This window comes from Pelobates fuscus, chromosome 3 (assembly GCF_036172605.1).
Source record: "Pelobates fuscus isolate aPelFus1 chromosome 3, aPelFus1.pri, whole genome shotgun sequence".
NCBI classification, from domain to species: Eukaryota; Metazoa; Chordata; class Amphibia; order Anura; family Pelobatidae; genus Pelobates; species Pelobates fuscus.
Genome location: NC_086319.1, coordinates 195,738,125 through 196,026,482, shown reverse-complemented (window position 1 = coordinate 196,026,482; position 288,358 = coordinate 195,738,125). Strand labels below are relative to the sequence as shown.

The 288,358-nt window shown below is 43.7% G+C and overlaps 4 protein-coding genes across 4 annotated transcripts; 1 reads left to right on the top strand and 3 right to left on the bottom strand.

Moving 5' to 3' along the window:
* Window positions 1-17,813: 17,813 nt before the first annotated feature.
* LOC134601707 (zona pellucida sperm-binding protein 4-like) lies at window positions 17,814-25,139 on the bottom strand. Its single transcript, XM_063446220.1, has 12 exons — window positions 24,966-25,139; window positions 23,706-23,827; window positions 23,295-23,388; window positions 22,225-22,380; window positions 19,770-19,960; window positions 19,515-19,612; window positions 19,253-19,380; window positions 18,988-19,177; window positions 18,762-18,912; window positions 18,401-18,479; window positions 18,082-18,186; window positions 17,814-17,950 (listed from the first exon to the last, which is right to left on the bottom strand). The coding sequence occupies exons 1-12, from the start codon at window positions 25,129-25,131 to the stop codon at window positions 17,814-17,816; spliced, it is 1,617 nt and encodes a 538-aa protein (XP_063302290.1). The 5' UTR covers window positions 25,132-25,139.
* Window positions 25,140-101,790: 76,651 nt separating this feature from the next.
* On the bottom strand, window positions 101,791-114,595 carry LOC134601706 (zona pellucida sperm-binding protein 4-like). The gene is made up of 12 exons (XM_063446219.1): window positions 114,407-114,595; window positions 111,840-111,961; window positions 110,436-110,529; window positions 108,349-108,504; window positions 107,399-107,583; window positions 106,420-106,517; window positions 106,204-106,331; window positions 105,878-106,067; window positions 105,315-105,465; window positions 104,089-104,167; window positions 103,055-103,459; window positions 101,791-101,936 (listed from the first exon to the last, which is right to left on the bottom strand). The coding sequence occupies exons 1-12, from the start codon at window positions 114,588-114,590 to the stop codon at window positions 101,791-101,793; spliced, it is 1,938 nt and encodes a 645-aa protein (XP_063302289.1). The 5' UTR covers window positions 114,591-114,595.
* A 21,862-nt stretch (window positions 114,596-136,457) lies between these two features.
* LOC134602708 (platelet-derived growth factor receptor-like protein) lies at window positions 136,458-186,404 on the top strand. Its single transcript, XM_063447865.1, has 6 exons — window positions 136,458-136,615; window positions 167,521-167,845; window positions 178,910-179,061; window positions 180,803-181,096; window positions 182,752-182,891; window positions 183,954-186,404. The coding sequence occupies exons 1-6, from the start codon at window positions 136,567-136,569 to the stop codon at window positions 184,161-184,163; spliced, it is 1,170 nt and encodes a 389-aa protein (XP_063303935.1). The 5' UTR covers window positions 136,458-136,566; the 3' UTR covers window positions 184,164-186,404.
* A 4,539-nt stretch (window positions 186,405-190,943) lies between these two features.
* CCDC69 (coiled-coil domain containing 69) lies at window positions 190,944-283,887 on the bottom strand. Its single transcript, XM_063447866.1, has 9 exons — window positions 283,686-283,887; window positions 257,426-257,480; window positions 247,947-248,101; window positions 236,390-236,477; window positions 233,712-233,785; window positions 230,310-230,411; window positions 221,935-222,054; window positions 220,903-221,000; window positions 190,944-191,865 (listed from the first exon to the last, which is right to left on the bottom strand). Exons 1-9 carry the CDS (start codon window positions 283,731-283,733, stop codon window positions 191,691-191,693), a joined length of 915 nt encoding a protein of 304 aa, XP_063303936.1. The 5' UTR covers window positions 283,734-283,887; the 3' UTR covers window positions 190,944-191,690.
* Between the last annotated feature and the right edge of the window lie 4,471 nt (window positions 283,888-288,358).

Genomic DNA, 288,358 nt, shown 5'->3' with positions numbered 1-288,358 from the left:
CAGATGTTTTTGTTTTAACCTGTATAGCTGCTTTACTTATAGTTGCCCCCGGTGGTATTATATAAGCCGAACCAGATGTTTAAATGCTTAAATACCGCAATTTAGCAGTTGCTGTGACACAGGATTTCTTTTCTTTTTCTCTCACTTGTAATACCAAGGCTATTTGTTTTCTATGTTTTATTTCCTACTCAGTGGCATAATAGCATGTTGTTTTTTTGTTTTTTTTTGCCCTATGTACCTATACAAGGTGTAACCTTGACCAGCAGCTACACATGTTTTGACCTAACATTAATAATCATACTTACCCAACATGCTTCCCACTTGCAAAGCGATATATATGTGCAATAGTGTTGTCGCGAACCCGAAATTTTCGGTTCGCGAACGGCGAACGCGAACTTCTGCAAATGTTCGCGAACCGGCGAACCGCCATTGACTTCAATGGGCAGGCGAATTTTAAAACCAACAGGGACTCTTTCTGGCCACAAAAGTGATGGAAAAGTTGTTTCAAGGGGACTAACACCTGGACTGTGGCATGCCGGAGGGGGATCCATGGCAAAACTCCCATGGAAAATTACATAGTTGATGCTGGTTTTAATCCATAAAGGGCAGAAATCACCTAACATTGACACCTGTCCTCAAAGCCCCTGATACACACTGACACAGAGCAGAATAGAGACTGTTCCCCGTCCTCAGAGACCATGATACACACTGACACAGAGCAGAATAGAGACTGTTACCCCTACATAGGGTCACTTGGCAGATATGGCGGGGTCGTGGGAGGGGGAGGATGACTTTCACCTCTTCCCCTGTTAGATTCCCGTTGTGCTGTGACATCACCCTTATATGCTGTGTAAAGCATACTATTTCATTTGATCAGCATGGCCACTTGAGTTTTTATAGTTTTCACGCTGCTTGTAGTTTATATATGGTTCACAAAAATCAAACAAACGATAAAGTAAACATGTAAGGATTCAGAATATTCTTTCAAACCCTTACACATTGTGTGTACGTATTTTTTGTCTTAAGTTTGTGGCTTTAAAGAGGTTCACGTTGTTTCTATGATGTGCATAACATGTTCTTTTAAATGTTTGTTAAATTTTTCCTGGAATTGTAATTTTTCAATCTGAATAAAGATAGTCAAATCCCTGATACACACTGACACAGAGCAGAATAGGGACTGTTCCTCCTACATAGGGTCACTTGGCAGATATGGATTGACACCTGTCCTCAAAGCCCCTGATACACACTGACACAGAGCAGAATAGGGACTGTTCCCCCTACATAGGGTCACTTGGCAGATATGGATTGACACCTGTCCTCAAAGCCCCTGATACACACTGACACAGAGCAGAATAGGGACTGTTCCCCCTACATAGGGTCACTTGGCAGATATGGATTGACACCTGTCCTCAAAACCCCTGATACACACTGACACAGAGCAGAATAGAGACTGTTCCCTGTCCACAGAGACCATGATACACACTGACACAGAGCAGAATAGAGACTGTTCCCCGTCCACAGAGACCATGATACACACTGACACAGAGCAGAATAGAGACTGTCCCCCCTACATAGGGTCACTTGGCAGGTATGGATTGACACCTGTCCTCAAAGCCCCTGATACACACTGACACAGAGCAGAATAGAGACTGTTCCCTGTCCACAGAGACCATGATACACACTGACACAGAGCAGAATAGAGACTGTTCACCGTCCACAGAGACCATGATACACACTGACACAGAGCAGAATAGAGACTGTTCCCCGTCCACAGAGACCATGATAAACACTGACACAGAGCAGAATAGGGACTGTTCCCCCTACATAGGGTCACTTGGCAGGTATGGATTGACACCTGTCCTCAAAGCCCCTGATACACACTGACACAGAGCAGAATAGAGACTGTTCCCTGTCCACAGAGTCCATGATACACACTGACACAGAGCAGAATAGAGACTGTTCCCCGTCCACAGAGACCATGATACACACTGACACAGAGCAGAATAGAGACTGTTCCCTGTCCACAGAGTCCATGATACACACTGACACAGAGCAGAATAGGGACTGTTCCCCGTCCACAGAGACCATGATACACACTGACACAGAGCAGAATAGGGACTGTTCCCCGTCCACAGAGACCATGATACACACTGACACAGAGCAGAATAGGGACTGTTCCCCCTACATAGGGTCACTTGGCAGGTATGGATTGACACCTGTCCTCAAAGCCCATGATACACACTGGGGGGAGCTACTGTCCTCCCCAACCCATGCGCGGTGGGTGGGGGCCATAAATCACAATGGGGGACCTACTGTCCTACCCCCTCGGCCCCCACCCCTGCGCGGTGGGTGGGGGCCATAAATCACAATGGGGGGCCTACTTTCCTCCCCCCGGCCCCCATCCCTGCGCGGTGGGTGGGGGGCATAAATCACAATGGGACGGACCTACTGATAGGAGTGGAGTATTGTTCATATCAGTTTAATACCTTCCGCGTCTCCTATCAGTGGACGTGTATATGGCAGCCATTTTAGGAACCGCACACCTGGGACCCGAGCAAGGTCACCTCGTTCAAGCTGCTCTGGTTCCTTGATGAGCCAGCTGCCCGTGAGTTAACATGTCCCGTGGAGAAGCACTCTGTCCTGTAAAGCCTCACCACAAAAAAATTAAATAAATAACAGCACTCGGAGTGGTGAGTTTAGTAAATGTTCATATCAGTTTAATACCTTCCGCGTCTCCTATCAGTGGACATGTATATGGCAGCCATTTTAGGAACCGCACACCTGGGACCCGAGCAAGGTCACCTCTTTCAACAGGCGACATGATTTGGCCCTGTAAAACTATCCTGGATATTCTCTACAATTTCTATGGATAGGGCATTGATTTATGTAACAGGGAGATGGAAGAAGATGCTTGGTCGGTCCTCTTACTTCATATTTGGGGCACTGCGCGGGCAAGCTAATGTGCCACCAGATAGGAGTGGTGAGTTTAGTATTGTTCATATCAGTTTAATACCTTCCGCGTCTCCTATCAGAGGACATGTATATGGCAGCCATTTTAGGAACCGCACACCTGGGACCCGAGCAAGGTCACCTCTTTCAACAGGCGACATGATTTGGCCCTGTAAAACTATCCTGGATATTCTCTACAATTTCTATGGATATGGCATTGATTTATGTAACAGGGAGATGGAAGAAGATGCTTGGTCGGTCCTCTTACTTGAAATTTGGGGCACTGCGCGGGCAAGCTAATGTGCCACCAGATAGGAGTGGTGAGTTTAGTATTGTTCATATCAGTTTAATACCTTCCGCGTCTCCTATCAGTGGACGTGTAAATGGCAGAGAATTTTAATTGTTGAATCACCTCCCCTTTTTAGGCCAAGGTGGGAAGATGCTTAGACCACTGGTATATTGGTGCCATCTTGGAGGATTTTTTTTGGGTTTGTTTTTTGAAGCCACAGTGCTGCACCAGTGGGCCTAAAAATTAGGCATGTACACATGCCTGAAAAATTTGGTATTGTTGCAGCCGCTGCTGTAGCAGCGGCCAGAAAAATTGATGTTTGTTTCACAGGCAGAAAGTGCCCTAAAACATGGCGGCTTGAACCCTAGTTGGTGGCGGATAAGTCACGCAAGTCAAACGTCATTCAGAGCTAAAATACAGCAGCGTGTGGACCATTTTTAGCCCAAGGCAGCTCATCTCATCAGGCCTTTTTTAATCGAATGTATCGCCCAGTGTCAGTCCCTTTGGGATCCATCCCTCATTCATCTTAATAAAGGTGAGGTAATCTAGACTTTTTTGACCTAGGCGACTTCTCTTCTCAGTGACAATACCTCCTGCTGCACTGAAGGTCCTTTCTGACAGGACACTTGAAGCGGGGCAGGCCAGAAGTTCTATCGCAAATTGGGATAGCTCAGGCCACAGGTCAAGCCTGCACACCCAGTAGTCAAGGGGTTCATCGCTCCTCAGAGTGTCGATATCTGCAGTTAAGGCGAGGTAGTCTGCTACCTGTCGGTCGAGTCGCTCTCTGAGGGTGGATCCCGAAGGGCTGTGGCGATGCATAGGACTTAAAAAGGTCTGCATGTCCTCCATCAACAACACGTCTTTAATGCCGTCGTGGGAGGAGGAGGAGGATGACTTCCACCTCTCCCCCTGTTATATTCCCGTTGTGCTGTGACATCACCCTTATACGCTGTGTAAAGCATACTTTTTAATTTATTTTGCAAATGCTGCATCCTTTCCTACTTGTTGTAATTCGGTAACATTTCCGCCACTTTCTGCTTATACCGGGGGTCTAGTAGCGTGGACACCCAGTACAGGTCGTTCTCCTTCAGCCTTTTTATACGAGGGTCCCTCAACAGGCAGGACAGCATGAAAGACCCCATTTGCACAAGGTTGGATGTCGAGCTACTCATTTCCCGTTCCTCCTCCTCACTGATGTCATTGAAGGTATGTTCTTCCCCCCAGCCACGTACAACACCACGGGTACCAGATAGGTGACAACGAGCACCCTGGGATGCCTGTTGTGTTTGGTCTTGCTCCTCCTTCTCCTCCTCAAAGCTACAATCCTCCTCTGACTCCTCTTCCTCACAATCCTCTTCCAGCGTTGCCGCAGGTCCAGCAAGCGATGCTGATAAGGCTGTTTCTGGTGGTGATGGTGACCACAACTCTTCCTCTTCACGCTCATCTACAGCCTGATCCAGCACTCTTCGCAGGGCACGCTGCAGGAAGAAAACAAATGGCTGATGGTGCCTTCGTTGCGACTGACTAGGTTTGTCACCTCCTCAAAAGGACGCATGAGCCTACACGCATGAGCGTCCAGTAACGTGGCAAAAAAATTCCCAGCTCCCCAGAGGCTGTCCTAGCACCCCGGTCATACAAATATTCATTAACAGCTTTTTCTTGTTGGAGCAGTCGGTCGAACATTAGGAGTTTTGAATTCCAACGTGTAGGGCTGTCGCAAATCAAGCGCCTCACTGGCATGTTGTTTCGCCTCTGGATATCGGCAAAGTGAGCCATGGCCATGTAGGAACGCCTGAAATGGCCACACACCTTCCTGGCCTGCTTCAGGACGTCCTGTAAGCCTGTGTACTTATGCACAAAGCGTTGTACGATCAGATTACACACATGTGCCATGCACGGCACATGTGTCAACTTGCCCAACTTCAATGCCGCTATCAAATTTTTTCCGTTGTCACACACCACTTTGCCGATATCCAGTTGCTGCGGAGTCAGCCACTTTTCCACCTGTGCGTTCAGGGCGGACAGGAGTGCTTGTCCGGTGTGACTCTCTGCTTTCAAGCAAGTCAAACCCAAGACGGCGTGACACTGCCGTATCCGGGATGTGGAATAGTACCTGGGGAGCTGGGGGGGTGCCGTTGATGTGGAGCAAGACGCAGCAGCACAAGAGGACTCAGCCGAGGAGGTTATGGAAGAGGATGGAGTAGGAGGAGTAGAGGAGGTGGCAGCAGGACTGCCTGCAATTCGTGGCGGTGTCTCCAACTCCTCTGCAATGCCACGCATTCCTTGCTTGTCAGCCGTCAGCAGGTTTACCCAATGCGCAGTGTAGGTGATATACCTGCCCTGACCATGCTTTGCAGACCAGGTATAAGTGGTCAGATGGACCCTTGCCCCAACACTGTGTGCCAGACATGCCATGACTTCCTTTTGCACAATCGAGTACAAGTTGGGGATTGCCTTTTGTGAAAATAAATTCCGGCCGGGTACCTTCCACTGCGGTGTCCCAATAGCTACAAATTTTTTGAACGCCTCAGACTCAACTAGATTGTATGGTAAAAGCTGGCGGGCTAATAGTTCGGACAAGCCAGCTGTCAGACGCTGGGCAAGGGGGTGACTTGGTGACATTGGCTTCTTACGCTCAAACATGTCCTTGACAGACACATGACTGTGGGCAGATGAGCGGTAACTGCTCAAGGCGGGAGACGGAGTGGCGGATGGTTGAGAGGGGGCAAGAAGGACAGCAGTGGTTGACGTGGCTGAAGATGCTAGACCAGGAGGAGGATGGCGGCTTAGAGTAGGCGTGCTGCTTGTACTCATGTGTTGATCCCATAGGCGTTTGTGATGTGAGATCATGTGCCTACGCAAAGCAGTTGTACCTAGGTGGGTGTTGGACCTCCCACGACTCAGTTTCCTTTGGCACAGGTTGCAAATGGCATCGCTGTTGTCAGAGGCAGACACACAAAAAAAATGCCACACTGCTGAGCTCTGCAATGACGGCATTCTGGTGGTGGACACAGCATGCGTTGATTGGCGTGCTGTCGGGCTGACCCCGGGTGCCAATGCATGCTGTCTGACTGTGCAACTAGCTCCTTGCGACGACCCCCCCCTGCTTCCAACTCGTCTCCTCCTCCTCTCTGTCTCCCCATCTGAACTTTCGCCCTGTTCTTCTTCTTGCCGAGCGGGCACCCACGTGACATCCATGGACGCATCGTCATCATCAACCGCTTCGCTTGTATCTGACAACTCAGAAAAGGAAGCAGCAGTGGGTACAACATCATCATCATCACACCGTACCTCCATGTGTTTAATGCTGCCTGCCTGAGACATATCCCTGTTATCTACATCCTCTAGCAATAATGGTTGCGCATCACTCATTTCTTCAAACGGGTGTGTGAATAACTCCTCTGACATACCAAGTAAAGCGGCTGTGGTGCTAGTTTTGGTGGTGGCGGCAGGCGGGTGAGTGGTATCTTGAGAGGTGCCTGAAGCTAAGCTGGAGGAGGATGGTGCGTCAAGGTTCCGAGCGGAGGCTGTACAAGATTGGGTGTCCTGTGTTAGCCAGTCAACTATGTCCTCAGAACTTTTCAAGTTCAGGGTACGTGGCTTCTGAAAACTGGGCATTATTCTAGGGCAAAAGGGAATCACAGCACCACGACCATGACGGCCCCTGCGGGGTGGCCTGCCTCTGCCTGTCATTTTTTGGGGGATTAGTGGTACTATGCGTGCAAGCTACTGTGAGACCAGATATGATTGGTGTATTAGCTTACACTGGAAACCCTTTTTCTTTGTAAAAGCACGCTATAGAGACACCAGATATGATTGGCAATGTGCACTGGAACAGTTCTGGAGAGCACACGCTGAAGGAAGGACTGACAGAGCCGCTTGAAGGACACTGACTGGCTGCTATTAGCTTACACTGGAAACCTTTTTTCTTTGTAAAAGCACGCTATAGAGACACCAGATATGATTGGCAATGTGCACTTGAACAGTTCTGCAGAGCACACACTGTAGGCCTGACACACCCGCTTGAAGACAAGTAACTGCTATTCAATCTATAACAGTGGAAAACTAATTTTGATTTTAAAAGCACGCTATAGAGACACCAGATATGATTGGCAATGTGCACTGGAACAGTTCTGGATAGCACACGCTGAAGGAAGGACTGACAGAGCCGCTTGAAGGACACTGACTGGCTGCTATTAGCTTACACTGGAAACCTTTTTTCTTTGTAAAAGCACGCTATAGAGACACCAGATATGATTGGCAATGTGCACTTGAACAGTTCTGCAGAGCACACACTGTAGGCCTGACACACCCGCTTGAAGACAAGTAACTGCTATTCAATCTATAACAGTGAAAAACAAATTTTGGTTTTAAAAGCACGCTATAGAGACACCAGATATGATTGGCAATGTGCACTGGAACAGTTCTGGAGAGCACACGCTGTAGGAAGGACTGACAGAGCCGCTTGAAGGACACTGACTGGCTGCTATTAGCTTACACTGGAAACCTTTTTTCTTTGTAAAAGCACGCTATAGAGACACCAGATATGATTGGCAATGTGCACTTGAACAGTTCTGCAGAGCACACACTGTAGGCCTGACACACCCGCTTGAAGACAAGTAACTGCTATTCAATCTATAACAGTGAAAAACTAATTTTGATTTTAAAAGCACGCTATAGAGACACCAGATATGATTGGCAATGTGCACTGGAACAGTTCTGGATAGCACACGCTGAAGGAAGGACTGACAGAGCCGCTTGAAGGACACTGACTGGCTGCTATTAGCTTACACTGGAAACCTTTTTTCTTTGTAAAAGCACGCTAAAGAGACACAGATATGATTGGCAACTGTCAAAGCACGCTGGCACAGGTCTGCAGAGCACACGCTGAAGTAGGCCTGACACCCAGACGCTTGCAGACAACTAACTGCTCTTCTATTACAGTGAAAAAAAATTATTTATTTTAAATCTAAAGCTTAAGCTATTGTAAAAACAGATATGAGTGGTGGCACTCGGCAAGAGGGCACAGTATCCACTGTGCACCTCACACAGAAGCTGGCAGGCAGGCAACTGCTCTTCTATTACAGTGGAAACAAAATTTTGGTTTTAAAAGCATGCTATAGAGACACCAGATATGATTGGCAACTGTCAAAGTACGCTGGCAGGGTTGTGCATTGCACACGCTGAAGGAAGGCCTGACAGAGCCGCTTGAAGGACACTGACTGGCTGCTATTAGCTTACACTGGAAACCTTTTTTCTTTGTAAAAGCATGCTATAGAGACACCAGATATGATTGGCAACTGTCAAAGCACGCTGGCAGTGTTGTGCAGGGCACACGCTGAAGGAAGGCCTGACAGAGCCGCTTGAAGGACACTGACTGGCTGCTATTAGCTTACACTGGAAACCTTTTTTCTTTGTAAAAGCACGCTAAAGAGACACCAGATATGATTGGCAACTGTCAAAGCACGCTGGCAGTGTTGTGCAGGGCACACGCTGAAGGAAGGCCTGACAGAGACGCTTGAAGGACACTGACTGGCTGCTATTAGCTTACACTGGAAACCTTTTTTCTTTGTAAAAGCATGCTATAGAGACACCAGATATGATTGGCAACTGTCAAAGCATGCTGGCAGTGTTGTGCAGGGCACACGCTGAAGGAAGGCCTGACAGAGACGCTTGAAGGACACTGACTGGCTGCTATTAGCTTACACTGGAAACCTTTTTTCTTTGTAAAAGCATGCTATAGAGACACCAGATATGATTGGCAACTGTCAAAGCACGCTGGCAGTGTTGTGCAGGGCACACGCTGAAGGAAGGCCTGACAGAGCCGCTTGAAGGACACTGACTGGCTGCTATTAGCTTACACTGGAAACCTTTTTTCTTTGTAAAAGCACGCTAAAGAGACACCAGATATGATTTGCAACTGTCAAAGCACGCTGGCAGTGTTGTGCAGGGCACACGCTGAAGGAAGGCCTGACAGAGCCGCTTGAAGGACACTGACTGGCTGCTATTAGCTTACACTGGAAACCTTTTTTCTTTGTAAAAGCACGCTAAAGAGACACCAGATATGATTGGCAACTGTCAAAGCACGCTGGCAGGGTTGTGCAGGGCACACGCTGAAGGAAGGCCTGACAGAGCCGCTTGAAGGACACTGACTGGCTGCTATTAGCTTACACTGGAAACCTTTTTTCTTTGTAAAAGCACGCTATAGAGACACCAGATATGAGTGGCAACTGTCAAAGTACGCTGGCAGGGTTGTGCAGGGCACACGCTGAAGGAAGGCCTGACAGAGCCGCTTGAAGGACACTGACTGGCTGCTATTAGCTTACACTGGAAACCTTTTTTCTTTGTAAAAGCACGCTAAAGAGACACCAGATATGATTGGCAACTGTCAAAGCATGCTGGCAGTGTTGTGCAGGGCACACGCTGAAGGAAGGCCTGACAGAGCCGCTTGAAGGACAATGACTGGCTGCTATTAGCTTACACTGGAAACCTTTTTTCTTTGTAAAAGCACGCTAAAGAGACACCAGATATGATTGGCAACTGTCAAAGCACGCTGGCACAGGTCTGCAGAGCACACGCTGAAGTAGGCCTGACACCCAGACGCTTGCAGACAACTAACTGCTCTTCTATTACAGTGAAAAAAAATTATTTATTTTAAATCTAAAGCTTAAGTATTGTAAAAACAGATATGAGTGGTGGCACTGGGCAAGAGGGCACAGTATCCACTGTGAACCTCACACAGAAGCTGGCAGGCAGGCAACTGCTCTTCTATTACAGTGGAAACAAAATTTTGGTTTTAAAAGCACGCTATAGAGACACCAGATATGATTGGCAACTGTCAAAGTACGCTGGCAGGGTTGTGCAGGGCACACGCTGAAGGAAGGCCTGACAGAGCCGCTTGAAGGACACTGACTGGCTGCTATTAGCTTACACTGGAAACCTTTTTTCTTTGTAAAAGCACGCTATAGAGACACCAGATATGAGTGGCAACTGTCAAAGTACGCTGGCAGGGTTGTGCAGGGCACACGCTGAAGGAAGGCCTGACAGAGCCGCTTGAAGGACACTGACTGGCTGCTATTAGCTTATACTGGAAACCTTTTTTCTTTGTAAAAGCACGCTAAATAGACACCAGATATGATTGCCAACTGTCAAAGCACGCTGGCACAGGTCTGCAGAGCACACGCTGAAGTAGGCCTGACACCCAGACGCTTGCAGACAACTAACTGCTCTTCTATTACAGTGAAAAAAAATTATTTATTTTAAATCTAAAGCTTAAGCTATTGTAAAAACAGATATGAGTGGTGGCACTGGGCAAGTGGGCACAGTATCCAATGTAAACCTCACACAGAAGCTGGCAGGCAGGCAACTGCTCTTCTATTACAGTGGAAAAAAATTATTTCTTTTAAATCTAAAGCTTAACCTATTGTAAAAACAGACATGAGTGGTGGCACTGACTGTGCAAATGGGCAAGGCATCCAACCTGACACAGAAGCTGGCAGGCAGGCAACTGCTCTTCTATTACAGTGAAAAACATTATTTCTTTTAAATCTAAAGCTTAACCTATTGTAAAAACAGATATGAGTGGTGGCACTGACTGTGCAAATGGGCAAGGCATCCAACCTGACACAGAAGCTGGCAGGCAGGCAACTGCTCTTCTATTACAGTGAAAAAAAATTATTTCTTTTAAATCTAAAGCTTAACCTATTGTAAAAACAGATATGAGTGGTGGCACTGACTGTGCAAATGGGCAAGGCATCCAACCTGACACAGAAGCTGGCAGGCAGGCAACTGCTCTTCTATTACAGTGAAAAAAATATATTTCTTTTAAATCTAAAGCTTAACCTATTGTAAAAACAGATATGAGTGGTGGCACTGACTGTGCAAATGGGCAAGGCATCCAACCTGACACAGAAGCTGGCAGGCAGGCAACTGCTCTTCTATTACAGTGAAAAAAGATTATTTCTTTTAAATCTAAAGCTTAACCTATTATAAAAACAGATATGAGTGGTGGCACTGACTGTGCAAATGGGCAAGGCATCCAACCTGACACAGAAGCTGGCAGGCAGGCAACTGCTCTTCTATTACAGTGAAAAAAAAAATATTAACCTATTAAAAAAGCTTAACCTATTGTGACCCCAGATATGAGTGGTGGCACTGGGCAAGTGGGCACAGTATCCAATGTGAACCTCACACAGAAGCTGGCAGGCAGGCAGGCACCTGCAATTACATTACACAGGAAAAAAAAAAAAGCAGCCTGATGTTCTAGCCCTAAAAAGGGCTTTTTGGGGTGCTGTCCTTACAGCAGAGATCAAATGAGTCCTTCAGGATTGTAGTGGACACTGAATACCCTAGCCTAGCTATCAATTTCCCTATCTAATCAGCAGCAGCTAAACTTTCCCTCCTCTCACTAAGCATGCATCTTCCGAATGAATCGAAAGTGGATGCTGGGAGGGAGGTTGGAGGGTGTGGAAGGGAGGGAGTGCTGCTGATTGGCTGGAATGTGTCTGCTGACCGAGAGGCACAGGGTCAAAGTTTGCCCAATGATGACGAATAGGGGGCGGATCGAACTGCGCATGTGTCCGCCCACCGCGGCGAACGCGAACACGCTAAGTTCGCCAGGAACTGTTCGCCGGCGGACAGTTCGGTACATCACCAATGTGCAAATTGCCTGAACGTTTCACTGTCTCTATCTACAATCTCATGCTAACAAATAAGTCAATCAGAAGCTGCTTATACCTGTGACGCATACTATTACCGGTATTCTCTTATTATTTTACTATTATCCTACTTTAAATTTAAAAAGTGCCAGTTTACATAACCTGGCATGACTTGCATTTTCCTGTTTACTTATTTTAGAAATTGTGCAGTTCAATCCTATGTCTTGATACTGAATGCCTTGATATGCCTGTTACGGCTATCGTGACACTGATGCTTGTTTGTAAACCTTTTTGCACAACAAAAATAAAGAATATAAAAATATATATATATACATATATATATATATATATTAAATCATTTGAAAATTGTATTCAACTATATTAAATTGAGACTTCTCTTTTATTTAAACATTGTGAAAAATCGACTCTTCTTGAGACAGCAGAGGAGGCATAGACCAGCAAAGAGCATAGGATATTGCTATATGTGCATAGTAATGGACAGGTCTCAAAAGCTTGTGGATGATGTTTGGAGGAGACTTCATGAGATGCTGCAAGTATTCAATGGTGAGGTATAAAGGCAACTCTAAAATAAGTAAGAGAAAATAAGAAGGAAGCATAAGACTAAATGAAAGAAGAGAATATATACAAGGTAAGACATGTGCATATCAATGGGGCAACAACGCACAGTGAAGCTAGCAGGGCCCATAGGGGCTGCCACAAATCTTTAAATTTCCTAACAAATCCCAAGAAGCAAAACACAGAAATAAACGGTCAGAATAATGTTGCCAATGCTCCAAAGGGAGCATCATTCAAAACAAGAGATCATGCATGGAAACATGCTTAAAAATGTGTTTATGACTAACTAAAGAATAATTAGAATAATAGACCCAACACAAACAAAACTATACAGACCTGAATGAGCCATTTGCTCTTTTTTCTTTCTGGGTTTTTTTTTTTTGTTCTCTGTTTTACTCTTGTTGGGGAGTCGTTTGGTTTACTCTTTTTTTTTTTTTTTTTTTTTTTTTTTTTTTTTTTTTTTGAAAGATGGATCTTTCAATTTTAAATTGTAGACAAAACAAACGAGCTGGTTAATAGAAATGCCCTGCCTCTCATTTAATCAAGCTGTAGACCACAGGTAGCATTCGAATTCGAACTAGCAAATGAACCAGAACAAATGGCAACAGTCCCAGGTAATCATTGTCAAAGAAAAAACAAAAGCAAAACTAAGACTAGCAGAATATTTAACAGGGTGTCCCTGGTTTAGTGGTATTTCTATGGGTGGGGTAGATGCTTGCCATTAATGACCATTAGTGTGGAGTGTAGCTTGGAGGGAGAAAAAAAAATAAAAAATGTAGAGTGAAAAGTTGACAGTGTAGAGAAAGCAGCTGCCAAGATCTTAGGAGTTTCATGCCTTTGATTGGAGATCAGGTGGATCAGTAGCTTGGATGAGAATCCCCAGGGTATGTTGTGGTTTCACAGGCATATTGTTACCGTGACATATTTGCTGTGCTTCACCATTGTGCTGGTGGGTACTGCTAAATGGTTGTAAAGGCTAGGGAAGGCCTTCAATTTTTATGCAGCCTGCATAATTAATGTAAGCATACGGTTGCATCTTTTGGAACAGAGTCAACCAGACATTTCAGTACATTCACAACACCTTTTTAGGTGTTCCAGTACCCTTTATCTCAGTACACTAGCTCCTCTTCTTCGTGCTCAATTCTACTAGGGGTTATCCTCCTTTATTTTTAGTGTACTTCAGTAAGCTGTATTCAATTTGTTTTTTATTTGGTCATAAGTACCTCCCCATGTTCAAAGAAACATCTATTGGTAATATCACATGGTCTGACCATGCCCGATCTTCCTGACTATAGCCTTGCACGGAGACAAACATAACTCGCACTGGCACTTGAATGAGACCCTTCTGGATGATCCAAGTGTAATGGAAGACTTACGCATGACACTATTACTTTAAGGATAACACTACAGAGGATGTCACTGATCCCTGGGTGTGGGAAGCCCACAAGGGGGTCATTAGGGGCACCCTGATTAAATGGGGTTCTAGAATAAAAAAAAATGCACGAACAGGCTGTCAACAAGCACATAAATTCAAGTGGATGAGCTCTGGGCTTACTTAGGGATACACCTAACTACAAAACTCTCAGGCCTATATCAATTAAATTACACTCCTCTCATAGAAAACTTTAGGCGAGACCTTAAAAATGGGACCTGCCCCATTTCTCTTTGATGGGTTGAGTCAGTATCTAGATGATCTTACCTAGAGTATTGTACATATTTGCAAGCCCTACCTATCCCCCTCCCTACCCCCACCCCCTGCATGTCTATATGGCCCAAGGAGCAACCATAAATGTCCACTGTCTAAAATATAGAAACATAGAATGTGACGGCAGATAAGAACCATTCGGCCCATCTAGTCTGCCCAGTTTTCTAAATACTTTCATTAGTCCCTGGCCTTATCTTATAGTTAGGATAGCCTTATGCCTATCCCACGCATGCTTAAACTCCTTTACTGTGTTAACCTCTACCACTTCTGCTGGAAGGCTATTCCATGCATCCACTACCCTCTCAGTAAAGTAATACTTCCTGATATTATTTTTAAACCTTTGTCCCTCTAATTTAAGACTGTCCTCTTGTTGTGGTAGTTTTTCTTCTTTTAAATATAGTCTCCTCCTTTACTGTGTTGATTCCCTTTATGTATTTAAATGTTTCTATCATATCCCCCTTGTCTCGTCTTTCATCCATGCTATACATGTTAAGATCCTTTAACCTTTCCTGGTAAGTTTTATCCTGCAATCCATGAACCAGTTTAGTAGCCCTTCTTTGAACTCTCTCTAAGGTATCAATATCCTTCTGAAGATATGGTCTCCAGTACTGTGTACAGTACTCCAAGTGAGGTCTCACCAGTGTTCTGTACAATGGCATGAGCACTTCCCTCTTTCTACTGCTAATACCTCTCCCTATACAACCAAGCATTCTGCTAGCATTTCCTGCTGCTCTATTACATTGTCTGCCTACCTTAAAGTCATCAGAAATAATCACCCCTAAATCCCATTTCTCAGATGTTGGGGTTAGGACTCTATCAAATATTCTGTACTCTGCCCTTGGGTTTTTACGTCCAAGATGCATTATCTTGCACTTATCCACATTAAATGTCAGTTGCCACAACTCTGACCATTTTTCTAGTTTACCTAAATCAGCCATTTGGCTTATCCCTCCTGGAACATCAACCCTGTTACATCTCTTAGTATCATGCGCAAAAAGACACACCTTACCATCAAGACCTTCTGCAATATCACTAATAAAAATATTAAAAATAGAAAATATACCATATACTTTAAGCAGCTTTGGGAGGGGAATGAACAGGAAGTTTCAAACAAATGGATGAGAAGTTTACACATTCACATGTCCAATAAGGACTGGGCAAACATCATTGAAACAGGAATAAAAACCCCAGTCAGCATTGCCCGCAAGGAGACCTTCTACAAGAGGGTCACCAGATGGTACAGGACCCCGGTCGAGCTCCATACATACTGGTCCACAGTCAGCGACAAACACTGGAGATCTAGAGAGAAGCAGGGATATGAAGCACATCTGGTGCTCGTGCAAAGACATCAACCTGTATTGGCGACATACTAGCAGATTTTGTAAGGATTAGGTCTCTGAACCCAATTGACCCTGTCCCAGGTATTGCTAGACTGGCCTTGTTCTTTTAGAGAGAAACAGCCAGCAATTAGTGAACCTATTGTTAGAAGCCAATGCTCTCATCCCAATGTATAGGCGACAAACACAAACCAAAGAGCAATGGGTGTAGAGATAGTTGGAAGAGACAAACTTGTCAGTGCTAGGGAAGAGAAACAAATACTTAATATGGGAACCCTGGATTAAAATTTTGGAGAGCTACCCCCTAAACGCCTGTGCCCTGGAAGATAAGGCCCGGAACCATCCTTTTAGGGTGTTCACAACCACATTTGAGGCTCTACTGCTCTGAGAATTCTGAGTTGTGTGATAACAGGCAGGATTCCTTCTTACCCTTTTATTGTAAGGCATGCCTGGTTTTAGGAGTATCACAGGATAGACACTCCCACACGAAACCTAAATATGCAGTACTGAGGTTACCCCCCAAACCAGTGGAACCCATCCAGCTGGGTAACGGTTTTCAATACATTTCAGAGTACGTGGTTTAACCTGTGGAGATTGTAATGCCTGTGGCTCAGGTAGATACTTTGAATGTAGCAAAGTCAGGAAGAATACCAATACTGTATATGGTATACCTATAACCATTCCAGATAAAAATGGTATTGTATGTACCCCATAACCTTGACTAACTGAAAATAAAGCAGCATGAAAAATGATGCAAAGTTATAAATATCAAAGGGATAATCTTTTGCAAGTTTAGGCATTACCAACTCCCCTGGCACACCCTTAAGGGTTAAATCATCCATGAAAGGTTCATCTCCAAAGTCCAGTATCCAGCACCCAAACACTTTGCCCCTTGTCCCCATGCTGCTCAGAATCTTGAGCGAAAGCCCCAGAGATGGTGCGGATTGGCTCAGAGCATCAGCTGCCACTTAGCAGCTCCCCATTTACAACAGTTTTTAATTTCCTTTCAGGCTGGGAATGGGTAACTTGAGGGAAAGTTGCTAAACCGCAATGCCCCACCTGACAGGGGGCAGAGCTCTTGGCTGCTGCATACTGGATATCAAGCTTAAACCATTAGTGAATGGTTTAACCAGCACCATAACAAGTTTGTTACAATAACTTGTTTGTGCGGAGTGTATGCAGATATTTTGCAGTACCTTCAATTGTTGACCCAATTTATGGTAAAAATGCTCAAGAATGAACACCAGACGAAGCAATATAACAAAATATGTACATGGGTTTTACTGTTCCCATTGCTCACTTAATCTGGATAACATTTTTATTGACTGTTTGCTAGCCATCATGTCTTCTCGCCCTCCCCCCTTCCCCTCCCCCCTCCAATTAGGTTCAGCATTGTGTGATGCTGTTAACCAATTTTGAAGCAAAAATTTACACATTAATTGTGGACTAATGACCCCAAATTGCAGTCCAATTTGAAACAAATCACCTGTAAAGTATTGTTTCGTGTGTCACTTCAGTGTACCTATACCCATCTGTACACGGTTTAAGAGCCTCTAAGGGTTACCCATTAACTGTTCCACTGATCTACAAACTATGATGATATACAATTTAGGCCTAGAGTGCCCCCACCTTGTCAGGTCTAAATCCAGTAGGTCTGTCCATAAAGTGTCTGACACTCCCTGGTGTAACTATACTGCATCTCAAGTTCCTGCAGACCTACAATGTTTAGGTCTGCTAAATGTGTTGGGAATTAATGGTATTAGAGGGTCTCCCCTCCAGTGTTCTTACATACAGTTTCAGATTCTCCCAGGTGTACCAATATACCCTTTTTCCCCACTGCCTGGTGTTTACCAGAACCACTACTGCTTGTAGTAAACTTTGTGTCTAGCATGTCCCCGTAGACATGCCAAAGTAATTGCTGCCTATGCAGAGTGAAGTGTTATTCACATCTCTAGTGCCAGTCACTCAGATGGCCATGAGGCGCTTCCTGCTATGCATGGATATGTTGAACACTCCCCATAGAAATCTATAGGTTCTATGAATCTCTAAGGGGAGATGCTGATGGTGCAGCATGGTGTTCTGCTGCATGTGTGCAGTAGTCTACCAATGCTTCTCTATAGCAAAGCATAGGATTGCCTGTGAAGGCTTGATCTCAACCTTGGTGGGCTCAACTGCCTAGAATGAGAAGTTTACATTTTTTAGAACTCCAGTCTGAGGGCCAGACACCCAAGTGATCAGAAACCAGACAAACACCTTGAGAAAGTTAAATATTTGTTTAATAGAACCATGATTGTTACAAATTAAGTTTCTACAGTGTAGGCTTTGGGAGCATTTTTTCTATGGTAAATCCAGATGCTAGTTACAACAGTTATAGTCAGAATTACAGATGCAGTTGCTGCCCCTCCAGCCAGTGTCAAACCAGAGTTTGAGTCATTATCTGAAGAAAAAAAAAAAAAAAAAAATTAGGGAAGCACCATACAATTACCAGTTTATCCAATTTGGACACATGGTCTAAATCTAATTTCATAAGCCAACATTGTAATGCAGTATTAGAATAAGACATCCTACCTTCCATTTTAATGGAATCAGGTTTTGCAGCGATGAAGTTTACTGGTCCATCAGAGGAGATTATCTTCATAGCTTCTTCTGGATTTAGCTTCTCAATCATTCTCCCTGAATGCAGAGATCAGGAAAAAAAAATAAGGACAGTTCTAGCATCAAGATTAAACCCTCCCCTCAACTGAGTGCATAAGATTTCATTCAACAAGGAGACTAGAAGCACTTATTTTAGCCTCCATGGCAGTGTCCCAATGATACTTTAGTGTAGCTAGAAGACCTGTTGAAATGTGTTGTGTATGTTTAGTGTAACACGAGTCAAAATACACACTCTTTCTGGGCACACAAGAAGTCATGCAGGAGTCTGATGCAGATGGGACACACACCGAGGCACTGCAGTGAAAATACACCTGTAACATAAAGTATTATTAGACATCACAGCCAACTCAGATATTCTATTACTTAGCAGCATTAGCCATGTTCCACAGTTAAATGAATAAGCATATGAAAGCTTTATTTAAATAAAAATAAGATTCTAATGCTTCTGGGTTTTGTTTTAACCTTTGCACACAAGAGGGGATATATGTGTCCCTTAACATGGGCTGAAGATTGAATTGGATTTATTTTTTTATTTTTTTTATTTTGTGCTTGCAAAGTTAAGGTTCTTTCCATGTTGCATCCAAGAAACTCACCAGTCCTCTAAGTGCAAGCTGGGTTCTTCCATCCACAAATGTGAAGGTGCTGATTGAAAAGTGGTTGTAATGGGTTGGGAATGGAATTGCCCGAGATGAAGCGCCAAGAGGAATAAGCTGTGTGAGGTAGTTGTCGCCAGGAAAGGGGCAGCTGGAAACACATTTAACAATTAAGTCAGGAAATGCAGTTCAGCTCAAGCATCATACCACCCAGAGGAACACCTACCTTTTCACAAAGATGGGCCACTGAGGCTGTTGTGTCTCGTCAGGAGAGGGATTAGCCCAGCAGTCATTCAAGATCAGAACCAGATTAGGATCAGTCCTTTGAAGAATGCGGACTTCCAAGTAGACTGGATCTCGGAGCACTCTCGTTACAGGGTAGTCACCAGCAACATAATATGAAGAGTACTGTTGGTCTACAAAAGAACAGGGTTAATCTTACCACCATTGATCTCTGTAAACGCATGTGATAATAGAGCTAGCTTTGTTACCTCGGGCAATCCTCATTTCCAGGAGAAGGGGTCCAGTAGTGGAGACTGGAAGAGGTGGTGGAAGAGTGAATACCTGAACTTGCAGTGGTGCAACACCTGTTCTGGAATAGGTGCAGCGCACAGTGACCCTGAAGAATAGAAGCAGGACATAAGGAAGGAGAGTGTTGTACTCCTACATTAATCTGGTTCAGAAAATATGCACAATGTTATAGCCTGGTAGAACAAGCTACTCTAATCAAATATATTTCAAGACATGCCATACCTCATAGTACTGTCCCTTGTAATAGAAGCTGCACCCCAGGTCCTTATGTCTCGTGTTGCCTCAATTGTGTTCTCATATTGAATTGTGCTCCCAGGTACCTGTGAAGAAAGTCAATAGCTAGCTTTGCCCAGAATAGAACTTAGCCTGATAGTTACATATAGGTTGTTAATCATAAGCCTTTGGCTATTGCCCAAAGGAAGTGGTATATTTGCCATGCTTTTGTATTAAAAGGTCAAAGTTCCTTTCCAGTCTTACCCGATTCATGGACCCACAAGACAGTGGAAAGCTGAAAGCTATGAATGCGTTGCTCTTCATTGTCTGCAATCCAGGGCAAGATGTTTGATTCACATTGAGAACATGAACCGAACCAAAGATCAGTGATGGCGTGGTCAGCTCAGTGGAAATTGCTACTGTAACACTGCTGTTAGCTGTGCATTGAGCAGTCACTAAAAAAAAAATATATATATATATAAAATAAAACAAACTTACAGCAGCATTTACAAATAAATGAAGGTGTACCAATTATCACAAATATAAAGTTGCTGGTGGATTCCTCAAGGATATTGTTTTAGCCTTTTTAGGCACCCTCCTGCATATTATATATAGAGCTTGGGATAGCTCTAAATCCTGGGATGTATGTATGGACAGATCAATATAGATACACACTTTGCACTGTTATGTTATTTGTGTTTTTTAGATTGATCCCGAATTGTCATTTCATTTACTGCTGCAGTATTTATTCTATTGTTTTATTACAGCAGAATTTACATGGTAGGAAATTAAAACATCTAAAGTAATTCAGTTGTGTAACACTGCTATTACAGACTAGCAAGCTATTAACAGAGCAGGAGATAAATGCAAATTTAGACAGACTGCAACAGAGGGTAAACATTTCATGTCTAAACTGCAAATCACATGCAGTGAAGAAAGTTCTTGTAAAGTTGACTAGGGATATATAAACAAAGTTATTTAGCCCCTAAGTGGCAGACCAGTGACACTGCAGGGGCATGATCTATACACCAAAACATTAATGCATTGGGCCAGAGTTCTTTTGGTGTCCATCATGCCACACCACCCCTGCCTGTGACGCAGCATGCATAAAATGGGTTTATTTTCCAGTCAGATGTTTAACCCCCCCCCCAAATAAAAGCTAGAGTTTGTCTGTTCAACCATATATTTTATATCTTTCATATAAAGTGTACCCTCAAATTATATATACACACACCAGTAATCTAATTTTGTTCAGGAGAAAGGGTTTTATTTCACATTGAATATTTCACACAAACTGACCAGTCACAGAAGTTATGGTGTTAAAAACCAGAAGAGTTCTCATTGAAGTCTCCCAACTACTACAGTGTCATCACCCTCCCCCCCCCCCCTCCCCATATTTAGGTTCTCAGAAGAATTTGAGAAGCCAGCGTTGGTACCCATGTCCGATTTGATGTCGGAGATGAGGCCGGGATGTTCAAGAAGAGCATGCCTGCCACTTCTGTTACAGGAGCTAGTTGAAGGATGCTGCAAACCTCCCTGGCTGTTAGATACTATAAACTCAACTCTAGTTTTAATTTTATTTAATTTTATTTAAATCATGCCTCTCCATTTTACTATAAAAAGTTAAGCAACTTGAAATAAGTGTCAAACTACAAAATGCTAAAAAATAAAACCCTATAGTTTAGCAGTGACACTAGCTGAAGTGATTTTGGTGTATAGATTGTGACATGCTCCTTCCCACTACCCCTGGAGTACTGTGGAAGCTGGGCTTCTGACCACCAACTATGGTCCAGGTTGGAGACACAGTTTGGGAGTTCTCCTGTCCAGCCATTAGCAGCTTTCAGTATGCGCCTTCCCTTCATTCAAATGAAACTGAATGCTAGCTCCCTGTTTCGTGGTACTTTTATGTATGGCTCTTATTCCTGGGAGGCTAATTCAATTATCTCCTGAAAATATATTTAATGTAGGATTTCATGTTTCTAATAGGAGTTAGTTTAAAATTAAATTTAAATTTAATTTCCATTGTACAGCATTATGGAGTGTGATGGTGCTATATAAATAAAATTTCAAACCACTTCCAGACATAAGACTGATTTGCCCTGCTAGGAATCTTGTATTACAGGCTCATTGTATCACAACATATGTTTTTTGTCCAGATAACTATGCATGAAGGCCTGTTGAGATTAACCTTTGACCCAGCATTGCAAGCCAGGCTGTATTAGAAAGTCTTTCTAAAGTAATTCAACCATGCATAAAGAACAGACTTTGTTTAAATATTTTACCACCTAAAAACAGTGTATGGCTTTAATCATAGATTGGACAGAATCACTAAGCCACCACAAAAGTCAGAGTTTGGCTTATTAAAAAAAAAATCGGTTGTACTCCCAGAGGAGGTGAGAGAGCAAATCACAGCTCAGTCCTTGTTCCAGCAGGGAGAGTCCTTGCAAGGACTGTTGTCCAGTCCCTGGGAGGGAATAGAGCTAGTCACCTATCCTGTTCCAGGAGGACCCCAGTCAAGTGACTGGAGCACTGAGGTTTTTCCTGCTTCCAACTAGGAAGTGATCCTTGGCAGAGGTATAGTTAACTCTGCTACATAGATTAAGTGCCAAGACAGCTTTAGGAGCATGGAGTGACCCTTTAAACCATGAGTACCTAGACAAATGGGGGGCTGAAATGTTTAAATACCTACAGAGGAGTGATTAACTTTAAGACTACTCACATGGTTTTCCAAAGTAGCAGGGCATTGCAGAATCACCAGGAGTAAAACAGCAACCAAGGCCTTCACAGACATCCCTTGACACACTTTGTTGAGCACAGGACAGCCTATCTTGTCTTGCCACAGCAGCACACATGCTGGGTGCAGGAGCATCCATAGCTATGATACAGATAAAGTCATACATGAACACTTTTCTTAAACCATAAAGTTAAAAATACTAGCTGTAGGAAAAGTATCAGAGTCCATCAGACAGACCAAGGGATGCATCATCATTAGTCAGATGGCACATTGAGCAGATTTGGCAGACCTGCTAGGACAAGTTATGAGTTTTGCACCACTATGTAAAACTGACAAGCATACATTACGGGATTTACAGAAGATTCACTTTGACTGTTTTTTTTTTTTTGCTCAAATTCCATCAAAGTCAGGAGTTCCTTGGTTCTCGCCTAAAGGGTAGCACTCCTCTCCTCCAGCTCTGCTTCACTCCACCTTGTTTGATTGCTTCCTCCTGTCCTGTTGAGTTTTACACCCCACCTCCTATAGACTAAGCTTGTTTGAGCATGGCCGTCTTCAACCTTTTGTTACTGTAAGTTTGTGATTGTCTATTGTTAAATCTTCCCCTTTGTATAACGCTTTACAATATTATCAAATACCGGTAAATAGTTCAATAGACTGCAAAAACAGAGTATGCACCAAATACTTATGGTTATAAGTTTACTCTTTGCATTAGGAAACCGTAACAATAGCCCATGTAGGTCTGAATTGGTCATGTTGGTTGGTATCCAGTAAAGGACCTGCTGCACCTACACTTTAACAAAAAAAAGTTTTCGGGTGTGTGGCCATTCTGATAAACGGCAGGTTACTTACATTCTACTAAGTTACACACCGATTTCTAAACAAAGTGGTTTAGAGACATTAAAGAGTTGTGCTCTGTTAGAGAACCAACAGAAAGGAGTTCCTAGAAAAGTGAGATATATTCGGATAAGAGGCACAGAAGGTTTGGTACCAAGATAGGGATACTTGGAAAGTGTTGTCCTGAACTGGCCTTCACAATATGGATAATCACTGCATACCTGACATGATGGGACACTTAATATCCTTTTTATTGTGTTGAGTTTTTCCATTAACAGCTTCTTCCAGGATTATAGTCATCACATGGTCTCCATTCTACAAATACATAATGTGACAGAGGATTGAACATAAAAAACAGCCAGTTTGCCAGAGACACTAGGTGGTTTGAGCCAGATCTACATTGTAGAGAAAGTGTAAATGATAACCAAGCAGTCGGTGTTGCTCACTTAGTGTAGGAAAAAAAAAAAAAAAAAAAAAAAAAAAAAAAACACAAAACAAACACCCACACAATGTCAGCCATGTACCAGGAAGATACAAAAAGTTGAATATAGGACTAGATGGTTTATTTAAGCAAATGTTACTTAAAACATTACACAGGGAGTTGCAGAAGTGATGCTTTATTTATAGCTTACCATTTCTTTTACATAGCACCCATCATAAGTTGCTCCAACCTTAACAGAACTACCTGGTTGCTGGGTCACCCAAACACCACATGCTGAGTTGTTGCGGAGAATACGAGCCTTTCCTTTGTGGTCTGGAAGTGGAAAGGTTTAAAAGTTAATATATTCTAGGCTAAACACCCAACATACCAGGCCAGCCATTACTACCTCCACTAACATTAGGCGTGGTATTAGATTAGGGTTTTAAGTTAAACAGCTGTAAATCAGTACAGTGATCACCCAAAGGGTAAGGGCATTTTGGTTGCTTGGTGGACTCTACAGTGATTAAGCAGGCATTGATACGATTTAACAGTGCAGCCAAGTACCCATCACGGGGTATTGCTTCTATCCAGCACATGTGTAATTGATTTAAATCCTATTGTAGGATTAAAACATTCTATGCAGAGAATACCAGTTTTTTTTGTGTCATTTTTTTTTTTAGATAACTTGTTCAATAAACCAGTCTAAATAACAGCAATAAATATCCAAGGGTTATGATTAGTTATTGTAGTGATTTTTTTTAGAGCAACAAGAAAGACAGTTAAAGGGACACTATAGTCACCTGAACAAGTTTAGCTTAGTGAAGCAGTTTTGGTGTATAGAACATGCCCCTGCAGCCTCACTGCTCAATCCTCTGCCATTTAGGAGTTAAATCCCTTTGTTTATGAACCCTAGTCACACCTCCCTGCATGTGACTTGCACAGCCTTCCATAAACACTTCCTGTAAAGAGAGCCCTATTTAGGCTTTTATTGCAAGTTCTGTTTAATTAAGATTTTCTTATCCCCTGCTATGTTGATAGCGTGCTAGACCACGCAAGAGCCTCCTGTATGTGATTCAAGTTCAATTTAGAGATTCAGATACAATTATTTAAGGTAAATTACATCTGTTTGAAAGTGAAACCAGTTTTAATTAATGCAGGCTCTGTCAATCATAGCCAGGGAAGGTGTGGCTAGGGTTGCATAAACAGAAACAAAGTAATTTAACTCCTAAATGACAGTGAATTGAGCAGTGAAATCGCAGGGGAATGATCTATACACTAAAACTGCTTTATTTAGCTGAAGTAATTTAGGTGACTAAGATAAGAGGGATTAACCCACTTACATGACTCAATAAAGGGATGGCAGATTTCACTGCATATCAAATGAAGATTTTTGCCCTGTAGAAGTGGTAGCTGATAAATCAGATTACCAACTTAAAGTGCATTTAGGAACAGTATTATAATTATTACTTACCTAGAGCCCTCAGAACAAAATGAGTATCTTTTGAAGGAAAGGAAATCTTTAAGTTTGTGGATCCACATTCCAAATTGGGCAGCTCATCCCAAAATCCATGTGCCTTACAAACTAAAGTAAAACAGCAAACAGCAACTATAACAGCCACACCACTAGACCACCCCATTCTGGCAAGACAAGTCAGTAATGAGAAGAAATGTAAGACTGCAGACTTTTATATGATTGATAGTAAGTACCATGTGATGGTAAATTAAACATCAGTCCATCTTAAGGTGCTTCTTATTAGAGCTTTGTAGGAGAACACCTGTGACAATTAGCAATTAGTCAGTTCATAATATGAACTGGGAAAAGTGCTTTGCTTGATGGCCCTTATTCAGAGATAGCGTTACTTTCTATGCAATTCAAATAAAATTTAGTTTTTAACTGTGTGTCTATGTCACATTTTAATTACATGTTAAAATAATTAAAATTGGTTGTTTAAACAGCAACAAAAACTCAACCAACAGCAACAAGGCTTAACCCCTTAAGGACCAAACTTCTGGAATAAAAGGGAATCATGACATGTCACACATGTCATGTGTCCTTAAGGGGTTAACCATTCAGGTCAAAATAGCTGAACTGGAAATATTCTCAAAGTCAGCTATGCTTTCAGTTTGGCTACTTTGGCCTTAGATTTAAATATTTGAAATGTATTTAGAATTCCCACTTCAGTAAATAACTGTATTTGACCACTTTAAATTCCCAACAATTCAGTAAATAGCCCTGTCAATGACATGATTTCTACTCTGCATTGTGTGTATTCTACACATTGCAGGGCAGCACTTTCCATGTGCTGTAGAATAATATGTGAAGGTGAAATTTGTCCAGAAAAATATTTTTAAGGGAAATCTTTGTGCAGAATATGGATACCAGTAGCCCATCACTTCTGCCCATTGATTGGACTTGAGGATTTTCATAAACATGAGTATTTCTAAATTTTATTAATACAAAGAGGTTCGTTCACTAAACACTAAACTGTAGCAAATTGAAACTGAATTGCAAAATTTAGAGCTGAAAATTAAATTTTTTAAAAATTCTAGATCTCAGCTATAGATGTAGCTTGACTGATTAGATAAAGGCTGTGATTTACTAAGCACATCATTGTCTTCAGTTTGACATGAGTCTGTAAAAAATACTGGATTTTTACTGGATTTGGATGTGATTCTCATATTTACCAAAACCAAATATGGTGAAAATGTTGTTATGCTGACTGAAAAAACACAATTCACACCATCCATATGGTCCATACAGTGTATGGTTTAAATTCATTGCTTTTTTAATCCAAATCCTATAAAAAAGTATTAGATCTATCCGGTACCAAATTCAAACCAAGTTTTGACTGAATGTATTAGACATGTGCAATTCGTTTCGGTCCGAATGTATATTCGGACGAATTTCGGCAATTCGGACATTCGGATGCTTACGAATGTCCGAAGTGCTGAAGTTCCGAAGTGCTGATATCCCGAATGTCTGAAGTTGTCGAAGAGCCGAAGTGCCGAAGTTCCGAAGTGTCGAAGTGCCGAAGTGTCAAAAGAAAACAACCCTGCTTGAGAAATGCAGAAAGATTGCTGGCCACTTCCACCGTAGCGTGAAGAAAAGCCAGCTCCTGAGTAAAAGAAGGCAGGCATTGACCAGCATCGTCTCAAGCAAGATATAGGGAATAGGTGGAACTCCACTTTGGAAATGCTGGAGCGCATCCTGGAGCAGCAGAAAGCAATCAATGCCATGTCCTACGAGCATTACATCGGGATCGATAGCTCCTTAGTCAGGGAGGATTGGTTAATGATTGGACAGCTAGTAGCAGTCCTTAGGTCAAGTAATTCCCTTGTTCACCCACCTCTCAAATAAGCTGAGTCGCTTAATTTCTAAAAAAGGAAGTGGTACCTGGTGGTCAACTACTTGGTGATGTTGCTGCACTTGTTAGGAGGCTCGAGGAGCAACTAACACGTAGGTTCAATGAGCGCATGGAGTCCTGCCAAGAGTTGATGCTTGCGTGCACGTGTGACCCAAGAATAAAGGGCAAGATGGCACTCCACATGAATTCCCTGACCGCTTGGAGGGATACATTGATTGACAGGGTGCGTGATGTGCAAAGAAAGAGGTTAAGGTTGTTTGAGGATGAAGAGCTGGAGGAGCCTGATAGTGTAGCACCATCATCTACCAGTGTAAGCAGCACTGCTCAATCCACTGGAGCAGCTGTGTTTTGGGCTGAAGCCCTGGATACTTTTGTTGGACCCACTACGGTTCCCTCAAGAAAAGGAAGTAGTGCTGAAGAGATGGTGAAGGCTTTCCTTGGTGAACCACCTATACCCCCTACTACAGATCCTTTGAGTTTTTGGGATGAGAAAAGGGATGTGTGGCCTGCTCTCTCTCTGTTAGCCCAGGAGCTCCTTTCTTGTCCCCCAACCACTATCCAGAGTGAATGTGTGTTTTCTGTTACGGGAAACATACTTTGCCCTCAGCGGTCCCAACTGGCACCGCGGCTCATGGAGCAAATGGCTTTCCTAAAAGTCAATCTGCCCAAGTTGGGTTACCCCACTCTTAGCTTTGACACAGATTAAACTACTTTGTCCATACCCTCCATCTGTTTTTCTCTCTTTTGTCATTATTCTATACTTCTACGTTAAGCCCGGCCACTCTAAGGACCGGTAATACGTTTACTATCTTTCCTTAGTAGATATCTGTGTCTCAGGTTTGCGTGTTGGAATATACCTTCCTTGACAGTGTTTTCTCTTCTGTTTAATCGTTCACTCAAGCCCATTTTATGACGTACTCCTTATTGATTGGCCACACTACACGTGGCTAATCTATTATGCACCCAACGACTACTATGATTGGTGCAAGTATTGTTCTATCTACACACGGGCTCCTATTTAAATCATTCTAGGATTCAGTCACTTGTTTCTCCTGAGGAAGGCACCATGTTAGCGCTGAAACGCGCTTTGGGTTTTGGGCTTCAAGTTCTTTTTCTTTTTTTTTTTACTCACGTAACTCACTATGGAACGGGTTTTTGTTGTTTGTTTACCTTAATTTATTGATTTATTTAGTTTTTTTATGTATCCTACTAGCTAGTTGTTTAAAAATAAAAAGCATTCAGAGAGGCAGTATCCAATTCATACCACACCCACTACTTTATAATACAAAATTTATGTTTTTCTTCTTCTGAGTTCTGAACAAAATTGCAAATATCATTGCTCTTAATTTGTTGAATTGATCTAAAGAAATAGTGTGCTGGGTTGTGTAATAGTTTGCCAACTCCTCGTAGATGTGTTCTGGATGGAACAGCTCCGTACTCGCTTGAAATATGAGATTTGGCTTCTGAAGATGGACAACTCACGGAGGTGCCATAACAGCCATTGCCGTGGACTTTTTTCCGACTTGGATATGACTCTGCTTTGTGACCTAAACGAGAGACAGGAGGATTCCCTGACCGATGCTTGGTTGGTAAGTAATGGTATGTCAACACGTCAGGCAATGACATTCCATCACCTGCACTCTTAACACTCCCATCACTACTCACATGCAGTAACACACCCAGTAAGCTTGATCCCAAACACACCTGTGCAATTCACCATTGCTGTGGATAAGGTATAACACAATTCTAACACTAAATAAGTTATGCATGAACACAGTAGCCACAACTTTTATACTTTTATGTCCAATATCCATGCTGCACTGCTTCTTGCTTTTACTTGTGCACGACCTGCCCTGGGTTTAGTGCACTGCTCACACACAAATTAAGCTTTCACTGAACTGCTTCCAATCGCTATAAAGTTGGAGAGGCAAGTGTACTTCACATTCACACTATAAACTGACATGACAATCCTCTGCACTCTTCCCATATGTATATTCACAACAATTCATATCTCCAACAGGTTACACAAGATATGGATTCAAGGCCTGGCTGCTCACTTGTCACACAGCATCTTTGTCTTGCTGAGCAAGCCTACAATGAGACCTGGTCCATAATTAACCGAACCTTTAGATCACACTTGCGTGGCCGTGCTATACTCTCCTCAAAAGGTCGCTGGCATTGTCATTGACTGTTGTTGCCAACATATTTTGGTTCTCCCGAAAGCGTTTCATTAATAAAAAAGGTATTACAAGATACAAATTGTATCTTTTTTACATCTACATCACTGGACTAATACGGCTACAATCTCTACTTTAATACTTAAAAAGACACGATAGTCACCAGAACAACTACAGCTTAATGTAGTTGTTATGGTGAGCATAATAGCTCCCTTCAGGCATTTTCATGCAAACACTGCCTTTTCAGAGAAAAGGCAGTGTTTACGTTGCCCTTAGGGACACCTCCAATTGTCAGATGGCCACTGGAGGTGCTTCCTGGCTCAGTGCTGCACAGTAGAAAGCAGTGCCATTCAGCATCTCCACGCTCTGCATGGGAACACTGAATTTTTCTTATAGAGGTGCATTGATTGAATGCATCTCTATGAGGAGGTGCTGATTGGCCAAAACAGGGCGTTTGGCCATGCCGATTTTAGCCAATCCAAAACTTTCCCATGGATTGGCTAAACATTGTCAATTTTTATGTCACCAAGGGGGCGGGGCAGCACCGTCTGACCCATGGAGAGCTGGAAATAAGGTGAGTTTTACATTTTTATAAGGGGGCAAGCCACCTAAATGGTGGGTTTAACACTATATGGTCAGGAATACATGTTTGTGTTCCTGACCCTATAGTGTTCCTTTAACCATATAAGTTATGAATTGAAAAGAAGAAACCACAATAATCAATAAATTAAATATGCTTTATTATACAATGAAACTATATATATATAAAGTTAAGAAGGAAATAAAATATATATCATATACAATCAAAATTTTTTGTATATACACACACACACACATCGAAAAATCGAATTCACAATTTAAAAAATGTACATTGTGCATTGAAAAGCTGTTCCCTTTCAATATATGTTTATTTTACATATACACATGAGCCGTTATTCACATGAGCCGTTATAATAAATAAATATATATTTTGTGAAGTGCACTTTAGGAATGAAAACGTTGCTCAGTAGTGTTGTTGCGAACCCGAAATTTTCGGTTCGCGAACGGCGAACGCGAACTTCCGCAAATGTTCGCGAACCGCGCGAACCGCCATTGACTTCAATGGGCAGGCGAATTTTAAAACCAACAGGGACTCTTTCTGGCCACAAAAGTGATGGAAAAGTTGTTTCAAGGCGACTAACACCTGGACTGTGGCATGCCGGAGGGGGATCCATGGCAAAACTCCCATGGAAAATTACACAGTTGATGCAGAGTCTGGTTTTACTCCATAAAGGGCAGAAATCACCTAACATTGACACCTGTCCTCAAAGCCCCTGATACACACTGACACAGAGCAGAATAGAGACTGTACCCCGTCCTCAGAGACCCTGATACACACTGACACAGAGCAGAATAGAGACCGGGGGTCTAGTAGCGTGGACACCCAGCACAGGTCGTTCTCCGTCAGCCTTTTTATACGAGGGTCCCTCAACAGGCACAACAGCATGAAAGACCCCATTTGCACAAGGTTGGATGCCGAGCTACTCATTTTCAGTTCCTCCTCCTCACACAGAGGAGAATAGAGACTGTTCCCCTACATAGGGTCACTTGGCAGATATGGATTGACACCTGTCCTCAAAACCCCTGATACACACTGACACAGAGCAGAATAGGGACTGTTCCTCCTACATAGGGTCACTTGGCAGATATGGATTGACACCTGTCCTCAAAGCCCCTGATACACACTGACAAAGAGCATAATAGAGACTGTTCCCCCTACATAGGGTCACTTGGCAGATATGGATTGACACCTGTCCTCAAAGACCCTGATACACACTGACAAAGAGCATAATAGAGACTGTTCCCCCTACATAGGGTCACTTGGCAGGTATGGATTGACACCTGTCCTCAAAGCCCCTGATACACACTGACACAGAGCAGAATAGAGACTGTTCCCCGTCCTCAGAGACCATGATACACACTGACACAGAGCAGAATAGAGACCGGGGGTCTAGTAGCGTGGACACCCAGCACAGGTCGTTCTCCTTCAGCCTTTTTATACGAGGGTCCCTCAACAGGCACGACAGCATGAAAGACCCCATTTGCACAAGGTTGGATGCCGAGCTACTCATTTCCCGTTCCTCTTTCTCACACAGAGCAGAATAGGGACTGTTCCTCCTACAGAGGGTCACTTGGCAGATATGGATTGACACCTGTCCTCAAAGCCCCTGATACACACTGACACAGAGCAGAATAGAGACCGGGGGTCTAGTAGCGTGGACACCCAGCACAGGTTGTTCTCCTTCAGCCTTTTTATACGAGGGTCCCTCAACAGGCACGACAGCATGAAAGACCCCATTTGCACAAGGTTGGATGCCGAGCTACTCATTTCCCGTTCCTCCTCCTCACACAGAGCAGAATAGGGACTGTTCCCCCTACATAGGGTTACTTGGCAGATATGGATTGACACCTGTCCTCAAAACCCCTGATACACACTGACACAGAGCAGAATAGGGACTGTTCCTCCTACATAGGGTCACTTGGCAGATATGGATTGACACCTGTCCTCAAAACCCCTGATACACACTGACAAAGAGGATAATAGAGACTGTTCCCCCTACATAGGGTCACTTGGCAGATATGGATTGACACCTGTCCTCAAAACCCCTGATACACACTGACACAGAGCAGAATAGAGACTGTTCCCGGTCCACAGAGACCATGATACACACTGACACAGAGCAGCATAGAGACTGTTCCCCCTACATAGGGTCACTTGGCAGATATGGATTGACACCTGTCCTCAAAACCCCTGATACACACTGACACAGAGCAGAATAGAGACTGTTCCCCGTCCACAGAGACCATGATACACACTGACACAGAGCAGAATAGAGACTGTTCCCCCTACATAGGGTCACTTGGCAGATATGGATTGACACCTGTCCTCAAAGCCCATGATACACACTGACAAAGAGCATAATAGAGACTGTTCCCCCTACATAGGGTCACTTGGCAGGTATGGATTGACACCTGTCCTCAAAGCCCCTGATACACACTGACACAGAGCAGGATAGAGACTGTTCCCCCTACATAGGGTCACTTGGCAGATATGGATTGACACCTGTCCACAGAGACCATGATACACACTGACACAGAGCAGAATAGAGACTGTTCCTCCTACATAGGGTCACTTGGCAGATATGGATTGACACCTGTCCTCAAAACCCCTGATACACACTGACACAGAGCAGAGTAGAGACTGTTCCCCGTCCACAGAGACCATGATACACACTGACACAGAGCAGAATAGAGACTGTTCCCCCTACATAGGGTCACTTGGCAGATATGGATTGAAACCTGTCCTCAAAGCCCATGATACACACTGGGGGGAGCTACTGTCCTCCCCAACCCCTGCGCGGTGGGTGGGGGCCATAAATCACAATGGGGGGGAGCTACTGTCCTCCCCCCCTCGGCCCCCACCCCTGCGCGGTGGGTGGGGGCCATCAATCACAATGGGGGGCCTACTTTCCTCCCCCCCGGCCCCCATCCCTGCGCGGTGGGTGGGGGGCATAAATCACAATGGGGGGACCTACTGATAGGAGTGTACATGTATATGGCAGCCATTTTAGGAACCGCACACCTGGGACCCGAGCAAGGTCACCTCGTTCAAGCTGCTCTGGTTCCTTGATGAGCCAGCTGCCCGTGAGTTAACATGTCCCGTGGAGAAGCACTCTGTCCTGTAAATCCTCACCACAAAAAAATTTAATAAATAACAGCACTCGGAGTGGTGAGTTTAGTAAATGTTCATATCAGTATAATACCTTCCGCGTCTCCTATCAGTGGACGTGTATATGGCAGCCATTTTAGGAACCGCACACCTGGGACCCGAGCAAGGTCACCTCTTTCAACAGGCGACAAGATTTGGCCCTGTAAAACTCTCCTGGATATTATGTACAATTTCTATGGATATGGCATTGATTTATGTAACAGGGAGATGGAAGAAGATGCTTGGTCGGTCCTCTTACTTGAAATTTGGGGCACTGCGCGGGCAAGCTAATGTGCCACCAGATAGGAGTGGTGAGTTTAGTATTGTTCTGATCAGTTTAATACCTTCCGCGTCTCCTATCAGTGGATGTGTATATGGCAGCGATTTTTAATTGTGGAATCACCTCCCCTTTTTAGGCCAAGGTGGGAAGATAAGTAATAACAGAAAAAACGTGCTTTTAGGCGCTTCGAATGTAATGTGGTGAAGAACCTGTTTCTGTTAAGCAGCTCACACACGTGTAGGTACCTCCAAACCTTAACACAATAGCATGCAAAAAAGTGGGGTAATGAAAATGAGACAGAAAAGTCACAACAAACAGAACCCAGTGGAGCGCTAATTAAATGAACTAAACTCACCCTTAAAATAAAGGGATATGCCAGTTGAGAGAATCTAGAAGGAAAAATATAAATGGGAACAATGGTGCAGTATATCTGGACTGGATAATCTTAACAAAGAGCTGTATATATAACAAACTCACATGGTATAGAGCCAGGCAAAGATAGGCTCAGGTCATAAAAGCTGGGGTATTTTAAAGCAAATACCAGGCTTCTTCAATAGTTGAATGGTGGTCCTCAGAGAAAAGGAGAGAAAGGGAACAGTGGACCAGAGTCCTAGTGTATTATCCTCACCCAATATGGCAGAAAAACAAATACAGATACTTGCTCACCTTTCGGAGAGCCAATGTAAACTGGGCTCTCAGTGTGATGGATATTGTGCCTTTAAGAGGGCACTGCTCTTCTTTGTTAAGCAGGAAATTAGAGGCAGGACGTAGGCTCATGTAGACAGTATAAAATTTATTGTAGTAAAACACTTACATAAAATGTAAAATAAAAAGTCCCATAAAATATGGTGAGTCCTCGTCCGAGACGCGTTTCGCCTTATGGAAAGGCTTTTTCAATCGGTATCCTGCTCAAAAAATCCCGCCGGTTTAAATAGCCCAAACGTCTTTCCTATTGGTGCTTGTCGCCTTCCGAATCAACCAATAGAAGGAGAGGTGTGTTCGTCATGTGTTGTGCATGTTCGTGATTGCGGAAGTGACGTATCATGCTTACCGCAACGTCACTTCCGTTTTTCCCGTAGCCGCCATTTTGGTCATTGGCAATTTACACATTTATATGCCCATTGTTCAATGCGTAATGTGGACATAGAAACGGAGAATAAAAGAGAAAGGAGGAATCAAACATGATGTATTAGCTTCATGGGCATTAGAAATTAAAATAAAGAAATGAAAAGGAAAATCGGAGAAGAGACAAAAAGGGTTCATTTCAAGATATGTCATAAACGAATTTATATATTTGCTTTCTTTGAACAACAATATTTACTATATAGGGCGATTTGCCTTGTTGCCCCCTTGTGTTGGGTACATGAATATACATAAGTATAATTATTATCGTTTTTTCTTAAAGGGATACACATCAAATCTTTGTATTTGCAAAGTCTAAAATAAACTCAGATATAGAAATTAACCACATTGGCCCTGTATATAGGGTACATAGGTTTGGGAATGAATATTTATTATACTAGTTGTTTATGAAGGGGTGCACTGCCCATTTGTTACATAAATGGATTAATTCGCAGATATTTTATTGTATTTATTTTATTGGAGACATGTGCAAAGGCTGAGAGGAAAAAATAATAAAATAAAAAATAAAAATAAAATTAAAAAATATATATATAAAAAAAAATAAAAATAAAAATAAAAATAAAAAATGGAATTAAACTAAAAATAAAATTATAAAAAATGACAAAGTTCGAAGTCACAATTGAGACCTCTAGGATGTAGAGTGTCTAATTGAAAAATCCATTTCATCTCAGCCTTGCCCATTTTTTTCACCAAATCGTCACCCCTCCAATCTGTGACAACTTTTTGGATGCCCATAAATGACATCCCTTTTGGGTCACTATTGTGAACATTTTTAAAATGGAGTGATACATTATGCTTCACAAATCCATTTTTTATATTTCTGACATGCTCCTGTATCCTCACCTGTAGGGGGCGTATGGTCCGCCCAATATATTCCTGTACCATACGCCCCCTACAGGTGAGGATACAGGAGCATGTCAGAAATATAAAAAATGGATTTGTGAAGCATAATGTATCACTCCATTTTAAAAATGTTCACAATAGTGACCCAAAAGGGATGTCATTTATGGGCATCCAAAAAGTTGTCACAGATTGGAGGGGTGACGATTTGGTGAAAAAAATGGGCAAGGCTGAGATGAAATGGATTTTTCAATTAGACACTCTACATCCTAGAGGTCTCAATTGTGACTTCGAACTTTGTCATTTTTTATAATTTTATTTTTAGTTTAATTCCATTTTTTATTTTTATTTTTATTTTTATATTTTTTTATATATATATTTTTTAATTTTATTTTTATTTTTTATTTTATTATTTTTTCCTCTCAGCCTTTGCACATGTCTCCAATAAAATAAATACAATAAAATATCTGCGAATTAATCCATTTATGTAACAAATGGGCAGTGCACCCCTTCATAAACAACTAGTATAATAAATATTCATTCCCAAACCTATGTACCCTATATACAGGGCCAATGTGGTTAATTTCTATATCTGAGTTTATTTTAGACTTTGCAAATACAAAGATTTGATGTGTATCCCTTTAAGAAAAAACGATAATAATTATACTTATGTATATTCATGTACCCAACACAAGGGGGCAACAAGGCAAATCGCCCTATATAGTAAATATTGTTGTTCAAAGAAAGCAAATATATAAATTCGTTTATGACATATCTTGAAATGAACCCTTTTTGTCTCTTCTCCGATTTTCCTTTTCATTTCTTTATTTTAATTTCTAATGCCCATGAAGCTAATACATCATGTTTGATTCCTCCTTTCTCTTTTATTCTCCGTTTCTATGTCCACATTACGCATTGAACAATGGGCATATAAATGTGTAAATTGCCAATGACCAAAATGGCGGCTACGGGAAAAACGGAAGTGACGTTGCGGTAAGCATGATACGTCACTTCCGCAATCACGAACATGCACAACACATGACGAACACACCTCTCCTTCTATTGGTTGATTCGGAAGGCGACAAGCACCAATAGGAAAGACGTTTGGGCTATTTAAACCGGCGGGATTTTTTGAGCAGGATACCGATTGAAAAAGCCTTTCCATAAGGCGAAACGCGTCTCGGACGAGGACTCACCATATTTTATGGGACTTTTTATTTTACATTTTATGTAAGTGTTTTACTACAATAAATTTTATACTGTCTACATGAGCCTACGTCCTGCATCTAATTTCCTGCTTAACAAAGAAGAGCAGTGCCCTCTTAAAGGCACAATATCCATCACACTGAGAGCCCAGTTTACATTGGCTCTCCGAAAGGTGAGCAAGTATCTGTATTTGTTTTTCTGCCATATTGGGTGAGGATAATACACTAGGACTCTGGTCCACTGTTCCCTTTCTCTCCTTTTCTCTGAGGACCACCATTCAACTATTGAAGAAGCCTGGTATTTGCTTTAAAATACCCCAGCTTTTATGACCTGAGCCTATCTTTGCCTGGCTCTATACCATGTGAGTTTGTTATATATACAGCTCTTTGTTAAGATTATCCAGTCCAGATATACTGCACCATTGTTCCCATTTATATTTTTCCTTCTAGATTCTCTCAACTGGCATATCCCTTTATTTTAAGGGTGAGTTTAGTTCATTTAATTAGCGCTCCACTGGGTTCTGTTTGTTGTGACTTTTCTGTCTCATTTTCATTACCCCACTTTTTTGCAAGGTGGGAAGATGCTTAGACCACTGGTATATTGGTGCCATCTTGGAGGATTTTTTTTGGTTTGGTTTTTGAAGAGACAGTGCTGCACCAGTGGGCCTAAAAATTAGGCATGTACACATGTCTGAAAAATTTGGTATTGTTGCAGCCGCTGCTGTTGCAGCCGCTGCTGTAGCAGCGGCCAGAAAAATTGATGTTTGTTTCACAGGCAGAAAGTGCCCTAAAACATGGCGGCTTGAACCCTAGTTGGTGGCGGATAAGTCACGCAAGTCAAACGTCATTCAGAGCTAAAATACAGCATTTTTAGCCCAAGGCAGCTCATCTCATCAGGCCTTTTTTAATCGAATGTATCGCCCAGTGTCAGTCCCTTCGGGATCCATCCCTCATTCATCTTAATAAAGGTGAGGTAATCTAGACTTTTTTGACCTAGGCGACTTCTCTTCTCAGTGATAATACCTCCTGCTGCACTGAAGGTCCTTTCTGACAGGACACTTGAAGCGGGGCAGGCCAGAAGTTCTATCGCAAATTGGGATAGCTCAGGCCACAGGTCAAGCCTGCACACCCAGTAGTCAAGGGGTTCATCGCTCCTCAGAGTGTCGATATCTGCAGTTAAGGCAAGGTAGTCTGCTACCTGTCGGTCGAGTCGCTCTCTGAGGGTGGATCCCGAAGGGCTGTGGCGATGCATAGGACTTAAAAAGGTCCGCATGTCCTCCATCAACAACACGTCTTTAAAGCGTCCTGTCCTTGCCGGCGTGGTCGTGGGAGGAGGAGGATGACTTCCACCTCTCCCCCTGTTAGATTCCCGTTGTGCTGTGACATCACCCTTATACGCTGTGTAAAGCATACTTTTTAATTTATTTTGCAAATGCTGCATCCTTTCCGACTTGTTGTAATTCGGTAACATTTCCGCCACTTTCTGCTTATACCGGGGGTCTAGTAGCGTGGACACCCAGTACAGGTCGTTCTCCTTCAGCCTTTTTATACGAGGGTCCCTCAACAGGCAGGACAGCATGAAAGACCCCATTTGCACAAGGTTGGATGCCGAGCTACTCATTTCCCGTTCCTCCTCCTCACTGATGTCATTGAAGGTATGTTCTTCCCCCCAGCCACGTACAACACCACGGGTACCAGATAGGTGACAACGAGCACCCTGGGATGCCTGTTGTGTTTGGTCTTGCTCCTCCTCCTCCTCAAAGCCACATTCCTCCTCTGACTCCTCTTCCTCACAATCCTCTTCCAGCGTTGCCGCAGGTCCAGCAAGCGATGCTGATAAGGCTGTTTCTGGTGGTGATGGTGACCACAACTCTTCCTCTTCCTCTTCACGCTCATCTACGGCCTGATTCAGCACTCTTCGCAGGGCACGCTCCAGGAAGAAAACAAATGGTATGATGTCGCTGATGGTGCCTTCGGTGCGACTGACTAGGTTTGTCACCTCCTCAAAAGGACGCATGAGCCTACAGGCATTGCGCATGAGCGTCCAGTAACGTGGCAAAAAAATTCCCAGCTCCCCAGAGGCTGTCCTAGCACCCCGGTCATACAAATATTCATTAACAGCTTTTTCTTGTTGGAGCAGGCGGTCGAACATAAGAAGTGTTGAATTCCAACGTGTAGGGCTGTCGCAAATCAAGCGCCTCACTGGCATGTTGTTTCGCCGCTGGATATCGGCAAAGTGAGCCATGGCCGTGTAGGAACGCCTGAAATGGCCACACACCTTCCTGGCCTGCTTCAGGACGTCCTGTAAGCCTGTGTACTTATGCACAAAGCGTTGTACGATCAGATTACACACATGTGCCATGCACGGCACATGTGTCAACTTGCCCAACTTCAATGCCGCTATCAAATTTTTTCCGTTGTCACACACCACTTTGCCGATATCCAGTTGCTGCGGAGTCAGCCACTTTTCCACCTGTGCGTTCAGGGCGGACAGGAGTGCTTGTCCGGTGTGACTCTCTGCTTTCAAGCAAGTCAAACCCAAGACGGCGTGACACTGCCGTATCCGGGATGTGGAATAGTACCTGGGGAGCTGGGGGGGTGCCGTTGATGTGGAGCAAGACGCAGCAGCACAAGAGGACTCAGCCGAGGAGGTTATGGAAGAGGATGGAGCAGGAGGAGTAGAGGAGGTGGCAGCAGGACTGCCTGCAATTCGTGGCGGTGTCACCAACTCCTCTGCAATGCCACGCATTCCTTGCTTGTCAGCCGTCAGCAGGTTTACCCAATGCGCAGTGTAGGTGATATACCTGCCCTGACCATGCTTTGCAGACCAGGTATCAGTGGTCAGATGGACCCTTGCCCCAACACTGTGTGCCAGACATGCCATGACTTCCTTTTGCACAATCGAGTACAGGTTGGTGATTGCCTTTTGTGAAAAGAAATTCCGGCCGGGTACCTTCCACTGCGGTGTCCCAATAGCTACAAATTTTTTGAACGCCTCAGACTCAACCAGATTGTATGGTAAAAGCTGGCGGGCTAATAGTTCGGACAAGACAGCTGTCAGACGCTGGGCAAGGGGGTGACTTGGTGACATTGGCTTCTTACGCTCAAACATGTCCTTGACAGACACATGACTGTGGGCAGATGAGCGGGAACTGCTCAAGGCGGGAGACGGTGTGGCGGATGGTTGAGAGGGGGCAAGGGGGACAGCAGTGGTTGACGTGGCTGAAGATGCTGATGGCGGCTTAGAGTAGGCGTGCTGCTTGTACTCATGTGTCGATCCCATAGGCGTTTGTGATGTGAGATCATGTGCCTACGCAAAGCAGTTGTACCTAGGTGGGTGTTGGACCTCCCACGACTCAGTTTCCTTTGGCACAGGTTGCAAATGGCATCGCTGTTGTCAGAGGCAGACACACAAAAAAAATGCCACACTGCTGAGCGTGACTCACGTGGCGCGCCATATATATTTTTCACATGTTAAAAACATAGTTGTATAGCTTCGTTTTTTATTCTATTTTATCTATTATGATTATAACATGTATAGGATATACAAAAAAATTTCTTATTTACTATTTTATTTTTTATTGTAAGTTTTACTCTTATAAGTTTAATGCATTGTTCTGATTGGCTGTCAATTAATGATGTAATTTTGGCACCATTTTTAAAGCAACAATGCTCCTATATAAACTGTATATTTGCCAGGTTTAAAATTATTCCATTTTGATAAAACCCTTGTGGTGAAACGCGTCAATGATTTTAAATATTGTGTATTTTGTATAATAAATTATTTTGGCTATATTACTGTGCCACTATATATATATTTTTTATACACATATTTAATTTATTTTATTCATCTTTTTCCTGGCATTTTATCTACTTATCCTGAGGTGGGGATTATACCACCAACGCTATATCCAGAGTGCAGCATTATCTGCACTCCACTTGTGAGTATATTTTATCTCATCTTTTATTATTCCATCGTTTTATCAGAGAACACTATTTGCTGTTTTTATTTTCCCCCCTTCTTCTGAGAACTGGACATCATCATCTTTCCGGAAAGCACACCCACATATCCTGTAAGCGGGGATCAATACGCTGCATGCCTGTCATACCTGAGCTGGCTATAGCTCATTAAAATGTGAGTGTGATATTTATCATTTATTGATTATTATTCAGCCTTTTACACTCCACACGATTGGTCCTCTCTTCTTGTGTCTTTCATGTCACGAGACGATCAGAACTACTAGGAACAGAGAATATATCCTACCAGTGGAATTTGTGGAAAAGTCATCCCACCTTCGGAGACATATTGGGACAATTAACTCTTATTTGTACTTTTGTTTATAATTTCTTGGCGCAGCCTTTTTCTCTCTTTTTTGTTGTGCATTCCTATCAGAGAGGGTTAGAGGGTATCCCTCTCTAAGGCCGCTGCCTATCTTTTGTATTATTAGTGCTAACCAATTTCTTTTATTTCTCCTGGAGCTTACAATGGAAACCTTTTTTCTTTGTAAAAGCACGCTATAGAGACAACAGATATGAGTGGCAATGTGCACTGTAACAGTTCTGCAGAGCACACACTGTAGGCCTGACACACCCGCTTGAAGACAAGTAACTGCTATTCAATCTATAACAGTGAAAAACAAATTTTGATTTTAAAAGCACGCTATAGAGACACCAGATATGATTGGCAATCTGCACTGGAACAGTTCTGCAGAGCACACACACTGTAGGCCAGACAGAGCCGCTTGAAGGACACTGACTGGCTGCTATTAGCTTACACTGGAAACCTTTTTTCTTTGTAAAAGCACGCTATAGAGACACCAGATATGAGTGGCAACTGTCAAAGTACGCTGGCACAGGTCTGCAGAGCACACGCTGAAGGAGGCCTGACACCCAGACGCTTGCAGACAACTAACTGCTCTTCTATTACAGTGAAAAAAAATATTTTTTTTAAATCTAAAGCTTAAGCTATTGTAAAAACAGATATGAGTGGTGGCACTGGGCAAGAGGGCACAGTATCCACTGTGAACCTCACACAGAAGCTGGCAGGCAGGCAACTGCTCTTCTATTACAGTGGAAAAAAAAATGATTTTAAAAGCACGCTATAGAGACACCAAATATGATTGGCAATCTGCACTGGAACAGTTCTGCAGAGCACACACACTGTAGGCCTGACAGAGCCGCTTGAAGGACACTGACTGGCTGCTATTAGCTTACACTGGAAACCTTTTTTCTTTGTAAAAGCACGCTATAGAGATACCAGATATGATTGGCAATCTGCACTGTAACAGTTCTGCAGAGCACACACTGTAGGCCTGACAGAGCCGCTTGAAGGACACTGACTGGCTGCTATTAGCTTACACTGGAAACCTTTTTTCTTTGTAAAAGCACGCTATAGAGACACCATATATGATTGGCAATCTGCACTGTAACAGTTCTGCAGAGCACACACTGTAGGCCTGACAGAGCCGCTTGAAGGACACTGACTGGCTGCTATTAGCTTACACTGGAAACCTTTTTTCTTTGTAAAAGCACGCTATAGAGACACCAGATATGAGTGGCAACTGTCAAAGTACGCTGGCACAGGTCTGCAGAGCACACGCTGAAGGAGGCCTGACACCCAGACGCTTGCAGACAACTAACTGCTCTTCTATTACAGTGAAAAAAAATATTTTTTTTAAATCTAAAGCTTAAGCTATTGTAAAAACAGATATGAGTGGTGGCACTGGGCAAGAGGGCACAGTATCCACTGTGAACCTCACACAGAAGCTGGCAGGCAGGCAACTGCTCTTCTATTACAGTGGAAAAAAAAATGATTTTAAAAGCACGCTATAGAGACACCAAATATGATTGGCAATCTGCACTGGAACAGTTCTGCAGAGCACACACACTGTAGGCCTGACAGAGCCGCTTGAAGTACACTGACTGGCTGCTATTAGCTTACACTGGAAACCTTTTTTCTTTGTAAAAGCACGCTATAGAGATACCAGATATGATTGGCAATCTGCACTGTAACAGTTCTGCAGAGCACACACTGTAGGCCTGACAGAGCCGCTTGAAGGACACTGACTGGCTGCTATTAGCTTACACTGGAAACCTTTTTTCTTTGTAAAAGCACGCTATAGAGACACCATATATGATTGGCAATCTGCACTGTAACAGTTCTGCAGAGCACACACTGTAGGCCTGACAGAGCCGCTTGAAGGACACTGACTGGCTGCTATTAGCTTACACTGGAAACCTTTTTTCTTTGTAAAAGCACGCTACAGAGATACCAGATATGATTGGCAATCTGCACTGGAACAGTTCTGCAGAGCACACACTGTAGGCCTGACAGAGCCGCTTGAAGGACACTGACTGGCTGCTATTAGCTTACACTGGAAACCTTTTTTCTTTGTAAAAGCACGCTACAGAGACACCAGATATGATTGGCAATCTGCACTGGAACAGTTCTGCAGAGCACACACTGTAGGCCTGACAGAGCCGCTTGAAGGACACTGACTGGCTGCTATTAGCTTACACTGGAAACCTTTTTTCTTTGTAAAAGCACGCTATAGAGACACCAGATATGAGTGGCAACTGACAAAGTACGCTGGCACAGGTCTGCAGAGCACACGCTGAAGGAGGCCTGACACCCAGACGCTTGCAGACAACTAACTGCTCTTCTATTACAGTGAAAAAAAAATATTTTTTTTAAATCTAAAGCTTAAGCTATTGTAAAAACAGATATGAGTGGTGGCACTGGGCAAGAGGGCACAGTATCCACTGTGAACCTCACACAGAAGCTGGCAGGCAGGCAACTGCTCTTCTATTACAGTGGAAACATTTTTTTTTTTTTTTTTTTTTAATTCTTTATTTTTGCACTGATAGATATGCAATAAAGTGACACATGTGGATTACAGAATGTTTAGAAAACAAAATGGAAAATGAATACAATTGTAATAAAGACAAGCTGTGTCATTATTACAGTAGGAATCATACATGTAATGAGCGACAATTGTTTGCAATGTCATCAGGGTTTTTCTGAGTTTTCTGATCTACATTAACTATTTACAGTGGCAGCGATTCGAGGATCTGTCTGCGTTAGCTAGTTATATTTAACAACCGTAGGCTTGAAGAAAGGTGTTTACACAGTTACCAGTGATTACGGTACATTCCTTCGTTACATAACAATTACACCAGCTCTTGTATGGAGCCTTTACTAGCTTAGGACAGTTAGCAGTATCTATTTGTTTATGTTGGCTGGATTCCTGCCAGTCCCCTCCTCCTGCCGGGGTGCAAGTCTAGAGTGCTTGCGAGAAGAAAGGACAGAATATCAGAAAGAGAAAAATGAAGAAGAGGTATATGGTCTCTTGGTTTGCTAGTTCCAGGATCGTATCAATCTTCCAGTGGGTCTTGGTGGTCAGAGTCCCCTGAGTGTCGCATTGCACCCTAAGGACCTACATCCAATTGGTTGGCAGATGGGGCCTACAGATCTCGAGTGCAATTTGCAACAGATGTAACTTGAATAAGCGTGCGGTGGCTGCCTGTCGTGGGGCCACTGCCTTTCCCCCTGTACCATGTGTTTTAGTCTTATCTGATCTATCAGGCCTATGTAGCTGCATAGTGTCAGAATTTAGCTAGGCAGGTAGAGATAGGAAGATAACAGTGTTGCATAAAGGGATAGGAAAGATGGATCCGGTGGTACTAGGAGAAAGAGAAAGAGGGGGGGGGGGAAGCAAGGAGGGGGGCGCAGAGGAGTATTGTCCGGTTAAGCCCTTGAACCATGGTCCCCAGGACTGCTAAATGATTGATCCCCAGGGGCTATCTTCCCAGGGGGCCCATATTTTCTGGAACCTTTTTTGGGTGCCCCTGACTCTTGCTGTCAGATCGTCCATCAGGTGTACTTCCCTGATTCTGCTGATGACCCACGCAATCGGTGGAATAGTTGGTTTAATCCAGTCCGCTGCCACTGCCCTCCTGGCTGCTCGAGTTATGTTATGCAGGAGTTTTTGTTCGTGTCTAGTCCACCCATCTATTGTTCTGCTAAGTAGGTATACCCACGGGTCCAGGGGGGTGCCCTGGTCAGTACCTGGGTCAGGAGGTCTTTAATTTGTTGCCAAAAACTCGCTATCAGGGGGCATTCCCACCACATGTGGATATACGTCCCTTTTATACCACACCCTCTCCAGCATACGTCAGTGGTGCTCTTTTTCATTTGGTATAATTTCACCGGGGTTGTGTACCAGCGGAGCATTGTCTTGATTGCTTGCTCTTGGAGCGTTAAGCATACTGAGGATTTGTGGTTGGCCTCCCATATCTCCTGCCACTCTATCCCTTCTAGCTGCTCCCCTAGGTCCCTCTCCCAGTGGTTCATGTAAATCAGCTCTCCTCCGTCACTTGTGACCGAGCAGAGGTGGGCGTACAGTCGCGTTATCAGTCCCCTAGGTATATGGTCCTGACTGCAGATTTGTTCGAAGAATGTCATGGGCTTTAAGGCCGCTGTTCGGACCCACGTCTGCTTTCCAAAATCTTTAATTTGTAAGTAGCGGAAGAAATCCGCAGGGGTGAGGTGTCCCCTTTGCTGCAAGGTGTCAAAAGTCACTACCCCTGCGCCCTGCACCAGCTGGTGTATGCGCTGTAGACCTATTCTCTCTAGGTTTCTAAAGTTGCGTGCTGCCATGCCCGGAGGGAACGCTCTGTTTTGTAGGTAGGGCATTAGGGGTGACGGTGCCGAAGCCAGCCCGTATTGCTTTTGTGCTCTGTCCCAAACATGTATAGAGTTCAGGATAGCTGGGCAAGTCGATCTAATGATCGGTCTGAGGTCGTTGGGGACCCAGATGAGCAGCTGTGGTATGTCAGCCCCCACCATCAATGCCTCCAAGTCCACCCATTTCCTCTCTCCGGGTGGGGAATGCCATAGGGCTACCTGCGATAGTTGTGTCGCCATATAGTATCCAAACAGGTTGGGCAAGCCCAGTCCGCCTCTGTTTTTTGGCCTATGTAATAATTGTCTTGATATCCTGTGGCGTTTGTTTTGCCACACGAAATTGCCTATGGCTTGTTGCAAAGGTGCTAGATGTGTCTTGGAGATGTGAACGGGCAGAGACTGGAAATAAAACAGTATCCTAGGCAGGATATTCATTTTGACAGCATGGATCCTCCCTATCCAGGAGATGGGCCTGTCACTCCAAGTCTCTAGGTCCCTGATGAGCTGTCTCAGGAGCGGCGTATAGTTCTGGGAGTACAGGTGGTCGGGTGATGCTGTCAGTTTAATGCCCAGATATTTGATCGCCTGGCGTTCAATACTTATATGGTGCGCCCTTCGGAGCACGGCCAGCTCCCCTTCTGGGATCTCTATGGGGAGGGCGCTGGATTTGGTCATGTTGACTCTGTATCCTGAGACAGCTCCATAGGCCTCCAGGACTCCCTGCAGGGCCCTCATTGAGTTGACGGGGTCAGTGAGAGCCAGGAGCACATCATCCACGTACGCCGACACCAGGAATTCCCTGCCTCCCACACGCACCCCCCGGATGTCTGGGTGACGTCTAAGGGCTTGGAGAAGGGGCTCCAGGGAGAGTACAAAAAGGAGCGGGGACAGCGGGCACCCCTGTCTGGTGCCATTGAATAGTTTGAACGGCTGTGGTGGGGCGCCTGAAATTTTGACCTGTGCTCTAACGTTGGTGTACATGGCTTTGATCAGTGTTATGGCCTGCTCGGGGAATCCCATGTGGGACAGGAGTGTGAACAGGTACGTCCATGTGACCCTATCGAACGCTTTTTCAGCGTCTAAGGATACCAGTAGGGTCTGGACGTGTGTAGTTTGCTGTTTCCAAATTATGTCAATGTTCTGTCGGGTGTTCTCGAATAGTTGTCTGCCCTGCACGAACCCCACCTGGTCTGCATCCACCAGCGTGGCTAAAAATGGGTTTAGTCTGGTCGCCTGGATTTTAGCCAGGATTTTCATGTCATGATTAATCAGTGAGATTGGTCTATAACTGCTAGGGGTGCTTAGGTCTTTGTCCGGTTTGGGCAGCAAGACTATGGTTGCTAGTGCCATGTCCCGTTCTGGGGTGCCCCCTGTTCTAAACTCGTTAAATAGGGTAGCTAGTTGGGGCGCTAGTTCGTCTCTGAATTCTTTATAGTAGCTTCCATCGAAGCCATCTGGTCCGGGAGCTTTATTCCCCTTCAGGGCCGCTATGGCCTGCGCTACCTCTTCCGGTGTGATTTCTGCCCCTAGTGCCTCCACCCCCTCCTGCGCTAGCTTGGGCAGCCCCAAGTCTGCCAGGAACTGTTTTGCCAGTGCCTCATCCTCTGCCGTTCTCAACTCTGAGCCCGGTGTGTGGTTGTAAAGGGATTTGTAGTAGTCTGTGAAGACCTCCGCTATATCGCGGGGACTAGTTTTGGTCGTTCCATCGCTGTGTTTAATGGATGTGATGTGGCCCCCTCTCTGTCTGGGTTTTAGAACTCTCGCTAAGAGTGTGTCCATTTTGTTTGCGTGTTCGTACCACCTGATAGATTTGGCAGTGTCGTCGAGTAGTTGCCGACGTATTGCCAGCCTCAGCTCCTTCAGTCGTCCCTCATTTAGGTAATTTGGGCTGCTCTGGTGTTGCTGTTCTGCCCGCTTCAGGTCGGTCAGTAGTACCTCTAGTTCCCTGAACTTTAGTTTCTTTTTGGCTGTTGCTAATTTTATGAGGGTGCCTCTAATGACTGTCTTGTGGGCCGCCCAGACTGTCGCTAATGTCACGTCTGGGGTGAGATTGGTCTTAAAGAAGCTGGTGAGCTCTGTTCTGATCTGGGATGCTATATTCTGGTCTTTTAAGAGGGAGGCATTAAGTCTCCACGTCCACGGGGTCGCCTCGCTCAATCTCCCCAGTGTCATTGAGATGTCTGCATGATCTGACCACGAGATGGATCCAATGTCCGTATTAGTTATCCTTGGTAGGCTCCTACTGTTTACCAGGAACATGTCTATTCTAGAGTAAGATCCGTGCGGGGCGGAAAAGAATGTGTAGTCCCTTGTACCCGGATGATGTGTTTTCCAAATGTCCACCAACCCCGCCTCCTTCATGAACCGTTGTAGCTGTGTATCCTGGCTCTCCCTCCCCTGGGACCGCTGTATGCCGCTGCTTGCCCGCCTGTCTACCGCCGGGCTGGGCGTAGCATTCATATCTCCCCCCACGATGATCATACCGTGGTGTAGGGCCTGGATTTTGGTCCGCAGCTTCTCCCAGAAAGCTGCGTCTGGGTGGTTTGGTGCGTAGAGGTTGATTAAATGGATGTGATGGGACAGTAAGGTGCCCGACACTATAACGTATCTCCCCTCTGGGTCTGATTCGGTGGACAGGACTCTAACGGGGCAGCTGTTCCTTATAAGGGTCGCTACCCCGTTGCGTTTGCGCAACGTCCTAGCCTCGTATGTTGAGCTGTAGGAGTGGTCTTTTAGTTTAAATTTAGCCTGTCTCGGTAAGTGCGTTTCTTGAATAAAAGCTATGTCAGTTCCCATCCGTTTGAGTTCTCTAAATAGTAGGCGCCTTTTATTCGGGGAGTTCAGGCCCTTTACATTCAGTGATGTGAGTTTAACAGTCATTAGTCCTCTCAGTTCTATCTGCTATAGTCCACGCCCACTCGCGCGTCCGACGCGCCACTCTCCTCCGTTTCCCCCCGCCGCCCCCTGGGGATGTGTTAATGAGCAAGAAGGGAAGGTAGGGGAAGGAGGGGAGAGAAAGAAAGAAAAGAAAAAGTGAAAGAAAGTAGAGAAGACGTGGAGCGCTTCCCGCGCTCCACCTACAGCGTCTGGTCTTACCCTCCGCCAGACTGTCATTGGGGTCAAGCCCCCGCCTCTCGTCCGCGTCCAGCGCTTGGAAGAGAAACAGGTTCATGAGCCCTCCCCTGTACGCGCTGTTGCGCTTAAGGTGACGGCTGTTAGACATCTCCAACCTGGAGTCTGTTGACATACATATACGGAGGTAAACACCAATGCTCAGGCTAACAGTAAATATGCTGGGAAATCATTTAACAACATAGTATACAAGAATAACATCATCCTAACTTTGCGGTACCTCTAGCCCATGTGTAAGGGTTTGTTTTGCACGGGGGCATCTGTTGTACTTCTCTCCCGTCTGCCTCCCCTGAACCTGAGCCGCCCTCCCCTATCCGCCCCTCCCGCCTGGGGGTGCTATGTTTCATTCCGTTTGCGGGGAGGAGAATCATGGAGTTATGTGTCTCTTCTTGCGAGGCCTAACCTTGGTGTGACCCCTCTAGTGAGTGCCAGGTCAGCGGTGCGTTAAAGTACGTGGTGGCAGGGGTCTCTCATGGTTTGGTGAACAGTGTTGCGCATGGACCTCTGTCAGGTGTGGAGATGTGTGGTGTGTGCACTGACCATTTTGTGGTGGCAGTCTGTACTTACTTGTCCACATCTATAGTATTGTTTCCTTTTTTTTTTTAAGTTTTTATACGTTATTTTTTGTTTTTTTCCCCTTTTTTTTTTTTTTAATTTCGTTATAACTGTGAGGTCATGAGTGGTGGTAGTGTTTTTTAGTATTCTTTTAAGAATTGTTTGTTATGATTCCCCCCCCCCTCTGTTTTTTTTTTTTTTTGAAAATCCCTAATTGTAGTGTATGTAGCTTACCCCCCCCCCCCCCCCTTTTGAGTAATAAATGTCTGGTGGCGGTCACCCCCTTGACGCAGGGCTAGCTGTAGAAGCTGCCTTCCCCCCACTAGCTGAGTGCCCGCTCCCTCTTTGGGAACACTGTATGGGTGCCTCCCATCTTGGCCGGCTCATCAAGCACCGTTTTTGGGGCGCCCAGGGTCCCGCTCCGGTAATCCTCGTGTACCCGCCCATAACCCCACACTCATAGGAATAGATGTCTCAATGGAAGTCAGTCGGGAAGTCTGTAGTGTTCCCCGTGGGGTCCACGTGTGTGGCCAGAGGCCTGCAAGTCGCATATGAAACGTAGCATACAATAGAGAGAACATAAAAAAAAATGCAATAGACATATAAACTTTAACTGGTTGGGTGCTCGGAGCTCTCAAATACCCCCGTGCCCTCCGGCCACTGTCCCTCTCCCGCTTCTGCCCCCTGTGAGTGGAAGGCATGTCGTCGTGCGCCTTCCCGCCAAGGAAGTAACAAGATGGCCGGGAAGCCAGTCCATGTCCCCACTGTGTCCCTTCCATTTGCCGATGGCGGGGCCCCCGATACCCCCTCCCAATAGACCTGGAGGACCCCCCCTCGGTAAGGCTTAGCCGCTATGGCAATAACAGTGGTGGCCACCCAAAGCTGTCCCGGTTCCCCCCTGGAAGGGCTTGTGTCCCCAAACACCCCGTACAATACCCTGCTCCGAGGTCAGCGCCGGTGTGCTCCCACCTCCTGCCACTCGGTCGGGAGAGTTTCCAGATCGTGGGTTGTCGGCCGTGTCGCCGGCAGGTTGCCGCTAGGGTTGATGCCCAGGGTCTCCAGGAAGCTCTTCGGTTCTCCGCTGAGGGTGAGGGTGTGGGTTTTCCCTCCCCGGAACGCCATCAATCGAAAGGGAAAGCCCCAGGCGTACGGGACATTCGCCTTGCGTAGGGCCTCCGTGACAGGCCTCATCTCCCGCCGTCGCTGGAGAGTGCTTGGGGCCAGGTCTTGGTAAATTTGAATTTCTTTCCCCTCGTGCTCCATTCTGGCCTCCCTGCTCTTCCTCATCAAGGCCTCTTTGGTTTGATAATATAAAAATCTTACGATGACATCTCTGGGGGGGTTCGCCTCGGGTCTTCTGGCTCGCAGGGCTCTGTGCGCCCTTTCCATGTGCCATCTTTCCTCAGGGAGGTCCGGCAGCAGGGGCTTGAATATAGCCATTAACACGGCCGGTAGTGTGCCCTCCTTCTCCCCCTCCGGTAAGCCGCGTATGCGGAGATTATTTCGCCGTGACCTGTTGGCCATGTCTTCAATGGCAAGTTCCGCCTCCGCCACGCGGGCCGCCAGCCCGTTGATAGTGGTAACTGCCATGTTGTGGGCCGTAGTTGTGGTTTCCAGCCGCTCTTCAAGGCGGGCCGTTCGCGTGCCCAGCGCGGCAATTTCGTTCCGGAGGAGCGTTGTGGAGTTGTCAATTTTGCCTGCGAGGTAAGTTTGCACCTCAGCCAGGCGCTCCAATATGCGTGTGGTCTCCCCCTTACGGCACTCTCTCCCTTGGGCCTCGTGTGGTGAAGGGGGCCGAGATGAAGGGCTCCGTCCGGCGCCATCTTGGGGCTCAGCAGGCCCGATCTTGTGGGCCGTCATGAGGTCCAGGACCGTTGTTCCCCCCTCGTCCCCCTCTTGGGTTGTTTCTTGGGGTTCCGTTTCTCCATGGTCGGTGTTTGGTTGGTGTGCAAGTCTGTAATTGCCGTTTTTAAAGCTAAAGTATGCAGTAATCAGCGCGTTGGGGCCGGAGCTCTACTCAGGCACGTCCAGCTCGGTCTCTGGTCAGGCCACGCCCACCAAAAATTTGATTTTAAAAGCACGCTATAGAGACACCAGATATGAGTGGCAACTGTCAAAGTACGCTGGCACAGGTCTGCAGAGCACACGCTGAAGGAGGCCTGACACCAAGACGCTTGCAGACAACTAACTGCTCTTCTATTACAGTGAAAAAAAAATATTTTTTTTTAAATCTAAAGCTTAAGCTTAGCTATTGTAAAAAACAGATATGAGTGGTGGCACTGACTGTGCAAATGGGCAAGGCATCCAGCCTGACACAGAAGCTGGCAGGCAGGCAACTGCTCTTCTATTACAGTGAAAAAAAATATATTTTTTTTAATCTAAAGCTTAAGCTATTGTAAAAACAGATATGAGTGGTGGCACTGACTGTGCAAATGGGCAAGGCATCCAGCCTGACACAGAAGCTGGCAGGCAGGCAACTGCTCTTCTATTACAGTGAAAAAATATATATTTTTTTAAATCTAAAGCTTAAGCTATTGTAAAAACAGATATGAGTGGTGGCACTGACTGTGCAAATGGGCAAGGCATCCAACCTGACACAGAAGCTGGCAGGCAGGCAACTGCTCTTCTATTACAGTGAAAAAAATATATATTTTTTAAACCTAAAGCTTAACCTATTGTAAAAACAGATATGAGTGGTGGCACTGGGCAAGTGGGCACAGTATCCAATGTGAACTTCACACAGAAGCTGGCAGGCAGGCACCTGCAATTACATTACACAGAAAAAAAAGCAGCCTGATGTTCTAGCCCTAAAAAGGGCTATTTGGGGTGCTGTCCTTACAGCAGAGATCAGATGAGTCCTTCAGGATTGTAGTGGACACTGAATACCCTAGCCTAGCTATCAATTTCCCTATCTAATCAGCAGCAGCTAAACTTTCCCTCCTCTCACTAAGCATGCAGCTTCAGAATGAATCGAAAATGGATGCTGGGAGGGAGGTTGGAGGGTGTGGAAGGGAGGGAGTGCTGCTGATTGGCTGGAATGTGTCTGCTGAGCGAAAGGCACAGGGTCAAAGTTTGCCCAATGATGACGAATAGGGGGCGGATCGAACTGCGCATGTGTCCGCCCGCCGTGGCGAACGCGAACACGCTAAGTTCGCCGGGAACTGTTTGCCGGCGGACAGTTCGGTACATCACTATTGCTCAGAGTGCTTTGTTAATGAACAATACATCTCTTAGGAAAAAATGAAACTAAGGCTATGCATTTATAGAAACATAGAATGTGACGGCAGATAAACTTGTACAATTTTAAAAATTAGGTCATGTAATTCAATAAGGCCAACAGACCTCATGACACATGGTGCCAGGATAAACACCAAGCATGTTTGATTTTGTGGTTAGCACTAGTAAAATAGTTATTTTAAACATATTTGACACTAATTACAAAGTGGCTGACAAAGCACATGACTGACTAGTACTACTAACCAGTAGAGAGGATAACAAGCCTAAAAGCATGGGTGCAGCACACGCATAGAATGATATTGGATATGATAAAGGACATTCAAAAATTTTGATTTTAAATTATATAATAAGTGTTATAGTTCAGTAGTAAAATATATGCACCTTTATGTAATTGGCGTGAATATGTGTGCCAAATTTCACATTGTCCTAACAACTTTTTTTCAGCTTAAAATGTTCTTGGATGACAAGTTTCAAATAACATTTCTTGCATGACTATGTCACAACAACATGACCATGCAGAGCAATATGTAAATCTGTAGCACAAATGGTTCTGGAAAAGCAGATGTTTTATGGGACCTATGACTATTTGGTTGCAAAGCATATAGAGCACTATAGGACTCTAAAAGAAAATAAAAACAAACAAAAAGGGGGAGTGCATGGGCACTTTTCGTTTAATTTACTGGGACCTCCGGTCACGAGGCCCCCGTCTCCGCCGGTGGCTGCCTTCTCTGGTCCCTGGCGGAATCATCGGGTATGGTCCTGGCGGGGTGGAGGATATCGGTTCGGACTCCGATGATCCAGACGATGGAGAAACACGACGCACGATTTCATCAATGATGGAAACTCTCATGTGCTCCATCGCCTGGCGCTGCTCTATGCTGACCCGGGACACCACACGGTCCATTTCGGTCGACAAGCTTAGACTCATGATGGCCCGGGTCTGCCTCCTTATGGCCCGGGTCTGCCTCATTATGGCCCGGGTCTGCTTCATTATGGCCCAAATCATATCCTCCATCAGCTCCTCCATTCGCCGCATGGGTCCTCCTGGGCCAGGTGATGACTCTGACTGGAGAGGTGGTAGTGGCTGGACAGGTGGCGGTGTGATTGGTGGCTCTTGTGCAGTCACACTGTGGGCAGCCTCAAAGACAGACCCTGGACCCATTTCCTCCACCAGGGAGCAGGCAATAGATTCTGAGGACAGGGCCGCCTCAATCGCACTGTCCTCATGTGACGGGAGGACAGGTAACTGAAGCGAGCTGCCCTCTTCGCCTCTCCCAACAGACTGCATTGGACCTGAAATAGACAAGATAGGCAATATTATTAATATGCAAACAAATTGATTTCTGGACATGTTGTAGACATTACTACATGTGGCTGTGTCACTACTCTCTTTTTAATAATCTATAGTGTATTTTTTTAATGTAAAAAGAATAGTGTTACTCTAGGAAATATTGAAACTTCTATCTAAGGCGTATTTATAGCAATGCTAATCATTGCTAATTGTGCTACCAGTTAAAGGACCAATATAGCGTTAGGAATACAAATTTGTATTCCTAACGCTATAGAGCCCTAGTCACCGTTTATAAATTAACTATTTATTTGCTTACCTAATGCAGCGCCGGGCTCCATCGCCACTGGTGACCCCTCCATCGACGTCAGCTTCCGAGTGGAGCCGAAAGTGCATGTGTCGGCAGGAAAGTGCGATCACTTTTTTTTTTTTCCATGTAAATCGCGGAAGCTGCCTCTAGTGGCTGTCAAGCAGACAGCCTCTAGAGGCTGGATTAAGCCTGCAGTGTAAACATAGCAGTTTCTCTGAAACATGTTTTCAGCTGCAGGGTTAAGACTAGGGGGACCTGCACTCAGACCACTTCATTGAGCCTAAGTGGTCTGGGTGCCTACAGTGGTCATTTTAGGAGATAAAAATTGTATCTGGTTAAAAAGATACAGTAACTCTGCTGTATGATATCTATGTATGCACTTGTATGATATTTTCTGTATATACAAGCACAACATTAATGCATGTATAATTGTACTGTGATCTTAGTACTACCTGAGAATGTATAATTGTCTGATAACTAGTGTTAGAGCTGATTGATAGTTTGTGTGTGAAGATAGATTCGGATTATGAACGACTTTAAAGTGTTTTATATCGTAAGGACTCATCATTGTGTGTAATGCATAGGTAATAATGGCGTGTCATGTTTAGATGCAGTTTCTACTTACGTGGAGGAGAAATGGGCCAAGGTTGCCTTTCAGAGGGTGTCCCTTGTGGGATACGGAAGTCTGTTAAAGATGGATGAAAAATGCACAGAAGTTTTTAAGGTATCCAATAATTAAAATAAAAATAGTTTTGCGCATCAATATTCCAATAGTAATTTTGTATATGCCGTTTTGGGATTTCAGCAGATATTTGACCTTTTGCGAGTAAATCTTAGACTAATCTGGCTATTGAATTGTCTACTGGAGGTAAAGGGAGCCTTGGGAGTGAAGTGAAAAAGCAACTCTATCAGTTCTTTAAGCAAATTCTGCATAGATTGGCTGGATTAGCAAGAATGGCATTGTTTAACGCGTTAATCCAACCATCATGACAACATCAGTGATTTGAAGTGGTCATGGTGTCTGGAGTCTGCTGGGAAGCGCTGCACATACAGAGATTAAGCCCTTTACTCCCGAAGGTGTAACTCTACCTCCGGCAACGTTAACTGGTGTGCCATTCATTGGCTGATAACATTCTGCTGAATCTAAAGCGCTCAGCCAGTGAATGAATAGCCAGCAGGATGTCAAATCCTGCTTCACAGCAGAAAGGGTGCCCAGAAAGAGGGCCAGGGTACTCTTGGCACGAGTTACGCTTTATAATAAGTAATGCTTTATTTAGTTTGTCCTATTTTATTTTTTTCCTTCATTTTATAAAAAGTGCAGATTGTATTAGAAATTGTCACTTTATATAAATTAACTTGGTAACACTCAAGCAGACAACCGGTCAATTTACTTCCGGATTTGGTTAGCTCAGCTGAGCTAAACTCAATAGGCAGTCAATTGCCCAGAGCACCTGCCTTGCAAAGGCTTCTAATTCAGCTGCATTTGAAAGTCTGTGATTGGACAGCCACAGAAAGTCTGGGGGGGTTACAAGGGGAGTGCTTGCAAAGACTGCAGACAAGAGAACTGCCGGTTCTGCAAGCTGTTAGACATAGCCCCAATGAAAAATGCATAATTAAATACATGCATGTTTTCATTGAGGGTACATCTCCTAAACAGTGATTTGTATTTTATTGTGTTTTATTTGGGCAGTGGAGTGCCCCTTTAATGCTGTTCATCATTATTTGTGTTAGTGTACTCACCAGAACTTGGCTGAGATGTGCTTGGAGCTGATCCCACACTAGATGAGGTTGATGGACCTTGAAAAAAAAAATGGAAAGCAAAAAGTAAGTTCACACTTGTAATAGTGCAGTATAGTGCGCTTCAAAACAACGATGTCATCATTATAATGTAATGATATTTATTTTACCCACTGAGGGTCTGGTTTGTAAGCTTTTAAGACATTTAAGTTGCATGCATTAATGAGGCCAAAACAAAACTAATAATAACAAATCAGATTTAACAGCTTTGAGAGAGAGAGAGGGGGGAAAAAAGTGGGGGATTAAAGAGAAATCTGTTTGGAGAACATTTCTGTCAAACATTGACACAGTATCCAGGATGTGAAGTGTTTGGCACTGTTTTTGGGGAATCGTTCAGCACCCAGAGGGAGAGAAAAATATGGGAGGTCAAGCCAATATGCCAGTTTAAGGCCTTACGAGAGACAGTGAATTTATTTCACAATATTACTTTACTAATTAATAATCTTTCTACAAGCCCTGGATTACTGCAGTGGACTTATTTCAAATGGCAAACATTTGACACTCTCCTGTATCTGGCATGCAAGGGAGGGCTGGCAGCCTTAGGCCTGGGGGGCAAAACCAAGTGGCCCATTGCACCACCAAATCAGTGCAATGGTGCCCACCTTTTCCTGGTTTTATAACGGATATTGATGTTATGCTAATCAGTAGCTCTTTGCCATACCCGCTCCTTCACGGCTCTGACTTTCAATGTTGTCAGAGCGCAGGCTGAGAATCTCTGAGCCTGTGCTCCGACTCACTAACTGAGTGCCGGAACCACGAGGGAGAGGCTATAATCTGACTGCACCTACTGCTGGTGCGCACCAGTGGACCACCAGCGAATCGTTTAAATTGAATAGGCTGGTGTACCCAACTTGTGAGCTGTGTTGTCTGCTGGGCGCCTCTGTTGTCATGGCACCCTGCGTGACTGCACAGCTTGCACACCCCAACGGCTGGTCCTGCTGACACACACTGATGACATCCCTCAATATTAATACAGACATCAGAGTAAATTTATAAAGATTTGCTTACTGGATTTGTTGTAAGATTAAATCATGCCTCCTCCCTTCTCTCTCCTATGCACTGCTCTGTAGGCTGGGAGGAAGTGAAGAGTAATCACAATCTCCCAGCACAGCGGCACCTGTGGCTGCATGGGGAACAGCTGAATTTGCCGCCCCCCATGTGACATCACAATGCCCCACCCATATGATCTGCCATATGAACTAACGCCAGTGCTGCACACAGTGTGTGTTTACATTAAAAAGCCCGCAGGGACCGGCTATAGACACCAGAACCACTTCATCAAGCTGCAGTCGTTCTGGGGACTATAGTGTCCCTTTAATGTGAGGTAAATTATAGATTAGTGTCACTAATAATATACTAGATTGCATACTTACAACCAGATGATGATGATGATGGGCTGCAGTTTGGCTCCACTGGTCTGGTGTAGAAGAGGATCTCTGGAGGCTGTTTGCAACTGTGGTCACAAAATTCAATGTTCTGGGAGAATTGGAAACAGCTCCATTGTTTGGGGGCCCCTTACACAGCTCAAGGTCTGGGACCCAGGGCCTGACGGTGAGTATGCCCACAAGGCCCACTCATAAGTCCACTTATATGTTCCACCCACCCATGAGTTTTCTCACAGGGAGTGGAGTGTGTAGGGGATGGGTTATGTGTTATTGTAGAGGATCTAATATGTGTGCTTATGGTATGCAGTGTGTTTGTGTGTAGTGGAAGCAGTGTGTATTCCTCCAAGGGGTGCCTCCTCAGTTGAGGAGTCTGTACTGCTACAGATAAGGGGGCTCTCGGGCAAATACTCCCCAACAACCTTCCTTCTACCCTCCTCCCTGGGAGCCCCTTCCCTGCCTCTAGAACGCCTACCTTCCCTCCCACCACCCTGCCTGGGCATAGCCTCCCCAACTCCACCCCCTCCCCGCCCCTAGTACGCTTACCTTCCCTCGCACCACCCTCCCTGCCCTTAGAACGCCTACCTTCCCTTGCACCACCCTCCCTGACCCTAGAACGCTTAGCTTTTCTCGCACCACCCTCCCTGGCCATAGAACGCCTACCTTCCCTCACACCACCATCCCTGCCCTAGAACGCCTAGCTTCTCTCGCACCACCCTCTCTGGCCCTAGAACGCCTAGCTTCCCTGGCACAACCCTTCCTGGGCAAATTCCCTACAACTACCCCACTACCACCACTCTCCCTGAGGGACTCCCTGCCAGTGCCAGCCACAACTACCCCACTACCACCACTCTCCCGGGGGGACTCCCTGCCAGCCACAACCACCCCACTTCCACCACTCTCCCTGGTGGACTCCCTGCCAGCCACAACCACCCCACTTCCACCACTCTCCCTGGTGGACTCCCTGCCAGCCACAACCACCCCACTTCCACCACTCTCCCTGGGGGGGACCCTACACTGCTCTCCCTACCGGACATCATTTGCTCTCTCTCACACACTCTCACTTGCTTGTTCACACACAAATTGCTTACTCTCTGCTCACACTCTCTACTCACACTCTCTACTCACACTCTCTGCTCACACTCTCTGCTCACTCTCTCTGCTCACTCTCTCTGCTCACTCTCTCTGCTCACATTCTCTGCTCACACTCTCTGCTCACTCTCTCTCTCTCTCTGCTCACACTCTCTGCTCACTCTCTTTGCTCTGTGCAGTGAAAATCAAAATATCATCCATTTTGTAAACTGTATAATATATATTACACTAACACTACACTACTAAGTATTAGCAATTATTAACTAAACCCAAACCCCTTCTTTAAGGACACATGACATGTGTGACATGTCATGATTCCCTTTTATTCCAGAAGTTTGGTCCTTAAAGGGTTAAGATTAAGTGGTTTGGGTGCTGCTGTGGTCCACTAGCAGTGTAAACATTGCGGTTTAAAAACAAAAAACAAGAAAAAAAACACAAATGCTTATCTTTCCGAAGTTCCAAAGTCTCCGAAGTTCCGAAGTCTCCGAAGTTGCCAAAGTCACCGAAGTCTCCGAAGTTCCGAAGTCGCCGAAGTGCCGTAGGTCCGAAGTTCCAAAGTTGCCGAAGTTCCGAGGTGTCAAAGTGCCGAAGTTCCGAAGGTCCGAAATTCCGAAGTTGCCGAAGTTCTGAGGTGTCGAAGTGCCAAAGTCCCGAAGGTCCGAAGGTCCGAAGTTCCGAAGTTGCCGAAGTTCCGAGGTGTCGAAGTTCCGAAGTACCGGAGTCCCGAATTTCGGAATGCCGAACCGAACCTTTTCGCCATGCACATGCCTAGAATGTATCCAGTGAGATGCACAATCACATATTTTCATTCTTTTTGCAAGCAAATGAGAATATTATTTATTATTTGCCCACTGTCAGCACTAGCAGCCAGTAAGCAAATATAATCTTTACCAGTGCACGATTTAACTATGTATAAAGATTATCCCTGCATATATATATATATATATATATATATATATATGTGTGTGTGTGTGTGTGTGTGTGTGAATGGGGGAATATCTTCAAACCATACCATTGACTGCTCAACCCCATCAGCTAGGCAGTGGGATGGGATGTTAGAATAAAGGGAGAACAGTATATGGTCCTCCTCTTATTTCTCCACCACTACCATGCAGTTGTGGGTTTAAAATAATTAGCAACTTAGCAGCTATTGATGCCTAGTCACTTAAAGCCCCATCATATTGGCATTGGTCCCCTCACCCTCTGGGTGTGGGCTAAACAGGAATAATGGGGAAATGGACATGCGTTGTTCACCCACTATTGCTTCCACACTCGCTTCCACCCACGTGCATTTGTTGGGAGTAGAGCCATGAATAGAAACCATTAAGCCCCGGTGCAAGAATTACTATAGCCCCCCCCCATGTGTCATATCCCCTTCTATGTGTCTCAATTCCCCCTGCAGCCCCTAAATGTGTCAAATTTAACCCGAGTCCCTCCATGTACCTAAAATCCCCCCCAGTCCCTTCCATGTGTCAATTTCTCAAGAGCCCCTCCATGTGTTTCAATTCTTCCCCCCAGTCCCTTCCACGTGTCACAATTTTCCACTCCTCCCCAGCCCCTCCATATGTTTCAATACCCCCCAGTCCCTTTCATGGTTCTCAATCCCCCCATTCCCTCCATGTGTCAATTCCACCCTCCCCAGTCCCTCCATGTGCCTCAATCCCTCCCCCTCCCTCCATGTGTCAATACCAACCAACTCCCTCCGTGTGTCAATTCCAGCTTCTCAACCCCTCCATGTGTCAATCCCCCCAAGTTCCTCCATGTGTCAATTCCAGCCACTCCCCAGTCCCTTCATGTGTCAATCCCCCGCCAAGTCCCTCCATGTGTCAATTACACCCCCAGTCCCTCCATGTGTCAATTCCATCAACCCCTTCCCCTCCATTTGTCAATCCCATCCTCCCTCATCCCTCCATGTGTCAATCCCCCCTGTTCCTCCATGTGTCAATTCCCTAATCCCTACATGTGTCAATCCCCCCAAGTTCCTCTATGTGTCAATTCCAGCCAATCCCCAGTCCCTCCATGTGTCAATTACACCCCTAAATCACTCCCTGTGTCAATTCCATCTTACCCATCACTCCATTTTGTGGTGGAATCTCGGTAAAAATAAATTTAGTAGGCCGAGATTACCACGTGGCATGTGTACGTGCATATGCTGACGTATCGATCAGTTGGTTGCACGAGGCAAGATACGATCAGTAGTGTACGGAGCATGTGCAAGAATACAGGATATAGTATTCCCCCTCCTCCATTGTGCTGGACAAGCCATGCGGTCAAACAGGAAGTTAATTCTTATTTGTGTTGATTGGTTAAGAGAATGTGCGGGTGGAGCTTAATATGGGAGGAGTTATATGCCTATATAAGGAGCCTGCACTATTGTCCGGGGCTCAGAACTTGCTGTATTTTGGTGACGCTAGTCCCTCTGAGTCCCGATCGGTGATCCAATAAAGAATCTCTTCCTTCCTGAAGAAACCTGTGTCCATCTCTCTGTGCTTGGCTTCCGTCAGTTTCTCCGGTATCATTTGGTGCATTGGCCGGGAAGCTCATCGTTCAACGGTAGCTGAGAGGCAGAGGCGTGAGACGGTCTATCTTTGCCCACGTTCTCTACGGCTGCACCCCTGAACTTCTGCGTGGACCTCCCTTCGTCTCGGCGCCACTGGTCTGTTGTCCAGGAGATCATCGGACTCTACGTGAGAAGTGCTGGGGTGTCCCCGTCGATGAGTGTGAACTCAGGTTCAGGAACGAGGAGGTAAGACAACTGCTGTTTTAGACGGCAGGACCCACTAGGGGTATACCGATTGTGCGGTAGGCCCAAAGGGGTTTTGAATCTGTGTATCTGCCCCCTCTGTCGGAGGGAAGGAGCGAAGGCGCACCGCTCGATCGAACGCTCTTTAGTCAGACCGTTTGATTCTGTTAGTCAGGCGGGGCTCTGGTGTAAATAGCCCTAGCCGGACACCGGTGTCTTGTCTAGACTAGCGTTCTAGGGTGTACATTTTGTTCGCTAGGTCGGAGGGACCGGGAGACTAAGCGGCGTCTGTGTAAATTCGGTTCGCTAGTTCTCATCCTATCTGGGCTAAGTGGGAAGGCGTGTAAATTTGGAACCCACTAGACTTTTGATAGTGCAACTAAGAGGCGTCTGTGTAAATTCGGTCCTCTAGCTCGCTATATATGTGGTGATTGGGCAGTGTGGCTAACCAAAACGTATGTAGATTGTTTTTAGGTAGTCCATTCAAGGTACTGGCCAATAGTTTAGTTGGGAATTGTAAATGTGTTAACGATTGCTTAGTAAAGTGTATATCTTGTTAGATAGCGCGAGCTCAGCCGTCTAGCGAGAGTGTTAATAGTGTATTGCTGTATTATAGTGCACGGTACCATAACCCTGTATATTTACTGACATTGTATATAAGTACTAATCATTGTCGTCTAATGCATGTTTAACACCATAACCACTAATAATTGTATTGTGACCTTAACTCGTGCTTTGACCTATGCTAACCGTACTGTAACCGCTATTTGTAAAAGACGATGTTACTGGGGTGTGTTATAGACGGGTAATTCATATATAGAGAATTATAGCGTGGGTGACTGTATAGTTACGCCAAAGGGCATAATATTGATTATATAGTGACTGGTGTAGCAGCTGTGTGTGTACGGGAATTCCCTGAGTGTTTATTGTTATTGTGTACGTTTCACTTGGTAACCGTACCACGTGGTGCTGTTGCCAGAGGAAACGGGTGTGACTGTTGAATAAGTACGCGTGTATAGTATTCGTTGTCGACGACGTTCCATTGTTAAGTATGGGTGCGTCGCAGTCAACGATCCCGGATCCCTTAGGTTGTATGGTGAAGAATTTTAAAAAGGGATTCAAAACTTGTGATTTTGGGGTTAAAATGTCTCCTGTACGTTTGGTCACTTTGTGTACTAGGGAGTGGCCTACTTTGGTTGCGGCATGGCCGCCACGTGGCAGTTTGGATCCAACTCTGGTACAGCGCTTACACGTGGCTGTATCAGGTAGGCCTGAACTTTACGGCCAGTTTCCTTATGTTGATTGTTGGAGACAGGCCGTAAATGACTCGCCAAAATGGCTCCGGACATGCCACGAGGAGCAATGTCGCCTCATGGTAGCTAGGACTTGTTCGTCCACTAGGACTGGTGTTAGGCCCATTTTGGACACGCCCCCTGAGTCCGAGATCCCTATGCCGCCCCCTTACTTTCCGTTAAGAGGAAGTGACGCAAACGCAGGAAGTCCTGCAACCCCCCCCTCATTACCCCCATCCACTTCCGCTTCCTCCTCCAGTACAGGATCCACCCCCCTCGTACTAAATCTCCCCTTCCGGAATCAGAACCAACCCCCATTAAAAACGAATATCCTGATTTGGCGCCACTTCAGACTTCCGGTCAAGCTTCATCTAGCTCGACTCGAAGTGTTCTATTTACAACCTTTTCCCAAAACCAAGCTCCCACATCCCCATACCCTATTTCTCCCCGACTGGAACCCATGACTGACGCCCCTCCACGTAGCCCCATACAGACCCGACAGTTGACCGGTGCCCAACAATTAAAGCACTATCAGATGCCTCTTCGTCTGAATCCCGGGTCAGCCTATATCGATGCCGCAGGTCAAATGGCACACGCTGACCCTGTCTTCGTATATGTCCCATTCACCACCACCGATCTTTTAAACTGGAAGACCCACAATTCCTCGTATACCGAGAAACCACAAGCTATGACTGATCTGTTCACCTCAATAGTACAGACACATAACCCGACATGGGCTGATTGCCAGCAGTTATTAATGACTTTATTTAACAATGAGGAAAGGACAAGAATAAATCAAGCAGCCATTAAAGCATTAGAGGATAAAGCCCGTACTTTAAACCAAGCTAATCCATCAGCATGGGCCGCAACACATTATCCCAACACCGATCCCGATTGGAACGTAAATGGTGCTGATATGGTTCAACTCAGAGCCTATAGAGACGCTATAATTGCTGGCATGAAAGCCGGAGGAAAGAAAGCCATTAATATGTCGAAGACAGTTGAGGTGATTCAGAAAAGCGATGAAGCGCCCAGTGTCTTTTATGACCGATTATTGGAGGCATACCGCTTGTATACCCCCTTTAATCCGGAAGACGCAGATAATTCCCGAATGGTGAACTCCGCCTTTGTCAGCCAAGCTTACGGAGATATTAAGCGCAAGCTACAAAAGTTAGAAGGGTTTGCAGGTATGTCAATCACCCAACTAATGGAGGTAGCGAACAAGGTTTATATGAATAGGGAAACAGAAAGTAAGAAAGAGGAAGAGCGCAAGATGCGTAGAAAGGCTGATATGCTAGCGGTAGCGATCGCAGGCGTAGATAGACGGGGCCCAGATAGAGGCGATAGTAAGTGGAATGAGGAACCTCTAAGTAGAAATCAGTGCGCTTACTGTAAGGAAGAAGGGCATTGGAGAAATGAGTGTCCGCGAAGAGAACAGTCTGAGAGAGACAGACCTAGGACAGGTTATGTAAACTTTAGAGGCAGAGCGAGAGGTAGAGGAGGCCCCGGAGGGAGTAATGGTTATAGAGGGAGTAATGGGAACAGAGGAAGTGTTAGGGAAGACAGGTATATTCCAGCAGCGCAAAGGTCCCGCGATAGAGAAGGTAGGGACTTCGTAGGATTGGCTGACACGGTCATGGAGGACTATTGATACCGAATGAACAAAAGAAGAAATCCCAAGTATTAGGGTAGATGGAAGGGAGAGCAAGGGCCCTGCCTCCAAAGACCACTAATCGAGGGTGTGCCCATACAGAAGGGTACAAAATTAACTAAAGTCCCATGGCTGCATCATGCAAGTAAACGTAAATAGGTACGTAGAAAATAAAAAAGTCTTTAATAAGAAGTTAAGTTGCTAAAAAACCAAAAATTGGTAAACCAAGGAGGTGCAGATAAACTGTGAAAAAAAGGGAAAAGGGGGAGAGGGGTAGAGGGGGTATATATGTGGAAACACGTGCAACACGCACTAGGTCTCAACCTTACAAATAAAGCAAATTAAATTAAACAGGAGGTCACGTAGGTATACCCCTGCGAAGTAATATACTATATGTGGAGTATATCGCAGGGGGACCATATACAAGCGACAGGCTAGATAAGCCAAGTCAAACTCAGCGGTGGGCTAGTGGTAGTGTAAACAGATGGAGGACTTATAGGTACGTAAGTGAACCTCCACTGCATAAGCCCAGTTTAAAGGCGTAGTGCGGTCACCTTTGTAGACCATAAAGTGAGTCGGCCCCTGGTATGAGCTGCCCACCTAGTACGACTAGCAGTCAAGGTGGAGGTGTCACCTATATAATTGTCTGAGGGCAGCAAAAAAGCCAGCGGGTGACCTCTGCAGTAAGTTATGTAGGTACAGGTAGAACTGAGAGTCAGTGCCACTATGGAGACACCTCTAAATAGCCCCCAACCTACAGAACACTTAGGAAGGCAAGCTCCATTTGTATAAAGTTAAAAAATAATAATTTGAAGCCCTCCTTGTAGTTTCGAGTAAGAGGGGTAGATAGCCTAAACTCCTAACTGCATACGATACTAAAAATGCTAGGTAGCCCTATCCGAACAGAACAGAGTAATTGCGGGCTAACAGAAATAGGAGATATCAGCAGAGGAGTCCCTGAATGTAACTCGAAACATAACTGCAGTACCTGAGAGGCAAACCCTTAGGAGGTAAGTAAATAGATGCAAGTCTTCCTAAAGGCTTCCTAAAGCTATGCGGCAAAAACGCCAGGCAGGAAACAGCCCTAAATCTATTGACCGCTGAGAGACATATCGCTACCAGAGAGACCCAGACATGTTAAAATAAAAAAAGCCCCAACACCCCAGCGTCTAACTCGACGCGCGTTTCGGCGCTATGTGGCGCCTTTGTCAAGAGCAGTGAAAGCTACTCGTGCCCCAGCATGGTTTAAATGAGGAAGAGCCCGCCCCTCATGTTACGTCACGCGGCCAATCGGATTCCGCCGCGTCACGGAGGGGGGGGAGCCTCAATATAGGACGGGCAGGGAGCATGATGCCGGCCGAGGGAGAAAAGGGGGCGGCTGCTCGTTACACTGCCACGTCATAGAGGGGGGGACTACTGATGTCTGAAAAAATGTAACAGAAAGTTACAAAGTAAAACAGCATCAAGAGCCCAAAAGGACAAAATGTTGCCTGAAAAAAGATGCTTAATGTAATCACTGGTTATGCCGATATAAACATAATCGGCCAGAGGGCAACATATGTGAACTAGAGTAGAGCAATCACAATACAGGTCCCAATAAATAATTCTAGACACACATAAAGGAGCCCAACATATTCGGATAATAAATGGTAAAGCAGGGAATGAAAACCCCTGTATAAAGTTGGAGTCCTATAGTGTGTTAATGTGAATACAATTAAAAGTAAGACCTTCCTTGGAGGTAATAATATTGAAAGCAATGGGAAAATATAAAAGTTAATAGAACATTACCAGAAAAAATGTATGATAGTACATAGTGATGATCATAATCAAGAATAAAGAGCACGTCTAAAGAGCAGGGGTTCAGAGAAAGGGGGAGAAGGAAAAACCTTCGTTCAGACCTCTAGGACTTAAGGTACTGAGCTGGTAGATCCAAAAACATTCCCTTTGTCTAAGGAATCTGTCGTAATCTCCCCGTCTTGGATTCTTTTTAACAAGTTCCAAACCGCAAAACCGTAGTTCCTTAGGATCGCTATTATGGTGTTCGCGGAGGTGTCTTGAAATGGGGTTGTCATTCAGGTTTTTACAGGATCTAATGTGTTCCTGTATCCGTTTCTTGAATGGACGGAATGTTTTGCCCACATATTTCTTATTACATCCGCAGGTCAAAAGGTACACAATGCCGGCAGTGTTACAGTTAAAAAATGAGGTTATTGCGAATTCTTTTGTCCCTGAGGTGTCTTTCACTTTTTTGGAATCCCTTTTTATGAATTTACACGAGATACATCTCCCGCACCCGAAGGTACCAACCAAGGGGGTCTGTAACCAAGTTGTAGGGGGAGGTCCTGTTTTTAGGTGGCTGGGGGCAAGTAGATCTCTGAGGTTTTTGCCCCTCCGGGCTGTGATAGTCACGTTTGGTGCTAGTACCTCTTGGAGGTGTGAGTCATTAGTCAGGAGCGGCCAGAACCGTCTGAGAGAGTTTTTGACACTCTCCCAGCCTGCATCATACGTTGCAATGAGGCGTATAGACCCTTTGGTGTCTTCTGAGTTTTTCCGTGTATTGTCTGTAATCAGATCATTGCGGTCTGAATTGAGGGCTCTCTTGTATGCCCTCTTGAGGCATCTATTTGGGTATCCTTTTGCTTTAAAGAAACTCCTGAGTTCACCTGCCTTGGCTCTGTATTCTGTGATAGAGCTGCAGTTACGTCTCATCCTGAGGTATTGCCCTGTTGGAATGCCTAGTTTGAGAGGCAGCGGGTGGAAGCTATCCCATCTTAGTAGGTTATTAGACGCAGACGGCTTACGGTAGAGGGTAGTTTCTATTTTGTTGTTGTCTGTGATGGAGATTGTTAAATCTAAAAAATTTAGTTTTTGATCACCAAACTCACTTGTGAATTTTAAGTTTTCATCATTGATATTCAGGATTTGTACAAACTCCTTAAACTCCTCAGAAGTCCCTAGCCACACCATAAACACATCGTCGATGTAGCGACGCCATAAGTAGATGAGGGGGAGGTATTGTGCAACTCCTGTCTGGTTGGATACGTTTTCCTCCCACCATCCTAGGTGGAGGTTTGCGTACGATGGGGCACAAGCTGTCCCCATCGCAGTCCCCCTAATTTGGTGGTAATACTTATTTTTAAAAATAAAATAGTTGTGTGTGAGGATGTATTCTAGGAGTTCCAAACAGAAAGTCGTATGTGCTGAGTCTATCTCTCCTCTTTGTTCTAAAAAATGGCGTATGTGTCTAATACCATTCGAATGCGGGATTGAAGAGTATAAAGCCTCGATGTCAAGGCTGCAGAGTTTTGCTGTGGGTGGTACTTCAAGGTTAGATAGAAGAGCCAAAGTCTGCTTTGTATCTTGCAGATAGGATGGAAGTTTCTCAACCAAAGGTCTTAAGATTTTATCTAGATACAAGCTCCCATTTTGAGTTAGATTCTCAATGCCCGAGACGATCGGGCGGCCCGGGGGTGATGTCAGACTCTTATGTACTTTGGGCAGGCAGTAGAAGGTTGCTATCTTAGGGTAACGGTTGAGGATGAACCCATATTCATCCTCTGATAGCAACCCTCTACTGCGGCCTTTGTCCAAGATTTCCTTATATTTGTTGAGGAAAGCATTGGTAGGGTCCGAGCCTAGGATTTTGTAAGTATTCCCATCCTCTAAGACATTGAGTACCATTTCCACATACTTTGCAAGGTCCAGGAGGACAATATTGCCGCCTTTGTCTGCGGGTTTCAAAATGATTTTGGTGTTATTTTTGAGGGACTTTAGTGCTGCTTGTTCATTCCTCGACAAGTTCATGTTTGGATAGAAATCTAGAGATCTAGTGTCTAATTTGTCAATTTCATCTTTCATGGTTTCTAGGAATAAGTCAATGTTGCGGTAATTACCCAAGTATGGGGTGAATTTACTCTTTTGTTTCAGGTTAGTGTATTTTAGTTGCCTAGTCTCATTATTTTCTTCCCATAGATCCATGAGGGTCATAAGACATTCGTATTCCCTAGTTGACATGCCATGGGATTGGGCCTTTTTTTCTTTATTGATTACATGAAATTTGTGGAGGGCAAGTTTGCGAGCGAACAAGTGGAGATCTTTGACCCACATAAATTTATTAAAAGGGGGTACTGGTACAAAAGATAAACCTTTCTCTAGTAGTGAGAGCGGAGCCTATGGTCGATGTATCAATAGGGGGAAAAAGGAGTGCGTTCATGATCGACACTGGTGCTGAACATTCAGTGGTGACTAATCTAGTTGCTCCTCCATCTGGAAGGACTATTACTGTGATAGGAGCAACTGGAAGAAGTGCTGAAAGACCGGTTCTTAAAAGTCGACTCTGTACATTGGGAGGCCACGTAATAAAACATCAATTCCTTTATATGCCTGAATGTCCAGTCCAATTGCTGGGACGTGATATGCTATCAAAATTACAAGCGCAGATTACGTTCCTACCAAATGGAACAACATCCTTAAAGTTTAATGGACCTTCAGGTATTATGACTTTATCCGTACCAAAGGAAGAAGAGTGGCGACTTTATACAGTGTTGACTAGCCAAAACCCTAGGAGTGATGAGACATTATTTAACATACCAGGAGTTTGGGCAGAGAACAACCCACCAGGACTGGCCCGCAATATTCCACCTATAAAAATTGAACTGAAACTTGGGGTTTATCCAGTGAGCCTAAGACAATACCACATCCCGCAGAAGGCTAAGAAGAACATTCAATCCTATCTGGATAAGTTCATACGGTATGGTATCCTAAAATTCTGTACTTCCCCCTGGAACACCCCATTGCTGCCTGTTCAAAAGCCCGGTACAGATGAGTATCGACCTGTGCAGGACTTGAGAGCAGTCAATGATGCGGTTGTTAGTATACATCCAGTTGTACCCAATCCATATAACCTGCTTGCTTTAATTCCGGGCGGGGCTACTTACTTCACAGTCTTAGATCTCAAAGATGCCTTCTTTTGCCTCCGAATTGCCGCAGAAAGTCAATGTATTTTCGCTTTCCAATGGGAGAACGCTGTAACGGGCTCAAAACGCCAAATGACTTGGACAAGACTGCCCCAAGGGTTTAAAAATTCACCTACCCTATTTGGTTCAGCCCTAAGTCAAGATCTACTGGATTTCGAGTCCATCCCAGGAGAGTGTGTATTGTTACAATATGTAGATGACTTGTTGATAGCAGCAGTTACAAAAGAAATCTGTCAGCAAGCAACGCACGATCTACTGCACATTCTCTGGAAGGCAGGATACAAGGTGTCTAGAAAGAAGGCTCAGTTGTGTTTGCCAACTGTCAAGTATCTGGGATTCCATATCTCTGAAGGTCAAAGAATTATGGGGCCAGAGAGAAAAGAAGCTGTCTGCCAAATACCAATACCCAAGAATAGAAGACAAGTGCGAGAATTCTTGGGGGCAGCAGGCTTCTGTAGGATATGGATTCCCAGCTATGCGATACTAGCAAAACCTCTGTACGCAGCTATCAAAGGTACAGAGCACGACCCCTTCTTATGGACCCAAGAACAGCAAACGGCATTTGAAGATGTGAAGAAGGCTTTGATGAGTGCCCCAGCATTAGGTCTACCTGATCACACACGACCATTCTACTTATATGTACACGAGCAAAGAAGAATGGCTGTGGGAGTATTGACACAGTACTTGGGATCATGGCAAAGACCTGTTGCCTACATGTCTAAGCAATTGGATGCAGTGGCCAGCGGACTTCCACCTTGTCTAAGAGCCGTAGCTGCAGCCGCCCTGCTAGTAGCTGAAGCCGATAAACTCACTCTGGGTCAAGAACTTTATGTACGAGTCCCACATGCAGTACAGACGTTGTTGGATTACAAAGGAAATCATTGGTTTAGTAACAGCCGTATGACCAAGTATCAAGCAATGTTGTGTGAAAACCCAAGAGTGCATTTAGAGACTGTAAACACCTTAAATCCAGCTACCCTTTTGCCACAACCTACTGAAAGTCAACATGATTGTTTGGAAGTAATGGATGAAGTATTCTCAAGTAGACCAGATCTTCGTGATTTTCCCATCCAGAACCCCGATGTTCAATATTATACCGACGGCAGTAGTTATGTGAAAGAAGGGATCCGCTATGCAGGATATGCAGTAACAACAATAGACAAGGTGATAGAAGCTCGGCCACTGGCGAAAGGAACATCAGCACAAAAGGCAGAATTAATAGCACTAACACGAGCGTTACAATTGGCTGAAGGTTTAAGAGTGAATATCTATACGGACTCTAAGTATGCGTTTTTAACCACTCATGCCCACGGAGCTTTGTATAAAGAAAGAGGACTACTGAATTCAGAAGGCAAAGAAATCAAATACGCAGCTGAAATCCTACAACTATTGGAAGCAGTGTGGGAGCCGAAAGAAGTCGGTATCATACATTGTCGAGCGCATCTGAGAGGAGATGGTGATGTAACCAAGGGAAATCGGATGGCAGATAGTGCAGCTAAGCGTGCTGCTGAATCAGGAAGACAGGAGTATGTGGGGCATATAGCTGCTCTTATACCAACTCCACTGTCCCAATGGACTCCAGTTTATACAGCTCAAGAAGAGGAGTGGTTAAAGACTGAACCGGGAAAGTATTTGGAGAACAAGTGGTATCAGCTAGAAGATGGAAGAATAGTCATACCAGCATCACTAGCAGTAGAAATTGTCCAGAACTATCACAACGGGACACATTCTGGGAGAGACAGTACTGAAGAATCTCTCAGAAAACATTTCTACATACCTAGATTGTCCAACTTGACTCAGGCCATTGTACGAAGATGTGTAACGTGTGCTAAAAATAATGCAAGACAAGGACCAGTAAAGCCACCAGGAGTCCAGTTTATGGGGGGACTCCCCATGTCCGATCTACAAATAGACTTTACAGTGATGCCTAAATCGGGTGGACATCGTTACCTGCTGGTAATTGTGTGCACCTATTCAGGCTGGGTAGAAGCATGTCCTACTCGTACAGAGAAAGCAGGAGAAGTTGTAAGATTCCTGCTACGAGAAATAATACCCCGATATGGACTACCCTGTTCTATAGGATCGGACAATGGTCCAGCTTTTGTTCATCAGTGCCTACAACAACTGACTCATATGCTTGGTATAAAGTGGAGGCTTCATACTGCATATAGACCCCAGAGTTCTGGTAAGGTAGAGAGAATGAATAGAACTATAAAGAACCAGTTGGCTAAAATGTGTCAGGAAACCCAACTTAAGTGGAACGTTCTCTTACCCATAGCTCTATTGCGAATCCGCAGTACCCCTACCAGAAGGATGGGCCTCTCTCCTTTTGAAATTATGTATGGGCGACCACCTCCCGTGCTTGGTAACTTAAGGGGGGATTTGAGTCAGTTGGGAGAAGGAATTACCCGGCAGCAGGTTGTAGAGTTGGGTAAGACTATGGAGGAGGTACAGAAATGGGTACAAGATAGATTACCTGTGAATATTTATCCCCCTGTTCATAGTTATCATCCAGGAGATCAAGTGTGGATTAAAGAGTGGAATAATGTACCGTTAGGGCCCAAGTGGAGAGGTCCTTATGTTGTTCTTTTGTCTACCCCTACAGCGATAAAAGTAGCCGAAGTGACTCCGTGGATACATCACTCCAGGGTTAAGCCAGCAGCAGTCGATTCTTGGCAAGTTACAGCAGATCCAGAGAATCCCTGCAAGATCCGGTTAAAACGCACTACTCAGTCGGAGTAACGAGGAATCGTGTGGATTACAAATTTTATTGTTACAGGGATTTGGTGCGTGAGTGAGAAGGCCATAATAAAGCCTGTCCTCTTACCAACACATAGTGTATAAGCCAGGAAAGTCTCGAAGGGACACCTGTGAAGACGAGCAGAACTCCATTCCCTGCAGCCCTCACATCCTGGAAGCTGAGGCGCCATCGCACGGACGAAGACTGAGGATGACGGCGAAAGATGTGCTTTTGATAGTGTTTATTTATATGTGTTTTTATATTCAGGAAGGTAGAGGTACCGACACTCCTAGCTGTGAGGTATGCATTAAGACTACGAGAACAGGTAACCATATTTCCCAAACCCTAATCTGGCATTCACAATACGAGTGTAAAGGAGATGTATCGAGATGTAGATACTTAAATATAGACTATAGTGTGTGCCATTTAGGAGTAGGAGAACCTAAGTGCTTCAGTCCGGAGTATCAACCTCGTACAATTTGGTTGACTCTCAGGAATGGAGATCCTCAGGGGACCCTAATTAATAAGACGGTGTTAGAATCCGTACATTCTTCGGGTGTTCTGCTATTTGATGCGTGTAAAGCGATATCGAGTGGTAGAAAGCCGTGGAATGTATGTGGGGATCTTAGATGGGAGAGGACGTATGGGTCTAATGATAAATATATTTGTCCCAGTAGTAAAAATAAATATGTAAGTCCTAGATGCCCAAATAAAGACTATAACTTTTGCCCATATTGGTCTTGTGTGGGGTGGGCGACTTGGGGACAGACAGTAGATAAAGACATGATAGTGACTAAGTTGCCGACTAGCCCATATTGTAAGTCTATGGAATGTAATCCCATCCATATACTTATAAATAACCCCGATAAGTTCTTAGACAAATATGGCAATTTATTTGGGTTTCAGATATACGGGACGGGTTTAGATCCTGGGACATTATTGTTTATAGGGATAGAGACTGATACGGTATCCTCCCAAACTCATCAAGTATACCATTCCTTTTATGAAGAGATGAGTATAGATAATAAGATCCCCCATAATGCTAAAAACCTGTTCATCGATTCAGCTGAAAGTATTGCCGGTAGTCTTAATGTTACCAACTGCTATGTGTGTGGAGGTACTAACATGGGAGACCAATGGCCTTGGGAAGCAAAGGAGGTAATGTCCGGTTCTGAGGCAGTTGACCAACTAATATCTACACAAGCCGATTATCATATGAGTGTTAGAGGTAAATCTGAGTGGAGATTAAAGACCTCCATCATAGGTTATGTTTGCATAGCAAGGAAAGGAATAATGTATAACACTTCTGTAGGAGAATTAACTTGTCTAGGGCAAAAAGCTTATGATGATGATACAAAGAATACAACTTGGTGGTCGGCTTCAAATGTCTCAGAACCATCTAACCCGTTTGCTAGATACGCCAATTTAAAGGATGTGTGGTTTGATCTATCCATCACATCAACCTGGAGAGCCCCAGCAAATTTGTACTGGATCTGTGGTAAGAAAGCCTATTCGGAGTTGCCACAGGACTGGGAAGGGGCATGTGTGTTGGGTATGCTCAAACCATCCTTCTTCTTGTTACCGATTGAAACAGGTGAGACTTTAGGTGTTAAAGTGTATGATGTGAATCATAGGAAGAAAAGGGGACCCATAGAGATAGGCACCTGGGAAGATAATGAATGGCCTCCCCAGCGTATCATAGATTATTATGGGCCAGCCACGTGGGCTGAGGATGGTACCTTTGGTTACAGAACCCCTATTTATATGCTCAACCGTATTATAAGATTACAGGCGGTGGTTGAGATTATCACTAATGAGACATCACAAGCGCTCAATCTTCTAGCGAAGCATAACACCAGGATGAGGACAGCAGTCTACCAAAATAGATTAGCCTTGGATTACCTTTTGGCAGTAGAGGGAGGTGTATGTGGGAAGTTTAACCTGAGCAATTGCTGTCTTCAAATAGATGACGAAGGGCAAGCAATAGCTGAGCTTACTAGCCATATGGTTAAACTAGCGCATGTGCCTACTCAGGTATGGAAAGGGTATAATCCAAGTAGTTGGTTTGGTAGCTGGTATGAGTGGTTTGGAGGGCTTAAGGCAGTGGTAGGTGGAGTCCTACTGATTTTAATGTTGTGTCTACTCCTGCCGTGTCTTATACCCCTAGTAGTTAGGTCTGTGCAAAGCCTGATAGGAAGTATAGCAGAGAGGAAGGCTGCTGCACAGATAATGGCGATTTATAAGTATAAGGCTTTAGATCAGGGAGAACCAATGCAGGAAGATGAGTGTTAAAAGATTCACATCATAAGATAAGTCTGGTCTGGTTCAAGGTAACTTGCGGTGTATGCAAACCAAGGTTAAGTGATGCCTCAAGTAATTGTAAAATATCAAGAGGCATCAAAGGGGGGAATGTGGTGGAATCTCGGTAAAAATAAATTTAGTAGGCCGAGATTACCACGTGGCATGTGTACGTGCATATGCTGACGTATCGATCAGTTGGTTGCACGAGGCAAGATACGATCAGTAGTGTACGGAGCATGTGCAAGAATACAGGATATAGTATTCCCCCTCCTCCATTGTGCTGGACAAGCCATGCGGTCAAACAGGAAGTTAATTCTTATTTGTGTTGATTGGTTAAGAGAATGTGCGGGTGGAGCTTAATATGGGAGGAGTTATATGCCTATATAAGGAGCCTGCACTATTGTCCGGGGCTCAGAACTTGCTGTATTTTGGTGACGCTAGTCCCTCTGAGTCCCGATCGGTGATCCAATAAAGAATCTCTTCCTTCCTGAAGAAACCTGTGTCCATCTCTCTGTGCTTGGCTTCCGTCAGTTTCTCCGGTATCAATTTGTCAATTCCATCCTCCCCTGTCCCTTCATTTGTCATTTCCATCCTCCCCTGTCCCATCATTTGTCCCATCATTCCATCCTCCCACATCTCTCCATGTGTAAATCACATCCTCCCTCATCCCTCCATGTGTCAATCCCCCCTGTCCCTCCATGTGTCAATCTCCTAATTCCTCCATGTGTCAGTTCACGCCCCTCCATGTGTCCCACCCCTATTCCCCTCTCCTTTAGCACTTCATGTCAGACAGGATTTAGAGAAGCAGAAGCTCCTATAACCCAGCCCGCATACATTCTTTGATTGGATTTGTTTGTTCTATGCTTTCAAAAAAGGTCCCAGACAGATCTTTCAAAAACATGCCCAGACACAATCCCGTTACTCAGTAATATCCCTCCTCTAAATGAAATTAAAAACAAATAAAAATAAAAGCCAACAATTTATATACATCTGTCCTCTGTGTTTGTTCTATAGTTTAACAAAGGCCCCAGACACATCTTTCAAAAACGTGCCCAGACACATCCCCTGTAATTAAAACTACATTAAAAAAATTCAATCAAAGAATGTAATACCTCATACAGCCATATAGTGGCACACTCTATGAACATTGTATCGTGTCTATAACACACCGTGATGTGGTTTCATTAAAATGTTTGCTAATATGTAATAAAGCTCATGGGCGTGGTCATAACACGCCGTGTGTGTGGACTCATAAAAATGGCCATTATTATGTAAAAAATTTTTTATTTTTTTTACAGTGAGCAGCCATAGTACATATTAGTACTTAGGTAATACTGTGCTTCGGCACTTTGACACTTTGGAAATTCGGTAATTTTGGAACTTCGGGACCTCGGCAATTCGGACATTCGGAAGTACCCGAATTGCCCGAAATTCGTCCGAATTCATATTCGGACCCAAACGAATTGCACATGTCTAGAATCTATGAACTTTATTTGCCACATTGATCTTCGATTAAAATCTGTTAGAAAATGTTTCCATACTTTAAAGGCCTTGCTTTTATTCCTTTGTTACCCTAATGTGTGCATATGGGGACTTGGCTTTAGCCATTGCTATCCCCAACTTCCTGGAGAAAGCACTCCCCCTTGGAATAACCTTTGAACAAATGTTAACAGGCCGAATAGCGATTGTAGAACTTTTTTTTTTTTTTTTAAATATAATTCTTATTTATTCGTTGTGCAAGTGTTAGGAAACAGTGGGAGTCGCAGGTCTTCAAGGTGAGTAATTGCAAAAAGTAAAATGCTAGTGTCAGTTCGGGCTCACAGGCCCACAGCGTTGACGGACTCGCAGGTCCCAATTATCGGGCTTCATGCATCTCATATAATACATATCTTTATACGGGTTATAATTGAAATAAACCACATTCACAATAGCCGTCTTTGGTTAAGGTTAGATAATAATATGTACTTTGTCAGTGTGTATGGAGTAAGCACCTTTATCTGCGACTTTTAGAAATACCCCTGTCTCGTGCCGTTGTGTCAGTTAACGCCCCATTGTGTCAGTTAACGCCCCATTGACCAGCACCTGGGTTGTTGGTTCTCGATATAGCGCCTCTATCCAGTGTTGTATGTGAGGTCCCATCCCCGCGTGAGCTAGCATTTCAAAGAGGTATACCCAGCACACTCTATCGAAGGCCTTCTCTGCGTCCGTTGACAGCAGGAGAAGGCCTCCGTTTGTTTTCCCTTCCCCGTGCATGAGGGTGAGCGCCCTGATGGTTTTGTCCAATGCCTCGCGTCCCGTCACAAATCCCACCTGGTCAGGGTGGACCAGTGATGGGATGTGTTTTGTAAGACGCGTAGCCAGGATCTTGGCCAGTAACTTTATGTTGCAGTTTATGAGCGAAATCGGCCTGTAGTTCCCGCATTGTTCCCTGTCTTTGCTGTCTTTGGGTATAACGGTGATGTGGGCTGTTAGGGCTTGTGTGGGGATGTGGTTCCTATTTTCTATATTGTGATGGGTTCGTCTAAGAGCTCTGCGACTTCTGCGTCTAGGGTCGGTATCGGGTGCTTTGTTAGGTATTCTCGGACGGAGTCGCGGAGGTGCGCCTTCGCCGATTCAGTTTTCGGTTGTGGGAGTGTGTATAGCTCTGTGTAGTAAGCGCGAATCGTTGTCATGATGTCTGTCGGGAGACGGTGCAGGGTCCCCTGCTTATCTCTAATCCTGTCGATGAATGTGTGTTGTCTCTGTTTCTTCAGCATCGTGGCTAGGAGCTTGCCACTCTTGTTTCCATGTAGGGTGAAGAAGGCCTTATGTCTGATCGCGTCCCTATGGTGTTTGGAGTGTAGTGGTGTAGCTAGGTCCCTTCTCAGTTGTAGGAGTCGGGCGTGGTGTGTGTGGTCTGGGGCTTGCTTGTTTTGTACATCTGTCTTATGTATGTCGGCCAGGAGGCCAGTTAGCCGGGCTTTGGCTTCTTTCTTTAATATTGCCCCCTGTTGTATGTAATGTCGCCATATCACGCTTTTGTGTGCTTCCCATCGAATTGTCGGGATGTATTTTCCGCTGTGTTGGTTGTTAGGTATTCCCTAATTTTTTCGCCTATGAGGGTGAGCGCCCTGATGGTTTTGTCCCATGCCTCGCGTCCCGTCACAAATCCCACCTGGTCAGGGTGGACCAGTGATGGGATGTGTTTTGTAAGACGCGTAGCCAGGATCTTGGCCAGTAAATTTATGTTGCAGTTTATGAGCGAAATCGGCATTGTTCCCTGTCTTTGCCGTCTTTGGGTATAACAGTGATGTGGGCTGTTAGGGCTTGTGTGGGGATGTGGTTCCTACCTCTTATCGCGTTGAATGCTTCCACCATGGGTGGGTATAGGTCCTCGGCGTAGGTCTTATAATATTTTGTCGGTAGGCCATCCTGCCCTGGGCTTTTGCCTGGTTTGGAGAGTTTGACCGCTAATGTCTTTTCCGCTGTGTTGGTTGTTAGGTATTCCCTAATTTTTTCGCCTATGAGGGTCATGACCTTCAGATTGGAGAGTAGATATTCGTTAAGAGCGGTGATTTAAGTTTAAGAGATACTGGGGCGTGATCTGACCATGTGGCCACTCCGATTGTTACGTCAGTCACTATAGGGAGGTCATAGTGTGTGGTATATATGTGGTCTATTCGGGAGTATGAGTTGTGCGGGTGGGAGAAGAAGGTGTAGTCTCTTACGTCTGGGTGGTGAGCTCTCCAGCAATCGACCAGGCGTTGGTTGCGGAGTAGGGATTTAATGTTCTGGAGTTGTTGGGTTGGGATATGGGAGGCGCCTAATGAGGTGTCCCATGTAGGGTCTAGTGCGATGTTAAAGTCCCCCCCAGTATGAGGGTCCCTTCCCTGAAATCTTGGAGTTTGCGAAGTGTCTGTTTGAGGAAGTGTCTGTTTGAGGATAGTGCTGTTTATTTGGGGCGTATATGGTTGCGAACGTGTACTGGTGGTCTGCAATCTTCCCCTTGATATCTTCCCCTAGGTATCTGCCTTCGTTGTCCGACAAACATCACACCTCCCGGAACGGCATGTCCCTATGGAAAAGTATTGCTGTGCCCCTGGCCTTACCCCCATGGTAGTCACTGTAGTATCCTTGCGTGTAGTGTTGGTTAGTCAATTTGGGTCTGCACCCTTTCTTAAAGTGGGTTTCCTGTATCATGACTATGGAGGTATTTCGTTTATGGAAGTCTCTCAGTGCTCCCGGTCTCTTCTCTGGTTTGTTTAGTCCTTTTGCATTTATTGTGAGAATATGTAGAGAGTCGGGGGGTCAGTGTCATGTTGTCAGGTCAGGTCGCTTTTGGTGGGTACTGTGTAGGTGTCCGTGTCCGAAGTCCCTGTGGTGTGGGTGGTCTCGGGGTGTCCCGTGCGCTGTAGTCAGTGCGAGGTTGGGGTGTCAAGGGGCGGGGTGGAGTGGGGTGAAGGGGTTAGGGTATTGGAGCAGTCGTGGAGGTTTCCAGAAATCTCCGGTGGTCGCGTCACGTTCTCGTGACAGCTAGGTGTAGACGTTGGGGAGTCTCAGTCCACAGCACCACCTGGGATGCACGTGGGTTGCTCACCTTCTGGGTGATGTCTCGCCTACTGGGTGTTGGGTTTGTGTCCGGGCATCTGAGTCGGTGTCTCAGTGGTATGTCGGGTCCCGTGTCATCACTGTGCGGCTCCTTGGTGATAACTCAGTGGGAATGTGTTTGTCTTCCCCGCCTCAGGGTGTGATGGCTCAGGAGCTAGTATGTGCGTTTTGTCTATGTGTGCGGCGTTTCTGTTTGTATTTATATGGTAAGGCATAAACATTAACATTAACATTTGGTTTCATATCCCAACAGGTGAAAACAAATTACTGACAGCTCATTCACAGTTCAGGGTCGTACACATTCCGTCCCAATCCTTTGGTTCCCCAGGTTCCCGCTGGCCAGCCTGTCTAGCGTGAGGCACTGTGTCCCTCATATCTTTGGGCTGTGTTCGCTATCTCTCTCTAGGAGTGAAGGCGCCCTTAGTAGGGCTCAAGGTGCGGGTGTTTATTTCCCAAGAGTCATTGGCCTCACTGTAGTTGTTCTGGGTGTGCATTCTTTAGTGATCCCCTATGTGTCCGTGTCTCCCTCCCACTGTTCCTGGTAGTGTGTGGCTGCTCAACGGGTGGTACTGGGCTAATTGTCCCGGCTTCAGCCACCTCCCTATGTCCTCGGATGTTCAACCGGTGCCCCCACCCCGGGTGTGCCCCGCCGGCGCCACCTCCCGCCTGCTCCCCGAGGTTCGTCACAGGGCAGGTGGGTTTCGGCGTTTCACAAGTAAAAGGCCCTATTTGTGTGTGACCTCTATTCCCCTCCGCCCTTCCCTTATTTTATTACAAATAGTGCAAGATCAGTCCGGCAGGTCTCGGGGTTCTGCGGGGTCGGGCGTCTGTGCCTTCCCTTGCCAGCCCTCCGCTAGAGTCCCGAGGTTCGTTGCGCCTCTCAACTCTTGGCTACATGGGACCCCTTCGGGTGTGTCGCCCTTTGGGTTGTATACTTGCGATTCAGAGGGGTCAATGTGGTGCGTCCAGTGTCTCTGGTCTCATGAGTCGGAGAGGCTAATGTCCATCTAGTCTACAGCTGGAATCATGCGGGTTCCTGGGATGGTAGGCGGGCAGTGTACGGTCCTTTACATGTTGGTGCCCGAGGGGTGCGTGGTCTGCTGTCTCGTTCTTCTGAGCCTGGTGGGCTGCTGTGTCTGGCGGTGTACCTTGGGTGAGAAAGCATAGAAGGTCATTGGATCCGCCATGTCATTTGTATATGGGGTAGTTGTAGTTCCCTTATAATGTCCCTTAGGTCTCCGTCGTTCTTCACTGTGGAGGGGCCGGTGCTTGTGGTGATTTGTACTCCAGTGGGGAAACTCCACCTATATCTGATCTTGTTGGTCTGTAATATTCACGTGAGAGGGCGCATGGCCCGCCGGTATGCCAGTGTTGCTGGAGATAGGTCCGGGTACAGTTGTATGTCCGTACCCTTGTGGAGGATTTGTCTTTTATCCCTGGCGTTTTTCAGGATGTCTTGCTTCACTCCGGTGGGCCTCTGGGTCTGAGGGCCCTGTGTCCCCTAACAAATTCGATAGGTTGTGTTCGGCCTTTGTAGAAGGGCATTAAAGATCTCCATGAGGGTGTCACGTATTGGGGTGGCCTGGTCCAATTCCTCGGGTAGGCCCCTGATTCTGAGGTTCTGCCGCCTCCCCCGGTTGTCCAGATCCTCTATATGGAGGGCCATTTGGCGTAGTTGCACTTCTTGCCGTTGTATGATACCCGTGGTGGCATTCTGCGCCGATGTCACATGGTCGCAGTCCGCCTCCAGCTGGGCCAATTTATGTTGGATCCCCTGCATATCCTCCCTTAGGGCATGGAGTTCCCCCATGATAGAGGAGGGCGGCTTTTGCCTCTTTGAGGTCGATTTTCATGGGTAGGTTGCTTATCAGTGATACCCAGTCCGGCTGGAATGGGGGTGGGTCGGGTGTTTTCTGTACCTGTTCGTGGTGTCTGTCTCAGGGTGAGGCCGAGCGGGCCAGGCCCGGGGTTTTGGAGTCACTGGAAGCCTGGGAAGCGTGTTCTGTCTGGGCCATGAGGTACTGGTGCATGCCAGACGGTTGAGACCCACTCGGGGTGTTGGTGACCGCTGCAGCCTGTTGTGGCTTATGTGTTTTGCCCATTATTGTGCGGATTGGAGCTGGTGAGGCGGGTAATGGTGCTGAGCCTGCAGGGAGCTCTTGGTTCACGCCGCCATTTCGTCCAGCGTCCAAGCCGATTGTAGAACTTATTTATTTATTTTTTTCAATAAATATTTATTAAGAATTTTGTTCTTTTGTTTTTTACATATAACATGTACAAAAAAATCATCATAAGTATCTCATCAATACATATATTATACAAATTCCATTAACAATAATTCAGATATTATAGTTTATCAAATAACAGTGATATTATTTACGTTTTGAGAAATAAACAGAAATGCAAAAAAGTAATCAGAAGTAATTAAAACAAACAAACTACACCCAACACCCCATCAGAGCAGGAGAGAATAAAAAAATAAATGGCCATATTATGTGAAAATATTGTCTAAAAATGAAAAAATAAACATCCAGAGCAATACATTGAACTGAATATCACAAAGATACCCTTACCCTAATACCAATATACCGATAAATATATCTATGTGTAACCGAGGGATGATATATTTATATTCTATTAATTATCAATCAGTTCTAATAGACACACCATTCCTAAGAGCAATTTATCTTAACTTTAGGAGAGCTTTAATAATAGTTCGGAAAAACAGTTCTTCCTTCTTCTTGGAGGAAAGACCTGTATTGTTTATTAGGCCTTTTTCCATTGATACCTGGATCCTAATTTGCTTAATTAGAAGAGATTTTAAAAAAGGGATAGATGATCTCCAATTTCTCGCAATTAAGATTTTAACGGCCATAAAACAATGGGTAGCAATTAAAATGTCCTTTGATTTAAGTTTCCAATTCAAATGCAAAAGGGCAGCTGCCGGATTTTGGTCTATAGATGTATAAGACAAAGTACTAAAAATGGAAAATGCCCAGGACCATAAAGGACGAACCATCGGACAGGACCACCACATGTGTATATAGGACCCTATATGAGTTCCACATCTCCAACATGTGGGGTCATAGTTCTCATACATCTTAGCAATTCTTGCTGGGGTAAAGTACCATTTAAAAAGAAGTTTGAAATGGCATTCCACCAAGTTCAAACAGTGAACATATTTAGCCACATGAGTCAGTGAAATACCCCAGTCCGTTTCGGAAATAACCATTTGTAACTCCTGTTCCCATGTTTTAATAATCTTTTAAGGAATGACATTCAAAGAATCCATCATCTGGTTGCCAATTGAAGTAACCTTATTTAAAGATTTATAATTGAAAATATGTTCTATATGGATTGAGAGTGGAGAGGAACTCTTTGGGACATTTTTATCAATATAATTTTTTATTCGAAGATAAGTAAAAATTTCCCATCGAGAGATATGTAGAGTATCCACAATCTGTTGGAATGGTAATATATTATCAGCTAGCATAATATCAGAGATTCTCATCTTATCCGTGTCTGCCCAGTGGCTTAATGAAAGATCTTCAATATTTATCTCTAATAACCTAAGTCTAGACAATCTTGGGATACGTTGACGAAAACCCAGAATTTTTTTAATTTCCTCCCAAACCTCTATAGATTGTAACAAAATAGTGGATTTAATTTGAGAACTATTGATTTTGTTATTATGTTCCGTCCACATAATGTATTGCAAGTTCGAGGTAGGGGTGACAGCAGATTCTATAATAAACCAAGGTTATTGGGTCATCAAGGGATCTTGTAATAAATGTATATGTCTAATCATATTGGCATAATAGTTATAGGTAATATTTGGGAAATTTAAACCACCCTTGGAGAGTTTTTTTGACAAAACTTTTCGACTGATCCTAGGAGTTTTATTCTTCCAAATAAATTTAGAGAAACCAACTTGAATCATTGTAAGCCAAAAATTTGAGACTTTTAGTGGAATCATAGAAAAAAGATAAGACCACTTTGATAGAATATATGAGTTAATAATATTTATTTTGCCCAGCCATGAGATTTCCAGGTTTTTCCATGTTTTTAGTTTTTAGTTTGTATGTTTCATTAGATGTAAAAAGTTTTTCTCCATAGTATAATTTATATCTGATGGAATAATTAAACCTAGATAATTCAATTCCTTATTAGTCCAAATAAAATTGAAATTATGGGATAGAGTTTCTACAGTAGAGTTGTCCATATTCATATATAGGGCAGTAGATTTAGATATATTTAACTTAAAATTAGAAACCCTTGAATATTTATCTATTTCTTGCATTAAATATTGTAATGAAAGTTCTGGGGAGGTGAGAGTAATTAGTGAGTCATCCGCGTATAACGACATTTTTAAGTCTTTATCTTTTATTGAAACACCCTTAATTATAGAATTATTTCAGATATAAATGGCAAGGGGTTCAAGAGACAAAATATACAATAAAGGGGATAAAGGACACTCCTGCCTTGTGCCATTGCGGAGATCAAACCATCCAGCAACTATAGGTCCAACCGTTCGGGCAGAAGGAGTGGAATACAAAATCATAATTGCATTTAAAATCCAACCCCTAAAGCAAAATGCTGTCAACAACTCTACCAGATATCCCCACCCGACCCTGTCGAAAGCTTTCTCAGCGTCCAAGGACAGGGTCAGGAGGGGAAAGCTTAGTCTATGAGCTCTATCCAAAATATTCAAAAGTCTTCTAACATTATTTTATGCCATCCTTCCTGGAATAAAACCAATTTGATCAGAATGAATAATATTTGCTATAATTTTTTTAAGTCTTTTGGCAATAATAGCCGAATATATTTTTATATCTATGTTGATTAAAGCTATTGGTCTGTAATTTGAGGGGTTTGAACTGTCCTTGTTTTGTTTAAGTATATGAATAATATTAGATTGGAGGAGTTCTTTTGGGATAGTTTTACTAACAGCGATATAATTAAAGAATTCAGTTAATGGTTTTATCAGATGAATCTTCATATATTTATAATATAGGTTAGTAAAACCATCAGGTCCCGGTGTTTTGTTAGTAAGCATTTTGTCTATTTGAAATTGGACTTCTTCATATGAAATTATTTTGTTTAGCATAATCAAGTCTGAATCCGCTATCTTAGGAATCGGAATATTAGATAGATAGTCTCTAATATCAGAAATATTAGGGTTTGAATTTAAATTATATAAATCTTCGTAGAATTTATTAAATATCTTTCCGATCTGTTCTGGGGAAGAGTGGGTATTTTGTGCAACTATAAGATAGTCCACCCTATTTTTTGCGTGTTGCTTTTGCAATCTCTTTGTAAGGTTTTTATTCGCCCTGTTCCCAGTATAATAGTTTGTAAGCCTTAATTTATTGATATTAATCCTAATTTTGTCTTCCTCGATTAGATTAATCTTCTTTTGCACTTCGTTTAAACAAAGTTTTAATTCTGAAGTTGGATATTTTTTATTGTAAGTAGCGAGATTATAGAATTCAATATACAAGTCAGACAAATTTCCCCCATTTTTTCCCCTAAAAATATAATCGAGTTTGATTAAATATCCTCTCATAACCGATTTGTGCGTACACCAGTTTATCGCTGGGGATGTATCTGCTGATTGGTTTTCTTCCCAAAAGTTTGTTAGTAATTCTGTCAATTCCTCTCTATTATTTGGATCCTTGATAAGAGCATCGTTCAACTTCCATGTATTTCTACCTGAAAATTGAACTGAGCCTAACTCCATCAAAATGTAGCTATGATCAGACCAAGGATTATTATTAATTGTAACTTTGTTGAAAAGTGGAATAGAAGTAGCATTAGTTAAACAAAAATCTATCCGTGAATAGGTATTATGGACACTAGACAGATGGGAATAGTCTCTTTCTTCAGGGTGAAGTAATCTCCAAATGTCATAAAGATTATGTAAGTTAGAAATATGTTGGAGCTTTTTGGCTTGTTTGAAGGCTCTCTTATCTCGAACATTTGGGGATATATAGGTTTTATCAAGTTTAACATTAGGTACACAATTAAAGTCACCAGCAATAATAAGCGTGTCCTTACTTATTTTAACAATTTTTTCCATTATATGTGAAAACGAGGCCATTGGATCTATATTTGGAAGATATACATTAACCAAAGTGTACATCTTATGATTCATCTTACAGACCAAAATAATATAACGTGCATCTTTATCTTGTTCTAAATGAATCACTTCCAAATCTAAGTCCTTATTGAAGACAAGTGCAACACCTCTTTTCTTCTTATCGGGTAAAGAAGCCTGAACAATATTTGGAAAATTAGAACCTCCCCATTTTTGTATGGATCCAGATAGCCAATGGGCTTCCTGTATAAAGGCCACCTGAATTTTTTGTTGCATCAAGAGATTGTAAAGCCTATTTCTTTTACTGTTGGTGTTCAAACCCTGAACATTTAAGGACAATAATTTTAACATAAGAATGATATGACAATATTGTGTAAGACTCTCCTGCTCTGAGAAAAAAATAAACAACAAACAGCCCACAGTGAGAGAACATAAAATGTTCTCATACAAACATATATACGATTACAGATAATAATAAAAATAAAAAAAGTTATTTTAAATACGTAATAGCTCATAGAGCTAATCGAAAACAATGTAGTACCACTACACAAAGAGGTGCAGACTCCCATGGGAGGAGATAATTCTTTGTTCCCAACAGGGAAGACAAAAAAAAAACTATTCTCTTTTCTTTTCTTTTCTCCTTTTGCTTTTGAAGTAAATTAGGAACTTATGATTATACAGAAACACTCATAAGCGATATACAGTAAGATTAGATAGTTATTATATGGAGTAGCTATCATAGGACCCATATAAGGTCATCATTCAATAATCAGTGCAAATTAAATCATCAGAGTCCTACATATAAATAGTGGACTTATTATATATGTTATTCAATATAGTGTAGGAAAAAAAATAAAAAAATTAAAGTATTAGTGAAAAATTTTACACGGTTGTGAATATATGTGAATATATAGAGAGGGAGACAAAAATATATATATATATATATATATATAAATTCTCCTTTCCCTTTTCATTATCTTTCCCTTCTTCCTATCTTAAAATAGATTATATACTTATTACCAAACAGAAACACTCATAGGCAATATAGAATAACGTTAAATAGTAATTATATAAAGTAGCTAACATAAACCCTATATGAAGTCACCGAACAGTAATCAGTGCAAAATTGAACCAAAAGTCCTACGTTTGAATATTGAACTTATTATATGTATTATTCAATGTAATGTGAAAAAAAAATACCTGTTAGAATTTCATATCATTATTCTATTCTTTTCAATTTCATCCATTCCCCTAATTTATCATTTGAATCAAACGTGTACATTTTCTCCTTATACGTTAGACTTATCTTTGTAGGATATAGCCATCTATATTTTATCTCAAGTTTTCTCAATATCTGAGTAGCCGTAGAGAAAGTCTTTCTTTGGTGCCTTGTCTCAAATGAAATATCTTGGAATACTTTTATATTACGAAAGCAGTCCGAATTTAGGTGTTTTTCCCTCGTAGTTTTTAAAACTAGATTTTTAAAGTCCTCAGAATGGAAACAAACCATAATGTCTCTTGGGTTATCAGACAAAACTATCTTCGGTCTGTAGATTCTATGGCAGTGTTCTATTATTTGATCATGAACGTTGACAGAAATTCCCAGTGCAATAAAGTAATCTGTCATAAGTTGTTTTATATCTTCTTGTCTTCCACCTTCCATAAAATTTCTAAAGCGAAGATTCTTTCGTCTGCTGCGATCTTCCATGTCGTTAATTTTCAATTGAGAGTCTAGGATCCTGCGTTGTAATTTTTCAGTATCGTCTTTTAAGTTGTTTACACAGAAATACATTTCTTTGACTTGGTCTTCAAACTTCTGTAGTTTATCCGCTAGAAGTTTAACTTCATGTTTGATCTCTGATTTGATCCCATCTGCAGTAACACTCAGTTCCTTTTTTATATTGTCCAGATTTGCACTGAGGATTAATTGTAATTGTGTTGATGTAATGAGCTCTTTATCAGCAGAGAGTTTTTTTGTGTCAGAGTCTAAGCTCTCTTGACTTGTGGACGTATCATCCATCGAGGGTTTTAAAGCTGACTGCTTGTCAGTTTTCTGGTGAGGGTTTTATCTTGTAAATTTTCTTTTTTCTCCTTTCTGGTGGAGGGTTTTAGATCTTTCTTCGAGGCCATAATTAAATTGGATTATTATTATAATGCTTCAGTGATAATATTTATAAAGCAGCCTCTCTTCTCTTTTAGCTTTATTCCTATGTTCTTTTTTTTCCTCTTAATCCTTTGTCATAATGAACGAGAATTATAATCACTTTTCCTTGCCCCTTCATGTTTTATGTTACTGCAGTTCTCTAAAATAGATCGGTTGTCTTATTGCTTTTGGCTGTTTCAAGCTACTCTTTTAAAGTGAGATTAAAAAACAAAACAAAAAAAAAAACATAGGAAAGTAGCTTCTGATTCGTTTTTCAATTTTAGATAGTAGGTCATATCAATATTGTGACAGGATATTTAGTGTTGCCCCTTAGGAATTGCCAAAATCAGCATACTCCTCTTTAGCTATATCAACACCGCATAAACCACCATGGAGATGTATGTCTCCCCATCACACACTAGAAACGCTCACGTCGTGGATCTCAAACGCCCTTGTTCGACATAAGGAAAAACCCCATCACATAGAGAACACCTATGTGAGATTTTCTTGATTTTGCGTTTCCGGTTCGTTTCCGTATTTGGTATCTCCAATTCTCCTATTTTTCCTTCCACTCCTCCTAACCAGCAAGTTAACGTCAAAGTCAAAACATGTGTTGAGCTGAAGAAAGGCAAAACATACTTCGAGGGAATGGCCGAGCTCAATACAGAACCGGTCTAAGTCGTAAGCCCCCAAGCAGCACTACACACGCGGTCTCATCTCCCCATAGGTGCCGCACCTCCTTCTCCGTCACAGCGTCCGCACGTCAACACGTCAGCACGTCATGACGCATCCCCTCCACTCCACAGGCAGTTTTTAACGAATGCCCACTGGCTGCTGGAACTTACCCATAATGAACTTTTAATGTCACCTTCAACACAGCCCATTACCTGCTGGATCAGCATCTTCAGTATCTTATCCTCTGGCAACCTAAATGCCATTTTTCACTAATTATTCCAAGAAATTGCAAACAAAAAGTGGGTAAAACTGTTTTACCCTTTGCTAATGGAATACCTAACTGACCAGCCACCCTTTAGAATGTTTCTAGCAAGTTATTACAATTGTCACTATCGCTAGGGCCCACAAATAAAAAATCATCCAAATAATGCATTCTTTGCCTCTGACCCGATTCATACTGAACAATCAACTCCATAAAAGTCACAAATGTCTCAAAGAACGACCACGATAGAGCAACCCATATGCAAACGTTTGTCAAAAAAAAAAAACTATCCCTTTAATTGAAAACCATAGCTAAATGAAAGATTCAGGATGAAAATCTGTGAACGGCAGCTTTTATATCTCTTTTGCCATCAATGCACCCCTTCCACGTTTTCTTACAAAGTTTAAAAGCTTTATCAAAAGTTGAGTTAGACACTGAACCTTCTTACCTAGAAGTGTCATGTCATTTAAAGATCCTCCCTTAGGGTATGTTAGATGTATTAACCTATATGACCCAGGTTCTTTCTTTGGTTCCAAACGCAGAGGGGATAACCGAACACATTTAAACAGGGGTGTGACGAAGTGCCCTTCGCCACTTTGTCCTGGAGAGGCCTGCTTGCCTGCCTCCTCCCCTGCGACTATGGCCCCTGGGATGTATTGTCCTTTAAGAACTGTATTTGGGCGTATGGACTTTTATTGGACTGTGTATGGCCCTTTAAGAACTGTCTGTGGGCACTTTGTGAGTTTGGTGAACAATGCCCCTTTAAGACTATGGCCCCTGGAAGAGATTGCCTGTTACAGACTCGTTTAGCAGATTAGATTTTAAAAGACTCTTGCTGCACCTTTAAATTGTATTGGAGCAGTTCTGCAGCTTTAAATTGGCACTTCGGATGCAGCCGAAGTGCCGAAGTAGTCGAAGTTGCCGCCATTCGACAAACGAACACGTGGCGGCGGCCATCTTTGTTCATTCGAACGAGGTCAGCGGTATGTGTAGCCAAATTCATGGAACGGAAATCGGCTACACATTTCAACGAACACCGCTGACCCTTACCTTCTCCTACACACGTTTTGGCTGCAGAGACTACGTCCTGTTCGGCAGTTTGAATTCACTGCTATACTAAGCTAAATGCACGAACAGCCCCGTTCGTGCATTCGAATGGGACTTAGTCATTTTTCTGTGTGAAATTGACCGACCGCACAGCCCAACTCTATGGAACTGTTTTGGGCAGGAAAATGTGCTTGCAGTCGGTCATAAAGGACTTCCGACTAGTAATGTCGCAAACACAAAATTTTCGGTTCGCGAACCGGGCGATCCACCATTGACTTCAATGGGCAGGTGAATTTTAAAACCCAAGGGGTTATTTCAAGGGGACTAACACCTGGACTGTGGCATGCCGGAGGGGGATCCATGGCAAACCTCCCATGGAAAATTGCACAGTTGATGCAGAGTCTGGTTTTAATCCATAAAGGGCATAAGTCACCTAACATTCATATATCACAATGGATATGGATTGACACCTGACATATGACATATTGACACCTTGACATATGGATTGACACCTGTCCTCAGAGACCCTGATACACACTGACACAGAGCAAAATAGGGACTGTTCACCCTACTTAGGGTCACTTGGCAGGTATGGATTGACACCTGTCCTCAGAGACCATGATACACACTGACACAGAGTAGAATAGAGACTGTTCCCCCTAAATAGGGTCACTTGGCAGATATGGATTGACACCTATCCTCAGAGCCCCTGATACACACTGACACAGAGCAGAATAGAGACTGTTCCCCCTACATAGGGTCACTTGGCAGATATGGATTGACACCTGTCCTCAAAGACCATGATACACACTGACACAGAGCAGAATAGAGACTGTTCCCCCTACATAGGGTCACTTGGCAGATATGGATTGACACCTGTCCTCAAAGACCATGATACACACTGACACAGAGCAGAATAGAGACTGTTCCCCCTACATAGGGTCACTTGGCAGATATTGATTGACACCTGTCCTCAGAGACCATGATACACACTGACACAGAGCAGAATAGAGACTGTTCCCCCTACATAGGGTCACTTGGCAGATATGGATTGACACCTGTCCTAAGGATCCCTTATACACACTGACACAGAGCAGAATAGGGACTGTTCCCCCTACATAGGGTCACTTGGCAGATATGGATTGACACCTGTCCTCAGAGATCATAATACACACTGACACAGAGCAGAATAGAGACTGTTCCCCCTACATAGGGTCACTTGGCAGGTATGGATTGACACCTGTCATCGGAGACCATGATATACACTGACACAGAGCAGAATAGAGACTGTTCCCCCTACATAGGGTCACTTGGCAGATATGGATTGACACCTGTCCTCAAAGACCATGATACACACTGACACAGAGCAGAATAGAGACTGTTCCCCCTACATAGGGTCACTTGGCAGATATGGATTGACACCTATCCTCAGAGCCCCTGATACACACTGACACAGAGCAGAATAGAGACTGTTCCCCCTACATAGGGTCACTTGGCAGATATGGATTGACACCTGTCCTCAAAGACCATGATACACACTGACACAGAGCAGAATAGAGACTGTTCCCCCTACATAGGGTCACTTGGCAGATATGGATTGACACCTGTCCTAAGGATCCCTGATACACACTGATACAGAGCAGAATAGGGACTGTTCCCCCTACATAGGGTCACTTGGCAGATATGGATTGACACCTGTCCTCAGAGATCATGATACACACTGACACAGAGCAGAATAGAGACTGTTCCCCCTACATAGGGTCACTTGGCAGATATGGATTGACACCTGTCCTAAGGATCCCTTATACACACTGACACAGAGCAGAATAGGGACTGTTCCCCCTACATAGGGTCACTTGGCAGATATGGATTGACACCTGTCCTCAGAGCCCTTGATACACACTGACACAGAGCAGAATAGAGACTGTTCCCCCTACATAGGGTCACTTGGCAGATATGGATTGACACCTGTCCTCAGAGACCATGATACACACTGACACAGAGCAGAATAGAGACTGTTCCCCCTACATAGGGTCACTTGGCAGATATGGATTGACACCTGTCCTAAGGATCCCTGATACACACTGGCACAGAGCAGAATAGGGACTGTTCCCCCTACATAGGGTCACTTGGCAGATATGGATTGACACCTGTCCTCAGAGCCCCTGATACACACTGACACATAGCAGAATAGGGACTGTTCCCCCTACATAGGGTCACTTGGCAGATATGGATTGACACCTTTCCTCAGAGACCTAATATGTAATAATGGTAATACTATTACTTATTATATAATATTGCCAGGGGCAAGGAAATTCCCTCTAAATAGATGGGTATAGGCAGAGAGTATGGAGACCGGAGTGATAAAGTGTCAATAAGGTGATATAAAGTTAAATGTATCACAGACACACAGCCACCCTTTCTCTTAGCTAGTTTCCAGAAATGCTGGATAGGTAGAAGGGCTATAAAGATTCAGAGAGGTCTAAGAAGAATCCTCTAAACTAGCCCTAATCTCCTTAAACACCTTCAAGGGTGTTCTAAGCTAAAGCTCAATCTAAACGTTTAGATGACTGCCTGATTTCCCATCACAGATGCTGGCTAGGAATACCAGTGTGCAAGACAAAGAGTGGGTCTAAGTGCCCATAGTACAGTAAAGTGTCCCTAGTGAAGTGAAAAAGAGAATAACGAGCTGGCGCCCTATCAGGGGACGTGTATATGGCATCGATTTTAGTAACCAGGAGATGGAAAAAGATGCTTGGTCGGTCCTCCTACTTCAAATTTGGGGCACTGCGCGTGCAATCTAATGTGCCACCAGATAGGAATAGTACTACTTAACACACCACTCCTATCAGTTTAATCCCTGTTATGTGCCTTTTTTTTTGGTTTGGTTTTTGAAGCCACAGTGCAGCACCAGAGGGCCGAAAAATTAGGCATGTACACATGCCTGAAAAATTAGGTATTGTTGCAGCCGCTGCTGTAGCAGCGGCCAGAAAAATGTATGTTTGTTTCCCAGGCAGAAAGTGCCCTAAAACATTGCGGCTTGAACCCTAGTTGGTGGCGGATAAGTCACGCAAGTCAACCGGCATTCAGAGCTAAAATACAGCAGCGTGTGGACCATTTTTAGCCCAATGCCGCTCATCTCATCAGGCCTTTTTTAGTTGAATGTATCGCCCACTGTCAGTCCCTTCGGGATCCATCCCTCATTCATCTTAATAAAGGTGAGGTAAACTAAACTTTTTTAACCTAGGCGACTTCTCTTCTCAGTGACAATACCTCCTGCTGCACTGAAGGTCCTTTCTAACAGGACACTTGAAGCGGGGCAGGCCAGGAGTTCTATTGCAAATCGGGATAGCTCAGGCCACAGGTCAAGCCTGCACACCCAGTAGTCAAGGGGTTCATCGCTCCTCAGAGTGTCGATATCTGCAGTTAAAGCGAGGTAGTCTGCTACCTGTCGGTCGAGTCGTTCTCTGAGGGTGGATCCCGAAGGGCTGTGGCAATGCGTAGGACTTAAAAAGCTCTGCATGTCCTCCATCAACACCACGTCTTTAAAGCGTCCTGTCCTTGCCGGCGTGGTCGTGGGATGAGGAGGATGACTTTCACCTCTTCCCCTGTTAGATTCCCGTTGTGCTGTGACATCACCCTTATACGCTGTGTAAAGCATACTTTTTAATTTATTTAGCAAATGCTGCATCCATTCCGACTTGTTGTAATTCGGTAACATTCCGCCACTTTCTGCTTATACCGGCGGTCTAGTAGCGTGGACACCCAGTAGAGGTCTTTCTCCTTCAGCCTTTTTATACGAGGGTCCCTCAACAGGCACGACAGCATGAAAGACCCCATTTGCACAAGGTTGGATGCCGAGGTACTCATTTCTCATTCCTCCTCCTCAGTGATCTCAATGAAGGTATGTTCTTCTCCCCAGCCACGTACAACACCACGGGTACCAGATAGGTGACAACGAGCACCCTGGGATGCCTGTTGTAGTTGGTCTTCCTCCTCCTCCTCAAAGCCACATTCCTCCTCTGACTCCTCTTCCTCACAATCCTCTTCCAGCGTTGCCGCAGGTCCAGCAAGCGATGCTGATAAGGCTGTTTCTGGTGGTGATGGTGACCTCAACTCTTCCTCTTCCTCTTCATGCTCATCTACGGCCTGATCCAGCACTCTTCGCAGGGCACACTCCAGGAAGAAAACAAATGGTATGATGTCGCTGATGGTGCCTTCGGTGCGACTGACTAGGTTTGTCACCTCCTCAAAAGGACGCATGAGCCTACAGGCATTGCGCATGAGCGTCCAGTAACGTGGCAAAAAAATTCCCAGCTCCCCAGAGGCTGTCCTAGCACCCCGGTCATACAAATATTCATTAACGGCTTTTTCTTGTTGGAGCAGGCGGTCGAACATTAGCAGTGTTGAATTCCAACGTGTCATGCTGTCGCAAATCAAGCGCCTCACTGGCATGTTGTTTCGCCGCTGGATATCTGCAAAGTGCGCCATGGCCGTGTAGGAACGCCTGAAATGGCCACACACCTAACTGGCCTGCTTCAGGACGTCCTGTAAGCCTGTGTACTTATGCACAAAGCATTGTACGATCAGATTACACACATGTGCCATGCACGGCACATGTGTCAACTTTCCCAACTTCAATGCCGCCAACAAATTTGTTCCGTTGTCACAAACCACTTTGCCGATATCCAGTTGCTGCGGAGTCAGCCACTTTTCCACCTGTGCGTTCAGGGCGGACAGTAGTGCTTGTCCGGTGTGACTCTCTGCTTTCAAGCAAGTCAAACCCAAGACGGCTTGACACTGCCGTATCCGGGATGTGGAATAGTACCTGGGGAGCTGGGGGGGTGCCGTTGATGTGGAGCAAGATGCAGCAGCAGAAGAGGACTCAGCCGAGGAGGTTATGGAAGAGGATGGAGTAGGAGGAGAAGAGGAGGTGGCAGCAGGCCTGCCTGGAAGTCGTGGCAGTGTCACCAACTCCTCTGCAGAGCCACGCATTCCATGCTTGGCAGCCGTCAGCAGGTTTACCCAATGCGCAGTGTAGGTGATATACCTGCCCTGACCATGCTTTGCAGACCAGGTATCAGTGGTCAGATGGACCCTTGCCCCAACACTGTGTGCCAGACATGCCATTACTTCCTTTTGCACAATCGAGTACAGGTTGGGGATTGCCTTTTGTGCAAAGAAATTTCGTCCGGGTACCTTCCACTGCGGTGTCCCAATAGCCACAATTTTTTTGAACGCCTCAGACTCCACCAGCTTGTATGGTAAAAGCTGGCGGGCTAAGAGTTCAGACAATCCAGCTGTCAGATGCCGGGCAAGGGGGTGACTTTGTGACATTGGCTTCTTACGCTCAAACATGTCCTTGACAGACACCTGACTGTGGCCAGATGAGCAGGAACTACTCAAGGCAAGAGACGGAGTGGCGGATGGTTGAGAGGGGGCAAGGAGGACAGCAGTGGTTGACGTGGCTGAAGATGCTGGATCAGGAGGAGGATGGCGGCTTAGAGTAGGCGTGCTGCTTGTACTCATGTGTTGATCCCATAGGCGTTTGTGATGTGAGATCATGTGCCTACGCAAAGCAGTTGTACCTAGGTGGGTGTTGGACCTCCCACGACTCAGTTTCCTTTGGCACAGGTTGCAAATGGCATCGCTGTTGTCAGAGGCAGACACACACAAAAAATGCCACACTGCTGAGCTCTGCAATGACGGCATTCTGGTGGTGGCAACAGCATGCGTTGATTGGCGTGCTGGCTGGCTTACCCCGGGTGCAGATGCATGCTGCCTGACTGTGCCACTAGCTCCTTGCGACGACCTACCTCTGCTTCCAACTCGTCTCCTGCTCCTCTCTGTCTCCCCATCTGCACTTTCCCCCTGTTCTTCTTCTCTTCTAGCGGGCACCCACATGACATCCATGGACACATCATCATCAACCGCTTCACTTGTATCTGACAACTCAGCAAAGGAAGCAGGGTACATCATCAACACACGGTACGTCCATGTGTGTAATGCTGCCTGACAGACATATCCCTGTTATCTACATCCTGGCAATAATGGTTGCGCATCACTCATTTCTTCCAACTGATGTGTAAATAACTCCTCTGACAGATCAAGTGAAGCGGCTGTGATGCTAGTGTTGGTGGTGGCGGCAGACGGGCCGGCCAGTGGTAACTTGAGAGGTGCCCGAAGCTAAGCTGGAGGATAATGGTGCGCTAAGGTTTCGAGCGGAGGCTGTACAAGATTGGGTGTCCTGTGTTAGCCAGTCAACTATGTCCTCATAACTTTTCGAGTTCAGGGTACGTGGCCTCTTAACACTGGGCATTATTCTAGGGCCAAAGGGAATCACAGCACCATGACCATGACGGCCCCTGCGGGGTGGCCTGCCTCTGCCTGTCATTTTTTTTTTTAATTTTTTTTTGATTAGTGGTACTATGCATGCAAGCTACTCTGACAACAGATATGAGTGGCACTGTGCACTGGCAGAAGTTTCAGAGTAGACGATGTAGGCCTGATTCAATCTATTACAGTCAAAAAAGTTTGTTTTTTTTAAATATACAGTACTGTTACACCAGATATGAGTTGCACTGGTATGACACTGTGCCCTGGCAGGCCCTGAAACGCACACGTGTGAAGGAAACTGACTATTATATTACAGTCAAAAAAGTTTGTTTTGTTTTTTTAAATGCAAGCTATTGTGACAACAGATATGAGTGGTGGCACTGGGAAAGTGGGCATTGTATACGCTCTGAGCTTGACACACGCTGGCAGGCAACTGCAATTAGATTACACAGGGGGAAAAAAAAAGCAGACTGATGTTCTAGCCCTAAAAAAGGCTTTTTGGGGTGCTGTCCTTACAGCAGAGATCAGATGAGTCCTTCAGGACTGTAGTGGACACTGAATACACTAGCCTAGCTATCGATTTCCCTATTAAAATCAGCAGCCGCTACACTGTCCCTCCTCTCACTAAGACTGCAGCTTCAGAATAAATCTAAAATGGATGCTGTCCAGGAGGTGGGAGGGTCTGCTGCTGATTGGCTGGAATGTGTGTGCTGACTGAGGTACAGGGTCAAAGTTTACTCAATGATGATGAATAGGGGGCGGACCGAACATCACATATGTTCGCCCGCCATGGAGAACAAGCTAGGTTCGCCAGCGAACTGTTCGGGACATCTCTACTGAACTATAAACAGGTAACCTGAAACCATTCTCAAAACCTTCTTTATTTAGCTACTTACATTGAGATGAGCCCAGCAAACGCCCTTTTTCTGTGTGGCATTGTAATGACCTGATTAACAAAATTAGGCTGTCTGAAGTACCATCATCATGCTTACCCAAAGACCGATATCCTTCTTGACCCATTTAAGGTTACCATGAACTGCTAGTTTGTTTGAATTGTTAGTCATAATAAAACTATGACAACCCTATTACCGAGGATAGTACAAAATACATGAAGGTGCAGCTACTTATTAACAAAGTCCAGAATATAGTAAATCTTTAAGGAAAAAAAAAAGTGAACAGCAGGAGGAAGGGATCTATGTTAATCCTACTCAAGTGTAGGAGAGCTAAACTAGCTCCAGTGTGGATGGCATACATCGGTACAATCCCCGCTTATTGGATATGTGCAGAGAGGTAAGTACCATACCAGTATGTAGACCGTTGGAGAGAACAATGGATACTGCTCGCTGTCTTAAAATATCAAAAAGGAGTACAAGTAATAAATTGTGTACTCACATATGATTGAGCAGGCGGACTGCTCAATGACACAGCCATATAACCTAGGATTTCTTTGGAGTAATACTCAGCAGGAAGAAATAAAAATCAGGATACCAAGCAGCACTAGTAAAATAGTATAAAAAAGTAAAATGGCACAGAGTGATTTTAAAAGTAGCCAAAATACCTTTATTAGGCATGCAGAATAAAATCCACAATGCATTTTTACCTATGATGGCCTTAAGTGGAGACAAAAAAAACAGGATAGGGTTTATATAGGCAGGGGGGGGGACGACTAATTGTAAACCGTAAGAAAATTTGGCACCCAAATAAAGTCAAAACAATGTAAATTTTCAGACTGCAAATAAACTTATGTCTACATATAGAGTGACATACAGGGCATCTTCCCCTAAATTGTGGTTGGGAAAAAAAAAAAAAAAGAAAAAAAAAAAAACACAGTCAGTCATGTGATTGGCATCCATTTTGGAAATCGGGCTGACTGTGTGACATGCCGCTGGGGGGATTGGGAAGTGTAGTATGAAGGATGAGCGGCTAGATTGGCAGGGCTGGGCTGAAGGGAGGGAGTGTAGTGACCCCCACCCTCCATTCCCTCAGCAAATTGTTCAGCGTAATTCAATTCCCTAACGTTAAGAGTGAGAATAGACAGGAGTGCAATGATAGCCAAGATTGCACGTGTGAAAACACACGAACACCATGCAAACTCAGCATGCACGACCTGTGAAGAAATCCACCCAGCAGAGGGAACCAGGAAAGGGAAAATAAAAATAGAGGGCCCCTGAGTCAACCAGGGAAGTCACATAACCTTAAGTAATGAGTGTCGGTTTCGGTGATACTTCAATTTTGATAGTTATGGCTCGCTTCAGGTATGATGTGGACCTTTACCGACAAAAGGTCACTCCGGGTCATTCTAAGCTTAGCGTGTCTTTATGCAATCTATAGCTATATAGAAACATAGAATGTGACGGCAGATAAGAACCATTCGGCCCATCTAGTCTGCCCAGTTTTCTAAATACTTTCATTAGTCCCTGGCCTTATCTTATAGTTAGGATAGCCTTATGCCTATCCCACGCATGCTTAAACTCCTTTACTGTGTTAACCTCTACCACTTCAGCTGGAAGGCTATTCCATGCATCCACTACCCTCTCAGTAAAGTAATACTTCCTGATATTATTTTTAAACCTTTGTCCCTCTAATTTAAGACTGTCCTCTTGTTGTGGTAGTTTTTCTTCTTTTAAATATAGTCTCCTCCTTTACTGTGTTGATTCCCTTTATGTATTTAAATGTTTCTATCATATCCCCCCTGTCTCGTCTTTCCTCCATGCTATACATGTTAAGATCCTTTAACCTTTCCTGGTAAGTTTTATCCTGCAATCCATGAACCAGTTTAGTAGCCCTTCTTTGAACTCTCTCTAAGGTATCAATATCCTTCTGAAGATAGGGTCTCCAGTACTGTGTACAGTACTCCAAGTGAGGTCTCACCAGTGTTCTGTACAATGGCATGAGCACTTCCCTCTTTCTACTGCTAATGCCTCTCCCTATACAACCAAGCATTCTGCTAGCATTTCCTGCTGCTCTATTACATTGTCTGCCTACCTTTAAGTCATCAGAAATAATCACCCCTAAATCCCTTTCCTCAGATGTTGAGGTTAGGACTCTATCAAATATTCTGTACTCTGCCCTTGGGTTTTTACGTCCAAGATGCATTATCTTGCACTTATCCACATTAAATGTCAGTTGCCACAACTCTGACCATTTTTCTAGTTTACCTAAATCATTTTCCATTTGGCTTATCCCTCCTGGAACATCAACCCTGTTACATATCTTAGTATCATCCGCAAAAAGACACACCTTACCATCAAGACCTTCTGCAATATCACTAATAAAAATATTAAAGAGAATGGGTCCAAGTACAGATCCCTGAGGTACCCCACTGGTGACAAGCCCAAGCTTCGAATATACTCCATTGACTACAACCCTATGTTGCCTGTCACTCAGCCACTGCCTTACCCATTCAACAATATTGGAATCCAAACTCAAAGATTGTAGTTTGTTGATAAGCCTTCTATGTGCAACAGTGTCAAAAGCCTTACTGAAATCGAGGTAAGCAATGTCTACTGCACCACCCTGATCTATAATTTTAGTTACCCAATCAAAAAAATCAATAAGATTAGTTTGGCATGATCTCCCTGAAGTAAACCCATGTTGTCTCTGGTCTTGAAATCCATGTGTTTTTAGATGTTCAACAATCCTATCCTTTAACATGATTTCCATCACTTTCCCCACTACTGAAGTTAGGCTTACTGGCCTATAGTTGCCCGACTCCTCCCTATTACCTTTCTTGTGAATGGGCACAACATTCGCTAACTTCCAATCTTCTGGGACTACTCCTGTTAACAATGATTGGTTAAATAAATCTGTTAATGGTTTTGCTAGTACACCACTAAGCTCTTTTAATAGCTTTGGGTGTATTCCATCAGGTCCCATTGACTTATTTGTCTTTACTTTTGACAGATGAAATAGAACCTCTTCCTCTGTAAACTCACGTGTAATAAATGACTCATTTATCCTTTTTCTTAACTGAGGTCCCTTTCCTTCATTTTCATCTGTAAATACCGAACAAAAATATTCATTGAGGCAGTCAGCTAGACCTTTATCCTCATCTACATACCTTCCTTCTTTTGTTTTTAATCTAACTAATCCTTGTTTTACTTTTCTTTTCTCATTTATGTATCTAAAAAAGGTTTTGTCCCCCTTTTTTACTGACTGTGCTATTTTCTCTTCTGTGTGTGATTTGGAAGCTCTTATAACTTGCTTAGCCTCTTTCTGCCTAATCTTATAGGTCATTCTGTCTTCCTCACTCTGGGTTTTTTTATAATTACTAAAGGCTAACTTTTTGTTTTTTACTATTTTGGCTACATCTGTGGAGTACCACAGTGGTTTCTTGAATTTTTTGCTTTTACTGACAAGCCTAATGCAATTTTCTGTTGCCTTCAGTAGTGTAACTTTTAAATAATCCCATTTCTTTTGGACTCCATTTAAATTGCTCCAGTCTGATAATGACTCCTTTACACATATTCTAATTTTAGAAAAGTCTGTTTTTCTAAAGTCTAAAACTTTTGTTTTTGCGTGGTGTGACTCAGTCACTGTTCTTATATTAAACCACACTGACTGATGATCACTGGATCCTAAACTTTCACCTACAGTAATATCTGATACCAAATCTCCATTTGTTAACACTAAATCTAGTATGGCCTCTTTACGAGTTGGCTCCTCAACGACTTGTTTTAGAGACAATCCCAGTAGGGAGTTTAGAATATGTGTGCTCCTGGCACAAGTAGCTATTTTTGTTTTCCAATTTACATCAGGAAGATTAAAGTCACCCATGATGATAACTTCCCCCTTCATTGTCATTTTAGCTATTTCTTCAACTAGTAGATTATCTAACTCTTCAATTTGTCCTGGGGGCCTATAAATCACACCTACACGAGTTACTGTGTGATTACCAAATTCTAACGTAACCCAAACTGACTCTATGTTCGCCTCACTAACCTTTATTAGGCTAGATTTTATGCTATTCTTTACATACAGGGCCACCCCTCCCCCTTTCTTGCCTTCCCTGTCTTTTCTATATAAAGAGTACCCTGGTATTGCTATGTCCCAGTCATTTTTCTCATTATACCATGTCTCAGTAACAGCGACTAAATCTACACTATCAGTTGCCATTATTGCCACAAGTTCATGGATCTTATTCCCTAAACTGCGAGCATTTGTAGACATGACTCTAAGCTTAGCATTTTTTAACACACTTGCTACAGGCACCTTCTGTCCTTGTTTTGGGGGACAATTGGATTGATGTTTTATCACCCTTTTGCCCCCCCCCTCCTAGTTTAAATACATCCTAGCAAAACCTCTGAACTGCTCACTGAGAACATTTGTTCCCTTTTGAGAAAGATGCAAACCATCTTTTTTGTACAGTTTATTTCCATTCCAAACAGAGCTACCATGAGCAATAAAGCCAAATCCTTGCTCCCGACACCATTCACCAAGCCACAAGTTAAAGTCCCTAATACGCATCCGCCTGTCATTCTGAGTGTTATGCACAGGCAGAACTTCAGAGAATGACAATGTGGAAGCAACCTGCCGTATATCATTGGCAAAAACACTAAAAACTTCCTTAACCTCTGAAACCTCATTGCAAGCCAAGTCATTTGTCCCTAAATGGACAAGTACATTTACTGACTATTTTTGCATTCTGTTACATTCATATACGGAGTAGACCCTTCCGTTTCCAAATTACTTATAAATACTGTTTTCCTTAACTATTCTAGATGATTATTTGATTTATCACTAAAATAATTCAGTGTCTGAAGACCCGAAAAGGCACTGTAATAATATTGTAATAAATGAAACAATGACTCAAATAAATATAAGATAAAAGTGTATTGGATGAATGTAACAGAATGCAAAAATAGTCAGTAAATAATTACTTACCAAAGTATTAGTGGCTTACAGCATATGTATGGTGTCCGTGTGCCAGTGAGAAGTTGAATGTATGCCTGAGTGAATGAATGTTAAAGAATGACAACGTCCTATCCTTTCTCCTTCAGTTAAATAGGCATTTTGTCCTCTATAAAGCAGCCCCCACCTGTGTGATTTTCCCAAAAAGGTTTTCTAACTTGTTACATGATGTAATGTATTGCATATCTAAGTTTGGGATATTCCCTAAATGGCTCGAGCTTGTAGTTAGCTTACGAAGTGTTTTTGTATACATTTAACTGACAGCACATGTGTTTTTGGAATATTCTCTAGAAGGCTCTTGCCTGTAATTAGCTTACAACGAGTTTTGTATACATTTGACTGACAGTACATGTGTTTGTTCTAATTTAATTTTAACCTTGTGGAAATGTCATTGAAAGTGTAACGTTTTTCAAATCTAAGCTAAGTTAAGAAGCCTATTTCAGTCAATAGTCATTCAGTCAGTATTTCATACAACCAAATTTACATTAGTATTAAATATATATACATATATATTTATATATGTATGCGCCACACCATATAATACACATATATTGCAAACTGCACATTAAATAATGATCCATACTCCACAATGAGGAGATACCAAAGAGAACCATCCCAGATGGGACAAAGTAGGCTTGAATATCTAACCAAGTTTGAAAGAACTCATGTCATAAGGTGTTGGGGAGTCATTCCGCTACCAAGACCTAGCAACAGCCGCCAACACCCACATGTGTGATGAATGCAGTTCAGGCTCCACATGGCCACTGTACAGTAACTACACTGCAGGTCAATCAAAATTTAAAAAAAAAAAACAAAAAAAACACCACACACCCACCCCTTTTACAACCCTGATCCATGCAGGAATTATGGTGTATCAATAAGTTTTATATTGCATTTCTTTCCTCTCCCCCATCCAGGTTTCCCTGAAAGAAACATTATCTGAACTGTATACAGATCATAGAATGGCAAATCATTCTCCCTTAACATTTCAGAATCAAGTCTAAAAGCGATTGTCAGCGTGAAATCACCTACAAACCCATTGTCATTCCCTCCTAACAGACTACCATTCCCTCCCCCCACGCAAAAAAAAAAATTAAATCAAAACCACACAACCACTACAGCAGGAGTGCCCATGCAGCCCCATAAGTTGTCAAGTCAATTTAGAAAGGTTTGAGAGTCTGATGGATGCGATGCTCACAATGGAGGATCATTAAATAGTTTTAAAGCCAGCCAAGTATAATTTGATTCAGAACACTACAAAATAAGAGTAGACACCAAATAAGTTATTTCATATTTTATTTAAGCTTCTACTGAATTAATTCTTTTGCTACGGTTTGTACGGCATCTCCAGAGACCGAGGACTGTCAGCGTTACAGCTAGGACCCCTCCTACAGCCACTGCTACTCTTAACCAGATCAGAGAAGAGGATTCAGGACTTCCAGAATCTACAGGTTTAAAAAAAAAAAAAAAAAAAAATTGCCAGAAACTGCATTTTATACATGTTAGAGCACATCCTAGAGTGGGTTAAGAAATTGGTTCTCAAAACCTGCAAGACTAGTAAGTGAGAGTGTATGAAGACCATGTTCGGTTTACATCTTACTCTTCTAAAAAACAGGCATCAGTATTTCCCAGGAGAGGATAGATCTAGCTTTAACATTGGTGCCTAGAAGCACTAAGGAGTCACTCAGATGGCCACTAGAGGTGCTTCCTAGTCCAGTGTTGAGTGTTGTCATGCTCTGCGTGGTGGCACTGAATGTTCTCTAGAGATGCTGTGAATCAATGCATTGCATATGTGATGCACTGTGGTGTTTTGTTGTGCAAAGCCTCCCAATTCTTTCCTATGGGAAAGTTGATTGGCTGAGATCAAGCTTTTCTCCTGTGCCACCTTCATGGTGAGATCAGTGTGACATAATTAATGTTTTCAGGGTGATTTGAGCAGGTCACATAAATGGCCACATCAGCACTAGTGTCAGCAATACACATTTCAAAACTGGTTTGTATTCCTAGTGTACTGCTGACTTCTAAGCAGTTTAGAAGTGTTCCAGTGTTTAGCTCTTGAAACAAATGGGACTTCACGGGTGCAAATGCAAGATTACCATATTGCACATCCTATCCCAGGCACAGGCAACCTTTGTCAGTCCAGCTGTTTTGGACTATATCTCACATGCTTTGGCAGCATTATGGGCGTGTAGTCCACAACATCTGGGACGGACGAATACTTTCCCCAATAAATGTGGGAGATTAAATAATCTTATGTAATGTTTTTTTTGCAAAGATTAACAGCTTGCGTGCACACAGAAACATCCTACTTTGAGAACAGATTTAAAATGTTGTACAAGATACAAGTTTGCTCTAGTGATAGCCAGTTGTAACTTCCATGCTTTTGGCTTAACTGTGTTAAGGAAATTACAGGAAATGCATATGTGCCAAGGCACAAGTGCAATCATCTACAAATTGTGCTCTTAGAGTATCTAATGTATGCAGATTCTAAGATACACTGAATCTATATAGGTTATATCTAGAGTTTGGATCAAGAGAAGTGGTTTCACAATTAGAGACTTACCTTCCATCACAGGAACCAGATATTTAGGGCGCAGTCTTTCCACGCCAAGAAAGTCTCCTTGTGGGGTCCCTGATCCTTCCCCTTCAGTGGAGCCGTCAGTTACCTCATTAACTAGTACATTGATAACTGCATCAAGAAGGTCTCCTTGTCCTCTCTCGACAAGACCTTCAACTGCCTTACCAGTGTTATACATGTTGGATATAGGAGAAAAGTAATCTATCATAGTGGCAGATATGATAGTGTCAGCTTCCAAGAGGTCTTTTATTGAAATAGGAATATCACTTCCATTGTCATCGAAGCTATGCTCTGGTAGAATCACATCTTTTTCAACTGTAATAAAGTTAACAGGACCAAGTGATGTTACAATGCTTTGATGTTCCTCAGGGATCCACACGGACTGCCTCTCTGTAAAAGATTAAAATGGGGAGAAAAATAAATGTAGTTGATTTTCACATACTGTTATGGGAACCAATCATGGCATTTCAGCCCTTCTATTTAAAAGGCCATTTAATAGAGATGGCAATGTTAGGATTTAAACACATGCACTAGAGGTACTTCTGTGCTCAGAGTAATACTCCCATATTGCATGAAAATGAATGGCAAATGAGGCTCATGAGAAAGCATTGGATTCCATGCTTACATAAGAGACGCACTTGATTGGAAAGCTTAGTGTCCACACACTTTGTCCCCAAAAGCATTGGATGAAAATAAACTGAGGATCTCACAGGAAGAGTAGCAGAGAGCTGCAGAATATGCCTCAGACCAATCCTCATTTATCCAATACAGTAGGTTGCAATTGAGGACAGCAATAGCTGAATTTGCATGTTTAGGTTGAGTATATTCTTGACTGCTGTTAATGTGGAATGTCAGCAAGTGTTAAAGTATGAGTTTTGTAGTTTTTTTTGTGTGTGTTAGACCTCACGCAAAGCATAACTCTGTCCCAATCAAGGGTGAAGCCCCATTTCCTATAATTTAAGTGAAATTTGACTCTACAGCATTTTGTAATCCTGGTGTCCAAGTCTGGGAAGTCTTACTTTGTCTTTGTGCACAGGTAGTGCTGCATGGATTGCCAGCAGATGGAACACAAACCAAAGCACTGCAGTGAAAGTAGACCTAGAAAAGGAAAAAATAAAATACAAAGTGTTAGAAAAGTGCATCTAACCACACAAATACTCTCATCTTTATTTTACAAGTCAGGTTTAAATTAACTAGAAGCAGTAAAGCTTTATGGTGTTGTCTGGACATGCCAAAGCCAAGTGTAAGAAAGTTCTCCCAACCTTTGCCGTCACCATAAAGAATAAATGCAACCCTTTTATGCTGTAAGCAACATACTAAACCGCAAAATGTGTGTTTATTTTTATGTACCACATCGGTTTATAAAGTGGTTAATCATTTCAGATGAGTGGTTTTGTTTAAGGTTTGTTTCCTTTAATGAATAAGAATCTGTAATGGTTTGTCAAGACCCCCAAAGCAAAAGTGTTAAGCCTGGCTGGTGCAGGGGTTTGCATGACAGATACAGCAAGAAAGGACCCGCTACCTGCCTCTAGACAGCAGGTAGCGGGTCCTAGACATGAGCAATTTGTTTCAAATTTAAACGCGGATGAATTTCGGCAATTCGGAAGTCTGAAAAGTGGCAAAACAAGAGGGAGGGAAAATTATGGAAATAGTGACAGGAATCTAACCCTACCCTAAATATGCAAGTGGTTCTGGGGGTTAGGGAATTGCTAATGCACATCCTTAGTGGGCCCCAACTTCAGGAATGGTGGAAGATAAAATTGCTATGAAGATAGTTTCAGCAAGAACTCCATTTTGTTTCCCCACACACTGTTGCTCTAAAAACCATCAGACTCCCTAGAAAAGTAGTTTTTATTCCAACTAGCTCCAGTATTCCATATCAGAATACAAATCTGATTCATTATGAGTATTAAGGAATTGCATCTACAGCAATTACACTCAACCGAAAGAATTGAGAGAAGTTCTTGCAACACACCTAAAGCCTATTGAATAAAAACCAAATATTTCTACAGTAGCCATTTAAACCCTTTTCCATACAGATTCCAAACACCTATGCTACAGTGAAGTGCTAGGGATTGCTCCCAGTAGTCAGTATTGGGCATACTGAATAAAATGCCAAACCAATTACTACTAGTCACTGTATGGATAAAATGCAAGCTAGCAGGGTTAATCCGATACATGCAAGCAGGTCATACTTCCATAACACTGAAATAGGACATTTAGAGAGAATCAGACAGACACTCACCAGTCCTCTAAGTGCAAGCTGGGTTCTTCCATCCACAAATGTGAAGGTGCTGATTGAAAAGTGGTTGTAATGGGTTGGGAATGGAATTGCCCGAGATGAAGCGCCAAGAGGAATAAGCTGTGTGAGGTAGTTGTCTCCAGGAAAGGGGCAGCTGGAAATGGAGATTTCAATTTTAGTCAATGCATGGATCAATAAGGCTATTGCCAGTCTAGTAATACACAATGCTTACTTACCAAATTGTAATGTGTCTCAACACAAATATCAGCTGTTTCTAGAATACTAGAAAAGGGCATGCAAGATTGAATCAGTCAAGATACAGTGGGATAATTACCAAATCTGGTAAGGTTTAGGCAACCTTTGGGACCAAATCTCCTCTGATGCTTTACCAGCATTATGAGAGATGTAGTCCACAATATCTGTAATACCAAAGGTTGCCTACCCCTCGTTTAGGGCAGCAGTTTCCTCAAAGCATGTAGAAAGCCATTTTGTGAACCCACCACGATTATAGAGCATATGAGGTTTTAACACACCATACAAGATTCTGCAGGACTTTCTAATGTCACCTTTTCACCAAGATGGGCCACTGAGGCTGCTGTGTCTTGTCAGGAGAGGGATTAGCCCAGCAGTCATTCAAGATCAGAACCAGATTAGGATCAGTCCTTTGAAGAATGCGGACTTCCAAGTAGACTGGATCTCGGAGCACTCTCGTTACAGGGTAGTCACCATCAATATAATATGAAGAATACTGTTGGTCTACAAGTAGAGTGAAAAAAAAAATTCAGTATAGTAGGTCCTATTTACAATAGGTTTGAGAGGGGATATGCTGCAGTTTATCCTAGGATTTGCCCTGACCCTGAAAGGGTTGTGTTGGGTTTTCTAGAGAGATTACCTTTAGCAATTCTCATTTCCAGGAACAGGGGACCAGTAGTTGATACAGGAGGAGGTGGGGGTAGTGTAAATACCTGCACCTTTAGTGGTAGAACTGCATTTCTTGAATAACTGCACTGTACAGTCACCCTGGAAAGAATAGACATGGAATCATTCAGCATGTTCAGGTTTAAGACAAAAAACTAATGTCATCCACTTTGGTCCTTTCAAGACTAACCTCATTGTACTGTCCCTCGTCAAGGAAGCTCCATTCCATGTCCTTATGTCTTGTTTTGCCTCAATTATGTTTTCATATATCATTGTACTTTCATCCACCTTTTGGAAGAGGTAAATTTGAGTGGAAGGCAAAGTGCATATATTCATGTGTAGTAGGTAAAAAGCGGTCAGTTTTTTTGAAGCAACTATAGATGTTCTACTGCTTATTTAGAAAGCTAGCAAACAGAACAAAATCATGTAAATTGTTAGTTCAAAACCAGTTTAAACTAGACCAGGCTCCCTTAAAGAGGAGTTTCATAGGGCTTTGCATGCAAATGTTCTGAATCCACTCCATGTGCAAATGCTGTAAAGTGACAGTTATACAACATACAAAGCAATAAGTGTTCCTCTTTAAATGGAAAGAAAGTGGTTTTAATATGAACACTACAGTGAAGCAGTTTTGTTGTATAGATCATGTCTCTAAAGTTTTGGTTACTAGAGTTCCACTGCTCAACTCCCTACCATTTAGGAGTTTTACATTTCTGCCCATACAGCCCTAAGATCACCTTCCATGGTGGTGACTGGCACAGCCTGCCTAAAACAAAGTGGTTTCATTTTCAAATCAGAAAATCTCCTGCTCTGTTGGACTTTAAATACAGGAGGATCCATCAAGCTATTAAACATATCAGAAAAAAAAAAAAAAAAAAAACACACATTACTAAACAGAATTTGCAATAAAGGAAGTGTGAACATTAGATGACTGTACAGGAAGGGATTAGGAAAGCTTTGTAAGTCACATGCAAGGAGGCTTGACTAGGGCTGCATAAACCAAGTGATTTAATTCCAAAATGGCAGAGAATTGAGCAGTGATGCTGCAGGGGCATTATCTATACACCGAAACAGTATCATTAATCTCAAGTCATTTGTGACTAGAGCGCCTTTAAGGACAAGAGTAATTGGAACACCAGAAATAAAATTATGTAGAAGCTAGATGTGCTCACCTGGTGCTTTGCTCCACAAGATAGTGGAAACTGAAATACTACAAAGCTATTGCTTTTCAGAATACTCAGTTTAGGACATGAAGCAGAATCTACAGCAACCACATTGACAGATTCCAAGACCAGTGAAGGCGTTGTCAGATCTTTAGAAACCGCCACCACAATGTTGTCTGAGCACTGTGCAGTCACTAGAAGAAAAATGCCTTGTTACTTTAACAAACCTCTAACCAGATGACATGCGACAGGTTTATATTGATAAGAGTGTTCGTTAGGCATGGCTAGTATAATACATTCCTGAAGGAATCCTGTGCCAAGGACAAAATTCACTGGCTGATATCTTATTGGACACTTATTTTAAAGATGGTTAATCGTTTAATTTTATTACTGTGTCTATTGCCTTACTGATTTCAGCTGATCCTGCTTTTTCAAGACCTACATCCTATATTTTTCATTCTTGTAAGTGCGATACAATATTCAACCGTTTTGATTTTACTGCACCAATGTGGTCTGTTTCTACCAAGGAGTACTCCCTATAGAAGATTTACATTCCAGTACCCTTGGAAGGGTGATGAGCCTGAATGTCTTGCTTGTGAGTTTTCTACTTTATACTCACTAGGGCATTACACTATGCATTTGATTTTTTTTTTTTTTAAGACACTATTCTACACCTACTTTTCCAAATTGTTCCATTTCCTCTCTTTAATGTATAGTGATTCTCTCCCCCCCCCCCCCCCCCCCCATTCTTTGTTTTCTGTATTAATTTGGGTGTCATGAAGTACACCAGACCTGCACTCCCCACTAACAGACCTTTTGGTACAATAAAACTAGTCTAGTAGTTGCAGATTTGAGGAGTGGGTGAAGGGGTAAAGTCAGGGAACAGATCACGAGTCTAGTAGTATTGACAGCCTACTTTTACATTAAAGTTAGTCATCCAGTGCTGTAGCTTTACTTACATTTTTTTCCATAGTAACACGGCATTGTAGTATCTCTGGGATTAAAGCAACAACCAATACGTTCACAAAGTTCTTGGCTTACTAAAGCATTGGCACATGGCAGCTTGTCTTGTTGTGCAATTGAAGCACATGTACTTGGGCTAGGAGCATCCATAGCTAGAGGAAAGCAAGGGAAATTAGTTTGAGTGGTCTTTCATCGCAATACACATTTATGGATTTAGGTTTATTAGAAGAACGGCATAAACTGTTGAATCAAGAAACCAAACTAGATCAGAGCTAGTTGACCCTCACTTTTACAGGAAATGAAAGAAATTTGAACACAAAAGCCATGTTTCAGGTAGCTGCCCACTGGTCACCCAGAAAGGTGACACGCACCAGTTAAGAGTGATTCCAAGATATGTAAATTGTTAGCAAATTTAGTTACAGGAGCACATCACTGGAAATAAAGCTTTAAAAGGGAGACTCCATACCACTAAGCTCCTTTAGCTTGCTGAAAAGCTTTGTGTGAAGAGTGTCCCATCTTTTAATTGTAAGTTATACTGGTTACTCTCACTTGGCTTTCAAACAAGTCAGACCCTGAATGTATAGCTCAGTGGAGCTGAAGTGAAGAGACAGCAGTTACTCAGAGCACCTGGCATGCAAAGACTACTTATTGAGCAGTCACAGAAAGTCTGGGTGGGATTAGAAGGGGCTAGCAAAGGCAGATCGGTGTTGCAAGCTTTTTAGATATAACTGCAACAAAATGCATGCATGGTTTCATTTGGGGTATGTCTACTAGACAGTGATTTTGTTAGTGTATTTGGGCAGAGGAATGTCCCTTTAACCCCCTTAAGGACCAAACTTGTGGAATAAAAGGGAATCATGACATGTCATGTGTCCTTAAGGGGTTAATATAGTTATAACCACAATGTGAGAATGCATGTTTTCATTGGAGTGATCTCAGTAGCCTTTGCAACCTGTGGCTTTTCAATGAAAATATTATTTTGCACTGTTTGCTATGGAGTTACCATGGCAATGTTTGGGCAAACAGAAGGACTAACTGAAAGAGGGGTTTTCTGCTCTCCCCATCAGTATTTCTGGTAGAGAAAAAATAAAAAATTAATTGGTCCCACCTAGATAAAAGTGGATTTCTATATTTAGTTTCAGATTTTCTTAAAAAGGCAACAATCCTTGTATTGAATTATAGAAATTATGCACAGACTGCCGTTTGGCCCTACAGAATTCAATTGGTAATTATATTTGCGGTTTAAAGGTCTGTCTCATTAGACCAGGGTTGGGTAAGAAGAAGAGGTAGATGCACTGATGTTTTAGAACTACAATGGCCTTAATGCTTCACTACTGTAGAATGTAGAAGACATCATGGAATTTTAAGTTGCAACACATATTGTTATCCACCATTTGCCCACGTTTGTGTTAAAGCTTCCAGGAAAAGATTAAGCCAATTTGCCAAAGTCACACTAGTCACTAGAACTACAGCTTTTTGTATTGTTTTGGAGAGTATAGTCAGTCCCTTCCTGCAGTAAACACGTTTCATAGAAAAGGCAGTGTTTGCATTATAGCCCAATTATAATTCCAGTGGCCACTTCAGATAGCTACTAGAGGCGCTTCCTTATGCAGTGCTGCATAGTGTGACTGACACTCAGTGGCTCCACCCTCTGCATGGAGACACTGAGCTTTCCTCAGATGCATTGATTCAATGGATCTATTAGGAGATGCCGATTGGCTAGGGCTGTGTTTGGCTTGTGTTTGCCCTGCCTCCTTGATAGTATTAGCCAACCCAACGCTTTCCTAGGGGAAAGCATAGTGATTGGCTTTGATCAACACTTCTGATGTTAGCCACACTGGATTGGATTAAAGGCAAGATTATACTATATTTATGAGCCTGGGGGAGCAAGATGGTAACTTTAATACTATATATTGTCAGGAATACATGCGTGTTCCCAACCCCATAGTGTTCCTTGAATGCTTTCTGGTAAAATATTTGTTATAAATAACAGCAATACATCTTATGCCTGCGGACTAGCAAGGCTAATGCATGATTATTCTATTTAGTGGATTTAGACTTCAGAAATCCTTTAGGTAATCACCTGGTAAGATCGGGCACTTTAGGTCCTTTTTGTTATACTGAACAAGTCCATCAGATATTTCTTCCAGGGTTATGGTCATCAAGTATTCTCCATCCTGAAAATGCAAGATGTTTTAGCATTCATCATTAAGTGAGCTCAAAAAGAAAGAAAAAAAAAAAAAAAAAAAAAAGGAGTAAAGAAGCAACCATGAAAGTATCATTGTGGAAATTAACAGTTAAGCAGCCATAGCTTTTGATTTGCCTCAGTTCGTTATGTAAACTCTAGCATGGGCAAGAGGCCCTTCCAGGGCCGATCTTAGAGTCAGATGCCTGGTTACAGAGTGTGCCACAGCAGGATGTGGTTAACTTACCAACTCCTTTTTGCAAGTCATACATATATTTCTATGGCAATGACTCAACCACTCCAGCTATAATCCACACCCTTTTTGGACACTGACAAACACCTATAAAACATCAAACATTAACTTCTATTAGACCCATCCAACCTCCCTACCTTCAGTAGAACTGGTGTGGGCCCTCTAGTCACTGCTCTTCCAGCACCGCTTTCCTCTCTTGCCAATTAGTGATGCCATATCTCAGCAGCTTGTGAGGTAGCGCAATATCAGTGCTTCCTTGCTGATGCCTGCTTCGTCTCTCCCCACAGTATATTTTGTCAGAGTAGGCACCTGCTCAGTTACTTGTGTGCTATTGCCATTTTAAGGATACCAAATTAAGTAGCTATTTACTAAAAACAATTCCATAGTTTCATACCTTTATGTGATATTGCCTTGTTTAGGGGATAGCTATAAATTTAATATCCTAAATAGATCAGTCCAAAATAAGAAAAGCTCTATTTCAGGGGTTCTCAACCTAGTCCCCAAGGACCCCCTACCAGTCCAGGACTTAGGGATTAACGGAGTGTGTCTAAGGTGTTTTCTTTTGTTTTTTCCTAAACACCGTAGACACACCCAGGTAATCTCTAAATCCTGGACTGGTAGGGGGTCCTGAGGACTGGGTTGAGAACCCCTGCTCTATTTTAAATTGCATAGAATTTGTAGACTTGTCCCTAATTTGGTACCCTTAATTATGGAACCACCACACAAGCATACCAAGTTAGGAAGTCATCTACTAAACAGATGATTTGTTAAAAGTTAACATTTTAGTTGCTTAATAGAAATGTCACTAGTTCGGGGAGCTAATGAAAACCAGTTTATTCAGTATTCGTTTTAGATTCTGCTAAAGTTGGAATCTCAAAGATGCTCAAATTTCAGCAAGATTTTAAAATCAAATTGCATGCACATGCAAGTCAAGTAGTAACTAGTGTACATGTGTCTATATGACAGACCATTCACAAAAACGAAGGTTACTAGTCAGTTAAAAAAATAAAATAAAACACAGCTACTTGGAAGTTGTGAATCATCTTTACCTTCTTGCTAACAAAGCAACCATCATAAGCAGCACCAACGACCACAGAGCCATCTGGTTTCTCTCCTATCCAGGTCCCACAAGCAGAATTATTGTAGAGATAATGAGACTTTCCTTTGTTGTCTGGGGAAATTGATATAACATTTTAAGATGCATCGTTACCTAAAGATATTTATCCAATATATGAAACATGAGAGCAAATAAATGCAATTTTCAGGTTTGACCTTTTGTGTGCATTAGTTTATCTCCAGGAGTGGAAGATACTTATAAGTTACAATTTTAAGTGACTAAACATCTTATGCAATTGTATCACTAAAGTTATCCTTCATCACATGCTTGGTTTTCCTATCTTATTTTACTTAAATATAGCAAGTTAAAAGCAAACTCCTATATAGTACTAGTGCAGCCAGGACATATACTACATGTTGAGGAGAAACTGAATCATGGGAGATGTGTTGAAGGTTCTGGAAAAGGTCTCATTTATTAAAGGACCACTCAAGTCACTTCTCATTGAAGTGATCCTTTAGTTCTACCCTGCAATTTATGCACACTGATACGAAGAGGAGACAACCAGAAGAATGGAAGGGGGATATACAGGTGATACTCAAAAAAATTAGAATAGTGCAAAAGTTAATTTATTTCAGTAATGCAACGTAAAAGGGGACATATGAGAGACACATTATATGCAAAGCAAGATAGTTCAAGCCTTGAACTCCGTGCCAAAGGCAGTACACAAACCTACACATGCTTAGAGAAACATACATACAGACACATACACTCTAGGGTAGACAATGCAACAATGTTTATAGAGACTAGCTCTACATCCAGTGCTGCAAGCTCCTCCTTCAATATATCTACAGCTTATACACACCTCAGCCATTTTTCTCCCCCCCCCCCCCCCCCCCCATTATGGGTTTAGTGGGGGCCTCGTGTATGAGTTTCGCTTAAGGCCTTTCCAAGTCTAGAGCCGCCACTGCCTGTTTGTCTATGCAGGATTGTATTTTACTACATGTCACGGTATGCATTGCTGTGTGTTTCAGAGTGTCACTATGATTTTATCTCCCCAGTTTCTTGCCCACCACCTCTCCTCATGTCTATCCCAGATCCCCCACTTCTGTCTTCCCTCCACAAAGAAGCCTGTGTCTCTTGATTGCCCTTTGAGTCACATGTATCCACCTCTATCTAAATCTACAGGTGATACTCAAAAATTAGAAAATCGTGCAAAAGTTCATTTATTTCAGTAATGCAACGTAAAAGGGGAAACGAATAAATGAGATAGATGCATTACATGCAAAGCAAGATAGTCCAAGCCGTGATGTCATAAGTGCGATGATTATGGCTTACAGCTCATGAAAACCCCAAATCCACAATCTCAGTAAATTAGAATATTACATACAATAAATAAAACAAGGAGTGTACATAGAACAGTATAAGCATGCATATGAACTCAGTTCAATGCATCCACAAATGGGTTACCCACTCAATCATGAATGTTTATTAACATAGAGGTAATTGTGGAAATCTGACATTTGGATCACACATTGTAGACCAAATTGGAAAGTCTGCAACTCTGTTTTCCCAGCTCTGCTATTTTGGTCTTAAAACAAAAATGTTCAATTTCTTGTCAATCCTCCAATATTTATTCCCTAGAAAATAGGGAAACTGAAGACAGAATAGCAAAATACCAGTTAATAAGGGTACATTTATTTTTCCAATTCACTATGATGCACAGTTAAACCCATGTGTATTTGTATATGGACTTCAAGGGTTCACAGACTGCTCTCCTTTAATTTCTGCTACGAAGGGTCACTCAAGAACCCTAAAAAAACTTTAGCTTGGTGAAAATAACTTGCAAAGGCATCAGACAAGATAACTGCAGTCTTTAGATATACCCCAATGAGAAAAAATAATAAAAAATAAACCCCACACACACTACCACTGATTTGTGGTATATCTATTAAACAGTGATTTTTTTGTGTGCATTGTGAGCATCCATCTAGGGTTAACCCTAAAGCTGTTAACATAGCAGTTTCAGGGAAACGTCTATGTTTACCTACAGGTTAATCCAGCCTCTAGTGGCGGTCTCATTGACAGCCGCTTCTCACTGTGAGAAGAAGCCAGCATCCATAGGAAAGCATGGAGAATGCTTTCCTATGGACTGGCTGAATGCACGCGCAGCTCTTGCCACACATGCACATTCAGCCAATGACATCCAAAGGAGGAGGAGAGTCCCCAGCGCCAAGGGAGCCCGGCACTTAAGAAAGGTAAGGATTTAACCCATTCCTACCCCTAGAGCCCAGCAGGAGGGGGGCCCATGAGGGTGAGGGCACCATCAGGGCACTATAGTGGCACCTCACTTTAAGGAAGGGATATGCATCCAGGAAATCACTGTGCATCAGTTAGCTAAAATCCAGTTACAGGTCACACTAAATGTTGCAAAGGTAAAAGATATACAGTATTTTTGAAGACAAACAGACCTCACTCTAGTCAAGAACAGTGAATTAAGAGTAATCTAGCTTTAGTTAGAGAATGTGCTTATTACTGCTCAGGTAATCCATGTAGACTTACCAAGTACAGCCAACACAAAAGCTGAATCTCTAATCAAGAAAGGAAGAGAAAACTGCATGTCTGCAAGGCCACATTGTAGCTGCGAGGGATCATTCCAAAACTGTTCTGAGGCACCAGACAAAACATGCAGTCCGCAGCTCAAAAACAAACCTAAAACCACTCCAAACCCATTACACCAACCCATTTTAGCAGGAGTCCACACCTCTAACACACCCAAGAAAGTTGGCTTTTAAATCATGTGGGGGTGGGGCATTAGGAATTGAAGTGCATTGCATTCAATTATGAATTTAACTGGATAATGATCCACTACAAATAAGCAGTTTTTCTCTATAAAATATTTACGTCTTAAAGTTGCACTGTCACTTAATTTATAATACCATGTTTACTTACTGCCCTATTTTGAACAAATATGTATTGATGCGTGAAAATGTAAATGTAGTAAAAACACCTTGTTATCTTGCAAACCTGGTTCTTACATCTTAGCTCCCTGTCAGTCAGTGTTATAAGCTCTTTGCAAAAAGAGAAAAACCAAACCGCACTCCAATCACGTGAAGATCCGGGTCCTAAACTGGACCAAGGACCAGCACCAGAGAGTAGATATCAGTAATAGAAAGGGGATCCAGGCACTCCAAGTATCTTCAAATGTGTTTATTGGGACAAGTGAGACACTGCAACGTTTCGACCCCTGAAACTTGACAAAGCTTGACAAAGACCCTTTCAGGGGTCGAAACGTTGCGGTGTCTCACTTGTTCCAATAAACACATATGAAGATACTTGGAGTGCCTGGATCCCCTTTCTACTATTGTTATAAGCTCTGCCCTTTGCTGGGTCGTCTTTAATGCAGGGCAAACGGAGAAGCTGCCCTGGGCCTAGTTACTGCTGGGAAGCCCAAAGCAGCTGCCCCGTGGGCCCACTGCCCACAACAATTTGGAGGGGTCCATCGGGTGGCCCTTGCATTTAGGGCCACCCGATGGGTATTGCTGAACAGGTGCCCTCCCCCACTTACTGCTTCCCTACTCTGTGCTCCCACTCGCTGCTCCTGGCCTGCCCTGCCCTCCCCCACTCACTGCTTCTCTACTCTATGCCTCCACCCACTGCTCCTGCCCTCCCCCACTCACTGCTTCTCTACTCTGTGCCCCCACTTACTGCCCCTGCATTCCCCCACTGACTGCTTCTCTACTCTGTGCCCCCATTTACTGCTTTTCTACTCTGTGCCACCACTCGCTGCCTTTCTATGTGCCTCTATTCACTTACTTTTACTCTGTGCCCCCACTCACTCCTTCTGCCCTACATTGCAGATCCCCCTCACTGCTTCTGCCCTACATTGCAGAGGCCACACTCACTCCTTCTGCCCTACACCCCTGATTTCATACTAGAAAAAGTATATATAAACACACCCCTTCACTTAAACACAAACACTACACACAAATGTTTAGAAGACAACACTACATCCAATCACAACCATGAAGGCAAATATTACATACAAATAAAACCCAGTATTAAAACTCCACAATGATATGCAAACACAAACTCTACTCACAATGGAACACCTGCATTTAAAAGCAAACAATACATACAAACACACCCCCCTGCATTCAAATGCAAACACTACACTCAAGTACACCTCTTGTCTAAATACTAGCTGAGGTCAGGAAAACAGAACGAAACACAGATGCAAGGAATAGCCAATAGTCAGGGAAACCAGAATTCATGGAAGTCAGAATGAAGTCAAAGTCAATAACCAAAGAAACACGATCAGGAACACACTCGGATCACACTCGGATAACCAGCAAAGGGAAACCATGACAGGACAATAAGTAGAAGAAATGAGTGAGTTTAAATATCCCTCTTGTGAATCCGATTGTCCGTACCTGGCCTTTGACCCCAAAATGTGCATGCGCGTCCTCTGCTTGACATCACCCGCACGTCGACGTCGCTACCACCGTGGACAGACGTGGGGCTACATAAAAGTGTGGAACTGCAGCGGCAGGCGTCCACCGGCATGTCACAAAAGCCCGGCCTTATGGCATAGGACCGCCAAGCAGCACTTCTCCTACTCCTGGAAAGGTGATTTATGTTGTGCATAGCATATGCAGAGGATGTATACATGACAAGAAGAAGATAAATCCCCAAACAATTGAATAATGGCAAACTTTCCCATGAGGGTTTCTTAGAGCCAGGAAGCCTGCATAATTGTTTTCTTTGGAGGTAAACTGGTGGACTTGTAGTGATAGTATCCTTTGGTACTGAGGATGTTAAGTGTTTGGGCTCTTAGGCAGGCAATGTGTGCAGTGCAGTTCAGTGTGCATGTTCTGACAGCACTGGAACCAGAGACCGGAATAAAGTGGTGACAAATTTAATTAGCTCTTGTGGCTTGACATCTGGTATTCTGCAGATGTGAATATTGTTACGGCGGTCAGCAACCTTTTGAACAAGAGCTCTCTTGAGCCATATGGTCAGTGGTGTATTTTTGCTTTGTGCTGTCCTAAGCATGACAAAACTTCGGCACCCCCAATCTAAATTTGCCCCACACATTCCTGTCAACCCCACACCTCTTCCTGTTTAAGACCAACACACAGTTTGACTGACAGAGACTACCTTTCCCTACCTTGGAAGGGGGGGGGGGGGGGACATTTTTTGCCACCTCCCTGAAAGTGCAAAAAACTGAAAATAATGATCAGGAACACACTCTAGGATAACCATCTAAAGGAAACCACGACAGGGCAATGAGCTTAAGGAATAAGTGGGTTTAAATAACCCTCTTGCAGATCCGATTGGCCGTACCTAGCCTTTGACACCAAAACGTGCGTGCACGTCGACATCGTCTTTACTGTGGATGGACATGGGGCTATATAAGCCGGCGTCCAGCGTCAACTGACATGTCGCAAAAGCCAGGCATCATGTCAGAGGACCGCCGAGTGGCACTCCTCTTAATCTTAGGAAGGTAATTATCTCCGTGTTTGTCACATGGAGATGAAGGATACGTGACATTACCCCCCACTTGAAGACCGCCCACTGGGCGGGCAGGATCAGGTTTGAGAGGAAATTTGGCGTGGAAAGAACGGATTTTGCGTCCAGCATGTATATCAGAAGCAGGAATCCAAGAATGATCAGCAGGCCCATAACCCTTCCAATCAACCAAGTACTGCAAAGAACCATAAGAAAATCTGGAATCAATGACCTCGTACTGCTCCCGTACAGCAATAATCAAAAGAGGAGGAGAGACAAAAGGGACAGTATACCTATTGCAGACAAGAGGCTTAAGCAAAGAGACATGAAAAGAATTAGGTATTCGTAAGGAGGCAGGAAGTGCAAGAGAATATGAAACAGGATTGATTCTCCGAACAATTCGAAAGGGACCAATAAATCTGGGTGCAAACTGCATGCTAGATACCTTGAGTCTGATATTCCGCAAGGAAAGCCATAACTGATCACCCACCTGGTAAACAGGGTTGGCACCCCGCTTACCAGCATGAAATTTGAAAGAAGCAGCAGTAGTTTCAAGAGCCGTGTGGACCTTAGTCCAAGTCTCATGTATACATGCGAGATGTTCATCTAGAGCAGGAATAGCCATGTCAGAGAACATTGCAGGAAGAACAGTAGGATGATGATCATTGTTGTCCAGATGAGTCATGGGTAGCATTATTCCTGGCAAATTCAGCCCAAGGTAGCAAGTCAGAGCAGTTTTCCTGAGTGCCATTAGTAAACATTCTAAATACAGTTCCAACGACTGGTTAGCCCTATCAGCTGCACCATGAGTTTGAGAATGGTACGAAAATGAAAATGACAGTTCTATACCCAACTGTTTATTAAATGCTCTCCAAATTCGTGACACAAATTGGGAGCCCCTGTCTGACACAATATTTTGTGGAATACCATGCAATCTGACAATTTCACGTATAAATATATGAACCAGATCTTGGGAAGAAGGTAACTTTTTGAGCATTTTAAAAAAAGCAATCAACCACCAAAAGGACGGTGGTATAGCCATTAGAAATCAGCATTCTACAATGAAGTCCATAGACAAATTAGACCATGGGACACTGGGTATAGGAAGTGGTTGTAATAACCCACATGGTAGTTTATGGGGAACCTTAGAAACCGCACAAACAGTACGCGCCTCCACATACTCTCTGATGTCTTTTCTAAGAGAAGGCCACCAAAATTATCTGGAGACAGCAGATACAGTTTATTAATACCCGGATGTCATTTATCATGGAAAATTTTGGTATCTCCTCTCTTTCTAGCAATGGGATAAACAATCTATCTTGAGGTTTATCACTAGGTACCTGAGACTGAGCAGCAATGATGGCACAAAGAAGAGGAGATGACAAGGAAAGGACAGTATCGGCAATGATAGACTCAGGTGGAACGATAGGAGATGTCTCTTGTTCTTGCTCTGATTCTATGTCAAATTGCCTAGATAGGGTATTAGCTTTAACGCTCTTAGGTGCAGGAAAAACAAAATATGTGTGTACACAAACCAAAAGTGCAATTAGTGCAAAATAAGATATTAGCAGACAGAAACTTCCTTGTACAAGGTGAAGCTTCCAAAGATACCCCAAAGACTTCCTCCTGTCTTCCACAAAATAAATACACAAAATAGCCAATAAAAAACAGAAAAACATAGCGTATAACTGTGTATGTAATAAACCACAAATGTTGTATTCCCAAATGGCCACTCACATATTCACTGAAGTTTTAATGCCTTTGATATAAATTGTCTCCAAGGGTTCAATATTCACTCTGTATTCAGATGTATTACTATTTATTTAGAATTGTTACTGAACACTACCAAAGACCCTGAGGAAGTCCTATACACGGACGAAATGCGTAGGACCCCTGGTGGCGATACAGAGATACTACACCTACTGCTTTTAACTTTGATGTAAGTGAATAGATTTTTTACTATATACTCGATTGTGCACTACAATTTTATTTTCTCTTTTGAGTATATGCAGGGCCAGATTAAGAGCCCAGTGGGCCTGGTGCTGACAATTATGATGGGCCTAATTACAGAATCATATCGACCAAAAACAGTAAAACACTCCTAAGCGTCATGTATCTGATGGAGATGGTGCTGGAGAGAAAGAAAAAAGCAGCTATAAGAAAACACATACCCTAGTCTAATCTCTCTCTAATTTATGTTTTCATCTTTCAAGTAAATCCATAACCCCTAACAGCAGTGTCCAGTCAAGCAGGAAGTCATTGGGCATGGTAAAAGGGTGTGCCACTGACACAAATCACGTAACCTGCCAAAAGGGGCGAACATGCCCAAAAAAAGGACATGTCTGCCCAAAGAATTAGAAGGCCAGCCTGGCCTGAATGCATGTCAGGCTGCCTGCCAATCATGCAAGCTGGCCAACTAAGGGCATACTATGCAGACAGCACCCTGAGCTTGGCATAAGTGCATCTAATGATGCGCTCGCTCAACGCTTTCTAAGGACTGTCCCCTAGCACTCGCTGGTCCACTTGTCTCCTTACCTTCTTACTAGGCGGCAGAAGCTCCTGGTATATAGTCTGGGACAGAGAAAAGCTGTATGTAGTGAGTGCAGAAGAAAGGGAACATGCCACAGTGTTAGAGACACCAAAGTCAGCATTACCTTAAAGGATCACTATAGGGTCACGAACACAAACATGAATTCATGACCCTATAGTGTTAACACCACCATCTAGCCCCAACTGGGCCCCTCATACATCCATAAATATAGCAAAATCTTACTATATTCAAGCCTGAAGCTGTAACTCTACATGCTGTTTGCCTCAGAAAAAAGCAGTCTGCTGACATCATTAGAAGTGGTGGCCTGATCCAATCACAGTGCTTCCCCATAGGATTGGCGGAGACTGACAAAGAGGCAGGTCAGAGCCAACATGATTCAAACACAGCCCTGGCCAATCAGCATCTCCTTAGAGAGATGAATTGAATCAATGAATCTCTATGAGGAAAGTTCAGTGTCTGCATGCAGAGGGAGGAGATACTGAATGTTTGGATGCATTTTAGGCAGCCATGACCCAGGAAGGATCTCTAACAGCCATCTGAGGAGTGGCCAGTGAAGTTATCACTAGGCTGTAATGTAAAGACTTCATTTTCTCTGAAAAGACAGTGTTTACAGCAAAAAGCCTGACGGTAATGATTCTACTCACCAGAACAAATTCAATAAGCTGCAGTTGTTCTGGTGACTATAGTGTCCCTTTAACTATATTTATTGTCAGCCAGTCCACACAAGTTTTGTTCCCCTACATCCCTCTTAAGTTTCCATACTTAAGTAAGAGTATGTGAAAAGTAGTTAGGGTTGCCACCTTTCTTGGAAAAACATACCGGCTTTACTAATTTTCATAATTAAATATGTATGGGTGACATCACATGATGTAAATCACAAGGAGTGACATAAGAGAAAATGCTGTAAAATCACCAAAAAATGACTTTGTTTGATTCTGCTGTATAGATGGATTCCTCCCATTGCCCCCCATGTCTCCCATTGCCTTCATGACTCAGTGCCCCCATGTGTCGATTACTCCAGGTCTCAGTGTTCCTATGTATCAGTGTCTCAGTGCCCCATGTCTCCCAGTGTCCCCTAGTGTCGTGTCCCCAGGTCTCCCAGTGATCCTATGTATCACAGTGTCTCAATGCCCCATGTCTCCCTTTGTCCCCATGTATCCCAGGGTCCCCATGTCACTAGGACACTAGGAAGACGGGGAGACCTGGGGACACGGGGAGACCTAGGGACACGGAGACACCAGTGACACTGGGAGACTAGGGGACTCTGGTTGGGACACATGGGGACACTGGGAAAATAGGGGACACTTGAAGACATGGGGACACAGACACCAGGGACACAGACACTAGAGACACTGGCTGGGGGACATGGGGACATTGAGAAATGGGGCACTGGGAGACATGGGGATACTGAGACACCAGGGACACAGATACTAGGGACACTAGCTTGGAGACATGGGGACATTGAGACACTTGAGGCAGTGGGAGACATGGGGACAGTGAGACACTGACAGACTGGGGGCACTGGGAGACTAGGGGTCACTGGGAGACTAGGGACACTGTGTCCCCATGTGTCTGTGTCATAATGTCTCCCAATGTCCCTTAGTGTCTCAGTGTCTGCCATAATGTCTCCCAGTGTCCCTTAGTGCCTCAGTGTATGTCTCCTTGCAGTCTTTCCCCCCATTCCTTACTTCGCTGAGCTGTAGGCTGTCTCTGCAGGGTGGGTGTTGCTGTCTGGACTCTCTGTAGCTGCACCCCTGCAGATCAGTGAGTAGAGATAGGCAGGGAGGGATATGTTGGAACTTCCTATCCCTGCCTGTCTCCACATACAGCGACCCCTACTGGCCAGTGCTGGTATTGCAGAGTAATCTCTTGTTTATACTGAGAAAAATACCAGCATTTGTATTGCCAGTATCACTGCAATATTGGCACCAGCCAGGCAGCCTCAAATACTGGCTGTGCCAATAAAATAAAAGAAAGGTGGAATCCCTAAGAGTAGTGTGTGTGAAAACATTTTTTACAAAAAAAAAAAAAACATTTTTTTTTTAAATCAATGGGCCTATTCCATGGGCCTGGGCCTGGAGCTGCAGCTCCATCAGCCCCTATGTTAATCCGGCCCTGAGTATATGCACCTCAGCCAACCCATGGTGATCTGAATACAGATTGAAGATTGAACCCTTGGAGGGAATTTATATCAAAGGCATTAAAACAGTGAATATGTGAGTGGCCATCTAGGAATACAACATTTGTGGTTTATTAAATACACTGTTTTATGCTATGTTTTCCTGTCTTTTATTGGCTTAGCAGATTATCCCCTATTAACGTTCTTAGGACCTGGTCTGTACGTGATGATAAAATTAAAGCGTGACAAAAACAGACCATCTAGCTTGTCTAGAACACAGCCTTTTAGCATTTCCAATACATGCCAAATTTTTGTGATCAGTTATGATCAGAAGGGGGTCCTTGGAACCCTCCAAAAGATGTTGCCATTCTTTCAGAGCTAGTATAATGGCCAACAATTCTCTGCTATCAATATCAAAGTTACGCTCCACTGGAGACAACTTTATAGAAAAGTACCCACAAGGGTGCCCACAAGGGTATCCTGACTCTCCCTCTGAGAAAGAACAGCTCCTACCCCTGTCTCAGAGGCGTCTACCTCCAGTATGAAGGATTTGCTAGTGTCCTAATGTACCAACATGTCAGCAGAGGCGAACAGTTTCTTAAGAAGCTCAAAAGCATCTATAGCTTCTTTAGACCATATAGTACAGTTATCCCCCTTATGTGTCATATTGGTGAGGGGGCTATCAAAGTAGAGAAACCTTTGATGAATCTCCTATAGTAATTAGCAAACCCAATAAACCTTTGAATGGCTTTTAACCCATTAGGTAATGGCCAGTGTAGAACGGCTTCTAGTTTCAGGGCCGCCATCAGGGGGTGACAACCATGACTGTTGTCATGGGCCCGGCGGTCCTGGGGGGCCCAGGCACCCAGGCCCCCCATTCCCAATGTGCATACATATATATAGCAGTTATCGCTATATACATGTGTTTTGGCAGTGGCAGAACTACCTGAGGGGGCCCATCGGGTGGCCCATGCACTTAGGGCCACCCGATGGGCATATCTCTGAAGGGGCCCGATCAGTGCCGTGGATTTTTAATAGCTAGTCCGGGCCCCTTTAAGGATCCTGGCACTAGCAGTGCTGGGAGGAAGTGAGCTCACTTCCTCCCAGCTAACACCCGCGCGGGAGGAAGCACCGGAGAGTGTGAAGAGGAGAGGAGGGCAGTCAGACCCACACCCACATCAGCCCCAGGCCCCCAGCCAGCAGAGTCCACCCTCCTGCAGCCTAAAGGTAAGAAACAGGAGGGTGGGAGGAAGCATTGGGGAGTGTGAAGAGGAGGACAGAGTCAGACCCACACTCACATCAGCCCCAGCCAGCAGAGTCCACCCTCCTGCAGCCTAAAGGTAAAAACATGAGGGTGGGAGGAGAGGAGGACAGAGTCAGACCCACACTCACATCAGCCCCAGCCAGCAGAGTCCACCCTCCTGCAGCCTAAAGGTAAAAACATGAGGGTGGGAGGAGAGGAGGACAGAGTCAGACCCACACTCACATCAGCCCCAGCCAGCAGAGTCCACCCTCCTGCAGACTAAAGGTAAAAACATGAGGGTGGGGGGAGAGGAGGACAGAGTCAGACCCACACTCACATCAGCCCCAGCCAGCAGAGTCCACCCTCTTGCAGCCTAAGGGTAAAAACATGAGGGTGGGGGGAGAGGAGGACAGAGTCAGACCCACACTCACATCAGCCCCAGCCAGCAGAGTCCACCCTCCTGCAGCCTAAAGGTAAGAAACAGGAGGGTGGTTAAAAAAAAAGTGTCAGTGTGTCTGTATCTATGTGTACCTGAGTGTTTGTGTGTGTCTGTCTGTATCTGTGTACCTAAATGTGTGTGTGTGTGTGTGTCTGTCTGTATCTATGTATCTATCAGTGTGTGTATCTGTGTACCTAAATGTGTGTGTGTGTCTGTCTGTATCTATGTATCTATCAGTGTGTGTATCTATGTGTACCTGAGAGTGTGGGTGTCTGTCTGTATCTGTGTATCTATCAGTGTGTATCTATGTGCACCTGAGTGTGTGTCTGTCTGTCTGTATCTGTGTGTGTCTGTCTGTATCTGTGTATCTATCAGTGTGTGTATCTATGTGTTTGTTTGTATCTGGTTGGTAGTGTGCACCTGAGTGTATGTTTTTGTTATTGTTTTATTCTTTGATTTTTTTTTTTTATAGCAGTGCTGCAGCTTTTATGCTCATGGTTTTCTAGTGTCTGTGCTTTTGATTTTTACGTACACTTTTTGTCCACAATCATTTTCACTACTTAGTTGATATTCCCCATTTATTTTAGTTTTAGTTGTGGCTCTATTTAAATGTTTAAACAGATTGTTAGTTTGTTTTGGTAACTTTGTTGTAATGTATATCTTTTCTATTTGGCGCTGCCTGTCCATGTTGTGTACGTTTTTATCTTGCATAGCCTGTCTTATATTTTATTATGTGCATGGCCCATTTTCGGTCGTTTCCATTTATTTTTTCAAGTGTGTTAATTAGTGCAATACATAATATAGATATAGATATAGATATATATTTTGCTGGAGCGCTCACGCTTTCTTTGTTTTCTGAGATTCTCAACTAAAGCTGTGTTTATTTGGTGTTAATCTGCCCATAGAATTGATTACTTTATTGTTGTTTTTCTACATTTTTACACATATATTTTATTTATATTTAGTTTTTACGTGTATCTGTTTGTGTGTCTGTATGTATCTGTGTCAATGTGCACCTGAGTGTGTGTGTGTGTGTCTGTATCTTTCAGTGTGTCTGTATATTTACATGTATGTCAGTGTGTGTGTGTGTATGTATCAGAGTGTTAGTGTGTGTATCTGTGTAATATATGGGTGCCAGATTGCACCTGAGTGTGTATCTCTGTGTGCGTGTATCTGTGTGTCTGTATCTGGGTGTCAGTGTGTGTGTGTGTGTGTGTGTGTGTGTAACCGTGTCTGTATATTTCCATGTATGTCAATGCATGTGCCTGTATCTCCTATGTGTGTGCATGTATGTATATCAGTGTGTGTATGTGTCTGTGTGTCTGTGTGTCAGTTTGCACCTGAATGTGTCTGTGTATATGTTTGTATGTCTATGTATCTATGTCAGTGTGAACCTGAGTATATATGTGTGTGTAACTATGTGCCAATATGTGTAACTGTGTGTCTGTGTATTTGCATGTATGTCAGGGTGTGTATCTATCTGTGTGTGTGTGTGTATACACTACAGACAAATGCACGCTTGCATTCAAACACCAACATTCAAATACACACATGCTCCATTCAATACCATGTTTATATTCAAACACACATACACTGCTGAGTGCTAAATACAGCCCTGCAAATTGTAGATCCCCAGCTAGCAAAGCATTCTGGGACTTACAACAGATTCAGAACTACATTTGGCCACTTTACACACACTGCATCCACTAAACACACACTGTGCATTGACTACACACACACAGAGACTCTGCATTCACTCTACACACATACAGCATCCTTGTGGGCAGATTCAAGGACAGCCCTGTGGGCGGACTCGTGAGTGGGCTCTAGGGGCCCAGACCTTGAACTTTGTCAGGGGCCCCAAAATTGCTGATGGCAGCCCTGTCTAGTTTACAAGGGTCCATCTGAAAACCAGATGCCGAAATATTATATCCCAAGAACTGTACCTCCTTCTGGTCAAATATGCATTTATCAAGGTTGCAATATAGCCCATTTTCAAGCAAAGTTTGCAATACTTGCTTCACATGTCTATGATGAGTCTGAAGATCGGGGGAATGAATGAGAATATCAGCCAGATATACTAATACAAAAGTATAAATGTAGTCTCTGAGAACATCATTAATGAAATCCTGAAATACAGCCGGAGCATTGCATAAGCCGAAGGGCATGACAAGATATTCATAGTGACCACTTCTAATGTTAAATGCAGTTTTTCATTCATGACCCTCCTTAATCCTTAGCAAATTGTAAGCACTCCTAAGGTCAAGTTTGGTAAATAACTTAATGCCCTGGAGTCTGTCAAACAATTCTGAGATAAGAGGAATGGGATAAGCATTTTTGATGGTGATCTTGTTCAATGCCCTATAGTCAATACATGGTCAAAGCTCTCCATCTTTCTTGGATACCAAAAAGAAGACTTACCGGGTAACAAATCTATGGAGCAATCATAAGATCTGTGGGAAGTAGTGTATCGGTGTGACTTTTACCAAACACTTCTTTAACCTCCCAGTGCTGCACAAGAATTTCAGTAGGCTGAGGCATAGGAGTGGGTAGAGTAATGATGCCCACTCTTTTAATAATGGGTGACGTACATCTCTCACTACATTCTTTACACCATTCCAGTATTTACTCCTTAGCCCAGTCAATATGAGGACTGTGCTTAACAAGCCATGGGAATCCTAGAATAATGGGACAAGAACGTGAAGCAATTATCTGAAATGTAACGATTTATTTATGTAATTCTCATATAGTCACAGTTATAGGCATAGTTTTGTGGGTAATTAGAGGTTGAGAGAGAGAGGTCTCCCATCAATGGACTCAACGGCCAAGGTGATGATCTCTCCTTGTTGGGTAGAAGGTGTTTACTGACAAATTGCATATCGATAAAGTTTCCTGCAGCACCTAAGTCCATCAGGGCTTTACATGAAAAACATTTCTCGTTGCATAGAGCAGTAATATCAAGGAGAAATCTACTTTGGGTAGTACCATGGGACATATCCATCACACCTAAGACCTGTCCCCTTATGGTTCTTAGGAGCAGAAGATTTCCGGACATATGGGACAAGCATTTCTCATATGTAATTTCTTGCCACAGTACAAGCAAAGGCCCTCTCTTCTCCTAAACAGTTTTTCTGCCTCTGACAGTATCATAACCCCTGACTGCATAGGTTCAGTTTCAGACTGCACAGCGGGGTCAGAAACAACAGGACTGGAGAAGTGAGGCGCCAGTGACATATTCATACGTCTGGTTCTAGTTCTAGTTATCCCTGTTCCTAAGTCGATCACCTATATGCATTACGTAAGTGATGTATTCATTTAATCTCCCTGGTAGTTCTTTGGCTGCAATCTCATTAAGGATAGCTTCAGATAATCCCTCTGAGAATGCAGTGATTAATCCGTTGTTGGTCCAGTCTACCTCAGAAGCCAGGGTGCGGAATTCTATGGTATAATCTGAGACAGACAGTTCCCTTGCTTGATACGCATTAGGGCAGTGGAGGCATTGCTTTCCCTTCCCAATGGTTCAAACGTTAATTTGAATTCCTCAAGAAATTCCTGGTAATTATGGGAAACAGTCTTATTAATTCCAAATAATGTACTGGCCCATGCTAAGGCTTTCCCTTGTAGTTGATTCATTAAGTACCCAATGAAGATAGGGTGATAGTAGGTGCCCTATATTTGATATGTGAGAGTGACAGGGTTAGGAGGGTTTAATGTGAGTGTGGCTGAGTGAAGGGGGAGACAGTGTGTGGGGGCTGAAAGTGTTTGGGAATTGTGATAGTGTATGTGTATGGGGTGGCAATGTGTGCATGTGGGGGTGACAGTGTGTGTGAAGGGAGGCTGTGACAGGGTGTGTATGGAGGGGTGACAGGGTGTGTTGGTGGCTGTGGGATAACGGTGGGGGGCAGTAACAGGGGGTAAGGGTGGAGGGGCAGTAACAAGGTGAGGGGGTGGAGGAGCAGTAACAGTGGGTAGGGGAGATGAAGGAGCAGTAACAGGGAGTAGGGGGATGGAGGGGCAGTAACAGAGGGTAGGGGGGATGGTGGAGCAGTTACAGGGGGTAGGGGGATGGAGGGGCAGTAACAGGGGGTAGGAGAAATGGAGGAGCAGTAACAGTGGGTAGGGGATGGAGGGCAGTAACACAGGGGGTACGGGGTATGGAGGTGCAATAACAGGGGGAAGGGGGTGGAGGGGCAGTAACAGGGGATAGGGGGATGGAGGGGAAGTATCAGGGGGTGGGGGGATGAAGGGGCAATAACAGGGGGTAGGGGGGATGAAGGAGCAGTAACAGGGGGCAGGTGGGTGCAGGGGCCAGGACAGGAGGTAGAGGGGGTTCAGAAATACCTTTCCTGGTGGCCCTGTGGATTCCCCTGGTGGTCCGGTGGGCGCCCTCTCTCACTGGTGGGCTCCACTGGGAGTGAGCTGCAGACCACGTAGTAAGTCTCGCGATCCCCAGTCAGAGCATTGCCATGGTTACAACTCTCTGACAGGCTGGAGATTGCGAGACACCTCAGTCTAGCTTTCTCTCACAATCTTGTAACGAAAATATACCCCAACTCGCAGGATTCAACTCAACAAAAGACAACACAGAGGAGAGATACGTCTACCGGACCTTAGAATGGCTGGACTCGACGTATATGAGAGGAGACAGAGTCAGGAACGATCCGAGGTCAAGGGCACAAAGAGACAGCGTAAACTAGGACTAGCCGGGGACTGGTACACAGTAAACAGCAAGCCGGCAAACAGAACAGATAAGGATAAAGAGATAACGTAGTCAGAAACAAAGCCAAGGTCAATACGAAGGAACACAACTGAACACAACAAGCGCTAAAGAGAACTGCAACAGAAACCACGATAGGGCAAGGACTAAGGGAAAAAGGTGAGTATAAGTACCTTAGTAATTAATGTGATTGGCTCCTGTCATATCCACGCCCCCAAAGGGTAAGTGTATGGGGAGTGTGGCATGACAGGGGCCAATGGGAGCCCTTTGCCAATTTAGGCTCCCACTGTTTCTTTAAGGAGGAGTATGCCGGGTATAGCGGTTGCGTACGTAAGGCTTCAACAATGAGGTGTGAAAGACATTAGGAATACGCAGATTCTTAGGAAGGCCCAAGGCATATGAAACAGGATTAACCTTATGCAGAATACGATAAGGACCAATGAAGCGGGGAGCCAATTTCATAGAAGGCACCTGGAGGCAAATATTCCGCGTGGAAAGCAAAACCCTGTCCCCCACAAAATAAGAAGGAGCCGCTCTGCAACGTTTGTCAGCCTGAGCCTTTTGGCGAGCAGCGGAGTCCACTAAAGAACGCTGAACCTGCTCCCAAGTATTACGCAAACCAGCCAAATGCTCATCCAGAACTGGCATGCCCTGTGAGGAGAATGCAGCCGGAAGAACAACGGGATGCTGGCCATAGACAACGTAAAAATGGCTTTTGCCGGAAGAATCATGAGTGGCGTTATTCCGAGCAAACTCAGCCCAAGGAAGAAGGTCAGACCAGTTGTTCTGATGGTGGGACACCATCAGAGGGTTAAAAAACCCTCTTGAAGATCCGATTTGGCCGAACCTAGCCTTTGACCCCAAAACGTGCATGTGTGTCTTTTGCGTGACGTCACCCGCACGTCAACGTCGTCTTTACCATGGGCGGATGTAGGGCTATATAATAGCATGGATCCGCAGAGGCCGGCATCCACCGACATGTCGCAAAAACCAGGCATCATGGCAGAGGACTGCCAAGCTCTTAATCTTAGGAAGATAATTATCTCCGTGTTTGTTACATGGAGACGAAGGATATGTGACAGCTTGTAACTCATGAACAACCTGTTGGATAAAAGAATCCATCAATGGAGTTGGTGTAAGTACTGTTATCCATGTTATATCACTTATTGGAACACGAGGCCAGAGATATCAGCGTGTCTGTGCCATGTTAAGTGTATTATGGTTTCTTGGTTGAGCAGTTGGTTGTCACTGTATTCTGTGTTAATAGCCAGTTATTGGCAGATTATTGGGTAGAGAACTCTATTTTAACAGCTGTGTCAGGCTGCTACTCTGAGGAGTGAGTGCCTCATGCATCCATCACAGGGAGCAGTGAAACCACGCCCTCCTCAAAAATATATCTTTTTAAAAAAAAAAAAGAAGTATATGTAAAGAAATAAGAAAAAGTCATTCCTACTTTTAGCACATGACAGGATCCTTCAGCCATATACATGCACTTTGTGTCCGAATGTTTTTCAAAACAAATAGCTAGTGTCTGTGGTCTTTTTCGTTTTCTAATCATATTTGTCAACAACCAAAACTTTTCTCCAAAAGTGATCAGCTCACATCAAGTAGTGATATAGAAAATGGGTAAATTTTCAGAGTAAATAAAAGGTTGCTTCTTTCAAATGAATACCAATGCAATATTTGAGTCTGAACTATGTTGTTGAGGCAGCAGCATGAAACAGCAAAAAATCGTAGTGGAGTACTCGCAAAAGAGGCACCGATATCGTCATGCATGTAAAGCCAATCTGAAACCTCAAATATCAATTCCATAACCATCTAATACCCACCTAGTAGAATAATATAGTACACGTATAGAGGACGAGGGTGTGAACAGGGTGAGAAAAGGAAAAAGTTATAAGGGGGGAAAAAACTCTCCACTTTTAATAATTTTAACACTAAACACCCTATGTAATCCAACTCTGACATTAACCCCTCTCTAACCTTAAACCCCCTTTACCCAACAACTTCTAACATTATTTTTAACCCTACATGCTGTGGCGAAACCGAACTCGCCACGTGTCCTTGGAGGGGGCTGCTTGCCCGCCTCTTGCCTTTGGACTATGGACCAGACCTTATGTGAATGTGTTAACCCAGATAGTTATGCCATGGAGCCCATTCGTGTAGTTAAAGACTTCGGCTCTGTGGCGAGTGAACTGTGTGAGTAGGATCTGCGCGCTATTCGGTAGTTTTGTGCGCGCAGATCCCAGCTATCTGGGGATATGTGAAATGTCTGTGTGTTATGGATAAAAAGTAACTTTCTATATTTTAAAGTATTTTATGTATTTTACTGTCTTTTTGTCTGCCATGTGGGTAATGGAGTTTTGCCTCAGTCCTTGGAGATAATTACATACATAGTTACATAGTTACATAGTTAGATAGCTGAAAAGAGACTTGCGTCCATCAAGTTCAGCCTTCCTCACACCTGTTTTTTGCTGTTGATCCAAAAGAAAAGAAAAAAAAAAAAAAAAAAAAAAAAAAAAAAAAAGAAAAAAACCCAGTTTGAAGCACAATTTTGCAACAAGCTAGGACAAAAAATTCCTTCTTGACCCCAGAATGGCAGTCAGATTTATCCTTGAATCAAGCAGTTATTACCCTACATTGAAAGATTATATCCTTGAATATTCTGTCTTTGCAAGTATGCATCTAGTAGCTGTTTGAACATCTGTATGGACTCTGATAAAACCACTTCTTCAGGCAGAGAATTCCACATCCTGATTGTTCTTACAGTAAAAAAACCTTTCCTTTGCCTTAGACGAAATCTTCTTTCTTCCAGTCTAAACGCATGGCCTCGTGTCCTATGTAAAGTCCGGTTTGTGAATAGATTTCCACACAATGGTTTGTATTGGCCCCGAATATATTTGTATAATGTTATCATATCCCCTCTCAGGCGACGTTTTTCTAAACTAAATAGGTTTAAATTTGTTAACCTTTCTTCATAGCTGATATGTTCCATTCCTTTTATTAATTTTGTAGCCCGCCTCTGCACTTTTTCTAGTGCCATGATATCCTTCTTTAGAACAGGTGCCCAAAATTGCACAGCATATTCAATATGTGGTCTTACCAGTGATTTATAGAGAGGCAAAATGATATTCTCGTCCCGAGAATGAATGCCCTTTTTCATGCATGACAATACCTTACTGGCCTTGGCCACTGCTGATTGACATTGCACATTGTTGCATAGTTTGTTGTCTATAACAATTCCCAAGTCCTTTTCGTGTGTTGTTATCCCTAATTGGCTTCCATTAAGGGTATACGTTGCTTGTGTATTCTTTACGCCGAAGTGCATAACTTTGCATTTTTCAACATTAAATTTCATCTGCCATTTGAGTGCCCAGTCCCCCAGTCTATCTAAATCCTTCTGCAGCAAAGTAATATCTTGCTCACATTGTATTATTTTACAAAGTTTTGTGTCATCTGCAAACACTGAAACATGACTTTCAATGCTGTCTTCAAGATCATTTATAAAAATGTTAAATAGAAGGGGTCCCAGAACAGACCCCTGAGGGACACCACTTGCCACCTCTGTCCAGCTTGAAAATTTACCATTAACAACAACTCTTTGTATTCTGTTTTTAAGCCAATGTTCTACCCAAGAACAAGCATTTTCATCGAGACCGATTTCCTTGAGTTTGAACACTAATCTTTTGTGTGGAACTGTATCAAATGCCTTGGCAAAATCCAAATAGATCACATCCACTGCAACACCCTGATCTATACTTCTACTTACTTCTTCGTAGAAAGCAATCAAGTTAGTTTGACACGAATTAGATTCCTTCCTCAATTATCTCCAGGCCAGAGGGGAGGGATTGTGAGGCATTGTGGGAGGTAAACGGTCTGAGCTGGAAAGTCATACTAACAGGGGTTTTAAAAGATACTTTACTAACTTTTGAACCCCTGGTCTGATTCATGCCATTTTTTAATATGTTGTTCCCCTGAATGGATTGATTGTGGATATGTATTTTTATGTGAATGTGATGTATGGTTTTAGAGTTATGAAAGTTGGGTAGAAAGTATGTTTTAACTGTATGTGTAATTGGGTTAAGTGTTAATCTAAGGGGAGGAGATGTGTGGGAGGTAACATCTATGCTATTGGATATTTTACACCTCCCCTGTGGGCAGGCTTAAATGTGTAAGATGGAAATAAAAGCCAGGCTGGATGTGCCAGTCCAGAGTTCCTGTTTTACCCTCAAAGTGATGTGTCGTCTCATTATTGGGGGGAAGGATTTATTGCATGCTGTTCCAGTTGACTGCTAGGAGTACAAGCCTATTCGTATGGTTCCTATTCAATGGTCTACAGCATTCATATGCTTGGGAGAATTTAAAAGGTTTCTCGGATTCGGTGATTGTGGTGTCTGCCAGAGTGCTTGGAGTCCTCAGGAAGCACTAGGAGCATCCATTAACGGAGGTACCAAGTCGGGGTGCCAGGCGATCCGTTACATTGGTGGCAAGCGGTGGGATGGCGTCCTAGTGCGAGGTAAAGCAGCTCAGAGACACTGTTTGGATTTACAAATTGAGGGCAACGCTAGCACTCGTGCAGCGCCCCTGGGAGCAGACTAATATGGAAGGTTCTAGCTCTGGAGATGATTGGCTGGCCGAGGTGAGGCAGCGAGTGGCCGAGTATGGGGATGATATACCCACGGAGACACGCCGGGTGATCTGGAACCAGGTCATGGCCGAGCGAAACACAAGGCTGGACCGAGAATTCCGGTTGGCGAAAGAGAGGAAGTATGCTCAGCAGCAGGAGCGTTACAGCAGCCGAGTAGAGGCTGCATCCGAGGAGGTTAGCCGTCTTTCCCTGAGGCGGCGGGAGGAACCCGAAGTGGGGGTCCTCATAGACTGGTCCTGTGAGGAACCACAACAGGCAGGTAGAGATGGGACCAAGGTCTCTCCACCGGGATGCTGGGCAGCCGGCCCAGATCCCCAGCAGCAGCCAGAGTTGCCAGGTGGGGAAGCAGGTGGCCCTTACTCACAAATGTTGAGGGGCCTCACGGATTGGTCCTGGGAAGACCCACAGATGGCAGGTGGAGATGGGACTGCGGTCTCTCTACCGGCCTTACAGGGATGCTGGGCAGTCGGCCCAGATCCCCAGCGGCAGTGTGCGTTACAGGGAGCTGAAAGTGCCGTTCTTCCTCCCCAGCGGCAGTCTACGGTTCAGGGAGAGGAGCCTGTTATTCCCTCTCCCCAGCGGCAGCGCAGCTCACCAATGGGAGACAGTAAGCCCCTCACCAGCGCAGATGGGACCGTGGTCTCTGCGCCCAAGTTACAGGGAGCTGAAGGGGCTGTCCTCCCTCCCCAGTGGCAGTGTGATTTGTTGGGAATTGGGAGCCCAGTCTCCATTCCCCAGCGGCAGAGTATCCAGCAGGGAATGGAGAGCCCAGCCCCCTTTCCCCCTCAGCAGGACTCTGTGCTGGGAGGAGAGACAGTCGGTCTCCCTCCGCAGAGACGGGAAGTATGTATGGGAGAGGAGATTGTTACCACCTCTCCCCAGTGGCGGATCATTAATGTACAGGGAATAGAGAGCCCAGTCTCCATTCCCCAGCGGCAGAGTGTTCTAATGGGAGAGGAGCTGGTTACCACCTCTCCCCAGCGGCAGCTTAATGTACCAGGGGGAGACTGTAAGCCCCACACCTGTGCAGATGGGACAGTGGTCTCTGCACTTCCAGCACAGGGGGTAGGGACGGTCGGTCCTGCCCCCCCACGACAGGGCTGTTTAGCCAAAGGGGAGACAGTCTGTCTCCCCCTCCCACAACCAGGCTCCAATCAGGCTACTTCAGTGGTAGCACTGGCACCAGGGCAGAGTACCGTTGGTCTCTGCCCACTCAGCAACCCACCAAGGCAGACTACCAGTCCCCCACACAGCCATGGTGAGGCACCTGGACCTGGACAAAGTTCTCCTCTACCCAGGTGTAGTAACCAGTTATTGTGGGTGGGAGGTACTGCTGTTTGTGCTTCATGGGTGGGTTGCTGGACTAACCAGGGCACTGACCGGCAGGAGGTCAGATACCCTGTTAGTCTGGGGGGTAAAGGGGAGAAGAGTGACGAAACCGAACTCGCCACGTGTCCTTGGAGGGGGCTGCTTGCCCGCCTCTTGCCTTTGGACTATGGACCAGACCTTATGTGAATGTGTTAACCCAGATAGTTATGCCATGGAGCCCATTCGTGTAGTTAAAGACTTCGGCTCTGTGGCGAGTGAACTGTGTGAGTAGGATCTGCGCGCTATTCGGTAGTTTTGTGCGCGCAGATCCCAGCTATCTGGGGATATGTGAAATGTCTGTGTGTTATGGATAAAAAGTAACTTTCTATATTTTAAAGTATTTTATGTATTTTACTGTCTTTTTGTCTGCCATGTGGGTAATGGAGTTTTGCCTCAGTCCTTGGAGATAATTAGATTCCTTCCTCAATTATCTCCAGGCCAGAGGGGAGGGATTGTGAGGCATTGTGGGAGGTAAACGGTCTGAGCTGGAAAGTCATGCTAACAGGGGTTTTAAAAGATACTTTACTAACTTTTGAACCCCTGGTCTGATTCATGCCATTTTTTAATATGTTGTTCCCCTGAATGGATTGATTGTGGATATGTATTTTTATGTGAATGTGATGTATGGTTTTAGAGTTATGAAAGTTGGGTAGAAAGTATGTTTTAACTGTATGTGTAATTGGGTTAAGTGTTAATCTAAGGGGAGGAGATGTGTGGGAGGTAACATCTATGCTATTGGATATTTTACACCTCCCCTGTGGGCAGGCTTAAATGTGTAAGATGGAAATAAAAGCCAGGCTGGATGTGCCAGTCCAGAGTTCCTGTTTTACCCTCAAAGTGATGTGTCGTCTCATTATTGGGGGGAAGGATTTATTGCATGCTGTTCCAGTTGACTGCTAGGAGTACAAGCCTATTCGTATGGTTCCTATTCAATGGTCTACAGCATTCATATGCTTGGGAGAATTTAAAAGGTTTCTCGGATTCGGTGATTGTGGTGTCTGCCAGAGTGCTTGGAGTCCTCAGGAAGCACTAGGAGCATCCATTAACGGAGGTACCAAGTCGGGGTGCCAGGTGATCCGTTACACATGCCTTCACATAGCTTTATACACACACGATACTCATAGGTTCAAGCACGATATATTACAATTAGATATTATTTGATACCTGCATTGTCCAGTAATAAACACACTAAATTCACTTTCTCTGTCTTATTTCGGGGAGGAAGCAGAGGTCACCTTAGAATTCTGTGCCTACAGGCTTCTGACATATAAAACGAGCCCTGCTAACTCCCCGGCATCTCAAATTGAAGGAGCAGGAGAACTATGCACTGGGCAGGACAGCTTTACCTTGTATCCTGGCACAGATTACCTGTATTAGTCTATTTGCACAAAGTAAAGTCACAGACACTTAGGAACTCTGTATATTGCATGCTGTGTGTGCTGAGCAGCCAGTAACATTCAAACATTATAATATCTATAATATATTATAATATACGTTATAATATGCAATGTACTTTTATTTTGTATTCATGTATATTGATTTTTTTTTTTTTATTTGATTGCATTTGTCACCCCTCCTTTCTGACAGCCATATGTGAGCACTTTTGGTCGGATTTTCAGCTATCAGGCCAAATATTTCTCATTTTGCAGTTATCTGATACAAACAACCAGAAAGGAACATACTTATTATTTTATTGAAAACGATAATTGAAAACACCATCATATAATAATGTCATGGTTGAGTAAATACAAAACCAATGGCAATAAAATAAAGTTGCACATGTTTGTCCTATAATGCCTTAGCTTGATGGGAGCTGTCCACAATATTTTGAGATTTATTCTTCAGGTACCTCACCACAACTCAGTGTTTAGTTAGTACTTCCTTTACGGTGCCTGAGATATGCCTGGCCCTGCCAGAACCAACAAAAATGAATGGGTGGGTTGGCCCTGCCTGCACTGATTCTCTCTTGTATCCCAACAGTCTGCAATCCCACCTCTTCATTCCAACATCCCCCTTTTTACATGTCACTTCACAGTACCTCCCCTCCACTCTGGCAGTAAGCGACTGTACAAACAGCATATCACCTAACACTGCAACAGAGCTTCTTGGATTCTGCATTATCAGTAATGGATTATAAACTTCTTCTGATTCTACTACCCAACCTCCTACTGCTAGGTAAGACCTGTCTTTCCTTTGGTATTGTGACACTCTCCTCTTTAACATTGATAGCTGGCTAAATATGGTGCTGCTAAACTTGCCGCAACATGACAGACCACTCGATTGACTTCTTACTGGGATGCTTTAATCAGCAATGTTAATAGACTTTTTGGGAAACATTCCTCAGTTTAAGATGGCACCCTGACATGTCTGCTCCAAGGGGATGCAACAGTGAATTTTGTTTTAACCCCGACAATTCTGAGTTTTCATCTCTCATTACAGAATATTTTGCTAGGATACATTCCTACTGAAACAAAGGGGGCTTTGTGGGCAAGAAATGAATTCTTGTAAACATTAATGTTTCCCTGTGGCCTAATTTTGCTTCTTTGTCCTTATTTCTTGATACAGTGGCCCAGTCATTAATCATATGTTTATTTTGATCTGAATTCACTTAGATTTAAGAGATGTTTATAACTAATAAAGCAATGAAAAGAACGATTTCCCAGCAATTATTCAAAATAGTGCTGTTAAATTGTAGCGTTTGTGAAATATCAAGCATAATTCATTACATATGTGCTCGTTGTGGAATATACCTGCTTTCCCCAAAAATAAGACCGTGTCTTATTTTAATTTTCTCCCTGGAAAATACACTAGGGCTTATTTTTGTGGAATATCTACGTTTGGGGGAATTCCCCAGAACATCGACCATTGCACCAGCGCATGGAATCCAGCAAATCTATGTTCAGGGAAACTTCCCCGAAAATAGATTAGCGAACTAGCTACTAGCGACTAGGGCTTATTTACGGGGTAGCGCTTATATTACAAGCATCCCCGAACATAAGCTATGGATTAATTTCGGGGGATGTTTTTTTTTTTCGATGAAAACAGGGCCCTATGCCAGTTTCATGGTTTGAGGTCCCCGCTTCTTTTTTCACATAGTGGTAGTGAATAGGGCAAATCAAATTCATGGATCCAAGGGAACCTGTCTAAGTCCTGGGCTGTTGGCTGCCACCTAAGGTCAATTTATGGGTACTACAGCCTTTGATTTAGGGACACTGTGGGCACTTTTAACAACTTAATTTTATTGACATTGTTATAGTGCCTGCAGACCTGCTTACCCTTTTTACCACCAAAACACTTTAGTTCACTAATTAGAGGTCTTGGAAGCTTGGATTCAAGCTACCGTATATAAGTCAAGTTTTTCGGCACATTTTTTCGGCTTATACTCGAGTCACTGTCTGTATTATGGCAACTTACATTGCCATAATACAGACCAGGACCGCCGGGCTCATTACAAGCCTGGCGGTCCTGTTAGGGGCTGGCAGCGAGATGTTACTTACCTTCACAGCAGCTCCTGTCAGCTCCTCCGTGCAGCTCCCCTGTCAGTTCCGTTCTGCTCACAGAGTAAGTCTTGTGACACCCGCGGCCGTCAGAGCGTTAGCACGGGTTACCGTGGCAATGCTCCACGCGGCACGCAGACCGCGAGACTTACTCTGTGAGCAGAACGGAGCTGACAGGGGAGCTGCACGGAGGAGCTGACAGGAGCTGCTGTGAAGGTAAGTAACAACTCACTGCCAGCCCCCCCACTGAACAGCCAATGCCACTGGACCACCAGGGATTAACAGAGCCCCCCTCCCTGGCCAGGCAACAAGCAGGGAGGGGGGACAAAAACCAATTAAATAACAAAAAAATACAAATATTAAAATAAAATAATAATATTAAAATAATATAATAATATTTAAATAATAATAATATTAAAATATAATAATAATATTAAAATATAATAATATTAAAATAATATTAAAATTAAAATAATAAAAATGCCCTCCCCTCACCCAGTTTACACACACTACACAAACACACACACACACACACTGCATTATATACACACACTGCATTCACACAAACACACACTGCATTCACACAAACACATACTGCATTATATACACACATTGCATTCACACAAACACACACTGTATGAATGCAGTGTGTATATAATGAATGCAAACACACACTGCATTCATTATATACACACATACTACATTCATTATATACACACACTGTAAATAAATATTCAATTAATGTAATTTTATTGGGATCTAATTTTATTTAGAAATTACCAGTAGCTGCTGCATTTCCCACCCTAGGCTTATACTCGAGTCAATACGTTTTCCCAGTTTTATGGGGTAAAATTAGGGGCCTCGGCTTATATTCAGGTCGGCTTATACTCGAGTATATACGGTACTCCTTCAAGGCCTCTGAGTATGAGAGCCATGAATCTTACTTCTCGACTCTCTATATTCAATTATTTTCTATGGCAGAATTTGAGGCACATCACCTTAGGTACACCTCCAGGGTAACACAATCAGAGGAGGTCACGGCTGTGCAGACCAAGACCCGGAGAAATTTTGAGTAATTTGTTTTATTTTAATTCAAATCGTTTTTAGTTTTTTTGTATTTTATACGGGGGTGGGTGGAGCTAATTGATAAGAGGCACCAGGGCTGTATAGTGATCCTTTAGATATAGTGTTCCTTTAATATTTTTGAATACACTTTTCTAATGATTTACTATTGTTGGATAAACCTATAAAATGTAATATTTTGAAAAACATGTAGGGGGCCACCGATTCGTAGGGGGCAAAGAACTATATATTAAATGCATTACTGTCAGTCTCCCTTTGTGACATTTCTGACACAGTCACTTACCACCCCTTTCCCTGCCACACACCCTATCACATTCCCCTCACTCTGTCACACTAATTCTGTCAAACTAATCCTGTCACACTAATCTCTTAGCCCTGTCACACTAATCCACCTAACCCTGACACTAACCCCCTAAGCCTGTCACACTAACCCCCTAACCCTGTCACTAACCCCCCTAACAGTAACCCCCCTTATCCCTGTCACACTAACCCCCTAACCCTGTCACACTAATCCCCTAACCAAGTTACACTAATCTCTTAACCCTGTCACACGAATCCACCTAACCCTGACACTAACCCCTAACCCTGTCACTAACCCCCCTAACAGTAACACCCCTTATCCCTGTCACACTAACCCCCTAACCATGTCACACTAATCCCCTAACCCAGTTACACTAATCTCTTAACCCTGTCACACTAATCCACCTAACCCTGACACTAACCCCCCCTAACCCTGTCACTAACCCCCTAACTGTAACCCCCCTTATCCCTGTCACACTAACCCCCTAACCCTGTCACATTAACTCCCCTAACACTGTCATACTAACCCCACAACCATGTCACACTAACACTGTTATACTAACCCCTCTAACTCTGTAACACTCACCACCCTCCCACAATCACTTACAACCCCTCACCATGTCAAACTCACCCCACTAACTCTGTCACGCTCATTCCTTACTGTATGTGCCAGTGTTTATCTGTGTGCCACTGTGCGTATCTCTGTGCATGTGTCAGTGTGCATATGTGTGAATGTCTGTGCATCAGTATGTGTATCAGTGTGTATGTGTGTATCTGTGTGTGGCAGTGTAAACACTACACACACATGCACACCTGCATTTAAAAGCCAACATTCACACACACATACTCCATATAAAAACATGCCTACATTCAAACACACAAATACTGCTCTGTGCTAACTAAAACCCTGCAAGGATGGGCAAACTGTAGATTGGTAGACAGATAGAGATCTACATGTTGACGACCTTTGTGCTAGAAGGCAGTCCAAAAAAGAAATTCTTGCCCCTGCAGGCCCTCTGCAATTTGTAGAATGAAGAGGTGGCTCGGCACACACCATCTTTATCTTCTAGAAGTTTTATTCAACTCTCGCAAGCCCCCGGCCACCAAAGTGTTGTTGCATGTTACCATGGCAACGCTCCATGTAACACGCAGACTGGACAGTTGGAGAGAGGAGCTGCAGATCATGTTGGCTGGGCCCAAAAGGTAGATCCCAAGATGTTTTAAAAATACAGTTTCCATGATGCTTTGTAATTCTAAAGGCATGCAAAGCATCATGGGAGTTGTAGTTCTACAACATCTGATGAGCTATCTTTTTGGCACCCGTGCTCTACACAAACACGCTGCATTCACTACACACACACTCTCTGCATCCCCTCTACAAACACACTGCATCTTTGTGGGGAGACTCGGGGGCAGGCCATGTGGGCAGGCTCGGGGGTGGGTCCCAGGGGTTTAGACCTTGTGCTGTGTTAGGGGCCCCAAAATTTCTGATGGCAGCCCTGCTGTTATGAATGGGATTAGCGTTAGAGGAGGGTGATGGTTCCCATGTCTCCTAACCACCCGGACTTTACGGGCCCTGTTCTGCTGTCCTGCTTTTGGGGACATCAGGGAACAGCATTATTAGACACGTTTGCTATGTTTAGGGCACTAGGACTCTGCAGGGAGCACTGAAACAGGGCACCCTGCATGTCCTGTCCACAGTGGGCTGGGTAAAATGTTTGGCAGGCACTCTGTTTATTCAAATCAGGCTGAACTGCCAGTAATGTGGGCCCATTTCTAGGCATGTTTACACTATTTTGGTGTTGGAAGGTATGGGTTGCAAGTACTTAAGAGGTTAAACAGAGTTTAAAAAACAAAACAAAAAAAAAACATAAAAAGCACTATAAAACTCCTATTGTTGGTGTGTCGGATGCGTTACAGAGCTCCACAACAATAATATACCAGCAATGTACACAATAATATGCACAATAAATGTTTTTGGAAATCATTCAATATTATTATTATTATTATTTTAAGCACTATATAACTCAAATTAAGGCTCAGAAAATTGCTCAAGGTTCACAAAACTGTAGATTGGGTCATCAATAGGATGCTCCCGGTTTATTTAGCTGCTCTATTCATCCTATATGATAAATGGAACTGCAGTTGGGTACTAAACTACATGACAGGTGTTTAATGGACAAGAGAAGAACAGTATAAATCAGAATAAAACGCTACTGATTGTGAAGTTTCCTCCTGAGTTGGGGCAAGTTTGTCTGATGTGTCTTTTTGCTCTCTATGAGCAGACACTGCAGGACCTCTGTATTTATGTATTTTCCCTATAAGTTATTTTTTGCTTATTTTGAAATAAAGTATATATAATTGTTAATTTCAGAATACAGTATCCATTTCAGATCATCTAGTACTTGGGTTTAGGGATTTCTCCATTTTGGTTATGGATGCACCTGCAGTCATGTTGTGGACTGTAACATTGCCTGGTGTTAAACGGTGGGAACTACTGTTCACAAGGATTAGTAGGTACACTGATGTACCCCATGTACTCTAAGAATGTCGTGTTACAGCACTGGGTACAAATAAATAGCACTGCAATGGCACTGCACTCTTATAATTAAATACTTTACAAAAAGTTAAATTGACAAAAACACTTTAACTTTATGAGTGTGAGTGGGAGTGTGGCCCAGGGCAGGGTTGTTAATTTTGAGAATGTAGGTGAATTACTAATAAATTATGTAATTTAGAGCAAGAACAATTTATCTTATTTACACAAAGAGTGAATTTCAAAACCATTTTATTAGTACATATTATTGTGTACATTGCTGGTATATTATTGCTGTGGAGCACTGTTATACATACAGACACACCAACAATATGAACTCTTAGAAAATAGGAGCATTAGGATAGAAAAGAGGGACACAGGGACTTGGGCCCAAATAGGGATTGTCTTCTTAAATCAGGACACTTGGGGGGTATATAAATACAGAGTTATTACAGCATAACTACAATGGCACCAGATATCTTATACTCACCTTATTATCTGTGACATTTTGATAGTGTTTTATTTTTATTGATATATTTTTACCAGTAACTTGACACAATGTAAATATACCGTAATCAAATATGAAGAAATAACAAAAATACAGGAAAGCATCCTAAATTACAAAATGTAGTGTTACAGTTTACTGTTTTCATAACATAGTAGGATCAATTAAAGAAAATTTGAGTTTAGACTGAGTGGTATTTTCTCAAAACTTCACTTGAAAATATCTACACTGTAACCGATACTGATACATTCTTACATAGATGTGAGAGAAACAGAAATATTTGAACAATCCCTCAGTGTGCTGACAAATCGTCTTCTTTGTTTAGAATGAAGCCTTACGATCTCATAACGTAAGGACTGCACTTGAATACAATTGGCAATAACTTGTATTTTGTGTATAATTCTGTGCATTTTAAAGTTGTGATTCATGCCAAAATAAATTTTTGTATTGCCGAAAAAAAAAAAAATGGAATGTGCACAGCAGGGATACTGGGAGGGAAGGGGTAATACTGTGTGGGGATGCTGGGAGGGAGGGGGTAATACTGTAGGAGGGAGACTGGGAGGGAGGGGGTAATACTGTGAGGGGAGATACTGGGAGGGAGGGGGTAATACTGTATGAGGGAGACTGGGAGGGAGGGGGTAATACTGTGAGGTGGATACTGGGAGGGAGGGGGTAATAATGTGAGGAGGGATACTGGGAGGGAGGGGGTAAGTACTGTGAGGGGAGGAATACTGTGGACAGATACTGGGAGGGAGGGGTAATACTGTGGGGGTGATACTGGGAGGGAGGGGGGTAAAACTGTGAATAGGGATACTAGAAGGGAGGGGTGTAATACTGTGATGGGAATACTGTTAGGGAGGAGGGTAGTACTGTGGGATTGATACTGGGAGGGAGGAGGTAATACTGTGAGGGGGATACTGGGAGGGAAGGGGTAATACTGTGAGTGGGATACTGAGAGGGAAGGGGTAATACTAGGAGGGTGGAATACTAGGAGGGGGTATTGGGAGGGAGGGGGTAATACTGTGAGGGGGATACTGGGAGGGAGGGGATAATACTGTGGGGGGATACTGGGAGGGAGGGGGTAATAATGTGAGGAGGGATACTGGGAGGGAGGGGGTAATACTGTGATGGGAGGAATACTGTGGACGGATACTGGGAGGGAGGGGTGATACTGGGAGGGAGGGGGGTAAAACTGTGAATGGGGATACTAGAAGGGAGGGGATACTGTTAGGGAGGAGGGTAGTACTGTGGGATTGATACTGGGAGGGAGGGGGTAATACTGTGAGGGGGATACTGGGAGGGAGGGGGTAATAATGTGAGGAGGGATACAGGGAGGGAGGGGGTAATACTGTGAGGGGAGGAATACTGTGGACGGATACTGGGAGGGAGGGGTAATACTGTGGGGGTGATACTGGGACGAGGGAGGGGGTAAAACTGTGAATGGGGATACTAGAAGGGAGGGGTGTAATACTGTGATGGGGATACTGTTAGGGAGGAGGGTAGTACTGTGGGATTGATACTGGGAGGGAGGGGGTAATACTGTGAGGGGGATACTGGGAGGGAGGGGGTAATACTGTGAGGGGGATACTGGGAGGGAGGGGGTAATACTGTGAGGGGGATACTGAGAGGGAGGGGGTAATACTAGGAGGGTGGAATACTAGGAGGGGGTAATACTGTGAGGGGGATACTGGGAGGGAGGGGGTAATACTGTGAGGGGGGATACTGGGAGGGAGGGGGTAATACTGTGAGGGGGATACTGAGAGGGAGGGGGTAATACTAGGAGGGTGGAATACTAGGACGGGGTAGTACTGTGAGGGGGTATTGGGAGGGAGGGGGTAATACTGTGAGGGGGTACTGGAGGGAGAGGGTAATACTGTGAGGGGGATACTGGGAGGCAGGGGATAATACTGTGGGGGGATACTGGGAGGGAGGGGGTAATACTGTGAGAGGGGATACTGGGAGGGAGTGGGTAATACTGTGGGGGGAGAAATACTGTGGAGGGATACTGGGAGGGAGGGGGTGATAGTGTAAGGAGGAGTACTGGGAGGGAGGGGGTAATACTGTGAGGGGAGGAATCATGTGGAGGGATACTGGGAGGGAGGGAGTAATACTGTGGGAGGATACTGGGAGGGAGGGGGGTAATACTGGGAGGGGGGATATTGGGAGGGAGGTGGGTAATACTGTGATGGGGATACTGTTAGGGAGGAGGGTAGTACTGTGGGATTGATACTGGGAGGGAGGGGGTAATACTGTGATGGAAGGGGGTAATACTGTGAGGGGGGATACTGGGAGGGAGGGGGTAATACTGTGAGGGGGATACTGAGAGGGAGGGGGTAATACTAGGAGGGTGGAATACTAGGAGGGGGTAATACTGTGAGGGGGTATTGGGAGGGAGGTGGTAATACTGTGAGGGGGTACTGGAGGGAGAGGGTAATACTGTGAGGGGGTACTGGGAGGCAGGGGATAATACTGTGGGGGGTACTGGGAGGGAGGGGGTAATACTGTGAGGGGGATACTGGGAGGGAGTGGGTAATACTGTGGGGGGAGAAATACTGTGGAGGGATACTGGGAGGGAGGGGGTGATAGTGTAAGGAGGGGTACTGGGAGGGAGGGGGTAATACTGTGAGGGGAGGAATCATGTGGAGGGATACTGGGAGGGAGGGAGTAATACTGTGGGAGGATACTGGGAGGGAGGGGGGTAATACTGGGAGGGGGATACTGGGAGGGAGGTGGGTAATACTGTGATGGTGATACTGTTAGGGAGGAGGGTAGTACTGTGGGATTGATACTGGGAGGGAGGGGGTAATACTGTGAGGGGGATACTGGGAGGGAAGGGGGTAATACTGTGAGGGGGGATACTGGGAGGGAGGGGGTAATACTGTGAGGGGGATACTGAGAGGGAGGGGGTAATACTAGGAGGGTGGAATACTAGGAGGGGTAATACTGTGAGGGGGTATTGGGAGGGAGGGGGTAATACTGTGAGGGGGTACTGGAGGGAGAGGGTAATACTGTGAAGGGATACTGGGAGGCAGGGGATAATACTGTGGGGGGATACTGGGAGGGAGGGGGTAATACTGTGAGGGGGGATACTGGGAGGGAGTGGGTAATACTGTGGGGGGAGAAATACTGTGGAGGGATACTGGGAGGGAGGGGGTGATAGTGTAAGGAGGGTGTGGCGGTACCAGCCTTGCCACTGGGCATTGGAGAAGACTGATTGCCAGCCTCCTGCCATGTGACTATGGCCCCTGAGATGTATTGCCTGCTCTCCTGTACTGCTGAGGATTGCTACCCCTTAGGTGGATTTGACTATGGAGCTTGTGTAGTGCCCTCTGTTGGTAGCAACAGTAATATGCACTACCTGAATAGCAAGACTGGTAATTTGCATATTCGGGTAGATTTGCATATCGCTAATTCTGCATGCAGGAGAGACATTTGTGTTAATTATGGTCTTCCCCACCTATTTATAAATATGTAATTATGTTATAATAAGTCACTGAATGTTGCCTGCTATGATTTGACTGTTTGTAATTTTATTGAGTTTTCACAGCAATGTTAATGTAATGACCAAATGGGCTAGTCCCAAGTAAAATAAAGATTTTGTCAGTTCTACTTCACCCTCAATTTGGAGTCATGTCTCTTATTGGGGGAATCTGCTACAAGGGATTGCTATGCTCTGCATATTCCCTTGCTATAATCACTCCTAAGCTCTTTTAAGAGCTCGTTCCTGCTTCGCTCTGGAAGGAAGAGAGGTTGGTCCTGCGGTGGTTGTGTTGTCGGCTAGAGTGCTTGGAATCCTCAAGAAGCGCTAGGAGCATCCATCAACGGAGGTACCCAGTCGGGGTGCCAGGTGATCCGTTACATTGGTGGCAGCGGTTGGATGGCTTCCTAGCCTTGGGAAAACCAGCACTACTTCAGAGATGGAAGGCCGTGCAGTATCTCCCTTTGATGCCATGCTCCAGCAGCGACTACAGGATGTGATGCGCAGTATGGAGTATCCTATCCCAGAGGAAAAAGAGACAGAGTGGAGGGTGGCGCTTCGTACCGATCTCTGGAAGGAGGACATCGACGAAATTCGACCCTTCCGGTTCGAGGAAATCCTGACCACTAACCAGCGCCAAGCAGAACAACTAGAGCTGCGGATGCCATTATTGGGAAACCAGCCCTCAGAGGAATGGGTAAGCGAACTGGAGACGCTAGTTGAGACTGAGGTGTGGCTGGATGATTCCTATCGGGCCCTGCGGTGGCATGCTTACCACCTCTACCCATGGCTGATCGAGTACAAGTGTATTGAGGGGGAAGACTACGATGGCCCTGGTTTGTTGTGGGATACTATTGAAACTAGTCTCTGGTTCGGAGACACCGACATTGCTCGCTTCTGGTCCATCCGAGCTGAGCGGGCAGACAACTGGGACCTTACGGAGATCGATGCCATTCAGCCAGATCTATCTTTTCTTGCCAACCGGGAGTGGGAACTAGAACAGGACTATGTTTGCCTATTCCAATGTATAACGCCGCCTGTCTCTGACATGATGGGGCTTATTGACTGTATGCCACCGGAAGCATTGAGTTTAGTTCTTCCTCCCCAGCAACCAAGCCTGTTATCAGGGGACCTTGGTACTGTACCACATATGTCCCAACCAGCACCAGAGATGGAAGATCTTATTGACTTGTCCTGGGAAGACACCCAGCTGGCAGGTGGAGATGGGACCGAGGTCTCTCTACCGGCCCTACAGGGATGCTGGGCAGTCGGCCCAGATCCCCAGCGGCAGTATGTATCCCAGGGAGCTGAAGGTGCCGTCCTTCCTCCCCAGCGGCAGTGTGTGTCCTTAGGAGAGGAGACAGTTGGTCCCTCTTCCCAGCAGTCCAGTGAGTCTCAGGGAGCCGAAGGTACAGTCCTTCCTCCCAAGCGGCAGTGTGTGTCCTTAGGAGAGGAGACAGTTGGTCCCTCTCCCCAGCAGTCCAGTGAGTCTCAGGGAGCCGAAGGTGCAGTCCTTCCTCCCCAGCGGCAGTGTGTGTTACAGGGAGCTGAAGGTGTCGTCCTTCCTCCCCAGCAGCAGTGTGTGTCATTAGGAGAGGAGACAGTTAGTCTCTCTCCCCAGCGGCTGAAAGTATGTATGGGAGAGGAGCTTGTTACCCCCTCTCCCCAGCAGCTGAAAGTATGTATGTATTGTTACCCCCTCTCCCCAGCAGCAGCTTAACCCACCAAGGGGAGACAGTAAGCTCCACAACAGTGCAGATGGGACCGTGGTCTCTGCACATGCACCACTAGGGGTAGGGACAGTCGGTCCTGTCCACCAGCAGCAGGGCTGTTTAGCCAAAGGGGAGACAGTCGGTCTCCCCCTCCAGCAGCAGGACTATGTAACCAAAGGGGAGACAGTCGGTCTCCCCCTCCAGCAGCAGCCCCAGATCCCGAGAGAGGAGCCTACCAACTCTTCTTTTCACCATGGCTCCAACCAGGCTACTCCCGTGGTAGCGCTGGAACTCAGCAACCCACCAAGGCAGCCTATCAGTACCCCACACAGCCTTGTTGAGGCACCTGGACGAGCTAATCTTTTACCCAGGTGTAGTAACCATGTATTGTGGGTAGGCTGTATTACTGTTTGTGCTTCGTGGGTGGGTTGCTGGACTAACCAGGGCACTGACCGGCAGGAGGTCAGATACCCTGTTAGTCTGTTTGGAAAAGGGGAGAAATGTGGCGGTACCAGCCTTGCCACTGGGCATTGGAGAAGACTGATTGCCAGCCTCCTGCCATGTGACTATGGCCCCTGAGATGTATTGCCTGCTCTCCTGTACTGCTGAGGATTGCTACCCCTTAGGTGGATTTGACTATGGAGCTTGTGTAGTGCCCTCTGTTGGTAGCAACAGTAATATGCACTACCTGAATAGCAAGACTGGTAATTTGCATATTCGGGTAGATTTGCATATCGCTAATTCTGCATGCAGGAGAGACATTTGTGTTAATTATGGTCTTCCCCACCTATTTATAAATATGTAATTATGTTATAATAAGTCACTGAATGTTGCCTGCTATGATTTGACTGTTTGTAATTTTATTGAGTTTTCACAGCAATGTTAATGTAATGACCAAATGGGCTAGTCCCAAGTAAAATAAAGATTTTGTCAGTTCTTGCTTAACCCTCAAAGCGATGTGTCGTCTCGGTCTTTGGGGGAATGGGATTGTATGCTGACTGCCAAGAGTGTAAGCCGATGTCTGCTTTTCTTGTTCAGCTGTTCCAGTTCGGAGTGTCATTTCGTATCCAGCTCGTGAGTTCTGATGTTCTGCAGTAGCTGTGCCTGTCTATGGAAAAGGGGATTATCGCCTAAACGCATTTTTCCCCTTTTATGCTGAAACGGTCCGTTACAGAGGGGTACTGGGAGGGAGGGGGTAATACTGTGAGGGGAGGAATCATGTGGAGGGATACTGGGAGGGAGGGAGTAATACTGTGGGAGGATACTGGGAGGGAGGGGGTAATACTGTGAGGGGGGATACTGGGAGGGAGGTGGGTAATACTGTGATGGGGATACTGTTAGGGAGGAGGGTAGTACTGTGGGATTGATACTGGAAGGGAGGGGGTAATACTGTGAGGGGGATACTGGGAGGGAAGGGGTAATACTGTGAGGGGGGATACTGGGAGGGAGGGGGTAATACTGTGAGGGGGATACTGAGAGGGAGGGGGTAATACTAGGAGGGTGGAATACTAGGAGGGGGTAATACTGTGAGGAGGGTATTGTGAGGTAGGGGGTAATATGTGAGGGGGTACTGGAGGGAGAGGGGGATACTGGGAGGCAGAGGATAATACTGTGGGGGGATACTGGGAGGGAGGGGGTAATACTGTGAGGGGGGATACTGGGAGGGAGTGGGTAATACTGTGGGGGGAGAAATACTGTGGAGGGATACTGGGAGGGAGGGGGTGATAGTGTAAGGAGGGGTACTGGGAGGGAGGGGGTAATACTGTGAGGGGAGGAATCATGTGGAGGGATACTGGGAGGGAGGGAGAAATACTGTGGGAGGATACTGGGAGGGAGGGGGGTAATACTGTGAGGGGGATACTGGGAGGGAGGGGGTAATACTGTGAGGGGGGATACTGGGAGGGAGGTGGGTAATACTGTGATGGGTATACTGTTAAGGAGGAGGGTAGTACTGTGGGATTAATACTGGGAGGGAGGGGGTAATACTGTGAGGGGGGATACTGGGAGGGAAGGGGATAATACTGTGAAGGGGATACTGGGAGGAAGGGGGTAATAATGGGAGGGGAGGAATACTGTGGAGGGATACTGTGAGGGAGGGGTTAATAATGTGGGAGGGATACTGGGAGGGAGGGGGTATAACTGTGAGGGGATATACTGGGAGGGAGAGGGTAATAATGTGAGGGGGGATACTGGGAGGGAGCGGGGTAATAATGTGAGGGGGAATACTGGGAGGTGGTAATACTGTGATGGGGATACTGTCAGGGAGGAGGGTAGTACTTTGAGATTGATACTGGGAGGGAGGGGGTAATACTGTGAGGGGGGATACTGGGAGGGAAGGGGGTAATACTGTGAGGGGGAATACTGGGAGGTGGTAATACTGTGATGGGGATACTGTCAGGGAGGAGGGTAGTACTTTGAGATTGATACTGGGAGGGAGGGGGTAATACTGTGAGGGGGGATACTGGGAGGGAAGGGGGTAATACTGTGAGGGGGTACTGGAGGGAGAGGGTATTACTGTGAGGGGGGATACTGGGAGGGAATGGGTAATACTGTGGGGGGAGGAATACTGTGGAGGGATACTGGGAGGGAGGGGGTGATAGTGTGAAAGAGGTGGAACACTGGGAGGGAGGGGTGTTAATGTGAAATGGGAGTGATACTGGGAGGGAGGGAGTGATAGTATGAAAGAGGGGGCACTGGGAGGTAGCAGGGTGATGGTGTGAGGGAGGGAATACTGTGGAGGGATACTGGGAGGGAGGGGATAATACTGTGGGGGGATACTGGGAGGGAGGGGATAATACTGTGAGAGGGGATACTGGGAGTGGGTAATACTGTGGGGGGAGAAATACTGTGGAGGGATACTGGGAGGGAGGGGTGTTAATGTGAAATAGGGGTGATACTGGGAAGGAGGGAGTGATAGTGTGAAAGAGGGGGACACTGGGAGGTAGCGGGGTGATGGTGTGAGGGAGGGAATACTGTGGAGGGATACTGGGAGGGAGGAAGGGGATAATACTGTGGGGGGATACTGGGAGGGAGGGGGTAATACTGTGGGGGGATACTGGGAGGGAGGGGGTAATACTGTGATAGTGGATACTGTTAGGGACGAGGGTAGTCCTGTGGGATTGATACTGGGAGTGAGGGGGGTAATACTGGGAGGGAAGGGGTAATACTGGGAGGGTGGAATACTAAGAGGGAGAGGATAATACTGTGAGGGGGATATAGGGAGGGGGTACTGGAGGAAAAGGGTAATACTGTGAGGGGGGATACTGGGAGGGAGGGGGTGATAGTGTGAGGGAGGAGAACACTGGGAAGGAGGGGGGTGATAGTGTATAAGAGGGGGTATACTGGGAGGGGGAGATACTGGGAGTGAGGGCGTTAAGGTGTGAGGGAGGGAGATACTTGGAAGGAGGGGGTGATAGTGTGGAAGAGGTGGAACACTGGGAGGGAGGGGTGATAATGTGAAATGGGGGTGATACTGGGAGGGAAGGGTTGATAGTGTGAAAGAGGGGGGGCACTGGAACGTAGCAGGGTGATGGTGTGAGGGAGGGGGGACTAAATACCTTTTTTCTCTCCCTGGTGGTCTGGTGGGATCCCTGGCGGTCTGGTGGCCATGGCTGCAAACCGGCGGCAACGCTCTGATTAGTCAGATCTCACGAGACACATGGTCTGCAACTCTGCACACTGCGGAGCTGCAGATCGGCAGCCACTGGCGCTCTCCCACTGTGCAGACGGCATAGAGGGGCCTTGCACCCGGCGTTATATCGAGCAAGCCGCGGGGCCCCTTCCTGGTGTTGGGTCCTCAGTCACTGACCAATGACCTGACAAAGTCTGCCCTAATGCGATTAGAATAGACCCAATTAGAGAGCTGCCTCTGAGTCTGGGGCTACTAAATATGGCCCAAGCTGACAGAAGGGAGCATCTGATATTGAAAGCCCCAGACTGACAAAGCCCAGGCTTCATTTGGCCTAATTGCACATCCTAACTGGATTACGGGTTTAATCAAGGGGAATGGTACAGATCATGCCCAGCTAAATTCTTTGTCATTTGGGAGTTAATTCGTTTTGGTAATTGCAGACCTAACCACACCTCCCCTGGTTTAGTCTCACACAGCCTTCCTACACATTTTCTGAAAAAGAGTCAAAATCCTTAGCTTATTTTTTGCACGTATGTTTAATTTAGAATTTTTTACCTCCTGCTCTTTGAATAGCATACTAGAGCCTGCAACAGCTTCAAGTGTGTGATTAAATTTCTTTTTTTTTTGTAAATCTTTTTATTAAGTAATCATATGTCATGTAAGTCAATCAGTATGATTAAACAGGTGAAACTCGCAGGTTTCTAACAACTATAAGATAAACAGTAAGTCAAAATGCAGATGTCTCAGCATTAGTATCAGCAAGGAGGCACGCAGGGCTCCGTATGAAAAAAGAATAACTTAAGTGTGAGATAAATGGTACAATAACATTGTTCACGGGAGAAAGGTAACATACAGGATGACATTTTCAGGGTAAGTTGGAAGTATCATACAATACAATGATATGTCGTTAGCTATTACGTATCGTTATTAGACATAGTAATCTGGGAGCTTAATATAAACATATGCGGTGTAGGCAGTGCCAGAGGCACCGGACAGGGTGAAAGCGTTAGATTGGGATGTCGAAGGATCAGATCAATAGGTGACCCGCCAATCCCTTTCTACTGTGGGTTCCCGGGACGGCGTAAGGTTCTCAGGGCGATCCCTGGAGGGTGGGGGTAATCATAGTCGAGAGTCTGATTGGGCGTGCCCAAGGTGCACCCCAACATCTCCATGTTATAAGTGGGTCAGATTACGGTCTCCCTTCCCAACCCTCCAGTCAGGGTCTGTGAAATGCGAGAGTCCCAGTATGCTTTTGACCTGTCGTCCTCATTGATAGTGTAGCAAGTTCGCTTTAGTGCATATGAGTAAGTGGTGGTCTGTTTATCCAGCTAAGCTCAGTTTTGAGTGTGGTGTATGTCTATATGGTTAGCGTTGTGTGCTGTGGGCCTAGGCCTTTCTACGTCTCAGGGTTAGTCGGGGTGATGCGTGTTGCTAAGTTTAGTTCCTGTTCCCAGAGCACGGGGGTGTGTCCGAGCCCTGTGAGAGTTAAGAGTATACGTTCCCTAAAGGTGTATTGTGTTGTATGTGTAGTTTTATATCCCTTAAAATCTGGTTTATGACCTCCTGGTCTCAGTCCTCCGGTCCGAATCTTGTGGGGTGGAAAGAAGGTGAGGAGGGGATAGGTGGGGATAGAAAGGGGGAAAAAAGGGGGGGGGGGAAGGTGAGGATAAGTAGGAGGGGGTCTGGTTGCGTCAAGTGGGTCCCACAGCTTGTGCCGCTCCGCTAGAGGTTGCGGGAGTGGTGTCCGATTGTCTATATCGAGTGATGTATGTGAACCATGGGAGCCACATTTCTAGATGTTTCGTTTCACGGCCTGTCAGGGAGGCCTGCATGCCTTCCGCCTCATATATATCTTCGACCCTTCGGATCCATTCTTTCTTAGTAGGTGGATCGCGTTGTTTCCAATGTGCTGGGATATTTGCTTTAGCGGCGTTAAGTAGGTGGCGTAGTATGGATCGTTTGTATGTCCGGATAGACAGTGGCGATATGTGAAGTAGGGCTAGTTCCGCGGTCCATTCCGGGATGTCTCCCAATATGTCGGAAACAGCGTCTTTAATCATCGCCCAATATGGAACGATGTCCCTGCAGTCCCAGCAGATATGCATAAGTGATCCGCGGTCCGTCTGGCATCTCCAGCACAGTGGGGTGATCGATGGATAGATCCTGTGGAGTACGGTCGGGGTCCTGTACCAGGAGGAAATCAGTTTGTAATTAACCTCCTGATAAAACGAGCTCATAGAGCTTTTCTGTTGCCAGAGTAAAGCCGTGTCCCACTGTGCTGGGGTTAGTGACTTTCCAAGTTGGGTTTCCCATTGGCGTTGAAAAGTGGTGGCCTGGGTCGAGTCTCCTATTAGCAAGTGTTGGTATAATGTCGAGATTGCATGCTCTAGTTGCTCGCCTCGGTCGCAAAGGCCCTCAAACCAGGTGAGATCTCGGTGTAGACGATCCCTGTGTGGAATTGAGTTGTAGTAGTGTTGCAACTGTAGGTACCTAAGTACCGCGATAGGTGTCCCGGGGTGTGTACCCATGAGAGAGGTGAAGTCACGTAATTTGCCCCTGTCAAGGACCTGGTAGATGGGGATATATTCCCTGTCGCTCAAAATGGGCCATGCACCCGATGGTATACCTCCAGCAACCTCCGTGTTGTGTGTGAGTGGGATCATGGGACTAGGGGAGGGTGAGACGTGGCTCGCACTTCTCAGCGACTTCCAACCAAGTAACGTCTGTCGAATCGGGCTTCCTTCTTCCTCGTTGGGTGTTCGTCCCTTTGGGTTCCCCCAAACCTCCACCTCAAGTGACGGCCCCGCTAGTCCCCTGTCTAATGTGACCCATTGTTTTTCCACTGGGCTAAGGTGCCAGTCCAGAATCCGTTGCATTATCGTAGCCTGATGGTATTTCTTGATGTCTGGAAGGGCAAGCCCTCCACGGGGCCTTGGGCGGCATAGGATATCATGTCGGATCCTGGAACGTCCTCCGCGCCACACAAACTTGATGATAGCCGTTTTTAGGGAGGAGAAAAAGGTGCTTGGAATAGCCAGTGGAATCGTCTGCATGAGGTAAAGGATCCTTGGCAAGATATTCATTTTGATCACGGCTATCCTGCCGTGCCATGTTAGATGAGGATGAGACCACCTTTTCAGGTCTATTATAACAGATTTGAGGAGGGGGTCAAAGTTGAATCGGTAAGAGTCCTCCGGGGCTGTGGTTACCCAGACTCCCAGGTACTTCATTCGGCTTTGGCACCATGTGAAGGGGAATTGCTGGCCCAGGGATATATATTCTTCTGTAGGGGTTGTAATGTTCAGGACTTCGCATTTGGAGAGGTTAAGTTTGAAGCCTGAAATGCGGCCGAATTTGTCGAATTCTGAGAGGAGATTAGGAAGAGTTGTCCTGGGATTTTGTATGAAAAACAAAAGGTCATCCGCGTATGCGGCTACCTTGTGGTTTGTTGTCTGCCATGTGTACCCTTGGATGTCCGGGTTCATGCGGATCGCCTGGAGTAACGGTTCTAATGACATTGCGAACAGAAGGGGGGAAAGTGGGCAACCCTGGCGCGTGCCATTACTGATCGCGAAGTCCGCGGTCGTGGACCCGTTGACTCTCACGGTAGCGCGTGGATTACTGTATAGTGCCGATATCCAGGCCAGGAATCTCTGCCCACATCCCATCCGTTGTAATGTTGCCAGCATGTATTTCCAGTCGACCCTATCAAATGCTTTCTCCGCATCTGTTGAAAGAAGTAATAGTCGTGTTTTGGTCATTCTGGCGTGTTGCTGGATGGAGAACAGGCGAAGGGTACTGTCTCTCGCTTCTCGTCCCGGGATGAAGCCCGTCTGGTCCACATGGATTAGGTCCGGCAGAAGGTGGTTCAATCTGCTCGCCATGACCTTTGTAAACAGTTTGGTATCAACGTTCAGAAGAGAGATGGGGCGGTAGTTGCCGCATAGTAGTGGGTCCTTTCCTGGTTTAAGCATAACTGTGATGGTAGCTGCTAAGGACTCCGCACCCAGGTTTCCACCCTCGCCTACCGCATTGAGCGCCTTCGTCAGCCAGGGCAACAAAAGGTTAGAGAATCCTTTATAATATCCGGACGAGAAGCCATCCGGTCCCGGGGCTTTGCCTGGCTTGGTCGTTTTGAGGGCTGCCGCTAACTCCTCCACGCTGAGCGGGGCGTCAAGTGCGTTCGCTGGGTCTTGGTTTATCATATTGGTGATCGTGGTGGACAAGTATTCCGTTATGCGCCTATCGTGGTTTCCGTCTTGTACTCCTTGTTGGGGTGGGCGTAGGTTATAGAGAGTTTGATAAAATGTTCTGAATTCATCGGCTATTTTTTGCGGGAAAGAGGACAGTTCGTTGGAAGCTAAACGCAGTTTCCGTATTTGCGTGCGAGGCGTGGGGCCTTTTAATAGCCTTGCTAGGTATTTCCCCCCTTTATTGGCATGGGCATAATAAAATCCCTTTGTGCGTTGTATGGTACGAAGGTGTTTTTTAGTGATGAGCTCCTTAAGTCTCCTCCTGTGTTCCATCAATTCCCCATAGACACTGTGTAGCTGTGAGCGTTTATGTTGACCTTCTAGTGATGATATCTTCTGGTATAGGTCTGCCATTTCAATCATAGTTGTTTTTCGTTTATGCGAGGCGATGCGTATAAGTACCCCCCTGATGACACTTTTGTGGGCTTCCCACACGGATATTGGAGAGGCGTCGAGTGTATCGTTCTCCCTGAAGTAGTGTTCAAGGTCCTGCTTTATCTGGTCCTTCACGGTGGGGTCTAGTAGGAGTGCCTCGTTGAGTCTCCATGTCCATGATGAGGGGCGGAACAGGGGGGACTCCAACTCTATCCAGACCGAACCGTGATCCGACCATGTGGCGGGGTCTATCTCGGATCTAAGCAGGCGGGTAAGACCTTCTTGTGCGATGAAAAGGTAGTCTATGCGCGAGTAGCGGTTGTGGAGGACAGAGTAGTAGGTGTAGTCTTTGTCCGACGGGTGGAGCGTTCTCCAACAGTCGGCCAACCGTAGCTCCTCCAGGGATCTGCGAATAGATCGTAAGCTGGTCTGTGGGACGCAGCTATGCCCCGAGGAGGAGTCCAGGAATGGGTCTAAGGGTACATTGAAGTCCCCCCCCACAACTAGAATACCATCCGTGAAGTCTTCCAGTAGATGTAGGGCGTTTCGTAGGAATGGAGCTTGCCGCCGGTTGGGGGCATAGATATTAGCAAAGGTATATATTTTATCAGCAACAATCCCTTTGATGAAAAGGTATCGTCCTTGGGAGTCTTGAGCACATTCAAGTTCTTTAAACTCGAGTTCGGCAGCCAGGATGATAGCCGTACCTGCCTTGTGGGCCGTCGGGTGGTTGGAGAAGAAGTTATGTGGGTAGTGTCTAGTTTGGAGTGTGGGCGCCGCGCCCGACTTGAAGTGAGTTTCCTGAATCATGGCAACTGATATGTGTTTTTTCTTTAGTTCCCTCAGAAGGTGCGACCTTCGTTCGGGTATGTTAAGGCCTCTGCAGTTTTGTGTGAGGATCCTAATAGGTGAGTCGCGGTAGGCCATTTTCGTGATATATTATGGTTAAGAGCCGGAGACACCTCTGTATCTGGGCTAAGTCGTGTTCCCAGGGGGGTGCAGCGGCTGAGTTCGACGTCCTGACGCAAGCCAGGGAAAGAGGGGGGGGGAGGAGAGAGGGGAAAAAGGCAAAGGGGGGAGGGGTGGGAGACAGACGGGGTAGGGTCAAGTAGTCAAGACCAGGTTCCGGATCCCAGGAGGATGGCGCCCGTTTAGGGCTAGTGTAGAAAAAGGGAGTTTTTAGTGTCTAATGCGATCTTTTAGTAAAAGATAGAGATATGGATAGTAGATCTCGTGCTGCAACTAGTGCTAGTGGTGCCTCGTTCCGGTACCTGCCCAGGAAGGGGGGGAACCACAGCCTAGCTGCTCAACTCGTAGCACGAGTGTATGGTGTGGGAAGCGCGGATCAGGCTCCGCCCAAGAGGGTAGGTCTAACAGGTGAAGGTATCGTCCGCCCCGTCCGGCCCCTATCTGCAAGCATTGAGTCAAGCGTGTCTGAGCATAATAAATGGGGACGTCTATGCTTCCTAGCAGCATAGGGCCAGTGTGAGGAGGCCGGCTGCACGTGAGCGTGCCCATTCCCAGCCCCCGTGGACCTCTCAAAACCAATATACAGATTGTAGTCATGTGTCCCATATCACAGGACGGTGGGGGGGGGGGGGGGGGGGGAGAGGTCTCCGTGACATCCCAAGTAACGCAATCACAAGCATTTTATCCAGCTGGTGTAAAGATAATGGGTTCGTCTATCCGACAGGTTTAACATACTATTGAGCAGATGCCAGTCCCGCCAGTGCACGGTCTCATGGTCGTAGTAAAGCAATGCAAGAACAGCATGCGTAGGGGAGCAAAACCTAAGGTGTAAGCCTAGGCGTGGATCAACATAATAATATAGGTCCCCCGAGGTGGCTCTTCGAAAAAAGAGGGGGGGGGGGGGAGGGGGGGGGAAGGGGGGGGGGGGGGAGGGGTGAGGGGTGAGGGTGGTGCCGGGTATTAGCCTGGTTGGCATCGTGTGTGGGTCGGGAGTGGGGGTGGGTGGGAAAGCCACGATAACACTATAACCTCACTGGTGGGCCTGCAACATCCATGCGGGGAAAACAACATTGCAGGGAACGTGTAAAACAACCCCAGTGCTGTCCCCCACCCCGCACCCCGTACCTGAAAACATATTGCAAATACATATGAGTGAATAAATGGAGAACGTTATTGTCAAAAAAAATCATATCTATATGGCAGTATGGGGGTCAGAGGTCCTAGGGTACTATGCATAGCCCATGTCGCTTCTCCGCCACCATGCCACCTCACCCCCCTCCAGCAACGAGCGTTACTCGGGCGGGGGGGGAGTCATGTCTGGATACACACAACATTCCCTCCATGCCCACCACCCCACCACCCACTCCCGAGAGCAGTTACCAGTATACATATGTTGGCCGTTCCAACCCCATCTATCAGCATTACGTCACCCGGTGATGGGGACACATTCGTAACCGGGTGATGTGAGGGATAGAACTAAGATCATGCACGATGTCCCCCATACACCCCCCACCCCACTCCCCACATCTATAACATTTTAGGCCAGAAGGCTGTACAACACAGAGAAGATGAGGTAAAAAAGGGAAACAATATCTACGTGGTGTCATGGGGGTCGGTCCTCTCAGGGTGCAGTCCATATTCCATGGGGTGTAGCTGTGTGGCTCAGTCCCCCCCGGTATCCCCCCTCCCAAACCATCGTGCCCCAGTCCCAGTGAGGAGGTTCCGCTTCGGATGGAACAGTGGGAAAGCCCCCGTAAGGAGCGGTGCCGGCAGACCTCCGCCAGGTTGGAATGAGCCCCGGGGTCTGGGTCTCCAGCCCATGGGTATCCCAAATCCCATCCCCCCCCCAAAAGAAAAAGGGTGGCCCAATGTACCTGTGATTAGAACCTGCCTCGAGGAGGGCCAGGTTAGCTGGGAGGCTGGAGTCAATAGCTGTACGAGGGGTTCGGGAGCAGTGTCAGGATACGGCACAGAACCAGGGTCCAAGGAGAATGAAGCAGGTCTTACTCTTCCGGAGAAGTCGGGTTGGGACGCCGTCTGGAGGGCTGGGTGGAAGGGGATCGGGCTTCTCTTCTTCGAGACGGTCTCGGTGGTCTCGTCGGGGGGGCCGCCGGGCCCAGGATCCAGTTAGGTACAGCAGGAGGGGGAAGGCCTAGGTCTCCCATGAATCGAGGAACATCTTCGGGCCACCGGATAGAAGTCCATCCATTGCGATGCCTGGCCATGAGGGCGAAGGGGAACCCCCATTTGTAGGCGATGTCACGTTCCCTCAATGCAGTAGTCACAGGGCGGAGGGCCCGCCGGGCCTCTAGGGTGATCGGGGAGAGATCATTATAAAGTGTGACTTGTGTGTCTCTATAAGGCCATGTCGGTCTCTCCCTGGCCTTCCTCATAATGGCGTCTTTAACGGGAAAGGAGTGGAGACAGCATATGAGGTCTCTCGGTCCATCCTCTGCAGATCTGGGCCTAGCAGCCCTGTGTGCCCTCTCAAATTCGATATGTTCTGGTGAGGTCGGCTGCAGGATGGTCTGAAAAAGTTCTGTAAGGATATCGATAGCATTTTCTGCCGTACCTTCAGTCTCAGGCACTCCTCTAATGCGAATATTGCACCTCCTGCCCCTGTTATCCAGGTCTTCAAGGTGTCGTCTCATCGAGAGCAGCATTGTACCCTGACGGGCTATTGCGGTGTCCGCGGACATTTGATGTGTTGTGAGGGCCTCAACGGCCTCCTCCGTGCGGGCAATGCGATCCGCATGGGATGAGACCTCTGCTCGGAGTCCTGCTATCTCAGCTCGAAAGGTCTCTTGTATAGTGGAGGTAAGGGCTTTCAGGTCGTCCTTAGTGGCCATAGAGTCCGTTAGGCTCCTCAGCCTGTCCTCGATTCTTGCGAGGGCTGTGCTGTCCGTCCCCGTGGGGGTTGTCGGCGCCATCTTGGGGCTTTCCCCCTCTCCGCTTGCGCCCTGTTGCGGGAGGAGAAACCCGTCCAGGGGCCCCTGCTGTGGATTCCTGGGGGTCTGGGGTTGTTCCGGGCGTTTAGTGCGACCCATTTGGCTCATGTGTGTCGCTTTTCTGAGCTTTGTTGGGGTCGGACGGAGCGGAGCTCACCCTCTATGCGGCCATCTTAGTCGGCGCCGTAACCACGCCCCCCCGTGTGATTAAATTTCAGTTAAAAGACCAGCAAATAAAACATTCTAAAGTAGACAGTGTGCTGTAACATCTGATTGAAAATTAAACCATTTTTTTCCATGTAGGTTCTGTGAGTCACAGCCAGGGGAGGTGTGATTAGGGCTGCATAAACAGAAACAAAAGTTGTTTAACTCCTAAAGGGCAGATGGAATGAAAAACTGGCTATGCTATATTTTCCCTTAGGAGAAGGGACAGACACTGGGTGGAACAGTTATTATTATTATGTTATTATTTATATAGCGCCATCAATTTCCGCAGCGTTTAACAGTGGGTGGACGAGCAAACATGTAGTTGTAACCAGACACGTTGGACACACAGGAACAGAGTGGTTGAGGGCTCTGCTCAATTAGCTTACATGCTAGAGGGAGTGGGGTAAAATGACACAAAAGGTAAGGATAGTATTAGACTAGTGACAGTTGCAAGAGAGGAATCAGTCGGGAGCTATTAACAGTTTAATTGACACGCTTTTATGAAGAAGTAGGTTTTTAACGATTTTTTGAAGGAGTGGAGACTGGGTGAGCATCTAACGGAGGAGGGAAGCGAGTTCCACAGGAACGGTGCAGCCCTCGAGAAATCTTGAAGGCGAGCATCAGAGGTGGGAGTACGGACAGAAGATAGACGTAAGTCTTCAGCAGAACGTAAGGGCCATACTTGTGTATAAGAGAGGATAGATAGGTCAGAGCAGCATTATGTAGCGATTTGAAAGCAAGAACCAGAATTTTAAATTGAGCTCTATATTTTATAGGAAGCCAATGTAAGGACTGACAGATGGGTGAGGCATGGGAGGTGCGGGCAGACAGGAAGATGGGCCTAGCCCCCGCATTCATTATGGACTGTAACGGCGCAAGTTGGGAGCACGTAAGACCACTGAGAAGCGGATTACAGTAGTCAAGGCGAGAAAGGACAGTGGAATGGACCAACACCTTAGTGGCATCTGGCGTTAAGTAGGGGCGGATGCGCACAGTGGCGTACATACCGGGGTCGCAGGGGTCGCAGCTCGACCGGGCCCAGCCCACCAGTGGGGAGGGGACAGTATTATCCTCTAGAGGATAATACAGGGACTGTATCTTTAATTACGTATAACACAGGCACTGTATCTTTAATTACTTCGCTGTTTGTTTAAACGGAGTAAGCAGCTTCCAGCATACATGCAGTAGAGCACATAGGATTTTGCAAGTTCATGGAAACGGAGAAAAATAAGAAATGAAGTTGTAGCAGGAGTGATTAGTTTTGGACTTTGAGGTAAGCAGGTTTGAGAGCAGGCTGTAGCAGGAATGCTTAGCGGACTTGAGAGCAGGTAATCTCCTATTACGGATATAGCAAATGACTTAGCTTTCAATGGTGAAAAATCAGGTTTCCCGAAGATCTCCTGCGGGGAGGGAAGTTGTCAAGCAGGATGTGGAAGGTCCAGTTACTAGCCGTGGTCGAGGAGAGGAGAAGGAGGGTCGATAGATTTCCAGTCCGGGTTCGGTGCACAATTAAAGGTTTAGAGAATCTTTCAGCCGGTTTGATTTCGCGGTAACGCTTTCAATAATCCAGCGTCTTGTATCTGGCGCGGTCGCATTATGTAGCGTGGGAAGACCGCGTCAGAGAAGGGGGTGTGGCTAAGCTCTGTCAACTTGGAAGAGACAATGTAATACCGGTAGTTAAGACATGACAGTACCCTCCCTGTAAGGAGCGCCCACACGGTGCTATCAACATGGTTTAGACGGATAGCGTTTGTGGAATGTGGTAATTAACCTGTTTGCATGGATCACAGAGGAGTTTTCCCAAGTGTCCTCATCAATTCCGTAACCTTTCCACCTAATGAGGTATTGCAGGGAGCCACGATGGATCCGTGAATCCAGAATATTTTGGATTTCGTATTCCTCTTCACCTTGTACCAAAATAGGATCAGTAGTAGTAAGTGCATCTCTGTGGAAAGGGTCAGGAAGATGAGGTTTGAGCAAGGAAACATGGAAGACAGGGTGAAGTTCTAAAGTAGGTGGAAGCTTCAATTTCACAACATTACGGTTGATAATTGACAGTATTCGAAAAGGACCAAGAAAGAGGGAACTCAGTTTCTTTGAAGGATGGTTGGTGGACATGTTTTTTGAGGAGAGCCAGACAAGATCACCAATTTTATAGGCTGGCGGAGGTTGCCTCTTAGTATCAAAAAACTTCTTTTGATTAGACAATGCGAGTTCAAGATTTTCATGCAATTTAAGAAACAGGGAAGACATGTATGAAATTTGATTTGAAACGGTGGGGTTAGATGAAGGAATGGTATGAGTGGTATGAACTGAGTTGTTGTATGCAAATTCAGCCATAGGCAACCATGTGATCCAATCATCCTGTAGGTGGGAACAATAACTTCGTAAATATTGCTCTAAGCATTGGTTAATGCGTTCCAGAATTTGGAGGTAAACTGGGTTCCTCGGTCTGATATGATTTCATCAGGAAGTCCATGAAGTTTCAATATATTATCGACGAATACTTTTGAAAGTTCAGATGATGAGGGTAATTTCTTCAAGGGGATAAAATGGGTCATTTTCGTGAAGCGGTCCACTACTACTAAAATGGTGGTATGAGAAAGGGGGAGTTCTACCAAGAAGTCCATAGAAATGGATTGCCAAGGCCTATCCGGAATCGGTAGATTCAATAATTGACCAAATGGGTGATGATGTTCAGATTTGGATCTTTGGCAGGTTGAACAAGTTTTGACATAGGATTCAATGGTGTTGTCCTGGCGAGGCCACCAATAATATCTCTTGGATAATTCTAGGGTCTTTTTTATTCCAGGATGACCAGCCAAAGGAGAATCATGAATTAATTTGAGTACTTTATTTCTGAATATGGGAGGAATGTAAATCCTATTATTGAAATAGTAGAGACCATTTTTCTTTGATAGCTTGGTTGACTTGGGAAGTTCAAGAGCATCTTCACTTAGACCTTTTATGTCATCTATAAGGGACATTAGGATTCCAATGACTGTATGAGGAGGAGTTCCAGTTACAGGAGGATCTTTCAATTCAATATCTTGGTGAATTCTGGAAAGGGCATCCGCCTTTTTGTTTCTGAATCCGGGTCTAAAAACTATTTGAAAATTGAACCGAGAGATGAAAAGATTCCATCTTACTTGCCTAGCAGAGAGAGTCTTGTTGGAGTGAAGATATTCAAGGTTTTTGTGGTTAGTATATACCATTATAGGAGTTTGTGTTCCTTCAAGAAGATGTCGCCAGGTTTCTAAGGCTGCTTTTATACTCAGTAATTCTTTTTCTCCTATAGGGTAGTTTTTTCAGCAGGAGACATGGAACGTGAGAAGAAGGCAACTGGATGAAGAGGATCTTGAGGCGTTTTGTGTTGAGAGAGGACAGCTCCGATGGCTGTCTCTGAAGCATCTGTTTCCAGGACATAGAGGAATGTGGGGTTTGGAAGTTGAAGAATAGGAGCAGTTGTAAATCTTCTTTTTAATTAATCGAAGGCTTCGTGAGCCTTTTCATTCCAAGTGAAAGGATGCTTTTTGCTGTTAAGTAGATTAAGTGAATGAGCTACGTCGGAGTAATTTTTAATACATTTTCTGTAGAAGTTGGCAAACCCCAGAAAACGTTGTAATTCTTTTACGTTAGAAGGAATGGGCCAGTTGAGGATACAGTTGATTTTGGAACTATCCATGCTTATCGAATGAGGTGTAATGACGTATCCTAAAAAGGTTATTTCATTAACGTTGAAAATACATTTTTCTGGTTTAGCGTATAATTTGTGAGTTCTGAGTCTGGATAACACCCATCTCACGTGTTTTTTGTGTTCTTCAGGACTGTTAGAATATATAAGAATGTCATCCAAATAAATGATAACACAAACAACTAGAAGATCCCTGAAGATGTCATTTATGAAGTGTTGAAAGGTTGCGGGGGCGTTGCAAAGGCCGAAAGGCATCACGAGATACTCGTAAAGGCCATATCTGGTCCGGAAAGCAGTTTTCCATTCATCGTTAGCCTTGATTCTAATAAGGTTATATGCCCCACGGAGGATAAGCTTGGTGTAGATGGTAGCTGTTTTTAACCGTTCAATCAATTCATTTATCAGGGGAAGAGGGTAACGATTTTTGACTGTTATTTTGTTTAAAGCTCTGTAATCTATGATGGGACGTATAGTTTGGTCATTATTTCTCACAAAAAACATACTGGAAGCAGCAGGTGAGCTGGAAGGTCTAATGAACCCTTTACGGAGGTTTTCATCCAAGTATTCCTTGAGGATTTTTAATTCTGATTCAGAGAGAGGATAGATGTGCCCAAAAGGGATGGGGGCACCAGGTATGAGGTCTATGGGACAATCATAGGGAGTGTCTCAGCTTCCTTTTTACTGAATACATCTGAGAACTCATAATAACAGGAAGGTATAATTGGTTCTTCAATAACCTGAAAGATTGGAATATGTTGTAGGCATGTTTCTTTACAATAAGTAGAACTAAAGGTGAGAGAGAAGGGAGACCAAGTAATTTGTGGGTTGTGGTTCCTTAACCAGTTGATCCCTAGTATAACCGGATAAAGAGGTGATGAGATAACATTGAATATAAGATATTCAGTATGAGTATTATTAGTGGTCACTCTTACAGGAATGGTTTCATTTAGTATCGGGGCCGAGGATATGAAGGAGCCATCGATCACTCTGACAGAAACAGAAGTGCTTTTGCGAACACAAGGAATTTTTTTTTTGTTACAAAGGATGAATCGATGAACACCCCGTTTGCACCAGAATCAATAATGGCTTCAGTCGTAATTCTTTCTTTGTCCCACTGTAATTTGAGAGGAATAGAGGAGAATTGAGTGGTTGATTTGGAGGGAAGTGCACTTAGTATGGAAGTGGTATAAGCATGCTTGCCGCCTTTTGGACGTTTCAATAAGGGGCATTCTGGGATCAAATGATCTTGTGAGGCACAAAACATGCAGAGGTTTAGTAGTCGTCTTCTGGTTTTCTCTTCTAGAGTGAGAGGACTTCTTATTACCCCTATTTCCATAGGTTCTGTTTGTAATGATGGTTTTTCAGGAGTTTTTGAAGGACTGAATGTTTTTTTCCATAATGAACTCGAGAGAGCTTTCTCGGCCTTTCTTTCTCTAAGTCTTCTGTCAATGCTGATTGATAGTTGAATCAGCGCATTTAATGTAGTAGGGAGTTCAGTTCTAGAAAGTTCATCCTTTACTGCTTCGGATAACCCAATTCGGAACTGGTTGCGTAGGCTTATGTCATTCCATTGAGTTTCTATTGCCCATCTTTTAAATTCAGCAATGTAGTCTTCGACGGGTCTATGTTTTTGATGTAAGGTTCTAATGGTTAAATCAGCTGTAGATTGTTTGTTGGGATCTTCATAAAGAAGAGACATGGCTTCAAAAAATTAATCCGATGAGTCTAAGATGGGGTCATCATTTTCCAAAAAGGAATGGGCCCAGGCCATAGGTTCACCTCTTAGAAAGGAGATAACTGAACAAACCTTAGATCCTTCAGTGGGATAAGATCTAGGTTTTAGAGCAATCAATAATTTGCAGGAATTAAGGAACTCCCTGTATTTAGATCGATCTCCAGAAAACTTTTCGGGATTACAGACAGCAGGATCGCTAGCCGAGTGCATAACAGTATGAGGAGTATGTGTTTGTAAGTCTCTTACATAAGTAAGAATCCGTTTATTTGTAACCTGTAGGTCTTGCATGCCTTGGGCAAGTGTATCGACTCTTTGATTCAGCATAGTAAAATTAGAATCGAAATCTGCTGGATCCATTACAAAGGCTGGATTATTCTGTAATGCTTAGATGAATTTATATGGAGCACAACTGCAGATCTCTTAGGACTCAGATTGATGACTAGGATTATAGAGGATAATACAGGGACTGTATCTTTAATTACGTATAACACAGGCACTGTATCATTAATTACTTCGCTGTTTGTTTAAACGGAGTAAGCAGCTTCCAGCATACATGTAGTAAAGCACATAGGAGTTTGCAAGTTCATGGAAACGGAGAAAAATAAGAATTTAAGTTGTAGCAGGAGTGATTAGTTTTGGACTTTGAGGTAAGCAGGTTTGAGAGCAGGCTGTAGCCGGAATGCTTAGCAGATATAGCAAATGACTTAGCTTTCAATGGTGAAAGATCAGGTTTCCCGAAGATCTCCTCCGGGGAGGGAAGTTGTCAAGCAGGATGTGGAAGGTCCAGTTACTAGCCGTGGTCGAGGAGAGGAGAAGGAGGGTCGATAGATTTCCAGTCCGGGTTCGGTGCACAATTAAAGGTTTAGAGAATCTTTCAGCTGGTTTGATTTCGCGGTAACGCTTTTCAATAATCCAGCGTCTTGTATCTGGCGCGGTCGCATTATGTAGCGTGGGAAGACCGCGTCAGAGAAGGGGGTGTGGCTAAGCTCCGTCAACCCGGAAGAGACAATGTAATACCGGTAGTTAAGACATGACAACCTCAAGATGAGCTGTCTACCAGTTTCAGCCTGGCCTGCACAATCTCTTCTCTGCTCAAGCAGGCACTGCGAGCAGGAAGGAAGGAGGAGTGAGTGGCTGGCCTGGTCTGCAGACAGCCAGACACTCTGCGCACTGAAGCGCCGCCACCGGGTATGACATAATACACTGTACATATCCTGCTAGTGGCGTGGACAAATACTTTTGCGGAAGCGCAGACTGTCTTGAGGATATCTCCCGGTAGGCCAGTTTGGCCCTGATTAAATTATACCCATGCTTACCTGGGAGCTCTCCAGGTTTGCACTAGTTGCTGTGGTATCATAATTAATATTGGTCTCCAGAATAGTATCCTAAAGTTTGGGTACAGTGCAGCAATACTGAACTCTGTTCATGCAGTGGTTCCATTTTAAAGCTGAGAACAACATGTAAACAACCAAGGACAGACACTTCTGCACGCTTTGGTTAGGAAAACTAGGCACAACATAACAGAAGGTGCGTAAGGTTAGAAGAGGGGGTAGCGCATAGCACATATCACAGAGGTTGTAGTATATGTGGAGACAGAAGAATGCAGCAAAATATAGTGTAGTACATCTGGCGTAAAATAAAAGTATTTTAAAAGCGGACATAATCAAAATCGGCAAGGAGGAAGGACAGGGATGGGGCCAAACGCTGACTTGGCCAATCAGCACCTCCTCATAGAGATGCATTGTATCAATGCATCTCTATGAGGAAAGTTCAGTGTCTCCATGCAGAATGTAGCACTGCCCCAAGAAGCACCTCTTGTAGCCATCTGAGGAGTGGCCACTGGAGGTGTCCCTAGGGGTCAATGTAAACACTGCCATTTCAGAGAAAAAATGTTTGCATGAAAATGCCTGCAGGGAATGATTATGCTCACCAGAACAACTACATTAAGCTGTAGTTGTTCTGGTGCCTATAGTGTCCCTTTAGGTACACATAGTTGTCTTTGACGAAATGTAGAGTTCTGCAAATGTTAGAACATGTTTGTACAATAGACAGTTAAATATATTCTTCTAGATTATTAATCTGTTTTTCAGTATGGCAATGCACATATCTGTTTAGCTGTATAAGTAACCTTAAAGCAAACTATATATCTGATTTCAGCTGAATGCGATGACAATCAATTGTCAAAGAAGGCAAAAGACAAGAAAGTGACAAACATGGTGACAGCAAGGACTGCCAACAAACCAGCAACAAAGAAACCCAAACCAGATATGGTGAAACAAAAGGCTAAATCTGCCAATTCTCCTGTTCAAAGAAACAGTGCTGGATCCATTCTTTCTCAAGTTGTTCAAAGAGGGAAGTTTCAACAGTTAGGTGATACAGTAACAGTGAAGGCTGGTCAGACGTTGGACCTGCGCTGTAAAGGAATGTCAGTGCGCTGGAATTACCCACATTACTTGCAAGAGGATGATGAAGGAAGACTAAGGTAATGGAAAATACTGATGTTCAGGAGATCATAAAATCATTCATACTACTTCCCTGAATACATACAAAATATAATGGATCAAAAGTAATCACTGTATAATATTCATTCTAGTTCTTTGAAAGTTATTAATTGTTATTAGTTATATAGGAATTATTAATACATTATGCTCACTCTGCATTTAATTTGCAAGGCATAATGGGTTTAAAGGGGGATCTACATTAAAATTGCATATTTTTAATGCACTTAAAGAAGGCAGTAAAAATAAAAAATAAAACTATTTATTTTTCAAGATTATTATCTCGAGTGTCTAAATTCCTGCCTTTTCTGCAAGTACTGCAGCTAACCTGATCGACCCACTTTTATGCCGAGCACTAACTTCCTTGTTTATGCTGGAAAGTTTACAACCAAATAGCGAAGCTTTGTGGACACTGTAAGCACATCTAGATATTATAAAACATAAATCAAATTGATATTAGTAAAACATTATATAACATTATTAAATAATCAAGTAATGCATATTTTACCAAAGTATAGGAATAAAATACACATACAGGACTCAAGAACTCTTAGCCCTCCTTCCCCTACTAGGGATAACCCAGACTTCCTAGGAGGAATTAGCAGCTATTTGTTAATTTACATTTGTACCATCTAATAAACTCGAGAAAGCCCTTCCTGAATGTTAGCCTCCAGCCATGTCTGCCTTAACAATCCTACTGATGTGGGGGGATTTGTGTATGTGGCAAATTACTTTTAACCCATTCACATTATATAGAAATCGTGGTAATTTTCTGCTGTCTGTGATAATAATGCTGATTATTTCTCTAAACATATTGATTACTTTCAAACTAGAAGCTATGAAAATCTAGAAAATGTAACTTTTCACTGAAAGAAATTAGTCGTTTTTTTTTTTTTTTTTTTTTTTACCATATTTGCTGTATTGTTTATTTATTTATTTATTTATTTTTTTTTTTAATTCTTTATTTTTAACGTGCATGAAAAATATAACAAGTGGGCTCGTCATGCCCCAACAGCTTTGACAAGCATACAAACAAACATTTGACAGTTGGTTGGCATGTAGAATATTTTGCACATTTTTTTATAGATTAGTAGTTAAGTAAACTATACTGCATAAGTATGCACTGCGTGGCAGGTTAAGTTTAATTGTTGCTGAGTACTAGAAAATATGATTGTATACGTGCTAATGTAATCAGTAGACCTATGTAAGCATAACATTTGTCTGAGTGTACTGATTGTTAATATAACCAGGGAGTATATTAGTATACAGGCTAGTAATGTTTGTCCACAGAGAGGTCATAAGCATTAAAGTAGATTTGTAAAATAGGAGAGAGGAAGCAGCGTAACATTGCAATAAGGCACATTTAACTATACATAATAAGACTGGCATCCTGTAGCTGCTGAAAAGTGACAGGAGCTGCTCCCACTGAGTGCAGCTCAGACCTTGAGAGAGAGTCCCTTTGGCAGTTCATGCTTGTCCAACCCTCGGTCTGCAGAGTGTGTGGCATGGTAGTAATGAGTCCATCGTGTTCACCGGTAAGACGGGTGAGTGCTCTCCCCTTATGAGATTCCGTCTTACGGTTCTTGGCTGGATGTGGTCAGATTGCTGTGTTGTCATGTAGGTCGGCAGGAGTAGCCGCTTTATCTATTGATGGACCGGATGGCAGGTCCAGACTGCTCGTTGCCGCGGGAGCTGGGGGTCCCCGTCTCACATCGGTAGGGCACACTCCCTGCCTACACTGGGGCATGCCAAGCTTTGGGGTCCGGGTGAGTTAAACTTAGAGTTGGTACAGCAGACTCTGAGGTGGTAAGGTGTATACCCTCTGGGCCCTCTGCCGCCATTTTAACGGTGCCTCTGTGTGGCTGCATGGCTGTTAGTCGAGAGGCCTTGCATTGTTCGGCCCGCTTGATGTCTGCCTGAATCTGCCGCTCCCATCACGCTGATGTCTTCCCCACAGGGATCGGTCGTCAACTCACCGTTGGGTTCAGTATGTGGTCGCTCGTTTCGGTGAGCGGCTTGATTGCTCTTCTCTGGAGCCCCATCGTGCAGGAGCTGGTGGAGCCGGACTCAGCGCGGCCGCCATCTTAAGGGGTAAGCCTCCGGTGCGCTCCTTTGTCCATCCTTCACTCCTCTCGGGTCCCTTGTAGTGGGGACCGGGATGACCCCCCCGGTCCAAGGGGGGGGGGAAACGGGGCCGGCAGGTGTCTCAGGATGTCGGCTTGCGGTGTCCGGGAAGGGAGACAGGGCAGCGGCCGTCTACCCCGCCTCCTCCCCGAGTAGGCCGCGGCCCCCAAAGCCTCTTACCCCCTTCAGGGGTCCTGAAGCTCCCGATCTCGGGGTCCGCCACCCCGTCCACAGCCGTGGGCAGGCCTCCTGGGCTCTTTGCGAGTGTCAGGGCTTTGTTAGTCGCCTGAGAGGCCAGATTGCTCCGGAGCCTCTCCTGCATGCGACCGGTCAGCATGGCGGACCGGCCCCGCCCCAGTCGTTTTTTTTTTATCCCAATTTGGTTCACAAACCACTAGTTAGTTAGTTAATTACATAGGCTGAATAGAGACACAGGTCCATCAAGTTCAGCCTTCCTCACATTTGTTTTTTGCTGTTGATCCAAAAGAAGGCAAAAAAAAATAACAAATTTGAAGCACTTCCAATTTTGCAACAAACTATGAAAAAAATTTCTCTCTTGACCCCAGAATGGCAGTCATATTGATCCTTGGATCAAGCAGCTATTACCCTACAGTTGAAAAATTATATAATTGAATATTCTGGTTTTGCAAGTATGCATCTAGTAGCTGTTTGAACATCTGTATGGACTCTGATAAAACTACTTCTTCAGGCAGAGAATTCCACATCCAGGGCCGGCGCGTCCATAAGGCGGCACAGGCGGCCGCCTTAGGGCGCACGGGCTCTGGGGGCGCAAGATTTCAGTGACCGGCAGGAGGGAAGCTCTCCCTCCTGCCGGGCCACCATCTCGGCCCCCGGTGCTGCGTGCGGCTGTGCTGTAATCAGACGCGGCGAGGGAGCTCTAACCTCTCTGCTCTGCTCCCTCGCGCACTGCCTGTCTGCTGATACCGCGGGAGCCGGAATATGACGTCATATTCCGGCTCCCGCGGTATCAGCAGATAGGCAGCGCGCGAGGGAGCAGAGCAGAGAGGTTAGAGCTCCCTCGCCGCGTCTGATCTCAGCACAGCCGCACGCCGCCCAGCAGCCCCACTGGACCCCAGGGAAGGATTCATCATCCACACCAGCTCTCCAGGTAGGGAGGCTGGGTGGAAAATATTTATTTATAAAATAATTAGTTAGTGTATGTGTGTGAGTGTATGTGTGTGAGTGTATGTGTGTTAGTGTGTGTGTGTGTGTGTATGTGTGTGTGTGTGTGTATGTATGTGTGTGTGTGAGTGTATGTGTCTGTGTGTGAGTGTATGTGTCTGTGAGTGACAGAGTGTGTGTCTGTGAGTGACAGTGTGTGTCTGTGAGTGACAGTGTGTGTCTGTGAGTGACAGAGTGTGTGTCTGTCAGTGACAGAGTGTGCTTCTGTGAGTGACAGCCTGTGCGTCTGTGAGTGACAGCGTGTGCGTCTGTGAGTGACAGCGTGTGCGTCTGAGTGACAGCATGTGCGTCTGTGAGTGACAGCGTGTGCGTCTGTGAGTGACAGCGTGTGCGTCTGTGAGTGACAGCGTGTGCGTCTGTGAGTGACAGCGTGTGCGTCTGTGAGTGACAGAGTGTGCGTCTGTGAGTGACAGAGTGTGCGTCTGTGAGTGACAGAGTGTGCATCTGTGAGTGACAGTGTGTGCGTCTGTGAGTGACAGTGTGTGCGTCTGTGAGTGACAGTGTGTGCGTCTGTGAGTGACAGTGTGTGCGTCTGTGAGTGACAGAGTGTGCGTCTGTGAGTGACAGAGTGTGTGTCTGTGAGTGACAGTATGTGTCTGTGAGTGACAGAGTGTGTGCGTATGTGTGTGAGTGTATGTGTGTTAGTGTGTGTGTGTGTGTGTATGTGTGTGTGTGTATGTGTGTGTGTGAGTGTATGTGTCTGTGTGTGAGTGTATGTGTCTGTGAGTGACAGAGTGTGTGTCTGTGAGTGACAGTGTGTGTCTGTGAGTGACAGAGTGTGTGTCTGTCAGTGACAGAGTGTGCGTCTGTGAGTGACAGAGTGTGTGCTTCTGTGAGTGACAGCCTGTGCGTCTGTGAGTGACAGCGTGTGCGTCTGTGAGTGACAGCGTGTGCGTCTGAGTGACAGCGTGTGCATCTGTGAGTGACAGCGTGTGCGTCTGTGAGTGACAGCGTGTGCGTCTGTGAGTGACAGCGTGTGCGTCTGTGAGTGACAGCGTGTGCGTCTGTGAGTGACAGAGTGTGCGTCTGTGAGTGACAGAGTGTGCGTCTGTGAGTGACAGAGTGTGCATCTGTGAGTGACAGTGTGTGCGTCTGTGAGTGACAGTGTGTGCGTCTGTGAGTGACAGTGTGTGCGTCTGTGAGTGACAGAGTGTGTGTCTGTGAGTGACAGTATGTGTCTGTGAGTGAAAGAGTGTGTGCGTCTGTGAGTGACAGCATGTGTGTGTGAGTGCGTCTGTGTGTGTGCATGTGAGTGTATGAGTGTGTCTGTCAGTGTATGATGAGTGTGTTTGTCAGTGTATGAGTGTGTGTCTGTCAAATCAGTGAGAGTATGTTTGTCATTGAGTCTGTGTGTGACTATCAGTGTGTCTGTCAATGAGTGTCAATCAGTGTGGGTCTGTCAGTGTCAATGAATGAGTGTGTGTCAGATCAATGATTCTGTGTCTGTCAGTGACGTCTGTGTGTTTGTCATTGAGTGTGTGACTGTCAGTGTGTACAGAGTGTAGCGGAGCGCGGTACAGGAGCTTCTGTTTCCTGTACCTGGCCAGACTGACAGGAGGTGCTCACAGAGAGAGCACTCCCTGTCAGTTCGGCCGGGTACAGAAAACTGAAGCTCCTGTACCGCGCTCCGCTCCGCTACACTCTGTACACACTGACACACCAGGAAGGGGAGTGTGACCACTAAAGGGGTGTGGGGTGCACCAAGGGACAGGGAGGGAATGGGAGAGAAACACCAAGAGACAGGGAAAAGAGGGGGTAGGGGAGAAGAACACTAAGGGACAGGGAAGGGAGGGGAAAGGGGCTGGTTAAGAGGCACATAGGTGAAGATGTTTTTTTTTTGGGGGGGGGGGGCGCGGAAAAATGCATCTTCGCCTATGTACCTAAAAATCCAAGCACCGGCCCTGTCCACATCCTTATTGTTCTTACAGTAAAAAAAACTTTCCTTTGCCTTAGACAACATCTTTTTTTCAGTCTAAACGCACGACCTCGTGTCCTATGTAAAGTCCGGTTTGTGAATAGATTTCCACACAATGGTTTGTATTGGCCCCAGATATATTTGTATAATGTTATCATATCCCCTCTGAGACAACATTTTTCTAAACTAAAGGTTTAAATTTGTTAACCTTTCTTCATAGCTAAAATGTTCAATTTCTGTTATTAATTTTGTAGCCCGCCTCTGCACTTTTTCTGGTGCCGTGATATCCTTCTTTAGAACAAGTGCCCAAAATTGCACAGCATATTCAAAATGTGGTCTTACCAGTGAATTATAAAGAGGCAAAATTATATTCTCATCCTGAGAATTAATGCCATTTTTCATGCAGGACAATACCTTACTGGCCTAGGCCACTGCTGATTGACATTGCACATTGTTGCATAGTTTGTTGTCTATAACAATTCCTAAGTCCTTATCGTGTGTTGTTATCCTTAATTCTCTTCCATTAAGGGTATCAGTTGCTTGTGCATTCTTTACACCGAAGTGCATAACTTTACACCGAAGTGCATTTTTCTACATTAAATTCCATCTGCCATTTGAGTGCCCAGTTCCCCAGCCTATCTAAATCCCTTTGCAGCAAAGTAATATTTTGGTCACATTGTATTACTTTACAGAGTTTTGTGTCATCTACAAACACTGAAATATGACTTTCAATGCTTTTTTCAAGATCATTTATAAACATGTTAAAAAGAAGGGGTCGCAGAACAGAACCCTGAGGGATGCCACTTGCCACCTCTGTCGAGCTTGAAAATTTACCATTAAAGGACCACTATAGTGCCAGGAAAACATACTCGTTTTCCTGGCACTATAGTGCCCTGAGGGTGCCCCCACCCTCAGGGACCCCCTCCTGCCGGGCTCTGGGGAGAGTAAAGGGTTAAAACTTACCTTTATTGCAGCGCCGGGCGGGGAGATCTCCTCCTCCTCTCCGCCTCCGATCCTCCCTTTCGGCTGAATGCACATGCGCGGCAAGAGCTGCGCGTGCATTCAGCCGGTCTCATAGGAAAGCATTTACAATGCTTTCCTGTGGACGCTTGCGTGCTCTCACTGTGATTTTCACAGTGAGAATCACGCAAGCGCCTCTAGCGGCTGTCAGTGAGACAGCCACTAGAGGATTTGGAGGCTGGATTAACCCTATTATAAACATAGCAGTTTCTCTGAAACTCAGGGGCGGACTGACATGTCGGGCAGTTCGGTCATGGACCGAGGGCCCGAGTCAGTCAGGGGGCCCGGCAGCACAGTCATGCTTCTGCTGTGGAGATCAAAGATCTCCACAGCAGAAGTAAGTTATGCAAAAAAAAGTGCTGTAAGAAGGTTGCAGGGGCCCATAATGACTCCAAGGGCCCCTGCTACCCATCAATCCCCCCACTCCACTCCGTGAGAGACCTGGCAGCATTATACCAGCTCTCACTGCCAGGTCTCTCTCTCCCTGCTCCGTGCTCAGTGCTCAGTGTGAGGATGGGAGGTGGGGCAGGAAGTGACATCACACCCCCTGCTTCCCTCTCACACGGAGCACACTGACAGCGTGGATGGAGAGTGAGAAGAGGATCCTGGCCTCCAGAGTGCTGCTTGAGGAAGATGGAGGGAGAAAAACATCACATTGTACAGGTAAGCAGGCCCATACACACACTGCCCCCCCCATACACACACTGCCCCCCCCATACACACACTGCCCCCCCATACACACACTGCCCCCCCATACACACACTGCCCCCCCCCCCATACACACACTGACCCCCATACACACACTGACCCCCGATACACACACTGCCCCCCATACACACACTGCCCCCCATACACACACTGCCCCCCCATACACACACTGCCCCCCCATATACACACACTGACCCCCCACATATACACATACACAGCCCCCCATACACATACACAGCCCCCCCATACACATACACAGCCCCCCATATACACATACACAGCCCCCCCATATACACATACACAGCCCACCCATATACATACACTGCCCCCCATATACACATACACTGCCCCCCCTCATATACACATACACTGCCCCCCCCCTCATATACACATACACTGCCCACCAATATACATACACTGCCCCCCCATATACACACACTGCCCCCCATATACGCATACACAGCCCCCCCATATACATACACTACCCACCCATATACATACACTACCCACCCATATACATACACTGCCCCCCATATACATACACTGCCCCCCATATACATACACTGCCCACCCATATACATACACTGCCCACCCATATACATACACTGCCCACCCATATACATACACTACCCACCCATATACATACACTGCCCCCATATACATACACTGCCCCATATACATACACTGCCCCCATATACATACACTGCCCACCCATATACATACACTGCCCACCCATATACATACACTGCCCCCCATATACATACACTGCCCACCCATATACATACACTGCCCACCCATATACATACACTACCCACCCATATACATACACTACCCACCCATATACATACACTACCCACCCATATACATACACTACCCACCCATATACATACACTGCCCCCCATATACATACACTGCCCACCCATATACATACACTGCCCACCCATATACATACACTGCCCACCCATATACATACACTGCCCCCCCATATACACACACTGCCCCCCCCCATATACACACACTGCCCCCCATATACACACAATGCCCCCCATATACACACACTGGCCCCCACCATATACATACACTGGCCCCCACCATATACATACACTGGCCCCCACCATATATACACACTGCCCACCCATATACACACTGCCCACCCATATATACACACTGCCCACTCATATATACACACTGCCCACCCATATATACACACTGCCCACCCATATACATACATACATTGCCCACCCACATACATACATACACTGCCCACCCACATATATACATACATATATATATATATACACACACTGCCCACACACATACATATATACACACTGCCCACCCATATATATATATATATATATATATATATATACACTGCCCACCCACACACATATATATATATATATATATATATATATATATATATATATATATATATATATATATATATATATATATATATATATATATATATATATATAGTGCTTTGCTCTCTCCTCCAGCTCTGCTTCACTCCTACTTGATATTTCCTATCCTAATGTTTCTAATACCCCACTTCCTATAGACTGTAAGCTCATTTGAGCAGGGTCCTCTTCAACCTATTATTCCTGTAAGTTTTCTTGTAATTGTCTTATTTATTGTTACATCCCCCCCCTCTCAAAATATTGTAAAGCGCTACGGAATCTGTTGGCGCTATATAAATGGCAATAATAATAATAATAATAATAATATACACACACACATACACTGCCCACCCATATATATATATATATATATATATATATATATACTGCCCACCCATATACATACACTGCCTATATATATATATATATATATATATATATATATACACCGTATATACTCGAGTATAAGCCGAGTTTTTCAGCACATTTTTTGTGCTGAAAAAACCCAACTTGGCTTATACTCGAGTCAGAGTCTGTATTATGGCAATTTGCATTGCCATAATACAGACCGGGGAGAGGGGGGCTGGCAGAGCTGTAACTTACCTGTCCTGCAGCTCCTGTCAGCTCTCTCCTCCTCCGCGCCGTCCGTTCAGCACCTCGGTCAGCTCCCAGTGTAAGTCTCGCGAGAGCCGCGGCTCTCGCAAGACTTACACTGGGAGCTGACAGAGGGAGCTGCACAGACCGCGCGGAGGAGGAGGGAGCTGACAGGAGCTGCAGGACAGGTAAGTACAGCTCTGCCAGCCCCCCTCTCCCCCCCCACTGAACTACCAATGACACTGGACCACCAGGGAAGGAGCCCCCCTCCCTGCTATGTATCAAGCAGGGAGGGGGGGGACGAAAAAAATATAATAAAAAAAATAAAAATTAATAATAATTCAGTTAAATAATAAATAATAATAATAAAAAAATATAATAACATTAAAAAATAAAAAATAAAATAAATATTAATAAAATAATTAATAATATATCAAAATGCCCACCCCCACCAACACATACACAAACACACACTGCATCACACACACTCACACTTCATTCATATACACACACTGCACTCACACACACTGCACTCATACACACACACTGCACTCACACACACACTGCACTCATACACACACACTGCATTCATACGCACACACTGCATTCATTATATACACACACTGTAAATAAATATTCAATTAATATAATTTTTTTTAGGATCTAATTTTATTTAGAAATTTACCAGTAGCTGCTGCATTTCCCACCCTAGTCTTATACTCGAGTCAATAAGTTTTCCCAGTTTTTTGGGGTAAAATTAGGGGCCTCGGCTTATATTCGGGTCGGCTTATACTTGAGTATATACGGTACACATTCATATATACATATATACACACACATACACTGCCCACCCATATATACACACTGCCCACCCATATATACATGTGTGTGTGTATATATATATATATATACATACACACATACACTGCCCACTCATATATATATACACTGCCCACCCATATATACACACTGCCCACCCATATACATATATACACGTGTGTGTGTGTATATGTATATATATATATATATATATATATATACATACACACACACACACACACATATGTGTGTGTGTGTATATATATATATATATACATACACACACACACATACACTGCCCACCCATATATACACACTGCCCACCCATATATACACATATATATATATATATACACACTGCCCACCCATATATATATACACTGCCCACCCATATATATATACATATATATATATATGTGTATATATGTATATGTGTGTATATACACACACACTGCATACACTGCCCACCCATATACACACATACACTGGTTACCCATATATACATTGCCCCACACACACACTGCTCCCCATACTCACATTGCCCAACACACACATACACTGCCCCCACACACACACCATAGACATACACACATTGCCCCACACACACACATACACTGCCAACACACACACACACAGCTACACATACATGTCCCCCATACACACATTGCCCCACACACCCTACACATTCACTCACTACACCCCCCCCCCACACACACACACACTGAACCTTTCACACTCACTGCACCACTCACACACACCACTGCTCCTATGCCCTACTACAGCCTCATATTCCAGCAGACCCCAGGTAAGTTGTCAAACTGTTCTTAAACAGTTTAACCCCTTCAGCCCAGCAGGTTGGGGGAACCTAATGACCCTATTGTGCCAGGAAAACAAGTTTGTTTTCCTGGCACGATAGTGCTCCTTTAATATTTTGTCTTCGTAGGGCCCTGCTCAAATTTTGTCCGGGGGCCCAGAAGGCTGTCAGTCCATCCCTGCTGAAACTGCTATGTTTATAAAAAAAAAGGGTTTATCCTAGAGGGACCTGGCACCCAGACCACTTCATTAAGCTGAAGTGGTCTGGGTGCCTAGAGTGGTCCTTTAATGACAACTCTTTGTACTCTGTTTGTAAGCCAATGTTCTACCCAAGAACAAGATTTTTAATTTAGACCGATTTCTTTGAGTTTGAACACTAATCTATTGTGTGGAACACACGATGTATTAAGAAACATCCAATAGGCTAACACCAGCACTTTATATTTCAGGATTAAACATTTCAGCCGATATAGCCAGCTCCTGGTAGCAAATACAACAGGTGCAGACACTGGTGAATACAGTTGCGGGGGTTACCAGTGTGCAGGTAATAATTGCCAAGATGGAGTTGAGAAAACAGGCAAGACATTTGTATTTGTTACAGGTGAGTTACTGTCAGAATGAAAATATATTTATGAGAACTACACTGGCTAAAATGATTATAGCTAGGATTGAATACAACCATGATTGATAAGTAAAGTGCACGATCAGGGCTGGATTGGGACAGAAATTCACTCCGGGCAAGACAGAGCAGTCCAAAAAGAGGGAGCAGGGTACTTGTTGTGTTGGTAGCAAAGCACAAGTGAATTTAATTTGCTTGTGATTTGTCTCTAGTGTCTCCATATGGGAAATAACAAGTCAAAAGAGGGATGGAGTCAAGAGCGGGTGCTTTTTGTGGATAGGTATGTATTTTGAGGGGAAATAGGTTTTGACGTGTGTGGGGTAGAGCCATCTATAGACTGTAGGAGAAATAGGGACTGCAGTTATATTGGTGCAAAAAATGTAGTTTAAAAAAAAAAATTGTGTTCCACTCCCTCTTTCTTATCTTAGGCCCGGAAGAGGGGAATCCGTGCCCTGGTGGTCTAATGTTGTGCCACCACTGTGGAAGGTATCAGAGCACTGCCATGGTAACTAGTGACAACACACTGATATGCTGACCACAGCAATTTATACGCTGTGCACACACTTGGGACTGCAGACCCCAGGCACACAATGACCGCCCCTTCATAACACTGGGCTGGCCTGCATGGGCAGTCACTCAGGTAGTGTCGATCCAACAGGGGCTGGCTGGGAAGATTCTTTGATCATCCCTGTTGGCTTCAGCCATGGCCCAACAGGCATTTGCCTGGTTTGATCGATGGCCAGACTGACAAGGTTTTTCACTAAAGTGAGAATTCAAAGTGAATTTCAGATTTAAGGTCAAAATAGCCAAACCGGAGAAAAAGCTCTAGTTTAGCCATAATTCCAGTTCAGCTACTTTGACCTTAAATTTTAATATCAGTTTGAATTAATTTTGAATTCTCACTTTAGTAAATAACCCTCTTGGACTGTGTATGATGTTAGAAACTGTCATGGCAGAAATGCATATAAATATGTGTAATAAAATCTGTATTAGCAATGTGTAAATACTGTGGCATGGATACATAAACATAAATATTACACTATAACACTATTAACCCGTGTAATGCTATGAAATAGCTTATTATTTAATTCAGCTTAAAGGGACACTCCAGGCACCCAGACCACTTTTGCCCATTGGAGTGGTCTGGGTGCCAACTCCCACTAGCCTTAACCCTGCAACTGTAATTATTGCAGTTTTTTATAAACTGCAATAATTACCTTGCAGGGTTAACTCCACCTCTAGTGGCTGTCTACTAGACAGCCACTAGAGGGAACTTTCTCCTTCATAGCACAGAAAACCTGTGCTAGAGCGTCGCTGGACGTCCTCACGCTGTGTGAGGACCTCCAGCGTCGCTCATTTTCCCATAGGAAAGCATTGAAATTAATTTTCAATGCTTTCCTATGGGGAGCGCTAATGTGCATGCGCATTAGGTCTCCTCGGCTGGTGGGCGGGATCAGTCTCGCCTACCGGCCTACTGAATCAGTAGGAGGAGCGGCGGGGGAGGAGGAAGCAGCGACGAGGGACATCGTCGCTGCCTCAGGTAAGTCACTGAAGGGTTTTTTACCCCTTCAGCAACTGGGGATTGGAGGGTGGGAGGGAGAGGGAACCTGCAGTGCCAGGAAAACGGATTGTTTTCCTGGCACTGGAGTTTCCCTTTAAATATTATATTTATTATAGCATTGCCTCCTTATGTCCATTACTAATCTTCTCAATATCCATCTAGACCCCCAGGAACTCTTTGTCCCTACAGAAGACTATTATGTGGTTGTTCAGATGCGGACACGACAGCCAACTCTTCTTCCATGCCAGGTGACAAACCCACTCGCCAAAGTAACCCTGCATCGAGAGTTTCCTCCTGAGCAGATTCGTGTTGATGGGGTAAAGATTGCCTTTGACCTCCAAAAGGGATTTGTCATTTACCAGCCACAACTGTCTCTCGCAGGGTCCCTGTACTGCATTGCAGAGCTGGGGAACCTTCGCCAAATGTCCACAAAGTATATGTTGATCTACGTTCATTGTAAGAGCACCTTTCTTTCATTATCACTAGATCTGTCTTACAGTAGAATATAGTTTGTTTTTATTAATGTACATTAAAAATATAAACAAATGGGATGCTATCACTCAACAAGGGGTAACTTTTACCTGGTCTAATATCCTAAAGAGAATCTAATCGGGGCCAGTACAAACCTTTATCTGGAAATCTATTCATAAACAGGGCTATACATAGGACACGAGGTCACACATTTAGGCTGGAAGAAAGGAGATGTCACCTAAGGCAAAGAAAAGGTTTTTTTACAGTAAGAGCAATAAGGATATGGAATTCTCTGAAGAGGTGGTTTTTTTCAGAGTCTATACAGATGTTTAAACTGCAATTGGATAAATACTTACAAAAACATAACATACAGGGATATACTTTCTAATTAGTGGGGTAATAGCTGCTTGATCCAAGGAGACATCGGACTGCTATTTCGGGGTCAAGAAGGAATTTTTTCCTAGTTTGTGGCAAAATTAAAAACGCGCTTCAGACTAGGTTTTTTGCCTTCTTTTGGATCAACAGCAACAACAAATGTGAGGGAGGCTGAACTTAATAGACACAAGTCTCTTTTCAGCTATGTAACTATGTAATATTTTATATAAATAGAAAATATATATTTGCATGGTCAGGTATAGAGATTAACTAAGCACGGGTACTTGGAGATATGTGACATCCTATTAATGTTAATGATGCATGTTGTACTTGGGATAGAAGTCACAGTAGATGGTTTGCCTAGAGGTTAGCTATTTCTGATTAGATAATTTTCCAGTAAACCTAGTGATTTTGTTATAAACTGTACATCCTTCTCTGCAATATTTGGGATTGCTCTTTGGAATATATAGGCTCTTTTTAGCTTGTCATCAATGAACAGTACCAAAGGTTATTTTGGGAAAAGTACTTTTAGCACTTTGGATTGCTGGATGAGCACCTAGGCCAGAGGGTATCTAGCACTTACGTATAAGGGGCTGATAGCTGTATGCATAATGAAGGCATGGAGAAACAGACATGAAGAAGGGAATACAGATTATAAATACAGTGTATAAATTATGTCTGTTTGAGCTATTAAAGCAGATCTACTCCCAACATTCAGTCTCGGTTAATGTACAGGGGGAAAGCTATAGCAGCTATAATCACTTCATCGGTTGGATAGCGCTATTTCACATTAGGGAAAGGGAAGCCGTGGCTGCGATACTCGGGTGGTCCGCCACATTTGATATACCAGAACACTTTGTTTTTGCCATCTGTGTACGCACATGAAATCACCTTTGTTAGAGATATCTTCTAATAAGATGTATGTGTGCAAATTGTATGTTTACGTTTGTCATCATTTACAGAAACCAGCAACACGTTGATTGACAGTATAGTGTAACTATGAAACAAATGTCCTTGTGGAAGAAACACATAGTACAGTTTATTATTGAGTAATTTGTTAAACTAAGCATTTAAAGTGGGAAGGTTTAAAATTATTCTGTAAATGTGTTTGCTTGATTGAACTGTTTAACATATGTTTAAATGAAATATGCATTGCAATAAAGAATTTGTCTGCTTAGCTTAGAATCTGAACATAACACATAAGACATGGCACACTTATAACCAACTTATAAGAATTAACTTTATTCTTGCTACACTTATTCCAGATCCGTCTGCCCCACCTAATCCTTCCATAGAAGCGTCAGTGAACTCAATAAAAGCAGGAGAAAATTTTGTTGTCACCTGCACAGTTTTGGGAGATGTAGAGGTCGGTGTGGAATTTACATGGGAGTATCCTGGGCAGCAGGTAAGGTTATTATTGTTATTATATTGTATTTGTAAAGTCCCAACATATTCCGTAGCGCTATACATGGGTACAATTGGTACAAGTAAAAAGACAAAAAGCACAATACACTGATCAGCCACAACATTACAATCACACTATAGGTGAAGTGAATAACACTGATTATATTATTTCAATGGCACCTGTCAAGGGGTGGGATATATTAGGCAGCAAGGGAACATTCAGTTTTTGAATTTCATGTGTTGGAAGCAGGAAAAATAGACAATCGGAAAGATCTAAATGACTATGATAGGGACCAAATAGTGATAGATAGATGACTGAGCATCTCCAAAATGGCAAATCTTGTGTGGCGTTCCTGGTTTGCAGTGGTTAGTACCTACCAAAATTGGTGCAATGAAGGACTACCGATCTCAGTGTCATGGACTCCCAAGCTCTTTGATGCACATGGAGAGCGAAAGCAAACCCATCTTATCCAATCATGTGAACAGCTACTGAAGCTCAAATTGTTGCAATACTTAATGCTGGCCATGATAGAAAGGTGTTGGAACACACAGTGTTTACCATGTATGGGGCTGCCTAGTTGCAGAGCAGTCAGAGTGCACTTGCTGACTCCTGTCCACTAGTGAAAGCACCTTCAATGGGGTTATGAGTATCAGTACTGGCAGAAACTCAATACTTCTTAAGATCTTTTTCAGTCTTCGCATCTGAGAAGCTGAGTCCAGGTTGCTTGAATACATGCTTACTTTGAAAAGTACTAGATGTGATAAATCTTAATTTGTGATAGATCGAATAGACACCTGAGATCATCACCATCCAAACTGAAAGTTTGATTCACTACTATAGAAACAGAAAATGTTTTAAAGCTTTTTTTTAAATCATAAAATCAGTGTAGAATATTGAGAGGTCAATCCTATCTCCACACTAAGACCGAAGAACAAGAAAAAACAAGTACAGGGTCAAATTTTGTGAATGAATTCAACATAGAAACATTAGAAGAAGTTACATCGTTTAGTGATTTTTATTTTTAAAATGTATTTGTCCTAACTCTTCACTGCTTTATCATAGATCGGAAGGCCTCCTTATGTAAGAGAGTATACAGAACAAATTCGCCGAGGTGGCCAACTGATGCAGGAATCAAAGAGTATTTTGTCTGTAGATGGGGCTAGGGCGGTGGATGATGGAACGTACACTTGCACTGCTCAAAATTTGCAGGGGACAACATCTGTAACCACCAGAGTCACTGTATTCGCACCTGCTACAACCACCAGAGGATGAAGCCAGGGGTAACAAGCTGAGGTTCGATAAATTCTTTGATAAAAAGAGTATCATCTTTCATTCAACAGTTATGAAATCCATTAAATGGACATACACCAACATTAGTATCTTCCTAGGGTTAACCATCTGTGCAGCTAGTGAGAAATTTGTGAGGCATCATTCTTCTGAAATGATAGCGTAACAATACTAATAAGACCAACCTGGAAGCACCCCAAAGCCTCCAAGGTCCTATCTGTTGGTAATTAATCATGAAAAAAATACTACCATACCTATTTAACATTATTTTCCGAACCTAGAACAATGTGATATACAGCATATATACATTCTCTTGTAGCCATCAGTTGCATTGCCTGTTTGTGAATTACATTACATTCAGTACAACTAGCAAGAGAATCACGAGGAATATAATTCACAAATATCCACCACTGCTCTAAGGTTTCACTTTTGTGACATGAAATCCCTTCATAGACATAACTGCTTGAGGACAAGCAAAGTCTATAAATATTATGGTATGACATATCAGCAGATGCAATTTTCAACCGACATTGGTAACTCCCTGCAGTCCATTATTTTACTAATTTTAAAGGGGAACTATCACTTTTATGGAATTTACACTGCTGAATAAAACATAAAAAATCACCCATAACGTATGTAAACCATTTTTCTCAATTTAATATTAAGCAAATAACATCACATACCAGATGGGACAAAGCAAAGCCAGGGCAAACTTAAATGAAGAGGAGAAATAGAAACTTTGTTTTAATTTCTTCTCTTGCCTGTATGATTAGGTTGTCCTGACTGACAGGTACAATGAAGAGAGTTTTAACAATGATGGAGGTGCCCAATGGAACAATTTAAAAGTGTCGATAAGCTACATTTAATTTGGTTTATCATGCATCACAATGCATATTTGTCAAGTATAGGGATAACCAAACATACTATTAAAAAACCTTTAAAGGAACAGAATTTCATGACTGTTCTTTTAGATGACCGAATTTAATAAAGGGAAACGGTCATCCAAAAAGTCCCATTTTAATGTCATACTTTTCGTTATTCACAATACAGATTAAGGAATAGCGCACTCATAAAACACATTTCTAAATTCTTTAAGCCTACTTAAAATCGCCCATCTCATCAAAAAAATGTGGGGATTCAGTTCCACCATATGGCCATATTGTGTTAAAGGAGCACTATAGGGTCAGGAACACAAACATGTATTCCTGACCCTATAGGGTTAAAACCACCATCTACTCACCCTCGTCCCCTCATGCCTCCCTAAATATAGTAAAATATTACTTGTATTCAAGTCTGCAGCTGCTTATTTTGTGCCTGTTTCCTTTAGACCGGAAGTGGTAGCCTGATCCAATCACAATGCTTCCCCATAATATTGGCTGAGACTGACAAGGAGGCAGATCAGGGGCAGAGCCAGCATGGTTCAAACACAGCCCTGGCCAATCAGCATCTCCTCATAGAGATGAATTGAATCAATGCATCTCTATGAGGAAAGTTCAGTGCCTGCATGCAGAGGGAGGAGATACTGAATGTTTGGATGCATTTTAGGCAGCCATGACCCAGGAAGCATCTCTAACAGCCATCTGAGGAGTGGCCAGTGAAGTTATCACTAGGCTGTAATGTAAACACTGCATTTTCTCTGAAAAGACAGTGTTTACAGCGAAAAGCCAGAAGGTAGTGATTCTACTCACCAGACAAAATTCAATAAGCTGTAGTTGTTCTGATGACTATAGTGTCCCTTTAAGCCCACTACTGCTTTACAGTACCCCAATATTCAAGATGTATGTTCCATGTGTGCCCCCACACGTGCTATTTTTTCAGCTGCAGGGTTAAAGCTGGAGGGACCTGGCACCCAGACTACTTCATTGAGCTGAAGTGGTCTGAGTGCCCATAGGGGTCCTTTAAACAACAAATGATATGCTAAAATAAGCAAGCTGTCACCATAGCAAAATAGGACAGTTTTTCTTAAATCATGACTTCTTAAATATAGCGAAGCTACTGTATTTGTGTATATTCACTGAGCCAATATCAATGTAAAACAGTGATATTCTACGAACTATAGACATGCTGCAAACATGACTGTGGTCTGTAGGTGGCAATATTGTGCAAGGCGTTATTTGCAGTCATTGTTCTATGAAGACACAGGGGATCTAGGAGAGGGACCTTTTGAAGTTTATACAATTTATTGTTACATTGCTTTAATATATCTTTTTCTCAAACAAGTGTGAACATGTGTTGTGGTTCTTTAGTTTGTATGTGATTAAACAAGCCACTTATTGAAATGATGCCTGCAACCCTCTTACCCTTTATAATATAGACCACCTCCATATACAACAGAACCCTTTATGAATAACTGCTACATACATAGAATAGAGTTTCCAGTACTCTACATTACGATTCTATTTTTATTATGAGTCATGTTTTGTGTATAGCAGACATAGAAAAAGAGTAAAGGCAGGGTAACGTTGCTTACAGGCAGCTAGAAAACACATTTAACAATGTGGATTCCCTATTCAAAGAATTATGGTCACACTACTCATTGTTAGTCAAAAGGTTTGTTGTATTTTTAAGTTCCTGAGCTCAAATTCAAAATGTCTACCCTGGCTATTTACCGCCTGGAACCATGGTCACATGATCTCATTGGAGGCTATGGACGGCCCAGCCCTGTTGTGTGTATTTTATCTGGGCTGACAAAGCTTTTAATAATGACTGTCAGGGAATAACGATGCAGTTTCAGGATAGTCTACCGTATATACTCGAGTATAAGTCGAGTTTTTCTGCACATTTTTTGTGCTGAAAACCCCCCACTCGGCTTATACCCGAGTCAATGTCTGTATTATGGCAACTTACATTGCCATAATACAAACCAGAACCGCCGGGCTCATTACAAGCCCGGCGGTCCTGTTGGGGGCTGGCAGGAAGCTCCTGTCAGTTCCCTTCTCCTCCGTGCCGTTCTGCTCCACACTGTAAGTCTGGCGAGAGCCGCGGCATCAGAGCGTTGCCACGGGTTACCGTGGCAACGCTTCGCGCGGCATTCAGTGGGGAGCTGACCGGAACGCAGGAGAAGGGAGCTGACAGGAGCTGCAGGAAAGGTAACTTACAGCTCGCTGCCAGCCCCCCTCCTACACAGCCCATCCACTGGACCACCAGGGAACGAGAGCCCCCCTCCCTGGCCAGCTAACAAGCAGGGAGGGGGGCTAAAAAATTAAATAAACATTTTAATAAAATTAAATAAACATTTTAATAATATTAAAATAAAATAAACATTTTAATAATATTAAAATAAAATAAACATTTTAATAATATTAAAATAAAATAACATAAAAATGTAATAATATTAAAAATAAAATGTAATATTAAAATAATAAAAAAATGCCCACCACCCACCAAGGTTACACACTCTGCATCACATACACAAACACACTCTGCATCACATACACACACACACACACACACACTCTGCATTATATACAGTCAGGTCCATAAATATTGGGACATCGACACAATTCTAATCTTTTTGGCTCTATATACAACCACAATGGATTTTAAATGAAATGAACAATATGTGCTTTCACTGCAGACTTTCAGCTTTAATTTGAGGGTATTTACATCCAAATCAGGTGAACGGTGTAGGAATTACAATAGTTTGTATATGTGCCTCCCACTTAAAGACAGGGTGACTAGATTTTGAAAAAAACAAAAACGGGATACTCATGCTCGATACAAAAATCGCTAAAAACAAACAAACAACAAACCAGAGAAATACATACACATTAGAAGTCTTTAACCTAATTATGACCAGAAGTGACTGTTACAGCTCATCCCCTTCCTGGTACTCATATGAGTATCTTTTCATTTACATTTTATAGGAGCATGATCAGAGAACACACATACCCTAGACCAGGGCCATCTTGACAGCATAAGAGGCCCCCGGGGAAAGTGTATTGATTGGTACCTCCAACAAATTCAAAACATACACACAGACTGCTGAACACACACAGACTTGAACACACAGACAGACTGCAGTGAGGGGTGCAGTGTCTGGGAGGGGTGAGTGTGTGGAGGGTGCAGTGTGGTTCCATGTGTGGGGGTGTAGTGTGTGTAGGGGTTCAGTGTGTTGGTATGTGTGGAGGGGGTGCTGTGTGTGGGGGGAATAATAGAGCAAATTTATATATTAAAAAAAAAAAAAACTTTCTTCTTACCTTTGGCCATTGAGGAGGAGGGAAATTTTGAATCCCAGGTGGTACAGTGGTGGTGTGTGCAGTTCAGCCTGCAGACTCTCCTCCTGCGACAAACTGCCTTGTGGCCGGTGAGGGAGATCTTTGATCTCCTCACCGGCCCGAGAAAGCAGATAGCAGAACTTGCTCTGCATGAGGCTGGCAGGGTAGATGGCCTTGGCCCATGGGGAAAGGAGGCGATTTTGCAAAACTGGGACATTTATGCGTCCTGATAAAGTTTCTCGGGATGCCGGGACAAATGGGTGAAAACCGGGACGTCTGGTCACTCTGATTAAAGGGAAACTAGAGTGGACAAAAAAAACTTTAGCCTAATGATGCAATTTTGGTGTATAGATCATGCTACCACTGTTTCATTGCTCAATTCACTACCATTTAGGAGTTCAATCACTTTTGTTTTTTCAGCTCTCTCCACACCTCCTCTGGCTCTGACTCTCACAGACTGTATGAGAAAAATGTTCATTATCAATCAGATATCTTGCTATCAATGTTTTTATCTTCCATTTCTGTTATTTGGACTTTAAACAATAACAGGAAGCTCCTGCAGGGTCTAGCAAGCTATTAACAGAGCAGGAGATAATAGTCTAAATTAAACATAATTTTACTCCTTACAGGAAGTGTTTAGGAAGGCTGTGAAAGTCACATGCAGGGAGGTGTGCCTATGGCTGCATGAACAAAATGATTTAATGACAAAATGGCAGAGAATTGATCAGTGAGACTGCAGGGACATGATGTATACACTAAAAACTGCTTAATTAAGCTAAAGTTGCATTGGTGCCTACAGTGTCCCTTTACGTTAGCAGGAAGTCAGGCAGCTTCTAAACTGTGTTTGCAACTCGCCCAACCATGGGCAGCTGTACAAAGCATCGGAGGTTTGCATAAGGTATGTGCCAACCAGATGCAAAAGCTGCTGTAAACTGATATTACTAGCCACAAAAAGTGTGTTTAAGCTGGTTGATTCACAGGTCAAAGAGTAAGGCCTACACAGAATAAAAAAAATAGAAAAAATGCCTTCATATCTAGAATGTTATTTTTTTTTTTTTTTTTTTAAAGAAAGGCTTCAGGAATTATTTATTTTTACCACAATCATTTCAGTAAGATGACATAGTCATGGTACTGAGAGTGACATTTCAGCCTTATTCCTCCTTTTCACAATGTGTATCTGGACTATTGCCCTAATTCAACCATCAATAAAAGGAAACCATTTAAATGCTTCTCTCTTACCTTTTTGTATAAACACTGGCTATCTTCTCGTGTCCACATAATAATGGAGGTTCATTCTTATGCAAATGTGAAACATGGGTTTTTGTGTGGTAGCAGAAGACAGTTGATTTGTGCAATTACAGGTTAGTAACCTGTGCACGTGTAAAAGAAACAGGGCTACCTGTGACATGCCTTTTTGGTCCACCAACCCTCAATTCTCTCTTGATCAACTAAATGTGTCAGTGCTACCATTCAGATTAAAGTATGTACAATATGACTGCATACCCAAACATTGTCCAGAATAGCACCACAATAGATCATATGTTAACAACATTCTGTTTAAACTTCTCCATAAGTTTATTTGATGTTGATTTGTATAAAACAGTTCTTTAACAGGTATGAATCTCATGTGCAAAATTAAAACCTTTGTCATTAAAACATGTTAACATTTTAATGTGTGCAGTTAGACGGTTACCTCTAAAACTGTATTAATTGGTGTCCAACTCCTTTCTTGTTCAGAAATATAAAATGAAATAATAAATCTACATCATATCATCTTGCTCTAACGTCATTACAGTTTGATTTAAAAAATAATTTATCATATAAAAAGTTTGGAGCGAGCTGATAAACCATTAAAAATACATTCTGCGAAACAGAATTACCAACAAATGTAAAGATCAAGAGGAAATGTTTGGACCAATCTACCATTTTATATACCGGTAATTGTGAATACAGTAATAAAATTATTAATTGACATAACAGTGAGTGGGGAAAGGAAGCGGAATAATGTCAAAAAGTAGATGGACCTATTGCATTTTACAGCAGATATGTTTTAACCAGTACGGTTTAATAGAACAAAATATAGTCAGTTTTTTATTCAGTGTATTTAAAAATAAAAGCTCATGCATTAGTCCAAACACTATAACCACTACAGCTTGTTGTAGTGGTTATGGTTCATGGAGGCTGTTGAAGTCCCTCCATTATTTTCCAAACCATTTTTACATGGTTTTACAAAGGATTCCCAGCACTCAAAGCCCACACATTATTATTCATACGTTACTCACATCTAATAAATGTAATAGAGAAATAAGGAAATGTATTATGATATGCGGAGTGATGGTTTATGGGTGCTTTGAATCTTCTGTTTGCTTGTTTTTCCAAAATGATTTGGAAAACAATTTACGCCCAAATTTTAAATTAACATTTCTGATATTTTTTTTTAGCAAAACATTTGTTTTCCTCTTCATCTTTTGTTTGTAACGCTGCCTGCACAATGCAGCGATTGTCTAATGCACTGCGTTGGAAAATGGTGTTTAGGTGACAAATTCCCTTTAAAAAAGTGCTATTGTGCAGATATGTCATCCCATATCCTACCATCTTTGGTTATAAAGTTACCTTCGTATGGTGGAACAAAGCAAAATATCCCTTCAGTCCACTCTGTAAGAAGTCCTTGAGAAAATGTGTTAGAAGAGAAGAGAGAACACTGGCCAGTTAATTAAAATAATGTCAGTTTATCAAAACTGAAATGTATACAATTGTATAAAATAATTACTAATGTTATTGTCTCTCTACACAAATGCCAAGAAATTCCTCAGTGCTGAATCAGAAAATGCGATATCCGTCAGTATCATTTCTAGTTAAAGAGACAACTGCTGTGTTCATTCCCAGGCTTCATTTCAAGAAACCTCATTACAGATATTTACTAATGTCCTCATAGTCAGAAATAAAAACCTCTAGTGATTCAACTATAAAGGGATATGTCAAAAATATTACAAAGTGTCTGTGTAGGGCATTATTTGAGTGTACAGTACAGAAGTGATGCTATAAGAAAAAGTTTGTGCCATTGATGGACAAAGCAAATATCTGATGGCTGGAATGGACAGCAGTAGCAGTAAAATCAATATACTGGCATTAAAAGAAAATTAAAAACAAAACAACAATAACACAATAAATAATTGAGAAATAAGGGGGTGCTGTTGGAGGTCACGATTTGTCAGCGATGGAATAAAACTTTTCTAAAATATATATATATAGTGGTTTTGCAGTACAGTCCATTATTTTTCTGCAGTATCGTGATCTAGATGACCATCATGGAAACTTCCTGAGTGTTGGTTGGCAATGAAAATGGTGGGTGGCCATCTCCATACACTGCCCTGTGTAAGAGCTGCTCCTTGTCACGCTGAAGTTCCTCCCGAAGATGCATTTCTTTTTCTAAGGTGGTTTGGGTATTGAGTAACTCCTCAGTCAAACGTCTGAAGGCAAATAGAAAAGATCATGGAGTCAGGTAAGAACGACTAAAACAACCCACCTTTCTCATTATCATGATGACAAAATCACAAGATACTTTTAATCACGTTAAATAATGCTCTATGAAGGGATATAACGAGTCCCATTTGCTTGACAGATATTAAAGTGGATCTGTCAATTTTAGGGGTCTTTGCATATATCGCAAAGACCCCCAAAACGGACGGTTCCGGTGGTGATCCACCGGCCGTGGCTTGCAGAGGTGGGGAGTATTACTTACCTCTACTTATCCCTTGCAGCCAATGCCATGTTAATGATGAAGGTACTCTTCAGCTCACATCCGTGAGAATAAAACACTGGAACCTGCGAGACTGCAGGATCATACATAGATAAAAGCCTGAATCCACAGCCATACTTTTTGACGGCTGCTGGGATTGGACAAAAATTGACAGAGAAGCTCTTCCTTTTGTAGATCTCAGGATTTACCACAACAATGTAGCCCCTAATTTGTCTTATGGTATCTCTAGTTTGCATTGGAATTTCAGTGGAATTCCAATGTAGTCTTTATCAGAATTTCATAAAGAGTAATTTTTTTTTTTTTTGAATTTGACAATTTTTATTGTACAGTACAAGTTAATATTTTAGCATTAGACATTAGACAGTACGTGGGTAATTGCGAAATTTACAGAACACAGTGATTACAGAAGTCAAGGTGTTGTATCATTGGTGTGCAGTTAAGTTGTCGTTGACTCTAGGACTGGCAATGCAATTACTTATACATCTTGCTTTTGCGGGTGGTAGGGTGGGAGTGTAGGGGGATTAGGGAGGGTGAGGGGTGGGGTAACTTGGTGGTGCAGAGATGGCTATTGGTTATGATTCTGACTCGCTATGATAGGTGTCGTCTATCTTGGACCTGGCTAGGTATTCAGTCCACCTGCTATGGGCTTGACGTAAGTGTTTTTTTACTCCAAATTGATGTGCGTAGGACATTTCGTAAGCCCAGTTGAGTTTCGCTTGGTTCAACAGAGAGTTTCGGTTGGGAGGGGTCGCACTCTTCCATAATCTTCCATAATACACATTACTGCTGAGATTAGGACGTGGTACGTAATTGCCCACTCGTCTTTAGTAATCGATTCAGGTGGTATAAATAGGATGCAGAGTTCTAGTGTGAGAGATATTTGTGTTTGAAACACGTCTGTCAGAATGGTTTGGATTTCTTTCCAGAATGGTTGTAATGTTTGGCATGACCACCATATGTGTGACATAGTGCCCTTAGATTTACCACACCTCCAACATGTGCTGGGGGAGTTAGGCCATATCTGGTTGAGCTTAGTAGGTACGAGGTACCATCTGTATATGAGCTTGCGTTGTAGCTCAAGATGGTTGGCGCAGGAGGAGACACCCTGGTGTGAAGAGTAAGCAGCGGCCCATCGCTCCTGAGGAATGGTTTTCCCCAATTCCTTGTGCCATGCTTGTGTGTATGTGTCATTTGGCCCATTTGGTTCTTGGATAAGAGTTCTATAGTTCAAGGAAATTTGTTTTTTGAGGGGTTTTGAGGTTGTACAAAGTTTCTCAAAGTCCATCATGCGCTGTGCCGGCGTTGTGGCCGCCTTGTCTGGGGTATTGTTGGCAAGAAATGATTTGATTTGTAGGTAGGCAAAGACTAGGTTGTGTGGTAGGTTAAAATCTTGCTGTAGGTCTGGAAATGGTCTAAGACCCTTATCATTGTACAGCTGATCAATTATTTCAATACCTCCTTTGGTCCATGGGTGTGTGTTAAATGTCGGTATCACTGATTCTAAAACTATCAGTGGGGTTGCTAGTGGCGTTGGGTGGTATATCACCATTTTCTGTTTAGACAGGTCCCATTGTTGTAGAATATGTTGGGTTGTTGGTAGAAGATGGGAGGTGTCTTTTCTATGGTGTTTAGGGGTCCAGAATATGGAATATAGAGTTGGGTGTTGAGCCCAGTAATTTTCTATCTCTAGCCATTGGGGGGATGAAGGCTGTTGTCTTAGGTGTGGTATTACTGATAGTGTAGCTGCTTTGTAATATGCTACTAAGTCCGGGATGCCCAGGCCCCCTTGTATTACTGGTTTTTGTAGAGTCTTAATTGCTACTCTGGGTTTTTTGTGTAGCCATATGAAGCCTGTGAGTAACTTCGTGAGACTTTTGATAAAGGTCCCTGGTAATGATATTTGTAGCGTTCTATATAGGTATTGCAGTCTTGGCAGTAGGGACATTTTTATTGCCGCTATTCTTCCCACCCATGATAAGTATTTCCCTTCCCAGGAGTGTAGAGTGGCTTTAAAGGTTGTCAGTAGAGGCTGGTAGTTTAGCTGAAACATGGCAGTAGGGTTCTTAGCTATCTTGACTCCCAGAAATGTGAGATAATCGTTCCTCCAATCTAATGGGAACTTGTCTTTAAGATTTTCTAGTTGGTCGGCATGTATGTTTATGCTAAGGGCTTGCGTTTTGGTGACATTAAGTTTGTAGAAGGACAGTTGCCCATATTCCGTGATGAGGTGCATGAGGTTAGGTAGGGAGATCAGCGGTTGTGTAAGTGTTAGGAATATATCGTCCGCAAAAATACTTAGTTTATATTCCCGCTTACCAAGTGGGATACCATGGATTGCGGAGTTCTCTCTAATTTTGGTTGCTAGTGGTTCTAGAGCTAACACATATAACAATGGGGATAGGGGACAGCCTTGACGAGATCCATTGCTTATAGTAAATTCGCTTGAGCGAAATCCAGCATTTAAGACTCTCGCAGTTGGGTTGCTATAGAGGGCTGCTACTGTGTTCGTGAAATGGCTGGGGAAGCCGAATTTTGACAAGACCGCTTGGAGGAATGACCAGTTGAGTCTATCAAAAGCTTTCTCCGCATCTAATGAGACTAGGAGACTGCTGAGATTTTTCCTCCTGATACTGTGGATCAAGTCCACTACTTTGCGTGTGTTGTCTGCTCCTTGTCTACCTGCCACAAATCCCACCTGATCGTTGTGGATTAATGTTGGGAGTATGGATCCTAAGCGTCGGGCATATATTTTTGCGTAAAGTTTAGCATCTGTATTAAGAAGGGAAATTGGGCGAAAGTTAGGGCAGTGAGTTGGGGGTTTACCAGGGTTTGGTAGTGTAATGATGTGTGCTAGGAGAAAATCTGCGGGGAGTGTCTTGTCCTTGGTGGCCGAATTAAATAGTGAGGCTAGGGAGGGGGCTAACTGAGTCGCGAATCTTTTATAATACGCATTCGTAAATCCGTCTGGGCCCAGTGCTTTATTTTTAGGCAGGGTGCGTATTGCTTCCATCACCTCTTTCGTCGTGACTGGGCTGATTAGTTGGGCCGACTGGTCATGGGTGAGGGTCGGCAGGGGTATGTCACGCAAGTAGGTTTCTATGTCTTTATTATCAGGTTTGGGTAGCTTGTCGGATCGTTCTAGGTTATATAGTCTGTCGTAGTAGTCAGCAAATGCGTTACTAATCTCAATGGGGGAAATTATCTTTTTGTCATTGGTGAAGATGTGTGAGATTTTTGTGTTGGCTTCTCTTTTTTTCAGTCTGGCTGCTAACATTTTACTGGCTTTGTTGCCCTGCGCGTTGTGTGCTGCGCGAAGTTTGCGGAGGTTGAAGCCAACTCTTTCTAGAGTATGTAGTTTCATTTTATCCACAAGGTCCCTAATAGACTTTTGTGTTGTCTCCGTCGGGTGTTTTTTATTTATTGACGTAAGGTCCTCTAGTTGTTTGTGCCATGTCAGCCATTGGTTGCGGTTGGAGCGTTTTAGTTGGGCTGCTCTCCTCAGGAGGAGACCCATAATAACTGCTTTATGTGTTTGCCATACTGTACTAGCTGATGTGTCCTCTGACTTATTCAGCATGAAGAATTCCGAGATGGCTTCTTCGAGTTGCTGAGTAAAAGAGTTGTCTAGTAATAAAGTTTAATTTAGTCTCCACGGGTTTTTGTGTTTATAGTCATAGTTGTCTTTGAGGGTTATTGTCAGTGGGGCGTGATCTGACCACGAGATCTGTCCTATAGTGCAATCAATGGCTTGGTCTAGGTGCTGGCCTTCTATATGAAATCTATCTATTCTAGTGTATGTATTATGTGTGGAGGAGTAGTAAGTGTAGTCTTTTTCCTGTGGGTGAAGAACTCTCCATACATCATATAATTTGTGACTTTCTAATAGGTTGAGGTATGTCGTACATGATTTTTGTTGTCTGGTGCGTGATGCCTGGGCTGCGGTAGAGGTTGTGTCTTTTTGGGGGTCCAAGATTTGGTTGAAATCCCCACAGAGGACAAGAATGCCTTCTTGGATCGAATGTAGTACTGTTAATATTTTGTGTAGGAAATTCCTTTGGTACGTGTTTGGTGCATACACGTTTGCCAATGTGTATTTAGTGTTATTTATTGTGCATATGATTATGAGGTACCTTCCCTCTTTATCAGATTTTGTGGCATGGTGTTGGAAGGAGACTGAGTTATTGATTAATATGGATGTGCCTCCAGATTTCTTCCCGGACGTGGCATGGAACTGGTATGGGTATAGGTTTTGTTTCAGCATGGGCGGGGATTTAAAATGTGTCTCTTGCAGGCAAATGAAGTCAGGTTGGTCCCTCTTAAGGTCTCTGAAGAGGCAATGCCTCTTATACGGGGTATTCAATCCTCTCACATTATAGCTTTGTATTTTCATAAATCAGTGGAATTACAAAAAGCTTCACTAGCGGCTGTGGGTGGTTGTAAGAGCGGTTGTGGGTATCTCGTGAGTCGTGGAAGTACTCTCTGTTGTTGTAGCGAATGTAACTCGCAAGGGTTGTTGTCTATGTTTGTGGTAGTAGGCGTAGCCTGCTTAGTAGTAGATCGTTTGGTGGACTGTCTCTGCATATTGCATATTCTAAGGTACAACCTGTATGTTTCAGGCTCTCTGACAGTGAGGTCGAAGGGGAGTGAGGGAGGGGAGGGTAGGGGTAAGTTGCACTGAGAGTGTGCAAACAGCAACGGTAGTAGAAATATAACCCATACATGGGTCAGGGAACCATGAGTCGGCTCCATTGGGAACGTGGTTGATGAGTGTATTACTAACCAATCGTCGGCCATATTCAGCCGCTGTGACCAACATGCAAGTATACATTTTGCCCTCAGGGCTCTAAATATAGGATATGGTGATCGCTGCTAACGTTAAGGGTACTTTGCTGCGTATGGGTTGATTATTGGCACATAATAACGTGCTGAACCGTCCTTTACAACAAATTACATATCGTTATTCAACATACAGTAAACATTCAGTGGGGTTGAACACGGGTTCGGAGCCCCTTTTGATCACATAGTGTTTTACAGATTTTTTTTTTTTTTTATATTATATAACTTTCAATAAACATTTTTAAACAATTTTAAGTATACATCTCGTGCAATTATGTATATAAGAACTATACATAGTACCGTTGTGGTGAGGAGCGCCAGATCTGTGTTGCATTAATGTGACAAGACCTTGGCAGTGTCAGGATCTTAGCTGCCCCCCATGGTGTTGTGTAAGTGTGGATAGGTTGCCGTCGTGACCCCCTAATATCAGCTGCGTGTTTGCCAGTCTTATGTGCTCGGCTCTTGAGACTTGGCGGTGTAATGGCGTTACAAGTGTGTGTGTGGTAAGCTAGTGTAATGTGAGTGTATGGGGGACAGCATATTCACCTGTCCGGCGACCTCTGTGGTGAGATCTGTTTCATATACGATCTGGTGTAGCACCGTAAATACATTTGAGTCTGAGTTCTGGGGTTAAGTGTCCTGATGGCTTTCGCGCCATTTTAGCTGCTGTGGTAATCCTGCATGGTGTGCGGATCTTCGGGTCTTTTCTTACTCTCTTCCTCCTGCACGCGGTTTCTTCCAGTCGGGTTGCAATTTGGTCGGGTGCTGCAGAGTGCTTTGTCGCTGGTGTGCGCTTGGTTGGACTGGTATGCCCCATTTCTGCAGAGCTTTTTTGCCTTCCTCCGGGGTGTTTAGTGAGTTGATGACTCCATTCTTTTGAACTAGCAGGTGCACTGGGTGGCCCCAGCGGTACTGCATGTCATGGAGACGGAGTGCGTCTGTGATCATTTTAAACTCCCTCCTCTTCTGCAGTGTACGCTGAGAGAGGTCGGAATACAGCTGGATGGTGTTATATGGCGCTGGCAGGTCTCTCCGCTGTCTGGATGCCCTCATTATCGCTTCCTTAGCATGGAAGTAGTGAAGACAGGCAAGTATATCCCTGGGAGCTGTGTCTGGGAGGAATTTAGGTTTAGCAACTCTGTGGGCTCGGTCAATCAGGAATACATCCGCGGGGAGATCCGGTGCTAGAGTTTTAAAAAGGCCTGTAAGGTGTGCCACTATGTCGGGTGGCTTAACTGTTTCAGGTACGCCACGAAAACATATGTTGTGTCTCATCGACCTGTCTTCCAGGTCCATGAGCTTATTCTGACACACCGACAGTTCTTGTTCCAGGTTTTGTACGTGGTTGGCCATGTCGTTGTGTGCCTCCGCGTATTCACCCATGCGGTTTTCCATATGGGCAGTTTGGTCTCCTAACTCCTGTACATCCTTTCTCAGTTCTGAGATGGTTTTATTAAAATTGTGCAGCAGTTTTTCTGACATGTCGTCTAGGCATGCTTGCAGTATATCTTGAGTGACTGGTAGTGCGCTGTCACCTGGGGATCCCTGTAGGGGGGAGAGTGTCGTCGCCATCTTGGTCGGACGTGCACTGGGCTTTGGGCGGCTGGTTTCGGGCTGTAAAGGATTCTTTTTCCCCTTATGTTGAGCCATCTTGAGGGGAGTTTTGGGCACATTTCTGTGGTCAAAGTCGCTGGTTAAGTCGCTTTTAGGCCTCTCTCACATGCGTCCTTCCTCGCCGAGCGCCAAGCCACGCCCCCGTATTTTTTTTTTTAAATACTAAAACGTGACAGATCTGCTTTAAAAGAAAACGGGTCTGTGTGATTAAATTTCAATCCAACCAGTTATACCCAGGTCTTTTACATATTGTATTTAAGCTTAAATGGTTTATGAGAGTGTAGATCTTGTAGATCTTGATCTTGCTACAGACATTTTCTGGACTCCATCAGCTGCACTTTAAGGTGTCATTAAAAAGAAACTGTAGGGAAGAAAGGATATCAGTAGCTCTCCATTCATAAAAAGGGTACTGTATGTGCCCCTGACCAGTGTCAAACCGTGCTTCCTGGCTTAGAATTACATGGAGGAATGGAACTGGAGAGTCAACGTACGGGTCAAACCATTAGTGAATTGTTTAACCCCCTAAAGGTAAGGAAGAGCCAGGGCTAGCCTGGAGTGTGTCTTTAATATACACTTACTACTTAGTTGAGAATGTTTAAAGATTTAATAACTTTTGCAGTGGAACAAGAATCAGTTGAAATATCATAATTTAAACTGATGTCTGGCAGACAAATTTCCTCAATATATTTGGTCTCCAAACATACACTTTCATACATGGACTGGCCTTAATTCTGTTGGGTTAGTGCACAACTCATTCACCTAGCAATGTAACATGAGTAATGTCTGGCAAGCTTAGTTTATGTAAAAACCTATATTTAAGCCCTTAGTGATCAGACCGGTTTTCAATTTTCTTACCGTTAAGCACCAGGGCTGTAATTTTTCTCTTACTCATTTACTGTACTCGCACATATTATATACCGTTTTTCTCGCCATTAAAAAGTAATTCCAAAGATACCATTATTTTCATCATATCATATAATTTATTATAAAAAAAAAGATAAAATATGATGAAAAAAAATGTAAAAATAAATAAATAAAAAAAACACTTTTTCGAACTTTGACCCCTAAAATCTATTACACATCTGCAACTGCCAAAAACACCCATGCAAAATAGTTTCTAAATGTTGTCATGAGTTTAGAAATGCCCAATGTTAACATGTTCTTAGCTTTTTTGGGAAAGTTAAAGGGCTATAAGTACAAGTAGCACATTGCTAGTTCCAAACCAATTTTTTTTCAAATTTAACGCAAGTTACATTGTAACACTGATATCGGTCAGGAATCCATGAATAACGCTTCACATGTATATATTTTTTAAAAGAAGACAACCTAAGGTATTAAACTTGGGGTATTTTGACTCTTTTCATGCAACCATTTTACCACCAATCTATGTCAAATAAAAAAATAAAAATAAAATAATTAGTGATTTTTGGACACACATAGCAATTTAAGAATACATGTACTGAGCACTTTAAGGGTAACTGCTAAAGAACACCCCAATATGTGTTCAGCAACATCTCCTGAGTACAGTGATACCACCCATATATAGGTGTGTTGGTTTCTCTGGGGGGCTAAAATACCTTATTTGGTATGTTCCCAGCTGGTCATCATGCACCCATGTCCTATTTGGAAACTTTTTGAAGCCGGCCAATGCAATTTAACCCCGTCAAACCATATATTTTTTAAAAGTAGACACTTTTTAACACTTTCCATGCACTAATTCTACCACCAATCTTTTTCAAACGTTTGGGTAGTCATTTTTTTTATGTTGTTTTTCCTCACATAGTACTTTAGGAATGGATTCTCAGTTCCTGTTACGTGTTACTGCCAAAGAACACCCCAATACTTGTTCAGCAACATCTCCTGAGTACAACAGTGCCTCCAATGTACAGGTTTTACGGGATCAAATATAGGGCTTTCCCCTTTTCCATGTGTGCACATTGAAATTTGGATACAAATGCAGAAAGAAAAGTCCTGCGCTCAACTCCCATCACTAGTGGGCGGCTGCAATGACTACAGTACACATCAGCCCCAATACATAGTAAAAACCAAAGAAAAACATGTTACTTGCGCTCTGTCCTTTATCCCTATGTATTTTTTAAAACAAATGGAGGTCTTTTAGTTACCTCCAATGGCCATGAGAGGTTGAGCCCACCTGCCACATCAAGGCAGACCCCCCTAGGTGGGTCCTAACTCTAACCATTCACCTTGCTTCCTTGAGCCTCTGGCAAAAATCTCTAATGAGACAGAAAGGGGTATTTTTTATATACACCCCTATACATTATTAACACATTGAAATTTGCCAGATTGGTTTGCTAGGCCTATGTTGCCTTTGAGACCGTATAGCAGCCCAGGAATGAAAATTCCATACAGTGGCGTACATACCAGGGTCGCAGGGGTCGCGGCTGCGACCGGGCCCGGCCCACCAGGGGGCCCGGCCGCCCCTGCGACCCGGTATGTACGCTCTGGGCCAGCCTCTTCTCCTGGGGGGCCCTAGAGCCGGCCACCTCCGGGCCCCCCCCGAGGCTGGCCCTGCTGCCACCCGGCTGGCCGGTCCTGTGGGCGCGCGAGGGAGCACTCTCCCCTGAGTGCTTCCTCTTCAGCTCCCTCGCGCACCGCGTAGGGATGCCGGCGCCGGAAGATGACGTCATCTTCCGGCGCCGGTATCAGTACGCGGCGCGCGAGGGAGCTGAAGAGGAAGCACACAGGGGAGAGTGCTCCCTCGCGCGCCCGCCAGCCTGACTGCCCGCCGGGTGACCGGACCCCCAGGAGCCCAGCAGCACCACTGGACCCCAGGGAATCCCCTCAGCACTCCAAAAGGTAAGGAGGCTGGGGGGATTAAATACAAAAAAACGTTAGTGTGTGTGTCTGTGTGTGTGTGAATGTTAGTGTGTGAGTGTTAGTGTGTGAGTGTTAGTGTGTGAGTGTTAGTGTGTGAGTGTTAGTGTGTGAGTGTTAGTGTGTGAGTGTTAGTGTGTGAGTGTTAGTGTGTGAGTGTTAGTGTGTGAGTGTGAGTGTGTGAGTGTGAGTGTGTGTGTTTTAGTGTTTGTGTCTGCTAGTGAGTGTCAGTGAGTGTGTTACTGTGTGTGTCTGTTACTGTGTGTGTTTGTGTGTGTTAGAGTGTGTGTCTGCTAGTGTCAGTGAGTGAGTGTGTGTCTGCTAGTGAGTGTCAGTGATTGTGTTACTGTGTGTGTCTGTTACTGAGTGTGTTTGTGTGTGTGTTAGTGAGTCTGTTTGATGTCTGTTAGTGAGTGTGTGTTTGTCAGTGAGAGTGTATGTTTTTGTAAGTGAGTGTGTATGTATGTCTAACAAGAAAAAGGAAACTCAAAAGGCTGGAAAGTGGGGGGGGGGGGAGGAAAAGACACTCCCGTATCCCACTGCCGAGCCTCCAGAGTATAGAGGTCACCTGGACTGGTTAAAAGGGGGTAACCCTGGAAATTGTAGAAATAGACTAAGGATGTAAACCTTTTTGTGAGAAAGCTTGCCTTGCATAAATACCATGCAGTACGTAAAGAAACTAAGGCCCAAAGCTTGGGTCTATCACCAAACGACTTGGAGTGCTTAGACACTCTGGTGGAATTACTTAACTCTGGGGATGGTACTATACAATCTGATATACCACATACTAATTTGAAACCCAAGAGTAAGTTTACCCCTCATTTTCAGGATTATAAAAATTTGGAGGTATTTTTGGAAATGGTTACCAGGGAAATAGATAAGATAAAAATGGATGACTTTGATCTATCCCCTAATGGCAACCTTAATACTCAGGAACTAATAGCCCTGAAAAAACTACAGAGCTATAAAAATTTGATTTTCAAACCCTCTGATAAAGGGGGCAATGTGGTGATACTTGACAGAGACCACTACATTCGTATAGCTGAAAGACTTCTATCTGATAAAAATACTTACCGTATACTAGCAAAAGATCCTACAAAAGCGTTCCAAGCTGAGTTAAAAACTATGCTTACTAAGGCTGTGAATCATCAACTCATTAATCAGGATGAGTTTGAATTTATGTGCACCAAACAACCATGTCTATCTACTTTTTATTGTTTGCCTAAAGTGCACAAATCCCTAACCGATCCGACCGGTAGGCCGATAGTTTCTGGTTGTGCTAACCTAACTCAGAATGTAAGCATTTATGTGGATAAAATTCTGTCCCCAGTAGTACAGAAGCTACCATCTTTCCTTAGAGATACTAAACAAATGTTGCATTTATTGACCAACCTTATTTTACCCCCAAACGCTATCCTGTGCAGCCTTGACGTGGAGGCCCTTTACAGCTCAATTCCTCATAACCTAGGTATTAAACATACCCGTGAACTATTAAATCTTGAAACTGACCTACCTGAACATTATGTGAATTTTGTGATGGAATTACTTGAATTCATTTTGACTCGTAATATCTTTCTGTTCAATGGCAAAATCTTCCACCAGACCACTGGTACAGCTATGGGGACGTCTTGTGCGCCCTCATATGCCAATCTCCATCTAGGCTGGTGGGAGAGGTGTATTAGGGCAGATCCCAAGCTGAAATCATACACTAATCAGATCTTCTATTGGAAAAGATACATCGATGATGTGTTTTTGATTTGGCTTGATACATCAGAGAGATTCAAAGAATTTGTATGTCTGCTGAACAGCAACGATTTTAACTTACGATTCACAAGTGAAGTAGGGGGTCAAAACCTTTGCTTTCTAGATCTAGCACTACAGGTATCTAAAGAAGGCAAAATTGAAACAACCTTGTACAGAAAGAAGATAGCCTCAAATAACCTGCTATGCTGGTCTAGTCATCACCCCATATCACTCAAATCCGGTATCCCAATAGGCCAATATTTGAGACTTCGACGAAACTGCTCCACGATGGAGGAGTTCAAATTAAAAGCAAATGAGCTGCGTCACATGTTTAAGGCCAAAGGTTACCCAAATAGGGTTCTGAAAAGAGCCTATCTGAGGGCAATCCACACTGAACGGGAAACCCTAATTACAGATGGGGGTCGTAAGACTGAGGAAAATAAAATACGCTGCATCGGTACATATGATGCAGGATGGGACACTATGCTGAATGTCTTTCAAAAATTTTGGCCTATCCTCCAATCAGATAAGCATATGAAGGAAATTCTGCCATCACTCCCTTCAATTACAGCACGGAGGGGCAAAAACTTGAGAGATATCCTAGCACCTAGTCACCTCTCAACTACGTCCCCGTCAGGTTATTTTCAAAAATACCTACCAATGGGTTCTTTCCAATGTGGTCACTGCAGTGCATGCCCGTTTATTACCAAGAGGGCCTCTGACAGCAAGGGCTTAATGAATTTCAAACCACGTTCCTTCTTTAATTGTAACACAACAGGAGTAGTTTACCTACTGTCTTGCTCCTGTGGCCTAAAATATGTAGGCAAGACTTTTCGCCACTTTAGGCTAAGGATACGTGAACATGTAAATTCTGTCAAGAGATGTTTGGAAACACCCGTCTCAAGGCATTTACATCTACATCACAATCACTCCTCGGCAGGCATCCGGTTCATGGGTCTTGAACATGTACCACAGCCTCCTAGGAAAGGAAACTGGGACCTAAAACTAAGACAAAGAGAGGCGTTTTGGATTTACCATCTCAAAACGCTATCTCCCCTGGGGTTAAATGAAGGGTTTTCATATTCCCCGTTTATTTAAAGTACTGCAATAATTCTGATAATAAATGGTATCTTAAGTTATGCCTGTATATATGTATATATTCTTTATTTATTTATATTTATATTTGGTGTTCATATGTCCATTCACTTTACTTGTATTATAGGTCTAAGAGTTTAGGGGTCTGTTTTGTGTTTGCAAAACTAATGGGTTACTATTTACAGTGGCAAAAACAAAAATAATTGTCGGCTTCTGTGTATGATTGCCCATATAGCCATTGTACTTATCCCTTACTGGTTTACAACGGTTATAAGTTGTTTCTTTAATTGTACTAATAGCTACACAATACAGCCATAAGAATCAATCCACATACTTGACCTATATGACACAATTTGGACATTCCAAGGGTTAATTGTTAAGCTATGGATACTGCACTTTAGACATAGTAAGTATCCATTTATATCTGTTCCGGGCGGGGCACTCAAAGGGTTAATTCCCTTCCACCTGATTATGTTCAGCTTTCTGTTCTGGCCACCTCTGACATAGAAATGTGGGCTGACACTATGGTGTGTTACACCACACCCCCACAGCCCCATTCGCAGGAGGACCAGAGCAGCTTAGACACAATCACAGGTGATTACAATAAAGCTTATGAGCTTAAGGTATAAATTTACCACCCGGACAGTTTCTGCTCACTGCTGATACCCCTGAGGACGGCGTGTGGTCACGCCGAAACGTACGTCGGGTTCTTCTGTGTTTTTAATACTCTTTGAGCACTTTGCTCTGAGCACCTTTTTCATTTATGTTTTTCTAGCATGTGTGTGTAACCTGGGGATTCAGATGTTATGACAGCATTTAGATTAGAACACCCACGAAGGTGTTTTATAGGAGATAGGGTATTAGCATAGCACTACTGTTTGGTTGGGAGTGTGTGTTTCTCCCTTTCCCTGTTCTCTCCTACTGCTTTGTTACCTGAGTTATGTATGGGGGTACATATTGCCTTCTATCCCCTCTCCGTTTTTAGTGAGGGTTCCTTTTGGCTATTAGGCTCCTGACTAGCCCTGTTCCTACCATACATATTTCTCCCTATATTATTCTGTCCATCACTGATAACCCAGGTTTTTAATTGATTTCAATAAAGGCTTTTTTATTTTTTTTGGCAACTATACTACTGTTGAGATTGGACTGGGTATTTACCCTCTGGGCGGTCTTTATATAAGACATCCCTTTTTGTGTATGTATGTCTGTCGCTGAGTGTGTCTCTGTCAGTAAATGTGTGTGTCTGTTAGCTAGTGTGTATGCGTCTGTTCGTGAGAGTGTGTGTGTGTGTCTTCAGCACTTACCTTTCTCCAGCGCCGGACTCCCTTGGCGCAGGGGAACCCTCCGCCTCTCAGCTCCGAATGCGCATGCGCGGCAAGAGCCGCGCACGCATTCAAACCGCCCATAGGAAAGCATTACTCAATGCTTTTCTATGGACGTTCAGTGTCTTAGAATCGCGGAAGCGCCTCTAGCGGCTGTCAGTGAGACAGCCACTAGAGGCTGGATTAACCCTCAGTGAAACATAGCAGTTTCTCTGAAACTGCTATGTTTTCAGCTGCAGGGTTAAAACCAGAGGGACCTGACACCCAGACCACTTCATTGAGCTGATGTGATCTGGGTGTCTGTAGTGGTCCTTTAAGTGTGTGCATCTGTATGCACTGGCGTACATACCGCTGTCGCAGGGTTCGCAGCCCTGCAACCCCTGCGACCAGGTGCCCGCCACAATGTGTTGCGGCCCCGGTCCGCCAGAGTAAGCGCGGGGGGTTGGGGGGGGCCCACGGATCAATTTTCGCACCGGGGCCCCATGGGTCATGTGTATGCCACTGAACCATGGCATACCATTTGTAAAAGTACACAACCCACGGTATTCAAAATAGGGTATTTCCAGTCTTTTGTAGTAGCCACTTAGTCACAAACGCTTGCCAAAGTTAGCGTTCATATTAGTTTTTAGCTTTTTTTGTTTTTTTTTACACAAAAACTACACTTTTACCGGTGATTTCGTCGTCTTAATAAGTTTTACTGTTTTAAACACTCATATTTGTGTTCAGCGAAGTCTCCAGAGTATAACAATACCCCCAATGTGCAGGTTTCATGGTGTTTTGGAAAGTTACAGGGTCAATATAGGGCATGCCCGATTCAGTTAGCCAGATTGGTTTTCTGGGTCTATGTTGCCTTTTGAGACCATATGGTAGGCCAGGAGTGTGAAATAACCCCATCATGGCATACCATTTTCAAATGTAGACAACCCAGGGTATTCCAAATGGGGTATTTCCAGTCTTTTGTAGTAGCCACTTAGTCACAAACACTGGCCAAAGTTAGCGTTTTTATTTGTTTTTTTCTATAAAAAATAAATAAAAATGTTTCCAATTTATATTATATACACACACACATAATACGTGTGTGTATATATATGTGTATATATATATATATATACATATATACATACATACATACACACATAATACGTGTGTATATAATATATATATATATATATACACACACACACACACACTTATTTTCTATATTATAATTAAAGCATTTTATAATATAGTATACATAATGCATATATATGATTTAATCATAAATGTATTTTGAGATATATATGTATATATCAAAGTACACTTGTAATGAAATCATATATATGCATAATATATTATAAAATGCATTAATTATTTTGTAATATATTATACGTATATTATTATATTATATGTATAATATATTCATTAGTTTTTTTTTTTTACTTTTTAGCAGCCTGGGTGAATGTGACAGCTCAGACAATCCCCCTGCTCCTTCTATTGGAGGGCTGGGGTGGCCGGAACTGCTGCAAGGGGACTGCTGGGGTCTCGTGATTGCGGCGGATCGCCAGTCCAGAGCTCCTATTTGCTGCGGTCGTACTAGGTACGCCCGCAGTCCTTAACGACCGTTTTTTTGTCGGATGCACATAGTACGTCCACGGTCGTTAAGGGAATATACATAGATATATATATATATATATATATATATATATATATTTTCTTTCTAAGTGTATTTTGATATTGATATAAATATATATATATCAAAATACAGTTAGAATAAAATTACACATATTTTTTTAAACATTTTTTCAGTTTGTTTTTAATTATTTATTTTTATAATATAGACATACACAATATATAGTTATATATTTATGCATGTGTGAAATTTTACTCTAAGTGTATTTTTATATTAATATATGTATATATTAATAAACAATACACTTAGTATGACATTATATATAAGATATATATGTATATACACACATATTATATATAGATATAATGTGTTTTTTTTTTTTACTTTTTCCACCAGCAGGGGAACTGCCTGCTGGCATCACTGTGGATACCTGTTGCGGCTATGTGACCACTCTTTTAGAGCAGTCTGTAGCGGAGAGCCGATCTTGCACAGCTATTCTCCACTAGAGATTCCAGTGAGGCTCAGGAACAAGGTGATGTTAAGTCCATAGGCAAGGTTTCCAGCAGGTAAAGTAATACAGCAGTATCCCCATCGCAATCCCAATAACTGGACGACACACAGTTTCAGGAGTAGACTGACAAGCTTTATTCCACAGTTCCTTATAAAGCCCTCTCCCATGCAAGGGAGGAGGTTCTAACACTTAAGACATTATCCAATCTCTAAGTAGTAACCTCCCACAGATCTCCTCCCCTCCTCTAGCATCATAATCCCCTTATTGTGTACACAGTTTCCCCCGAGTTTTGGATGTACCCTAAATACTTGGGGTACATCCACAAATCCAACATCCCCAGATAGCTCTATTCTGGGGGACCAACATACTTAAAAATTAGCCCATTCGGATGAATGGTTCGTGAGATATGGGGTTCCAAAGATTTGACCGACCGCATGGGTAAAGTATCCGAAAACAGTTCCATGCATTTTGGCCCTGCGGTCGGTCACAAACAAGGGAATGAAAACAGGCGAATTGCCTGTGTTATAGAGCCTGGAGAGGGTTTGAATGAATTCCCTTGTTTATGGGGCTCTTTCTACCGAACGGCGGGTCATTCGGTAGTTTCCATACGAATTTCTGGAAGTATGTGTCATGACATGAAGGGGTGCTGCCCTGCAACAGCACTGTCCCTTTAAGTGTGGGAACCAACTTAGCAGAGAAATAATTCTAGGACACGATAAATGGAGTAAGAAAATGTATTAAGGCAAACCAAAAGGATATAGATATATATAATATATACAAAACAAAATATGACAATGCCACAAATATATAAATATATACAATAACCCAATATATACACAATAGAGCAGGCAGAGTCCACGATAGTCCTAGGCAAAGGTAAAGGCTTAGTCAGGTTAGTGCAGCCACCAAGTACAAAATGAACATCAAGGGGCAAAGTCCTAAGCAGGTCACACAGAAATAATGCAGCAAGGTCAGAATCACTGGAGAAGGAGTCTAGACAGGAACACTGCAGGCGAACACTGGAACAGGAGGCACAGGACACAGGACCATAAGGACATCGGAACACCGGATCAGGAAACACAAGATACTCAGGATACTCAGGAAACAAGACACAGGAGACAGGAGACAGGAAACAGGAGCCAGAATCACGGGAGCCAGGAAACAGCAGGTACAGGGTCAAGGATAGAGGATAATGATCTGACCGGGAGTGAGGGGAGAAACCAGAATATATAGGTGCTAAACAAGGGCCAGGTGTAGTGCCTAACGAAAGGAAATGAGAAACAGTGCCAAACAGAAAGAGTGGTGAGTGCGAGTACTGCACGAGGGCATATTGACTAAGGAGTGTCGTGACAGTATGGAGGTCTCAGCGGTGTTTGCCTAGTCAAGTGTCCGATTTTAGTTCCAGACACTCGACGGCAAAACACCGCTGTTCGGTAGTTTAAGATGGCCGCCGCCACGTGTTTGTTTCCCGAATGGCGGCCACCCAGAGGACAAAGACCACACTGCACTGATTGCCAATTACCTGTTTGCAACATTGTTGCAAACGGTAATTGGAGGCACACTCATTCCTGGGTGGTCTGGTTGTTCGGTAGTTTCATTCCTTTGTTTTATTTGAATGATTCTACCGAACAACTAGAGGAATACAATTCTTTACATACATTTAACTGTCATTATACCCGGATACCATGCTTTCTATACATGTACATACACATTAAACCAGCCATATGACCAAATACACTTATTCTCATACATGTCGTGGGACAGCCCGGTACCAATCCGCTACACTGCTCCCCCTTGCCCACAAGCCGGCATACACAGTCTGATCCAACACGGATCGGCTTGGGGATGTCCGGGGGCTCACGGATCATTTCTCTAAGTCAGTTTGTCTTGACAACCCGTCAGCATTTCCATTCTGCTTACCCGGCCGGTACTGGATATTAAAGTCAAAAGGCTGTAGCGCCAAACTCCAGCGCAGCAGCCTGGCGTTGTCTCCAGCCACCCGGTTCAGCCAGACTAACGGGTTGTGATCCGTGAGCAAGGAAAAGGGCTGTCCATATAAATAGGGTTGTAGCTTCTTTAGGGCCCACACCACAGCCAGGCATTCCTTTTCGATGGCGGCGTAGCTTACTTCTCGAGGTAACAGTTTGCGACTGATGTAAGCCACTGGATGTTCCCCGCCATCGGCCCCGACTTGACTCAGTACTGCCCCCAATCCAAACATAGAAGCGTCTGTGTGAACAAGAAAACGTTTAGTTGGATTGGGAGCTGCCAAGACAGGGGCATTTATCAGTGCATTTTTCAATTGTTGGAATGCCTGCTCACACTCCGGGGTCCAGTTTACTTGGCGGGGAAGGTTCTTACGGGTCAGGTCAGTGAGGGGTTTGGCCAGGGCGCTATAATTGGGAACAAACTTCCGGTAATACCCTGCTGTCCCTAGAAACGCTAAAACCTGGGTCTTAGTCCTAGGGGTGGGCCACTGGGCTACAGCCTCTACTTTGGCGGGTTCGGGTTTTTGTTTACCGCACCCTACTCTATGTCCCAGGTATTGTACCTCAGCCATGCCGATACTACACTTGGCCGGCTTCAAGGTCAGACCTGCTTCCCTTATCCTATCTAGTACAGCTCCGATGTGAGCTAAGTGTTCCTGCCACGTATTGCTAAAAATAGCAATATCGTCCAGGTAGGCACATGTATAGTCCTGGAATCCATCTAGGAGTCGATCCACCATCCTTTGGAAGGTGGCTGGGGCGTTTTTCATCCCAAATGGCATGACCTTAAACTGGTACAAGCCAAATGGGGTGACAAAGGCCGACTTCGGGATGGCGTCTGGGGCCAGGGGGATTTGCCAATACCCTTTACACAAGTCAATAGTGGTGAGGTATTGGCCCCTGGCCATTCTGTCCAGTAACTCGTCTATCCGGGGCATCGGATAGGCGTCAGATACAGTCTTCTCGTTCAATCTCCTATAGTCCACGCAGAAGCGGGTCGTACCGTCTCGCTTCGGTACGAGGACTACAGGAGATGCCCAAGGACTGTCTGAGGGTTCAATCACCCCCAGTTGGAGCATTTCGTCGATCTCCTTAAGCATGTTTGCCCGTACCGCTTCTGGAATGCGGTATGGCGTCTGGCGCATGGGTAGTTGCCCTGGGGTCTCGACCCGGTGAGTTGCCAGAGGCGTGTATCCAGGTACATTAGAGAACGTGTCGCGTTTCTCTTCCAATAGTTGCTGTACCTCGATCCGCTCCTGTGGGCTCAGCCGATCTCCCAGCGTAACCTCCCCTAAATCTCCGGACAGCTGCCCATCCCCCAGCAAATCGGGGAGGGGTAAGCTGTCAAACTCTTCCGTGTTAGGGGCACAGATGGCGGTTACCTCCTCAGTACGCTCGTGGTAGGGCTTCAGCATGTTCACATGGAGCATGCGTCGCCCCCCAGTCCCTGTGCAGGGGCCGATAATATAGGTGGTATCGCATCTTTGCTCCACCACCTTATATGGGCCCTGCCAGGCGGCCTGTAACTTATCATGTCGGACAGGTTTTAAGATTAGTACCTTCTGCCCGACCTGAAAGCTACGGTCCCTGGCTCCCCGATCATACCATGTACGCTGGCGGGTCTGGGCCTCCTGAAGGTTTTCCCGTACCGTCTTGGACAACGCTTCTAGGCGGTCCCGAAAGGCCAACACATATGGTAGGATGGGAGTGCCATCTGTGCTCCGGTCTCCCTCCCAATGCTCTCTAATAAGATCCAATGGGCCTCGGACCCTCCTTCCAAACAATAATTCAAACGGGGAGAACCCTGTGGATTCCTGCGGCACCTCCCGGTATGCAAATAGGAGGTGCGGCAGGAATCGTTCCCAGTCCTTGTGGGTCTCTGCGAAGGTTCGGAGCATCTGCTTCAAGGTACCATTGAATCGTTCGCAGAGCCCGTTCGTCTGGGGGTGGTAAGGGGCGCTGATAATAGGCTTAATGCCACAGATCCTCCAGAGGTGTTGGGTGAATTCTGCGGTAAACTGGGTACCCTGATCCGAAATAATCTCCCTGGGTAATCCCATCCGGGAGAATATCCGCATGAGGGCATCCGCGACCGTCTCAGCGTGGATGTTGGTCAGAGCCACTGCTTCTGGATACCTGGTGGCATAATCTACGACCGTTAAAATATACCGTTTTCCTGACGGGCTAACTTTATTGAGGGGGCCTATCAGATCCACCGCTATTCGGCTAAAAGGTTCCTCTATTATGGGTAAGGGGTGAAGTTTAGCCTTCCTGCGATCCCCCCTTTTTCCCACTCTCTGGCAGGTATCGCAAGTCGTGCAATATCTGCGTACTTCCTGGCTAATCCCTGGCCAGAAGAAACTCTGGGTTAGTCTGTACCTGGTGCGACTAACCCCTAGATGTCCGGATAGCGGAATATCATGCGCTATCCGGAGTAATTCAGCCCGGTACCGCTGTGGTACCACTAATTGTCTCCTCGCTATCGGGTCTAACCCCGTAATCTGTTTGGTTGTTTCCCTGTATAAAAGTTGTTTATCCCAGATAAACTTCTCTCCCTCCGCCCCGGGGGAACCCGTGCCAACCTTGTCCCTATACACCTGAAGCGTGGGGTCTGTTGCGACTTCAGCTACAAATTCATTAGGTGGAGCCCAGGGGACACATTCTAGAGGGGGGGTAGGGTTGCTTACCTGGACCTCCGGCAGTGTGTTGTGGTCCTGGGTGCGGGCCTGTTGTCGGGTGACTACAGGGTTGACCTCTCCTGTGGTGGGTGACTGGGGCTCAAAAGCAGAAGTGAGCCTCCCCAGATCGTTCCCCAATAAAACCTCCGCCGGTAAATGTGGCATCAACCCCACCTCCACTTCCCCTGCCCCCGCTCCCCAATGTAAATGTACCCTTGCTGTAGGTAGCCGGTACACTGCTCCCCCAGCTACCCGGACGGCAACAGTTTTGTTCAGTTTTGCCTGATCTGAAATCAGGTGGCTCTGTACCAAAGTGATGGTGGCTCCCGAATCTCGTAATCCCCGGACTGCTGTACCATTCAGATATACCGTCTGTCGATGGTGCCGTAGATTATCCACATTGGCCTGGACCGGATCTGCCTCGTGCAGTACCTCCCATTGTTCCACAGTAGTAATGGGGACTGCGGAACCATATGGGGTGGTGACTAGGTCCTGGTAGTGGTGGGCTGCGGCCGCCCTGGGTGGAGGTGGGCCTGGACGAATCCAGGTGGAACGGTCCCGTAGCTGTGGGCATTCCCTTTTATAATGTCCCCACTTCTGGCAGTGATGACAGGGGCCAGCGGTGGGTTGTCGGAACCGGGGCTGTGCAGCGGGTGGTGGAGGTGGTGGTAGCGGTCTCGGTGGAGCTGGGGTGTAGTTGTTTCCCCCGAATGTTTTAAAGGTTGCTTTTGGAGCTGCAGGTTTTTGTGACCTGCGTGCATCCAGGTAGTCATCCGCTTTCCTAGCCGCCTCGGTAAGGGAAGTAGGGTTTCTGTCCCTTACCCATTCCTGGACCTCATTGGTTACTCCCTCATAGAACTGCTCCATCAGCAACATTTGTATTACATCCTCCATAGAACGTGCCTTGCTAGCTTGCACCCACCCGAGCGCTGCCCCCTGTAATCGGCATGCCCACTCTGCGTGCGAGTCCTTCTCTGTTTTCTTTAGATCCCGGAACCTCCGCCGGTATGCCTCGGGTGTTATAGCATACCTGGCGAGTATAATTTCTTTCACTTTACTGTAATTCCTTATTTCGTCATTAGGTACAGTCCGATATGCCTCTGCTGCCCTCCCGGTTAACCTTCCGGCCAAAATAGGTACCCAGTCCTCTGCGTTAATTTTATGCAGTGCACACAGTCTTTCAAAGTCTTGCAGGAAAGCGTCTATATCTTCCTCTGCCTCCACATATGTTTTAAAAGCCTGGTATGGTATTTTAGGCTTACCTTCCTGTGGCACATTAATTGCAGAGCTTTGTTCTGGTGCCTGTGTCCTTAGGATGAATTCTTGTACCTCGGCCATTGTCCTGGTAACAATTTCTGTTGGGGGGTTTTCCCCATAAAAGGATAGCCTGAACTGAACCTGCCTCTGGAATTCCGATCCTTGTGGTGTTCCTCCCGGCTCCCTCTGTGCCGGAACTGAATCGCCCTCCATTCTGTACTCTGCCATGAGTTCTGTAACAAGTACTGCTTTCTTCTTATTGCTGGCTTGTATACCCCTTGCCTCTAGGAGGTCCTTTAGCGTGGAGCGTTTTAGCGCAGAAAAATCAATCTCCATCCGTACTCCATTTACGCTTGTTCCTCTGTGAGTTTGGATCCCAGCGCTGCCAACCAATGTAGCGGAGAGCCGATCTTGCACAGCTATTCTCCACTAGAGATTCCAGTGAGGCTCAGGAACAAGGTGATGTTAAGTCCATAGGCAAGGTTTCCAGCAGGTAAAGTAATACAGCAGTATCCCCATCGCAATCCCAATAACTGGACGACACACAGTTTCAGGAGTAGACTGACAAGCTTTATTCCACAGTTCCTTATAAAGCCCTCTCCCATGCAAGGGAGGAGGTTCTAACACTTAAGACATTATCCAATCTCTAAGTAGTAACCTCCCACAGATCTCCTCCCCTCCTCTAGCATCATAATCCCCTTATTGTGTACACAGTTTCCCCCGAGTTTTGGATGTACCCTAAATACTTGGGGTACATCCACAAATCCAACATCCCCAGATAGCTCTATTCTGGGGGACCAACATACTTAAAAATTAGCCCATTCGGATGAATGGTTCGTGAGATATGGGGTTCCAAAGATTTGACCGACCGCATGGGTAAAGTATCCGAAAACAGTTCCATGCATTTTGGCCCTGCGGTCGGTCACAAACAAGGGAATGAAAACAGGCGAATTGCCTGTGTTATAGAGCCTGGAGAGGGTTTGAATGAATTCCCTTGTTTATGGGGCTCTTTCTACCGAACGGCGGGTCATTCGGTAGTTTCCATACGAATTTCTGGAAGTATGTGTCATGACATGAAGGGGTGCTGCCCTGCAACAGCACTGTCCCTTTAAGTGTGGGAACCAACTTAGCAGAGAAATAATTCTAGGACACGATAAATGGAGTAAGAAAATGTATTAAGGCAAACCAAAAGGATATAGATATATATAATATATACAAAACAAAATATGACAATGCCACAAATATATAAATATATACAATAACCCAATATATACACAATAGAGCAGGCAGAGTCCACGATAGTCCTAGGCAAAGGTAAAGGCTTAGTCAGGTTAGTGCAGCCACCAAGTACAAAATGAACATCAAGGGGCAAAGTCCTAAGCAGGTCACACAGAAATAATGCAGCAAGGTCAGAATCACTGGAGAAGGAGTCTAGACAGGAACACTGCAGGCGAACACTGGAACAGGAGGCACAGGACACAGGACCATAAGGACATCGGAACACCGGATCAGGAAACACAAGATACTCAGGATACTCAGGAAACAAGACACAGGAGACAGGAGACAGGAAACAGGAGCCAGAATCACGGGAGCCAGGAAACAGCAGGTACAGGGTCAAGGATAGAGGATAATGATCTGACCGGGAGTGAGGGGAGAAACCAGAATATATAGGTGCTAAACAAGGGCCAGGTGTAGTGCCTAACGAAAGGAAATGAGAAACAGTGCCAAACAGAAAGAGTGGTGAGTGCGAGTACTGCACGAGGGCATATTGACTAAGGAGTGTCGTGACAGTATGGAGGTCTCAGCGGTGTTTGCCTAGTCAAGTGTCCGATTTTAGTTCCAGACACTCGACGGCAAAACACCGCTGTTCGGTAGTTTAAGATGGCCGCCGCCACGTGTTTGTTTCCCGAATGGCGGCCACCCAGAGGACAAAGACCACACTGCACTGATTGCCAATTACCTGTTTGCAACATTGTTGCAAACGGTAATTGGAGGCACACTCATTCCTGGGTGGTCTGGTTGTTCGGTAGTTTCATTCCCTTGTTTTATTTGAATGATTCTACCGAACAACTAGAGGAATACAATTCTTTACATACATTTAACTGTCATTATACCCGGATACCATGCTTTCTATACATGTACATACACATTAAACCAGCCATATGACCAAATACACTTATTCTCATACATGTCGTGGGACAGCCCGGTACCAATCCGCTACACAGTCACATGGCCCTGAGGGTCCTAAATTGGAGAGGGGGGACTGTCTGGGCTGAGCCCAGACAGTCCCACCCAAGAAGAAGACCGATCACCGGCGTGGGAACATGGGAAGGAGAAGGAGGGAGGGAAGGGGTTAGTTAAAAAAATAATTACAAAAAATAAATATATATATATATATTTTTTTATTACATTTACTAAGTGCCTTGGCCCCTTCAGACACTCAGTACAGGCAGAACATTAGAAGTGTGCCTGATGGCTTCCGATGCTCTGCCTCACTCCACGTGGAGCAACCCGGAAGTGATCGCTCGAAGGGGAGCAATCACACTGTGTTCTCCAGGGGCCACCTGCAGTGGGGGGATATTACAGCGATGCCTCAACATCGAGGCATCGCTGCAATACCATTAGAGCTGCTGGAAGCGATCATGATCGCTTCCAGCACTCTAATTCCCCATGGACGTAAAGGGGTTAAAAGACAATATTTACCTTCAGTCCCGCTGTGCAAATCATGAATTCGCGAGGTAAGCTTTTTCCTTTGAGGAATCAGAATTTTTATAATAAAATTAAACACCTCTCTGGCTGTCAAACAGCCCAGGAGGTTTTGTCCTGCTTCCATTAGCTTCCCTGAGTGAAATGCATCTACCTCCCCTTTGCATAACTCCTTCTGAGACCTCAGAATGCAGAGCAGTGCACAGGCATTGAGAAGCCTCTGATAGATTATTTCCTATTTGACTATTTCAAGAGAATGTAAAATGCACAGTTTTGCCCAACAAGCCAGAATCTCCAAGTGCCGAGTATACATAAAAAGTATGTTCAGCTTCCCATATTCTGTTACCTTCCTCAGAAATACCACTATATATATATATATATATATATATATATATATATATATATATATATATATATACACACATATACATACATACACACACATTCCCCAACTAATTGATTAAATTATTTGCATCCTAAACAACTTAAATTCACTGTCCATTTCTCTTCTGAAGCTGCCAATCAGCTTTCCTTTCATTAGTTTTGCATGCTCCTCTGTCTGCTTTTCCCCAAGTTCTATTCAATCTCTAACCTAAGAATGTACTATTTCAAAAACTCCCTCGTCACAGCTAATGAGAAACCTCCCTCCTAATAGACCATCTATTAACAAATATCTTCCTCCATAGTTAATTTGCTGCTGATGTTATCTGACCTCTTCCTGAATAGCTCATAACAGTAAAAATAATTTAATTTCACATTCTTTTTAAAATATATATATATATATAAATAATGAGTTAAATTTTTATCACACAAAAAGAAGTACAAAATGCATATGACATTAACGTACAAGGACTTAACATTTACTCATACATAATACACTCTGTGTGAAAAAGGGGGCTGAGCAGGGAAGAGCAATCCCTTGCTTTTCTTTATATGGCTTGTCTAATTCTGAAGTGAATGTTTTACTCAGGTTTTATTAAATGCCAACATTTTATCAAGTCATTTCTCTCTCATTTTATTTCTCCAGCATACACCCAATTCCATCTTTAATTGGAAAGTTAGTTGGTTTGCCCATTGATAGTAACTGATTTCTATAGGTTGTTTCCATTCTCTCGCTATGAGAATCTTCACAGCCAGGAAACTATGTGTAACTAGATAATAATTTGATTTTGCTAAATCAAGCCAGCCCATATGCAATAATGGTGTTATTAGGCTTTTTTAAATTGTAATCTTATCCATATCATAATGTATTTTATAGACCTGACCCATATAATTTGTATTTTTTTTAAGAGAGCTTCCAACTGCCCCCAAGCATCTCCAACATACATTTGAGACACTAGTGTCTAATTTGTTTAATCTGGTCTGAACCAAGTACCACCTATTACATACTTTAAAATAAGTTTCAATCAAAATTATATTATGGACATTTTTCATAACTCTAACTAGGGATTTACCCCATGCACCAGCATCTATGTTAATATTGCACTCGGTTTCCCATTTTAAAAATGGGTTTAGAACGATAATTTGTGACATCGTTCGGGTCAACATATAGATAGCATTTTGATAAAAGTTTTGACGTTTTCATTGGTGCAAAAATTTGTTTCATATAGATGGCATTTTTACTTTTTCCATCTTCACAATTTTTAGAGACAAGTGATTTGATTCTTAAGTAGTTAAATGTTTCAGATTTTGGTAAATTATATTCTAACATTAGAGCTGTAAAAGTTTTACTCCTTCCCTCTTTCATAATATTATATACATCTTTAATTTTCTTTTCTTTCGACAAGTCTAACTTTAGATCATCTTTAAGCGATTCTAGACTCTCCAACTCCATAATACCATAAATTTTACCATTGTTTTTCAATGTTTTATTTTAAATTTCTTTCAATATCAGATAATCTTTTTCTTGCCAGACAAGCTTATTTATATGACTTTTATTTAATATTTGGGTGTCTAATATAAACCAACCTTTTTCCCTCGCTTCCTTTTTAGTTAGAATTTAGATATGATGGATTATACTAGCCTCACAGTGTTTTTTTAATATTGGGGAAATTCATCCCACCTTGGCTGGGACTATTTGTCAACAGGTCCAGGTTAATTCATGGTCTCTTACCTCTCCACACAAAATTTCTAAAATTTCTCTGAACAATTTCTAACCAGTGGTCTGGTAGTTTTAGAGGGATAATTTTAAAATGAATATGTCCACTTAGAGAGAATATAGGCATGGATTATATTAATTCTACCTAACCAGCTCAGAAATGTATTATTCCACTGTTTTAACATTAGGTTTGTGGATCTAATTAGTTTCAAAATATTCTCTTCAGCAATTCTATTTGTTTTGCCAGAAAGCATAATATCTAAATACTCAAAACTCCCCTTAGCTTCTCTAAAGATATGCATTTCTAATATTTTTTTTTTTATTTTTTTTGTATCAGCATCACAATTTTTGAAAATAACCACAGATTTATCTATATTTATCTTGTAGTTAGATATCTCACTGTACTGGGCAATCTCATTCATTAAATGTGGGATGGAAGCAATGGGATCACTCAAAGTTATTATCGTGTAGTCCGCATACATCTTAAGATCTTTTGAAGCTACTGGAATCCCCTTGATATTTGGGTTTGACCTTATCCTAGTTGCTAGGGGCTCCATGGATATTATGTACAATACTGGTGAAAGCAGGCATCCCTGACGGGTGCCATTACCCAAAGTAAACCAATCAGAACATAACTCTGCACCCACCACCCTGGCCATGGGATTTTGGTATATGGTTTTAATTGCTGCTTTCATCCATCCACAAAAACCCATGGACGCCAAGCCCCAAACATATATCCCCATCCAACCCTGTCAAAGGCCTTTTCTGCATCCAATGACAGGGTCAGAAGGGGCTTCCCCGATCGCTCATCCCAATCCAAAATATTGATCAAACGTCTCGAGTTAGCACTTGCCTGTCTAGTGGTAACAAAACTGGTCTTCATGAATTAAACTAGGTAATATATTCTTTACCCTCTGAGCTAATATTGCTGAGAACAGCTTAGAGTCTACATTTATTAGATAGATTGGGTGATAATTTTTAAGTTCCAAAGCATCTTTCTCTTTTTTTAAGAATCGGTATTTAATTTGCATAGAGCATTTATTTTGGTCCAGAACTCTTATCTACAATCTTGTTAAAAGCATTGGCTAAATGTTCACACAATATATCTTTATAAATCTTATAGAATGTATTAGTCATCCCATCTGGGCCAGGGGTCTTAAAATGTACTTTTTAAGACCTAGTTTAAATTCTAAATTAGTGAGAGGAGAATTCATATTATTATTTTGTTCATGTGTTATTTTCAAATATTTAGCTATTTGTAGTTCCTCAGGTTGTTTCACGATATTATATAAGTCCTCATAATAAGTCTTGAAAATTTTAACTATGGTTTCTGGGTTTCTATATTCGATCTGATTTTTTATTCTTTTTTTATTCTTTATTTCTGGTGTGCTATTTTCGGCTTGTCGTGCCTCTGATCCGTGTACCGGAGGGTAGTGTTGTCAGTGAGGGCTCGACTTGTGGTTTTGTTGCAGCCTGTCTTTCGTCCAGCGTGCGCCAAAAGGCTTCAAGTAAGGCATCCAGCCTCTCTAGAATGTCAGTGTGTCGCTTCATGGTGAGTGGCTCTTTGCTGGTCGCCGCCATTTTGTGGCAGGGTCAATTCGGCTTAGCTTGTCACCCCAACGCCCGATGGGGCCCTCCTGGGACTGGGATAACCCCCACCGGTCCATAGGGGGGGGAACGTGGGCTCAGATTCAAGCAATTGGTCATCGAGGGCGACGGGGGAGCGGCAACCTCCCCGCGCCGGCCATGCTGGTAGGCCTTAGTTCGCCGTGCCCGGGCTTCTGCCGTGGTTGCCACATGTTTGGTGTCAGCGTGTAGCCTTTGCCATTATCTCCTGGTTGGTGGTCCATTTAGTGAGTTTAGGGTTCGTATTAAGCATCTAAACCCGGAAAGTTTGCCTCAAGGAGCCGGAGCAGCTCTATCCTGCGTCCGCTCAGTGCTGCGGTCAGGCCCCGCCCCCCTATCTGATCTTTTTTAATACTTAAATACTTAAATACTTTTTTAATACTTTTTTAATAGTAAGCCTATTTTTCCCGGCTTTCCTTCTCAGCTTATTGGTTAACCATTTAGTTATTTAATTATTGTCTTGAGAATAGTTCACTTTCATTTTTTCTAGATTCTTATTAATTTTCATTCACATTCTATTTAATTGTTTTTTGTTTGTTTTTTAATTCGTTTAGTTGTCTTATTTTGCTAGTTAGAAATGTATTTATTTTTTTGGATAGTTTGTAATATTCTATATATAGTTCATTTCACTGTCTTTATACTTTTGTCTATAGAGTTCGAATCACCTAAATTCGGGTTTTCTTTTCCTTTTTTTTGTGAATTTGGATGATTGTAGAATTAATGATATTGTTAATGAAAGACATCTATTACATAGGTCTCATGCATTTAGAAATGATGGATGCACAAAATATTCCCTTAAGGTTGAAAAAGTAGTAAGTGTGATACTCACATGGTGATTGCTGCTTGATTTTGAGTCTGCGCTCGAAGAGCTTCATTTTCCTGTTCCACGTTCCTCACTTTTTTTTCTAGTGCCAGGTTCCGATCCATCTTTCATGACAAGACACAAGAACGAAAGAAAGATGGACACTTCAAAATGTTTTTAACTTTTACTTCTTCTTTCACTATTCAGTAGCACGTAAAACTACCCTTGTCTACACTTCATCAGTTTTGAAGATATAAGTAATGAAATTTATACACTTGACACAAAACACACAGTCATTTCCAGGATAGTTATTGGAAATAGTTTTTATTACCCTGTTTAGTCCCTACTCCAGTGTCAGATGTGGAAAGAGTTAGCATTAGAGGAATACTAGAACCTAACACAGTCATTTACGCCCACAGTAAGCCATTATTATGCAACAGGCATCCCTGTTATCAATGTGGGGATGTTTTAGGTGTTGTCAAAAGTGATGGCTATATTCCGTCATTATTTTGATAACATTTATTAAAGGGTTCAAAATGGTTCTAAAAAGTGATGGTTTTCTTTATAGTAAATTATGCCAGACCTAGAGCGGCAAGAAAAAGGGAAATTAAACACAACACTTGTCTGTCTGATAAATTGAATGTAAATTCATAAATCTGTTGTGTTGCTGAAAAATTGCATTTATTAAAAGATGTCTGTTAGAGTACAAAACAGAGACAGATAAAAAAAAATCCAATAGATCTGATAAATTTCATCCAAAAATCTTCTAAGATTAGATGTAAAAGCATTAACACTGATAAATATCCACTAATGCATTTGACAATGTTCTAGAAAGTGGCCCTTTTTTCACTTTCATAAATTCCCTATGAACATGAAGGTAATTTTAGACCTTAGCATAAATTAGAGTGAATAGCCCATTGAGTGTTGACAGAGCAGGAACTGCAAGCCAAGCTTCCATTACGTAGCAAAGAATACTATCATGAGCATGTTAGAATTGACAACATTCTAAGCATATTGGTTTGATTCCTGGATATCCTTAGCCACTAGTATGGAACTCACCGTTGTTTCATGGCTCATTTGCTTCTTTTCCAGCTCATGGATCAACTCACGCTTCATTTCAATTACAAAATGTAAGCTTTGCAATTCTTGTTCCCAGAAAGGACCTGGACTCCCATGATCCTACCAAGAAACCACAAAAGGAAATTAGAGTTCCACATATAATTCTGGATGAAAAAAAAAAGATGTTTAATTGATAAATATTAAAAGTTTCTGTTAATATTTTGTATGTCAATTACTTGTTGTCAGTTACCCCCATTCTATGAATGTAAAGCGCTGTGGAATATATTGGCGCTATATAAATAATAAACACTAATAATATAGGAATCATGTTTGGAGTGAAGCTGCTATCCTGAGACTGAATATCGCCGCTGAAGTCCTCTGGAGCTGGAAGAAAGCGCTTTTCAGTGATTATAGTAGATTCTTCCAGTAACTGGACGACACACAGTTCTGGGAGTCACTGACGTTTATTGAGCCACAACCGGCTTTTTATGGACAGGGTCTCCATTGGAAATAGAATAAACCCCTCCCTGGCATCCCTGTTTCTGGGACATACTTGAGTCAAAAGAAGGCTCACTGGATTATTTCTCAGTTACAGGAACCAATACCAAAACACACAAAATACCTCAAAAACATATCAAATTATTACAGGAATCCCACAAATCTTACATGCCCAAATAACCTGGATCTGAGCTCCCAAATTGTCCAAATAGCTCTCAGATCCGTTCGGTAGAACAAAATCGCCATTAGGGTAACGATTTGACCAGCCGGCCACAAACCGATAGCCCAGAACAGTTCTACAAGAAAAGGGTGGGTGGTCGGTCTATTTTCCGGGGTTTCTGTACGAATACAGACAAACGCTTCCCCTGGCTTTTAGGGAGCGCATGCTCCCCATGTTCAGTAGTTCCCATCTCCGGAAAGCCGTTCTCTTAACTCGTCTGGGAAAGGAACGAACAGCAGTACAGTTTTTTCCAGCGTTCATGGGCTCTCGCAGCCGTCCCAGAGCTCCAGACACTCGATGACCATGTACCGCTGCCGTTCCGTTTTGGAGACAAAATCAGAGACAACATGGGTTTACTTCAGGGAGATCATGCCAAACTAATCTTATTGATTTTTTTGATTGGGTAACTAAAATTATAGATCAGACTGGTGCAATAGACATTGCTTACCTAGATTTCAGTAAGGCTTTTGACACTGTCGCACATCAAAGGCTTATCAATAAACGGCAAACTTTAAGTTAGGATTCCAATATTGTTGAATGGGTTAGGCAGTGGCTGAGTGACAGGCAACAGAAGTTGTAGTCAATGGAGGATATATGAAGCAATGTCTTGTTATCAGTGGGGTATCTCAGGGATCTGTACTTGGACCCATTCTATTTAATATTTTTATTAGTGATATTGCAGAAGGTCATGATGGTAAGGTGTGTCTTTTTGTTGAGGATACAAAAATATGTAACAGGGTTGATGTTCCAGGAGGGATAAGTCAAATGGCAAATGATTTAGGTAAACTAGAAAAATGGTCAGAGCTGTGGCAACTGACATTTAAAGTGGATAAGTTCAAGATAATGCATCTTGGATGTAAAAACCCAAGGGCACAGTATAGAATATTTGATATTTGATAGAATATTTGATAGAGTCCTAACCTCAACATCTGAGGTGATTATTTCTGAGGACTTAAAGGTAGGCAGACAATGTAATAGAGCAGCAGGAAATGCTAGCAGAATGCTTGGTTGTATAGGGAGAGGTATTAGCAGTAGAAAGAGGGAAGTGCTCATGCCATTGTACAGAACACTGGTGAGACCTCACTTGGAGTATTGTACGCAGTACTGGAGACCGTATCTTCAGAAGGATATTGATACCTTAGAGAGAGTTCAGAGAAGGGCTACTAAACTGGTTCATGGATTGCAGGATAAAACTTACCAGGAAAGGTTAAAGGATCTTAACATGTATAGCTTGAAGGAAAGACACTTTCCATACATAAATACATAAAGGGAATCAACACATTAAAGGAGGAGACTATATTTTAAACTACCACAACAAGAAGACAGTCTTAAATTAGAAGGGCAAAGGTTTAAAAATAATATCAGGAAGTATTACTTTACTGAGAGGGTAGTAGGTGCATGGAAAAGCCTTCCAGCTAAAGTGGTAGAGGTTAACACAGTGAAGGAGTTTAAGCATGCATGGGATAGGCATCAGGCTATCCTAATATGATAGAGAATTCTGGTATACCTAGTGTATGCACAGAGGAGAGTGAGTCTAACTAACACTAAGTCGCTCACACTGGAAAACAAAATGGGGATTCACAAAAACCTATAAATAGTAATAAAAAGACAACACTCTGAAAGATAGTGCATATAGACCAGGAGCTGACTAGTGATAATAGCTGAATAAAATAATTGCAGTGGAAAAAATTTAAATAAATTGAGTACTGTGCCTTTAAGAAAAATAAAAAATGAAAATAGATGGAAGTTAAAAAATAGATGAATGGAGAATGTGACTGATAAACATCAGAGCAGAGGTAGAAATGGGGTAGATATTGCACAGTAGACACACATATAATTTAAAATAAATAGGGTACTGAGCCTTTAAGGGATAAAGAATAAGAATTATGTGTGGAGAATGAACGAATCAAAAAATATCACTAATAAACATCAGAATAGAGATAGTGATGTGATGGTTGGTAGAAAGTAGAAAAGATGAAATAAAATAAACGTATGAGATCGATAATGTATCAATGTACAGTGTTGGTGTCTCGAACCCTGAGAGAAACAGGGTGCAATGACACTTCCACTAGATATTATACTTTGTATCAGCAAAGATGAAAAACTAAATTTGATGGAATGGATAGCAACACAGTATATAGAACTGCTTGCTTAGAGCAATAAATATGGCTGTAGACTGAAGTAAATTGCAATGATTTTGCAGAAACTGGGTCAGATAAAAGAAACCAGTTTATCAAAAAATATATATAAAAACTATAAAATGTAGATCAGGAACAGTCTATGATGTTATTACCAGTCTGATGAATGTCAATTGATGATATAAACCCTCGGATCGGCTGAGGATGGATATGGATTGAATTGTACCAAATCGCCTGCTGGATGCAACTGCCGGCGAAGACGGCGTGCGTCTGTGTGTACGTCCCGACAGGACCTCACTCCAGGGGACGGACAAGATCGGCGATCTCAGTAGACGTGCTCACCAAGGGTTCTTTGTGCGAGATGACTTTCTGCTGGTGTAGTTGATCTGTATCCTGCCTTCTAGGTCTGTCTTACGCGTTTCGTAGGAGTAGCCCTACTTCTTCAGAGACGGAAGATAAGGCCAGGGACCTAATAAGAGTATTTAGAAAATTGGGCAGACTAGATGGGCCAAATTGTTCTTATCTGCCGTCACATTCTATGTAAAACGGCCGCCATTCACTAGAGCACGTGTTCGGTTATATAACGGCAGCCACACAGGGAAAGCACTTGAACTAATTGTTCCTTTGAAGTTAACAAGCCAGGGGTGGTCAGTGTTTAAAGGGTATAAAAGAGGGGACCACACATGTTCCATTTGGTGCACGAACAAGGGGGATACGAATAAGTTCCGGAAACTTGGGGATAGGTACGAGCAACCAAAGGGAATAGTACAAAGTCCGCCACAATGTTAAATCATAATATTAACATATGGTGCCGTTTGTCATTACAAAATGCAAATATATACATTTTATGCAACTGCAGAAATATCGTGAAATTCTGGCATTTGGTTGGTACAGGGAAAGATTTGAAAAATACGGTTCCCTCCAGCCGCAAGATAATATGTACGTGATAAATGGATGTTTTTTTACACTGACGAGAACACGTTCTGTTATTATTAGCCCAGAATTCTAATATTTGTTCTGTGTTCCTCTGGCACAATTGTCAAAAAATAGCAATAGGAGTTACACATGGAAAATACTATATAACTGGCAAAGCAGGTTCCAAAAAGTTTACAGTAGAACATGTGCATTTAGTAATGAATAGATATTGTTACATACAGCCAAATTTGATACCATACATTCAAATAGGAACTATGGTGATAAGAATAATAACGTAGATATAGATTTATTTTATAGTAAATACATTTCAGGATTTTACGTAAATACTTACAAGGTATTTCAAGTTTGAATGTCCCCGTACCAAATGGGGCAAAACCACACAGCTGCATATGGGGTATTTGGACTGAAAAATACAGAGACTGTTCATGGAATTAAGCAATGTCTGGATTTTGCAATTTAAGCCCTGAACAAGCCTGAATTTCGTATGGAATTCACGTGGACTGAATTTTGCCAAATAGTAAAATCAAGACCGAATGCTGCAAATCCGGGCCCAGCGGCTTAAAATCCGGGTCAATATTTTTTTTAAAGTCTGACCTATTTGCACACTGGCAGGCAAGGTTTAATTATGTGGCGGCTAGCTAGTTATAAATAAACTATAAATAGTTACATATAAATAAAAAGCCTATGTAGGTCAATAACACCCTCCTATTACTGTAAGGAAGGTTTTAATCTGGTCTCCGAATGCATCTGAGCTATTGCTGCAGATTCGCTTCGGCAAGTATAAGAATTCAGCTATTTTCACCGGATTTTGTCCAACCTGTTCATTTAAAACTCTGGATCATACTGGGAAAAAAATTCAGTAGGGCATTTTTTTATTTTTTAAAACCACAGCAGCCCAGTGGCAGGATCAGACCAATGACAAGCATACTCAAAGTGAGCATGTTGGTTCAATGCTCTTCAGGGGTAGCCCATGCGCAGAGCCCTGCTGAAGAACTCTTGCATGAGAAAGAGTTGCAGTGCAAGCAAATGTAATTATGTTTGCCCTGCGTTTGCTTGTGACTTGCCTCGTGTCTCCATAAGTGGGATTCCAGAGGATAAAAGGGCCAGTAAAGAGTATTGTGCATGTGTTTGAAGGCTGTTTGTGGGATTATGTGTGTATAAGCGATGTAGAGTGTGTTGGAGCTGTAGAGAGTTCTTAGGGAATGAGTGTGTGCGTATGGGTGCATTGTGCGAGTGTTTGAGGGGTGAAGGTGCGTGCGTGAATGTGAGGTGTGCAGTACGTGAAGGGTGCAGTGCGCACGTGAAGGGTGCAGTGCGCACGTGAAGGGTGCAGTGCGCACGTGAAGGGTGCAGTGCGCACGTGAAGGGTGAAGGGGGTGCACTGTGTGTGTAGAAGTGCGCTGTGTGTGTGTATGAGACCACAGAGGGTGTGAGGGGTGCATTGGGTCTATATCAGGGGTGCACACAAGGTAGATTCACAGATGTTTTAAAACTACAGCGTACATGATGCTTTGTCATTCTAAATGCATGCAAAAGCATATAATACATCAGGAAAATTTAGCCAGCAGTTCCTCTGGATGCAGGATGAGTTTTCTTTATTTCCTTACGAGAGCAGAGTGCTGTGTCGGAGCATTGCCATGGAAAACCGTAACATCCTTCCGGACTGCCTGCTTGTGGGAGCAGCACACAATCTCCCAGGTCCTCCTTCCCTCCCTCTCCTAACACAACTCCCCCTTGTCTGCAGGCAAAGAATGAATATATGGAGTGGAGGACAGGAGCAGCACAGAGGAGGGCAGTGCTTGGCGCCAGCATGCTATGTGTGCTGGCGTACGATGCTGCCAGGACTGGAGGTACACCTCCAGCAGTGTAACATTTCACATATAGACGACTCCAGGCAAATCACTGAAGTGGTCATGGTGCTTGAAGAAACCCTTTAATTATACAATCAGACATATGACCCAAAGTTCTAAAAGGGGAGTAATTACGATGGAGACCAATGAATGTTACGGTTTATTCTATGGTTTTGATGGAAATTAGTCAATTTTAAAAATTTCTGTTTCTTTATTTTTTCTATGATACTTTTATAAATCTTCCCCAGTATACTAAACAACAATAAACATGAGATTATGGAGGTTATATCCTAGAAAACCAAACCGCAATAAGGATGAGATGTGCCAAGTGAACACATCGTAAGTGTCAAATAACTCCTGTCTGGGAAAGAATAGAACAATTGAAAGAGATGAAAACATGGTCACAGATGACAGAATTGTGAGAAGGAAAAATGGAAACGTGATGATTGATAACATACGCGAGAGACAAAAATAGAGAAAACAAGTGGGAATTGTGGAAAGGACACCTAGCCCAACTGTTTGATCTTACACAGACCATAGCAACACAGCCAAAATAGACACTAGGGCATAACAGAGAAACATAACTACACATGCAAATCAAACAGCAGGCAACAGAAATGTATTTTAAAAACTACTAGGATATATAAAATTAATATAATACATATAGACCATAAGTTCTGTGAGCATAGGTTTAGACTATTAAAAATGTAATAATTACTGACAGAAATGGTAAAGTAATTTTTGCACCTCAAACAAAACAAATTCTATATTAACAGGAGGACATGGTTGTAGTGGAGCGCCTTGTACCCCGGCTGGGTACCTCCACTAATGACCCGTTCCTAGCTGGAACCAGGGAAAACCTCAGCGCTTCTGCCCCAGTCGCCATGGCTTGACTGGGGTCCTCCTGGAGCCTCTCCATCCTGGAACAGAATAGGGGACTAGCTCTATTCCCTCCCAGGGACTGGACGACATACAGTCCTGGGAGCTGCAGTCCTTACAAGGCTTTCCCCGCCGAATCCTCCACGAGCTGGAACAAGGTGCTGAGCAGTGATTGACCCTTTCCCCTGCCAGTAACTAGACGACACAATGCTCTGGGAGTACAACTGATTTTAATGAGCCAAAACTCGGCCATTTACGCACAGACCCCAGCAGGGAGTCTCCATTGTATTCAACACAAGCCTCTTCCAGGAATCTTTGGGACTGGGATATAATTGCGTTAAAGACTGGTAAGCTAATTATCTCCCAGGAACAGAGAACCCAACACAAAATACAAAAACATTCAATAACCCCACGAATAATGCATCCCCAAATAGCCCTGATCTGAGCGCCCAAGTAATCCAAATAGAGCACAGATCCATGCAGTGTAGGGGAAACGCCACTGTGTCAAAGTTCTGACCAGCCGCTCATGTGGTCCTATGCCCAGAATAGTTCCAGGGCGTGTGGTGCTTTTGCCTGTCAACTTTCATGAGCTCTTGCGGCCGCAATACAGGGTGCTCCGCCTGGCTCTCCGGAAGGGTTTGTTCCCCTTAGTCTCCGCTCCGGCACCTTCCCTCCAAAAAGCGCTCTCCTGGCAGTTTGCAAAGTGGTTAAAAACTCCGGACCAAGTCGTCCAGGAACCGCATGGCGAAAACAATTCCATAACATTCATGACTAAGTACCGTTGAGGTGACCACTATAGTGGTCCTTTAATTGTGATGTGTGTGTTATACAAAACTGTATTCCTGGCACCAATCCCACCCCCCCCCCCCCCCCTCGAGCCCCCCACCCATATAAATAAGAGATTAGAAATCCTTTATTTATTTACCTGATCTCAGCGTTGGGTCGCCACTCTGCCCCCTCCTCCGTCCCGCAAATTTCCTGCGCGCATTAGACCTCTCCATAGGAAAATAAATGCAGAGCATGAAGACGTCCAGCATCAGATACCGGACCAAAGGTCAGTTATCGATCCAGGAAGCCCTCTAGTGGCTGTTTTGTAGACAGCAGTACCTCTTTTCTTAATGTATATTGTACAGTCTTACAACTTTAGTTATGATCAATGATGATGTAGGTGCAAAAGGGATACTGCACCCAGACCACTTCAATGAGCTAAAGTGGTCTGGGTGCCTACAGTGTCCCTTTAAGTAGAGATTCTTGTATTGGGTGTTGGACCTCACTAATGTCATCATTGCAGGGGAACACATAAATATACACACAAACTTTTTTATATATATATATATATATATATATATATATAATTTTAACATTTAAATCATTTGAACAGATTTTACTAAAATATTACAATGAGCTTATGATCCTTGACCCTGTATGCATTTACACAGCTACATAAATTCACAGATCCATATAATACATTACAAGTAGAAATACGCAAGCATGTACATATATACAAATGCAATCATCAAATTTGAATATACATATTTGAGATTTTTCTTTTTTTAATGTCGGAAATATCCTGCTAATAAATTCATTAAACTCACTTGTCAGCAGGGTGCACCTTAGAAATCTGTGTCTAAAAAGCACAAGACAAATAAACCAGCCCAGGTGTTTTTTGTGTATTTATCACATATAGTTAAAAGGAGTATATGACATTTATAAAATGGAAAATAAATAAATACGAATGGTCTGTCTTCTTGACGGGATTTTTTTTTTTTTTTTTTTTTACACAAACTCAGAAGACTGGAATTTAAACGTAGACTATGGAGTGCGGAAAAGATAGGAGGATGAGTGAGTCTGTACCTCAATGTGTTTCTTGTAACCTTGATTGAAGACCAATTCCTCCACTTGTTTAATTTTTTCTTGGAAGGAAGCCAGCTGAGAATTTAACCCCTCCACTGTTTCCTACAGGATGAATCCGAGAAGGTTTACAGTTAGTTCAGCTGCTTTATTTATGGTCTATTTTTAGGACACAGTGATAGTGAATCTATATATATTTATAGAAAGAGACATAGCTTGGTTGATTGCAAAGCGTACCTAGAGTACTTGGCACTAGTGGTGAATTCTTCCTTAGGCCCCCTAACCAACCCCCACCTCCCACCTAAACTGGAAAGGAGAGAAAATACACAATATTAACAACAGTTCAGAGAAGAGGTAATATCTTCATATGCATTATCCAGGAATGCACCTATAGAATACATATAATACATTTTAAAAAAAATGGCACAGACTGTTTTCATACACTAATCTTTATAGAAAGAAATCAGAAGCATTAAATAGAGGTTTATGTCAAATTGGCACAAACACATTGCAAAAACCCTTCAACGCCACTAGTCTAAACTAAAATATTTTTTTTAATTTCAATTTACCATAAATTCACATTCACTCTCTAGTCTAGTAAATAAGCCCCTAATTCTTTGAGGAGTAGTAAAGACTGATAACACACTGAATTGGCTACATACATACATACTTAAAACATACTATATGGAGATGTATGAAAGTGTCGCAGACAGTTTTGCACCTTTTTTGGCACAATTTATTAATTCAGTAGAGATTTTCTCAACTGAAGCTTTTTTTGAAACCTGTCATTTTGAAATGTATGCCATTTTTTCATAAACACAATGGATTTATGAATCCCTCTATCCAGCACATTTTAGACCGTTTTTAATACAAGTCAATAAATATGAACAGATCAAAACACATAACACTTTCTAAAACAGATGATAAATCTCTCTTATTATCTTAGGCACCCTCTTCAGCCTGTCTAACAATTTTGCTCTTCCCAATTTTGTTCTTCTCTTCTCACCTTCCCCCATTCCTATTACACTCATCTGGACTGTTTTTCAATTTTCTTACCGTTAAAGACCAGGGCTGTTTTTACATTTCTGCGGTGTTTGTGTTTAGCTGTAATTTTCCTCTTACTCATTTACTGTACCCACACACATTATATATTATATATATAGTTTTCCTCGCAATTAACCCCTTAAGGACACATGACATGTCTGACACGTCATAATTCCCTTTTATTCCAGAAGTTTGGTCCTTAAGGGGTTAAATGGTCTTTCTAAAGATACCATTATCATATAATTTACTATAAAAAATTTCATAAAATATGATGACAAAAAAAAAAACACACTTTTTCGAACTTTGACCCCCAAAATCTGTTACGCATCAACAACCGCGAAAAACACACATGTGCTAAATAGTTTCTAAATTTTGTCATGAGTTTAGAACTACCCAGTGTTAACATGTTCTTAGCTTTTTTGCAAGATATAGGGCTCTAAGTACAAGTAGGAAATTGCGGTTTAAAAAAAATATATTTTTAACATTTATCAGTAGTGACATTGTAACACTTATCTGTCATAAATCTCTGAATCACACCTCACATGTACATTTTTTTTTCTTTAGCGTAGACAACCCAGTGTTCAATATGGGGTATGGCCAGTCCTTTTTAGTAGCCACTTAGTCACAAACACTGGCCAAAGTTAGCAATTATATTTTAATATATATTATAATTATGAACGCTAACTTTGGCCAGTGTTTGTGACTAAGTGGCTACTAAAAAAGACTGAACATACCCCATTTGCAATACCTTGGGTTGTTTTTCTTTTGCAAATGGTATGCCATCATGGGGGTAATTCTCATTCCTGTGCTACCATAAGCTCTCAAAGACAACATAACCAATCTGGCAAATTTCAATGTGAAAAAATGGAAAATCAATCCTTATATTTAACCCTGTAACTTTCAAAAACACTATAAAACCTGTACATGGGGGAGTACTGTTATATTCTAGGGACTTTGCTGAACACAAATATTAGTGCTTCAAAACAGTAAAGCGTATCACAACAATATCATCAGTGAAAGAGCAATCATATGGCTCATGGGGTCTCAATTTGCTGAGGAGGGACTGTCTGGGCTGTCAGACGGAGAGGAACACCGATCACGTAAGTACGTAGCAGCGATCTGGTAAGTAATTAGGAATACTTCAGATGTAGTAGGCATAGGCGTGCGCAAGGGGTGTGCCAGGTGTGCCTGGGCACACACTAATCCCAGCGGCACACCTATGGATTGAGTCCTGCAGGAACTGAGTTCCGGCACTTTTTTTGAGCAGGAATGCTGTTCCTGCAGGCACTCTGCGCCCCCAAATGCCCCCTTCCTCCCCCCGTCATGGGGGAGGGGGAGGCCAAGAGGTGACCCGTCGGGTGTTCAGCCTTTTCTTTTAAAAATAAAGTACCTTTTAAACATATCTATCTGTGAGGTATCCATCCATAGAGCTGCTACAACTTTTCCGGTTCCTACATATATATATATTGTGATAAAGTAAAGGCAGAGAGGCCTTTAACATTTAACCCCAGGGGAAGTATGTGTTGTATGTGTGGTGTGCAACACAAAGCTATGTTTAGTTATGGGCCCCTGGGGTGAAGCATTTGGAGAGCAGGGTGAGCCAATGCTCCACTCCTCAGTTTATACACAACTGGGAGAAATAAGGTCCAGGCCAGAGTTTTTTGGAACTGTCTCCAACCCACTGCTCAGCTGCAGATAATCAGCTGTAGCATTGGGAATAAACCCCTCCCTGCTAGCCAGGTAAAGGGGGATTGCTGGCTTCCTCCCTGGAAGCAGGTAGGAGAGAGGCTGTTGTCTCCAGTGAGAGAGTCAAGGAGACTGAGCACTGGGAGTGCAGAAAGGAAAGCAGCAGGCTAGCTCTGAGCACTGGAGTGCAGAAAAGAGAGAATTTGGTTTATTTTTAGAAGGAATGGAAGCCACATGCTAACTGAGTGTGGAGTGCAGAGATCTGACAAAGGCACTAGGTTGGTGAACCCAAATACTATTTTGTTATAGTTTAACCCCTGAGAGATAGGGAATCTGATGTTAGTTAGTGCTTAGACAATCTAGGCTTTTGTTTATAAGGGTTTTGTGTTATTGTTGTTTTTTTCATTTGCTGCTGTCTCCTGTGTGGACTTAAAAATAAAGTGCCTGGATTATATGAAAACCAAAGGACTGTGCCTGTTGTTTACCCTAGAGGACTTTTTTCCTGTCTTCTGTATATTTATGCAAAATTCTACTTTATCAGATAAAACATGTGGGTTGAACACACACAAGACACACATAATGTACTAAAAAAGAATTCCATTTCTTCTATAGGAATTAGTATGCCAGAAAACAGATAATTGTTTACTTCAGCAGAAACATGAGACAAGAACGGACCTGAAGAGAACTGGTTATTTTTTCATATGTTTCTTTCAGCAGAGACTTCTCCTGGTCATGAGATTTCTGCAATTCTAAGGAGATGGAAACAGTAAAAAAAATTAAACACAACAAAAACACTCAGTTGTGATATACAGTTTCCTACTTGACATTTACAGTATTGTGTTTCTGTAGTGAATAACCCTGTGAGTGACCACTTCATCAGGTTCACCAATAAACAACTTTGATGAACCCACACTGCCTCCAGAACAGCCAGAATGGATGGATTCAACAGAATGAATATCCACCCAAGACCTATCAAATATAATTCATTCACTTTACCTCTAATAAAAAATGCTGTAAACAGATATGGCCACTCCTGGGACCTGTGATCAGTATCCAAGCAAAATGAGCTAAAACACTCTCACTCACCATGCAGAGAAAGGTTTATACATACACACAACCATGAATGAGCAAACGTGCAAACACACACACATGATACTGGTACATATGCACATACACCCTACTTCTTCTACCCCTTCCTTCTCATTTTTCTCATGACTCAGAGACTCTCAAGTGGCAGTCCAGGCTGAAAGAGGGCGAGATAGGAACCCCATAGCGGTTGGCTTTGTTTTTTTTTTTTTAACAGTGCCCATGTCTCTTCCCACCTGTGAGAGCCATCTAGAAGGCTCTTGTAGTAGGAGTACTGTAAAGATGCTTATGACTTCTGCCAACTTTTCCCAGACAGCCAAGTTCCATTTACTGATATTGACATAAAGGGGAAGTGATCTCACTGCAGGAACAACATATGTGGTGTTAAAATTATTAATTTCCCCTAATCAGGCCGTAGCTTTACTTTTCAGTAGGGTCCCTTTAGCGAGGCTGGTCCTGGACAGTTACCTACGCTGCCTTGTCGCTGATCTAGCCCTTCACTGGGGCAAAAAAATAAAAATAGATCTGTTGTAAAGTACATGTTGTAAATGGTTATATAAAAAGTAGCAGTCTCTTGCTATGGAATTTAATCTTCACCAATCATCATATAGGTTATTACTTTAAATCCATGTTTTGTGGTTTCCTTAGCTCTGCATGGTTTTCTCTCTCTGGTCTGTTATCCATGTAGTTGTATCTAAAGTGGCGTCCATAGAGTTCACCTTAGAATTTTTTTTGGCTAAAATGTTACAGTGTTCTGTACTAGGGAAATAGCCATTAACTATTATATACAAGACATCAAAGAGCAAATTCAGATCAGAGGAGAGCCCTCAGTGTTTTTTGTAGGGCTGGATTATACTGTAAGAGGTAAACTTAACTCTGGTAACTAGATATCAGTTCACCTATTGACATCTATGGGAAAGCATCTACTTAGTTACCAGAGATAAGCTCATCTCTTATGATAGACTCTAGCCCTTAGAATGAAAGGTATGTGTTTGCAAACTAAGAACTGGATTCTATTACAGGATATGACGTTAACTATGGTAGCTGGATAACAGTTCTCCCATTAAAAGTTTACCTCGTATCGCTAAATCTAAATAAGTAACTTTTTCTGAGGTCTCCCATAATAGTAAACAAATACACCAAGAGCCTCTCGGTGGTATTTATTTTGGGATGTGGGTAGAAGAATAAAATACTAAATGCAACCAGTAAGGGCATATCTGGCAGTATGCATTACCTGTAAATGGAGGCTATTTACACCAGTAACAAAACAATAGATAAAACAATTATTTTTTGGCTTTGTATATATTAGTATATATAGCAGATCTACAGGTATCTGCTATAGAATATATTAGCCAGAGCAAAGGGCCTACATTGACAATTAGTTTCCTTGAAACAAAAAACTGGATACATATAACATATCTTACCTTTAAAGTTCAAGTTACAAAGGTAAATTATTTGATCAGAGCCAGGTAAGGTACTTGTAAGGGCACACTGACATGTTTAGGGTTTTAATGCCTTCTTACAGCTTATGGCAGTAGTGATGCTGATGCTCATCTCAATGAGACTCTTGGGATGCACCAGTAAAGAAGATGCAGTTTCATGTAGTGCTGAGGTGAAGGTAGCGAATGTACACCTAAGACCCATGATCACTGGGGATATAGCTGAACATCTGCAAGTGAGAGTAGCAGCTGGAAGCTCCTTCATCTGGATGGCATGAGCTTATACTTGCTTGGTAAAAATGAACTTGCAGCAGAAATATCTGATGGATGCTTTGCTTTTACTATAAATGTGGTCTATCACCAACATGTCTGGGGCAGATGGAAATCGTTATGTAAAATGTCCATGGTGTAGAAAGCTTATTTGTCAGGCTTACTTGCCCATTATCTTTATGTTGTGTGCAGGCCATCCATATAAAGAGAGATGCTCTTTTTCACACCTCTATTTTAAATACTTGTAATTTAAGTATTGTCGTAAGCTCTGGTCATTCTCTCATGACCTTCCTTATAGACAAGGTGTTATTAGTATCATATGATTTATCTAAGCCAATCACGGTTAGCCATCACCACAGCAGCTGTTGATCAAATTTCTCAAGACAACTAAGAAGCCATTTGGTATTTTGATAATTAGATTTTGTGAATATCAGGTAAATTAATCCAGATCCTATTCCCAAATAAGAATCACTTTTCTTGTATTTCTATCATAATAAACAAGTAAACAAGAAGCTTTATTAAAAAAAGAGGTGTCTACTAGCACATTTCTTTATTTACCTGCACATTTCTCATCCAGTTCTCTCTTCATGGTCAAAGTGTGCTCTGAAAGATACGTTTCTATCCTGACATCAGCATCTTTTTGGGCCTGAAAAACAAAATTAATTGAATATCCAACAAACAATATAAAAACTGCAGATGGGTTGCCATTTTTATTTTTTTTAAATTTATCCATTCATTAAAAAAATAAAATAAAATAAAAAAATCAATTATGTGAAACAAATGTTCTCCCTAACATACTGAAAAGCACAAAGATTGCAACATATTCTTCATTGTAAACCACACTACAAATAAATACACACACGTAAATCAATATGTACATAGTCATTCTAGATCTAGTTTGATGCGTAATGTTTCTAACAAGTCATAGATAAACAGACAATGGTTCTATTCAAAGTCAGCTTGTGTATATAAAAAGACACGATGACAGATCCCTTTTGATGTTTCAGTTTTAAAAACTATTTCTCATATCACAGTAACAATTAATGGCACGTCATCATCTCATACTCGTTCTGTACATGTTACAGCTCACATTAAAACACTTGTGTACAATATGCTCTCCTTGAATTAACTTGAAAGTTCACTTTCGGGTAACATTGAAAATGGTCTCCTTAAACAATACTATCCGTAAGCAAATATTTTATTTTGTTTAATAAATTTGGATGTAAGACAATGTTCCAGTTTGCCGAGCATTCCAAACTCTGATTTATTTCTGTAATCACACCCCCCATGCACTGCTTTGTTAATAATAATACGAATTTAAGAAATGAACATATTATTTAGGTATTTAGTATAATTAGATACCAGATAGAAAGGTCAATTGGTAATTACATACAAACAGAATAGGGTAATTCGATTAAGATGAAGTATATTTCTACAGTCAAATATTCAGACAGTCAGTAAGCAGAAATGTATTTCCACATAACTATTTTCTTGATGTGTGAGGGGGAGACTCAATCGTTAGGCTTGCAAAAATGAACCACTGATGTGAGTATTATAATATGGTTTATTAATCTTGAATGGCAAGCTCTGTTTTGTTGCAAATATGACTCCAATCGTCAACTCTAATCTGTCCCATGGTATGCAGATAAACCCATATTAAATTGTCCTTGCATCTTCAGGGATAACCTAGCACCAACACTATGACAGTGTTCTATAGTGGTGATAGTACTTATACTGCCACATTTAATTTAAAACATAAGACTCCAGGGTTTTTACATGGCCAAAAGTATGATGGTACACGTAAACAATTGCCATTTCTTAGAAACAGAAATATTTGATTTTGTAAGAGTACATGCCTCTAGTGGCTGTAAGGTTGGCAACCAAAGAATGCCCTTACACTCTCAAAAAATGACTGCACATTTGGCTTCATCATATCCAGTATGATGAGGTTGAACACTGTTAATGTTTTCTATAGAGAAGCATTTGATTCAATGTTTTTCTGCATGAAGCATCTGGGTGGCTCAGAGTGGCATTTGCCAGCCATGTGCTTTAGGTCCCCAATGCTTCTGAGAAGCACTGGTTAAATTATAGATAATCACATAATCATGAATGATGATCTCTCAGCTTGTGTGCATATGTATGTGTAATGTGTGTCTGAAATGTATGGCTGTGTTTTTGTGTATGTTACAAATACCCTCGGTATGCCACTTGTTACAATGTGTTCTTTTCCTCTAAATAAACCACAAAAGAAGTTCACCATACCTTTCGTATGAACGAATGACCAACCACCCGGCATATGGAGTGTGCCGCCTATTAGTCCCCCAGCAGCTGCGATTTGCCTTGTTAACCTTTTTCATCTCCAAACCACCTAACAAAATGCAGAACAACCGACCACCCTGCATGAGGAGTGTGCCACTTATTAGCCACCCAGAAGCAGTTGGGTGGTCATCGTTCGTATGAACAAACACGTGGAAGCTGTCATCATTAACTGCAGAACGCCCAGCGAGGTTTGTCGTCGACCGCATTTTACGGTTTTCGGCCACTATTTTACACGAACACCGCTGGGACCTCCAGACTTTCATCCGTTCGTTTCTAAACATGCAAGCGCAGCGCCGTTCGGCACTTTCATACTACCGAAACTAGATCGACCCTATGACTAAAAATCGTGGAACTAATCCCTGGCTGAATTATGCAGAAAGGCCATTGAGAAAACCTTTAGCCAACTGTATTCTTGAGATCTGAGCGCTTTTCGGACCTATTGAGCGCTCAGATCCAAACTATCCAAGTATGTGTTGAACATAGGGGTTGAATATTGTATAATATGAGTTATGTCTTTTTGTGGTTTTTGTTACAGTTTCAACTTAAGAATATTTTCTGTACCTGGAGATAATTAAGTTACTATGGTCACTTAAGCCAATTATCTCCAGGATAGAGGGGAGGGTTCCGAAAGATGCACTTTATTGTGATTGGTTTATGTTCCTTATGTCCCTGTTTTCCATCAGGTCCAGAGGGGTGTGCCCCTGGCCTGAAAATGTGTATAAAATAAATGTTCAATAAACCAGTCTTCTTGCCCTCAACTCGCAGCCTTGACTCGTGTTGTAGGGAAATGCTAATCACTAGCTCCAAGCATTTTCTACACTTCCAGGGATATCGGTAGTTGCTGAAGTGAAACTTTTCACCACTCTCCAAGCCCAGGGACATCGAGGCAGTCCAACCCTCAGCTAGCCTGGGGCAACCGTAACAGTGTGTTTGAGGGATTTTGTGTTTACATGTGTGACTTCGCATCTGTGCACTGTGTGTGCTTCTGTATATCTGTGTGTTAGTCTGTAGGTAGGGCCTCTGTATGTATCTGTGAATGAGTGTGTGCATGTATGAATGCATCTGAGAGTGTATTTCTGTACACTGCATTGAGTATGCATTTATACTGTTGAACAATGTTTTTAACCTACACATTTTAGCAATTCTGTCAGAATTGTGCACAGGTGTAACTGGGTGAAATTTCATTTCAGTATATGTTTTTGCACCTATGACAGCTAGTTATATTCCTGTTGCTTTCACGGTCAGTTTCCTTGGATTTAAATCCTCTAGGTTTTTCCTGTCAAATTTCTCATGAATAAAAAAAGCATACCAGATAATCATCCGTAGCATGTTCTTCGAATGCATCTGAAAGCAGTGGGCATGTCTCATTGTCAGCACCCGCATTTTCCTTGCCAACACTAACCTATCATGCACCACTCTATAAGTTTCCATCTTTGTAAATTGCATTCTTTATTTGATCAATGTATCCATGAGTGTTAAAGGAAGATATGCCGAGGGATTCGGACAAACACACAGTACCCAATAAGCTAGGGCGGAGATACCCTTTGATAACTCCACTGGACACAATAAGACACATTTGGCCAACAGGACCGCACACCTAAACACACGTGAATACACAAGTACCCACAACATCTAATAACCTGCACATCCCCCATGAGGCAAAGTCTAATGCCTAAAAAATCATTATGGACACATCATATATGTCAAATTCAGCATATAGCCTACAAGTATGACAATCTATAAGTCACAACCCGGTCGTCCACCTGACTACTCTAGCTTGTTGTACACATTTAGTCTAAATTCTTGTATAATTGCATACTACTGTTTAAATGTTGATCATTAATTTTTTGCTGGGACCTGCGTGTCCGTTATACTATATTTGACTGTTGCATCTAATAAACAGCTTTGAGAACCCTAAAGGAAGATTTTTTTTTTTTTTTAAATAAGGGAGAAATAGTGACTATAATTTAGAAAAATTAGGCTAGGCAATTGTTTATTGTATGTTATTTTAGGACAATAATCTGAACATATTATTTTAGTTCTTTAAAGTTAAAAGGTAGTATTTTTTTATTGGAATTATTTATAAAGTATTTTTGTTTCTTTTTACGACAGGGTAAAAACATGGTAACAGTATAATGTAGTAACTTACAATTGTAGGTGTTAAAGGGTACATGACTTGAAGTAACACATGCAAATGGGGGTGATGCGGTATACAAAGGCGCATGGTGACAAGAAATACATTGTCATTATTCCGTTACATGTTCCGATATATATATTTTGTGTACTTGATGCCTTAACCAGACTTTTATATAAATGCTTATGCCTGATACATATATCTCAACAATAGTTTCTTTCCAAAAAAGTAATAATAAAAATAATAAATTTACTGGTCCTAATCAGTGCACACACACCTTTTTGAAGGAGCGCATGCAGGGTAAGAGCTTGCGCACAAAGATTTTGCATATTTATTTATAAAAAAAAATGTAAAAAAATATTGCCCACCGGCAGGTGGGCCTTGCAGCATCCTCCACCTTTAATGGCCAACATTGGAAGCCCATGAGGTGGCTGGCTGGCCACCTTAGGGCACCCATGAAGTGGGCACTAAGTCAGTAATGCAGAGTAGGCACCTGCTTACCCCAGGTGGCAGGAGCCAACTTTGCCAAAATATACAGAGAATAGAAGGCGGTGGTACGGAAAGCGCTGATAATGTGTTTCCAGTTCTTCACTGCTCCTTCGCGCATGCCCTCTGCAGTGATGCAGGACGCCAGAACATGATGTTACTCTGGCCCCAAAATTTCTACAGAGGGTGCCAGTGATGGAGCATTGAATAACTGGAAGACTGTAGAGAGAAGTTCCATTTCTCGCTGGACCCCAGGGAGAATATCCCCACTGAACACCGGGGAGAGGAACCACACCAGCTCTACTAAAGGTAGGCGAACCTGGATGGGCCTAAAAAAATAAAATAAAATGTATTTCTGAGTGTGTGTGCAAGCATGTATCAATGTGTGAGTGTGTCTTTCAGTGTGTGTGTGTGTGTGTGTGTGTCTGTCAGCGAGTGTGTTTCAAATTAGTGAGAGTGTGTCCCATTATATCAATTGCCCCATTGCCCCTTCTCCCCCCTTGATCCACCACTGCTAATACTACATTAGCATGTAGTAATACTGTCAAGTAGTGTTAGTAACTATTGTGACAGAGTCTATGGGAGGGTAATAGAAGGAAGTTATCTAGGACCCAGATTCCTCCATAGTCTATACTCATTCACCTGCCCAATTAGCAACTGCTGAGGCTTTAATTAGCAGGTCTCAGAGCAGAAAGAGTCAGATACAATCTGACCTGCAGAGAGAGAGAGAGCAGGTCTGTGCAGAGCAGCATCTAAACAATGTGCTAAAGGTTGGTGAAACCAATGCTTATTTTTGATTTGTGTAGTTTATTACCATGGTGAGTAAGGGACATTTCTTCATGTTTAGTTAGTGCTCAAATTTGAGCTAGGATTTATTTTGTAGATTTTCCTTTCTGTTGTGCTGCAGTTTTTGAACAAACTGATTGCTGTATGGATTTTGTGCACGCTATAAATAAACCACACCATTTTTGCACCAGAGACTGTTGTTCTATGCCTGTTACCCTAGAGGACTGTGTTGCTTTGCCCATAAAGGTCACAAGATGGTGGAGAATGTGGGCATTTAAAGCACATTTATACGGTCTGTGGGTATAGAGGCCTAAGGTACTGCGACTCTGCAAACTGAGACTGGTTGTTTGAAACAGAGGCCTGCAGGTGTGGTGTGTGTGGTATTTAGCAAGTGGCTGAAAAAAAAACCAAAAAAAAAAAAAACAACAAGCAAGATGGAAGAGTTAGTAAAAGCCTTGGTACAGGCCACTACTACCCAGCAAGACACAAACCGTGTAATAGCGGCACAGATCAGTAGCCTCATGGAGACACAGCAACAGGCTGTTGCGGTCCAACAGGAGACAAACCGCTTATTGGCCACACAAATAAACTGCATTATGGAAACTCAGCGGGAAGACAGAGACAAACTAACAAGTGCTTTGCAACAAACCATGCTGTCAAGTGTAACTACCCCTACTATGGATAGGGGGCGCCGGATTAGAGTTACTGACTTTTTACATAAAGTGAGTGAGGTTGATGACATGGAGGCTTACCTGACAACCTTTGAAAGGATTGCTACCCAAGAAGGATGGCCTCCAGGTCAGTGGGCAAGATTATTAGACCCTTGCCTCAGTGGAGAATCACAGAAAGCGTATGATGATTTGCCTCTCAGCCAAGCACAAGACTATGACCGATTGAAAGCGGAAATACTAACACGGCTTGGAGTTACGCCTGCAGTGCGAGCCCAAAGATATAATGCTTGGGTTTATGATACCGAGAAACCTACTAGGTCACAAATGTATGACCTCTTGAGACTTGCCCAGAAGTGGCTACAGCCAGAAATCAACTCTGCTGCAGTAATCATTGAAAAGGTGGTTATGGATCGCTTCCTCAGGAGTCTGCCGATAGCACTACGGAAATGGGTCAGTCAAGCGGATCCAAAGGACCCTGAAGAAATGATGAACTTGACAGAGAGATACCGGTTTGCTAATGAAACTCAGAGTAAAGAACCTTACCACAACGCCAAATTGCAAGGTAACAGGATACCTTCAAAGAAGTCTGGTGGGTTTAAAGAAACCGATGGGAAAAAAGATTCTGTACAGACCCATAGACAGACTGACTACCTGGAAAATTGGGTACCCAGGTTCCCAACCCGGCCACAAGGCCAGACTGAGAAAGAGATAAAGTGTTATAGATGTCAGGAGATTGGACATATTGCACGTAACTGTCCACAGACTGATGAACCTATGGAATGTAATTTGGGGAGGGGGGAGAAACATGGTGCAATGTTGGTATACACACAAATGTCTGCTTTAACAAGTACTGGTGGTATTAATCATGTCAAATCTGTAAATATGGAGGGGAGGAGTGTGCAAGCACTCTTAGATTCTGGGAGTGAGGTTTCATTGGTAAAGAGATCTTTACTTCAGAGTGAGCAAGTTGATAAAATTCACGTTTTGGATATAATATGCATACATGGTGACACCCACACGTATCCCACGGCCGAGGTGGAATTTGCTACCGCGGTAGGGGTGATAAAACAGAGTTGGGGTGGTACCATCATTGCCTTATGATGCTGTATTGGGGCGTGATTTTCCCCTCTTTAAACGTACAGAGGTAGAGGCAGAAACAGTGGGGTTAGAGAATGGTTTCCCTTTTTCTACGATTGATTTGGAGCAATATAGTGAAAATGAACCCACTGTCGTATGTTTGGGTGAGGAAGGGGAACACAATGAAAGTGATTCCTCCCAAGTAGACAATCTAAGGGAAGAGGTGGAGTTCCATCATCTAGGTATTAGCTCAGGAAATTTTAGGGCTGCCCAATGGGAGGATCAAACATTGATAGCTGTCCGTAACAATGTTCAGGTAGTGGAAGGTACTCCTGTTAACCCGGAAACCCAATTGTCCCTTCCCTATTTTGCAGAAAAAAATAATTTACTTTACCGAGTAGAGAGGAGGGGGGTTGAAGAGGTTGAGCAATTACTGGTACCTCAATCCCACAGAAACCTAGTCTTAAAACTAGCTCACAGCCATGTATTGGGGGGGCATCTTGGGATTGAAAAAAACAGGGAGAGAGTACTAAGATTTTACTGGCCAGGAATTTACTCTGCTATAGAGCGATTTTGCAAGTCATGCCCAGAATGCCAAAGAAAGGCTCCATTCCAAACTTTCCGTAATCCCCTCATTCCTCTTCCCATTATAGAAGTCCCATTTGAAAGAATTGCTATGGACCTGGTTGGTCCTTTACTTAAATCCGCTAGGGGGCACCAATATATATTGGTAGTACTAGATTATGCTACCCGGTATCCCAAAGCTATACCTTTAAGAAATACCTCAGCTAAAACCATTTCCAGAGAGTTAATGTTTATGTTCAGCCGGGTTGGACTACCTAGAGAAATACTTACAGACCAAGGTACTCCTTTCATGTCACGAGTGATGAAAGAGCTATGTAACTTATTGAAGATTAGACAATTGAAAACTTCAGTGTATCACCCACAAACTGATGGGTTAGTGGAAAGATTTAATAAGACATTAAAAGCAATGCTCCGTAAGGTAATTGATAAAGATGGTAAGAATTGGGATCGTTTGCTCCCATATCTAATGTTTGCTATCAGAGAAGTCCCCCAAGCTTCCACAGGGTTCTCACCTTTTGAATTATTATATGGCAGACATCCTAGAGGTCTCCTTGATGTTGCAAAGGAAACATGGGAACAGGAACACACGCCTCATAGGAGTGTTATTGAACATGTGGCACAAATGCAGGATCGCATTGAGGCCATAATGCCAATTGTCAGGAAAATATGGAGAGAGCACAGGAAGCCCAGAAAGCTAGTTATAACAGGAATGCTAGACTTAGGGTCTTTCAACCTGGAGACAGGGTTATGGTTCTAATCCCCACAGTAGAAAGTAAATTCCTGGCAAACTGGCATGGCCCATACGAGATCATTGAACGAGTCAATGAGGTTAATTATAAGGTGAGACAACCTGGTAGAAGAAAGCCCGAACAAATATACCACATAAATTTACTCAAACCCTGGACAGACAGAGAGGCCTTGATGGCCATGACAGATAAAGTTCCTCTGACCAAAGTAGACAAAGTACCAGAGGTTAACATTGCTGACACTCTAGCACCTCATCAGAGAAATGAGGTCCGAGAGTTTGTTCTCAGAAATCGGGATGTGTTTGCTCCAGTACCCGGAAAGACTCATGTTATTAAACATGACATAATTACGGAACCTGGAAAAAGGGTTAACTTAAAACCCTACCGAATCCCAGAGGCCAGAAAAGAAGCCATCAAAGCAGAGGTCCGAAAGATGCTTGAGCTAGGGGTTATCGAGGAATCACAAAGTGAATGGAGTAATCCTATAGTATTGGTACCCAAACCAAATGGAGAAATCAGATTCTGTAATGATTTCAGAAAATTAAATGAGATAAAAATTTGACGCTTATCCCATGCCTAGGGTTGATGACCTAATAGAGAGATTAGGACGGTCCAGATATCTGACTACATTAGATCTGACTAAAGGTTACTGGCAAGTTCCCTTAACGGAGCGGGCCAAAGAAAAAACAGCTTTTTCCACACCAGATGGTTTATTTCACTATAGAGTCTTACCTTTTGGGTTGCATGGTTTCTTCCAAAGAATGATGGATAGAATCCTTAGGCCCCATAGTGAATACGCGGCTGCCTACCTTGACGATGTGGTTATACACAGTACAGATTGGGAAACACACCTTCCCCGAGTTCAGGCAGTAATAAAGTCTATACGAGATGCAGGTCTAACTGCCAATCCATCCAAATGTACGATAGGTTTGGAGGAGGCTAAGTATTTGGGCTACACTATTGGGAGGGGTCTCCTGAACCACAGAAAAGTAAGGTAGATGCTATTGTGGATTGGCCACGTCCTGTGACAAATAAACAAGTTCGGGCATTTCTGGGCTTAGTGGGCTACTACCGTAGATTCATACCTAACTTTGCTACGATCGCAAACCCGTTGACAGAACTAACTAAGGCAATAGGCCCAGTTATGATTAAGTGGACTCCCGAGGTAGAGAAGGCATTTAGTACCCTGAAGGAGGTTTTGTGTGCTGACCCAATTTTGGTTGCCCCTGACTTTACAAAAGAATTTGTGGTACAGACAGATGCGTCTGATGTGGGCCTAGGAGCGGTTCTTTCTCAGGTACACAGGGGAGAAGAACATCCCATTATGTACCTGAGCAAGAAGCTGAATCCCCATGAACAGAGATACTCTGGTTGAGAAAGAATGCTTAGCCATAAAATGGGCACTGGAATCACTTACGTTGTATCTGTTGGGGAGAAGGTTCAAACTTGTCACAGATCATGCGCCATTGACATGGATGAGACATAACAAGGAAACAAATGCCAGAGTAACTAGGTGGTTCCTTAGTCTTCAGCCATATAACTTCTCTATGGAGCATAGAGCTGGTAAAGACCAGGGGAATGCAGATGGTTTATCCAGAGTCCATTGTTCGTTGTCAAAGGTCGCTACGATCGATGGGTCTAAGCTGGCGGGGGGTTATGTGACAGAGTCTATGGGAGGGTAATAGAAGGAAGTTATCTAGGACCCAGATTCCTCCATAGTCTATACTCATTCACCTGCCCAATTAGCAACTGCTGAGGCTTTAATTAGCAGGTCTCAGAGCAGAAAGAGTCAGATACAATCTGACCTGCAGAGAGAGAGAGCAGGTCTGTGCAGAGCAGCATCTAAACAATGTGCTAAAGGTTGGTGAAACCAATGCTTATTTTTGATTTGTGTAGTTTATTACCCTGGTGAGTAAGGGACATTTCTTCATGTTTAGTTAGTGCTCAAATTTGAGCTAGGATTTATTTTGTAGATTTTCCTTTCTGTTGTGCTGCAGTTTTTGAACAAACTGATTGCTGTATGGATTTTGTGCACGCTATAAATAAACCACACCATTTTTGCACCAGAGACTGTTGTTCTATGCCTGTTACCCTAGAGGACTGTGTTGCTTTGCCCATAAAGGTCACACTATATTAGAGAGGCTGTATGAAGATTATCAATAAATAACTTTACATTCTCACAAACATTCAGTTTGCAAAAAAATTTGGATCTTGAAAATTCTGTGCACACCAACTAAGAAATAGAGGCTACATTGGACTCGTAATACGTATTTAAAGTAGGGAGAACTAAAAGGTCTAATCTAGTGGGCTATGCTTCCTGTTAACAACGGTAGATTAGTAGGGTCTGCCAAAACTGAGCTATAGCGATGCATTGACAGTGTATGTATATTACCGATAAATCAGCGGTATTAATTCTGGTTATTCATTTGATATAAATGTTTATATGTAGGCCAGTTGTCTGGTGTTATATGTAATGCACGGATCTCACTACGCATTGTGCATGACCTTTGATAAATTCTGCAGCCACTGATAAAGATAGATTTCTTCAGCCCTACTTTCTAGCACATTTAAACATAGCATAGTAACAATTTTTCATACTGTACATAGCTGTGAGATAACATCCAGGTTGACAGGATTGACGGCGACCCAGTAATAGCACATCAAAGTGGAGAAATAATTAAAGACACTGTATCATAACAGAGAACAATCTGGGACAAAGTGACCCTAAATCCAGCCATCAGTGACAATCTACAATATAAAGGAGCGAGCACTACTAACATAATTTTACATAGAAACATTCTTTGTTAGTGTATGTATACAATAATTCTATTTAACACACCCAGAAACACAATATAGGAGTTAGTTTCATGTTACAGAGCAACTCAAAGTTCACGAGTTTCTTGTTACGTCAAACATATTTACTATAATGTAATATGATCAAGGGGAAAAGGCAGAAAAAGGCGAAAACATGTTATCCAGTACACTTTCTAAATGATGAATTTGAATCGATAATTAACTTTAACCCCTTAAGGACACATGACATGTGTGACACATCATGATTCCCTTTTATTCCAGACGTTTGGTCCTTAAGGGGTTAAAAATGTATGCTAAAAGATCGGAGGTGTAGAAATTCTCAAATTCTGTTGAGTTAGATATTTCTTGCAAGTCTATTAATTTAGCTTTATCTGCACAAGTCAATTTTCAAGTCATCACAATGCACTGTTTGGTGAATAGACCACAATTGTATCAAACACACTGATTAAGCTTGAGACTTACTGTACACATTAGTAGTTTTGATGTTCCCACCATACCTGTTTCATTAATTCCTGTGTTCGAGATTCCATATCAATTTTATGGGCTTCTGACAGTGTTGTCTTCTCTTCCTCATGTTTTTGAAGGATCGCTTTAATTTCCTGCTCATGTTCAGTGATCTTCTGGAGCAAGTCCTTAAGTCCATGACTTTGGTCTAAAGATGACAAACGAAAAAAATAAATAAAATAAATCACTTTCCAAAATTATTTACATTTTTCTATGTATACATTTTTTTTTGTATTGTCCCTCTTGGCGTTTATCAACCAGAACATGTTCTAACTACTAGAATGACAAGAACAATATACTATACTGAATACTTTAGTATTGAAAGAATATTAGCATAACATCTATCTGGATTCAGAGCTAGAATACAACATTTTTGTGATTACATTGCTTTACAAACAAACAAAAAATAAAATTAGGTAGAGGTACACAATTTTTATTTTTTGCTCATTTGCTCAGCCTTTATAAAAGGTTTGGGAAATGAAAAGCTTAAAACAGTATACAGTGTCTTTATCTTGAAATATTTCACATAGGATCTGAAATGTATGTATAAAAGCAAAAAGATAATTTTTCTCACATACAGTAGGTGTAACACAAATTGATAAATAAAAATGGACAATTATAGACAATTAGAAGGACCATGTAGGCATTACTAGCAGTACAGCTTATTAAAAATGGCAACAGAAAGTAAAGAGAAAGTCTGCATTCAAGCATAATGCACACATACAGTAAACACAGTTTAATCATATATTTCCAAAATAAAGGTATTTGAAATTATACTATAGCACTATGTATCACTCTCTGGAATGCCAACAGTGACATGGTAGTGCCAGACCAGGATTAAGGTTGTCCAGGGCCCTAGGTAGAGTCTGAGGTTAAAGCACTCTTCTAGAGCACTGGGCTGTGTTTCTATGACTGTTGTGTGTGTTGACCAAGAATTATGTGTGGGAGAGTGTGCGTAGTGGCTACGTTTTGTGTGTGGAGGAATCGGAGACCTTTATGGGGGGAGCAGAGTGTGCTTCCCCATTAGTTTAGTGTTGTGTATGTATGTTTTGCCCTACCCCTTGCTTACCTTTCCTAGTGGGCCAGTGCAGGGAGAGCAATTTCCCTAGTGTTAAAGTGGAGATTTTACTGGATCCCTGGAGGTCCAGTGGGGGGAGCTCCTTCATCTGTACCAATACAGTGCACTTTTAGAGCACCCTCATGGTTCTGGCATTTGGTCAGTCACTCAGAGTGCTTTCCAGCAGCCGGCTTGGAGGAATTGACAGCCGCGAGACACTCCCTCCCATAAAGAGAGGAGCTGCACGGAAGCTGGCAGGAGTTGCCGCGAGGCTGCAGTGAGGCACCAAACTGGAACCAAGGGAAGCCACCCTCCAGCAAAAGGTAGGAAATTGGAGGGTGGGTTTAAAAATATAAATTTTACATGTGTGTCAGTATGTCTGTCAGTGTATGTGCATGTGTGTGTCAGTATGTCTGTCAGTCTGTGTATGTGTCAGTATGTCTGTGTGTCAGGTTACCTTGTGTATCAGTCAAGGGCATGTCACTGGCTGGCGTCACATTGCAGGGTATTGGGGATACTCCTATCAACTCTCAGCTTGTCCCCAGCAGGGCCGGACAGGGGATACAAAACAGCACTGGCAAAAAAAAAAAAAAAATCTATGCCAGCCCCATAAGTCATTGCGCCATATATTGCCGTATGTAATATGTGAGGAAATGTCTTGCCACCCCAGATGGTTGAGTAATATATATATATATATATATATATATATATATATCTCTCTCTCTCTCTATCTCGAATATGCATTGCTTTTTCTATTATATAATATTGGTCCTTTCAGAGTAAAACGTTTAATTATACAGTAAGCATACTCACATGCAGACACAGACAATCTCACTTGTACACACAAGCTCATTGATACACAGCCTCATAGACAAACAATGTCACTGATATACATAAACTCATTGGCATAAAAACACAAGCTCACTCACTCACTTGCAGGCACACACACACGCGTAAGCAAGCTCACTCACTAGCAGGCACACACACACACACAGCTTAATGTAGTGGTTTTGGTGTCTACAGCCTGTCCTTGCAGGCTTTTCAATGTAGAAATGGTAGTGTTTACATTGCTTCCTAGTGACACCTCTAGTGACAGTCACTCAGACAGTCACTAGAGGCGCTTCCTGTGTCAGTGCTGCACAGTGTGATTGCACAGTGTGCAGCACCTACATTCAGGGCCTTTGCAGCCAATCCTATGGCAGAGCATTGGATTGGCTGAGATCATCAAGCTTGATGATCTCAGTCATAGAGGCAGGGCCAGTCGAGGGGAGACCAGCATGGCGTGGGGAGGAAAAAAAAAAAAAAATACACACAGGCACACACACACACACCAAGACACAGACACACACATACACTTACACTGACAGAATGAGACATATTTCCTGTGGGTGACTGGTTGGGTGTGCTAGTGGCCCTGGGGGGGGAGCTGGGCTGGCGGCCGCAGGGGGAGCTGGGCTGGCGGCCGCAGGGGGAGCTGGGCTGGCGGCCGCAGGGGGAGCTGTTCTGTCTCTGCTACCCCGCCCTCGCGCGCAGCTTAATGAGACCGGGGCCGGAATATGACGTCATATTCCGTCCCCTGTCTCATTAAGCTGCGCGCTGGGGAGAAGAGACAGAACAGCTCCCCCAGCGGCCACCAGCCCAGGAGTCTGCCGACCGGTATCCTGGTGGGCCAGTCCAGCCCTGGTCCCCAGCGATTCTCACACCAGCCACGATAACACCACCTCCTTTTATGATGCGGCTAATGAGCGCCAATGTCATGATGCCAAGAACGCCATGGCCCACCAAGGTGTTTGAATGAAAACATTTAGGGGGCGTGGTTACCTACCTAATTAAACATGGTATGTCTGTCAGTGTTTGTATCTGTGTGTTTCAGTATTTCTGTCAGTGTATTTGAATGTATGTGGGTTGTGTCTGTCAGTGTGTGTGTGTGTGTGTGTGTGTCAGTATATCTGTGTGTGTTTGTGTCAGTATGTCTGTATATGTGCCTGTGTGTGTGTCAGTAGGTCTGTCAGTGTGTGTGTACACGTGTGTTTGTGTCAGTATGTCTGTATATGTGCCACTGTGTGTCAGTATGTCTGTCAGTGTGTCTACCAGTGTATGTGCCTGTGTGTGTCAGTACGTCTGTCAGTATGTGTGTCAGTATGTGTGTATCTGTGTATCAGCGTGTAAACCTGTGTGTCTGGCACCAACTTTAAATACAAATACACCCTCCATTCAAACTTCAACACTACTGTGACGAAGTGCCCTTCGCCACTTTGTCCTGGAGAAGCCTGCTTGCCTGCCTCCTCCCCTGTGACTATGGCCCTGGAAAACGTACATTTGGGCATAATGGATTTGTGTATACTGCTCCTGGCCCTTTAAATACAGTGGGGTCATTTGGTACTTGCCCTGTGTGAGCTGTGGTAACCCAGATAGCTATGCCATGGAGCCTATTCGTGTAATTAAAGACTTAATATGTTGTTCCCCTGAATGGATTGGTTGAGGATATGTATTTTTATGTGAATGTGATGTATGGTTTTAAAGTTACAGAGAATGTGTGGAAACTGTATTTTTACTGTATGTATAATGGGATTATGTGTCACACTAAGGGGAGGGGATGTGTGGGTTGCACCCGTGATACTATTGGTTATTTTATGCCTCCCCCTGGGTGTGGCCTGTATGTGTACTCATGTAATAAAAACCAGGCTGGGTGCCCCAGCACCTCAGACTTCTTCTTGACCCTTCAAAACGTAGCCTTGTCTCGTTATTGGAGGGAATTGCTGTATCACACTGGGGATTGCTATGCTCTACATATTCCCCTGAGCTTAATCACTTAGCTCTTTTAAGAGCTTGTTCCGGATACGCTCTCCTGGAGGAGAGGTCTTCCCCACACGGTCCTGGAGGACAGAAGCCGATCCAGGGTGGAAGGAAGACGGCGCGGCTCCAGTTAAGCTACGGCGGTTGTGGAGTCTGCGGTGGTTGTGGTGTCGTCTGCAGTGCTTGGAGTCCTCTGTAAGCGCTAGGAGCATCCATCAACGGAGGGTACTCGGTCGGAGTACACGGAGCTCCGTTACAGTGGTGGCAGCGGTGGGATGGCGTCCTAGTGCGAGGAGAAGCAGCTCGGAGACACTGGTAACGTGTGGAATTACAAATTGAGGGCAACGCTAGTATCCGTACAGCGCCCCTGGCTACAGCAGGATGGAATCAGCTAGTTTTCGGACAGCGTTCCATGATGAGGAGGAGGAGGCGGCCGCAGATTACAGGGATGCAGACAGAAAGGAACTCTGGTATGATGCCCTGGAAGACGCCCAGTGGCGGCGAGGTGAGAGTCTCCCCAGTGATGAGCAGCGGCTACAGAAGCGTGTGGCGATGCGGATGTATCTATTGGGAGAGCAGCCCCTGGATGAGTGGGTGACCAGACTAGAGACCCTGGTACGGCGAGAGATCTGGCTAGACAACGCATACCAGGCCCTCTGGTGGCATACCATTCGACTTACCCCCTAGACGGCCGAGCACGACTTACCGGAGGGGGATGATTATGATGGCCCAGGTCTATTATGGGATGCCTTGGAGGACAGCATTGATCTTGGCAGCACAGAGGGGTCTAGGTTTTGGGACATTTACGACTACCGGATGGGCATGTATGTCCGGGCTGACGAACGCGAGGTGAGAAAAGACATGACCCACCTGGTAACAAGGGAGTGGGAGCTGGAGCAGGACTACCAACACCTGCTCAGCTTCGTGCAGCCCCAACCTACCCAACAAGCAGAACCAGACCTCACTGACTGGTCCGGCGATGACCTCCAGATGGCAGGTAGAGATGGGACCGAGGTCTCTCTACCGGCCCTACAGGGATGCTGGGCAACCAACCCAGATCTCCAGCGACAGTGTGAGTCCCAGGGAGCTGAAGGTGTCGTCCTTCCTCCCCAGCGGCAGTGTGTGTCCCAGGGAGCTGAAGGTGCCATCCTTCCTCCCCAGCGGCAGTGTGTGTCCCAGGGAGCAGAAGGTGCCATCCTTCCTCCCCAGCGGCAGTGTGTACCCCAGGGGGCCGAAGGTGTCATCCTTCCCCCCCCCCCAGCGGCAGTGTGTACCCCAGGGGGCCGAAGGTGTCGTCCTTCCCCCCCCCAGCGGCAGTGTGAACTCCAGGGAGCTGAAGGTGTCGGCCTTCCTCCCCAGCAGCAGTGTGTGTTACAGGGAGCTGAAGGTGTCGTCCTTCCTCCCCAGCGGCAGTGTGTACCCCAGGGGGCCAAAGGTGTCGTCCTTCCCCCCCAGTGGCAGTGTGTCCCCCAGGGGGCCGAAGGTGTCGTCCTTCCCCCCCAGCGGCAGTGTGAACCCATGGGAGCTGAAGGTGTCGTCCTTCCCCCCCAGCAGCAGTGTGAGTTACAGGGGGCCGAAGGTGTCGACCTTCCCCCCCAGCGGCAGTGTGTCCTACAGAGAGCAGAGACAGTTGATCACTCTCTACAGCAGCAGGACAATGTTACGGGAGTGGAGACAGGCGGTCTCCCTCTCCAGCGGCAGCCTGTGTTTCCGGGAAAGGAGCACAGCACCCCCTCACCCCAGCGGCAGCTTACCCTAACAAGGGGAGACACCAATCCCCCAGACGGCGCAGATGGGACCGTGGTCTCTGTGCCTGACCTACAGGGATGCTGGACAACCTGTCCAGATCCCCAACTGCCCTCACCGGGACAACAGGAGGAGGGGGTAAGTACAAATTCCCCTCCCCAGCTAACTCCTAGAGTGGCACCAGGGTTAAAAGAGGCAACATTAACCCTCACTGACTCCTATGTTTCCCTGGCCACTGAGCCAGACTACGTTACCAGCACCCCTGCAGAAGAGCTGGCAGCTGGGCAGAGTGCAGTCGGCCTCTGCCCTACCTTTGTCCCTGGTCCAGAGCCTGATGTCCCGCAGGCTACCCCAGCAGAAGAGCTGGCAGCTGGGCAGAGTGCGGTCGGCCTCTGCCCTACCTTTGTCCCTGGTCCAGAGCCTGATGTCCTGCAGGCTATCCCAGCAGAAGAGCTGGCATCAGGGCAGAGCGCCGCTGGCCTCTGCCCTTCAAGTCCCCTCAGCGTGTTGCCTCATCACCACAGCAAAATACCCAGGTGCAGTAACTGTTTGTTGTGGGTGGGCTGCTGTTGTACTTTGTTGTTGTGGGGGGGGCTACTCTGGCACCTATTTATTGTGGGTTGGTGGATCGACTAACGGAGACACTGACCGACAGAAGGTCAGGTGCCTGGTTAGTCTTTCCCCCAAAGGGGAGATGTGTGACGAAGTGCCCTTCGCCACTTTGTCCTGGAGAAGCCTGCTTGCCTGCCTCCTCCCCTGCGACTACGGCCCTGGACTGTATTGCCCTGGAAAACGTACATTTGGGCATAATGGATTTGTGTATACTGCTCCTGGCCCTTTAAATACAGTGGGGTCATTTGGTACTTGCCCTGTGTGAGCTGTGGTAACCCAGATAGCTATGCCATGGAGCTAATTCGTGTGATTAAAGACTTTGGCTCTATGGCGATTAAACTGTATTCGGTTGGTCTGAGTGCCATTCACCTAATAATGTGCACTCAGACCTGAGCTATCTGGGGATATGTGAAATGTCTGTGTGTTATGTGTAAAATGTGACTTTATGTATTTTAACCCCTTAAGGACCAAACTTCTGGAATAAAAGGGAATCATGACATGTCACACATGTCATGTGTCCTTAAGGGGTTAAAGTATTTTATGTCGTTTTGCAACCATGTGGTTAATGGAGTCTGCCTCTAGTCCTGGATAATTGGATTACTTCTCCAATTATCTCCAGGGCAGAAGGGAGGAAACCAGGATGCATTATGGGGATGTTTTTTCTGCCAGCCAGGGGGAACAAAAGATACTTTTACTAACTTTTGAACCCCTGGTCTGATTCATGCCATTTTTTAATATGTTGTTCCCCTGAATGGATTGGTTGAGGATATTTATTTTTATGTGAATGTGATGTATGGTTTTAAAGTTACAGAGTATGTGTGGAAACTGTATTTTTACTGTATGTATAATGGGATTATGTGTCACACTAAGGGGAGGGGATGTGTGGGTTGCACCCGTGATACTATTGGTTATTTTATGCCTCCCCCTGGGTGTGGCCTGTATGTGTACTCATGTAATAAAAACCAGGCTGGGTGCCCCAGCACCTCAGACTTCTTCTTGACCCTTCAAAACGTAGCCTTGTCTCGTTATTGGAGGGAATTGCTGTATCACACTGGGGATTGCTATGCTCTACATATTCCCCTGAGCTTAATCACTTAGCTCTTTTAAGAGCTTGTTCCGGATACGCTCTCCTGGAGGAGAGGTCTTCCCCACACGGTCCTGGAGGACAGAAGCCGATCCAGGGTGGAAGGAAGACGGCGCGGCTCCAGTTAAGCTACGGCGGTTGTGGAGTCTGCGGTGGTTGTGGTGTCGTCTGGAGTGCTTGGAGTCCTCTGTAAGCGCTAGGAGCATCCATCAACGGAGGGTACTCGGTCGGAGTACACGGAGCTCCGTTACAACTACATACAAACACACTCCTGCATTGAACACACACACACACACACACACACACACCCCTACAGTAAAAAAAAACCAAAACATTACACATAAATGCACACTTGTATTCAAACTCCAACACCACAAACACATTCACACAAACATACTCAATATAAGCACGGCTTAGTGCTAAATACAATCCTGCAAACATGGAAATTGGTCGAGTCCCAGCTGTCAAAGCATTGTTGGAGTTGAACAACAGATGGGGTTTTACCTTTAGTCCAACCTTGCAATTGGGGTCCCAATAAAATTATTTCTATTTTAGTACCGCCACTGCATTGGGGTGGATGCCTTGATTGCATGCCAGGGAGTGGGGGAGTCCAATAGTTTGAAAAATACTAAAAGGGCTGGGTCTGAATGTGCCCCTTCAACGTCCACATATACCTGGCAAAGATACTTATGGTGGAATTGCTGTACTCAGATGACATAGCTGAGCAACATATGAAGTATTATACTGACGTAGCACACGTAAGGTTTGCAAAATATACAGTAAAAACTCACTGTGCGAGTCAAAAAGGTAGAAAAATGCTACACCTGTACAAGCTAGTGAAAAAAATTATCCAATGCTAAGGTTCAAAGTGTGCTTTTTGAAATACCCTGAAGGGTCTTCTTTAAGAAATGGTTTGCCTTTATGGGGTTATTTGAATAAGCATTTAAAAATCAAAAATTATAAGCGGTTAAAAAAACCGAATATTATCACGTCTCTTTTACAGCAATGAAACTTCACAAAATAGTGTCTAGGTTATCCATTGGGCACATTGTTTTACTCAGAAGATGTAACTGAGCATAATTTGTGTGATTTTAGGATAGTGGCACATATCAGAGGTACAAAATACAAAGCAAACATGCAACAAGTATGTAAAAAAAAAAAAAATCCTTTTTTTTGGGTGTGTCAATTTTGTTTCCTGTGATGACTATTAAGCTTACAAGACAAACATACCAGCTTCTAAAATTGTTTTATATTGAAATGTTATTGTACTCCTTGTATTTTGTGACCTGTAACTTTCAAAATAAACTGAAATCCTACTCATATTATGTACTCTGTAAATCAAGACACGTAGTTATTATTGCCAGAACTGTGACATTTTTTTTCTTCTGCATTTTACTTTTTTTTTTTTTTATAATAAATGAGAATTTATAGATTTATATGTCACATCAGATTAAAGGACCACTAAAGTGCCAGGAAAACATACTTGTTATCCTGGCTCTATAGGGTCTCTAGGTCCCCCCCACCCTCTGGGTCCCCCTCCCGCCAGGCTCTAGGGGGTGGAAGGGGTTAATCCCTTACCTTTTTCCCCCGACGGGACTCTCCTCCTCCTTTTCGCCGTCATCGGCAGAATGCGCGGCAAGAGCCGCGTGCGCATTCAGCTAGTCCATAGGAAAGCATTCTCAATACTTTCCTATGGACACTGGCGTCTTCTCACTGTGAAAATCACAGTGAGAAGCGCGGAAACGCCTCTAGCAGCTGTCAATGAGACAGCCACTAGAGGCTGGATTAGCCCATAGGTAAACATGGCAGTTTCTCTGAAACTGCTATGTTTAGAGCAGGCAGGGTTAATCCTAGATGGACCTGGCACCCAGACCACTTCATTGAGCTGAAGTGGTCTGGGTGCCTATAGTGGTCCTTTAAAGCCCTTTTTGTTCTTTAAAAAAACCTGTATATAATAGGTGCAATAAATAAGTAAAATTCAAATTGTGGTTGGACTCAAACAGCGCAAAATGCAAAAAATGCTAAAATGATGTGTCCAGCTTCTGAAGAGGTGTCCTTAAGGGAATATTCCATTGATGTTAAGACAAAATTCATCAATAGTTGGAATATGCTGGATAGTAATTATTAATTCTAACTCATTCTGTGAATATATCTAGAGAATAATAATTTCCTCTCACCAGCCACATCATTCAGCTCTACAAGGACCTCCTTCTGCTTCTTTTTCCGTTGTTTCTGAGAAAAAGGAAGAAATATAATGATTACAGGATGTTGATACATAGTAATCAAGAAACACAAACCAGTGGTTCTAAATTTGAATCTTCAAAAATTGGGAATTTAAACGGTTAAGTAAAAATTCAGCACCATTGTAACAGTAGCACATTTTCAAGAGGCCGTCACTTCAGTGTCATCAATATGAATGTAAAATTAAATAATGCAGTAAGAGGAAAACTCCCACACCAAAAGCACTTTAGTTTGCTGAAATGCCATGTGTGTAAAGAGTTTGTCCTCTTTTTTCGTTTTACAAAGTGCATGTTTCAAAATTTCAAAAGAAATTGGCACTTGTATAAGTTAACCTTATTACACCCCTCAGCTGTTCATTAGAACGGTTACTTTTTGGTTTCAATCGAGCGAACCTCATAAGGCACCAATAGCCCAGAGAACCTACCTTGCAAAGACTTCTCATTGAGCTGCATTGGGAAGTCTGTTATTGGACAGACAAACAAACACCGGGCTGGGGAGGAAGGAGGGGCTTTCAGAATCTGTAGACAAGAGGCAAACTTTTGCAAGTTGTATTTAGATATACCGCCAATGGAAAAATGTATATTTAGATGTATGCATGTTTTCATTTAGTATATAATTACTAAATAGTGATTTAAAATAATTTAATTTGGGCAGTGGAATAGGGACATCACTTCCTCCCAGTGCAGCCGTGCTAGAGATGAATGAGAATATGTACATGTACTTTGAAGGGGCTTATGCATCCTACAATATGGTCCAGTCCCCAACAGAACCACATAGCATTATAGGACGCTTGCAGACTCCAGCGCAGGGCCAGGCCCCTTACATGTTTTAGGGTTGCACACCCCTAATGGGGGGACTGTTGCTACATTGATCGGAAAATGAGGATGTAACTGCTGCCAAAAGTTATTAGCAGCTGTGGTATAAATCTACCAGCTTAAAAATATCTCTGTACATACTTTCATGCATTATCGTGACACTAGTTCCTTCAAGAAAAGCTGGGAATGAAAGGAGGAAAAATCTACAACTACAGGCAACCATAAGTTTCACCTGTGGTTTATTTGAGTTAAAAGTGGTTTTCACAAAGTGTGGAAGGGAGAAGGATGTATTTACTAAAGTATTGAGCAAAAGCTGTTCTGGTGCTTGGAATGACCTTTTAAACCACTAGTATATAATTATTGCCAAGAACTATGTAAGAGTCTTACAGTCTGAACCTAACATACTTTGATGTACAGCTGCCATACCTCATTAATGAGGCTTCAAACACATTAGACATACAAAAGAACCAATGCCTGGCATTTTGAATCTGAACTGTCCTTGTGGGGGAGATCAGTCCCATGTAAATATGGAAATGTATACTCTAATGTCACATGCAAAGGAAAGCATTCTGAGATGCTCTGGAAAGGGCATAAACCAACTGGACAAGCTATTGCACTCAACATTTCAAATGAAAAAAATATGTTAATATTGGGTTTGTGAGTGGTAGTGTGGCCAAGGGCAGGGCTGTACTGAGAAATTCCAGGTGACTAGCCTTCCTAATAACCATTCATGTAATTAAAATGTAATTTAGATCAAGAAAAGTGTACATTATTTACAGATGGAGCTCTGTTAAAGACTCAGACACAACAACAATATGGAGCTTCTAGAAAAGAGACATCAAGATAGAAAAGGGGTACAGAGGGATTTGGGCTGAAAAAATAGGGAGGTGTATTATGCTGTTACCCATTTTTGAGGCATTTATTTCAAATCTTGTTTATTTAAATGTCTCTAGAGTTCAGCAAATGTGACTGTGACTGTCAGACTGTGTGGGTTTGTGAGAGAGCCTGTCAGACTGTGTGTGTGTGTTTGTGAGAGAGCCTGTCAGAATGTGTGTGTGTTTGTGAGAGAGCCTGTCAGTGTGTGTGTGTGCTGTCAGAGTGAGCGAGCCTGTCAGAGTGTGTGTGAGCGAGAGCCTGTCAGAGTGTCTGTATGTATGTGTGCGTGTGTGTGTGTGAGCGAGAGCCTGTCAAGAGTGTGTATGTGAGCCTGTCAGAGTGTGTGTGTGAGCGTTTAGGTACCTGCCCCCTCCGATCGCTTGAGGAAGGTGTTTTTTTACTCACCTTTCTTCCCACGCCGTGCCAGTTTTGCCATGGCTGAGATGATCAATCTTTATGATCTCAGTTAAGGCAATGCTTTCTTTTAGCAAAGCATTGGGAGGATTTTGTGCATGCGCAGCAAATGTACCAATCCGCATCTCCTCATAGAGATGCATTACATTAACCAATCTTTATGAGGAACATTCATCGCCTCCATGCAGAGCTTGGAGACACTGAACCTGGGTGACCCAGGACTCTAGTGACCGTCTGAGTGACTGTCATTAGAGGTGTTAGTAAGCAGCAATGTAAACTCTGCCTTTTCGCTGAAAAGGCAGTGTTTACACTTTAACGCCTGCAGGGACAGGCTATAGACACCAGAACCACTGTATCAAGCTGTAGTGGTTTTGGTGACTATAGTGTCCCTTTAAGAATTGCACTTTCTCGTTGAAAATTACTGGCTCCTAACGTTTTTAACTGGCTCCTATATTCTAAACAAATTTGTCAAGCCCTGGCATAATGCACAACACCTGAGAAAATGGGTAGCCACCCAATAATTAGGATCCACCTAACCATGATCAAATAGCTCTGGTTGTCATAGATATCAATAAAATAAACAGTAAATAAAATTATAATAAAACAAATGCAAAATAACAGTTACCATAGTATGTAGAAGCAAAAAAAGAAATTACAGAAGACTGAAGCATCGATCACCAAAAACCCTAAGTGAATAGAGCCAATGGCGATCGAAAAATAATTGTTTATAATGAAACGCATTTGCGTTCCAAATACAGCATACATGTAGGAACCAGATACGGAAGCCCCGGGTCATATACCTGCCCAATCATCCAGAAATGTGAATATGTGCAGTGTGAGTCAAAAAGAGAATAAGGACAGGAGAAAGCGCACGTGCACTCGAGACCCACCACATCACGTGTTCCACAGATCGGAACACCTACGGATCCTCACTATAGTGCTCCAAAAACAAATGAGCAATTAAAAAAAAATGGGAAAAAAATAAAGTAAATATATGAAAATGAGAAAAATAAACTACAATAAACTACAATGAATGATTGCACAGTTTTATTGGACGTATCAAATAATACCAAGGCAATTTATTCCAATATAAATGAAACCAGGACAAGATACTACTAATCAGGAAATCTATACACGGTCAAAGGAGGTATAAGCCCTAAGGTCAAACATCTAGAACCGAATGGTCATCGTGATACAACAATATTAAAATAACTTAATGAATAGAATGCAATAAAGGCTAACATCCAATGAGTACAAAAGCCATAAGGGATTTCAAGGATAATGAAAACCGGTCAAGATGGCAAAATATAATGAAGGTCCAAAAAGTTCCACCTGCGGACTGTCCAAGATTTAAATTCTATCCATGGTTGATAGTATGCTGTCGATGCAAGCCATATATTCAAAAGAACTTAATTATGGGTTGCCAAACTAAGTATGAGATACCAAACAAACAAAGTAAAATCCCTTTAAAACCACTAACAATCAAAAGTTAAAAAACATAAAAACAAAAAACATACCAGTTTACACAAAGGCAGTGGCCAACACTAGAATAGTTCATTCAAAGGTCAAGTAATAACTAGAAGAACTTTCTACAGTTGTCACAATGAAAACATTTTTGACTCACACTGTGCATATTCGCATTTCTCGGCGATAGGACGGGCACCTGAGCCAGGGCTTCCGTATCCGGTTCCTTCATGGATGCCGGTTGGAACGCAAACGATTTCCATTATATACAACCATTTTTCGATCAGCACTGGCTATATTCACTTAGGGTTTTTGGTAATCGGTGCTTTATTCTTCTGTAAGTTCTTTTTTTCTTCTACATACTATTGTAACTGTAATTTTGCATTTGTTTTATTATTAGATTTACGGTTTATTTTATTGGTAGCCTTGACAACCATAACTATTGGATCAGGGTTAGGAGGATCCTAATTATTGGGTGGCCACCCATTTACTCAGGTGTTGTGCATTATATGTTTCCCTATGGGAATATTAGGGATTTGGGAACAGTTCTCACAGCATGCTCCCTTGTTAAAGGCCATTCTGCTGAAACTTTGGGGGCATTTCCTTGATTGTTCCTTTCTTCTCACTACTACTCCGGTATTTTGCTTCACTGTGGTATGTATCTTGATGTTGGTTAGGTTTACCATATTGTATTAGTGTGAGATAATAATAACAACAACAAGTATATTTGCAATGCTTTTCTATCTTTGCTTGCGTTAATACATGCGATTTATATATACACATTGCTTTCTGGAGGCATAGATTATGATCTTGAAACTGTTATTGCTTTAGATATACATTTGACTTAGGCAATAAAGTGTATTTGTTATTAATGGTTGTGCTGCTCATTTTGCATTGATTGTACAATAAAATCCTTGCCAGAGATGTTTGATTGCTCAGCTGTATTTGGTATGTGTGCATCCATAAAGTATGAGCAAAGTACTAATACTTGCTGTAGCGGAGAGACGATCTTTCACAGCTATTCTCCACTAGAGATCCCAGTGAGGCTCAGGAACAAGGTGATGATAAGTCCACAGGCAAGGTTTCTAGCAGGTAGAGTAATACAGCAATATCCCCATCGCAATCCCAATAACTGGACGACACACAGTTTCAGGAGTAGAACTCACAAGCTTTATTCCACAGTGCCTTATAAAGCCCTCTCCCATGCAAGGGAGGAGGTTCTGTCAATTAATACATTGTCCAATCGGTGAACAGTAACCTCCCACACATCTCCTCCCCTCCTCTAGCATCATAATCCCCTTATATTGTACACGAATTCCCACAGTTTCTGGATGTACCCCTAAACATAGGGGTACCCCTTTAAGAATGGTATCCCCTGGTAGCCCTGATCTGGGTGAGCAACATACTCAAAAATCACCCAGATCGGACCAGGGGTTCGGGAGTTATGGCAAGGTGTAGTTTTGACCGACCGCTGGGAAAAAGTGTCCGAAAACAGTTCCATGTATTTTGGCCCTGCGGTCGGTCACAGACAGGGGAATACAAACAGACGAATTATTGATGTTAAGTAGCCTGACGAGGATTCGGATGAATCCCCTAGTTTGTGGGGTTCTTTCTACCGAATGGCGGGCCGTTCGGTAGTTTCCCCACGAAGTATTGGGAGTCTGGAGGTCTCAGCGGTGTTTGCCTAGTCAAGTGTCCGATTTCGGTTCCAGACACTCGACGGCAAAACACAGCTGTTCGGCAGTTTAAGATGGCCGCCGCCACGTGTTCGTATCCCGAATGGCGGCCACCCAGAGAACAAAGACCACACTGTACGAATAGGTAATTACCCGTTTGCAACATTGTTGCAAACGGTAATTGAAGGCACACTTTACACAGGGTGGTCTGGTTGTTCGGTAGTTTAATTCCCTTGTTTTATTCGAATGTTTCTACCGAACAACCAGAGGAATACAGTAATTCACACACATTAAACCAGCAATATAACCGAATACAATTATTCCCATGCATGTTCACACACATTAAACCAGCAATATGACCGAATACAATTATTCCCATGCATGTTGTAGGACAGCCCGGTACCAATCCGCTACACTTGCTTTCAGAAGGCCTATAGTAATGTGTTACAAGCAGGGCCAGACTGGGGCATGTTTAAAGGACTACTATAGGCACCCAGACCAATTCAGCTTAATTAAGTGGTCTGGGTGCCAGGTCCAGCTAGGTTTAACCCTTTTTGCTGTAAACATAACAGTTTCAGAGAAACTGCTATGTTCACCTATGGGTTAATCCAGCCTCTAGTGGCTGTCTCATTGACAGCCGCTAGAGGCGCTTCTCACAGTGAGAAGACACCAGCGTCCATAGGAAAGCATTGAGAATGCTTTCCTATGGACTGGCTGAATGCGCCATGCATGCGCATTCAGCCAGGGACGTCAGAAGAGGGAGGAGAGTCCCAGCGCCGAGAGAGCCCGGCGCTGGAAAAAAAAGGTAAGGGATTAACCCCTTCCTCCCCTTCAGCGCCACGGGAGTGGGACCCTGAGGGTGGGGGCACCCTCAGGGCACTATAGTGGTCCTTTAATCACAACTGACAAGCATGTTCCTGGTCAAAGTGAGCAGGTTGGTTCAATGCTCTTCCAGGGCAGCCCATGCACAGAGCTCAGCTGAACAGCTCTGGCATGAGAAAAATTCCCTCTATTTGTTTTGTGCAGCACAAGCAAGTTTAATGACACCCATATGCTGCTTTTTTCATGTAACATGCCTCTAGTGTCTCACCAAGTGGAATACCACAGGATCAAAGGGCCAGGACAGAGTATTGTGCATGTGTCTGGAAGCTGTTTGTGGGATTGTATGTGTGTTTGTGTTGAGTAGTGTGGTGTTTTGGTTACAGACAACCAGTAAAGCGTATTGTAGAGGTTATTATGTTATTAGGCTTTGGATAATTTGACCAAAACTGTGGTTTCCATGGTACCCCAAGCCCATACTCTGCTGTTGATGTAATGATGAGGAATTTCACTCTCTACACTCATCCAAATGTTTGGATGGACTGTGCACATTTGACGCATGCTGCGTATGCAAGCTAGCATTGGGCTATAACACAAAATTTAAAACGCCAAAATAGTGCATCCTTGTACCTCCCAACATTGAGAGGTATGGAATCAGGACAGGTGGGCAAGCCCTGAAGGGATGTAGGCCAGTGACACCACTTGCTACACTGTCAACTTCTTTGCTCAGAAAAGGGCAGGGTCCACCCAATGAAAGTGAATGTCAGGAATGTTCTGACCCATGAATGGTGGGACAGGATCCTAAAATAGGGACTTTCCCATCGAATCCCATGTTTTTTGTCAAAATACATAAAAAAAAAAAAAAAACGCTAAACAAAAGATGGGATTGCACCCAAAGCCCGACAGCACCAATAAACATGAGCAGTTGTTGTTATGATGATTATTCTCCCTGTACCATTCTCTCCACACAACGGCATCGTCTTAAAAAAATAAACCAAGTGTATTAATCCATTTAGTTTAACGTGCTGTACAACTTTGAGTTATCATTTTAAAGACGTTTGCTGTTGGGTGGTAGTGGAAACATGTGGATGAGATCTACAGTGGAGGTGTAACAGAATAGTCAATGCTGAGCATTGTTCTGTAGAAGGACACATTGAATGATGAAGTGTTGTTGAGGATAACTACACATTCCCAATGCACACACAGCCTATAATACAGCTAATAAACTTATCAGCAGGGCTCATAATTAAATACAGATGCTAGAGACGTGTAAAATTAGATTTATAGCAGTCTGGTGAAAAGGCCTTCAGCAAAGCGGGAATATTAACAGCTTTTCTATGTAGTTTTATTGTATGTAAACACACATATGCAGATTTATTAATCAAGTGTGCAATATACGTACTTCAGAACTATATTAGGTAAAATAAAGGCCACTGACTGTTGCCTGCATTTTACTTTTTATAGAACTGAAATATGCCATAAAAATATCAACGTGGGGAACTTGCGTCACAGTAAAATGAACCAAAAAAATAAAACAATGTAAAGCCCATACATTTGATTAGTTTTCGCCACTATGTTCGCCTAATTGTTCTGTACCCGAACAGGAACTCTCTTCTCCCTCCCCCCACTTGGAACACCAATTAAACTATTAACACTATGTAACATTCGTAAACAACATCAAAGGGATTCTGTCAAACGCTATACTGGGTGGCCGCCATTTCGTGCATTCGAACACACGTGGTAAGAACAATGGATGGCGGACATCTTAACATACGAACACACTCAGTGGGACTTAGTCGTCGAGTGCCTGGAACTGATTTCGGCATACCCCTCGTTGCACACCGGTCAAACTTCCCTGCGACGTTACGGACAAACTACTGAACAGATCCAGGTGATTTTCAGATATATTGGTCACCCAGATCCCAGCTATCCAGCAATATAACGTTTGTGGGGTTTTACTGTATTCTGGGTCTACTTTTGGGGTGTTTTAAAATTACTGTATTTTTCTGTCGTGGAGTAATTGAGCTTAGCCCATCCTCTAACTCAATTATCTCCCAGGCTCAGAGGAAGAGTCTGTAAACTGTATAAATCTGATGCTTGTGTGCCATTAAAATTGAGTCTTTTCCCAGCATTAAGCCTCGGCTCATGTGTGGGGGGTTTACGCTATGCCTGTGTCTACATTCTGCCTGTAAGGAGTATACACGGTCTGCTGAGAGAAAGGGAACCCAGGACGGTCAAAGGAAGTTAGATCGTCACAGATATAGTCATGATTTTGTATCATAATCTAACTAATTCATAAGTGCTCATAGAGACGTGCACATCGGTCATTCATCCATATGAAATCAAACTCTATATAAAAACAGCAAATTCTAGAAATAGTGTGAGCATTATGCAGAAGAATGAGAGGATTTAACATTTAAGTAGTAAAATAAATTATCAAGTTCCTTCACTAGTTTTACAGGAAATACAACTAGGGTCATGAGAATATCATAAAAAAAAAAAAAAATACAACAATGCTAATCAGTTCTGAAAATAAAAATAATAATTATATATATGAAACCAGGAGGCTGCACTCACCTGAACATGCATAAATGGGGTGCTGCGGGGGGCCGAAGATGTGGTACATTGACGTTGTGGTAGGCTTATGCAATGTATGATCATATAATGTAACTAAACCCTAATTATTTTTGCCTAGATGTTATTAAAAAAAAACCTAATAAAATCTGTCAACATTAAAGTTGCGGTTTAGTGGATAAGTGAGAGCGCTGGATCTTGTGTGTGTGTGTATATATATATTCCAGCATAATGGATGCGGCCGAAGTGACCCCAATTTAATTAATTATATAGATATTGCATTAAGAAATAAATTATACAAAATAAATGTAAAAAAATATGCTACATTATGTAGGCAACTTCCCCATTCTCTCTTGCCGGTATCACCATATAAAATAATAAGGTTGTAACTACTGGCTTTTTGAGAAGATTACTGCATTAAAGTAGCTCTGTCACGGTCTGTAGTCTTTGTGTATTTTGCAAAGACCCCCAATGGTGAGGACTGTTCTGCTGGGTGTCCCAAAAGTGGGTTTAAGAGAAACACAGATTAAGATGCATCTTCGCCTGTGTTTCTCTTAAACCCACTTTTGAATAGCTTGCCCCCTTTTGTGTTACTTATTTTGGTTGTATTACCAGCTTTTGTGTATCTTATTCCCCATTTTCCCCTCAGTGTGTCTTATACCCCCAAGGGTCTGTGTCTCTTACAACCTCCATTTATCTCTTACTTCCTGCCAGCCCCTCTGTGTCTCTTATTTCTCTTTCCCAGGTGTCTCTTTCTAACACACTACAGCCCTTTGTGTGTCTCTCTTCACCACCCCTCTGTGTCTCTCATAGCAGCCTTTTTTTGTGTCTCTTAGCTCCAGCCCCTCTGTGTGTCTCTACCCACTAGTCGTTATGTTTCACCTTTTCCCCTACCTAGCCCCTTTGTGTGTCTCATTATCCCTTCCCCCAACTCCTCTTTGTTTCTATTTTCTAGACCTTCTGTGTGTCTTTCTCCTCACATCCACTCTGTGTGCCCTCCAGACCCTAGTGTGTGTCTCTTCTCCTGCCCCCACCCCTAGTGTCTCACACCCTGCCCCTTTTGTGTGGGTTTATTTCCCATAGCCATTTTTGCGTGTGTCTCTTTTCCACCAATTCCTTTTGTGCGGGTCTCTTTTCCCCCCAGCCCCTTTTGCGTGTGCCTATTTCTCCCAAGCCCCTTTTGTGTGTGTGTGTATTTCTCCCCAGCCACTTGTGTGTGTGCGCGCGCCTCTTTCTCCCCCACCTCGTGTGTGTGTGTGTGTGTGTGTGTCTCTTTCACCCGCCCCTTCCCTTCATGGTCTCTCCCACCCACCCACCCACCCTCCCTATGTGGTCTCTCCCTTCTCTCCTCTCCTGTGCCTGCTGACCTCCTATGTAGTGTTGCTGAGCAGACATTTGAATAATATCTTATGTATCTTCTACATGGTCTGACAGGAAGTCCTCACAGCTTCCTATCAAACTGGGGAGATGATACAGAAGATCCTCTACCTACAGTCTGCTCGTATACACTATGTGGTGTGACTGGCAGAAGGGGAAGTGCTATGCTGTGCTCTCCCCTGCTGCCGGTCACTTGGAGATTTCACCCCCCAGGCCGTGTTTGGACGCTTGCATTAAAATTTGTAATTTCATAGGAGCTTCATTTGAACCATTAGGCAGGGAGGATGACGCCTCCACTGCCCTGATGCACATCAGACAAGGGAATTGGTCTATCTCTGAGTATGCCATAGAATTTCGTACCTTGGCTTCCAAGGTAGACTGGACTAACAGTGGGTTAATCTCTGCATTTAAAAAGGGACTATCTGAAACTATGCTAGATGAGATTGCCACCAAAGACCTACCCAAGAAGCTTAATAAGTTCATCACTTTTGTCATGCATATTGACAATAGATTAAGAACCAGAGAAAACAAGACCAGACGCATGACTATGCCTTTAGCACCCCGGTTCTCCAGACCAATGGTCTCTGAACTTCCTATACAGTCCGAACCCATGCAGTTGGGGGTTACTAGACTGTCGGAAGCAGAAAGACAAAATAGGAGAAAAGGCCTATGTCTATACTGCGGTAGAAAAGGACATATGAGAAGCAATTGTCCCATACGTCTGAAAAACTACCACACCTAAGCACCTTAAGGGGACAGGTCTTAGGTGTAATGGAGACGTCCTCTGGAAAGAATAAAAACAGGTTTCTCCTTGATTTTTCAATCACCTTTGACGAAAACAACTTTTCATGAAAAGCCCTGATGGATTCAGGTGCTGCTGGATTCAATTTGTTAAGGGCAATGCTATACCTATCAAGGTTGGGAGAAACAGGCAGAGCAAGAGAAAGAGACACTAAAAGAGCGCTGGGTGAGGTAGGAGGAGCACCACGAGAGAGCAATATTAGATTACAGAGGATGAGAAGAAGCGGTTGATGAGCAACAGTATCAAAAGCAGCGGAAAGGTCGAGTAGTAGGATAGAGTAGTGACCATGAGATTTTGCAGCAAGAAGATCGTTTGATATTTTGGTCAGTGCAGTTTCCACAGAGTGCTGAGCGTGGAAACCAGACTGAAGTGGGTCGAGCAGAGAATTGGACTTGAGGAAGTCTTTCAAGGATCTTGGAAGCAAAAGGCAGTAGCGAGATAGGGCGGTAGTTGGACGGGGTGTTCGGGTCAAGGTTGGGCTTATTCTAAAGCACTTGTTTAAAAAGGAACACTCCAAGTACCACTTCAGTGAGCTGTAGTTATGGTGAAAGGAGTTCCCAGGAGCGAACTCTAACGGAATCAAACCATTTTATATAGGGTGGCTGTCACGTCTAAACATTTGTTATGAAGGAACACAACTGCAGATTTCTTATAGTTTGAATATTTATTATAAAAAGTAAAAGGTATTGACTTTAATTCCAATTTACAGGTACTGTAGCTTTAAGTAATAAACGATAACTGAAGTCCACAAATATAGGCACTGTAGCTTTAAGTAGTAAACGATAACTGAAGTCCACAATTATAGGCACTGTAGCTTTAAGTAGTAAACGATAACTGAAGTCCACAATTATATGCACTGTAACTTTAAGTAGTAAACGATAGCAATTAGCAGACACTGAATCAGAAAGAGTCCTTTAGTAGTATTAATGAATTAGGTGATAAGAAGTTACAATAGCTGTTCCACAGACTTTAACTGAAGCAAGACAGATGCAGCTAACTGAGACAAAGTATGAGTTGAAGTTAGCTGTAACGGGTTTGTTTTATCGAAGGACTTTGGAGACAGGAAATAACAGCTTTGAGATGCAACGCTTATCACAGAGGTTTTACTTAGCTTCCGGCACATAGAACACTGGTTCCCGAGATCTCCTCAGAGGCGGTTTATCCTGAATGGTGAGAGTTCAGCTTTAGTCGTGGATGAGGAAAGGTGAAGGGAACTTGAAGTCTTCCAGTCCGGTCCGGTAACAGAGGCTTTCACAACGATGTTGCAGCCGGTTCGTGGGTACGGAACGTAGTTCATTAATCCAGCCTCGATCAGCTGGTGCGGTCAGATTAAATAGGGAGACCGTGTCATAAAGAGGTGTGGCTAAGCTCTGTGGAACCAGGAAGTAAGAGGATACCATAATTAAGGCATGACAGTGGCCTTCTTATCTTGCCTTTTCTACAGCTCAGTGAGAGATGGAAGCTCCAGCTCAGGAGCATTCGTTCGCTCGTGTGTGCCAAGACCTGCAGTGCATTGCTTGGGGTTGGAAGCGTCAGTCGATTGCTAGGTTCAGCTCAGGAGCTGTAGTGGATTTAGAGGACATTGTTTTGTTAACCTCAGCATTGATGTCAAACCACTCTAAAAAGTATTTGACCCCTTACAAAAGGAGGCACCAGAGCATTCCTGGCTCCTTAACCACCACAGCAGACTGTTGCGGTTATGGTGCTTGGATTGCTCCTTTAAACAAGGTTGTTGTTGCTGCATTAAGCCCCTCAAGAGTATTTCAACCTACACATTAGTACTTCATCAAGGTGTTGCCAAGGCACATTGGGTGTGCGCACTGAAAATACACTCCACTTCTACAACCACAAGTGTTCCCAGTATTACATATTGAGCCACTGGCATGCTATCATGCCACCCACCACATCTATCTTTCACTTCATGCCCACCACAGGCTAACATTTGAAAATACACTTTGAATTCCCAACAATTTGCATAAACCTCATAAATGTAGTCTTCCACAAAGACAAATAAATGTATGGCTTATGTTTATGTTAGAATTACCTGTTCCATTATCGATTAGCAGAACTTTAAGCAATTCAGGAATACAAAGAATACAAAATGTAAGATGTTCTGTCAGTATATTATAAAAAGGACAACATATTCTATAGAGCTCTAAAGAGGGCTAAGGAGTCAGACAAGCAATTTTGGTAAAATTATGCTAGTTATTGAAGAACAGAAATGACATGAACTTACAGCTGAAATTAACTTGCTGCCCAAATGATATATAGAAAGCATTGTCTATTTATCTGTAGTTTAGGTAGAAGCTTATTTTAGTTATGGATTTCCTTTAAAGGATGGTATTGCCCTTCTGAAATCAGGCTCCATACGTCAGACAGATCCCTAGAAGGAATGTACAACTTGCAGCTTTGAAAAACAAATCCACAGCTCATGCCAACACCATTTGTAATGTTAGAGGAAGCTGTGTTTATGAGCCCTTGCTGCCTAGTAATGAGCGAGTTTGTATGTCTTGAGAAGTCAAGAAGGGACAGCACACAGAGCTGCAGTGTGAAAAAAAAAAACCAAACACTTAACATCTTCATGGCCGTCTACACCAAATAGCCAAATTATTCATATTCTGGTCTTTGGTATATAATACAGATTGTAAAGCGATGTAGAATTCTTAAACCCCTTAAGGACACATGACGGCAATATTCCGTTATGATTCCCTTTTATTCCAGAAGGTGTGTCATTAAGGGGTTAAGTGATCCTGAAAAATTAAAATGTATTTTGTTGCTGGGTTAATTTGTTGGATCAGAAATTAAAATGAAATATAACCTTGGAACTATAACCACCTACCACATAAGATAAAGATTAAGAGATGAAAAAGGGGGTTCATCTGTCAACTAAAGCCCAGTCCTCCTGCTGTCTCTCTGTTAATGTAGAAGTTGACTCCCATATTAGTTGTCTACATTTGGCCAACAATGATTTGCTGAGAATGTTAGGGATGGTTTAGCCTAGTACTCTTAGCCTATCATTGCTATCTAAAGTTATACAGTGAAAGTGCAAATTCACTTCTGCATTAAAGGACCACTCTAGGCACCCAGACCACTTCAGCTTAATGAAGCGGTCTGGGTGCCAGGTCCTTCTAGGGTTAACTAATTTTTTTATAAACATAGCAGTTTCAGAGAAACTGCTATGTTTATCAATTAGTTAAGCCTTCCCCTATTTCCTCTAGTGGCTGTCTCACTGACAGCCGCTAGAGGCGCTTGCGTGATTCTCACTGTGAAAATCACAGTGAGAGCACGCAAGCGTCCATAGGAAAGCATTATGAATGCTTTCCTATGTGACCGGCTGAATGCGCGCGCAGCTCTTGCCGCGCGTGCGCATTCAGCCGACGGGGAGGAACGGAGGCGGAGAGGAGGAGGAGAGCTCTCCGCCCAGCGCTGGAAAAAGGTAAGTTTTTACCCCTTTCCCCTTTCCAGAGCCGGGCGGGAGTGGGTCCCTGAGGGTGGGGGCACCCTCAGGGCACTCTAGTGCCAGGAAAACGAGTATGTTTTCCTGGCACTAGAGTGGTCCTTTAACAGAGAAGCGGCACAACACAAACATTAAAGCTAACACTACTACATGAAGGGTTATACACCCAGAAACAAATGTAAGCACTAATACACGCAAACGTTATGCAACAGGTTATAAAAAAAGAAAAATATGTGCTGAACAACTTGACTAAATACCGTGTAATGCATATTCTAAACTTTTGTATTTGTCAATATAATGCATGAAACCAAATAACGCACAAACAAAATAAAGAATTGAAAAAAAAAAAAAAGACGAATAAATGGATAAAAATTTCAAACGAATGAACGAGGACCTCTTCGTTCGTTTTATTACAAGGAGGGAGCTACCGGCAAGCAGCTCCCTCCTTGTAATATGTAAAAAATAGAAGCGACAGGGAGCTGTGCTCCCCGCCACTTCCTAAGCCCCCCATGTCCCCCCTCACTCTATGAGTGTCAATATGACCCCCATAATAGCATAAGGGAGATTAAAATGTCTACTAAACAGTGAGCAGCCAGTCAGTAGCTGCTCACTGTTGTAAAAAAAAAGAAAAAAGCCCGCCACCCCAACAAATGCCCCCATGGTGGGGCATCTATAAACTAGCGGGGGGACCTAGTGTCCCCCCCAAGCTCTCATTCCTGACCTATTGGGACCTATTGTGCTTCCCCCACACCCCCACCCATTGGCTTAGTGTACATTCCCCTCCCCAGATGATTAGGGGTCCTAGTCACCCCCCCCAAAAAAAAAAAAATAGTGAGGGGGAAACAAAAGAACCTGGAAAAAAACAAAACAAAAAAAAACACACACCATTTGAGGTCGTCTTTTTTAGACACTGGCTTCCGATAAAGATACTCAATAAATAAAATTTATATTCATATTTTTTCAATATACTGTTGCCCACAAAACCACAAAATTAAGGTCTGTCTTGGAAAGAAAACTCAAACTAAATAAACTGTATAGGGTTAAAATGTGCAACTTAACAGTCAGTTCACCAACAGTCTGCTCTAACCTGACAGATTTGGTTTCCACTATTGAGTTGGGATATTTTATGAGGGTATCCGGGTTATGTACAAGTATTAGCATAGAACAAAAAATATTTCAAGAGGACAACTGCATTTTCCATTACATTCTGTTCCACTACATGCCAAATATCTCCTAAAAAATAACTACATGTGTAATACAAGCAAATTGTTTAACTGTTCGATTGCAAGCTAGCTGATTCCAGGGACAAAGGAATGTATGTTCTCACTTTTCAGGCATTCAAAGCATCAACAACACATTTAAAAGGATTCTGCACTAAGTAGAGGTACACTTCTTATAGCAACACCAGATATGCACACATGCAATTTAAAAGCATAAGAATAGTCTAAAATTTAATTTACTGAAATGTTAATACAGAGAGGAGAGTTTGTGTCAAGTATGTGTTGGGGGGGAGCAGGGGGGGAATAATACTAATAAATAATAATTCAGAGCAGCCAACTGGCACAATGTTCTATGGTAGTCCCTGAATTAATACCTGGAGCAGAAGCCTGCTGACGGTTAGCAGTTTGTACTTTAGGCTTTAAATAAGACTGTGACAAACTCCCCTTTTCAAGTGAGTTTGCCACGAGCTCCTGGAGGAGCCTGCTTGCCAGCCTCCTGCCCACAGACTATGGGCCCTGCACAGAAACCTGTAAAAGACTACCACTGATAGCACTGATTTTTCGGGAACTGTTTTGGGCATGGGGCCATGCTTGCGGTCGGTCAAAACTATGACTTCCAGGAAACTCCTGTACCCCTGGACCAATCTGGGTGATTTTTGGATATGTTGTTCACCCAGATCGGGGCCATCAGGGGACTTTTATGGGGATATGTTGGATTTTGGGGTACTTTCTGAACTTTGTGAAAATGTGTTTTTTCTGCCTGGAGATAATGGAGTTACTTACAGGACTTTACTCAATTATCTCCTAAGCAGAGAGGGGGGATTGTGTGCTGTACATGAGCGTGTCACAGACTGTATGTTTGTTCTGATTGGTTTATGTCCTTTGTGTTCCTGTGCCCCATTAGGTCCAGGGGGTGTTCCTCTGGCCTGGAAAAATTGTATAAAAGGCCAGTGTGTCCCATTAATCTTGAGATGCCTGCTTACACTCCAAAACTGTGTGTCGCCCAGTTATTGGAGGGAAAGAAGATTTGCTCCTGTGTCTGCTGTTCCAGCTTGCAGGAGAGTCAATAGGGAAAGTCCTTATAAGGACTAGAGCTAATTTCCCATTCGGTTCCAGAGTTCCCAGGACTGAGTGTCCAGTGCCTGGAGGTGTCAGAGCTAATTTGCCCTTCAAATCCAGGAAGGAGGTGGAGGTTCCAGGGCCCAGTCAAGCTACGGCGACTGAGGCCAAGAAGAAGTGCTGCGGCTTGTCCTCTGTTCCAGTTAGGAAGCGGTCCTTTGGCGGAGGTATCCAGTCGGGGTGCCAGGTGATCCATTACACTGTGTCTGTGGAAAGACTTAAAGGGACAATTGCCCCCCCCCCCCCCCCCCCCCATTCCTATGGGGTTTATTTGACTAGGTACATCATATATTAGTGCCCTTGCAAGGCATTAAAAAGCGGCTTTTTTCAGAAAATATTATGAAGCACATGTTCACAGATATAGTTTGTTTACGGTAAATAATGCATATAGCTATATATCAGCCGCACATCTGTCAAACAGTACCCCATACTTCCCCAAACTTCCTCTGTAATAAGCTACTTGTATGGTGGGCCTGTAATGAATATTTTGGCTCTTAATAAATAACTAAATATATTAAATACATTTTAAAAAATATTGTTTCTGCATTATTTCTGTTAACATCACAGGGTCCAGTATTAACGATGATTGTTTATCGTTATGTGAATAATTTTATACATATGTATACATAGTGATACAGTGGCTGTGATTCTAACAACCATGTAGGCAACAGTATATGTAGTGAAGAAAATAAGCCTATCTTGATCTTTTCACCTGTCCCAAACACAGTTAAAAGTGGCTTACATGACAGATGTCTTTAACAAGCAGCAGAGAGCCTTCTGAAATTTCCATCTACTTTCCATGGTTCCCACGATGTAGCCCAAACCTGAACTTGCTCAGTAACTGACCAATTTCTTTGTTCTCTCTTACAGTTATTACGAATTTATTTAAAGTTATTTAAATTTTAAGGCCAGAGTAGCTGAATGTAAAGCATATCTGCATTTGAGAATTTTTCCAGTTCGTCTATTTTTATCTTAAATTCACAGCAATGGTTCCTAAACAGGGAATTAAAATAGGTACATGGATTTGCATGGTAAAGCTTCATTCACTTGCAAATTTAACTCAGTTGAATGGCAGGTAGGCAAGCAAGGTGCCCATATGCAGACTGCTACTGAAGTGCTTTTCCACTGGCCACAATTTATGCCTAGTGCATCGAGAACTTGCATAGACATGCTCACTGGCTAAATTTTTACTCATGTCCCAGAAGTAGGACAGCCAAGACAACATTCTGGGTGACCACTCCAAGTTCTTAACGGTTATATGAACTAAAGCAGGGCTCGACTAGAATTTGCCATGGCACCTGGGAGTTTGTCAGCCCATTCCGCAGAGGTGGGCGGCTGTGCATAATGGAGGCGGCTGGTGAGGGGGCTGTAATCATCAAGCTCTTCTTGTTCTGCTCCCTCGCGCAAGCTGGGATATGATGTCACTCTGATCCCGGTATCACTAAACAGAACGGGATGGAGCAGAGCAAAATAATCTTGAAGATAACAGCCACACATTGGACCCCAGAGAAAGGATGCACTCCAGCTCTCCGAGAGGCTGGGTGGACTTAAATTAAAATAAAAAAAAATATATAGTTTGTGAGTGTATGAGATAATGCTTGTGCCGGTCTGTCAGCGAGTGTGTTTGTTTAGGTGACTGCCCTCCCTCCGAACACATGGAAAGGTGTTTTACTCACCTTTTTTCCCATACTGTGCCAGTCTTGTGTTAGCTGGCCCAGCATCATTGGCTGAGGTAATCAGTCTTGATGTCTCATGCCAATACAATGCTTTTCCGTAAGAAGCATTGAGAGGTTATTGCACATGTGCAGCAAAACAGCATGCTGCGCCAATCAGCATCTTCTCATAGAGCTGCATTAAACCATTGCATTTCTGTGGCAAACACAATGTGCCTCCATGATGAGTGTGCAGACACTGAACATAAGAGTTGCACACTGTGAAGCACCTCTACTTGCCATCTGAGTAACTTATTAAATGTTACTGGGCATCAATGTAAAGACAGCTTTTTCTCTAAAAAGGCAGTATTTACATTGAAAAGCCAGCAAGAACAGGCTATAGACACCCAAACCACTACATTAAGCTGTAGTGGTTTTGGTGACTATAGTGTCTCATTAAGAATTGTATATTTGCTGTTGAAAATAAAGCTTTGCTAGTTTAAAACAAAAACCTGGCTCCTAACTTTTTTAGCTGGCTCCTATCAAATTCCAATCAAATTTGTAAGGCACTGAACCACAGCGTAGTTGTGAATAAAGCAGTAAAAAGCAAACTGCCATGTGTTTTATTTTATTTATCTTTTATTTTATTTTTTATTATTTGTGGTCAAAGCAATATTGCAGTGATGGTTAGATAACATATAATTAGTAATAAATATCATAGTTAAGAATACCATTCGGTTGTGGTGTACCGGAACCGACAAGGCTGTAGGCCTGTAATAAAGAGGGCAAAAAGAAGTGTACCATACAAAATATATTTGTTCTACCATACCTCAAAATTACTTGGATAAGTCACGAATGCCTGACAAATCCCTAACCGGTTCTGGTATATATAATGTATAAGTGGATGAGGTGTTGGGTAGAGACAGTACCCTAGTAACTTAAGACATACGACTATACAAAGCCACCATTAGTTTGATCCATATAACGTATCGGCAGGCTAGCTATTGCCAAGTGGCGAAGAATTAAACTAATAAGGGTGACAGGTGAGGCCCTGCTAGTTGCCAAGCGGCATGAGAGGCTCTATGCGTTGGCCCGAGGGGAGGTAGAGGCCACCGAAACGCGGGTGGCGGGGTGATGGCCTCTTGGTGACTACTAAAGCATAAGATAGAATAGGAGTGACAGGTGAGGCCCTCCCTATGCAACAATGTGAGGCGAATATCTGCGTTGGTCCGATGGCTATGGCATAGAGGCCAGAAACCTACCATAGTGGGCACCTAGATCCCCAACAACCAGTATTATCTGCTAATAGGGGATTAGACTGGAGTCTGAGAACGTATGCCTCTGTGAGGGCCAGATCGTGGACCCATTTGGAATGGTGACTGAGAACGTATGCTACAGAGTGGACCGGTTCGCAGCCCGGAATAAGTGAAAGTGGCCTACCCCACAAGTGGACACGAGGCAAGAAAGGCATACGCTGCCAGGAAGGTCCCCGACAGGACAACGATTGGACGAAGCGTGCCACCCAGATAAGCAAAACCTGGGCCTAAACCATAGAAGAGGGAAACCGAGGAGGGTATAGGATCATGGCAAATAGAAGTACAAAACCGTGACCAACCCAGAAAAAACAAAAAGGTTCAGAACCAACAGGCGATTCAGGTCAAGGGACAGAGACCCAGTAACAAGAGTATACCAGCGAGTACGTTAAAGGCATAGTAGAGCGAACCTCAAAGCTGAAAAACGCCAATTAAGTGAATGGGATATGCATACACCAGACGAGCGAGCAGGGGCGCACCAGACAGTAAAACTTAACGCAGAATTAGAACAGTCAATTACACCATACAGAGAGTCACTAGAAATAGAAAAATACACGTAGATGAGTCACACATACCCACACTACGATGACAACCAGCTATTAGTATAGTAAGTGACATACCGGGCCAGATTAAGAGTCCAGTGGGCCTGGTGCTGACAATTATGATGGGGCCTAGTTACAGAATCTTATAGACCAAAAACACTAAAACAGTCACACCTCTCAAGCGTCATGTATCTGATGGAGATGGTGTTGGAGGGAAACTCAAAGGATGCAGCTATAAGAAAACACATACTCTATGCTAATCTCTCTCTAATTTATGCTTTCATCTTTCAAGCAAATTCATACTCCCTAACAGCAGTGTCCAGTGAAGCAGAAAGTCAATGGGTGGGGTAAAAGGGTGTGCCAATGACGCGAATTACGTGATTAGAACTGCCAAAAGGGGCGTACATGCCCAAAAAGGGGGCATGTCTGTCCAAACAATTTTGGAATGCCAGCCTGGCATCAGTGTCCCTATGTATCACAGTGTCAGTGTCCCCATGTCACCCAGTCCCCTAGTCTCCCAGTGTCCCCTTTCGTCTAGTGTCCCCATGTCTCAGTGTGTCCCGTGTCACTACGATACTAGGGGACACTGAGAGACCCTGTGACACAGACACTTGGGGACACATGGAGGCACTTGGGGACACAGACATTTATGGGGACACAGACACTGGGGACACAGACACTACGGGACTTGTGGATATAGACATGGGGACCCTGGGACATTTGGGGACACTGGGAGAAATGGGGATACAGACATTTGTATACCGGCATCGGCCAGGCAGCCTCAAATATCGGCTGTGGTGGTAAAATACCAGTCAGGTGGCAAACCTAAGAGTATCGTGTAAAAAAATAAAATCGCTTTTTTTTTTTTTTAAATGGGCCTATTCCATGGGCCTGGGCCTGTAGCTCCATCAGCCCCTATGTTAATCCGGCCCTGGTGACATACCGTACTAATTTAACATGTGTAAGAAATATGCACCCGTGACATAACAGGATTGTGAAATGTGAAAACATAATGCACACGGAACATACAACATGCAAACCGGAGACCCACCGGACCACCAGGGAATTAAATGAAGGTAGGACACAGCCCCCAGACAGCCCCCTCTCCCCCATGTAACCCCTTTACCCCCTGCCCTCCCCATGTAACCCCTTCACTCCCTGCCCCCCCATGTAACCCCTTCACCCCCTGCCCTCACCCATGTAACCCCTTCACCCCCTGCCCTCACCCATGTAACCCCTTCACCCCCTGCCCTCACCCATGTAACCCCTTCACCCCCTGCCCTCACCCATGTAACCCCTTCACCCCCTGCCCTCACCCATGTATCCCCTTCACCCCCTGCCCTCACCCATGTAACCCCTTCACCCCCTGCCCTCACCCATGTATCCCCTTCACCCCCTGCCCTCCCCATGTAACCCCTTCACCCCCTGCCCTCCCCATGTAACCCCTTCACCCCCTGCACTCCCCGTGTAACCCCTTCACCCCCTGCCCTCACCCGTGTAACCCCTTCACCCCCTGCCCTCACCCATGTAACCCCTTCACCCCCTGCCCTCACCCATGTAACCCCTTCACCCCCTGCCCTCACCCATGTAACCCCTTCACCCCCTGCCCTCACCCATGTAACCCCTTCACCCCCTGCCCTCACCCATGTAACCCCTTCACCCCCTGCCCCCCATGTAACCCCTTCACCCCCTGCCCCCCATGTAACCCCTTCACCCCCTGCCCTCCCATGTAACCCCTTCACCCCCTGCCCTCCCATGTAACCCCTTCACCCCCTGCCCTCCCATGTAACCCCTTCACCCCCTGCCCTCCCATGTAACCCCTTCACCCCCTGCCCTCCCATGTAACCCCTTCACCCCCTGCCCTCCCATGTAACCCCTTCACCCCCTGCCCTCCCATGTAACCCCTTCACCACCTGCCCCCCCATGTAACCCCTTCACCCCCTGCCCTCCTCCCCATGTAACCCCTTCACTCCATGCCCTCCCCATGTAACCCCTTCACCCCCTGCCCTCCCCCCAATGTAACCCCTTCACTCCCTGCCCTCCCCCATGTCGCCCCTTCACTCCCCCATGTCACCCCTTCACTCCCTGCCCACAAACTGTAACCCCTTCACTCCCTGCCCTCCCCATGTCACCCCTTCACTCCCTGCCCTCTCCCAATGTAACCTCTTCACTCCATGATTACCATGATATGCCAAGTTTATGCACCTAAAGCTTATTGCCATGCTGTGCCAAGTTTATGTATTTAAAGCTGCCATGATGTTCCAATTTTATGCCTCTAAAACGGATTGCCATAGTATGCCAATTGTATGCATCTAAAGCGGATTGCTATAGTGTGCCAATTTTATGCATCTAAAGTTGCCATGATGTGCCAATTTTATGCCTGTAAAGCTGATTGCTATGGTGTGCCAATTGTATGCCTGTAAAGCTGATTGCCACTGTGTGCCAATTGTATGCATCTAAAGCGGATTGCTATAGTGTGCCAATTGTATGCCTCTAAAGCGGTTTGCCATGGTGTGCCAGTTTTATGTCTCTAAAAGTAATTGTCATGGTGTGCATCTAAAGCGGATTGCTATGGTGTGCCAACTGTATGCCTCTAAAGCTGATTGCCATGGTGAAAAGTGGGTCTCGGCCCATAAAAGTTTGGGAAGCCCTGCCCTAGAGGTTTGACCAATAAACAGACTAGTGATGACAAACCTACCAGCTGGCTGAGCTACGAGAGTGCTAGATCCCATACCAGCCGAGCTCCATGCGAGTGGCAGACCCCATACCAGGTGGCTGAGCACCATGTGAGTGGCAGACCCCAAACCAGCTGGCCGAGCACCATGAGAACGGCAGACCCCAAACCAGCTGGCCGAGCACCATGAGAACGGCAGACCCCAAACCAGCTGGCCGAGCACCATGAGAACGGCAGACCCCAAACCAGCTGGCCGAGCACCATGAGAACGGCAGACCCCAAACCAGCTGGCCGAGCACCATGAGAACGGCAGACCCCAAACCAGCTGGCCGAGCACCATGAGAACGGCAGACCCCAAACCAGCTGGCCGAGCACCATGAGAGCGGCAGACCCCAAACCAGCTGGCCGAGCACCATGAGAGCGGCAGACCCCAAACCAGCTGGCCGAGCACCATGAGAGCGGCAGACCCCAAACCAGCTGGCCGAGCACCATGAGAGCGCCAGACTCAAAACCAGCTGGCTAAGCGCCATGAGAGAGGCATACACCATACAAGAAGAGCACCATGAGAGAGGCATACACCATAAAAGAAGAGCACCATGAGAGAGGCATACACCATACCATCAGCCTGAGCACCACGAGAGAGGCATACACCACACCAGCAGCCTGAGCACCATGAGAGAGGCATACACCATACCAGCAGGCCAAGTACCATGAGAGAGGTAGACTACATACCAGCTGGCTGAGCATCACGTGAGTATTAGACACCCCAGCAAGGGTGCCAGAGGTCAGTCATGGCAGGTTATGGACCCAGGGAGCAGCAGATATGCCAGCAGTATGACATGCTTGGTCCCAGCTTGGTGGGTACTTACCGACAATGAGTGGGGACTCTCAGCAGCTGGTGACAGGCGCAGCCGGGGTGCTGGGGAAACCTGGTGAGCCGGAAGGTACCCGAGCCCCTGGTCCAGACGGCGAGCAGAGTAGCACCCATCTGGCAAACTTACTGTGTAGCAATCAGACCTCGTGGAACAGACAGGTGCCCGGCAGCAGCAGGACCTCCGTGAAGCGATGGCACAGGTAGACCACGTGGGAGGTGAAGTCCAGCGGTCGTCAAACGTGAAGAAAAATGGGCAGCAAGTAAGGAGACCGGACCACGAGGATACAGGTAAGTTCAACTCGCCAGACCAACCACGGTAAAGTGGGAGAGGATTGGATGCCCTTATAAAGAGGACCCAAGCCCCTCCCACAACTACAGGCCCATCCTTAAATGTATGCATCAACTATATATATCGATCTAAATATATATTTCATTGAAGTGGCCTATGTGCAGTGTCCCAGTCCCACTTAGTCCTGCAATGTAAGTAATTGTAATTGCAAAAATTATATTGCAGGAATAAGAGTGCCTGTAATGGCTGCAAATCAGACTGCCACTAGAGGCACATCCTGGTGGCTAACCAACCTTTCATCACCTAATTGACGCTGGACAAACTCACGCTTTGCATACGGAAGTTCAGCGTCTTGAAAACTCAGTAGGAAATAATTGATTCCATACATTCCTATAGGGAAGGCGTAAAGCATTAGGTTCCCCCCGCACAACGACGTCGGAGGGGGTGAACATGGAGCCAGCACCAAGTGAGCTCTATGCTAAAGTCAGGTATGTTTTTAATTAATTTTTTAACCCTTTCATTGCCACAGCAGTTGGCGTGGCAGAGGAACACTATGGTGTGTTTCATTAAAGGGAGGCATTAGAAATATATTATTTAAGTATTTATAAAATAGCAATGTCAAACTGGCAGGTTTTTTTCATCTAATGTCATGCGAGTGAGACTGTAAGTGAACCATATTCACAAGGAAGCATTAGTTCACTGGAAATTACTCAATAGAAAACACACTATTACTATAACTTGTGGTAACTATTTTGTTCACACAATGCTCGTTTTAAATGGATGTTAAATTTAGCGACGGACCTCACAATGCAGTTCAGTCGTGGCACACATTAACTTAGAGGAGTAGAAATGCAAACTTTGCTTCAGCTTCTCCTACTCTATATATGCTGACAGGTGCAAAGACTGTCAAAAACGGGCAGAACTTAATTGAAAGGGTACACAAGATGGAGGCCCTCAGAGTTAAATGCAGTGGTCTGGATTTCTAGGATTCATTTTCTCAGATCTCAAAAACATAGATGATAAAAAAAAAATTATTAAATGAACATCTTAATTAAGTTGTTATGGTGCCTGGGTGCTGTCTTACCCTAAGAGGTTAAACCAGTTACAGATCTTTTAGCCCCAAAGTTGCAAGCAAACCACTTCTGATCAGCTCTGCAATAACTGAAGATTAACAGAGCCTCTATGCACATTCCTGCCTATCAGCAGACAGACAGAAGATGCTCCAAGTTACATACTGGGTTCCAATGACACAACTGTGAGAAAGTGCAACTAACAGGTTGGCAACAAAATCTGGCAATAACTTGTTGAGTTTTATACTCCATTCCAAATAGCTTTGTTTGTATTACCCGGTGATGAAAGTTAATTTAAACCCCAGAGAAAGAAACCGAGTTGGGAAATAGTAAAAATCTTGCTAACCTTGACCTTTCATCAAATAAAAATATTAGTAAAAATCTTGCTAGCCTTGACCTTTCGTCAAATAAAAATAACGAAATATAAAATCAACAAATCTGTAGTTTGATAACAGCTGGGGATGGCAAAATCCCTTTGACAACTGTCAGCCTATGAGCAAGTCGTCTATGGTGGCAACCATATTTAAACTTTAAAAGCCAATTATGCAATGTATGTTGCAAGCTGCATTATAATTAGAGTTAATTGCAATATTTCTATTAATCAATTGCTTAAAATAGATTTTTTTTTTTTTAAATGTCCTTAAGGCAATATGACCCAGGAAGAACAAGTATGTTTTCTAACTATCCCCATAATAAACGATGTATCTGTGCAGAGTTTAAATAAACCCCAATATAATTTATATAATTTATCAAGGATCAACATCAGAGTCATAGGTCATTCAGTGGGTGGAAGAAACAAAAATAGATTCAATTAAAGCAATACTAACCGCTGTACCATGATCTGATACAGTCATCTAGATTGTAAACACAAATTACACAAATAACCAGGTCATAATACATTGGTATTAAATATATTAGGTATTGCTTTTGGCATAACGTGTTAGAAGTTATGACTTGACCCACCCTTCTTTCCCAATGCACACAGCTACTGATAACCACAGATTCATTTATCTCTGCGGTTATTTTAATTTTTTAATTTTTTTTTAACGGGATAGCCTTTAACTCATACGTTGCCAAAACAGATATGTATCATGGGTTAAGAAGCGGTTAGTGCCCTCTTTCTGATTAGACAAAAAGGAAGCGGAAGCCTAAAAAAAAAATTAGCTTACCTTATTCCTGGCTTGCAGGCAACACAGTCTACTAGCTTTGCCCCCCATTTCTGTACCCCAACTCAGAATGTGTAGCCAGCAGTGCAGTAGGGATCACATCTCTTCTGCCCCTCTATTGTCTGGCTGGCTGCCTAACTCTTACACACACCCCTCACATACACTAACTAGACCTGCAACCCGCACTGAACTTCAGGCAAAGCAAAACTAGTGTAGCCGTAAGTATCAGAATAGAGCCCTCCTTAAAGTCAGAGGTATTCATTTTAAAAGGTCGAAGAGGGAACGGCAATTTTAAATGTAGCCGTCCATAAGGTAGTGCATTACTGGGCTGTGTGTTCATTGGAACGCTGGGGGGTTTCACGGTTCTAACAGCCAACTTCAGAATGATTGCTGCAAGGGAAAAGTGTGTAGAGTTAAGGGAAATTTACTATTAGGGAATGTTGGGGAATTTGTTTTTAAAAAATGGAAGACGTCTCTAACAATAAACACAGTACATGCATTGGGCGGCTGTTAACACATACAGCCAGTGTCTGATAGATCTAGCACGTACTATTATTTTATATGTATATGGTGTACAGTCATCTATTCTGATTTCTGAATAATGAATACTAAATTCGGTACATATAGCATTTACCATGAATGCCACAGGAAGCAAACGTATTGTTTAATGTTATTTTTGCACTCTTGTCCATCAGCACTTGGATGTAAATATGACTTGGAAGAGTTGGCACATTTTAAATTGATGTGCCCCTTTCCTTATAATTCCCCCTCTCAGTGCCGAAGGGTGCTGCAAGGTAATCATTGCAATAATGTGGTTATGGTGCTTAAAGTGCCAGGGGAGAGCAATGAGATAAAGTGGCTGTCGTGCCTAGAGCAGGAATCTCAAACTCTTGCTCCCCAGACGTGAATGGCCTCCAATTCCCACACTTATTTTACTGCAATGCATTGTCTGAGATCCAGAGTTTGAGACGCCTAGTTTAGATTTTCTTTTTAATTATTTTACCACAGCTACATGCAGCCTTTAATAGTAAGTTGAGATATTTTGATATTCTGAAAATCTGTGCACATTGCAGTCAAACACATCTCCTAAATCCCCAACTGATAATGAGATGTGAAAGACTGCTTTGAAAACCCGCCATGGCGCATGCAGCTGTAACAAAGTGACATACAGATCTCCATTTATAACGGGATACATTTCTCCTGTAATGCTATTCAAGCTGCAGGCGCTCCTACTAGTACAAATACGGCGTTTGTGTGTATTGCTAGGAAGGGCTTCCTCCCATGTGAGCAACCGGGGCAGGAGGGAGTGTTGGTTGTGGTTACTGATTTGTATCACAACTTATCTCAATGTTCAACTCCTAACATCATCATTCTAGTAAGTCACTTGTTGAGTCTGCTCAAACTGAAATCTTTTAGAATCTGGACACTGAAAATGAACGTACAATCTGATTGTTTCTTAAATGCCTTTGAAACAAAGTTCAATAAAACGTGTGTAACTTTATTTATAGAAAGTTTATATTTAAAGTAATGTAATTAGATCTTCAGTGATCAGGCAGCCTTACTTTATTATAAAGGGCTTGAAAAGAGCAATAGTACAATGCATTGTAATACCGTAGCTACATAGGGGAAGTTTAGTCCTCCAAAATCATTGCATAATTGTCTCAATAACAATTATTTACTAAACTTTGAATTGTTTGCAGTTAGCCAATACATTTCTGTTTTTTCTAGAAACAAATTCTCCAAGTCAGCTGTTCCCAGCTCAGATATATTAACTTTAAAGGAATACTGTGCTCACTAGAACAACATTTAAATTAAGTTATTTTTAGAGCCTGCATTAATATCCCCATATTTCTAAATACTAAATAGCAATATTTTAACGTTTAGAATGCTTGGAACTTTGGCTTCCCATGGATCAAAACCCTTTTTGATAGGAGAGCCAGTGCTGTTACTTTCCGTCTCTTTATACCCAGGGATACCGTGATGTCACATGAGCATGCACAGTGTCATCACAGTTTATTATTAGGAGTCACTGCATTCAATGGTTATGGCAAGAATCATTGGATAATTGCAGGGAGGAGCATGTATGTGCCTATAGTCCCCAATGCTCTTCTATAAGGAACATTGGATAGGACCATCATCCTGGAGGAGAGGGTGGCAGCACCAAGGAGCCTCTCCTCAACGCTGGAAAAAAGTGCTATGGTTTAAATCCTATAGAATGAAATATGTTTCTCTAAATGTTTTGCAAGGTTGTGTGATTGTAGAGATAAGTAGTGTAGCCTATCTCTATGTCTTTACTTTGTAAGATCATGGTCTGTTTTGCACAGTGATCTTTAGGAAGCACTTGGCTTCAATCCCAAGGATATGATTCTCAACATCTTCTTTATCCGTATGTCTTAAAGCAGCTCTGTCATGCCGAACTTACCTTTCCCCAACTCGATTCCTCTTCTCTCCCTCTCTCAGGATCTGTTCTTCTTTTCTTCCTATCTGCTATAGTTTTCTTTAAAACTTAATAAAAAAGTAGGGACTATTTCTCTTCTGGAGGTTTCCTATTCATTGCTGTGGCTGCATCTTGCAGCCGCTTAGTAGATAACTCCCTAATTCCCACGGTATTAGGGAGCTATCTACTAAAAGGCTGAAAGACCTAAATTGGTCTTTCGGCCACATTTACTAATACTAAGTAAAGACTAGTATTAGTAAATAATATGCCCCTACTCGCTATACCGCGAGTAGGGGCATGTCTAGTAAGCAGTGAGCAGCCTGTGGCTGCTGTAAAAAAAAAAACTATTGGCCCCACCCCTACTGTCCTGCCCCCACCCCTGCGCAGTGGGGGCTATAAATCACAATGGGGGGGACCTATTGTCCACCCCCCACCCCCACCCCTGCCCTTATTGGGGGGGGGACCTACTGTCCTCCCCCCGGCCCCCACCCCTGAGCGGTGGGTGGGGGCCCTAAAAAACAATAAGAGGGGGAGGACCTACTGTCCTCCCTCTCAGGCCCCCACCCCTGAGCAGTGGGTGGGGGCCCTATATAAGAATGGTGGGGGGAGGACCTACTGTCCTCCCCCTCTGGCCCCCACCCCTGAAAGGTGGATGGGGGCCCTAAAAAACAATAAGGGGGGGACCTACTGTCCTCCCCCCCGGCCCCCACCCCTGAGCGGTGGGTGGGGGCCCTAAAACAAAATAAGGGGGGTCCTACTGTCCTCCCCCCCGGCCCCCACCCCTGAGCGGTGGGTGGGGGCCCTATATAAGAATGGTGGGGGGGACCTACTGTCCTCCCCCGATGGCCCCCACCCCTGAGCGGTGGGTGGGGGCCCTAAAAAACAACAGTAGGTCCCCCCCTCATTATTTTATGGCCCCCACCCAACGCTCACGGGTAGGGGCGAGGGGGCAGTAGGTCCCCCCCCCATTGTGATTTATGGCCCCCACCCACCGCGCAGGGGAGGACAGTAGGTCCCTCCCTCTCATTATTTTTATGGCCCCCACCCAATGCTCACGGGTGGGGGCGGGGGGGAGGACAGTAGGTCCCCCCATTGTGATTTATGGCCCCCACCCACCGCGCAGGGGTGGGGGCCGGGGGGGAGGACAAACAAACACTGATACACAGTGTAAGTTTGTTCGTCTGATTTTTCTATTCATTCATTCGTCTGTCTGATGAATGAATGAATGGATGGATGAAATTCCCGTTCGCATGTCCAAGTGTTTCACTGGGCATGTGCGGGAATCTCAGTGCTATCTAGTGTGGGCAGATGACGTGTCCCACAGGGACTTCATCTACCCACACAAAGATGGCGGCGCCCTGAATATAGATCGGGGCAGAAAATAAAGAATAAAAATAGGTAATCTGAGGGCTTAGGGGCGTTTGGGGGTGGCTAGGGGGTCAGTTAGATGTAGTGGAGGCGGGAGGGGAGTTTAAAAAAACGGTATTCGGCCATGACAGTGCCGCTTTAATATATACCCCATTGCCTCTAAACATATCTGATTATTTGCAGAATTTGAAAAATGCCATGGGTTAGAACGCTATGCAAGAACTGTTAAATAATGGATGGCTAATGATGCCTCACTAAGTTAAACAGAGGGGTAAAACTCTGTATGTGCAGTTTCCCATAGAAAAACACTGCACATACAGACTCCAGGCACCATGACAACTCACTTAAGGTAAGATGGCACCTCCAGTCACCATAACAGCTTTATGGAGATAAGTGACCAAAGTGTTCCTTTAAGACGATCTTTATGAGTCTGGAGATATTATACTTGGCTGTTTGTGTATATAGTGAAAATGAACCAACTAAAAGCACATTCAGGGTAGTCCACTATACTCCATATTTGAGTGCATTAAATCCAAATTGCAAATTTTAGGCAAGAATAGCTGTTCTGGGGGAAAAACCCAACTCCGTTCTAGATTTATTATTCAATCTGAATTTTATCCCCCCAAATTCTGACTTTAATAAATAACTATTGTTTTCAAGTGACCTAACCCCTTGCAGGACACCCTTATATAAATTAATATATATTAATATCAAAATACACTTAGACTGACATTTTATATATATATATATACATGATATAGATTATTTTAAGCAAACAAATATGTTTGAATGACTATCTGTTCCTGTCCAAATCTGAGATGATTAAATTGCGTATACGCAGAAGTAAATTCACACTGACACATGGAGTTCA

Coding starts and splice junctions, on each gene's coding strand:
- LOC134601706 (XM_063446219.1), bottom strand. CDS start 114,590: ATGGGTTGGTGTAATGGGTTTGGAGTGGTTTTAGGTTTGTTTTTGAGC. Junction 106,068..106,203: donor GGAAATGAGAATTGCTAAAG/GTAATCTCTCTA, acceptor CTCTACTTGTAG/ACCAACAGTATTCTTCATAT. Junction 104,168..105,314: donor AGCTTGCACTTAGAGGACTG/GTGAGTGTCTGT, acceptor TTCCTTTTCTAG/GTCTACTTTCACTGCAGTGC.
- CCDC69 (XM_063447866.1), bottom strand. CDS start 283,733: ATGGGGGGCAAAGCTAGTAGACTGTGTTGCCTGCAAGCCAGGAATAAG. Junction 257,481..283,685: donor GCCTGCAAGCCAGGAATAAG/GTAAGCTAATTT, acceptor CCTTTTTCTCAG/AAACAACGGAAAAAGAAGCA. Junction 233,786..236,389: donor ACTGGATGAGAAATGTGCAG/GTAAATAAAGAA, acceptor CCATCTCCTTAG/AATTGCAGAAATCTCATGAC.
- LOC134601707 (XM_063446220.1), bottom strand. CDS start 25,131: ATGGGGTGGTCTAGTGGTGTGGCTGTTATAGTTGCTGTTTGCTGTTTT. Junction 19,613..19,769: donor CTTGTGGGTCCATGAATCGG/GTAAGACTGGAA, acceptor CTTTCTTCACAG/GTACCTGGGAGCACAATTCA. Junction 19,178..19,252: donor GGAAATGAGGATTGCCCGAG/GTAACAAAGCTA, acceptor GTTCTTTTGTAG/ACCAACAGTACTCTTCATAT.
- LOC134602708 (XM_063447865.1), top strand. CDS start 136,567: ATGGATTATAAACTTCTTCTGATTCTACTACCCAACCTCCTACTGCTA. Junction 179,062..180,802: donor GACATTTGTATTTGTTACAG/GTGAGTTACTGT, acceptor ATATCCATCTAG/ACCCCCAGGAACTCTTTGTC. Junction 182,892..183,953: donor GGGAGTATCCTGGGCAGCAG/GTAAGGTTATTA, acceptor GCTTTATCATAG/ATCGGAAGGCCTCCTTATGT.